This window comes from Martes martes, assembly GCF_963455335.1.
Source record: "Martes martes genome assembly, chromosome: 7".
NCBI lineage: Eukaryota > Metazoa > Chordata > Mammalia > Carnivora > Mustelidae > Martes > Martes martes.
In genome coordinates this window covers 113931745-114220102 of record NC_137894.1, presented here as the reverse complement: position 1 = coordinate 114220102, position 288358 = coordinate 113931745, and the positions used below count along the sequence as shown (strand labels likewise).

The window sequence follows — 288358 nt, the reverse complement described above, 5'->3', positions numbered from 1 at the left end:
CAACAATCCCATTAGACGGTCCGTGCCTAGATACAGCTGATGTTCTTGTGGGAGAGTGAGGTAAACCAACAGCTACACCCGGGGAATAACTTCAGGTTGAGATGGATGCTGGCAAGGAAAGAAGCAGGATGCTTTGAACTTACGGAGGTCGGATGGTCTGGAAAGGTCCCTCTGAAGCGGCAACATTTGAAGCAAAACTGGGGAGAGAAGAGAATGCCAATTACATGAAGAGGAGGCAGAGAAATGTCCCTGGCAAAGGACTAGTATGCTCAAGTCCCCAGAGGCGGTATGGGCTTCCTGTGTTCTAGAACTCGAAGAAGAAGCCAGTGTAGCTAGAGTAAGGGTCAGAGGGCACCACATGGTTCCATGAAGTGGGCAGAACCCTTGTCACACAGGTTCTTAGGAGCCATGTGTATCGGCTTTTCTAGAGCTGCTGTAGCAAGTCCCATAAGCCCGGTGGCTTCAAACAACTGAAATTTGTGGTCTCACCATGGCGGAGGCCTGCCGTCTGAAGTTGGGCCATGCTCCCGCCATAGGGGATCCTCCTTGGCCTCCTCCTTGCTGCTGGCGGGTTGCTGGCAATCTTTGGCGTCCCTTGCCTTGTAGCTGTGTCACTCCAACCTGCCTTCATCATCAGGTGGCATGTTTCCTGTGTGTCTCTGTCTTTCCATGGCCACCTTCTTAGAAGGACACCAGTCACACTGGGTTGGGGACCCAGCCCACCCCACTCCGACCTCATCTTAACCTGACTGATTCCATCTGTGGTGACCCTGCTTCCACATTCTGTGGTACTAGAGGCTAGGACTTCAGCACCGAAATCTTAGTGGGACACAAGTCGACCCAGATCACCGTGGGGAGAAGTGTGAATATTACTCTACAGGCAAGTCCCGAGTGGTCTAGAGCAGGTAGATGGTGTGACGTGATGTGTGCTGTGTGGGGATGAGCTGCTGCTGTGGTGGAAGGGGGGTGAGGACAGAAGTTGGTGAAGAGCGAGTGACTTGTTGTAAGGGCCATTCCGGTGAGAGGTGATGATGGCATGGACCGAGGTGACAGCAGTGGAGGTGGGACATCAGAGAACAGGAAGAGTGGCAAGATGTGCCTCTGGGTTGGTTGTGGGACGAGGGAAAGGAAGGTCACAGGGATGGCATTCGGGATTTTTACTTCAGTTGCAAGGGGTGATGGTATTATTGACTTTCCTTGGGCGAACTTGGAGAGGACCAGGTTTGGGGCCGGAAGTGGTTTGGTTGGGGAATCACAGAATGGGAAAAATGCAGGAATGAAAATCCATTCCCAGTCACCATATCTTGCTTCTGTCTAAAATATCATAAGTAGGGTGCCTGGTTGGCTCAGTGGGTTAAGCCTCTGCCTTTGGCTCAGGTCATGATCTCGGGGTCCTGGGATTGAGTCCCGCATCAGGCTCTCTGCTCAGCAGGGAGCCTCCTTCTCCCCCTCTCTCTGCCTGCCTCTCTGCCTACTTGTGATCTCTCTCTGTGTGTCAAATAAATAAATAAAATCTTAAAAAAATAAAATATCATGAGTAAACAAGCCTTCTTTTGTCAGAAAGCTCAATCCCTTGTTAAAATGCAAACATCTGTGGGAGAGGAAACAGTCGGCCAGAGCACCTTTCCCAAAAGCACCTATTGATCAGGAGATGAGACAAGACAGCAAGTAAGACAGCAGAGAGAATGTGTTCAGGAAAGAAAGAGCAATGAAGATTTAAGGCAAAGCGTCCCGATGTCACAGTTGCTCCGTGGACTAGCTGTAGGAGTGCGTGTTTAATTTAATTCCATCTCAGAGCTGGAACAGAACCAAAAGCAAAGAGCCAAAAATGCCAGCAAAATGGGGCTAGGGGGTCCCAAGTTCCCTTCACAGGAACCGACTGGAAGAAAGGAAAACAGAGGGGAATTCTAGGGGTGGGTTGCGGAGGGGCAGGGGGCAGTAAGAGAAGTCCATAAAGCTGAGGACAGGACGGGGCTTGGAGTAAAAAGTGGCCTAAACGCCAACCTTTCAAAAGAGAACTGTTTCCTGAGCTCGACCCTCCGTGTCCATGGCCTTCTCTTGCCTTATCACTTTCTTCCGAGTTCCCGGAAGGAGGGCGCCCAAGCCCCAGCAGCTTTGCTTCTCCTGGAGCTATTTTCTTCACAGCATCCCCTAAAGCTTGTATTCACTCGCCCTTTTGGGTTTGAATTCCTGACAGTTCAATGAGATTTGGGAGTTTGGGATGATAACCATCAGAAGTGGCATCCTGGCTTTGGGACTGGGCACTGTGAGTCCCGCCAGTCCCCAACATTTGATGTGCACCCCCCATCCTGGGTTCTCCCACCCATGTATGGACTTTGCCAAAAGACACGCTCCATGTCTGCTCCTCTCCAGCCTCCCAGCACCTTGCTCTGAATAGCATAATACCATCCAAGAGCATATGTGAGGACGCTTGCCTTTGCCAGAAGGAGGCCCTAGCCCTTTTGTTGCTTTTTTTGGGGGTGACAGTGGAGGAAGGGGTGGCTGCAGGTCAACCCCCTGAGAACATGGCATCAGGACCACTTGTCTAGCCTGTAGAGTGGAGGCTCTTCTGCCTGAGCTGGGCGTGCACGGGAGCTTTAAGCAGCACTCAACACCCTATTTTATTGTTTCTTTCCTCTTTCCCTTTAAAGGTCATTGCTTTGACCTTCAACAAATGGAAAAGGCGACCATCAAAGGCACCAAGCCAACCTTGCCTCAGAGTTACTGCCGTGCTGGTGGAGAGGGAAGGTCCCCCCTCCCGTATAACTTCAAAAGACATCTGTTTGGTTTGGGAGATTGGGGGTGGGGGGTGTAGCTAGAGGAAGGAAGGATTTCCCAAGTCATGTTTTCGTGGTTTTATTGAGCATCAAACCTGGCAGTAAATTAGAATCAGAAGACAGCAGTCAGTGACAAGTGTTGGCAGGGACAGGTAGCAGAGAGAGGTGAGTTGCCGGCTGGCCTTAAGGAAAGGATTTGGAGGTCTCGTCCTGTCGGGTGGTCGGTCCCTAGATGCCCGAGGATGGGCTGTGATGACCTGAACTCCTCCATCTACCGTCTCGCCCCCCCTCCCTTGGGACTATAAAACAGCACACGCTTGCTGGCAGCGGCTAGGGATTCAGCAGCAAAGCAAAGAGCTGAATTTATCTGGGCAATCAGGTACCCATCTCTGAACACCACATTGCCCAGGATCGCCCCCTCCAAAGGCCACCCCGAGAGGCAGCTGGAGAACGGGACAAAGAGCTTCCTGTTTCCTCCAGTTTGCCTTTCAAGCTGCTTGGAGCACCAGGGGAAAGTCGCTGGAGCTCCGCTCGCTTGCCCAGGCTGCACCCAGACAGTGCTGCTCCTGTGGCTGGAAGTCTGAGCCCCTCAATTCTAGTCTCAGCTTGGCTGTGGGCTCCCTGCGTGTTTGGCAAACTGACTTGTTCACCTGTAAAATGAGTTAGCTCTTCCTGGTTTTGTTTTTGTTTTTAACACTAATGCACTGGGAGTCTCACGAGTCAACTCAAGCAGCGTCTAGGGCAGGGGGCTGTCCCCCCAAATGTAACATGAAGGCTGCGGCATTTACTGGGTTTGCCACTTTCTCCGACCGGAGGCCTTTCATTCCTGTTGGGTTTCCTCTTTCTCATTCCAGTCCAGCAAGAAGTGGTTGCCATAAAGGGAACTCACCAAAACAAGACGAGACAATTCTTTCATTTTTAACTCATTTCTACCCAACAGGTGCCCTGGACAGAGCCAAGGGACCCAGGTTCTAGCTCTAGCTCTGCCATTAACCACATGTTAGCCATTCTGGACTCAGCTTTTCCGCTGTATGGCGAATGGGCAACGGGATGATGGCAAATACCTCCCCACTGAGGATGAGAATTTGCTCACACGGGAACTTTCCTAGGAGGCTGTGTGGGGCCCTCATGGCCCTCCTCCTCTTTAGAGCCAGCCCTGGGCCCCAGCCTCTCCTTTCTTGCCTGGGACCTTGTATCGTGGGTGGTCTTTCTGTTTCTTCCATTGTTCTTGGACCGTTCTTTCCAGTTCCAAACTGTCACCATGACCTTTACTTTCTACTATCCCTGAATGTCAGCCTGACTTTCACACAGACACGGTGCCTTCCTAAACAATTGCAGGCTCTGTCACATTTTGTAACCAATGCATTTCCCGTCATCAATTGCAAAGGTCTAGGAAACTCCTGATTTCTCCCAGTTTCAGCAGGAGAAGTGGGCAGCTCTTTGGTTACCCAGTTTGACGATGTGAGTGTCAGTGTCTGAATTTGCCTGTCTGTCCCTATCACTTCTGTTTTTTAGAAAACCTCTCCTATGACCCTGTGTCCTCCTCCAGCTCCATTTATTGAACACCTACTGGATGCCCTGTGGTCTAGCTTTTATTGTGATTCCCTTACTGATGAAGAAACAGGCTCAGGGGTGACATGACCTACTCCAGGCCACACAATGGAATGGAAACTTGAGCGTCTAACTACGCCTTGCATGGCTCTGAAGCATTGCAGAAGCGCCACCCTCTGCCTCCTCTCCTGAGTCACTTCAGCTCTTTCCCTTGCGCACCTCTAGTTCCCATCTGGACTTCTCAGATGTCTCGCCATCTCTGGGTCCCCATGTCCCTTCACTCCTTGGCCCTCTGCGGTATGACTTCTCTGAGATCATCCAAGGCTCCTCTGCTGTATTTGACCAGTGCTGATCACTGGCCTTCTGGAAGCTTTGTACCCCCACCTACTCCAGAATGGAGCACACTCTCCTGGCCCTTCTGTCCTGTCTCTGTTGCTGGTGGCTTTTTCTCCATCACATCCCATATATATTGGTGCTCCTCAGGGTCCCACCTTTGCTTTCTTGCAGTAAGGTCTCCTTGATCTGTTTCATCTGCTCAGGTTGTGTCCACAATTTCTGGACCGATGAGACCCAAATCTATATCTTTAGCCCTGTATCCCAGGGCCTGCTGGACCTCTCTGCCTGATGCCTGCCCATCCCCCCACCGCATGCTGCAGGGTCACGTTCCCCAGAGAGCCTCCTCTTCCTCAGCTGCTAACACTAGCCCTCACCTGGGATTCTTTTAAGCCACGCTCGCTTTGCTCTGCCTCCAGTCCAACCCCATGCCCTTCTTCCTAACAACTTATTCTCACAGACCGGTCTCAGGATGGCCCCCAGGAATTCACCCCTTCTCTTTTCCATCTGCCCATCACCACCTGTACATCAGGCCTTCATCACCTTTATCCTCTCCCACGGCCACGCCTCCCTAAATGGTCTGTGTCTTTAGCCTGTCCTCCAAGTCTGTCCTCCACATGGTCACTGGAATAAATCTTGCCCCCTGAAACCCTTTAGTGGCCCCCACTAAAGTCACTAGCAAAACGAGACACAGGCTTCTCATCCGGAGAAACGGCACCGTCTGTGACGTGGCCATGTCTGCCTCACCCGCCTCATCTCCCTTCACTCTGCTTTAGGCTTTGTGTTTTAGCGGCACATCACAGCCCCTGGGCCCTGTCCATGACTTGGTGTTTCTTTCTTTATTTTTAACATTTATTCATTTGAGAGAGAGAAAGAGAGAATGTGTGCATGTGTGTGTGAGCCTGGCGGGGAGGGACAGAGGGGGAGGGAGAGACTGGAGAGACTGTCAAGCAGACTCCCCACTGAGCATGGAGCCCAAGGCAGGGCTTGATCTCATGACTCTGAGACCAGGACCTGAGCTGAAACCAAGAATCAGGTGCTTAACTGACTGAGCCCCCCAGGTGCTCCCGTAATATCTCTGTGCTTTCGGGCTAGTCCATCTGCCTTGAGTGGCCTCTCCCTTTTCTTGCCCAGAAGATCTTACCTACTCTATAAAACTCAACTGTAGGTCACCTCCTCTGGGAAGTCTTTACACACACACACAGACACACACAAACACCTCCCACCCCAGTCTGCTTTGGGTATCCTTTCTTGGTCTTCCCTAAAATACTTTGTACAAACCTCCACCCTCCCACTCACATTACTGCACAACTGTCCGTTCATGTGTCTGTCATCCCAGTCAGACTGTGAGGACAATGACTCACCTAGGTGCTTGACCCCATGCCTGGAACTCAGCAGGCACTGAGTAAATGCCTAGAGGATAAATGAGTGGATGCACCAAGTGCAGAGCAAACCTTTAACTTGGATGTCTGGACAGGGCTTCCTTTTCTTCTCTCTCTCTCTCTCTTTTTTTTTAAATAAAGATTTTATTTATTTATTTGACAGACAGAGATCACAAGCAGGCAGAGAGGCAGGCAGAGAGGGGGGGTGGAAACAGGCTCCCTGCTGAGCAGAGAGCCTGATGCGGGGCTCGATCTCAGGACCCTGGGATCATGACCTGAGCTGAATGCAGAGGCTTTAACCCACTGAGCCACCCAGGCGCCCCCCATTTCTTCTTTTTTAACTTTCATCTCTCATTCCTATTGAGCCAAAATGCTTGAGAAGACAAGACCATAAAATCTTGAGAGCCAGCCTAGAGATGAAGAGTACTTTAAAACACATTAGGGCATGGTAAAATATATGACCTGTTTTCTGTTATATGTGAGTAACATTTCTGGATCTTAGGTTTTCCCAAATTCGTATATACACAGATGAGACCCTCCCAAGAGACGGCCTTTTAAAGGTGAGATTAGCCAAGGGGCATATTCATAATAATAAAAATAATAAAATTATTTAATAAAAATTAAATAATAATAATAATTATTATTATTATTTTAAAAGATAACACTTATAGGTAGTGGTTCCATGTACCGGGCACTCTTATCAAGCAAGTTACATAGTTAATATAATTTGTTTAATCCTCTGAATGACCAAATGAGTGAAGTCCCTTTGCTCTCCCACTGTGCGGATGAGGAAACTGAGGTATAGAGATATTATATAGCTTGTCCAAAGAAACGTAGCCACCAAGTGGCCCACGCAGATACTCAGAGCCTGTTCTGCTGGCTAGGCTGTCACAAGCCAACTAGCCTCACTTTGTTCAGAACTGCATTGCATCTTGAGAAGGAAGAAAGGAAAAGAAAAGGCAGGAATCGATACTTTTGGAACACCTATGATGTGTCAAGAAGTGCCGGAGGGGTTCTATAAAGATTACCTTACTTGGCACAACAGCCTGACAAAACAGGTGTTCCTGTTTTACGGATGGAGAAACTGAGGCTCAGAAAGGCTAGGGAACCTGTCTAAGATTGCGGAGGAACTGGCAGAGCCAGAGGAGGATGCAGGCCTGTCTGATGGCATTGACATCATTCCCTAGTCGGGGCTCAGGGCAGGCAGGGCTAATGCTGGGGAGCAGAGTGGGGGTCGAGCTACTGGGTACCACGAAATGCAGTTCCGGGTGTGAGCCCTTGAGATCGTGGCACGTTGGTGAGGGGAGTCTGGAGTGGACTGCAGTAACAAAAATCCCCCTGCTGGACGGTGTTTCTCTCGTTCGCTGGCCACGAAGCCCAAGGTGGGACCTCTCGCCCTCCTTCAGCTGATGGTTCCTCCATTTGGAAAGGGTGGAGACAGAGGGAGGAGTCACACCGGCCCTTAGCTGCCTTCACCTTGGAATGACGCATTTCAATTTCACTTAGAGCCCATCGGCGCAGACTGGGTGCATGGCCCAATCCAACCGCAAGGGAGCCTGGGAAAGGTGGCAAGGGCCTGGCTTCCCCGGGGAGCGCGCCTTTCCCACGGTGCCTCCGCGGCGTCTGCCTCTTATCCCCACGGGCTGTTCAAAGATGTTGACGGTGTGAGCGTGGAGCTTTGGCTCGCCTCGAAATCAGTCCAGCACTGTTCTCAGCGCTCCTTCCTCCTGTGTGGAAGAAGATCAGGAAGTCCCAAAGGGGCAAATTAGCAGCTCAGCGCCCTTTGAACCCTTTGCCCTTTGGCTCTGGGTCTTGTGAAATTCAGCTTTATCCTTTCGCACTCGCCGACAGCAAGGGGGTGCCTGCTCCAAAACCCACTGTGAAACGTGCTGCTGGATCTTCGTGGGCCAAGAGACAGGGAAGGGCAGGCCTGCAGATGGGGCACGGCGCGCCCGAAGCGGGTGGAAGTGGGGGAGGGCTCCAGGCACCCTCCCTCCACAGCAGAGAACACTCCTCTTTATTAAGGCATAGTGCCTCTTTCAAAAATAATTTACAGCACACAACCCGGCCTGCTGTGCGGCATTATGATTTGTCATTAGAACTCCATTCCCCTTGCGAGAGTAAATGAGCCATTTACAGTCCGGGCGCCAAGATGGACTGTTGTTATGTTTTCTGCTTTTATTATTATGAATGCTCATAGCTCTTCTCAGACAAGCCCCTGAGGATCCCCACAGGACTTGCCTCGCCATTCAGGTCAATGAGCCAGGTTTGCGGGTGGTTTCCTGGTTGTAGGTGTCATCAGCCTCGCAGAGAACTGTGGGAAACCAGACCTGGGTGCTCCTAGTGTGGATGGTGACCCTGAGAAGTATCACTTGTACCTCCATTGCTATCATACACACATGTACACACGCACGTGCATGAGCTCACATGTGCACACACTCAGGGTGTACATACACAGCCCAAAGGCAAACCCAGGCACCCAGCATCGCCACCTTCCCGGTCATCAGCATTGTTGCACCTCTGTGGAGGGTGGGCACGTGTGGGTCAGCAGGTAAACCTCGGGGAGCTGAGTGTCATTAAGGAAGTTTATTACATTTCCTCAGAAGTATGTGCATAGACAGGCTCAGTAAGTGACCTTCAAATGCTTTCAGATGTGAAGCTCTGTCCCAGGGTCTTTCTGGTCTCAGAATTCCAGCCCCAGCTGCTGTGCCGGGTTGTCTGTTCCAGACGAAGCAGAGGACAACCAAACAAGCGAGTCAGTCAAGTATTCATGGAAAGAGAGAGAGTAAGGAGAGCCCATGGGTGGCTCGAGAAGGACTTAGTACTAGTGAGGAAGAGGAAGCTTGCCCCGAGGTCTGAGGGCAATAGCTCTGTGTTATTTATCTCTACATCCTCCCTTTTGGACACATACCACACTGGCAGGTAGCTAGAAGGTGCTCGGTAAATATCTCTGACATTGATTTATGCACAAAAGATTTGATTCTGACCTCAAGTACTTTACTGTTCAGGTTACAGAAGCCACATGCCTTCCTATCTTTGCCTTTTGACATCTGGCTTATCTTGCAAGTGCACCGGTCCAAATTCTTTTCTCTAATTAAGACCACTGAGTCAGTGCCAACCTCTCCCTCTCCCTAGCAGATCAAGTTTACTTGAACACTGAAGTAGCTCCTCCACTGGCCTGTGGACTTCCTGGATCAGGGAGGATATTTGGTTTATCCCTGTATCTCCCACGATGTCTAGTACAGTGGCTGGTGTACAGTGCTCAATTAATCCATTAAAACATTAATGAAACTGACTAAATGCTTTTCAAGTTTTCTCATCTGTACTTTTCTTCTCTGTAAAATAAGGAAGAATAATAATAATACTGACATAGGATTCCCAGGAGGGTTAAAGGAGTTGATGTACATGAAGCTCTTAGCATAAGCCCCTGACTCAGAGTGACACAGAATTACCATGAGCTGGTCATCTTTAGGGGAAGTTTTCTCAGCATTATGTACCCTTCCTATAAAGGAGTCAGATCAGAATGGTCAGATTTCAGAACACCGCATTTTCTGTAGGCACTTCCCGAGGAGTATAAATAAGTATATTCTGCTTCACCCCAGGCTCTGTTGAATTCTCTTCCTCCTGTTACAGGCATTGCCTGCCCAATCTTGAGCAGGGTATCACCTGAGATGAGTTTGAGCATAGAGGGGAATTCTATTCAGGTCTACCCTGTATAGGAAAATATGCCTTGCCAAGATCTGTCTGGCCCACTGTAGAGGAGTCATGCATGGGCATTTAGGCCCAGGGCCCAAACCAATAACAGGACCCACTTTATTCATGCAGCCATATCCTACTAGCATCACAATGATGACCATGCCCATAAAGGCAACAGAGACTAATTAAAATGGTGATAACATTGACAAATGCCAAGGCACCCTAAGTTCTGACTCCTTTGTGCTCTGTATGAGCTCTTAAATGGGAAAGGAGAGCTCTTATACCAACACCTATCATGGGAGGTAGACAGTAAGAGCTGACATGGAAGTACAAGGTACAATGATGCAGGAGAAGAATTTTAACAGCCTGAGGTCTGGCCCTTGAGTGGGAGAAATAAAACATGCTGCTTCAGGTTTTTCATGGTTTTGCTTTTGTACTGCTTCTTCTAACATCTTCATATCACAGTCTTAATAGCCAGCATGTCATCAGTTTAACTTTAAACTGTTAAAGGCACCACTCTGTGAGAACGTGTGGGATGGGAAGTGGTTCCATTAAAGAAGTGAGTCCTAGGGGTACCTGGGGGGCTCAGTCAATTAAGTGTCTGACTCTTGGTTTCAGCTCAGGTCATGATCTCAGGGTTGTGAGCCTGACCCCTGCATCAGGCTCCATGCTCAGTGCAGAGTCTGCTTGAGATTCTTTCTCCTTCCCTCTCTGCTCCTTCCCCCACTCAAACACCCCCCTGCTCAAATAAATGAATAAATAAAATATTAAGAGAGAGAGAATGAGTCCTTAAGAAGAAGTAGGGTTTTGTCAAGGTAATATGGGAGGAAGGACATTTCTGGTCAAGAGAAGGAATGGCAGGGCCAGGAAGAAGGCACAGGATGGAGTGGAGTATGACCAAATTGTAGAGATCCTTGATGATAAGCTGAAGGGTTTGGACATTACTCCCTAGACAGTAAAGTGACCATAGGAGTTCATTTGAGTAAGAGAATGACATGACAGATCTGTGTTCTTGAAGGGTTAGTCTGGCAGGGATATGGAGGACAAATAAGGGGCAGAGGGGAGAATCCAGAAGGAGGACCACCAATTAAATAATTATCACAGTAATGCAGGTGAAATGTGATGGGAGCCTGAATTGTGTCCATTCAAACAGATGGGAGGAGATGGGTAAGAAGGTGTTCTATGACCAGAAGCAATAGATTTGGAGACTGAATGGCACTGTGGAGGGAAAATAAAGAGGTAGAGTCAAAGATGACTGCCCAGTTTCAATCCAGCATGACAGAATGGATAGGATTGCCCTTCAGTAGATTGGAGAATCTGAAAAGGGAGAATAAGCTTGTGAGGTATTTGAAATTTCACTTGTGGCATGTTGTTTTTGAGATGGCAATGGAACACCCATGTGAAAACGCTTTAGGCAAATGGAAATATGGTCCTGGCATTCAGGACAGGTTCAGGGCAAGGGACACAGATTAGAGGATCATAAGAGTGGAGGTGAGATTGAAGACCTGAGGGTAGACAGGATCACTGAAGGGGAGAATTTAGAATGAAGAAAGTCCAAAGGCTAACTGTTGTGTCCTTTCTCCTCGCCATGCCCTTTGGACCTGAGCACCAACCATCAGAGTGCCATGATGCTTGACACCATCTAGTGGGTTACCATGGGCAAGTCCCTTCTTTAGAAGGGCCTGATTCCTCATCTGTAAAATCAGAGATTGGACAACATTGTTCATGCTCTGTGAAGCCGTGTTTGGAGAGAATGTAACAAATTGGCTGCTATCAGAAAAGGACATTCTGAGGCAAAACTAAGGAAAGAAAGCCTAACACAGGGAAGACACAGGGAAACAGGACTCAGCATAATTCACTGCCATCACAATCACCAGTATTCAGCTATTACCGATCACATTCACAGGAAGAGAAACAATTACAGTTGAGAGTTAACTCCTGGGAGATGGCCAAAAAACATTGGTCTGCAAGACCCATCAATTAAGTGCTATTGGGAAGGTTCAGAAAGTCTGCCCGTCTCACTACCCAGTGCCCAGATGTCTGACCTTTACCAGGTCCCCATTCACCATGTCCCCTGTGAACCTAGTCTCCACACCATCCAGACTCCATTTCCAAGGAATAGAATGTTTGCTTCTCAATTGTAGGTGTCCAGGATACAATTTACTTCCTTGCCCCAATCCTTTCTGCCTTCTTCTAATCTAATTTGCATGTAAATTACTTGGGAATGAATTTGGGGGCCATTACTAGGGGAGTAGAAGGCAGAGATGATGGGAAGGGTGGAAGATGTTTCTTGCTACTTCCTGCTGTGTTCAGCAATTAGGAGGTATTCTGGGAGCCCCTCCCCATTGCCAGGAATTAGTCATGGTGTGAATAAACTTGATAGTAGGTTTGGTATGATACCAGCTCTCTGAGGTCAAAGAGACCTGGCTGGAAATGGTGGGAGGAACATGGATCTTTCCCTTCCCTGGGTTCCATCTGAACACTGTTTTTCTAGGGCCCTATATTTAGTTCTAAATCGTGTGTGTGTGTGTGTGTGTGTGTGTGTGTGTGTGTGTGTGAATTTTCTTTCCTCAGTTATAGTTTAAGTTCCTCAGGACAAAATTTTGTGCTTCTTTGTATTCTCTACACAGCTTCTTGCATAGTTCTAAACAATAATACAGATCCAAGTCCTTAATTCAGACAGCTCTAAATTTTCAACATAGAAAGTCTTAGAGGCAAAACTTGGTTGCAAGAGAAGTTTAAGAAGTTTCTTAAAGCGCTTTACAGAAATGTAAGAAAATGTCAGTTGTTCACATCTAAGAATGGGTGAGGTTCAGTGGCCCCCAAATTACTTAATTAACATCATTAATTTATTGGTTGGTTGGTTGATTGATTTAAGAAGCAACATTTCCAATGTCTAGAGCAGGCTGAAAAAATGGAGAAAAAAGAATATATAATGGGCTTTCCATTTTTTCTGATCCTAGGAACATCTGATGGAGACTTTTAGATCCCCAGTATAAGAGCTGGACTCTGCTGGTAGAGAAACTCTTTAGGAAGTGGAAAAGAAAATTGTGAGAACCTGAACACACCTTAGATAATAATGCAGTAGAACTACTTTATTTTCTAACAGATGAAATGGAGACCCAGTGAAGTACGGTGATTTGTTCATGATCATATGCTATTCAGGAAAATCAGGACTTCTGAGCTCCACTGCCCTTCCCTTTCGCCAGTGGTTCTCAACCTGGAGGAGCTTTAAAAAACTACTGTGCTGAATCCTTCCCAGACTAATTAAATCAGAACCTATTGTGGGGGGCCTGGGTGCCTCTGTTGTTTGAATATCCAACTCTTGGTTTCAGCTCAGGACTTAGTATCATGGGTTGTGGGATTGAGCCCTTCATTGGGCTCCCCATTCAGCAGGGAGTCTGCTTAAGATTCTCTCCCTCTGCCCCTCCCCCTACTCGTGCTCTCTGCCTCTCCCTCTAACTAAATAAATTAGAACAACAACAACAAAAAAAAACTTAAAAAAAAGAAAGAACCTATGGGCATGAGTCCTAGATGTGTTTTTTTATAGCTCCGCAGGGTAGAGAAACATTGCTCTATCCTATGGGGTTTCCGCACTATTGTAACTCAAAATGAGTTCAGAAAAATTTATGGATCAACTTAAAAAATGTTTACTGAGTATCTACTGCGTGCAAGGTACTATTAAGTAGCTAGCTATAGGGTAATTAGATTGGAGAAGAAAAGTAAGGTTATGGCCTAGATGAGCTTCACACTAATAGAAAGGACAAGGGGTGCAAATGGAATGGCATATTCTTCCCCCTTCCCCCCCTCCATCCTTTTGACAGTGGCAGATATTGCTAATTGATTTTGGCACCCTTTTTCTCTGACCCAAATATGTTGTAATAAGCCTCTTCAACCCAGGGCTCTAGGCAGACATCACCTTTTGATCTCTTGGCATCTGAGAAGAAACTCATTTGTTATTTTTGGCCAAGTCATACGTATATGGCTAGAATTAAATGACTGATTTAGGGGAATAATAAGAGTCAAAGCAAGGATTATAGGTTCAGGAGATAGAGAAGGGTCTTGTCTGTCAGGCAGTGATTTTGATCTTCATTTTGTGGGCAATCAGAGCTTTGGAGGTTTTTGCACTAGAGACAGTAGGTAGGGTTAACCTGGTTACTGTGAAGGACCAAGAGAGGGAGTTGGTGAGACCAACTGGAGAGCTATTGCATGGTGGGGTCCTCAGGGTATGTATGGGGCAGCCAGGGCCAGAATGTGAGGGGTCATGGTAGAAATGGAGGGAGAGGGACGACTTGAGAGACAGTGGAAGAGAAGATGTGACAGGGCTCCATGACTGACAGAGTGAGGTGGCAGAGAAGAGCGTGAGACGAGAAGACAAGTACCAGGGGACTGGGGACAGGGTGTTGCTGTCACTGCAGAGAGGCTGGAGGAGCCACGAGATTCAGTGGAATGTTTTACCCTGGAAGAAACTTGTTCTGAAGGGGCATTGGCACACCTGGATTCAAATTCCTAGTGCCTCCATTGACCTACTGACCGATATGGCAATGGGGTAGGTAGGCCTTTCAATTTGTCTCAGTTGTTTCTTCTGTAAAATGGGAGCAATGATCTTAGTCGTCCTATCACAGGGTTATTTTGAGGATTCAATGAGACAAGTGTGGTAGGGCTTTGTAAACAGTGATACATCATGAGCAGTTGATTAATTATGGATTCTTCTGGCTCATCTGCACGCATGTATGCAGGCTCAGGGGGCCCAGAGTCTGGGAGGAAGGCCAGACCTGGAGGTGGAGGCTTGAAAATAAATTTTCTGTGGGTAAGATAATTGAAGTTGGGCAATGTTTAGGACCTCTGAAATAGATGTCAGAGAGGTGGAGACTACATAGAGTGTTGAGTAACCTCACTTTAAAAAATATTTTATAGTATTTCCTTTATAAACACTAGACCTCCACATGGTCTCCTGCTACCAGATACCTTCTGTTGTAGTTCTTTCCATGTTTCTGGTTTTCCACATAAACAAATATTAATAAAGATGAATAAGAAAATGAGAGAATGAAGAAGACATTAAACAAAAGTTGAAGTAATCCTAACCATGGAGGGTAGTCATAATACACTTCTTTTTTAGTGAGGTGGATATAGAAATCACAGATTCCTACAATTGGGAAAACTGTAAAGTTTATTTAGTGTAACCCCTTTTTTTTTTCCTTCTGCGAAGTTTGTGTTTATTGAATATGCGTTATGCTCCAGGTTCTTGGCTAAATGATATCCATGCAATATATAATATTCCCAGTAATCTCATGGATAGGTGGGATTACCACTCAATTTACAGATGAGGAGGCTGAGACTCTGAGGCTTACTGTCCTGACTGAGGTCACAGAGCCAGGCCTGTCTGACATTAGAGCACACGCGTTTAGCTGCTATGCCACCAGAAACCGCCACCTCCCTCATCCCCTGCCCCTGCTGCCCTTGGCCAGGAAAGCTGGCACTCTTCCTAAGAGCTGGGTGGGGGATGCGCTCCCGGGGGGGGTTGTCTGAGTCATAAACAGCTGGCAGTGGGCTGAGAAATGAGTCTTCCGTGAAACAGAGCAAACGAAAATATGGGTCAGGAGACAGTGATCATTGTCAAGCATTGTGTGAGTATGTGGTGTGGGAGTGGGCGTCACAAAGGATTCCAAAGTCACACAGGAGGCTTGTGGCTGCTCATGGTCTCCATCTGTGCCCCCCTCCCATCACCCCACAAATCTTCTCTTGTTATGGCTCTTTCTGGTTATCCCTGGCTTCTTCAGACGACAGACAGCCGCTCTGTCACCCTGTCCTGGTGGGACAGGGATACAACCGAACCAGTGAGGAAGAAGAGGCCTCTTCTCCTCAGTGACTTTGAGTCTTTAAGCAGAGAACCCTACTCCATAATCGTTTGAAGTGAGCCTTGGGTCATGGCCCCTTTTCTTGCCAGCTAGGCAATGCTAGTGGAAAAAGATGCTCTAGGGCCAGAGGCTGGGGAACCACTCCCAGCTCCCCCCACCCCACCACAGTCAGGAGCGCTGACAGGATTGCTTTCTCCCAAAAGATCTCCCAGCCTCATTGGCAAGAAAGCCCCTCTCCCCAGCTCTGCTCCAAGGCAGCCTCCCGCAGAGCAGCCCTAGAATTGCGGAGCTGTTCCCATGGCAACAGAGGAAGGGGCTTTTTGTTTTCCTCAGAAGGTTGAATCCTTTCAGCCAGAAGGTGGCTCTGGCTCTGGCTCACAATCCACCCCCTCCCCTTTTTTGGCTGCCTGACTAGTTTCGAAGTTCTGGAATTTTGAACATAATCGAAAGAGGTATAACATGTGAAAACAGGCTGAAGGCTTAAGGAGGTAGCTGGTCCAGAGTTTTGTCAGCAACCGTACATCAGAACCGTGGACACCTGCTGAAGAAATCCAGAGCTTCTCCAAGCGAGGAGTCCGGGTGGCATGGCACTGGGAGACACTCACCTGCCCCCCCCCCCCCGTGGGCATTTTTCAAGTTTCTCCTCATTTCCAAGGCCATGACTCAAGATGATAGGCAGAGAGAACCTGGACCTGACCTCATCTTCAGATAAATGACCTCAGCTGAACTCAGCCTTAGTTTTGCTTTACGAGGGAGGATGAGATAAGAGGCTCCTCTCGGAGTCTAAAATGCAGTGCTTTTGAGTTGCTAGGGGGAAAAAAAGAGACTTTTCTGAGTTGTTGCCATGTTGCAGATTCTGGGCTGTTCCAGAATGAACACCTTAGGGTACTTGCCTTGCGAATAGCCCTTGTTCCCTTCTGCCTCTATTTTATATGGAGGTCATAAAGGAAGCCTGTAAGCTGTCACATGGGCAGAGAATGCTGCACGAAGGCCACCTCCTGCACGCCTGACCCCACGGTAGGCATGTCTCTTCCAGACTGTGAACATTTTGAGGACAGAGACCATATCTTAAAGATCTCTGTACATCAGAGTTCAGTAAATGTTTGTTGAATGGATGAACTTGTAAAAATCCCAGGTCATTAAAGCGGAAAGGATCCTTTGTCCTTCAGTCCCTCACTGTACAGATGAGGAAACTAAGGCTCAATTATGTGGCTGGTTATAAGCCAGCTAATGGTGTAGGAAAGACCAGACTGTCTGAATCCCCCCCTGCTGTTGCCCTTCCTGCAGTGTTTGTAATTCTTTTACCAGTCTTGCAGGGGGTTTTACTGTCAGTGCTAAGATCATTTAGAATCCTCTTATCACTCATCAGGAAGGCTAGGTCAGCCCCCAGGGAGGACAGAACTAGACCGAACTCTGCCTCTTTGCCCTCTGCTGCTTAATAGGGGAATGCAGGCCTTTGAGCGCAGGGCTTAGTGTAAGCAGGGATGTTGCAAACATACACCTTTCCTACCTTTACACTCAGAAGTTACGGGCAAGAGCCACACTGGTTAAACTCCCCAATTTCCCTCTCATTTTCTGGGCATGTGTCTGCTCTAGTAATAATAACAGTGGCGTATTAGTCAGGATGTTTCATGCTAGCTGCTGTAACAAGCCCCGGATCTCCTTGGCTTACGCATGCCAAGTCTAATGTCCTGGACAGGCAGTTGTCCTCCAAGCCGTGACTCAGGGATGTAGGCCGCTTCCATCTTGCAGCTCCACCATTTTGGGGCTGTAGAGTTGTTCTGGCATAATCCAACCCCAGAGGAGGGCAGACTTCGCATCCGTTGCTTGGCCACCTGGCCCAGCAGCGGCACGTATCTCTTCTACCTGCACTCCTCTGGGGATCACTCAGTCACGTGGCCCTCCCTAGAGGCAAGAGGGGCTGCGAAATGTAAGTCCAGGCTGTCAGCCGTGTTCCAGCAACAGCTCAACACTGTGGAAGGGGAGCCTGAGTCTTTCCCGGTCTCTACCACAGGGAGCTAGCATTTCTGCAACACTTATTATTGGCCAGGCAGTGTGCTAAGTATTATTTCATTTAATCTTTACAACAACCCATAAAGGTATTGTCATCCTCAGCATACAGTGAGAAAACGGACTGTGAGGTGTAACGTGGTTACTGCAAGCTTACACAGTAGTGGGCGGCCAAATTCAAGCCCCAGATTCAGCCATAACTTCAGAGCCTCCCATTCATAATGGCTACATTCCACTGTTTTGAGCTTCTGATCTGAGAATCCCCATCAGCCACCGTGTGTCTTTTAATAATTTACTCTTGCCCTCCACACCTTGGTTTCATCCTCCATAAAGTTAAACTGGGTGAGATCTGAAGTAGCCTGCAGGCTGGGATGTTATATGATGCTCGGGGTGAACAGAGCAGATGTGTGCATGTCTTAGCTTGCACCGCTGTAGCAAAACACCCTAGACTGGATGGTTTGAACAACAGACATTGATTCCTCACATTCCTGCAGGCGGGGAAGCCCACGATGAGGGGGCTGACAGGTTTGATGTTGGAGGAAGGGTGCTTCCGGAAGTGTAGACAGCTGCCTTCTCGCTGTTGCCTTGCATGGCGGAGAGGGAAAGCTGTGGTGTCTCTTCCCCTTCTTACATGGGCACTGATCCCATTGTGGGTGTTCTGTGCTCATGATCTCACCTGAACCCAACTTACCACCCCCTCCCCCAATACACACTTCCTAATATCACCACTTTGGGGGGTGTTAGGGCTTCAACATAGGAATTTGGAGGAGGAACACAATCTAGTCCATTACAGTGAGATCCCCAGAGTTGCTTGACTATAGCAAGGCCTTTCCAAAGGTTCCCTAATTCCCTATAGAAACATGAAGACTTACAGTGTCCATATAGGGGAAAGCAGGATAAATTATTCCCAATTAGCTAGTGAAGAAATCAATATACAGAAAAAAGAAAGTGCTTTTGGCCCTAAGGTCTGAGTGACTCACGGGTATCCTTGGAAATAGGACTTCTTACCTAGTGCTCTTGCCACTAGAGTAGGAAAAACACTGCTTCTGTGCCCAAATTGCTGATTTCCTAAAAGCAAAAATTGTCACATGGAAACAGATAATTCCCAACAGAAACACTTGCACTTGAATGAAAGAGTGAAGCTGTGGGACTTTACTGAGTAATGTCCTGTAGGATCCCTGCATTGACAGTTCTTGAAAGCTCGAGATACATGAATTGTCCTGCGTTTCTTTCCCTTAGAGATTTCATATGGTAGGAGATTAAGTCCAAACTCATTCCAGGTCCAAATATTTAAGGAAAGGATAATCTTTGAATGGCCGTGTACAGCAAAGCTATATTTTACTGTGTGCAGAGGAGACCAGTTGTGTATTTATGTGTTGTGTGTTGTGTATGTGTGTGTACACCTGCATGTGTGCTTTCTGCCTGCATCATCTTGTTGCTCCCTCCCAGCATCCCATGCCCCAACCCAGGTTCCTCCTGAGAGTCCCAAACTCGAGCTTCGAAGGCCTCTTATGAAGTCTTTTGGAGGCTTTGTGGGTGTGTGTGTGTGTGTGTGTGTGTGTGTGTGTGTGTGTGACACGATGGACAGACTGCTAAGGAACAGGCATCCCTTCTTGAGAATGAATTGTTCCTCTGGAAGGATGATCCCACAAGAAGAGAAATAAAGACTTGCACTTAGAGCTGCCTGGTGGTCAGAGCTGAGGGGACTGAGCTCCAGGTAGGGAGGACTCATGAGCAGCTTGGGAAGATCCCAGAACTTGTTTGGGCAGGTTCCTCTGCAGTAAGTAGTTCTTGTCCATCCTTCCAGGATAAGAGAGGAGTGGGAGGAGTCAGAATGTGAGCAGAAGCAGGGTATTAAGTGTGGAGCCCTTATGATCTGCCTGTTGTAACCTGGCCCCCAGAGCATTAGGCTGGGGGGATGCTGGGGAAGGATGAACACTGTGGCTCCTTCATCTTAAAGGACAGCATGTATGCAGGGACTCAGACATTTTGTCGGCTTGGAGAAGTTTCTCCATAATGCCTTGTTTTAAACTGTACCCAGGGTTTGTGTGTAAGTCACACTTACTCTTCATTTTGCAACTACCTGTCATTTTCATATTCTCTCATAATATCCTTTCCCTCCTGCTGGGGTTCCTGAGGGCTGCTCCTCTAGTCTCCCTTCTCCTCATGTTGAGGCTTTGTCGTAATAATAGCAGCTTGTACTGATCGGAACCCTGTGTGCCCGGGATTGTGCTAAGGGCCTCACGTGAATTAATTCATCTACTCCTCCTAAGAACTTTGTAAAGGAAGAGCCATTATTGTACCTGTTCTGCAGATGGGAAAACCAAGGCACTGCGATTCAAATCAAAGGAATCCCTTCTTTGGGGCACCTGGGTGGCTCAGTCGATTATGGTTCCAACTCTTGATTTTGGCTCAGGTCATGATCTCAGCATTGTGGGATCGAGCCCCATGTTGGGCTCCATGCTGGGCATGGAGTCTGTTTAAGGTTCTCTCCCTCCCTTTTCCCCTCCCCTCCTACTCATGGTCTCTCTCAAAAAAAAAAAAAAAAAATCACTTCGTTTAACCAGCTCACTACCTTGGGCAAGTAGCTAGCAATGAAAATGCTGGCATCTGGATTACTTTTGGCAAAGGTTCACTTTTTAGCACCTTATTGGAAGAAGGGACTCCTTTCTCAAATTTTGGAGGAGGAGGAGTGGGGAAAGAAGAGATTATACAACCTGAAGCTTGGTATCAGGAAAGCCCACTGGACACGGAGTGAAGTACCTTGGTGTCTAGACCCAACTCTGCCTCTGCTTTGCTGAGTGTTCCCTGGATGTCACTTTATCTGACAGGGTCATGGGTCCTTCATCTGAGTAAAAAAAGGTAGAGGTATACAGATAAGAAGATTTTAGTATTCTTAGAGTGTTCGTAGAGTGTTCTTAGAGTGTTCGTAGAGTGTTCTTAGAGTGTTCTAGAATGTTCTAGAACACAGGCATCTTCAGAATCTGTGGCTCTATCTTTCAGGTTATCTCTGTGCAGGGAATTCCTGGTCCTATCCCACAGGGAACTAGACCTCGTTCATCAGCCCTGCCTGGAGTCTTCGATGTCCACTTCCCATCAGCCCTGCCTGGCCACGACACATAGAGAGAGGCTGAAATAAGGAAGTTTAACTTCTTGGACTCTGGAGCATCCCCGCATGGGGGCACACACACATATACACACACGCATGCACGCACGCACACCCTCCAGCCCAGGTGAGGAGTCTGGAGGTCTGAGCAATCCTCATGGCATCCACAGACCTACAGGGATTCGGCTTTTGGCCCAGGCAGCGCAGTCCCAGCATAGTCATCTGGGTTTTACTTGGTATGCTAATACGTTCAGTTGAGGGCTTACATAATTGCAGACTGATGATCTCCAGGCCAATTTTAAGTCAAAGCTATTTTTAATGGAATTGCCAATGGATGGTAGAGATGGGGGCAGGGAGAAGAGATGTTTAGAGAATGCTTTTTCAAGCCAATACGTCTCCCCAAATTTTAGCCTTTGCGTTAATGGACCTGATTTTGAGGGGAGGGACAGGGATTAGAGAACGTCAATTCAACCATAGCAGACATATGTGAAAGCTGGGTTCACTTCTCTGCGCCTACATTTTTCTTCCGGATGCTGTTGCAAATAGTGGAAAGGTGACTGGTGTTGAGGGACCTGAGTCCACTCCCAGCTCAGCTAAAAACGCTTAACGTGTCCTTGAGCTAGTTCCTTCCCCTATCACTTTCCTCATCTGAAAAATGAGGTTGAACTAAATGATCCTCATGTCCCTTCCAGCCCTCAAATCCTAGATGATCCTTAGATGTCAACTGTGTAAATGCCCCACAACTGTGAAATGTCGTCCAGCCCACAAAGGGTTAAGTTCTTCCTTCTTAAATTCTTTCCTTTCCCCAGGACTTCTCAGTCACCTTTGATGATACAAACTCACCTGTCCTATGAAGTATCCAAGAACCTAGGGGAACCTAGGGGTCTATTTACAAACTTTCCTGGGGAAAAAAATGTATCAAAAGCTCTGGGGGGGAGGGGAGAACCAGAAATAGAACTGGGGAATCACTGACATGGTCATTAGCAAAAGTTTATTGCTCATACACCGTAAAGATAGGTTGCAAACTAGGAGCCCTCCAACCAAAACATGGAATGAGGCTCAGAGGTATATTGTTATAAGGCAGCTTATATGTTGTGGAGGCTGAGCATTTATTCTCCACGGTGATTGATTAATATTGGCATTTTCTTAAATGGAAGGGAATTGGTTAGTGGTTATCTCATATCACTTTTGGGGAACAAGTTCCATTTCCCTTGTGAGAAGTGACCTAGGTCAAGTTAGCCTTACTTGTCGTACAAAATAAGCTAAATTGAACTTTGCTTGTGTGACTAAACCAGTTTTGTCTGCTCAGGAAATTTTTATGTCTAGCCTCCGGTTGTGTTTGGTTTTAACAAAGGTAAAAGACGTCTTTGGGTTATGGGCACCGTCTAGAAGAGCAGAGTTCGAGTTAGTCCTGTGCCAGGAATTCATGAGACTTACTGTCAAGTCTTCAGAGAGGAAAATGCCACCAACTCCTAGCAACATCGGAAAAAAAACACATGTCAAATCTGCCGCAGTCAGGTTAGGCTGTGGAATTCTGGCTTGACCTTGAACTTGCTATAACTGAACACCATGGACAAGTACCTAAGGGCATGCTTTAAAACGTGTTGATTCCCTGAACACAGAGGTGGATTTTTGAGCCAATTTTAGGCAATCCTGGTTCTGTCTGTGCATGTTGATTTAGCCTGTGGTTATAGTGCTAACAATTTAGTAATTCGCCTCATTTTTAATCTCCCTTTCCCTTTGGCAGGATCATTTTCTGTGTTGAGGGATTAACATTGAGGTAAGAATGGCTAAATAGCCGTCCTTTCTGGAATACGAATGACTTTATATATACGAGACTATAAAAGGAAGAAGTAGGAAGGGTTCTTAGTTCTCTTGCTGTCGGCCAGGGCCCGAGGCTCTCCCCCCTGCACTGGCTAGGCCAGTCATGACCTCGAGGGTGTAGTTCTGGACACTACATTTTAAGACGTCCCCATGCTCAAGTCCCACTGGGCACAGAGACCAGGGTCCTCAGTTGAAAAGTGTTCCCCAGAAGTTCATGTCTATCTCACAATGTAACCTTAATTAGAAAGAGGGTCTTTGTAGCTGTGCTAAGTTCAGATGAGATCATACCAGAGTAGGGTAGGTCCTATATCCAATCTGACTTACGTCCTTAATAGAAGAAAAGAGACCCAGACAGACAGGGGATGAAACCACGTAATGACAGACGCAGAGATTGGGGTGCTGCATCTGCAAGCTAGGAAATGCTGAGCATTGCTGGCCACAAGCCCCGGAGACACTGGAAGGAGGCAAGGAAGTCTACTTTGGAGGGATCGTGCCCCACTTCACCTTGATCTCAAACTTTGGCCTCCAGAATCAGGAGATAATAAATTCCTGTCGGTTCAAGCCACACGGTGTGTGGAACTTTATGACGGCAGCCTTAGGATACTGATACAGCCAGGCTGGAGAGGCCATGTGAGAACAGACTGAAAGAGCCAGACCCCCCCAGCCTTGGATTGTCCACTGCCCATTTCCTTAAGAATCATCTGGGTGCCCGTCCCTGAGCTGCATGGTAAGAGTTGCAGGTAATAGACACAAAATCCTTCCCCTTGAGGACTTTCTAGCCCACTGGGAAAGGCTCGGTTAAATAATAAATCACTAGATATATAAATTGCCATTTGTGAAAAGTTCTGTAAAGAAAATAAAAGGGTGTGAAGATGACACTTGATGACACATTAAGTATAGAAGTTACACAGGCAGATATTGAGAAAAGAGCAACCCAGGCAGAGGAAACATCACATGCAAAGGCCCCAAGGCCAAGGAGGGCCAGGACAAGAAATGAGAACCAGGGAAGGCCAGCGTATCAGGACAACGATTTAGGTACAGAGCTAGACAGGGCCCCCCAGATCACAGTGAGTAGTTCAGATTTTCTTCTCAATGCACTAGGAAACCGGGGGAAGTTATAAGGTAGTTTTGCATTCTAAAATAATATGATTGCTTTTTACAAGGTAATTCATCTAAGGACGGCAGCTTCTTAAATCAACTCTTGTGTACTTGGACTGCGCCAGCATAAGCAGCAGCTGTTCTAATTCCAAAGTGGGTCCTCCTGCCAAACACTGTGTGGGACAGAGCTCTGATTCATAAAGGGGGTATTTCTTCTCTGGGAGGAACCCGGCGAACTGCGCAGAGAAGGAGACAAAGCAGCAAGGGAAGACAAACTGTTGGGATAGGGATTTGTAAGAATGAAAAGAGAAAAAGAGGTGCTGAGCCCTCTCCCCTAATCCACAGCCTTCAGAGGAGCCTGCCTTCACTGCTTCCATGGGATGACTGGATGGAAGCAAATCCCAGCAATAACTCTGACTGCTCACCCAGTTGCTCGGTGAATTTTTGTTGAGTGCCTATTACATGCCAGACTTTACTAGGCGCTGGGGAGGTGACAATGAACCAGACAGGCAAAGCTCTTGCCATCAGAGAGCCTACATAGCAGTGGACGTGAGGATAGGCTAAGGGCAAACACATCCATTGATGCCAAACATCTATGAGAGGCAAGAGAGAGGGAGGAATTTTAAGACCTGACCTGAATGATGCAAAGGAAGTTTTTGGAAAGGAAAATAGAGAGGAAGGACAAGGGAAATTATCTGCATGGTAAAATTTGTCTGCTATGGTCCCTCATTCTCTCTCTAATCCATTTCTATCCAGCCCCAGATCTGCAAGGATTGCCAGGAGAAGCTCCTGCTGGAGTCATTTCTGGAATAAACAAATGGGCAGAAATGACGACTTCTGTCCTGAGTTTGCAGACTTCCCCATCCTCCATCCCTATTGTAGAAAGCAGCTGATAGAAAAGGATGTGCTGTGGCCTTCTGAGCTGTTGTGAGAATGTTAGGACCCCACTGAATGGCATTGGCATGAATTAATCTGCTGCAGTATCTCTACAAATCAGAAGGCTGACTTCTACTGGAAACATCCCAAGGCTTTATGCACAGGGCAAGCCAAGTATCTCCCCGAGACTGAAAATGCCTTGAGTGCCCTTGCTGATAAGAGCTGATGTATAGATGCATGTCTACAAGCACTCAGTGGCTGCTGGCAACTTTTGTTACAACCTGAGTATGAAACATGCTATTCTATTCAAGGACTCTGATGAAATTTGTCAGCCCCAGTAGTACAAGGCACCTGACTCCACTGTGACTGATCAGTTATCTTATTTCCTATTTCTAAACCCCTTTAGTCTGGGGAGGAAGCAAGAAACTGCTTAGCAAATGCTGTCTCTTTCCAGTCTGGAGGGTGTGGTTATTTGGTTTTCTATAGGAAGAGATATAAAACAATCAGATTAAATTGTATTCTGTTGACATAAGAATAACTGGTCCCAACTTACACCTTCTAGCCCCAGCTTCTACCTATTCTTTGTTGTGCTTCCTCCTCCAAATTAAACTACTTGTGTCATCTTGAACTTGCCAACTTTGTTCAGTCTGGTCCTTTTACCAGGAATGCTCCAGGGAATTTTTCTCATCTTTAGCATGCAGCTATCTTTGTTGCTGAAAATTCTTTCTGTCCCTACTGGAAATCTTTCTTCTGGGTTCTCACAGGTCAAGTCCTGTGCTTGGCACTGGGAACTCGAAGTCAAGTAACTTAGTGTCTGTGTCCTCAAGTCTTCATAATCTGGTAAGGAAGAAGACACAAGAGGATATGCCGTGTGCAACTTCCTGTAACAGAGGTAGGAAAGAAATACCGAATAAAGTATTAGAGTAAAGTTCAGATCAAACTTGGGGATCTTTCGTCGTTATGAAATTCCCAGTTTGCTCTAGTGAGGTCATGATCTCACCCCAGCACAATCCAAGGCACATGGGCCACATTTCTGTGAAGTAATCACCGTTCTCATTACAATCAGCAGCAACCTGACCACCATCATAGTCATAAAATTACTAAAACAGAGTTAATAATATGGGAACTTTCCAAATCAACAATGTATGGGATGATTATTTGTGTTACAAAGATGATTATTTTCTAAAGGCATCTCTAAATTCTAAAATTCCTGCTGTGATAAAACTTAAGTTCAATTTACAGATATTGAATACAGCCCATTTTTTTCATGAATGTGTCTTTATTTCATAAAAGAAATAAATTTTATTTAGTCAGATATGAAATAAGATACACATGCTTTCAGAATAGCAATAGTGATGGTCACTATCTGTCTACAATTGATAGCTCTCTTTCAATGTACCTATTCTTTGTAGTATTAAAAGTAGCAATTAATTATTGCACAGAGTACCAACTGTTCACATGCATGAGAGGTTTTCTTCTTGTACTCCAGGTAACCTAATTTTCTTAGAACAATTTTAGGTATGATCCCTTTCCTATCAGTTTGTCCTTGGTGGAAATGAGAAACTCACTATTCTGCTACATTGATCTATCATTTTGCCAGTACTACACTGCCTTAATTACTGTGGCTTTTTAGCAAGAAGTGGGACTCTCCCAATTTTATTTGTCTTGTTCAAAGATTTTTAGGTCTTTTGCATCTCCATATACATGTTAGAATCAGCTTATTAATTTTTATCTTAAAATGTTTGTGATTATAATTAGGGATGTGGTGTTGAATGTATAGATCCATTTCAGGAGAATTAAAATCTTAAAAATATTGAGGCTTCTAATCTATGAACATGATGTATGTCTACATTTGTTTAGATCTTTAATTCCCCTCGGGAATGTTTTATAGTTTTCAATGTAAATGTATTACATATATTTTCTCAAATTTATTTCAAAGTATTTTTGCTTTTAATACTATGTTAAATGAAAATTTTTTAAAAAAATTTCATTTTCCAATTTTTTGCTGCTAGTGTATAGAAATATAATCGAGTTTTGTGCATTGGCCTTGTGTCCTATGACCTTTCTAAATTCACTTATTAGCACTTAATAGTTGTTTTATATTTTTCCTAAGGGTTTTTATATAAACAATTATGTTGTCTGCAAACAATTTTACTTCTTTCCTATCTTCATGCCTTTTGTTTCTTTTTTCTTGTTAATCGCTCTGGGCAGAACTTTTAGTATAATCTTGAATAGGAGTGATAAGAATGGATGGACATCCTAACTTTGTTCTCAATCTTCTTCAATGTGATGTCTTTTCCAAGTTTTTCGTAAATTCCTTTCGTTAAACTCAGGAATTTTCCTTCTGTTTCTGTTAACTAATAATTTATTTTAACCATTTACATTTTTTAAAATTTTGTCAATTTTTTCCCTGTGTCCAGTGAGATGATCATATTGTTGTGCTTTAAAGCTGTTAATATGGTTTAATTATACTGATCAATTTTCAAATGTACACCAACCGTGTATTATGGGCATAAGTCATACTTGGTCATTGATACATTTTCCCTTTTATATAGATAATATAAAACGGACTCAGTCTAATACTACTTTGTTAAGGTTTTTCTTCTATCTATATTCATGGCGGATATTGGTCTTCTGCATTCTTATAAAGTTTTACAGGGTATAGGACATCAAATTTATGCAGGCCTCACAAAATGAGTTAAGAAGTACTCTTTATTTTCTGAAAGAATTTTTGTAGCATTGAATTGTTTTTTCCTTGGATGGGTTATAGAATATACCAGTGAAGCCATCTGGACTTAGTTTCCTTGTGGGAAGGCTTTTGGTAAAGAATGCATTTTCTTGGGGCACCTGGGTGGCTCAGTGGGTTAAAGCCACTGCCTTCAGCTCAGGTCATGATCCCAGAGTCCTGGGATCGAGCCCTGCATCAGGCTCTCTGCTCAGCAGGGAGCCTGCTTCCTCCCTTCTCTCTGCCTGCCTCTGCCTACTTGTGATCTGTCTGTCAAATAAATAAATAAAATCTTTAAAAAAAAAAAAAAGAATGCATTTTCTCTGATACATAGTACTTTTGTTTTCTATATCATCTTGTGACCGTTTTTTTTTCAAAGAATTTGTCCGTGTCCTCTTATGTTGTTAACATTTAAAAAAATATTCCCATATTATCTTTTGATTGTCTGTAGGATCTGTAATGATGTCCTCTCATTTAGTTTCAAGAATTCTTACTAGTCTTATCAATTTTATTAATCTTTTCAAAGAACTAGCTTTGGCTTTTTTCATTTCTGTATTGTCTATTTTACATTATACTGATTTCTGTTCTTATCTTTATTATTTTCTCCTTCCTACTTACTTTGGGTTTAATTTGTTCATCCTTTATTTTCTTGAGATGGAAGCTTACATCATTGGATTTGAATCTTTCTTCTCTAATAAATACATTTAAATTTTTTTGAAGTACATTTAAACTTGGAAATTTCCCTCTCACAAATTTTGATATTGTGTTTTTGTTATCATTAAATTCAACATATTTTAATTTTCTTTATGATCCTATTTGACCCACAGGCTATTTAGAAGCATGCCATTAATTTCCAACTGTTTGGGAGCTTTCACAGATATATTATTATTATTGATATCTAATTTATTTCTGCTCTGGTCAGTGTACATATTCTAAAAGTTTCAGCCTTTTGAAGTTTATTGAGAATTGGTTTCTGGCCTAGTGGATGTTTTATCTTGGGGAGCATTTCATGCACACTTGGAAAGAAAGAGTATTCCATATTTACTGGGTGTAAAATTCTAGAAATGATAGTGGGGTGATCGATAATCTATAGATCATCTATATTCTCACAGAATTTTGTTTCATAAATTACTGAGATAAAGATGTCAAAAATCTACATCTGTGATTGTGGATTTGGCCATTCCTCTCCTTAATGCTGTCAGTTTTATTTCATATAATTTGAAATTTTGTTATTAGACACATATGTATTTATGGTTGTTGTATCTCTTGATGCATTGACTATTATTTATGAAATGTTCTTCTTTATTTCTGGTAATATTCCTTGTCTTGAAATCTTTGCCTGATATTAATATGGTCATTTCATCTTTCCTATGCTTATTATTTGCTTAGTATATATTTTCCATTATTTTACTTTCAAACTACTTCTGTCTTTTTATTTAAAGTGCTTGTCCTGGGTGCCAGGGTGGCTCAGTCAGTTAAGCACCTGCCTTCTGTTTGGGTCATGATCCCAAGCGTTCTGGGATTAAGCCCCACATCTGGCTCTGTGCTTAGTGGGGAGTCTGCTACTCCCTCTCCCTCTACCCCTCCCCCCACCTGTGTATGCTCTCTCTCTCTCAAGTGAATAAATAAAATCTTTAAAAAATAATGAAATGCTTGTCCTGTAGACAGTATAGAGTTATTATCTCTTGATTATTTTTATTATTGATAATTTCTGCCTTTTTATTTTATATGCTTATTAATATGATTGGATTTAAGCCTACCATTTTTTGATTTGTCCTATCTCTCATCTTTTTTGTGTTGTTCCTCATTTATTGCCTTATTTTAAGTTAACATTTTTTAAGTATTCCATTTTAATTCCTCTGTTGACTTTGAAGCTATCATTCTGTGCATTACTTTTTATTGGTTGCTCCAGGGATAACAATATGCATCTTTAACTTATCATAGTCAACTTAGAGTTTATATTACACTACTCTACCTAAAATATAAAAATGTTGCAGTAGTCTTTGCTCCTCTATATCCCTCCATCCTTTGTGCTATTATTATGATATATATTATGGCTATAGACATTATTAAACCCACAAAACAGTGTTGTAACTTTGGCTTTAAACCCTTGTATGAGTTGTAAACATTTTATGCATAGAAAAGATATACGATATTTTGTTCTTACCTACATATTTGACATTTTTACTGTTTTTTACTCTTATCTGTAGATGTATTTCCATTTGGTGTCATTTCTTTCCATCTGAAAAAGTTCCATTAGCATTTCTAGTGCAGGACCACTGGCAACATATTTTGTTTTCATTTATCTTAAAAATGCCTTTATTTTGCCTTCATTTCTGAAATATATTTTCATTGGCCATAGAAATCTACGTTGGCAATTTTTTTTCCCTTCCCTTGGGTTCCTCTGTTTTCTGACCTCTGTTATTTATGAAAAGAAGTTATTCATAATTTTCTGCTTCCTGTATATAATATGTTACTTTGCTTTGGCTGCAATCAAGATTTTTTTCTTTATCTGTGGTTATCAGTGCCTTTACTATTATGTGCCTAAATGTTTGTTGCTTTTTGCATTCATTGTGAATGCAATGCACCAGTGAACTTGGTGTTCACTGGACGCTTCAGCTCTGTAAATTAATTTTTTCAGTAAATTTGGGAAATTTTAAACCATTATTTTATGGGTTTTTTCCTTCCCTATTCTCTATCCTATCTTCCTGGGACTCCAAATACACATAGGTTATACTGCTTGATCCTATAGGTCATTGAAGTTCTGCCTTCCTCTTTCCCTTCCTTCTTTCTTTCCTTCCTCCCTTTCTTCCTTCCTTCCTTTTTTTCTCTCTGTTCTTCAGATTGGACAGTTAACCTTGCTATATCTTAAAGTTCATTTATCCTTTCTAATGGCGTTTCTAATCTGTTTTAAGGCCATCCAGGTCTAGAATTTCTACTATATTCTTTTTTATAGTTTCCATTTCTCTGCTAAGATTCTTCAAGTGTTCATTCATTATGATTCATTTTTATTTAGTTTCTTAAACATATTTGTAATAGCTGTTCTCAAGTCCTCATCAAGTAATTTGAAGATCTGGGTTATCTTGGGGTTATTTTCTATTCAGGGATTTTTTTTTCTTCTTTATTGGTCACATTTTCCTCCTTCTTCACATGTCTAATAATCATTTATTTTATGTATGTAAATAAACATTTATTCCATTGAAATGGAATATTGTAAACAGTTTCAACAATGCCATCTGCATTTAAAGGGGCATGAGTTTTGTTTGGAAAGTAGCTATGTTGCTGTAACTTTTGTTCCTCTCAAGGCTGGTCTTATTCTTTGTTAGGATGGGACTATTTTAGTTTTAAATTTAGCCCAAGGGCATGGCTCTTGATCTATACTATGGTCCTTACTTCTACCACACTTATTCCTAGTGCCTGAGATGCTCAGTAAGGTCTTACTGCTGTGTCTGGGCTCCAGTTGTGTTTCCCAGCATGGTCTGATCCCTGTTTTCATTACTCAGCTCTCAGGCCTGCAGGAGGACATCTCTTCAGGGCCTTGTGGAATCTTGCACACTTTGTGCAGCCCAACTTTCAGCCAGGGACCTGCAAGGAAACTCCTTGCAGACTTCTGGGCCCTCCCCCTTTGTATAGCTTCCTCTTTCCAGGCACTTTGCCCTGAAGAATTTCAGCCATCTCAGCAACCTCGCACTCTAATCTCTACCTCCTTAGCTGAGCTAAACTACCACTGTATTTGGGCTCTATCTTCTTGCTCCACAACAGGGGAGTATTTCCAGGGAATAAGGCTAGATGACTGTGGTGTGATTGTGGCACTCGATTTGTGTATTTTCTTTTCTCAATGATCACATTCTGTACTCTATTACTTTTATTTAATATGTAAAGACAGTTTCTCCAAATATTTTGTCGAGTTTTATGGTGCTTTTCAATGGGAGTCAAGTCTAGTACAGGTTACTCTGTCATGGTCAGAGGCACATATTTAACTTGACTCTTGTTTTAAATGCAAATTGGGTCTTGTTGCTTCCTGTTCCAAACCCACGGATAGCTTTCTGTTGCTGGTAGGATATGGTTGTAATCCATATGACAACATCTTCAAGGCCCCACATGACCTGGACTCTGCCTACTTCCTCAGTTTCTTATTGAACCACCTTCCCCACCCCCACCCCATACACCACCCTCTTGTTAGTCTTTGAAATTCTACCCCAGACACTTCTCACATGTTGTTCTTTCCACCTTGACAATGCTCTATCATCAGGACACCTGGGTGGCTCAGCTGGCTGAGGAACTGTTGATATCAACTCAGGTGGTAATCCCAGGGGTCATGAGATTGAGCCCTGCATTGGGCTCCAGACTTGCTGGAGAGTCTTCTTGGGATTCTTTCTCTCGCTCTCCCTCTGTCTGCCCCTCCCCTGATCCTCCTAAAATAAATAAATAAATCTCCTTTTTAAAAAGGTTTTATTTATTTATTTGACAGAGAGAGACACAATGAGAGAGGGAACACAAGCAGGGGGAGTGGGAGAGGGAGTGGGAGAAGGCTCCCTCCCACCCCCTGAGCAGGGAGCCCGATGTGGTACTCGACCGCAGGACCCTGGGATCATGACCTGAGCCAAAGGTGGACGCCCAACGACTGAGTCACCCAGGTGCCCCAATAAATAAAAATTTTTAAGAAATACTCTACCATCTCCTTGCCTTAATCGTGGCAATTTAACCTCAGATTTCATCTAAGAACTATCATTTCCTGAGGATGGCCATTTCTGAGGATGCAGCCAGTCTAGGTTACGTCCCTTGTAACATCCTCTTGTTTCACCCTCTGTTTTTTCTTCAAAGCACTTATTAAGGTTGTAATTATGTGGTTATTTGTTTGAGGTCTGTGTGTGCCTCTATAATGCACAGAGATCTTGTCTCTTTTATTTATTCTACATCCCCGGTATTTATTAGTGCCTGGCACCCAGTAGGTACATAATATACACTTGTTGAGTAAGTGAATCCCACCTCTGTCCTTGAGATCTTCTACTCATTTTGTTATTGATAATAAATATAATACTTTACATTCGTTTAGTCTTTTTTTAACTTTTCAAGGAGGGAGTTCCTGCACGACTCCTCTGAGCCTCATAAAACCCAAGAAGGAAAGTTTGTGACTGTTACCAGATAAAGATTTTGAGATGTGAAAGATTCAGGTAATATGCTAAGCTCATACTGCCAGAGACAGAAATCTGACTAGAACAGTCTCTTGGCATCTAATCAGGAATTCTTTCATAAGACCCCTTGGTCTCCCATTCTTCTTGGGTTCTTTCTGACCATCTGGGGAAAATGTGTACACAGCAAACATTTTTTGAAATAGGTTTTTCATTTTGCAAATTGGAATGATGTTGGCTTTTTAGGCCCTTTAGAGACATCAATGAGGACAAAGGATGCTCTATGTAGATTTACAGTGATTTTGCTCCCATCCATTCCCACACTGAGCAGTTTCTCCATGTCCATTCTTGGCCTTGTTGGGCTCTTTGCCATCCGGTTACAGTTTAAAGTTGTTTGGGCCTTTTTGTTACAAACACGTATTTCAAACATTTTGATGCCTCTTTTAAAAAAAGCAAGTAAAGACTGTGCCAAAAGCCACCCATCGATCTAGAAAGGCTGCCATCATTTGTGTGTTGTTGTCCTGGCTAGAAGTGACTGTGTTGAGCTCTACGCCCTCCATCTAGCTTCTTTCTCTTCCCAGCATGGCTGTTCACAGGACAGTTGGCTGGGAACACCATCTGAATTTTTGACCACACAAAGCTGAATGGTGGATCTAGGTTTAAGCTTGACCTTCTCAGCTCTACCTTCTCAGCACCACTTGGCTCAGCAGCTTTGTTATTTATTCCAGGGGATGAGCAAATTCAGTGCTAGTGTTTCTTTTGGGGTTTTGAACTCATTTACCTATTCAGTCTCTTATAAAAGATGAAGAGGAGAAAAAGGGAGGCCCAAGAAGTCTCACACTAGTAAAGATTCTCTTGATTTCTCGCTGCATGTTCTTTCCCACTTTTCTCCTGTTCTGTAATTCCAAAGACCATAGGTAGGTCAGCACATGGTTCTTAACATGATGACAGTGGCTTTAGTAAGTCTTGGGCTCAGTGGGACTGGACTTAGAGCATGGCCTGTAAGGTAGTGATTGTGTGAGCAGCAAATTCTGGCTTTAAATGCACATCAGCAGAGCCTTTGTCAGATTCCTTGCGGCCCAGGATCCCTGCATATGTGAAACACCTTAGAACTCTAATTCTAATTCCTGAAGCAATCATGAGGCTACATTTCTGATACTTAGTGCAAACCAAGGGGGCACTATGAACATTTATGCAACCGACATTGTGCTAGGCTGGTACTTTCATTCTCTATAAGGTAGGTACTTATGGCCTCTTTTACAACTGGGAAAACTGAGAGGCAAAGAGACAAAACCCATGAATTCACTGAGCCAGCCCATAGAGAGGAGCTGGGATTTGAACCTAAATCTGTCTGTCTGATTCCCTAGTCTTCGTTCTTAACCAGGGATTGGCAAACTGTGTCTGTAAAGTGTAGATGGTAGATATCTGAGTCTTTGCAGGGATGATATGGCCTCTGTCATGTATGCTTTCTTTCTATTCCAACCCTTTAAAAAAGTAAAAGCGATTCTAAAATCACAAGGCACACAAAAGCAGGTCATGGGCCAAATTTGGCCCAGGTTGGGGCGGCAGCCCTAGTTTGCTGACCCTTCCTTTTCATCAGTGCACACCCTGCTTCTCAGCGTGTGAAAACTCAGTGTTGCCCCCAGAAGACAGGCAAAAATGGTAAGGGCCTGGGCGAGGTGGTGGGATGATGGTAGGTGCTACCCCTGCCCTGGTGAGATGGAGACAGGGTCATGTCACCACCGGGCCGCTGGACTCAATCCTGGAAGCACTGAACTTTCCCATTCAGATTCTTTCATGCCTCCAGCAGCACAGAGAACTGCGGGCTGGAGCGACAGGCCTCCTCTTGGGAGAAGGACGTGTGCAGGGCAGAAACCGTCTTCACATCTGACCCTTCTCCAGTTTTCTGCTTCGTATTTTCTTGGTTATAATCAGAGCACTGTCAGGAACCCTAGAGTCAGCAGCTTTTATTTTTATGTCTTAATTTATTTTTTTTTTTCGGCTGCCAAGTGTCTGACTGCTTAAGGGACTCCCATGATAAATATTTATCTCCTTCCCAGAAGAAGCTGAGGTTCCCTTTGCTGAACCCCCACAGTGTGGCTCTTCCGGTGCTGCTGGCCGGGACAGCGGACCAGCTCCCGTGGGTGCAGTCCCCAGCTGTGGGCTGACCCCCTTCCAGAAAAGGCTGCTGGGCCAAGAAGCTTCCTTGGACCCCTCTCCATGGTCCCGTCTAACCAACCTCTCAGTCTCCTCACAACAAGCTTCCCTGCCCACCCCCTTTCCCTGGCGCAGACACATCCTTCTGCCTGGCAAAAGGAACCTTGTTTCCATGGAAGCCTCATTAAATCTGCATCTTGCTCAGTTTGGGTTTGATCACGGCTGCCAGAAGTATTTTTAGCCCATGCAGTTGTGTAATGAGATAGGGATTGAGGGAGGGAGAGGGGACAGTATGGACAGAGAGAAGTTTACAAAATAAATAAATAAATAAAGGAAGGGAAGGAAAACCTCGGAAGGAAAGGGTTTCACCAAACGTGGGAAGGCTGGAACAGTCCTCTTAGATGGCTGGGGCTGCTGCTTCTGGCGAACTCCGTCCCACTGGAAGCCTGTGGATGCCTGCCGTGACCACTGTCCTGGTCATACGGCAGGGGAACCTCCGATCTCCCTTTCCATGAGCTCAGTGGGCCACAGGCAGGGTGTTACTTAAACCAGAGAGTGTGATTAACTGAGATGCTGCTCATGGGATTCCCCTCCTGGAGAGTGGAGGGGGCAGGGAAGGAATAGCAGTGGAGCAGAGGGCCGGTGCCCTTGAGGTCTGCAGTGTGGAGTGGCCCCAGAGTGATAGCTGGGGAAAGGGGGCATCTTAACCCATTGCAGGTTTCCACCTGAAGACAGGATGTGGGGGTGAGAGAGGTGTGGCATACAGTGTGGTGGGTACTGGAACCTGACACCAAGTCCTTCCCTTGGCTTCTGGGGTTCTCAGAACTTTTGCCTCTGCTCTTCGGCCAGACCGTGCCCTCCGCCATCCCTCTGCACCTGAAAGAGATCTTGATCCCTGTGTTGTTGTTTGCATTGGAGTTTGTTGAGTGTGTGTGTGGGGGGGGGGTGGAGGGGGTGTGGTGTGCATGTGCATATCCATGTATTGCATAGAGGGAGAAAAACCACAGGGAGAGATGGTGGCTGATGTTTATTGAGCCCTTATTATGGCTATGTGGTGTTATAGGCATTGTGTGCCTGCTAACCCATTTTTCCTTCCTAATTCTAAGGACTAGACACTCACCACCCCCATTCTGTAGACAGAGGAGCTGTGGCACAGAGAAGTAGAGACACCGACTCAAGTTCATCCAGCTAATTAGTGGCAGGGCCAGGCTTTGTACCCAAGCCACCTGATCTGAGAGTCTGCAGTCCTAAATCAGTAACATGTCATTGGCCTGTCATGTATTTGCAGCAGCTCTCTGTGCACAGATCCATTTATAGTAACTTTGTATTGATGAGCTGGAAGGAATCTCTTGATGTGCTGCTGGGATTTCATTCATCCTCACGGAGGTGGGTTTTTTGGTTTTTTTTCACCAAAGGTTTTCTGAGGGCGGTATCCAAATTCATAAAAATCTTTACGATCAAGATTTCCACGAGCTTCATTCCAACTCTCCTGCATGGCCATTCTTCCCGAATTTCCAAGTGGTTTTATTGTGTTTTCTCAAGCCCTCATGGCTCCCTAATGTTGCTTGTGTGACTGTGCCTGCCTTCCTACTCCAGAAGTGGGGGGTTCACTCTTCATCTGGCCCCACCATCCTGCTTCTCCTGTCTGAGGACAGCATTTCCTTTCCCTTCCTTTCCCGCCCAGGGCTTCCCCACGGGAGAGCTCTGAACCCTTCCTTGAACTTGGCAAGCTGCTTCCCTCCTTAGCCAGCCAGTCCCTTTGAGCCTCTCTTTTTCAGCTCCTCTTGGAGGTCTTAGTTTTCTCTGCAGTAAGTTACCAGCGTCCCTCCACATCCCTCATAAAACCAAAGTGGAGAAGATGAAACCAAAACCCATTCACGGCCCCACTTTCCATAGCTCTCCCCCTTAGGACTTGAAAATCACAGGGAACATGTATTGAGGATTTCTTTCTTATACTACAAGCCTTGATCTTTACAATAGCCTTACGAGCTAAGGACCATGACTGTCCTCCACCTTATAGATGCGTAAGCGAAGGCACAAAGAGATAGAATCACTTGGTCAAGGTCACACAGGCAGCAGGTGGATGGAACCATGTTGCAAAACAGGGCCGTCTGACTCCAGAACCCATACTTTTAATCTCCACTCTGTATTGCCTCCCACTTGAAAATGTCCAAGGAAAAGTTGGAGATCGGTCATCTTCTTGCACAACAAACCAGTGGCCGACTGACCAGGAGCTGCACTGGACCGATTATTTGTCGTCAGCGGCTGGCGTTCAGCAACGGCTTCTGAAGTCCAGGGTCTGGCCTGGGTGCTATGATATCAGGACACCCCAAGGAACGACAGATGACTATCATTTCATCAGTGATATTGCCCTTTAAGGGCAGGGTAGGATGAGCACATGTATATCATCCTTGTCACTCTCTTTTGGTTATAAGAAGCAGGAACCCACCAAAGCCAGCTTACATTAAACTAAAAAAAAAAAAAAAAAAGTCGAATGCATAATAGATACAAGAACCTTGCAGAACTCAAGTTGGGGCAAAGGGCCTTCTGGGGGACTGGGATATTGCCAGTGTCTTCCTCTGTTTTCCCCTGGAACCCCATGGGTTCTTACCTGCTTCTCCCCATCTCGCCTTGTTCCTCTCCCAGTCTGCAGACTATCTCATTGCTTGGTCTTGCACGTGGAAAAACCTGCATTAGCACTCCCGAGTTTACCTAGCCTCGTTTAGGGCAGCCACAGTATCCTTAAAGCTCCACATTCCAGGGGGGAAAGCTTGGGTCAGGGACCCAGCTGAAGGGCAGGGAAGTGGAGGAAAACAAACACGGCGGCCAGGCCTCTGGGCAGAGGGGAGCCTGGCCGGGAAGCCGTGGCGATGGTCTAAGTGGGGTTGAAAAGGTCAAGGCAGAAGAAAGTCACATCCTTTTCCCAGATGGAGAACTTGAGGCATAGAACAAGCCTGGCTGGGGATGCAGATCTCTGGCCTCTGTGTCAGTGCCGGCCCCCCAGATGTGGCATCTGATCCTGGCAGGTTGTACAGTTTTTCTGCTTGGTTCTTCCCCCTCCACAGAGCCCTGGCTGGCCCGGGGCAGGGGCGTGGGGGGCGGGAGGAGGGGGGGGGCGCACCTGGGGCCTCTCAGGATAGACTCAGTTCAAGAGCCTCAGAGGAAAAGCATCCTAAGCAAAGTTCTGGAAGATCTCAGACTCTGGAATTGGGACACCTGGGTCTTGGGACTAAATCTTTGCTAATCTGTTATGTGGGGGTACACTCGTGGAGCTAAGGTCCAGGGTTTCTATATTTGCATACAAGTCTCCAGAGCCTCTGTTCTTTCTATCATGTGACAAGCCCTCATAAACCTCCCAATAGCCCTATGAGACGGAAGCTTTCAGATCCGTATTATAGACAAGCAGTTGGGGCCCAGAGGGTCAGCAGCTAGTTCAAGGTCACAGAGCTGAGTCAGGATGTGAGCATAGCTCTGATTCCTAAGAGCCACTTGTGATACTCTGCTCTCTGCTTCATTTCCTCATCTGTCAGATGGGAATGATAATGCCCATCTCACATGGATATTGTAGGGGGAAAACAGATAAAAGAAGAGAAAGTGCTCTGAAAAATGAAAGCAGCCTCTGCAGATGGGAATCATTTTTGTTGTTGTCACACACTGCCAGCCCCCAGGGCTTTGTCAAGCTGTACCTAGCTTAGATCTCCTTCCCGCCAACAGCAGCGGGGGGACAGTCTGTCTTCATCCTGAGCAAGGCTGGCAAAGTGAGCCCTATTCCCCCCCCACCACCAACACCCACCCCATGCCTGGAAGGAGCATAGCTCAGACCGTCTCTTCCCTTATTGCCAGGGTAATGTAGAACGTAGAATTTGGGTCTCAGTGTGCCAGGGAGATAAAGAGGTGGATCCCCCCCCCCCAAAAAAAGTTTATTTTTGAGTTATTTTTACTTGTGGTTTCAGGTTTGCCTGCACGTTTCTACAAGAGATAGAAGATCTCCCAATGATGGGGACTATTTTATAATTGAGGGACGGAAAAAAGAAACATCATTCACCAAGCACCTATGGGACTGTTGGTCCTTCTTGCAATGTAATAGGGGCTTTATTATCTCCATTTTATAGCCTGTGTAAAGTTCTCACAGTGGTGGCAGGTCTAGGATTTGAACCCAGCTCTCCAGAGCCACTGTCTTCCTACCATTGCCTTCTAACAGAGGGAGGTCATGTAAGAGGTGTGGGAGACATCCCTTTCCAGTCAAGCAGGCCGGGAAGCTGCTGGGAGCTACTTATGCAGAGATCAGCGAGAAGGAAGCATGGGGCTCCCGGGCAGCTGGCCCGTGCTGGCCCACACCATCTGGCCAGCTGTCATCACCAGGTCTTAGACCAAGCTGACTGTGTTCTACAGAGGCACCTTGGACATTGCGTAAGCTGTGGGAAATCTGTGAGGAAACAGCCTGTCAGGTTTCACTGAGGTTCAGCCCAACTCGTTAGCAAAGACAGATACCTGGGGGCGTGTTCTGAGGGATGGACCTGGTCAGCAGGAGGCTCAGGATCCATTTTCATAGCCAAAGGCTGTGCTGAGAGGCTTTCTGAGCTGGGGCAGAGGGAAAGTGTCTAGAAGCTTTGTTTGACAATTGAGCCAAGAGGAGAGGAAAGAGATAAAGTGGATGTTGGACGTGGGATGGCTCACCTCAGCTCCTCACTCTTGAAGCTGTGACCATGCCGTAGGCCATGTGTTTATCAGAGCAGACTGGTCAGCCCAACAGTGACCTCTGTGTTCACAAAAGGGCCTGACATGGTTCCCCTGGAAAGGATTTGACAACAACAAAACGTCACCATATGTGTTTTCTCATTTTATCCTCTCAATAGTCCCGTGAGGGATGTGAGGCAAGTCCCTCTCTTTGGCACATGGGGAAAGCAAGACCCAGAGAATTAAAGTTGCTTTCCCAGAGCCTCACAGCTGGTAAACAGTGTCCATCTCAGCTGTCTTCTCTCCCACCATGCAAATGTAAAGCCAACTGGGCGGCCAAGTAGCCTGTCATTTTATGTGTCTGCTTGCAGTCTTTCTCATTTGGTCTTTCAGGACTATAGCCTAGAAAAGCTAAGTATTCTTAGTTAGGCAATAAGTTAGTAAGTAGTCAGCATTTCTTTAGGACAGTTGATCAAATACCAACAGAACAAACTTAGATCCAAATAGATGCTCAGAATGTATAGGGCGTCATCACTGTATAGCTCTAAGGTGTGACCTTCACACACCTGTCATAATATGACATGTGTTCGCTCCTGCCTCAGTCCTTGATTTCACATGACAACAGACACAATATCAATAGCTAAGTTTATGGAGCCCCTTTTGAATGCCAAGCTCTGAGTCAGCTACTGGAGGAAGAGACGTGAAGAGGGCAAGTCAGCATTGCTTGAGAAGATTCTTTTGTTGCAAAGAGTGGAAACCCAACTTGCATTCACGCATTGGCTCACACAAGCAAAGCATGAGAATGATAGTCTCGGGGATGACCACAACCAGGCACTCAGATGCCTCCAGGATTCTTTCTTTCTTCTCCATCCAGGCCAGCTTTCTTCTCTCAGACTGGCTCCCTTCACAGGGCTGGAGACAGCTGCAAGAAGCCATCAGGCTTACATCTTTGGCTTAAATATTGGAGGCACACTGTCCCTCCTGTGTTAGAAATCACTTAGACCATTCACTTTGCCAAGGAGGGAGGATATCTCAGAAGATGGTGGCTTCAATTTCAACCACATGGTTAGAATTAGAGGATTGAACATACCCCAAAGCAGAGGGTTGAAAGAAGGAGGTTGATGCTCTAGATGACAGATAATACCCAATCCCTGACCTTAAGGAGCTCTCAGTCTAGTATGGACATGGCCAAGTAAGTCAATAGCTATGACACAGTGTCCTAAACTCTATGACATAAGAGTCTTGATAGCCAGAAGAGAGCCATCCTCATGGGTCTCCACTGGAGTGAGGAGGGCCATCAGGAAAGCTGAGGGACACTTGATGATGGAGAATCATCAAGAATTCTAGCCAGAAACAAAGATAGTGGCAAAAATCCAGAAAGGGAGGGTGGTAAAGCCCTCATGTTAAGGATTAAAGAATAAGGTTCTTTGAAAATATTTATGAAATTAGGACCACAAGAACTCTGAAAAGATAGAGTGGTAGTAGTTTAGAATAGAAACAAAGAAGAACCCAAACAAAGTGTGTGGGCTGGGAGATATTGGAAAGGAAGCAACACGGTGAGAAATGTTGGCTTGAAAACTATCTGACAAGATTCTGTTTTCAATGATTTTCCTTTGGGAAGACAGAGAAAGATCTCAAATCATCCCAGTAACTAACAAGCTTCGCTGTACATAGAAAACCTTAGTAAATGCAGCTCTAAGGGTGATGGTGAGATAGACAAGGTAGATCGTGATGCAGATTGTAACTAGTGGCTACTAAGTTGGTGTATCCTTCAGGTTGTACTTTAAAGCATATTTTCAAAAATTAAAGGTCAGTTAAGATAAAAAAAAATATCGGAGGAGGGAGATTATATCGTCTCAAGTTGAAAAGGAGCGCACAAGATGTTGACTCAAATGATCAAAAGCACCAAGCTGCCCCCTTAGGATTCAAGGGAGTGGAGTGTGACTCAGAAATCAGATATGTGCAGAGCAATATGGAATGAGATAAACACCAGACATTCAGAAGATTGGCACTGATCTAGGCTTTTGAGGCGCCAGCTTCAAGAAAATGAAATGAGATCTAATAAAGGCGAGTAGAAGTCAAGGGAGTGTAAAATATTAGAGAAAGTGAGGAGCTGGAGATTCGTGGGAAGCAAGGGGTGGGGGCAGCGGCAGAAAGGGCAGCTCTCCTAACACAGGAGCCTCCTCTGCCCCTTTCCTCCCTCTTGCTAAAAAGTGCATTTGTTTTAGCTGAAATGACTGTAAGGCAAATTTTTGTTTAAAAAAAGGAGCTGTTTTGTGCTGATTTTCATCATCAAATCAGAGCTCTGCTGCCATAAAATAAAACCTCATAACAGAATGAGTCGAAAGCTTGATAACCCTGCGGAAGAAAAGATGGCAGCTCACCCAGTGCCATGCTGGGCGTGATTGCACGCAAGCCGCGCATCTCCTGCTGGCAGTTGTAGCTACTGCCTAGCGGTTCACAGCTTTGTTGCAGCTGTTTTCTGCACGTTCTGAGGTTACTGAAATCCCTCACCCATCAACAACTGAGCTGTAGCCCTTAGTCTAGGAATTATTAACCTGGAGCCCAGGGACCTTTAGGGGATCAATGCTGGCTTTTCATAGGGTCTTGTGAACTCCCTGAAATTGTGTATAGAATACTGTGTCAGAGTGTGTACATTTTTCTGGTAAAAAGCATCAGAATCATCAGAGCAGTTCATGACCCCCAGAAGGCGGAGGCCCATTCCCTAGGACAAAGAAAGTTTTTGCTACACATAGAGACTTCCGGAATTGACCAGGGCTACTCTACGACTGGGATGCAGTTCCATACTTCAACAACGGGTCTACTTCCAGCCGTACACATTCATCAAGGGCCTACTGGAGTAATTCTATATGGAGCAAAAATTTAGCACAGTGAATGTATTTAGAATAAGGGTGATGTACAAGTGCTTTCAAAAGACCAAAGTCCTAGATAGGAACATACATTCTCAGATTCATGAAATGCTTGTGTATTTATATTTCAGCCCTAAAAAATGATGGTAACTTCGCTAAATAAAACCTTTATAGTTCAATCAGGAAAATGTTAGCTGATTTGGGGTCCTTGGGGGAAAATGTAGTCCTTGTGAATTCCTCTTGCACTGTTCTTTCCCCCAGCAGCGGGACTGAGCTCTCAGAATTGACAAGTAGGCATAAGAATGTGCCCATGTACGCCTGGGTGGCTCAGTGGGTTGAGCCTCTGCCTTCGGCTCAGGTCATGATTTCAGGGTCCTGGGATCGAGCCCCGCATCTGGCTCTCTGCTCGGTGGGGAGCCTGCTTCCCCTTTCTCTCTGCCTACTTGTGATCTCTGTCAAATAAATAGATGGATAAAATCTTAAAAAAAAAAAAAAAGGATGTGCCCATGTTACGTGATACGCTTCAGGACTCACAGATAGTCCCTGGACTGGAGAAGAAGAAAATTCAGAACACAGATCTTGTATGGACGATCCACTTAAAGGAGGCAGGAGGGAGACGGAGCAAGAATATGTCCGGTGAGACGTGGATGGGTCAATAGCCGGTCAGTGTGTTGATCCAAGAAGTTTTCTTTTGGGGGAAAAACAGTAGAAGCCAATTGAAAAATAAGCATCGTGCCTCCTACAGCAGCCGACAGACGTCACAGTGGCCTGGCTGCGTGTTGAGGCGATTAACAGCTGGAGTTAGCAAAATACGCTCCGAAGAGAGAAATAGTCGTTAGGGCGAGGAAAAACAAAACAAAACAAAACAAAACAGAGCAGATCTTCGAAGTCAGAAACAATGGAGACAATTATTCAGAAAACGAAGAACTAAAAACCTCACTTGAGACCCGACTTATCTGGATAATCGGAAAAACTTCCTACATGAAGAAACTTCTGTCAGCTGCTCTTTCCTCTCAGTTCTGTAGCGAAGCTACCGTCTGTGCCGATGGCTTCGGAGACATCTTCTTTGTGTATAAAGCCCAAATCTGTGACTCCTGGACCCGCTCCTTTATGGCTAACCATAATGTCCCAAGTCAGCATGGCCACATTGAAAGCCTCATTTTCACTCACCAAAACCAAGTCCTTCTCCTTTTCTGGAAGTTCTATCCAGGGCACCATCTCCCCACCTCCGTCACCCAGTGCGAAACCTTACATTTATTTTTTATTTTGCCTGGCCTCTCATTTCTGTATTTACAATGTTTTTCTCATGCCTCTTTTCTTCCATCATTCATTTGCTTATTTGTTTATTTCACAACCATTCATGAGCTTCTGCTGTGTTCTGGAACCTGGGCTTGGTGCTGGGGACAGTCTGTAAACAAGACATTCAGCTGCATGTGATAAGCGTCCTCACAGAGCAAGTGCAAGGTGCTGTGGGACGAAGACAGGAGAGACCCACCAATCCAGTCTAGGAAGGTTGGGGAAACCATCTCGGAAAGGGTGGTGTCTGAGATCAGGAGGATATGTGGGAACTGGGGAAAAAAGAGGTAAGTAGCCTCAGTCCAAAAACGGGCCTTTTATAGGATGCCAAGAAGTTTGGAGGACAGTGAAGAACCATTAAAAAGAGGGGGCTGGCTGATGAGATTTGCATCTTGAGCAGATGGCTATAGCTGTGTTGTAAGAATGAAACTGAGTGAGTATGAATCAGGTCACAGAGATGGCTTAGGAGACTGTTAGCAGAATCCAGGCTAGAGGTGGCTAGTGAGTAAAGTTTTAGAGGAGAATGGCAAGAAGGAATTGTATTCACGAGCTGTAAGAGGGTTGAAACAGCAGGATTTGGGGCTTGACTGGAAGGGAGGGCACCAGTCTGCAGAGGGAGCCATGTTGCAGGAATGAACGCATGGGGGTGTGATCCATTGGCATGGAGATGGGAGGAGGAGAGGCTTTGGTAAGAAGATGGTAAGTTCCGCTTTGGAATGGGTGAACTTGTTATGTCAGAGATGGAGAAGTTCTAGGGAATGAGAAAAGTCAAGGTGTAGGGTGGGCAGCTGAAGTGGTGGTGAAGGTCATCAAAGATGTCAAGGTCCGTGGATCGAGGGGCAAAGAGTAGTTATCTTTTGGGGTCACTAACATCACCCAGGAAGCTGGTGGGAAGATGGTGAGCCAGGTACCGAGGTTTTCAATGTTAAGCCAAGCGATCCATGTGTCAGCAGACAGGGGCAGGAAGCAGCAGGAAAGAGGTCTGTAGTCTGCTGGGGAAAGAGACCATTACGTGAGGGTGGCAGGGAGGACAAAACTATCCAGATGATGTAGCGTGGAGTGGTTGTGCCTCTCAGTGAACTCTTCATAGAGAAACAGCAATATCCAGAGGAGGTGGTAGGCACTGGCATCCCCAGAAAGCTTGCCCAGATGGGTTCTATGCTCAGGGGACTCCTGTCTAGACGGGGGGCTTTGCTAGTTCTCAGAACATCACCAACCGGATGTGTAAGGCATTACCCACTGGCTCCCACGATCCCTTCTGCTCTGGCCACATGGCCTGCCCATGGTCAGCTGAATACACTTTGCATTTTCCTCTTTGAGTGCCACACTGTAAGTTTCTTCTTCACTTCACCTACCTGAACCTTATGTGTTCCTAATGACTGACTCCATCCCAGCTCTTACAAGAACATTTTCATACCTACCAAGTAATTATTCTCTCCCCTAATGGTATACTTCCTATAGTACCTGTTCTGTAACCAGCAAGTGCTACATACGTTGCAATCTCTTGGTGGGCACAAAATCTGACTTTTACTTTGTTGGTTTCCAGCCCACTTCCCTGCAAATGTAGATGAGCTATGAATATTTGGAAGACTGGTTAGTTAATTTCTCACCTGGAAACTGCATGGGTTGCAAAGTTCTGGCCCTTGTGTTTCCTGTGTATAAAGTGGGGATGACAGGCAGTACGTGGAGGTCAAATTTCATGAAGCCAAAGCATTGGTGCTGAATGATTTTTTTGCCTTTTAGCTCTTGTAACAATTGTTCTGAATTTGTTTGATTTGCCTCAAGAGCCAAAATTGTGAATGGCAGCTCAAGTGATTTTTCTGTACATCCAGAAAATGGAATTGAGTATTTGATAGAGAGTAACTGCTTAAGACGGGAAAGAGAGGAGATTGTAGCACTCAAGATATTTTTTACAGCCGAGCAATAACAAAAAGGGGTGAAGATAAATGAGATCGAGTGGCAAGTGTCTGAGCCTGTGGGACACAGACCCCTGTGGCTATTGATGGACAGTGTTTATAGGACACCTGGGCCATCGATAGATAACATACATCAGCAGCCCTTGTTCCAGGAAGTCGCAGGAGATGAATGGGAGCCGCACGGCAACCCAAGAGCCTTCTAAGGAAGGTGTTCCTCCTTCAGAATGCCATCTGCCTGTCTGCCGCCTCCTTATTCTTCATTCAGCTGTCTTCCTTGTCTCATTTTTTATGATGGTTCTCCTAATAATACTCCAGCTTGGACTTTGGCCAGGAAACTAGAAGATAAGTTTCTAGGGAACTAGAAAATCTTATCTTACTGTTCTGGAAACTCCAGAATTTGGGAGATAGGAATGATCCTGAATTCTTTTTCCCTTTGGATAATTGTAATGACTTTAACAACGTGTTATGTAACTAGAGATCCTTGGGAAATTTCTGTTTTCTTAAATAACCATTGAAGGTGGTGAGGCATCGGACAGTGGAAAGGTGGATGCACCTGGAAGGTGGAACGTTGAGAAAGAGTGACCTAGAAGGGGGCGCCTGAATGGCTCAGTGGGTTGGGGCCTCTGCCTTCAGCTCAGGTCATGATCTCAGAGGTCCTGGGATCGAGCCCCGCATCCAGGGAGCCCGCTTCCTCCTCTCTCTCTCTGCCTGCCTCTCTGCCTACTTGTGATCTTTGTCTGTCAAATAAATAAAATCTTTAAAAAATAAGAAAAAAAAGAGTGACCTAGAAGAAGACCTGGCCATATTCACAGTGTACAGATTCCTATCCGTGGCAATTTTGCCTTGGCTCTAGTCTTGGGAGAGAGAACCAGTGAAAGGTGACAGCAGCAGCCCCCAGACTCCAGCCACTCAGGACCTTTGGAACTGCAGGGGGCTCCGGCACTCCGAGCTGGGCACTGGCTCCATGTAGAAGGGGGTCCGGGTATTGCATTCTGATTCATTCTCAGCAAGATGTGGATACAAACACATTCCCAGAGTGAGGGCTTGGTGTGGCTGCTCTTAAGTCAAGGGAACTAGAAAATCTTATCTTACTGCTCTGGCAATTCCAGAATTTGGGATGGGGGCAGGGACACACAAACATTCAGTCCATAACAGGACAGAGTGCTAGTCCCGCCTCGTTCCGTTGTAATGAGGGGTAAGTGAGATGTGTTGAGGGCACTCAGCCTGGTGTTGGCACATAAGGAGCCCTCGATAAATGTGGGTTGAAAAGAAGCCAGAGAGACCTGAAGGTGATAACAGATGACAGAGGCCACTATCTCCTCCTGTCTTACTGGAAAGCAACATTTATTATCTCACTTGAAAGGCAGTATAGTGTGGTGGTTAAGGGACTGGGGAGCTAGGCTATCTCAATCCATGTTCTATCTCTGTCGTATATTAGCCGTGTGACCTTAGGCGAGTGACTTAAGTGCCCTGTGCCTCAGTTTTATCATCTCTAAAAGAGGAAAATGAATAAAATAATAGTTTTTACCCTGTTGGATGATGGAGATTTGCTGTTAGTACCTGGGAGACACTTGAAACAATCCCAGGAACCTACTGAATGGTACGTAAGGAAGAGGCATTATCATGAGGTGATGCGTGGCTTGAGACCTACAGGAACTTCAAAGTCCTTCCCAGGTTCGTAAGTCAGTCTGAGCTGACAGCATAAAGATCTGCTTACACATTTGCCTTCCCCACTGGACGGCAGGCAACAGGCAAACAAGCAACAACAGGCAACAAGCAACAGGCAGCCTGGTTTTATGTATCTCTGTGTAGCTTGCCATCTCTGTTACGATGCCCGACTGGGTGCCAGACACAGTAGTGGGCATATTGTAGGGATGTGGTCCATGTGGGCCAGTGCGGGTGGGGAGCTGGGCAGGTGAAAGGTGAGAGAAGGGCCTGGGGGACGTCACACTAACTAGTCACCAACACCAACTACAAACACTTACGCAGGAGAAATCAGGTCAACGTCTTGTCTTCAGTGTCAACACCAAAGAAAGCCTAAGGAGGCAGGGAAGAGAAAATGATGATCTGCTTATGTGTTTTACGATTATTCTTGTTATTATTATTATTACCATATGGTTTTGTGCTCGTGTTGTATGGTTCATTTCGTGAAGGCGAATGGAGTGCCAATCCACTCTCTCTCCCAAGACTAAAGCCGAGGCAAAATTGCCACGGACAGGAATCTGCGCACTGTGAATATGGCCAGGTCACTGTTTCTCAACGTTTGTAATCTACTTTGTACCAGGTTCCTTGAGGTAAAAAAACAATGTCTTACTCATGTTTGTAACTCCTTCAGCCCCTAACGCCTATCACACGCTTTGCCTGTAAGATGCTCAATAGCCATGTATGACTGTATTGAGCTTCTAGAGTCCAGGAGGGCACTCGCTCCTCCCCACCCTCCTCCCCCCTTACATCTTCCCTTCCATCGTCTACCTTATAAAGCACATGAGCACCTCCCAGGTGTCGTCTTACTACATTCTGTACTGACACGTCCACCGCTCTTTGTCTCCCATTGCAAACATTTCAAATGTCATTTAGGAAACAGGATTCTAGAAATCTGGAGCCCAAAGTCACTTTAGACACTGCAACCCAGTTTTCTGACCTGAGGCAGGTCCGTGATGGCTCTCCCCAACTCCATTTCTTGCCTTCCTCGGTGGATATTTTCTGGGTCCCAGTTAGGCATTAGCCATTCCAAAAAATATTTCATGTTCTGCTCTCTTATTGCCACACTCCTGGACACCACATTCCCCCTGGAGACTGAGCACTGGAGAGAGATGGAAAAGTACTTTGAATGTGTGTGCATGTGAGGAAAATGCTAAGTGTTCTGTCTGATGATTTCAGTGACAAGTCTGCTTCTTTAGAAACTTGACTAGACAGAGGGTGAGGGAAAAATGAAAAGGCAGAAATGTGTTAAGCTTGGCTGAATAATGGCCAGCAGGGTGAAAAGATAAGATAACCACCCACCCACAGGATTTCTACCCTCCAGCCCAAGAAGGTTGGCAACAGGCATCAAATCTACTCTTCATGGAGGGTATGCTTGAAAAGTAACTTTACAGCCACTTGTAGGAAACAGAATAGGGAAGTTGGTGAAAGAGAGAAGATGCCTATGCGTGTGGGATACTATCCCCATCCCAGAAAATAACCAAGATGATACGATCTTATTCGGGATCATTTCATTAAAACAGATTCAGCAATTAATGCCAGTGTTGCTGTCAACAATCATAAGGGCATGAATAGATACTGAGCAATTTGTGCTTAGCAGCCTGCAGGAGTCTCCCTTAATCCTCATGCCATCCTCTTACAGATGAGAAAATTGAGGCTTTGAAAGGTGATTTTCCCAATGTTATCCAGTTATTAGTGCCAGGACTATGACTCAAACACAGATCAGTTTAAGAGCAACATCTCTGCTCTTGTCTCCTTTGTAGTAATATGCCCAGTGCGTTGAAGTGGACCATCTTAGTACACTGCTTCTGTTACCTTCAGAACGCCCAGGTATGGAGTGGGTAGACCTTGGCCTTGTTACCTGAAGATGTGAGCCTAATCCAAGCAGTGCCATTTACCAGCTGTGTGGCCTTGGGTAAAGCCCTTCATTCCTCTGGGTCTCTATTACCGTACCCCTCGAATGAGAGTGGTTGTAGCTCTGTGGACCTCACTAGGTTGTTGTGAGGAGAACATGAAGTAGCTGTAAATAGCAGTGCCCAGGGCACATGCAAGGAATTACCAGCACTCCCTATCCTTCAGGTACTGGCAGTTGGTACTAGGCAGCTAGGAATAGAAAACACGGTGGTCAGTTGTCTGCTGTCTGGTGTTATCGTTAGTTTTGGCTCCTCTCCTCTTCCTACTCCAAAACTCAAGATTAATTGCCAGCCGCCTTTCCAATAGGATTTTGTTTTCCTCTGGTAGAGAGGAAATGAACCAAAACTCACCCCATAATTCCATTTTCAGCAATAAGTAGAGTGGGGTCCGTGACAATCACCCTGCCTACCCCACAGGACAATTGGGAAACTGTTGAGTGGTCATGCATGAAAGAGCATTTTCTAAGCAGTAAAGGACTATCCAGAAAGAAGAAGTCTCAGTCAGAGGGCTCCATGCCTGAGGGATGGATCTTGGAAATGAGTAACTGTACCTATGTGGCCAGAATCTGTGGGACAGACATGCCGGGGAGAGGCGCCAGGTCAGTTTCCAAAAGGCCCCGTGGAAACCAGTCAGTTGCATGGGAGGCTGCTGAATTCATGCTGTCCGTGCTCACCTCCCTTTGTACCGACAATTCCTTGGCCTCCTCCAGGTTCGATTTCCCTAGTTTCAACTTCCTGTTCCTGTGTGACTGCTCAGTGGCTCCAGTGAACCTCACTGGGCCAAGTGCTGGAGAAACAGAGACGTGTACAGCGTGACCATGCCCCCCTGGAGCTCGCAGGACAACAAGGTTGGGAGAAGACAGAAGTTGTGGGTACTGGGTGCCAAGTGGTTCCTACAAACTGGAAATGGGACAGGTGTGAAGAGGGGGGTGGCCTGCAGGGGAAGTCACTGGGGAAGGTTTCTGGAGTAGATGGGGCCGCGGCTGTGCCTCAGAGGCAGGACTTGCAGAATACATGTATTCTGGTCCTCTGTTGTCGGGGGCTTCTAAAATCTGTTTTTAAAAAGGCTTTAAAAATGCAATCTGCTGAAAGATCGGGAAGCAGAAATGGAAAAAACTGGGTAAATAATCTTCTTGGAGATACTCCTGCACTTACTAGTACTTAGTACTAGATTATCCCAAAACATCAGCTAAGTAGGGATCATCTCCCCCCAAATTGGGGGAAATAATTTGAGATTGAAAAAACCCTCATCATGAGAACTCAATTGGACTTCATACACTTACTTTATGGGTTCATTTTGGGTAAGAATATACATAGGCCTTAGCATCAGACCATTAATTGGGATCAAATCCTGGTTCTATCTCTTACTAGCTGAGTTAACTTGGGCAAAATTACCTGACTTCGAATAGTTTCAGTTTCCTTACCTGCAAGCTAGGAATTCTAATAGTACCTGGGATGCTGGGAGGGATTAAATGAGGTATAAAGCACTGTGTAAAGCACAGTGTGTGGCCCTAGGAAGCTCTTGCTTATAGAGGAGGGGGACATCATTAGGTTTTCAGCATATAGGGGAGATAAAAACCTCAGTTTAATCTCGACTGCCTCCTTCAACTGCATCATCAGGACTTCCTTGCTTTGTCATACAGTTCTCCCAAACCCTTCAATGATGGGAAATCAATGAGTGGGCTTTCCTGCCCCTGTATATTTTCCCAGACTTTGCACTTGGTCAGTAAGTCTATTTTCAGTCCAAATCTCACATGCTCCTTTGGGACTTTTCATCTGATAAACATTCCTTGTATGTTCTTGAGTATGGTATCCATTCCCTGAACCCTTACCCAGAGCTTCCTTGCATGTATATCTGTTCTGTTAGGCACAATGATGACCTCACCAAGGTCAGACAATGGCTATGATTTCATCTGGACCCTGAGGACCAGTCCGTAGGCTAGAACCCAGAGCTTAGCAACTGGCCGAGGCCCAGAAGGCAGTTGGAAACAAAAGAACAGTCCAGCCTGATTGTTTTGAGATGCCTGCCCTTAGGCTGCTATAAATGAGCTTGAGGAATCAAATAGGAAAAGAGAAAGATCATACCGTTATGTCCCTTCTCCCAATTTTTTGACTCAAGAGTTTGCTAATTCGCCTCCCGTTAAATTAGTGTTTATCAGAATCTCCTGGGATCTACTGAATCAGAATCTGGGATTAAGACCTGGGAAGCTGCACTTTTACAGTTACGCCAGATGTCTGTAATATGGGGACATCCACAACTACACTTGGAGAAGGGCTCCCTAAACCTCTCCCTCACTGCGTGTGAGGCTGGAAGGAGAGGTTGTCCAAGAGGGACCCTCCACTTCAACTAGAGCCCTCTGATTTTGCCTGCTGTGCTTGGTTATACCTCACTGTAGGCTTCCTTCTTCACACAAATTTTCTTCAGTTTTAAAAAATGGTTTTTGATAGCCATTTGTATGGAAAGAGCATTGTATTAGGAGTCCAGGTGGCCTGTGTTCGAGTCCCTGCTCTGCCATTTACCAGCTGCATGACTTGGGCAAGTTGCCAACCTTGATTGATAAACCATTCGAGGAAGGCTCCAGAAGCGAAGGCTGTGGCTAGGCAGCAGAACGAACAGTTTTCAACAGTCATTCTTCTTTATCTCCCCTTTTCGTAAGAACTTTTCCTGGGCATTGCCTCCTGCTATCTCCTTGGGGCACCTCCTGATGATGGAATGCACAGGTAAGCGTTCTTGGAGAGCGCCAGCTCGCTGGAACCAGTCCCCAGCCAGATGCACCCATCTTCATGGCCGAGCTCCGTCTTTCCTTTCAGGCTGTCCTCCCCCTTCCCTCTCCACCATCACCATAGCAACACAGTGGTGTAAAAGATAAAAGAGCTAAGGCATCTAAATATAGTCCGAGTCTCAACACTTCCCGCATGGAGCCTAAAACCTAGGGGGTGACAGCCAGAAGCATCCAAAGGATGAGTGGCAGCCAGGAGGGAGGATGAGTCAAAGGAAGGGTCGAGGATAGAAGAGAAGGGCAGGGAATGGTGATTTACCGAGCCTGCTGCCTGTGTCTTCTCATCTAGGCTGCACACCACCCGATGTGGATGCCATCATCTCCACGTTACTGCTGAAGACACAGAAGCTCGAAGAGCTTAGGAGGTTGGCCAAGGTCACACAGCTGCAAGCATTAGCGCTAAGACTTGAACTCGAGAGTCTGCGACCCCAGAGTTTATGTGTTTTCCCCACCATATCACATATGCAGACGCAGGCGCGAGAGCTTGCTGGGGATGCTGCACTGTTTGAGCAGGTCATATAACCACGCTGAGGGCAGAGCTCCACTAAACTATTGGATGGGTTTAGACTCGGTGTGATGGAAACTGGGAGGAGAGGGAAGATATATGGCTTCGACCCGAGCAACCCCTAGGTGTTCCTTGAGGGCTGAGGGGAACAAGAGGGAGTGTTGGTGAGACAGCATTTTCTAGGTGCATGATGGCACGGAGTGGGAGTGGAGGCCTTTGTCATGCCCTAAAATGGAACTTAAACTGGTACAACAAAGGGCCTGATTAGAAGCCATAAACCAGAGTAGGCTCACTGTGACTCACACCATCACTCATTCCCTCATTCAGTCATTCCACAAATATTTTTATTATGCACCGGACATGTGCCCAACATCAGGGATAGGGACACAATTAAAACAAGTACAGCCCCAGCCCTCCTGGAGCTTAGAGTGGGATGAGGGGGGTGGGGGAGACAAATGAGGAAATAATTACACACTTGATTGCTTCTTTACAACTGTGACGGGGACAATGAGTACCTAACAGAAGAACATCCCCTCCCTGATGGTATCAGTGGAAGGGAAACACAGAAGCTCTTACAAGTGAACAAAATCCACTTAATCAACTTAAAATTTTTTTTAAGATTTTATTTATTTATTTGACAAAGAGAGATCACAAGTAGGCAGAGAGGCAGGCAAAGGGAGAAGGAGAAGCAGGCTCCCCGCTGAGCAGAGAGCCCGATGTTGGGCTCGATCCCAGGACCCTGAGATCATGACCTGAGCTGAAGGTGGAGGCTTTAACCCACTGAACCACCCAGGTGCCCCAACTTTATCAATTTTAAAGGTGATGTGCATTTTCAAGGTGAACAAGGTGACTGTCCTTGGTCTTGGCCATGGTAGCTTGGCCTTCACCACAGGCCTGTGTGGTCAGTGCACCCAGCAGACCCATTCCCTGCCTTGTGTCCTCACTATAATCACGAAGTCCATACAAACCAGGCTTTCAAAACACAACAAACTAGACCCAGTTGAAATCTGACAGCAAGGAAACGTCTTCCTCCAGCGCTTAGTATCGCCAGCGTGAAATGGAATGTGTGGTGTGTAGACAGGATGAGTCAGGCTATGGTATTGGCTCCTGAGGGTTCGTGGGAGCGGCCCCGGGAAAGTATCTGTGAATTAGGCAGGGGCAGGACGGGAGGGAAAAAGCATCAGAGTGAATTTCTGTGGATCCGAAGCCTTTGCAAACTACCTGCAAGGCAGCCAGTCTGGGGGCTGCTGTATGAATGAGTTAGAATTAGATAATATAATGTGTGTGGAGCCCTTTAGCTCTTCAGAGAAATGCTGTCTAAATACATAGTGTTCGCATCAAAGATAATGATACAGTACTCTATTTATAGTGCTCGGCTCCCTACCTGCCGGCTCTTTCCCAGGGATGTGGGGTAGATGAATGGGCAAGGTCTGGAGAATGTGCTTCTAAATCCTTGATTAAAGGCCCTCCAGGCAGATGTAGAATTTTCAGCGCATTATATGACTGTCACTGTCATTGTGTTTTCTTTTCCCACCCGGAGTGTCACCACCTTCTGTTCCAGGTGCACAGCTCTGCCTGGCTGTTGGCATGCCCTGAATGTCATGGGGAAGGCAGCAGCCTGCAGATGTGCAGGAGATCCATACATGTCTTTAACTGAGGGTTCCAGAGGGGCTGCGGGCTGGCTCCCGCCAACGGGCCCTCGCCTTTCCGTGAACACAGGCTCTCCACCGTGAGGGCAGAAGTGTGCCTGTGTCGTGCTCGAAATGAGTGTTGACTACAAACCTTCTGGCCCCGAGAGGGTTGAGAGGTGGCAGTTGGAGGAAGGGCAGAGTTGTAATGGAAGGGAAACAGACTCACTTGCACCGAAAGCCAGTTAGGCCACCCCGCCGCCAGGCCCACGGAAGGAGGGAGCAGGGTCAGAAGTCATTGACGTGGGGGCAGGGTGGAAAAGGAACTTGAGCCATGGGCACTGATTGGGACTACAAAGTCAGACTCTTGCATCTCTGGTAAAAGAAAGGGGTGCGGAGGTGGGGGGATTGTCTGTCAAGGAGAACAGCCAGGATCAGGCTCCGTGGGCGGTGAATTCACATGCTGCCTCCACTTCGCTGACCTCTCGTGGAGCCCTTCGCCGAGGCCGAGGAGGCTTCAGTACAACACTTGGCACCATTGCTTCCTCCACACAAACCTCCATGGCGATCAGACAGGATCCTTGAGGGTGTCTCTTCACGAAAGATGGGATGGGATGAAAGTAGGCACCTGAGCAGCCTCGCCAGCCGTGCTGTGCGCTCCTGCCTCAGGGGAAAACCACGAGCAGTGTTGGATAGTAGGGAAGGTGGCCCCCCAAAAGGCAGGTGCTTGCCCTGGGACAGCAGGTGCTGCGGAAAGACCATCTCCATCAGCAAAGAGTTTTCCTAAGACAGGTGAAGGTCCCTATGCAGAGCTGGGAAACCAGCAGGGGTGCTGAGGAGATGTGAGCTCTCTCCAGGTGACCGCTCGTCTCGAACCGTTCCTCAGGCCAACCACGGAGCTCAGAAAATGCCCTGCCTGGTCCCACACCAGCCCTTGCCCAACTCCCCACCGTCTCGCCCTCTTCTGACCTGATCCTGGAGACTAGGGAAGAAGGAATCCTTTTCCTAGTGGCTCTGGCTCTTACTTAAACAACAGGCCATGACCACATTAAGTGACATTTTGGACTGCTTACTACATGCCACTTCCCATGCTCCGAGTTTTACTTCTTTGTCTCAGTCCTCTCAAAAACCTTCTGAGGCAGGTTTTAGTATTACGCCCATTTCAGAGAAGGAAACTGAGACTCGTAGAGAGGAAGTAATTTGCCGCGAGTCCTAAAACTCTTGCACCCTGAGTCCAGATATCTCTGGCCATAGGGCCCATGCTCTGAACCACTAATGACAGAGTGACTAATGATTTTCATGGCGTCCGTCACCGGAAGGAACCGTGGAACATACATGGCAATGAAGCCAGGAGTGGAGTATTGAAGTGACAGCAGAGCCAGGTTCCAGCCAAGGTGACTCCTTTCGTGCATGTGTCGAGGACCGGGGAAGGGAGTTCAGACTTGTTTGGGAAGGGAAAGGAGAGGGATTCAAGTGACCTTTTCATAAAAGTAGCCCAGGGGCAACTGGGTGGCTCAGTCGGGGAAGCATCTGACTCTTGATTTTTGGATCAGGTCATGATCTCAGGGTCGTGAGATGAACTCCGTGTCAGCTGCGCACTGAGGTTCTCTTTCCCTCTCACTCTGCCCCTACCTGCTCCTAAAAAGGAAAGAAAGAATGAAAGAGTAGCCCAGTAACTGGGTTCTAAAGGGAGTTGAGTTGTGTGGGCAAGAATGGAGTCACAGAGACCAGCCACATCTCTGCCACAGCTCTCGGACCACCGGAAGGCTCTGCAGTCCGTCCCCGGCTCGAATTCTGGTTCCCCGACTTAGTACTATTCATTCGGTCCCTGAACAAACGTAGTGGGTACCATCTCTGTGCCAGAGATAGTTCAGGTATCTGGTAAATGCGATAGCCCCAATTTCCGCCCTCACGGAGCTTGTATTAGATTGGGGGAAAACAGACCATGCACGGATAAACAAGGAAGGCAAAACAAACCAGAGCGGTTTGGTGGATAGTAGCTGGAGTCCAATCCCAGTGAGCGGACAAAGAAGTAACATGTATGCTGAGACATTTTAAAAGGACCTGGTCCTAAGAGTATCTGGAGGAGGAAAGATCCAGACAAAGGAAACTGCTTTGGCAAAGGACCCAAGACAGGAATGTGGTTGATGGATTTGAGGAAATAGAAAGCAAACAGAGGAGGACAGAAGGTGAGAGGGGTGGGGAAGCCAAGCTGAGTTTTTGCGGGCTGGAGCAGGTTCTCTGGGTGGGTTTTGGAGCCCCAAGCCCAGCAGTTGGTTGCCTGGAAACCTATTTGAAGTGCAAATTCCCAGGCCCCACCCAGACCTTCAGAATCAGAAACTCTGGGGATGGAGCCCTTGGGTGATTTTGAGTACTAATGTTTCAGAACTCCTGGGCTAAATTATGCAATTTTAATTTTACTCTTAAGTACAAGGGGAATTTACTGAGGGTTTCAGGAGGGAAGTGGCATGTTATGATTTTTTAAAACAAATTTTTAAAAGTTTATTCTGACTGTAGAGAGGAGAATAGGCTGCAACGGGGCAAGCGGAATGGAAGCAGGGAGCTGGGCTGGGTGGCTACTGCAAGGGTCCCATCCGCATGTGACAATGGTTTGACTAGGCAGAGAGGAGAGGTGGACCAGAACTGACAAGGTCAGGGAGGCAGAAACGAGGACCACAGAGAGCTGGCTGCCATCTGTCCAGAGCACAGTTCAGAGGCAATATTCTCTGAGAAGACATTCCGCCCTCCCCCAGTCCCTCCCTATTGTCTAAAAATAGGGAGCATTGCCGAGATCCAGCCTGTCCCAGAGGGCAGGTGCTTCCTCAGCTGCGGGAGGACAGGTGAGGGAGACCTGGGAGGGAGGGATAGACTCTATGAGGCTCAGGAAGTTGGCTGGCATCCTGGAAGGCTAAAGTTGTTAGGTCTGGAGAGTGAGACAGGAGCCCTACTGACAGCGCTTGCGAGCTCGCTCGCTCTCGCTCGCTCTCTCTCTCTCTCATGCGTGCCTCCAGTTACTGAGTTGAATGAGACCCACAGTTTCCATAGCAAGGGTTATGTTCTTCTGGTCGTACTATTACCCACAAAAATCCCAAGAGAGAAATAAGGCCTCCTGCCCCCCTTATATAAGCTCGGACAGAGGGGAGGACCAGGGGAAAGGCAGGAAATGAAGCCTCAGAGCTCAGACTCCAGTCTTTTGCTTCCTGACCTTCTCTGTCACACCAGAAGGCACCAGATGGCCACTAGAGTTGATTAGGGGTAGGGTGAGGGGAGTCAAGCTTGGGACCTGTCTTTATTTTGAATTTGTGGTATTTCGTTCATCACGGATTGTTGTATTCATTCTTACTTTTAAAAATATCGCAGTAAAATATGGCTGATGTGGATTGCTGGGTCGTTTGGTGTACCCTTAAATTTTGCACCTACGCCTCACTTGCCTTAGCCCAGTGCTGTCTCTGGACCCATTGCTCTCTGCTCCCCATCAGCCTCTTCCACTGACCGTCCCCGGAATATCAGAGCTTTAAACACTGGCAAATAGGATTTGTATGCCCCTCACCCTTGTGAAAATGTCAGCTTCTACCTTTAGACTCTCTGTTCTCCAAGAAGTTTGCCTACTACATTCCTGATAAGGTCACCAAGTCCTGTGAAACTCGCTGTAGGCTAGGTTGTCACACTGGAGGGGACACAGTGCTCAGCGCTGCTGCAGCTGAGATGAGGCTAGGATTTAGGCAGTCTGCTCCAACCGCGGACAGCCTGGGCCCCGTTTTGTCTCTACGTGGTGCAAAACAAGAATTTGCCCTTTGGCTGGTAGAAGAAGGCAGGAACTGGAAAACAGTTCATGCGGGAGTCTGACAGGTAGAAATTGTTGACAACCCCGCTGGGGCCCACAGCACAATACACTCAGATGGTGACAATGGCTGACAGTGACCCGTCCGCTGTTTTCTCGTCCAGAGCTGCTGCTCTGCGCACAACCCCAGTGGGAGACATTTCCGTTGACTTGCGTGTGAACAGAGCCCACTGCTGTTGTGCGACACGGAAGCTCTGCCTTCGTTTAGTCCCTGATTGATTCAGTCAAGAAAACGTCTATAGAATAAGCACATTTTCCATGTAGTTAAGTCTCTAATTGAAGGATTTTCTCTAACCAGCCCAGGGACAGGAATCTTTCCTGAACTTGCTATGTACTGGGATCTCTAGGAATTATCCACCAGCAGTACGGGCCTTATAAGTGCTCTTGTGGACAGGGAATAAAGGTGGCAGTACGGAGCTTCGATAATGTTTGACTCAAGTCCTTAAGAGCTGGTCCCTCTCACTTCCTAATTATTAAAAGGTTTTTCTTGTACCTGAAGTTCATGTCCATACGATATGGTCTTCTCCACTTTCTGCCTGGATCACAATCACTCTTAGAAAATGAGATACCCGGGGGCACCTAGGTGGCTCAGCCGTTTGAGCACCTGGATCTTGATCTGGTTCAGGTCATGGCCTCGGGGGTTGTGGGATGTAGCCTTGTGTCAGGCTCCCGGCTCAGCCCAGAGTCTGCTTGAGACGCCCTTCTCCCTCTGCCCCTCCCCTAACCTGTGTGCTCACCCTTGCTCGCTCTCTCAAGTACGTAAAGAAAATCTAAAGAGAGGGGGAAAAAAAAAATGAGATGCCCACCGGAGAGGAAAAACAAGACAGAGAGACTCAACATCTCCAAAGCCGTTAATCAGATAACCAGTCACTTGGTCTCTTCGGTGCTGGGAGCACACAGGTAAATAAAATGATTTTGTAGATGATTCTCGTTGCTTTTCCAGGAAGGGAATTTATCAGCTTCAGGGTACAGCAGGCATTTGTTCCCAGACCATTGGTAGGTTTGTTTGTTTTACTTCCCCTCTTGACTTAGAAGCAAGCGGGAAAGAATTAGAGCTGTGAATCGTCCTCCCTTTCCCAGACCTCACTCAGTTAAGGAGAGGCAGGGCAAACGTGAGGGCCGTACAGGGCTAGAAATAACCGAGTCACATGTAGAGCCTAACCCTGTACAGTTCCACTGCTCTGGGGATCGGAAATCAGATGCCCCTTTGAGAATAAGTGGGACTTTTTTCTTCCTTTTTCTTTTTTTTTTTTTTAAGATTTTATTTATTTGACAGACAGAGATCACAAGTAGGCAGAGAGGCAGGCAGAGAGAGAGGGGGAAGCAGGCTCCCTGCGGAGCAGAGAGCCCGATGCGGGGCTCGATCCCAGGACCCTGAGATCATGACCCAAGCCTAAGGCAGAAGCTTAACCCACTGAGCCACCCAGGTGCCCCAAAGTGGGACTTTCAAGGCCAGACTCTCCCGCTAACCTAGAGTGGAGCTTTGCAACCCTCACTCCACCCCATCACACCCCACTCACACCCACACGACCAATAGTAATATGAAGCCCTTCCCACCACAAGGCAGCAAAGAGGGAGAGGAATCTTTATCCCAGCTTAAAGAGAAAAGAGCACTGTTGTCCTGGCAGAGAAGTTGTAATTAGGCAATGCATGAGCATATTAATTTTCCACGTGTCTGAGCACACACTCACAAACACACAGCACTCCCTTTGCATTGGGGGCTGGGAGAAACGGTCTAGCTTAGGAGCCTCCTCGAGGTTCCTGCTTTGTTCAAACCGAGACGGGTTGGAGCGACCTGAGGCAAGTGTGTTGATTCGCCGTATTTTTTTAATACATTTCCTAGAGCTTACTGTGACCTCCTACTTGTATGGAAATTCCGCACAAGCCAAGGGAAGCAGAAAAGGGATGTTCTTCTGTCCATGTTCCCATCATAGGACTATAAGCTTCATGAGAAAAGGAACATACTTCCGATAGGTAACGACTGGGTGTGTTACCGGGGTGGTGAGTTGTGTAATTCCTTGGTCCTCATCTTCTCCAAGGAAATAGGGACTCGATAGAGTGAAAGTAGCAAAGGTTTTTTTTTGTTTAGCAAAAGGAGACAGCTCACCCCAGAGGCAGAGGAGCAAGAGGAGAGGAGGGAGGCAGCATGCGGAGCTCCTCATTGTTATTTTCTGGGGGTTCATTTGGTCTCCTCCCCCCCATCCTGTTACCATTGCTTCACCCATGAACGTGTCTTGGTTTCTTCCCCTCTAACCTTTTGTGCAAGTTTATGGTCCTCATTTGCCCACGAGATGCTAAGACAACCCACAGGGTGGGGGTGGGGGGGACCAACCCACAATGCAAATGGTATTACAGAGATATTATAAGAGCCTTGGGGTTACTAGCAGATAAGGTCTTTCTTAAGTGTGCAGGTTCCAAAGCTGGGGCCGTCTCTGTTGCCCTATCTTCTGCTTATCAGTCTGGGCTAAACGGCAAAAAGGGTTGGTCTAAGGGAGATGGGGCTGTCTCTGGGTGGAAACCGTCCCTGGCAACTGTCCCTTCGTTATCCTCCTTTCTCCCTGGCTGCTCCCGTCTATCTAACTGCCTACTCTAACAGGTTAGGAATGGGTGGATGGATGCATCGTGGACTATGTATCCAGGAAGCACTGAAGAGGAACCAAAGGAGAGCGAGGCAAGACATATCCCGAGCCCTTGAAATAGAGCCTAGCTCAGGAGGCATGATAATGATGTGTGAAGGCAGTATGGACTGCATCAGGCAGCAGATGACTGGATTAGTGCAGTAGTCAGAAACCCATCATGCGCTGGATGTGTAGGAACATCCTCCAGATCTAGGTGGTATCTAGGTTCTATTTGAATGGAGTAAGGGGCACCTGGACAGGTAGAGAGGAGGGCAGACCATCCCAAATGCTTATAGGGCCCTTTATGTCCTTGACCCTTCCTTCTCTCCTGACTCGTCTGTTCGCCCCTCCCCCCTTTCTCTTGGTGCTCTAGCCAAACTGAACTCATTTCATCACCTTGAAGCCACCAGGTATTTTTTTTTCCCACCACCAAGACTTTGCACAGGGCATCCCCTCTCTCTGGAAGACTCTTTCTTCTCCTTGTGGCCAAACCAACTTGACTCATCATTCAGGCCTCTGCTGAAATACCCCTTCCTCTGGTGAGGCTTCCCTGATTTTATTCTTGACTATGTGCCTCCTCAGCTCTGTTCTTCCCCTATCATCACACTGACCACACTTTACTGTAATTACTTGATTACTTATCTGCCTCCCCGCTACAGAGAAGACTCTTTGAAGTCGGAAATTCTTGCTTGAGAATCATGTCTGCCATGCATTAGGAGCTTCATAAATACTTAGTGAGTGAAGTATTTTATTATGCAGTTTAATGCAGTTTCATTATGCGGTATTATCATTGTGAAGGAATGGATGGGTGGATGAGTGGGTGGGTTGATGGAGCGATGGGTGTAGGAGGAAAGGGAGAGAGGGAGGGAAGGAGGGAGGAAAGAAGGAAGGTCTCCAGGGTGAGCAGAAGTATGGCATGTTTTGAGCATAATGAGAATCGAAGTGTAGAGCTTGTGTGGGCAAGCATGAAAAGATAAAGTTGAAGAGATGGGTGGATGGATGGACGGATCGATGGATGGACAGACGGACATGACAGAGAGCTTCTAATTCCTGGGATGAAGGGTTCAGTCTTTATCCTAGGAAAGAATGAAGAGAATAAAAATCTGTAATTTAAAATATTTTCTACCTTGTAGAGCTGACCTGCAAATCATGACAGCCTTCAAAAGGAAGAGTGCCTATAAAGATTTTATTTATTTGTCAGAGAGAGAGAGAGAATCACAAGCAGGGAGAACAGCAGGCAGAGGCAGAAGTAGGCACTCTGCTGAGCAAAGAGCCTGATGTGGGACTCGATCCCAGGACTCTGGGATCATGACCTGAGTCGAAGGCAGACACTTAACCAACTGAACCACCCAGGCGTGCCAAGGGTGCCTATTTTAGAAGACTGCTTTTCTAAGAAATAAAAATCCCCTCACTTTGCCCTGACCTTTGGGAGACAGAGTGAGTGGCTCCTTTGGGGGGTTTTGGTACCACTTTGCCTCTGACCCTATCCTGAAGACTAGATCTATAATCATACAGTCGTGTGAGATGCACTTTTCCCTTTAGCCACGGGTATGAAGCTCTTCAGGCATTGGGAAGGTGGATATTTGGGAGAGCAAATGAGTCAATCATGAGTTACAGTGCCCAGTATGAGCCCAGACATTCAGAATGACCACCAAGTCCTCAAATGTGTGCAGGTGTGTGCCCATGGACAGGCCCAGCAGTCAGATCTTAACTGACAGTGGAAACAAAATGTTCATACAATTTGCTTAGAGGAAGCTCTATCTTTGTGACTACAGGTACTCATAACTATGAAGAAGCTGCAGGCTGTAGAGGGCTTATCAGAAGTGTCCAGAATTAGATGCCAAAGCAGCAAAGATCACATGCATGCTCCTTCACATGCACCCAAACACCCCTCCCTCCCAATTCGTACCTCCCTGCGTCTTCATCCTCCCACCCACCTGACCACCCCTCCTTGCACCCCCCGAATTGCAGAGAGTTCTTCAGTGAAATCCATCTCTGTGCCTCAGCCTGTCCCATATTCCTGCTGGTTCTGGCATGTGTATGGAATAGTGAGTGAATTACACAAGAGTCTGCCAAGCAGGACTGCTGCTTACAGTTGTGTATGTTGTGCACTGCATAAAGACCCTTGAGTGGAAAGCTAACAATCCAGCCAGTTCTCTCCATGCCAAGCCCAGCATCCTGATGCGTTGCCGTGCAAGCTGGAGAAAAGCACCCTGTCCTTGCCAGGCTCTGCATCTCCAGGGCTGTGTCTTTTCTCAACTTTGCACAGAGGTGCTACATAGCCTAGCAGTGGCCCTGCCGTCAAGACAAAGTATTATGATTATAAAATAGATATGGCAAGACAGTTTCAAGAGATCATCTGGCTCAGTTCCTGACTTTGTGAAATGAACAAGCCTCCCATATTGGTTGTCTGTTGCTGTGTAACAAGTTGTCATAAACTTTGAGGCTTAACACAATATCTCGTTATCATCTCACAGTTCTGTAGCTCTGAAGTTCAGGTCTGGTGTGGCTACGTTCTCTGTTCAGGGTCTCACCAAGCTGACATTAAGGCTGGATTGGGCTCCTGTGTGGAAGCCAGGAGGAAATGTCGGCTTCCAAGGTCATTCAGGTGGTTGGTGGAATCCAATTTCTTGTGGTTTAAAGCCTGAAGGTCCCAGTCCTTGCCGTCTGTCATTCCGGGAGCAGCCTGCTGCTAGAGGCCGCCTGCATTCCTGCTCACACGACACCCTTCATCTTCAAGCCAGAAACAGTGTGTTGAGACCCTCTCATGGTTCAAGTCTCCGGCTTCCTCCTCTTCTTGGGCCCAAGAAAACTGTCTGCTTTTAAGGGCCCAAGTCCTCTCTTGCCCACCCACGTTCATTTTACAAGCCAAAACTTTGAGTCTTTTTTCCAAAAGCTTGTTTGGAGAAATACATTCACCTCACTGTATCAGATAGTCGCCCATTTTGAGGAAACACTATCATGGACAAAATCATTCCAGGATCAGAATCAATCAGAACCACCTTTTGTCATCCTAACCTCTCTTAAACATTTTTAGTAGAGTCTGACGCTGTCCGTAGTGTGCTGGAACTGGCTCTTGCTAGTTCGTGAGAGCAGATTGTTAAATGTTTAGGAATTTTGCAAGATGGTCATTAAAAACTTAGTCGCCTGAAATTGACTTACAGTGGGTATTTATGCTATGGAAGGCATAAACCCTAAATCAGAGCCCGCCCCCCCAGAGCTGGTCTACCAGTACCCCACTGGGTATAGACCTTTACAGGTCATCTACCTGACTCTGTGCAGCCTGCAGGAATCCTCTCCATGGCCGTTTTCACGCATGCTTATCACCCTGCTTTTAATACCAGCAGGAACCGGGCAGCCACTCCCTTATAACCCACTTCATCTCATTGTTGTCATGGTCTGGCTGGGTAGAAGTCTGCCTTCCTGCCAATGGCCACAGTGCTTTGGAAGCAGCGTCTGTGACAGCCCCAGGACCATGGAGCGGTGTCGTCTTCTGCAACAGACACCTGTCCCGTGGATCCACATTGCAGACCTCACGTAGAAGCACGGTCTTTAGAGCCACACTGGGTTCACATCCCAACTCTGCCGCTTACTTAGCTATGACCTTGGGCAAGTCTCTTAACTTTTCAGGGCTTCTGGTTCCTCATCTACACACGGGACAAAAGCAGTACCTACCTCACTGGTTATGGTGAGGATCCAGGGAGCTCATACCTGCAGAGAGAACAGCACCTTGCCTGGCAGGTTTCTGACTCACCGGTTTGCTGTAAGAATGAAATTACTTAATGTACATGAAGTGCTTGAGTAGCACAGTGCCTGGCTCAGGGTAAGCACTATATAAATATTAGCAAATGGATTTGAAACATGGTGTGCTTGTTATGGTTACCCTTCAGCGTACCAGTCACCCTACTCTGGGTGCACTCCGATTTTCCCCCCAGAATACAGCATCCGAGAGGCTCTACTAACTCCAGCCTGTGGCTGAAGTGCTACCCTTCCATTCCAGCCTTCTTCTCCCTGACTGGTGCTGGCATTTGAGCAGGAGCAGCTGATGTTCCCTACGTTTTTAATAGAATCAGAGAGACGTCTCCAAGGAGTCTTGAGCCCTAGACCAGCAGCATGGGTGCATCCTGGCTGCTTGTCAGGAATGCAGGATCTCAGGCACACCCCGGACCCACTGAATCGAAATCTGCATTTTAACAAGATCCCCCAGGAGGCAGACATATGCACATCAGAGTTTGAGAAGCACTGTTTTGGGGGACCCTATGGACACCTATTTTCAAGAGGAAATCACTTGGCGCATCCGAAACCTTTTCCTCTCCCCTAGACCTTGGTAAGGGCCAGGGGAGTGTCAGTGTCAGGCTGTCAGGGTGGGGTTGGGGATGGGAGGGGCTTTTCTGCCCTGAATTGGGGCCAGAAACCTGCCAGGGGAAGAGAGGGGGGTCTGCTGGTGCCTAATAAGGAAGACTACAAGAACCCAACACAGAATATGAGGCTTCTGAAAGCTCCCACAGAAAGGCTTACAGGTCCGCTGCCCACTGTCCTCCAGGCCTGGGTGGAGGGAGCTTTGTGAGTTGTGAGCTGGCCTGGAGTACCTGGGGTAAATTTAGAAACGATGAGAAAGAACCCTTCTTGATGGGTAAGAGTCATTTCATAGAAATTCGAAGGGAAGCAGTCACTAAGTTAGAGATTACTTAAAGATTACTTCTAGAAAGGGAGGGCCAAAGGGTTAGGAAGCCTCCTACTCCCGGTGCAGTACCCAGGCAGAGACACTCAGGAACCGCATTTCTCCCCTGCTGCCTGCATTTAAATGGGAGAATTCTGTGGTTCCTCGCTGTGGCACAGCTCAGGAATGGCGTCCAGAGTTTACCCGCCTGCTTGCATAAAATAAGCTGTAGCAGTAATAAGGGACGTTTGCTAAAATCCCAGCTCTACTGTGTGCTAGCTGTATGACTCTAGGCAAGTGACTTAGCCTCTCTGAGAATTTGTTTTCTCACCTTTAAAGTGTAAGTAATAATTCCTATGTTAGATGGGGGAAGTAAGGATGAAATAAGGAAGTTCTCATGGTGTTGAGAATATAAATGTATATCTTATCTCAAATCCCTTTCCCATGTAAAGCCAAGTCCACAGGGCCCTCCTCCGGGGTAGCATTCATCCATTCTACAAATAAATGCTGCTTCCTCTCTCTCTTTCACCCTCAGGGAACTCAGTGGCCTTCCCTTTGCAGTGGCCTGAGGTTGAGAGGCCTGGTTTGGAATTGGGTGTCCTCAGTGCAAAGGAATGTTCTGAGAGGCCAGGCAGGCAGACCGGAAATGGGTTTTCTGAACCCTTCTGGCTTGTTGGTGGGAGAGCTCCTGGGAACGTCTTTTCCAAGCAGTACCCCTTCCAGCTTGGGAGCACTGCCGGCTTTGGTTCCTCCCTCAGCAGAAGGCTGGGAGGAGAAGCAGGGCAGGTCAACACCTCACCCTGGTATGGTTCAAAGCCCCCAGCCAAGCCCCATGAATTCAGTCCCAGCGTGTTGCTGGAGAGCAGTCCTGTAGACAGACAAATGGAGTGGGCTCATCAACAGACAGTAGAATTGGATGACATTGGGCTTCTGGTGTCTTGGTCCCATGGGGAATCCTTGGGCATTATATCAGAAAAGCCTTCAAAGCAATGTTTTACTGTTCCTAATGAGTTTTTGCTGCAAAAAGGCAGGTGTGTTCTCAGCTGTGTCAGAAATTCACCTTCAGTCATTCAGCAAGTCATGGTCAAGGTCCTTCTCCACGCCGGCCACTAGGACCGTGGCGGCCAGTGAGACAGTTTCCCTGTCATCATGGTGCTTAAATTCCAATGTGGACAGACAGACTAGAAACAAGAAAGTTAATAAACCAGCCATTTGCCTTCAGGCTGTGATTGGTGCACTGAAGGAAATGAGCAGAGGGAACATAGAGGATGGTGACCCGTGGTGGGGAGGTAGGGACAGTGAACAGGAAAAAGACACAAGGAGGTCAGGTGCCCATGGAGGGCCTCTCCTAGGAGGTGATGCTTATGTGGAGACCCAAAGGATGAGGATAGCACAGACCCAGGCACAGAGAACAAGCAAGGATGATGCCTCAAGTGGGAAGAGTCTTGATTTAAGGAATAGAAAGAAAGACCAGTGTGGGTGGGACTCCCGAGCAAGGGGAGAATGGTGGGAATGGAGTCAGCAAGGTCACCAGCAGCTGGGATATGTGAGATCCTATAGGCTGTGGCAAGGACTCTGCACTTATTCCAATGATAATGGTGGGATGGGACTTAGATTGTGTTTTTAGTAGACAGCCCTGGGTCATTATGAGGGGGAGGAATTAAAGGAGGGGGCAAAGGCAGGAATATCTCTCACAAAGTTATTACAAAGTCCAAAGGAGAGGCAATGGTGTATTGATTGCGGTCTCGGTAGCAGAGGGAAATATGGCAGCAAATTACATTAGGGTTGGGGTGGGGTTGGGGGAAAGAGTGAGGAGAAGGAAAGAATCAGGGGTGATTTCTGGGTTTGGATAGACCATGTTGCTGTTGACTGAAATGAGGAAGAACAAGTTAGGAAAGAGAACTCAAGACCTGGCTGGTGACGCTCCCTTAATTTAAATGTCCTTGTGGCTTCATCTGTGGCTTGAGCAGAATTGAGGACTTACTTGGTTTTCAAGAGCTGGAAGAGAAAGGGTTTCTCTAGCTCCAGGCAGGGTCCAAATGGAGGTATTGCCATCCCCATGACTGATCCCAGCGAGGGAGTCTGACACCCTGTTCCCTGCACTCCTCCGGCCAGTGGGTCCGCGAGGCCCACCTCAGTTCCTCAGGCCACTACTACTATCTGTCCTCGTTTCCCTGTCTTCCACTGAGTTATCGAGGCATCTCTTATTCTCTTCATTTGTTCGCTGAAAGTCACAAGCACAAGTCACAGACGGTCTCCAGACGCGGTCTGTCCAGCCCAGAGCTTGTCACTGATAGAGACACAAGGCCGGATTTTGAAAAACCGTGAGTTGCTGTCTGTGCTCTCACCTTTAGCATTATCAGCCCCTCCCCTAATGTCCTGCACTATCCAGTCCTTTCTTTTCTTTTCTTTTTTAAACGATTTTATTTATTTATTCAACAGACAGAGATCACAAGTAGGCAGAGAGGCAGGCAGAAAGAGAGGAAAGGAAGCAGACTCCCCGCTGAGCAGAGAGCCGGACTCGGGGCTCGATCCCAGGACCCTGAGATCATGACCTGAGCTGAAGGCCCTGGGATCATGACCTGAGCTGAAGGCAGAGGCTTTAACCCACTGAGCCACCCAGGCACCCCTATCCAGTCCTTTCTTGACCTGACTTCAATTTCCGGCCTGTACCCCCTCTTGAGCCACCCGTTCTATCCGTTGATCTCCCCTTATTTTCTGACTTAAAGACTAGAGATGGCAAGATTCCCTCCTCTACCACTCTCAACCCCCCACATCGTGGTCCTATTGCTCTTAGTAATAATGGTTGTTATTTATTAAGTGCTCATGAGGGAACGTGCCCCCACCAAGTGCATCACGTGCATGATCTCATTTAAGAACGCTCTGAAGTAGGTGTTCAGATAACACATGAGACTTGAAGAGCTTTAGCTGGTTGCCCCGGGTCACCCAGCTAGTGAGAAGTGGAGGCCGGATCTGACCCCAGGTCCTCAGTCTCTAGTACCAGGGCCGCTGCTCTCAAGGAAGAAAGTCAGAGGCTGAACGCTCGCGCTTTCCGTGTTGGCGAGCCAACTTTCACTGCGATGGCAGTGGGCGCGGCAAGTGAGGACAGGTTGGCGTCTCTGATTTTGAAGCCGCGGACTGGCGGGTGCTAGGGTGTGTTAGTAAGTGCTCTTCATTCACCTCGGGAGCCACAGGCCCACATTGGTTCTCTAGGATCAGCAGCGTGGATGAGGGAAGCTCTGTAGCCATCCAACACGCTCGACGGGGACTTGGGAAAACTTGGGCGAGCAGAGAGGTTGTTCCAAGTCAGAATGTAAAGATAGTCCTACTTTATGTATGTGTGTGTGTATATATATACAACATTTATACATGTGTGTGTATGTGTGTGTGTGTGTGTATATATATATATATATATATATATTTTTTTTTTTTTTTAAAGGGAGGTGCAGAAGACCTCAGCCTCCTCAACAAAGGGTCAACAAAGGGCAGGCCTGTGGCCCCCTCAAGTCTGCAAGGGTGCACGCCCCATGGGCAGCTGGATAGGGCTCCTGCATGTGTCCCTTCGTCCCAATGCTGAGGGGAGACTCAGCTCTGGGCACACCCCTCCAGCAGTGTCCCACACCCTCTGTGACAGGCCTCAACTGGAGTCTGGTGCTGGAATGTCCCCATTATTAAGCAAAGGTTGGGGGGGGCCCAGGTCCATCTTTGTTTTTAAAGCTCCTAGTAACAGGAAGGAAGGAAGGAAGGAAGGAAGATGGAAATCAGGACTACAAAAATTGGTTTATGTTTTTCATTGTTTAGCACCTTTTAAAGATTTATTTTTTATTTTTTATTTTACATTTATTTGACAGACAGAGATCACAAGCAGGCAGAGAGGCAGGCAGAGAGAGTGGAGGAAGCAGGCTCCCTGCTGAGCAGAGAGCCCGATGTGGGGCTCCATCCCAGGACCCTGAGATCATGACCTGAGCCGAAGGCAGACGCTTTAACCCACTGAGCCAGCCAGGTGCCCCTGTTTTGCACCTTTTAACATAAAAATAGTATAATTGTGCTCATCGCAAGGTCACTATAGGATTTGTAAGGTAACTGGGGCTCAGAGCGCCCTAGAGTTCATGTAATCCGGTTCTTGCCCCCGCTGAGGCTGAGGGGAGGTAGCTTACAAGCTTTTGAAGCCTGCTGTGAGTTCCAGAATGTGTGACTTGAGCCGCATGGCCCTCCTGGCTTCCCCATGGTAGTCCCTGCCACAGAGAAAGGGAAGAAAAAGTCCTTCTGTGTCCAGGCAAGACTCCCACAGGCCAACAGGCCCCCCATCCGTGTCCTTTCTATAACATATGCCTTTCAGACCAATACCAGCTGATTTCAAAAGTCAAAAAATTCTCCCTGTCCCCAGAGCAAGAAGGACAGGGAAGCAAACATCACAGAGGACCTAAATGACGGGACCATTATGCTTATATTATTTCATTGCTCTCACAACTGCCCTGGGACGGTGTAAGCATTACTTAACCTGTTTCTGTATCAGTTACATTATTTGTCCAAGGTCATGTGGCGTATCCAAGATTAGAACCCAGAACCTTTGACTTTTCAGCCTTCGAGTCTGACCATGCCACGAAGCCCCACGAAGCCTAAGAGGAGCCCAGGGAGCCTGGAAGGGGGCCCGGGGCAGCCCCTCCCCTCGGTGCCCCCGTGGGGACACACTTTGACCTTTCTGGATCTTTTTACTGTTTCCTTCTCCCAGCTGGCTTGCTGCCACCCCAATCTGCTCCTTGCTTATGATACTTATTTTTCCATCCACAGCAAAACAATTCACATCAAGGTAATTGATGATGAGGCGTATGAGAAAAACAAGAATTACTTCATTGAGATGGTGGGCCCCCGCATGGTGGATATGAGTTTTCAGAAAGGTGTAGTACCCTGTCCTCCACACTAACATTAACGTTCTCCTCTCCTCTCCTCTTCTGGTTCTTTCTTTCCCCAGTCTGTTTGTCTTCTGTTCCCCCTTTCTTCTGCCTCCCTGAGTCCACGTCCCCTTGTTTTCTTTCTTGTTCTCTCGTTTCTTTTCTTTGCACCTCTCCCTCTCCTCTCTCTGATCCCAGCACTGCCCTAACACCTGTCAGCCTGTCACATGGTATCCGTTAAGAGGGATGTTCAGGAGTCAATGGTAATTTTTGTGAGACGGAGAAATGGATATGGGAGAAACACAGCGTGGGGGGGAGAGAGAGAGAGAGAGAGAGAGTGTCAGCCAGAGCCCGGAGTATCATATATGGGGCTCTCTGCTTCTCCTGGATGGCTTTCTATACAAGAAAAAGAAAGACCACACAACACGGCGCCAGGTGGGAGGGCAGCGCTGGGAAACTGGCCTCCGTGCTCAGCACAGATTCCCATGGGCCGCTATTCTCAGGGCTAAGCTTAGAGTCTGCAGACATTGGCAGTCAGTATATTTGGATTCGGGTTCTATTTATGGTTCATCCCATTCCCCAGAGCAGCCTTAGGAGCCATTTTTTCCTGCCATATTCCTGCTATCAAGGTGTGTTTCCCTCCTGACCTTGACTGAGCTGCAAGTACAGGTTTTAGTCTGAGGTCAAGGTTGCAGACCTACCTGCCAGCCTCTTGTTTTCCTTGCAGAGAACATCTAGGTGTGGTGGCAGAGACTTAGAATGGTGGGAGGGGGATTCTGGCTTGAGTGGAAGCTTTCCCACAAGATCACAGTATTTCTCAGAGTAGATGAAGCCTTTGCCTTCAACTTAAATGACCCCACACACCCCAGACTTCCCACAGGCAAGTCAGAACATCCTATTCTGGACAGACCATCTGGGTCAAGGGGAGCCGCCAGTATTTGGGGACAACGTTCCTTCCCTCCAGTCCTTCCCTCCAGTCATATCCCTCCAGCCACGCCCTTGGTCCCAGAGCACCCACTCCTAACCCACAGCAGAGTCCCTGCAAGGGAAAAGCTGCCAGGCTCACAACTCCTAGGTAGCCCCAGGTTCCCATATCTAGAGCTTAGAGAGAAGTTCCTAGAAAATCTTCTTGACTTGACAGTCATTTAGCTTTGTCTTTTGTCTATTGAGCAAGGTATGTAAAGGTGTCCAAAAATAGCACCGAAAAGGGTGACCTAAAGTGTACTTGTGAAACACACACACAAAACACAAGTACACAGCAAATCTTGTAACCAGCAAACCCCCTCAGATCGGTCTACCATTTTGCAGATAGCAAAGCGGAGTGTGTCTTCAGAAGGAAAGAGGAACATCAGAGGCTCTTACGAGACATTTTAGGTTATTGTTTATTAGTACCTCTTTGCCCTTTAGAGAGCACTTAGGTCCCAGGCCAAAGACAAAGCAAGCAGAAAATAACAATCATGGCTCGCTACTGGGACGTGCCAACCCCACTGTGGATCCAGGAAGGACCAAGATGGGGATCGCAACTTCTCCAATGACAGCTGGCCTGATCCAGCCTCATGCGAGTCTCTGGAGGGGAGTGATTTTCTAAGAAACTTGGCTGCCCTCGGTGATTTGTTTCTAAACGACACTATGCTTTGTTGAGATGCCGAGAAATGATTATCTGGGGCCTGGGGAAACCTCCTTCACCATTTTCCCCAGGCCCCAGATTATCAGCATTTAAGGAAGCCAGCCTTGGGACTTATCAGCGCTATACGATAGAAGTACAGAGGTGATTTAGAATTTGATGACATATCATTTTCTTTAGGTTTTCCTCGGAGTGCTTCAGCAGTAAATATTAAAGGAGTCCTGTATCACATTATGGTTAATACATACTCATTTTAGTTCCCACTGCTGGAGCCCTAAGATCAAGAATGACAAAGATATTAGAATTCTGCCTTCCTTTCTCTCTCTCTCTCTCTCTCTTTCCTTTCTCTCCCTCATAAATACTTTTGAAGTTTTCTTTAAGAGGCTCACATAAGAAGTGAGTATAGACACAGGAAGGGAAAACGAGCCCCTGGCTCAGTACTGTTGGTACATCTCCTGTTGGAGAAGGGCCCTGGATTGTTCCCGATGGGTCAGTAGTTTACCTGCTTCCTGAGGAAATGCCAGTTACCATGTGACACCCCGTGGAATGTGCTGCCCAGCTGACTTCTTACTAACCATCAGCAGGATCTCAACTGACTCCCCCGCACCAGCACCCCCCTTGCCCTTCCCCTTTCCCTCCTGTCCTCCTGGAACCCTTCCTTTGCCCACTTTTCCTTGCCTCCTGGCTCCCTCTCCTTCCCACCCATAAGCAAACTACAACCAAGGAGACAAGAAAAGCTGAGACCGTTTTTTTTTCATATGAGAAAAATACAATCCACCGTAGTCCTACCAGATGCCGCCACGGCGGGACTGGGCTGCATGTGCCAGGAGTGATGGGGAATGATTTTAAAGGCTGTGCTCCAAATGACCAACCGATCTACCGACCCAGTCGACACCCTCTCTCTCTTGTTGTCCCTACAGGAAAACCATAAGGGTTAAAATAGTAGATGAGGAGGAATACGAAAGGCAAGAGAATTTCTTCATTGTCCTTGGTGAACCGAAATGGATGGAACGTGGAATATCAGGTGTGAGATTCTTTAAACAAAACGAAACAAAAATAAAACAACAACAACAAAAAGAAAGAGAAAAAAGTGAAACTGAAAAGCAACAGCCACAAAAAAGCAACTCTGGTTTTTCCCTCCCTGCCCCCACCCCCCACCCTTTTCTTCCCTTTTCCTTTTTCCTTTTTTTGACCAACGGACTTTTTTATTCTTTTCCCTCCTGTATTCTCGCTCTCACCCTGTTTCGGTGTCATCTCTGCCTTCTTAGCCTTAGCTGACTCCCCAGTCCTCCTTTCCCACCTTCTGGACAGCGCTGCAGCCTCAACTTCTCATTACCCTACCGAGTTACCTCCTCCCGCCCCGCGCTCCCGTGATCTGCGCACCGCTGTCCCCGGCACTCTCCCCCACAGCCCCCACACATCCACGGAAGCTGTAACTGTGGAAACTCCTTGGTGGGTGGGGAGGAGAAGAAAAAGAAAGGAATGTGATGCCATGCATGTCTGTGCCCTTTCCCGCCTTCCTGCCCTCCCACCCTTCACCCCTGAGCCTGGATTGAATGGGGGAAGAGTCTGGGATGGGGGCCGGGGCCCGTGTTGCAATGATGCTTTGACAGTTTCCTGCTGCATTCCCTAACTTTCCTTGAGTGCGTGGTGGGTTATTCCCTTGCAGAGTGGTTCATAGGCCCCTCTGCCCTTCACGGAGGTAAGTGTTTTATCTGACTATTTCACAGCTGGGGAGACCGTGGTATGAAGAGGTGTGCCAAGTGTCAGAGACCATAGCTTCTGAGACCTCTCTGGGACAGAGCTGGCTTCGGAAGTAGTCATACGATCTGGAGTCCTGAACTATTCTCCCTCCCCCTTGACATCCAGCCCATCTCATTCTACCTTTATTCAGGCTGCTTTAGGACCATGCAGTCCCTAAAGCAGAAAATTGGGAGTCTGCGAAAAGAAGGCAATAACTCCACGTGTGGGAATCTCCCCAGCCAGAGGGCCCTGGAAAAGGACTGACACTGGGTGGGCCCAGAGTATTGACTTATGGATTTTTCCAATAGGAGAAGGGCCTCTAAATGGTGTAGTGGGTTTTGATCCCTGAGAAATAACGCAGTTCACCAAAGCCTGCCTTGGCTTGGCATCTGCAAATAGGCTTATCACCCAGATCCCAAGATAACCTTCATCTCACACGGGAGGAGTGGCCTCATCTCCTCCCTTTCTCAAGACATGCATCTTGGAATACCTGCTAGGGTTCCATTCCTAAGGGACTGATTATGTTGCAGCCAAGGAAGATATAAGGAAAGATTTCTTCCCTTGAAGAAACCACTACTTGGAAAGTGCTGGAGGAGCATATGTGGGATTGGAGAAGGGTGCTTTTGGGAGGTACCAAGAGAAGGACATTCACACTCCCTTTCAGGAGAGAGATGCTTCTGGGAGCCTCATGGAGGATGGAACAGTGAGACCCACTTGTTTGTCAAAAAAGGGGGATTATTCTGCAACTACTCCACATTCACATGACAAAGAGCGCATAAAGCCTTTCCTTAAAGGACAGATCTAAGGGACTCAGCAACTATATTCCTAAAGCCTTATCGACAGGATTGATCAGTTCTCACTGTCTTCTGGGGACTCTCTGCAGATCTGACCAGTTCTGCATCTACCTAGCTTTGGGCACGCCTAGTGTCCTCCGGGCAAAAGCCCTCTCCATCTTCCAGTACTCATCCTCTCCTTGCCACCTGATAGGATGTCGCCATAATTCTGACTGCCACAGTGCAAGCGAGGGGAGAAAATCTCTAGTTCCGTTGTTTAGACTGCCAGTCCTCCAGTTGCTACCACGGAGAACATTCTCAGAAGTTGTCTCGACACCTGCCCTACCTCCTTCCGATTTCCCTTGTGCATTTACTCCACCGCCTCATAATTGGTTGGATGCAGGAGACACCTAAGGCCATTGTAAACTAGATTTATCAATTTCCATAGCCTCTGCTACATAGGTGCAAATGAAAGCAGCACGAGAGATCATTCAGGGTAGCTGGAAAGCAGGCAGTGGCTCCAGACACGACGAATGGGTTGAAAGTCTGTGACTTTATTCCACCAGTAAAGAGGCCTCCCTCTTCTTTTCTGCCTCCCCAATAAACTCTGATCAACAGCAAGATAGGGAGGGACCTAAGATACACCTTGTGCTCTTCAAGAGACATGGCCAAATGCAAATGCCTTTGGCTACTCCCCATTTGAGGACACCCCTCTACTTTCCCTGGACTCCGGGAGTGAGTAGGTGAGAAGGCAAGGACACTTCAGGTCTTCCCAGTGACCAAGATGCCAAGATTGAAGGTGCCAATAGGAAATACATGCATTTCCCGACCTCCTGGTCTATTGTCTATTTTCAGTGTCTTCACATCTTCCCATAGTTTGGCATTAGACCATTAGGTGAAAGGTCATACAACTGGATTGTCTAGACTCAGAATCACATGAAAACCCATCCTGATTTTCAGAATTCCCTGCTGTTCTCAGAGTGAGAAACTGTACAGTAGAAAGCTTTTCATGACCACTGCTGCATGGGGGAGTCTTAGGCATTCAGAACAGCATAGACTTTGCATGGTCAAAATGACAATTGCGTTACCAAAGGGAAAAAAAAAAGCACTACATTTAAAATAGCAGATTCTATTCTTGGAAGACAAAACAGACTTTGGAGGTGAGATTAAATACTCTGGATAAGCTAGAGGAAGGAAAAGGGAGGATGAATAGGAAACATGGTTGCCGTGGCTTAGAGTAAGTGCCGGAATCTAGAAGTAGACATCGGAGGGCAACGCCGAGCAGCATGGTCAAGGCTGTTGGGCCTGGACACTGGGAGCCTCCTGTGGAAAGGAAAGCACTCTCCCCTAGTCATGGGGCCTGTCTGTGCCCCCTCTTACCACATCAGTGGGCTCCCCCTGACAAGCTGCCCAGATGCTTCCAATTACTCACAGAGCTATGCTATTTCCTGTATGTCCCTGGGGTGTCTGAACAGGGATAAATGATGCTCACCTGACCCTGGGGATCAATACAGGGGAAAGTTCAGCTGCAGATTCTCTCATCAACAGCAGCAGGAAAACACCCTGGAGGTGTTATGTCACTCAGAATTGGCCTATCTGGGTCTCGCTGACCCATCTGTAACTGCTAAGTGGAAAGTCTCAAATTCATGTAGACAATGACCAGAGAATAGCACCATTCTGGCTGACTGCAAGCCCTCTGCTTGTGATGGAGATGATCCTGGGGTTGGGAGGGACTTCTGAGTGAAAACCAGGCCAGGAGGGACATTTCTAGAAGAGCTTCCTCTTGTCTGGCCTACCTGGGTTCACTGATGTATTTGGGTTTCTGGTTTCCCCTGGAGCCTGGGAGCCAGGAAGGGCTCTGCTTCCATGCAGCTCCATAAAAGGAGCAAAATGAACAAGCTCTCCCGCTATCTGTCTGTCTATCTATCCATCTCAATGTAGCAAAGAGAGTCACTCAATTACCCCCTTGGAATTCCATACGGGAGGAACCAGAAAAAGTCAACTGCTGTTCACTCTGCTCATATACATAAAAATTCTCAATCCACAAGTGTCTTCAGTGGTTGTGACTGTGAAATGATGGATCGTTGGCCCGAGCTGCATTCCTAGAGATTTTTAGAAGAAACAATTCACAGACACCACCCCCGCTCCTTCCCCAGCACCATCAGTCACCAGCCGTACCACGAGTATGTAGTGGGATGTTCCCAGACTTCTATATGACAAGAGCCAGGGAGTGTGGGGCTGTACTGAGACACCATTGAGAGGAAAATGTGGTATGTCACAAGAATTTTTTAGCATAAGTACAAATTTGGGAGCTAGGGGATGCCCTGTGTTAGGTACAGCTAACTCAGCTTCCCAGTCCCATCTACAAATTGCTTTCTGTTTAACAGTTTCTCTGGTCCAGGATACCTGGACCCTATTTAGCCTGTCCTTTCTGGAATAAAGACGCCACCCTGCCAGACGCAGCACTACAGAATCTATAAAAAATACAATTGCCAAACTAGGTGACAAGAAAAGAAATCTCTACCAAACACCTACTAGTTGCCGTGACTTTGCCAGGCCCAGGTAATACCAAATGGTATTACCCTAATCTCCAGGCTGTGTCTCTAAAAAGATAAACCATTCAGAGAAGACGTTTTGCAGAAATTACCTTTTCATGAGGTCCTCCTTTGAGGGGAACTCCAAGTTCTGGCCAGTGTGGTAGCTGGGAAGCTGTTTGTGGCCATGGGAGTGGTATGGGCACTGGGAAGCTAAGCTCGATCTGGTTATAAAGTTAGGACTAGAAGACACAGGACTGAGCACTGTTCCACTCTTGTAGGCCACTGCTCAGGACCCTGAAGCCCTAGGACCATATGCCCCACTGATAAGCCAGCTACACTATACAGTTTTCATGGTAATTAGATCCTCATTCTTTTATAGAATGGATACGATAACCTGATTTCTTAGAACATCACGAATGACCAACTCTGTCTCTGCTCCACTCACCTGGATTCCCCATCCTCATTCCTTTTCCCCTTGGCCCAGAGCTGTAGGAAAGGTGGGAAAGTCAGGCTGCAGGGCTCTGGCGCTCAGCAGTCCCTCCAGTGGCTTACACCTCTTGCTGCTGCTGTGGCTGCACGTGCTCCAAATGCTGCCTTTTGCATGTGGCTGCAGGGCTCTCACCACTAAGCTCACTGCCTTCCTTACCCTGCTGCAACCACAAAGCCTGGGGATACTTTCAAGATGGGACCTTAATGCTCTTTCCTTTTTTTTCTTCCCCTTGTCTGGTATCCATTTGCAAACAGCGCTCCTGTTGTCTCCAGGTAAGAGGTGTCTTGCCCCCTCCTTCTTGCTTCTCGCCAGTGCCATTTTTAGTTTAAGGCCAATGTCCTTTGATTTATTTAATAGGAACTGTGGGCTCCAGGTAACCTGACAAGTTCTCCTAAGGACTGAGAGCTTTATTTCCCCCACTTGAAGTAATTGTGAGGAAGTAAACAATTCTTTGAGCATCACTTCTGTCAGCGGATGTGGGTAAAGGCAGAACTGGTCTTCTCTGGGACCAGGAAGAGAGTTGAAACTTACAAACAGACAGTGGGTCATAGACTTCTCCCGAGTCTTAGTTCATCTGTCATCTTATGTTGTAGGGCAGGAGAGGGTGAGACTCAGGGCTGAAGCTCCTAATGGGATCGTGATGGGATTTGAAAGCAAATACTTTGATCTTGAGGGAACCAGGGGGAAATAATCAGGAGCTGCTGTGAGAAGGTGAAAAGCAATTTTTAAAGAATCTGGAATTTTACTGATCCTGGAGATCTTCCATCTCATTACAGCTGAGACCTAAATTGCTAGAACTTTGGTTCATTTGTCATTGACCCTTGAAGTCACATGTGCCATGAACATGAAGAAGAATTAGGATATTATGGGTAGTGGGGACAATTATCTGGCTGGAAATAGAAATTTGGGGAAATTTATTTTGGACACATTCTCATGCAGAAACTAGGTTCTGTTGTAGGATGAATACCTTCTTTGAGAGTATGCTTGTATTGGTGTAATGAAATCATAAATGGCATCCAACTTTGTGAGCAGATAGGAAAGCATTTTCAGCATATCTGCAATTCTATAACTCTCAGTGCAGGCAGAGTGAGCTATGCAAGATGTCTCAATATAAGTTAAAATAACACTTTAAATTCATCAGCTCTTTGAAGATATAAAAAAATTTAAGAGCAATTGAGAGGCAAAACATCTTACAGAATTCACTGGTATTCAAAATTACGAATAGGCTGCACCAGGTTTTGAGAAGGGTAATATATAAAGAACATTGACCTCCTTGGAGGCTTTAAACAATAACAACAATAAACATAGGCAAACTTTTTTTTTCTGGGGAAAAAAAGGGACTCCTGCTTCCTTGGCCATTTGCCTCCTCTTTATACCAACAGGATAAGAACTACCTCTGACCCCATATATTCCACTATTCCCTCAAGGTATTAATACCATAGCATTGGGAGTTCCTTCTCCAGTAACCTTCTTGCCTGAGAAGCTATTTGGGCTTCTTTGTTCCAACTCTTGCTTCCACCCACCCCCACCACCTCCCACACACATAGACACACAACAAAGACTGGTGATTTAATTTAGGCTTTCTTGTGCTTTGAACATATTTGCAAAAATACCAGTAGAAGCTAAAATAAGCAGGTATCATTTTCTAGATCTTTCAGTCTGTAAACTTTTAATCTAGGAGCCCATGGTTAGTCTTAAAACTCACTGGAAATCTCACGTTCTTGTTTGAGTTTTCCTGGGTGGACAGGCAAACATGATTAACAATGTCTGGTGGTGAAAGACAGAGTAAATACGTTCATTCTGAGCTACACCACCAAGCTCAGGGACCTCGGAATGAGTGCACTAGCTGCATCGCCCCATTTCTTTCTGAGGGTACCTGTAGAGCATTGAAAGCAATCTATTCTTGTCTGGCCTGGCAAGCTCTTTGTTCTTCCAATATTTGCTCAATCTTTCATCCTATTCATATTCTCTCTCTTTCTCTCTCTCTCTCTCTCCCTCCCCTCCCCCTTTCCTGCGATCTGAGAGTTTATTCAGTCAGTTCAAATGTGAAAATCACCTATCCTACCCACCCACCTTCACTTGAGATTCTGAGGAGTTACATAAACAAGCTATCACAGACATTATGGTCTTTTAGATGGAAGACTTGTCACTCTCTCAAGAAAGTAGTTTGAGTGTAAAGGAATGATCATTACAGAAATAGAATTACTATCAAACCAAGACACTAAATCAGAGTTGATTTAAAAGCATGTGAATCAATCACTTAACTGATATGTATGGAGTTCCTCTGTGGAGCTGTGGGAGATCCAAAGATAGAGGATTGGTATTTGTCAGAGAGATTTTTGCAAAAAGCTAGATGGAAAAACTGACTGTCGCCACAGGGGTGGACAGGTCAGTAGGTAGATCAATATCCTGTCAGATGGATATAGTGCCAGATTGATAGCTAGACAAGGGGTTAGACAGGTACATTTATATGTCACTGGAGAGCTCATTATATTGGTATAGAGTTCTTGAGGCACATGTAAAGTATGACATGGGGGCATGGGGGAGGGAGGAGTAGAATAAAGTAGAATAATACTGTCACTGCTAGGATAGCCATTGTGATATGGTGCCAAAACCTACAAGTAGAGGGAAAAAGTACCCTTGCTTTTAAGGAATCTCTAAGTCTCTTTCTAAAGGCTTTTTCTCACAGTATCTTGCAACCTGGCTTCTGGGATCACTGACTTCGTAGCCAGAACCCTAGGCATACCCAGATTTACCTTCATAATTAACTAATAAAAGACTCAGAATCAATGGATTGAATAAAGTTAGACTGCTAGAGGGTGTCTGCTTACTTAGAAATAGACAGGACATTGATCCTTAGGAAGTAATTCTTTCTGAAAGTCGTCACCAACGCTAGCAGCAGGACAGCACCACGGACAGCTCCAAAACATTTTGGGATTGCCTTCTGTGTTTGGGGCCAGCAGCACTCAGGGGAACAGCCAGCTCAAGAGCCCACTGCATACTTTTTTCCCATCTTCATTCAGGACAACTAAGAAAATTCTATAAAACAGCCTCTCTGGTAACTTACACCCTTGGCTTATCGTCTTTCCAGTGAATTCCTTTCCTTGCAACTTCAAGAGCTTGAGCCTCACCCATCCCTATGTTTCACCAATCCCCAGGTTAGAGAGAAAAGAAGACCTCCTTGGCCTCTGACCCACGTTGTCCTTGGTATTATCCAAGGACTAAAGGATTCCCATAGGAGATTCAGTGTGTGGAATGAAAGCAATTAAGGAACTCAATAAAAGAATTAATTGCATATAAAAATGTGGGCTTGGAAGGAAAGATGTTTAAATGATCTCTGAAAGAAACAGGCTGCCAAGAGCAATTTTCTAATCAAAGGGGAATAAAAAGATTCAATCTCTATTTCACTCTAATCCAGAAAACATGTCTTCATGGTGAAGTGGTCTTAAAATGGACTCACCAGCTGAAGTGGAAAATTTTTCACACCATTCAACATGAGAAGGGACCTCTGGTAAATGAGTCAAGATGCTGAGGGACACAGGGAATGCCTCAAAAAAAAGTAAAGGAAGCGCTTCCTTTTGGTTTTGGTTGAAAGAGTACTTCTGTTCCAGAAGAAATATGCCTGGTTCCTACAGAAATCCTGGGGACCTTTCATTGGATAATCAGGAAATCTTTCAGGAACTCTTCCAAGTTTCTCACTGTGAGGACAACATTCACTTGTATGGAGTGTAGATATTCCTGCTTTCTCCTCTACAGAGGGCACAGTCCCAATGTCGTTGGAAACAGATGTTGACAGGAACCAGGAGACATACCCTTTGGATTAACATGTGGTTCTGGCCTCCAAGAAATTTTATATCAAGTAGTTGGACAGTCAGGTCCAACAATTCAAAATTGTTAAGTGCTTTTGTTCCCAGCTCTTCAATATCTCACCAGATCGCTTGGGAACTTCACTAGGTGCTATTTCATGGAAGGTCTTTGGGTCAGGTTGCACACCCAGTTATAAAATGGAAATAGGAATACTTATCCCAGGCCTGCAGGAGACCCTTTCATGGTCTGATGGTCAAAAAATGTTCAGCACGTTATAGAAAGAGACACTAGAAAGTACCCGAAGTCCCTACTCTTAAGAAGAGTTTGCTTTGTGCCCACTGCCCATGCCTGATGCTCTGAGCTTTAGACTCCTAGGGGGTGGTGACTGTGCTAAAGCTAGTCTGATTTTGTTTTGTTGCAGAGGTGACAGACAGAAAGCTGACTGTGGAGGAGGAGGAGGCCAAGAGGATAGCAGAAATGGGAAAGCCAGTACTGGGCGAACACCCCAAACTAGAGGTCATCATTGAAGAATCCTTTGAGTTCAAGGTCAGGCCATAAGTGAGATCTAATTGAATAATAGAGTAATGCGGCGGGAGGTAGAAGTTTCGTTCCGATTTCACCACTCAATAATGAAGTTGAAACTGAACAAATCACTTACTCGCCCAGTGTCAATGTCCCCATGTGTAACCTGGAACGAATAGCCCTGGCCATTTAGATCCTAGGAATATTGGGAGGAAACATAACAAATGGAATAAAAGGGCTATAAAGCCCCTGTATGTATTATCTCTATTGTTCAACTGAATTTTAAAAACAAAAATTCTAAAATTTACTGCTTTGGGGCAACATTTATTGGCATCAATACCATTATGCTTTATTGTATTGCTCTAAGTATCCAATATCTGCCATCACAACCAAAGAAAAGAGAAATAGAGAGACTGCCCCAGAAGATATCATCCAAGGCCATTACTCCCAGAACCCATGTGGATATGCCCAGAATGCAAGACATCTTTCATCCCCTTGAAGCATCAGATTCCTCCACAGTTCTGAGCGTTCTAACCTCATGATTCCGAGTTTTTATCTCCCCGACAGAATACGGTGGACAAACTGATCAAGAAGACAAACCTGGCCATGGTTGTGGGGACCCATTCCTGGAGGGACCAGTTCATGGAGGCCATCACTGTCAGTGCAGGTAAGAGGGTCTCAAGATGGGCACCGGCCTTGCTGAGAGAAGCAGGCAACACCAGAGAAGGGCGAACACAGCCCCATCTGCAGCTACCAGCTTCTGGGAAGGCCTCTGCATCCCAGATCTAGTCCTTGCTGTAGGCCTGTTCTACCAGGTCACTTCGGAGAAGAATCATGGGGTAGCTGGGAGAGCCTGGGTACCTGCTGGTTTCAAATCCTGGCTCTGCTGTGTGACCTGGGACAAGTTACCCTCCCTCCACCTCAGTTTCCTCATTCAAAAAGGGAATCATTTTGACTTTTCTCAGCAAAGCTGAATGATAGAGTCCGGTGCCAAACAGAACTCATTAAATTCTGGTTTCCGTCATTCCTTCCTCTCATTATTTTGGTCCTCCTTTTCTGTTAGCTGGAGGACTACTCTGATTAGACATGTGGGGGTCCAGAGTTTGTAAATTCCCCGTATTGACACTGGCAAACCTCCACCCTGGATGATTCCAGACCTCTCCTTGGCCATTCACTGGCAGGCTCCCTCAGTGGTGGCCCAGAGCACAGCGAGGGCCCCAGACAAGGTGTCTCCCTCACCACCCACAGTGCCTCTTGGCACCACAGCGGCCTCCTCGTTCTGCCCAGCTCCACCGGCCTTGTCTGCTTTCATGAGGCTTCGTTGTCATAGCAACCCACAGGGTCACATCCCTGAGGCCCAGGAGCCAGAGCAGAAGGACCGCCAGGAAGAGAGGGTGTCTTCAGCTTCTGCTCCCCCACATCTCACGTTGCCCACCTCAGATCTCCCCAGGACACCCTCTGATGACCTTACTTTGCCCCTAAGGGGACAATAAACAGAATATAGGCCACCTCATCGAACCCCCTCCTTTCTCGAACAAGGGAACTGAGGGTTAGAAATAAGAGGTGATTTTCCCCAGCTTACAGATCCTCTTCCTGGCAAAGCTGCAACCGGAACTCACATGTCCTAACTCCTGCTCGTTAAAACCCTTGCTTCCTCCGATCGTGTTAAATCTAACCAAGGCTGCCCCGGACCAGGTGCCAGCAGGCCTCAGCACATCCTCTCCTCCCGGACCGCTGAGCGGGCCACTTGGCCCCTGTTTCCTGGCGAGGACAATGGGGCCCAGCCCTGCTCTGTCCCACCGGATATCAGATATCGGGAGGATGGCGCTGGTTCTCTGGTATGCCCACATGATCCGGAATGACAGCCGCGCCTCTGGGGACGGATTGCAACTGGAACCACGAGGTTACTGCAGCAGCAGGCGGGTCAGGAAAGTTAGGGAGGCGCTCGGACACACAGCTGATTTTGCTTTTCTTGGCCCAGGCAACCGAGGAAGCCTCCTCCACCCTCCTCTCTACCTCATCACCTTGTTCCTCCCGTGATCTCCCCCCACGCCCGACCCTTTGTCCTCTCTCCTCCCTTCTCTCCCTAATCCCCTGCCCTCTCCCTCCCACCCTCCCTGCTGCACATGCACTCACCTTGACCAGTGGGCCACCCCCACTTGGCTCCCCTTTCTCCAGTGTTTTCAGGCACCCGCCACCTGGCCCCCCGGCGGCTCAGGAGAGAGCGGGAGTGTCCTGCCGGCTAGTAATGCTTGCCATGTTGGGTTGACCTGAGTTTTCCTGAATGGGGACCTGACCTCACTGCCCTTCCCCGGGGCCTGTTTTATCTTGTCTGCAGCGGGGGACGAGGATGAGGATGAGTCAGGCGAGGAGAGGCTGCCGTCCTGCTTTGACTACGTCATGCACTTTCTGACCGTCTTCTGGAAGGTGCTGTTTGCCTGCGTGCCCCCCACGGAGTACTGTCACGGCTGGGCCTGCTTCGTCGTGTCCATTCTCATCATCGGCATGCTCACGGCCATCATCGGGGACCTGGCCTCTCACTTTGGCTGCACCATTGGCCTCAAGGACTCAGTCACAGCTGTTGTCTTTGTGGCATTTGGCACCTCTGTGCCAGGTAAGAGTGAGGGGAGCCTGGGTTTGCAAAGAGGTTACTCCTGGGTCCAAGTGACCCCCTCCACTTTGCCTCAAGATCTTCTTACTACCACCGATCTGAGCTAACAGAGCCTCTGCCCCGAAGGTGCGCGGAAGTCAAAGGGATTCCTGACAACAGTACTAGTGAGAGCAGACATTCCTTGAACCCTTTTGATGTGTCGGGCTCTGTGTATGCCACACAGTTGACATGTTTTCTCTCTGTAATGCTTACCAGATCCCTACGTAATTGGGATCATTATTATCCCCACGTGACAAATGAGGAAACTGAGGCCCACGGAGCTAAATCGGTTGCCCGTGTGAGCAGCCCACTTTCTCAATCTCCACGTGATATGAAGGCCACAAACAACACAATTCAAAGACTATAGATACAGTTTTCCTCCCATGTGTCTCTGGCAGCCCCTGAGACCAAAGATTAACCCACTGGAAGGTGTCACCCTGGAAATCTTCGTGAGCATTCTTGGCTCCCTCACTTAGAAGGACACCTGTGAGTACAAATCGTCTCCTGACGGGACTGGAGAGGAAGCTTAGTGAGCTCGTGTCCTTTCATATGATGAATTACATATTCTTTTCTTTTCGCATAAATACCCAGAGAAGAACAAGAGCAGACCTGAATTTATTCATTCATTAGGCAAATATTCACGGAGCCCGATGCAGTCTCATGCTAGCTCTGGAGGCTGTTGTGGAAGGTGGGCAGGCGCGCTCCCCGCTCTGAGTGGAGTTCAACAGCTAGCGGCAGAAACTACTCAACTCCCATTATTGAAATCATCTCCGTTGAAGTTCAATGACAAGAGAGTAGAGGTGCTGTGTCAGCATAGACGGAGGGACCGGGCTGGGCTGGTTCGTGGACGGCTTCCAAGAGAGGCTTATGTAAGCTGGGCTGGAACGACAAGGAGCAGTTAGCAGGCAGAGGGCTTTGTTAGCTCAGGCTCCTGACTTAGTTCAGCTGGGTGTCCAGGACATCTGAACCTGAACTCCTGCCAGGGAGCCTCCCTGCTGCCACAGCAAGGAAGAGAGAGTGTCAAGTGCCAAGAGGGTTAGGTTGAATCCCATCAGACAGGACTGTGCTGGCTGGACCCAGGGAAACCCTTCCTGGACTAAGAGAATAAATCCCCCTGGAGGGTAACTGAATTGACATGACACTCCAGGGAAACCTCATCCCCAAACCCCAGCACAGAGCAGTGGGATGATTTGCACATTAGTGATGCAAGAGCCTTGGCTCTCCTGGAAATGCGTCAGGTGGTAGGAAATTAGACGGATGGTCCATGGAGGGCTTTGTGGAGGAGATGCCCTGTGATCTCCATTCTCCAGGCCTCAAGGGACTGGAACTAGCAGAGGGAAAGGAGGAGAACTATCACAGTGGGAAAAGGGACACATGTGGAAAGAAATTGCAGAGGATCAGAGGGGGAAAAGCAAGGTCATAGGTAAGAAAAGGCAGGAGATTTTCTCTGGGAGATCCGAGAAAATTGGCAAGAAGGAGGCAAGCCAGGACAAGGTTGGGACACTTCCAAGTCCTTGCACTTGGTCAGGGAGCAGCTGGCAGCATCAGGGGCTTGAGAAAGGTTACGCAGTGGTGCACTCAGCTGATTTCATGGCTTTGCCCGAAATTATTTGGGGTGATGATATGCAAAGGGCCCATCCATGAGAGTTTTAGGACCAAATGTCTTGTTAACTGCCCATGTAACCTTGGGTAGATTGCTTGACCCTTATTATCCTTACCTGTGAAATCAAAGGGTGGCTAGATGTCCCTGACAGTCCTTCCAATGCCTACAGTCCAGGCCAACATCTAAAGTCAAGCAGCTCGCAGGGCCCTGTGCCCCATATACTAACTACAGAGACAGAGTCCTGTCTTCCTTGAGTCCGTACCTCATGGTTCCTTGGCATGTCTCTGTCCATAAATCCAGCCCCTAACACAATGCCGAGCCCGGGGGGCACCGTGACTGTGTTATGTGAGCTGATATGGTGCACGGTGGTTACAATCAGCATCTACCCTCACCAGCTTCCCAGGCGGCCAAGGTTCCCTGGGCAGATGGAGAAGTAGCAAACTCCCCTTACTGAAAAAAAAAAAGAAAGAAAGAAAAAGAAAAATCCAAAGGCAACAGCAAACCCACTTAGTAATTATCAGGACCTAGGCCCTTAGGGATCTTTCAGACCCCAGCGGATAAGGAACCTGAAGCCCAGAGAAGTGAGGCGACCTGTCCAAGGCCACACAGCCTGCTCATGTCCAAGGCCACACAGCCTGCCTCTCCTTCCTGAGCTTGGTCTGGGGCCCCAGCTGTCTTCTGGACATATGGTGGGGCCGGGGTGGGAGTGGGGGGCCCTCCGCGTCTTAGGCTCCCTCCAGCTCCCACCCTCTCTCCCTCTTCCAGACATGTTTGCCAGCAAAGCCGCGGCCATCCAGGATCTGTACTCTGATGCCTCCATCGGCAATGTCACGGGCAGCAACGCCATCAACGTCTTCCTGGGCATCGGCCTGGCCTGGTCCGTGGCCGCCATCTACTGGGCCCTGCAGGGACAGGAGTTCTACGTGTCGGCCGGCACGCTGGCCTTCTCGGTCACCCTCTTCACCATCTTCGCGTTCGTGTGCATCAGCGTGCTCTTGTACCGCCGGCGGCCCCACCTGGGCGGGGAGCTGGGGGGCCCTCGCGGCTGCAAGCTGGCCACGACGTGGCTCTTCGTGGGCCTGTGGCTCCTGTACATACTCTTTGCCACGCTGGAGGCCTACTGCTACATCAAGGGCTTCTGAGCCTGGGCGCTGAGGCCTCCGCTGCACACGCCTTGGACTTCTCCTGAGAGAAGGGCCCTTGGCCACCGTGACCTCGCCCGGGGGGAGCTGCCCGCAGAGGCCCCAGGAACCTCACCCGACCTAGGCCCCCCCCCCCCGAAAGGGCAGAGTCTTAACCAGTCAAACCGAGTGGAGGAAACACCCTCTTTACAAAGTATTTAATTCAATACAAACCAACAACAGCAACAAATCCACCTCCTCCCCATCTTCCCATTCGTGTCCTGACCCACAGCAGAGGTCAAACCTTCCGGATTATCCCTTTGCTTCTTCTCCTTCCCTGGGGGCAGGGCTTCCACATCCGTCCTGTTGGTCGCATCCCCACACTGTCCCCCAGCTGGTGGGGGTGGAAGTGAGTCCTATCGCCCAACCCCCCCCCCCCCGGGCCACTTTCCGGTTCTCTTTTCATCGTAGCCATTACTGTGCTCACTTTGCCATCAGGTGTTGCTCCTTGTTTGCTCGTTTGTCTTTTCTTTCTGAAGTCGGTTAACAAAGGTGCTGTGGAGGAACTCCCTGGGAGGGACAGGCAGAGGCAGGATGCTCAGTGGCACCCTCTCCCCGTCTCCTTGGGTAACAGCTGTCTTTGGGCTCCAGCGGCGTCCTGCACAACCCCACCCCCACCACCACGTCTGCTTTCTTTCTCAGTGGGAGAGGGCTGGCGTTTGGGTGGTAGCGTGTTTGCACACCCATGCGGCGGGCTGAAGAACCAGGGCTGCGGCAGGGGCAGAAGACCTTTACAGGCTTCTGTCGAAATCCAGTTTAAAACAAAAAGTCATGTTCCTTTCCTGCCCTTTCCAGTTGACTCTGCCCATCTCACTGGGGCCGGGTCTATACGTTCATCCTTGTGCGGGAAGACGCACCACATGTGAGACGGGGTCGGGGGGGGGGGGACAGGAATAGGAACGGGATCTGATGACAGAGGGCGGCTCGGGAGACAAAAGGCATGGATGGCTTCTTGAGTATCTTTGGCTTCGGACCTGAGGCCGAGGAGAAGAGCCGTCCACCTCGTGAGATCTTTAAAGGGAAAGATTGTGTTTAAAAGCGTCAGTGCGTCAGAGAAATGTCAGCCTCAACAGCCCCTCACTTTCTAATGTGCTACACTGAGAGGTCTGACTGTATTTTTTGAGATTTTTTTTTTCATCAACCGAGAGGTTGATAAGAAAACCAGGGGCTCCTTCCACCTCTCCTGGACCCTCAGGTCACGTTTGAAAGCATTTTCACAAGAGAGGAACTGGAATTTCTCATCTCTCCCACATTCCTGCGTTGTTTTTAAACCTCACGAAGCTCTTTTTCCAGCCTGTGGGCTATTTCTTGCCCCACTAAGAGGAACTTTAGTTGCTATCATCCCACGGAGCCTGGGTTTATAGAAAAAGAGATTGCTGTGGCCTACAGACCTTTTCCCAACAAATTTGAAAAAAGGACCTGGCTTTAAACCCCACACGCTTGTGTGTGCACGCGCATGTGCGCGCGCGCGCGCACACACACACACACAGACACACACGGACACACATAGGAACTCATCACAAAACTGCCCACAGATCTTTAGGCTTTCTGCATTGACATAAATACATTTTTTTAAGGGAAAAAAGAGAAATTAAAAAAACACCTGTTTAATTTTAAACACATTTTTTAAGAAAAAAATAACTAAAAAAGAAACAGTGCTCATGTCATAAGCTATGTTGACAGTTGCCAGTGGAAATGTTGGGTTGGTTTAAAAAAAAAAAATAAAAGCTATACTTATATCTCTCTAAATACAGCTTGCTCCTTCCATGTTTCTTCAGGAAGAGGTCCAGGGGGCCAGCTGGGGTTTTTCTTCTAGAGCAGATGTGGTTGAGGTGAAAGTGTCATCTCCTATTTGTATCTCCTGTCTGCCTCTGTGTCCCCTCAGAGGCCAGTGTTCCCGACCCAGTGTTTTTAAAGCAAAAAAATACACCAGGGAAATGCCACCTGTCAAAAGCTGGACGATGGGATGCTGGGGGACAGAAGCAGCAGAGCTGTGGTGATTAAGGGAAGGAGCCTTTTGTATCCGAAAGGCACGGTGGGGCAAGAGTCCAGCCAGGCAAACGGGGCCCTGTGTTTATTACCAGTAGGCACATTCGTTCATTCGTTGACTCATCATCTGTGCGACAAGTGGATTTTGAACACCATCACAGCCTTGAGCTACATTCTGGTGATAGACGGAAGACTTCAAGCAACTCACAGTCCAGAGGCACAGGTAATGCTTTCTTAACCAGGGCTCTTTTGGTTCCAAGAAACAGAAACCCATTAACCTAGTCCAAGAAGTGGGGGCAGGGGAGGCAATGCTGCGAAGGCCTGGTAAAGGGGCTGCTCTCATGGAACCCAAGACAGAAGGCACAGCTGGCAACAGGAGGCCTAAAGCCCTCGGGAACCAAGTCTGCTCTTCCCCTCCCCCAAATGGCATAGTCCCTCCAGTCCTTGCTCCCGTCTCCCCTTCAGATCTGGCCTCTTCCTCTCCCTCCCAAGGTGCTCTGCTTGTCTGACCCATGGCCGAGCGTGGCTACCCGCCCTGACACTATGGCATAACTGTATAGCTCCATCCCCACAATTGACTGGGACATCCCTTTCCTCTTGAGAATGAATTCTTAATGGAGAGAATGAGACCAATCTCCTATCCCCAAAGGGCTATCCCTGAAAGGCAGAACCCTCTGTTGGAGGCTGGGGGTGCGGTGCCTGTGGATTGGGAGTTTGGTCTGAACTCCCAGTCTGAACAGCTCAGGAAAGGAGAGGGGTGACATCATAGGTACTATTGCCCTTTCCAAAAAGCCAAGTGTTGGGAAGGGGTCTATGAAGCATATGAACCACCAACGTACAAATAAAAATTCCAGTTCTGTCGTGAGTGCTCTAAGAATGCCATAAATAGGTACCACCAGAAACACTAACTCAGCCTGGAAGCATCGGGAAAAACAGAGCACGTAACATTTAAGTAGGATCTTGAAGGAAGAATCTTTTGGTGAGGGGGCTTGGTAAGAGGGGTAAACAGGCTAGAGTGTCGTCCAGGAATAACGCTGGCTGGCTTGGCTAGACTACAGTGTTCAAGGGGACACGAGACAACACAAAAAAGTAGGCAAGGAGAAAGGTTTGGCTAACAGGCTCATTCAGTTCTTTGCCAGCCGCTAAGATGCAAATGAAAAATGTCCTTTAGCTGATTACATGGTAGATGCTAAATCATGAGATCCATTTGTACCTACCATTCTCCCTTTTTGAGCCATTTCTGGGTTATCTAGATTTCAGGCTTTTATCAAGGGAGAGGCTGGGATAAACCAGAGGGAATGCGAAAGAGGGTTGAGAAGAAGAGCCTGGGAACCTGAAGCCCCAGGTGCTGGCCCGGAGGCTGTCATTCCTTGGTTCTGTGGACCTGCACCACTCCATCTCTGCTCTGGACTAGTTTCCTGAACTACAGATAAGCTCTTCAATGGTCTCAGAGGCTATTTCTTCTACCTTTCACTCTGGCCTTCTGGAAAACATACACAAAAGTGGTGTGTGGACCTGCGTGGTTATAGGCATGCACGTGTGCCTGTGTGTGTATGTATAACAACAACCTTACCCGACAGAGCATTGCAGAGGTCCTTTTGGAATTCCCTGGCCCCATGGCCTGTGTATTAGAGTGAAAAAAGACATTTCCAGCCTTTGCACACATGTTGATTTTCAGCACTTTTTACTGACTGAGCCACACGTTCCCACTGCCAGATTTATTTGTTACCAGGCTATAATAAGTAAACCCCAGGATCACAGAGGTGTAGCAGGATGAAAGTTTGCTCCTCACTCTTGCAATAATCTGGCGAGGATGTGCCCAGGTAGCAGGTAGTTCTCTTCCACATGATGAACCAGGAAATCCACTTCCCTCCATTTTGCATTTCTGCCCATTGCTGAGGCCTTGGCGTGTTCCTCTTCCAGTGCCAGACAGGAAGAAAATTCGAGAAGGCACACATACTTCGAACTTCCTTGGCTCTGAAGTGACACGCATTACTTTTGCCTGTATTCCATTAGGAAGCGCTCATGGCTTTATCCCACCCAAAGGCAAAGGAGACTGGGAAATGCAGACCTGGCTGGGCAGACACTTCCCAGTGTCCACACTATTTTACAAGAAAAGGAACCTTTATGAATGTGTGCCTTTGCCACAACACCTCTGTGCTTAAATATAGATATTTTTAATATCAATGGCAAGAGCCATCTGACCTATACTATGTGAGGTTTTAGAGGTTATAAAAAGCCTTTTATATACATGTGTTTGAGTTGGATAAAAACCACAGAAATAGATATGATTCTCATTTTATCACTGAAGTCCTGAGTGGCTAAATGATTGCCAGGAGCACCTAGTTATTAGAGGCAGGACACAAACACAAGTCTTCTAATTCCAGATCTAAGCTCTTCCCAGCATATTACAACCTCTGATGACAAACACCAGAACAGAGTATGAGGCCCGCAGGAGGCAGATCTAGCCAGTGAAGGAGCTCCTGGAAAGCAGCCAGGGGCTAGGAGGGAAGGCAGAAGAAACCAGCCAGCAACTGGCCCTCTCATTCTCCTTCAGTTCCCTTCTCCTTTGTCTCCATCCTTGCTGAGCAAGGAGCTTCCTCTAGAGGCGGCTGAATGGACTGATATTCCAGTAAGAGCCAAACTGGTAGAAATTTCCAAAGGGTAGAAAATTACACAATAGTAAAGTGAGCTGGGTTGAGGCGTTTAACCACCATTCATGATGAATTAACTGGCCCCAGGGAGGGGGTGATTCAAAAGACATCTTCTTGGGAAAGAGCATCCGAAAAAGATTCCTAGAAAACTGCCCTAGTAGGTAAATCCTGTGACATTTATGACACTTGTAGAAGAGAACAGGCGATCAAACTTTATAAGAAAAGAGATTAGCCTTGACTCATTCTCAAAGGAATTCGTCATTCTTTCTTAAATATCTAGAAAGGAGGTCACCCAAGGGAAACTCTTCTGGTGCGTCAAAGTGCTTAAACTCTGATGTCTAGTCTTAGTCCTTTTGCTGTGTCTCACGTTCTTCTGACCACATCAGCATAGCTGGTTGTCACTCCATTACTCTGCCATCCCTCTTCTTAGAACTGTGGATTACATGAATGGAGTTGCTTCTACCTTGTGTGGTAACTATTCACTCTTCTGCTGTGATCAACGCTTCTGGCTTGGATCCTCATTCAATCAGTTTCTCTTTCCATGACCATAGGGCAGCAGTTAAAACCTGGTGGCCACGAAGCTTGATGTGTTTGATCAATGAAGTGGTTTTTTAAAATGGAATAATTGTTAATGTTTTGAAACAAAAATATATTGTGTAAAAATGTGGACTTGGGTTTCTTTGGCCATACTCTATGGGCATTCTCATGCGGCAAAAATCCAATGGAGTTGATGACTGGCCACCCCGTATAGAGAGGGTTTATGTTCTCAGTTCACTAGAGCCCCTACCCAGCTCACCTCTCTCATTCACATGACTCACCTGGCCCCTGGAACCATCTGTGTGGTGACACCTGCTATGGGGTCAAGGCTTCAGGTACTTGCATTTTGGCTTTTCTCATACTGGTGCTACCATTTCTACCCTTTTGATGGTAGACTCTCAGCCAACATCTCATCTGGGTGAGGTTCTTCACTTGCTGGGATGACTCAAAACTTCATTCCCATAAAATTTGAATTCTTGATGCATTGCTCTAGTTTTTAATGACCAGTTCTTTCAGGCAAGGGACTATGAAGAAGCACTCCCCGTGAATCCCCAGAGTCCAAACATAGTTCTTCTTTATCTCATTGTGTAGCAACAAACCAATTTCCCCCAAGTAATCGGGATAATTGCCCCACCACTGCAGTGATCTTCTTCTCTGCTTATTGGTTTATTGGCATAAAGTGCCCTAAATGAGCAGGGGGCAGGTTCAGCTTCTAAGCCATCAGAGCCATAACTGTGTTTTCTGGTGGAAGCACTTCTTCTCCCTTGGGCATTAGGGCTTCCCAACCTACTGAGCCCAAGGTTGTAGGGACACAAAGCAAAACTCTTCAAGGGATTTATTAGGCATGATAATGAGAAGGATCACCTCCCTCCCCCATCTCTACCTCTTGGTCTCCAGGCCTATGTATCCAGTTTAGGGGCAGTCAGCACTATCTGCTGATCTCCAGTTTAAAGCTTAAGTGCACTCAGTAAGATAGCATCCCAACTTAAGGCATTATTATCTCCTAGCTGATGCTGTATTTGAGCCTATATCAGGTCATTCCAATATTATGTCAAGCCAGCTACCTTTGAGTAATGGGAAATGTGCTAAGACTAGTGCCTGTGATCAGAGGCAATATTGTGAAAGGTATCACGGCAATGGATAAGGCATGCTGAAGTCCATGAATAGAGATGTTAGCAGAAACTCTATGGGTAAATCCACACCCAGAATTTGTGTCCCTTCTCTAAGAAGATGAACTGCTACCTCCTCCATGCTGGGAATGATCCAATGTAAACTGCCTCATACCAAGTAACTAGCTGATCATTGTGGTATATAGTATTGTATGAAGGGCTTATCAGTTACTATTAGCACGTTGCCCATTCATCCATTCATGAGTCAGATGAACCTTGTTGATGAGACCCATGTACTCTAGCTCAACAATAGTCTCCATCTCTGTTGCCAAGACCATTTTATACATGGTCCACTGAGCAAGCATCAGAGTGACTAGGGAAAAGGTCAACTAATATCCACAGGATGAGTCAACTTGTCCATTTGATTACCGAGAGTCTCCACAGCCATGATTGGTTTTAGGACGGCATTCATGTAGAACACTAGTATCTTCCAACGCTTCAATGATCCAGACACCCATTATCCACTGCATGAGTCGGTGTAGATCCATAGTTCAGGCCAAAGTGGACAATCACATACACTGCCTGATGTTCTGTCCCCTGGGAGGATTTCCATTCACCAGTCTTTGAGGACCATCCAAGTGGGGCTGCAGCATGGTGCTATCCACTTCTGGCTGGTGCTGGCGTGCTGTGCAGATCCAATCCTGAACTGGCTTTGTGCACTGCCCTTATTTATAAACTGATTGCAGGGAATTCTCTGTGAAACCATAGTGTGGTTGACAGATAGGCTACAAAGCTGCAGATACAGGAGTGTAAGTCACCTGTTTTTGCAACCTACAGGCACACTCTTGACCTGACTGGCCTAGACTCAATATCTGTACCTTCCGTTTTATAATGGAATGCTGCCTTATAAGCCTTGATTTTGTAATTTTTTGGGTAAGGCACCAGTTGTCCATGGGTAATTTAAGTCACATGTCACTTGGTTTCTTCCCCACCTGTGTCCTCAAGAGAACTAATAGTATTGAGCATTTACTTAACAGAGAGACTTGGGCTTGGTCGATATCCCTGTCTTCCCAGCACCTACAGGAGAGGAGGGACTGCTTTAGAGTTTCCTGGGGGGTACATCTACTTGTCCATGTGCATATTAATAGCTTTTCATTTGTCTTTTTCTCCTATGTATTGTGTCTAAGGTCATAGGAGACTTGGGTGAATCCACAGTTTTTATAATCATTGTTATAGTCCTGGTGACTAGGTGCTAGAACCACTTGCTCTCCCAACACATTTCCCTCCACCTTTTATCATGCAAACTTCAGTGATAATTTGGATTAATATGATGCCACCATCTACATGAGCTACCATTGTCCCCTTTGCCCTCATCAAGGAAGCTATCCCTGGGCTGCTCACACATGATCAACCCAAACCCAGAGTCTCACTGTATGAGTTTGTCTCCTGGGTCCACTTCCACCATCCATTCTGTATCAGCTAGAATCCCCATAGAAGCAAACGGAACATTGAAATTACGATAGTCCAAAGGTGTGGACAGTGTTGGAAATCCAGGACCAGCAGGACTGAAGCTGTTGTCACCTGTTGGCACACGTTTCAGGAGAGAAGAGGTTTTTGGAATGAGAAGGAGAGTCATGCAGATAAGCCTCCTTGGGGGAGCAGTTTAAATGGAAAAACACAACCAGCCCAAGTCAACCTCACAGGAAGAACCAGGAGAATAAGTGTCTTGTCCTCCTTCCTTCCCAACTCCCCATCTCTGTTTCCTGCTGGACTCCTGGTTACCCAGAGGAGAGAGGAGTTCCAAAGATGCAGTTCATACAAGCTGCCTCCCATGGTAGAGCAGACAGTGGGTGGAGAAGGGGAAAGAGTACCACTAGAGAGTCAGGCAGGTGATTTCTGGCACACCATATAGAGCTGTCACAATGATTTTATGAGAGAATGAACCTAGCAAAGTACCTGACAGATAGCAAACATTCACAGGTGAAGCCATTGATGAAGCCCAGAGAGGTGATGCTAACTGCTCAAGGACGCACAGCCAGTTCCTAGCAAAGCCAGCTGGGGACTCCCATACCTGAAGCTCTCTCCACTGCCCCTCCTTGCCCTGATATTCCACGTGGCTCTTCTACTGACATGAAGTTGTCCCTTCACTCTTAGTTTCTCCTCAAGGAGTTAAATCCCTACAATACAGCCCCTCACCACACCTTTTTGCGACAGCACACACATCTCCTCATGGTACTTCCGCCTTATTCCCCTGCCTCAGCAAATATATCTCATTAACCCCCTCCCTAAACATCTTACATTTTAGATATGGACATTATGTAGTACTCAACATCGCACTAGACACACTCCTTTCTACATGGATACTGGACTTATCCATTCATGTACATCATACCCTCTTTAGATTACCATATTAAGTGCTGTTAAGAATACTAAATTAAGGGCCACAAAAAAGTAGAGTCTAATTCCGGCTCTTCCACAAGCTGAGTGTCTGCTCTGGAGAAGGCCCCTTCACGTACTTGGTCTTGCATTTTTCATGCATAAACATTAGAGCAGGTGATTTTCCGGGCTCCTCCTAGCATCAAAGTTCGCTGATGATGCAGAGGAAGAGGGGGAGGGGGAGGGCTCGCAGAGAATGAGCCCCAGCTTTGTACCAGGCACTGTGCCCTGTACTTTACCCTCTTGAGCTCACTGAACCACCAGGGCCACCCTGTGAGAACGGATTATTAGCCCCATTTTACAGATGAAGGAACTGAGAGCAGAAGAGTGATTTGCCCAGAGTCACCCAAGTACTTTTTAGCAGCATGAGAACGTATACTGGAATCCAATGATACTGGAAACCAAACTCTAAACCAATGATTCTCAAAGGATAGTTCCAGATGAGCAACAACAGCATCATCTGGGAATTTATTATAAATTTAAATTCTCAGGCTCCACCCTGACTCCCGACCACTGGGGATAGGTCCCAGCAAACCGTGGTTAACAAGCCCTCCAAGTGAAGGTGACGCCTGTTCAAAGGTGAAGTCCAATGTTGCAAACCTCTATGCTCTACTGTTCCCCTTCCTGATTCTTTCGTCATATACATCTCATTACATGCTCAAATATGCAGAGAGCAATACAGCTCTGTAAACACAGCCTCAGTGTCTTTCTATTTGTGTCTACCTTCAAATGTGCTGATTGCATAATTCTTCCCATGGAAACATCTCAGTATCTCTCTTTATTTATTTTTTTTCAAGATTTTATTTATTTATTTATTTGACAGAGAGATACACAGCGAGAGAGGGAACCCGAGGAGGGGGAGTGGGAGAGGGAGAAGCAGGCCTCCTGCTGAGCAGGGAGCCCCAATGTGGGGCTCGACCCAGCACCCCAGGACCATGACCCGACAGGACCCCAGGACCAGGACTCGAAGACAGACGCCCCTCTCATACACCCTTTAAATGCTTTACTGTAACTGCCTTCACTCAGGTTTGCAAGCTATTCTAAGCCTTAAGGCGGTGGTTCCCGTCTAGCAGAAGGAGCAGACATGAATGATTACACCCAGGCAGGGATATGTGCTTGGAGGGATGTAGGAAGCAGTGGCATTAGATTCTAAAGCAGCGCGAAATGAACAAAGAAGGTGGGGATTTTTTTCATACAGAAGCAATGCTTGGGTAGAGTTTCCAACATGAACAAGAAGAATAATTATTGTTATTGTGAGGATATTTTTGTTCGAATCTTAGCTCCTTTTTTGAAAAAAAAAAAAATCGAACAGAAAGAAAATCTTTTCACCAAGTCAGAGATTTTAGCTAACCCCCCCTCCCCCGCCATGATAAATTAAGAGAAGACCTTAAAATAGAGACTCCAGTTTTAACCAACTCCCCTCTGAAAGCTCAGGGAGGTGGCTGAGGTAAGAATGGGGGGGTTGGGGAGCATTCAGGAGGAAGCATTGAGAATCAGGTGGGGTGAACCAAGTTTTGAAGGATAAGGCATCAATGAAGATAGATGAGGGCACCCATTCCAGGCAGTTTAGCGATGCTATAGGGAGAAGCAATTGAGAGCAGAGAGTGGTTCATTTGTGAATATCGGGGTTTAAGTCCTGCTCTCATTTGACTAGCAGATTGACCTTGACTATGTCACCCAAAGAGCTCAAGTGTTGTATTTTCCACTCAGTTACACACTTAAGATACTGTTCTCTACTTTAGAGTTTAGGGGCCGGGGGCGGGGGGGGGGTGTTAAAATACATAACTGCTGTAATTTATGCATCATACTGTGATTATTTATGTTGTTACTAACATTGCTGCTGTTCCAGGAGAAGACAGGAAACGTGAAGGCCCTAAGTAGCAGGGGACAGAGCGTGGCCACTTACGACTTGCGGAGTTTGCGGGGTGTGGAAATAGCAGGGTTAACCAGACGTCTACCAGGACAGCAAGCAGGGTTAACCAGACGTACACCAGGGCAGCATGGCCATATCACAACAATTGTTTGTTTTTACACGAAAGTGTGCGTGGGAGGAGGGACTGGAGATCATGGCCAGACCAAGAAGCTTAGTTTCTCGGGCTTAACAGAGGCAGCTGGATTTACCCCAGAAGCTACTGTGTTAACTCTGTTCTAGTCTGCCACCGTAAAAAAAAAAATACCACAGGCAAGTGGGTTAAACAACAGAAGTTTATTTTCTCCCAGTTCTATAAGCTAGACATTCACGGTCAAGGTGCCATCAGGGTTGGTTTCTGGTTTGGCCTCTCTTCCTGGTTTGCAAATGGCCACTTCTTCATTGTGTCTAAGTGGCCTTTTCTCTGCACAGACACATTTTCTGGTGTCTCCTCCTCTTCTTCTTCTTTTTTAAAGATGTTATTTATTTACTGAGAAAAAGAGAGAACACAAGCAGGGGGAGCAGGAGAAGGAGAGACAGACTCCCCACTGAGCAAGGAGCTCAACACAGGGCTCCATCCCAGGACCCTGAGATCATGAACCTGAGCCAAAGGCAGACACAACCCACTGAGCCACCCAGGCACACCATCTCCTCTTTTTCTTCTAAGGACATCAGTCCTATTGGATCAGGGCCCCACCAATATGACCTCATTTACCCTTAACTACCTCCTTTAAGGGACCATCTCCAAATACCGTCAGAGTGGAACTTAGGGCTTCCATACATGAATGTTGGGGGACACGATTCCGTGCTGTCCCATGGAGGGACTCTAAGGACAAGAGTACCATGATCCGGTTTGCCTTTCCCTTAAGTCCATCCTAGCCGTCCGCGTGGTGGGTGGTGGAGGTGGGGAGTGGAGACCAGCGCCGTTCAAGCTGTGGACCAGCAGGAGGCAGATGGAATGGTGGCCATGCGGGTGGAAAGGAGGGCACAGAGAACTAGAAGGGGGACTCACAGGAAAGGTGACTGCCAGGAGGGACAGGTGGAGGCGGGTGGGGCTGATGGGTCCAGTTCTAGGCAGGCTGAGTTGTCAGGCTGGGGGGCACCCAAGGGGAAGCGTCCAGAAGCCCGGACTCCGCAGACACTCTGGCTGGGGTCTGAGACAGGGACAATCTCAGTCGCAGATTCCGAGCGCAGTCGCAAGTGTCCTGAACATCTATTCCAGGCTGAAAAGAGCCCACACGCCACCCTGCAAAACCTTCTAGTCACAACTGTGAAAACCTCAACCACCAACAGCCTAGTGCAGATGCGCGTTAGCCTAGCTCTAGTTTGTTTATCCAGTTTGAGGTGCCCCCTTCCTCCCACCTATCTTCCTCCACCCCCACCGCCCCCCCCATGCCTTTCCCCTGGGGCGAGCCCATCAGCCTCTCTCCAACACGCTTCTGATCACTTCCTGCCTTTCTCCTCCCTCCCCTGCGCACCTCTACCTCTTCTTCTGTCTGCATCTCATCTCCCCCTCAGCACACACATCTCTGCTCTTCGTTTTCTTCTTTCTTTCCTGCTAATGGTCCCCACCATGTGGAGCCCCTCCAAGGGGGCCTTCCCACACCCTCCCCACTTGCTGAAGGTATATTTGCCGCGTCTTCCGGTCGGGACTAGCCCCTCTTTCCTCATGGCCCTTGGCCAGTCCAGACCCCTCCTTCTCCACATGCATCTCTCCCTTCCCTGAAACACCAGAGCCTTGGAAGCAACGACAACTTCCCTGGGTGCGGCACAGCACAGTCTGGTCAGAAAGAATCTAGGTCCTTGGGGGCAAAGGGAGCCACCCAAAGCCAAAGGTGGTGGCTCAGTGGCTAAACCACAGAAGCTGATCTCTCGGTCCAGGACTCGTCCTGAGACACCTGGGAGCCGACACCACAGGCGTCTAGGGCCACACAGACTCCCACTCTCTCACCTCAGCCGGGCTGTCCTGGGGCCCTCCTCACCATGTCCTGCCCATGCCCCACCACCCGCCCTGAGGATCAGGCCACCAAGCTTTCCTGACCTCCAGCCCCCAGCCCATGGTCCTGCCCTGCTCTCCGGCTGTGTGCCATCCTGGTCCTCACCAGGCCCCTTCCACGCCCAGTCAAGTGTTTTGAAGGGACTTGTGTGCAGGGAGGTCAGCTCAACATTCTGGAGTCCTCTCAGCTCAGCCCAGCGTCGCTCGGGATCTCTAAAAGCAGAGTTCCCGTCTTTAACCAGGAGGAGGTAGCCTGTGGGAAAGAACTGCTAACACGGGGCAGTGGGGAGGATGGGAACACTGCAAAGAAGGGGGTTTCCACGTGCGGTGTTGGGTCACGTCTCTGAAAGGACTCCCCTTGAAGAGATCCCCCTTCCTCCACTGCGCCAATGTTGCTGGGGCTTACTGGTAGGAATTTACACCATTTATATAGCACAGAGGAATTTATATAGCACAGAGGGCTGTGTGAGGGGTGAGGATGAGTGGGTGTCCAAGGGGCTGATCCTGCCCTGGGGCAGATGCCAGACCCATCTGGGGTCACATGCCCATTAGGGTTCTCAGAGGGTGGGAACCCCGGAGCCCTGGTCCTGGGCTTGGAGCTACTGGGGAATTCTCCCTGGGATCAACTTCCCTTTGCATCTAGCACTAAACCCACCATTAACAGTATTTGGGGGGGGGGGGTTCGCATTTCTATTTCCAGAATTCGTGATTAGGGCGCGTAACTAAGAAAAAAGATGCTAAGTATCCCATGTCCTGAAGAACCACAGTTGGAGCCCATTGCCCTCCCCGAGGAGAGCATGACACTTGAAGCAACCCTGCGACCAGCCACCCTTCCCCGTTCCAGTCCACAAAGGGTGCGGGAAGAGAGAGGAAGAGCGGGAATCCCTGCATTGCTTCCTCTCCTCCTCCTTGCAGCTGGAGAAGCTGGGAGACTCCTGGAGAGCTGCCCCTGGAGATCTAGGCCAGCTGCTGGCTGGACACCTCATTTGGCCTTCGGAAGTCTGTGAGGTAGCAGGCTTGCTGACCAGCGTCTCCCCAGCGAGGCAGGGGAGAGGCGGGGAGAGGCAGAGCCAAGACAGGAGGCACTGAAGGTCAACCTGCTCCAGGGAAATGAGACGTGATTTCCCCAGGGATGAATGGGCACCACAGAGGCAAACGAGGCCTGAACCCTCAAAACCGCAGGCAGGCTCCTGAGAAGGAAGCGGACATGGGGTAGGGTGGTGTGGGGAGGTGTGGAAGAGGTCAAGCCTGGGCTGACTATCCTACCGAAAGGCCCTGTGCATTGGGGAGGCCCCCACTCTAGGACCTGACATGGGCCTCACTCCAAGAGCCAGCACTGGGGCACCTGCCCCATGGAGGTGGGGGCTACCCACAGTAACCTGAGAGGCCTCCACCGGGAACAGAGGAAGATGGCTGTTATCTGCTAAGGAGCCCTTACCAGTTTCCTCTCCCTCCTCCACTACCCATCCCTGGAGGAGCTGAGTCCTGAGAAAGCCCAGGGGGCGTGGTCTCAGAGCCTTCTGGGACCCTGCTCTCCAGCCAGCAGTCACCTGCCGCTCAAGGGGGTGCTGGGGCAGCAGGGAGGGGTGGGGGAGCAGGATCTAAATCGAGCTGGGATTGAGGTTTGGTAATACCGAGCTTATAAATAAGGGAAGTGACCAGGAAGTTGTCATAAGGGATCCAGGGGCACCATGGAAAGAAGGTGCAGAAAATAGTGAGCCCAGAGGACACATTTTACCTTTGTCCCCAGGGCCCTGAGGTTCCTCACAGGGGGGCTGTCTACCCTCGCTGAGCTCTCAAGCACCTGGGAGCCTCGGTCACCAGAGATGCAGCTTCCAGGTGGTGGGGCAGCGGGCGTTGAGCGCTCACAGGAGGGAAGATATATTCCCGCGGCATCACAAACGTGGTCTACCGGAAGCCATGGGACAATGTAGAAATTGTATATTTTTAATCCATATGGAGAAGAAAACACAGAGAAAATCTATGTTGTGATAGTCACCGGAGTTCACTAAGTATTTCAAATTCTACTCTGGGTACTTACCAACCGTCTTGGAGTTAGGTGGGAACCATGTGGTTTGCTTTTAGTCAATGACATGTGGGCCGAGTGACATGTCACTTCCAGATGGAAGCTTTAGGAACCAGCGTACAATTTACCACGTGTCCCCCACCTCCCCCTTTTCTGCCACCACCATCGCGGAGGGTGGAGCCTCCCTCAGCCTGGGTCCCCGAGTGAGGACAAGAAGGAGGAGCGCCCCCTGCTGACGTCTCATGGATAAGTTGCAGGAATGAGAAGAACACCTTTGGGATTGAAGCCCTTGAAGGCTGTGGGTGTCTGTTACTGCAGCTGATGGTGGTCTCTCCTCTACGTCAAAGCTGTGGCTAGGAAGACCCCCCTCCCCGCAAGGGGACCTTTCATAGCGTGTCCCTTGTTTAAGGGAAAGGGGCGGTGCAGGTGGGGGAAGGACTGAGGCGGCACTGGTGAGGCTGGGGATGATATGGAAGAGTAGAAGGAATTGGCCAGAGTGCTCACCCAGATTTGCTAAGAAATAACAGGAGAAACCTGTGTCATGTATTTTGCACCCCATTCAGAGGGCAGGCATGCAACTAAGGCCGTGAGCGTTCTCTGTGTGGATTCATGGAAGTCATGCAAAGGGGGGGAGTGGTCCAGGCTGCAGGGAGGAGGGCTGGAGTTCATGGCACTGCACAGAAAAGGTCAGGTTTCCCCAGTCCCCACCTGCACAATGGAACAGAGGGCCAGTGCCACAGAGCAGAAGATGGGCGTGCTGAGAAGGTCTGCAACCACGCTTGTGGCCTTGGGGGTCATTCAGGAACTTGGGAGCAAATGGCCAGGTGACCAGCCTGCCTCTCTCTGGGTTTTTTCCTTACAAGGCGTGGATGCTGCCTGCTTCCCCTCTTCCCTGGGTCCCCTAGAGAACCAGGGGTGTATGCCAGCCTACAGGTCCCTCCCCAGATGGCAGCACAGGCCCAGCAACACCCCTCTCCTCGCATCCTAACTAAAAATATCCTCACTCTTTCCCTCCCTTCAGAGGCTAGGCGTGGCTCAGGAGTGTCTTGGCGAAGGAAGAAACAGGATGGGTCTATCTTTTCCTTGACTGCTACTGATAACGGTCCTCCTGTCCTTGGGGGAAAGCAGAGGAAGGCGGAACTGGGCTACAGGTGGGCCCCGCACGCACGCACGAGCTCAGACTCGTCCTCTCCCACACCAGGCTGGGCGTCTCTGCCGGAGGCTTGGTCTGGCCTAAGTCTCCCACTGATGTCCCACATGGGCAGATGCCTCCCCTATTTCTCTCCCCCAAATCCCTGAAGCCTAGGGGAGGCCTCAGCAAACCAGGGGGCTTTTACTGAGACTCTAAACACCTCAGAGTAAAACACACTCAGAGCTGAATGCAACCACCTGGGCCCCGGGGCTGGGGGTGGGGGAAGAGTTAGGGGAAAGAGGGGAGAGGCTGCTGTTCTAGCGCCTCAAGGAAGGCAGCCGGGAGTGGGCGGGAAAGCTGCGGGTGATGCCACCAGCAAGTCACCGGACTCCCGAGTGTGATTCGTGTGAAATGGAGAGAAAGACACATCTCACTGGGCTGTGGGGATAAACAGGATAGGGCGTGTAGACAGTGCGCTGGAGCCGGGGGTGAGCCTGGAGACTCAGTGTCAGCACTAAACCCATGTGACAACATGCACGGGTGACCCTCTTTCCCAGGACCACTTAGCTGCATACAAGTGTAGGGGAGGGTTTTCAAGGAATTACCTTCTTTCTGTTTGCTGGCAAAGGACAGAAGGGCAGAGGAAATTCTGGAGAAGGTTCTCGGAGGGTGGTGGGGAGGCCATTTCCAGGGACAGCCCGCCCCTTTGTGTGGGGAGGGGAGGAAAGGAAGAGATGCCAGTATACTGGAGAACATCTAGAGCCTCCCCTCAGCTGCCAGTTGAAGCTCCCCGCCCCAAGCAATGTGGACCAGGCCAGCCGCCTCAATCCGAGTAGGTACCCCAGAGATGGCATGAACCACTTTGGGGGATCTGCACCCTGTCTACAGCTGCTTCCCACCTGGGGTCCTGAGACCGGAAGTGTGGGAGCGGGCTTCCACCTTCCAGAGCCCTGCCCCCACAGCACCGCCTACAACATTGCCGACCTTCCGGTGATGGGTTGGGGGGGGGGCGCTGTACAAAGATGTACAAACATGGTAGGTGAAGGCCAAAGGGATCAATGTCCTCATAGCAAAGCAGGCCGACACCTCTCAGCCACTTCAGGGTTCCCTTCTCATCTGACAACTCGGACTTCCTAGAATCAGAGCACCAGGGTAAACCACCACACTTTTACGAAAAAGAAACCTTTCCATCAGGGGAAGCCACCCAAAGAAAGAGGCAAGAGCTACCAAGGTTTACTCATTTTTATTTTTTATAAAACAAGCTACAAATACCTCCCTCTGTCCTCACAAAGGCAAGCCACACAACACAGGCCACAGGTGTGAGAGAGAAGATCCAGAGTCGGGGAGGAGGAGTTCTGAATTTCCACAGGAGGGCGCCCTCTCTGTGTTTTCATGCTTCCTGCAGGCCCGGGAAAGGGACGGGGGCCTCCTGGAAGGTCCATCCTGCTCTAGCACGCTGTGTTATCTGTTCCAGGCCGACGCTGGGGGCAGGGGTTGGGGGAGGTGCTCCCTTTCCTCCTTACCACGTTGGGATGGGGCCTCCAGTCACCCCTGAGACAACCTCTAGGACTTGTTCAAGAACCTTCTCTAGCCTGAGGCCCCACCAGAGCATGTCCTGAGGAGGCTGTGCTGCCCCCCAACTCTGCCCCGGGCACTCCCTGAGCGGAGCCTTGAGTGGGCCAGTGCTTCCAGTGCCAATGCCTTCCAGACCGGAAATGGACACCGTCTGCTGAGGTGGGTGCACTTATAGGAATGCTGGGTGGGATACAAGTTGAGGCCAGAGTTCCAGGACCAATCTGATAGGGGCACCAGTCCTGGGCCACCTGTCCTCCTTCGATGCTGTCACGGCTGCTCACGGGAAGAGACACTCAGTGTCACTTGTTTCTGTCTAATGGCTGTCTGAATGGGCACGGCCACCGGGCAGAGGAAGGCAGGGCAGGCTGCCGTGGAATCCCAGAAACATGTCTGTGGAAGGTGAGGCCTGGATTTCTCCCTAGCTGGGTTATTAGCGCTATACTTCCAAGGGGGGCAGAAGTTGAAGGCCCAGGATCAGTTTTGCTCTGGAATTGGCCTTGAGCCTAGAAGCCCTTAGAAGCTATTGAGGGAGAAGGAAAAATCTCCGTATTGGGTTAAAAAACAAATAAACCACCGAGTCACTAACAAGATAACCAGCTGAGCTCCTCCCTCAGGCTTGTCATCACCACTAAGGACAGAATGGCAGGGGAGATACAGAGTGGAGATGAAGACCCCGTCTGTCCCCACTGCTGAGAGGGCCAGTCTTGGGAAGCCTTGCTTGTGCGTTTGCAGGGGGCTGGCAGTGCACTCATCAGTGCTGGCCTCTGTCTTTTTTCCTCCATGGCTTAAACATCAAACATCTACTAAACAGAAGGCCCCACTGTCTCTTTTTCTTCTTCACCTCCCTTCTCGTGTTTTACAGAGTAGACACTAAACACGGGTGAAAATGTTTCAAATGACCTAATGCAAATTGTCTGGGGATCATTTGCTCAGTGGGTGACAAGGATCCTGGCATACCCACGGATGGATTCTGTTCTGGGCCACCTGAGGGTCCAGAGAGTAGGACCATGTGGGCATGTGAGAACGGGTGCCTGTGCTGGCTACCGCCCTCCCTCCAGAGAGCATCTCCATCTGTCCCCCAACCCAACCTCCCTTGAGAAGGCCAAGTGCCCAGTGACCTGCCAGATCTGACAGCTAAAGCAAGGGCAGGGCCCTCCTCCCCCCAGAAAAGAACCAACAGAGTCTACAATATCATCGTAGGGCTCCCGTCTTTATGCACACAGGGGTTGGCCTCCAGATGGAATCCAGGTGGGCTGGGGATACAGTCCTGGGGTCTAGAAAGCGGGGCCATGTGTTCACAGCCCCCACAAGGAGAGCAGGAAGAGGGAGGGGAATGAACAAACAGCAATGCCAAGGCCTGTACAAAAGAACTATACAATTTACATATATATTTATGTACAGTATATAAATCTCTTTCTTCTCAGTCCCAGCAACAAACACCCTCCCGCCCACCCTCCCCACAACAAAACCCCTCAAAGTTGTCAGTAGCAAATCCAAAAACTTACAATAAGAGAGAGAATAAACAGTCTTTTTCCCTTTCCTTTTCCCACTGGTATTAGATACTGGTGTTTAAAAATGAAACCCAAAAGAAAACACGCAAATCAGAGTTATCGAAAGTGCAAACACGGTGGGCACCACTTATGTCACACGAGATGCGGCCGGGCCAGGGGAGCTGGGGAAGGTTTGGTGTCGGGCAGTCCGTCCTGCCTCCCTGGTCTCTCCACCTGCCATTTGGTTTTCTGCTCCTTAGACGAGGCGTCCTACTGGGAAAGGGAAGCAGAAGCAAGACGTCAGAGGCGGGCCAACGGCACACATTCATTTCCTCACAAGAGCAGCCTGTTAGAGACGGGCTGGGCAGGACGCAGGGAGCCCAGACTTGCAGGTAAGCCCTGCAACCCATCCTTTGCCCCCATGGAGTACCACAGTGGCCCCTGAAGCAAGTCTGGCATTCCAGAGAATGAGGCCTTGCCCAGGAAGCACGGCTGGGGGAATGCAGCCCCTATGGGCCATCTGACTCCCAGACACCAGCCGTTCAACCTGGGTGAGGCAGGCGTGGCTTTATACTCAGAGATGGCGGATCCTTGTAGAACGAACCAATCTTTCCCTGTGTCCCCAGCAAACAAAAATGGACAATGGGAGCCTAGGTAACTTGGCCAGCTCCTCCACTCGGGCCAGACTACCAGTGCTGCATTTAGGGGGCCCACGGAGGGGACCCCAGAAAGAAGGCAACTTACTGAATGGGTTTGGACGGGCTCATTTTCCCTGGGGGACGCTGCTGAGATTACCACCTGCAACAAACAGGAACATATGACACTCAGGGGGCCTTGACCCAGAGAACTGGTGGGGCGGGGCTTCCTCTGTGCCTGGGTGGCTGTCTCCTCCAGCCCCTGGAATGAAGAATGGACTCAGGAGAGAGAGATTGTATGGCCATGCTTTCTGTTCTGTGGGTGTTGTCTCTCTTCTGCCTGGGTGAAGCCGCCGCTGACCAGCACCTTTAAACAAAGTCCCTTTTCCATAAGGCCAGGCCCTCACTGGAGGGCCTCTCTGAAATCCCCCTGCTATTAGCTAAGAAGGGCTTTGATGCCAATGGATATTTGCATAAACTTCCTGGGTCCTGGTTCTCCGTGTCACAGAACATCTTTGAGGAGGAGTGGGAGCTGGGCCAACTCCGCGTGACCCCGGGAGCCTGCGTGACATTGCACACGTACCATAACCCTGCTGGGCCAGTCTACAGAATGGGAATTGGGGCCACAGCTGTGCTGCCCCTGCTCTGCCTCTCGCAGGGCTGCCTTGAGGACGAACTGAATTCATAAAGTGGAGAAAGGGCTTTGAAGAGCGTGAGGTGCTGCGGGAACCCACACCCACCCATGGGCCCTGCGGACCCACAGCTCAACGCTCCCCTCTCCCTGTTACGCTAACATTCCTAAGACCTGAGAGAAACAGAACCCCAGTTCGGGGGTGGGCCGGGGGCAGAAACTGAGATGTCCGATTTTAGAGATGAGGAAACAAGCCTGGGAAGAGAGTGATGGGCTCGGGGACCAGCAGGTGGGCAGTGACAGAATGCCACCTGACTCAGAATCCCATCATTCATCTGCCCTGTCCAGTGGCAGCTTCTCTCAGTTGAGAGCAGGAAGATTCACAGAAAGGGGTGGGGGGTGCCTTAGTTGAGCCGCCGGGCCGAGCAGAGACTTGGGGAAACGAAACACCCGCTGGGGAGGATCCAGCCCTCGCTTGGGGAGGCTTAAGGCACTAATCCTTTACCTAACTCTCATCATTTATCCTTCGGGGCAACTTTATATGATAGTTACAAAATGATCCAATCGTCCCCATGTTATGATGGGGGCACTGAGGCTTGGAGATGGCAAAGCGTTTATGTGTGAAGTGAACTCGGGCCTGGCTCTGCCCTCCCAGCACCGCGCTCTTAGGGGCACAGGGGTGTGGGGGAGGAAAGGCAGGAACCCGGGGCATCCTTGGGCAATGCCAAAGGAGGGCTGGGATGTTTCACAAATGCAGGAGCTAGTCTCCAGTCTGCCTGCCTCACAGGATGGTGACCATCACCTCGAAGATGGTTTATTCACCGGGGAGGACAAGCTAAGAAAGAACTCAGAATGTTTGACCCCTCATGCCGTGCCGACAGCTCGGCCTCCCAGTGCACAGTCTGCTGAGTAAAACTACCAGTGTTCACGAGGCATTTCCAGAAAATGTGGTCTCTGAGACCCAAAGCGACACCCGTTCCTAAACTGCGTGCGCTCCTCCAGCCCCCTGGAGCCCCCCACCGGGCCTGCAAGCCCCTCTCAGCCCACCAGAGGGCACCGCGTGTCACCAGATGGCCAATGCTGGGCTCAGGCCCCACATAACCTTCTACCCAAGTGGCTTTTCTGCCATTCACCAGAGCAGAGGGCCCCAGGGAAGCTGCCTTCAGTCCGTGGCGCCCTCCTCTACTACTACCAGTTTCTTCTGTGCATTCACCACAGACTGGGTTACCGGGCTAAGTGCCTCACAGGCACCATCTTGTTAAATCTTCACACCAAATCTATGAGGTAGATGCTATCACCTCCATCTGCAGACAAGGAAACTGAGGCTAAGAGAGTTTAGATGACTTGCCAGAAATTACAGGGCTAGTGAGTGGCAGAGCCGGGATTTAAAAGCCAGGTCTGTCCGACTCTGGAGCTTCTGTTCTTCACCCACAGCCCCGGCCCCGGCCTCCCCTACGCCTCCCACTAATGGTTCTTTCTCTAGCAGGAGAAAGCACTCTGGGGGCCTCCCTGGGCAACTTGACACCAAAGCCTCGGCCGAGTCTGAGTGAGGAGGAGCAGGGCTCCCTAAATATCACATCCCAGGGGACAGGTTTCTTGGGTGCTCCCCTCAGGTCCTAGGCAGCAGCCAGCGTTGGCAGACCCTGGCATCTGGCAAGGCTTCAGAGAAAGGCCCAGAAGCCCCGCTCTGCTGTGCAGACAAGAGGTCCCCACACTTGGCCTCTCCTTGGCTTCTGTGTGGTGCGTAGACTAGAGGGGACTGAGGGCAGAGTCATTACACACCCCTGTGAGTCCGTACCCCCTCGGTCCCTCCATGCTCCTGGGGCTGGGCTCCACACTAGCACTGGGTGGGTTCCTCCAGTACTGACCCCTGCCCGTGCTCTGGGAGATGAGCACAGACTCCAAGCTCCACTAGAGCGGGTGGCCCCCTCACCCATGAGGTCATTGGGCGGATAGGAACGGAACGGTGCCACGCCCGGCGCTGGCAGGGACACTGGGAAGACCGCGCTACAGGGTGGGGATGCGGCTGCCCCCGGCAATAATCGTAAGAACAGGAATGTTGAACTTGTATCCAGTTCCTTCACTATTTCAGGGGCTGGATAAATGCTTCCACTCACTGTCCCACTGAATCAGCACAACAATCCTATGGGGTAAATACCCTGGTTATACCCATTGTACAGATGGAGAAACCGAAAGCCAGAATGGTTATGTGGTTTGTACACGGTGAAGGAGTGAGTCTGTAGCTGAGGCAGGGTTTGAGCCATGACATTGCCCTGCGTCCTGGGGGAACACAGAGCCTCCTCGATCACACAGGAGGGGCCTGAGCAACGAGCTCACTCCTCCAGGGTCACAGGCCCCAGAGGCAAGGCCAGAACCAGCTGTGGAGTGGGGAGGTCCCGAGACAGGGTCCCTAGTGGTCATTCATCCACTTCCTGGGCTACCCATTGGGTTCAATGTCAACTGAGGGTTAGTGCCAGAGAAAGCCCTTATGTTTTCTCCCTGGGCAAGCTCAGCTTTATCAAAGCTTCCACTTCAAATAAATTGATATCACCCGCCCAGACCCCTCATGTGCACTAGAGAACCACCCATCCTTCAGGTGCATCCAAATTGACATGTCCAGACCATACTGGTTGTTTCCTCCACCCCCCGGCCCCAGGTGCTCTGCTCCTCCTTCCATGTCACCCAACTCCGTGAACAGACACCCCCCCTCCAGTTGCCCGAGCCCACCCCCATCCCTCTATCCACTTGGTCACCAGAACCACAGCTTGAGCTATCTCGAATCCACTCGCTTCACCCCTGCTGTGCCACTGTCATCTCCCGCCACAGCCTCCGGTGGGTGCCTTGCTCGTCTGCAAACCCATTTCCTGCACTGCAGCCTGAATGATTTTTTAAAGCAAAACCCATCCAGTCATTTCTCTGCCCGAGCCCCTGTGACAGCTCTCCGTGGACCTTATGAAGTTGAGACTCCCCGCTTGCCTCCTGTCAGCTTCCAGCTGCTGCCATCTTCAAATACGCATTTCAGCCCCACTAACATCTTCCTCTACAACCATTCCCTCACCTCCACGCCTGCACCCTTCAATTGCCGTAGCTGAGAACCCCCGCCCTCCAATGACGCCCTGGCTTGGCCAACTTGTACCCGTGGCTTAGGTATCGGTTTAGACCAGAGCTCAGCAAACTTATCTGTCAAGGACTAGGTAGTAGATATTTTAGGCTTTGTGGGCCAAGTAGAGGCTGTCATTTGTTCTTCTTTGTTGAAAATTACATCCCTTTAAAAATATAAAAACCACCCTTAGCTCACAGGCCATATAAAAACAGGCCACGGACTAGATGGGGCCCCAGGGCCATGGTTGGTTTGGACATCATTTCCTGCACCAGGTTTTCCAAGGCCGTCTGCCCCTGAGTTAATTTAAGTGCTCCTACACGTGTTCCTACAATACTCCACACTTGTTCTATCATGACAGAGATGATTAGGTTTCCACCCAAATCTGTGTTCTCCTCCTCTTCCTGGGCTCCCAGCCTTCCTTACTGTGGGGTGTGGCCTGGTGGCCGTTCCAACTCCGGGGATAGGAGAGGGGATGTGTCACTTCAGGACTGGCCCATAAAACTCCCCCACGGGCACGTGCACTGCTCTGTGCTTGACTCCCTCTGGCCGACTGGGAATGGAATGACCCCCACGGTGACCTGGAAGCCCATAATAAAAATGACAAGTCATTCTTGGCCAAGATCTCAGAGTGAGTGCACAGAGCAGTCTCCATTCCTATCTGTCCTCCTGGAAACATACACACACACGCACACGCACACACACCCCATGACCCGGAATCACATGCTGAACTATCACATGGGCAAGATGAACAAGTTTCTCCTGTGTTGAACCATTACATGCGTGAGTCTGCTTGTTATGCAGCCTGGCTTATCTGAACGCACTCTCACAGCACTCAGCACAATGTCTGTAAATAGGTTCCTATCTATCTCCTTGGTAGACCGTGGGAGGACAAGGATTTTACCTGTGGACTCCTTCACTGCCCCAGGTATCTCCTCAGGGCCCCCCCTATGGGGAGAGCCCCCGGTCCCTGTGCCCCCGTGGGCCAAGTTCTAGAAGGCCAGGAGCCCGGGAGCGAGCACTCACCTTCTTTGCTAACACCCAGGCAGCCCTTCAGCTCGGGCAGCGAGATGACCTTGTCCTTGTTCAGGTCGCAGTAGTCAGTGAAACGCCGGGCACACTTCTTGGGCTTGGCTTTCTTCTTCACGTAGCGCTTGAAGGGCTTCATCTCGCGCTTGTTGATGTCGTTGCTGCTGTTGCTGTCCAGCTGGCTGAAGTACCAGTGCACCACTCGCTCCTCCAGGGTGTGGCTGGGGTCCGGTTCTGCAAACCTGGGCCACAGGCAGACCCCCGCCCCGCCCCGAGATCCCCGCTCAGCATCCTGCTGGAGCCACCCGCCCTGCCGCAGGTGCCTCCCACAAGGTCAGACGCCGGGGTCCTTGTGCTGCGCTGCCTGCGGCCGGGGAGAAATGACTCCCCCGAGCCAAAGACCTCCCAGCCCCACTCAGCCAGCAGCAGGATGGAGCTGTCCTCTCCAGCTTGACTCTCAAGACTGGACACTTTATTTTTCTAGGGTCCCCAAGTGCGTCCCTCTTACTACATCAGCCTGTCTCACCCTCTACCATAGCCAAGAGTGTTCCTGTACAAGATGGGGGCTCCGGATACACTGGCTAGATTTAATTCACCCGAGTAAAACGCAGCTGGCATCCAAGCTGTCCTCCTGGCCCGGGGTTCTCTACAGGACAAGCTGCTGTTCCCATAGGAACATGAACACTCAGTAATCAGGACTATGATTGAGCACATGCACACACCCAACACCAGGCCAGGTTCTGGGACAAATGACGCTGGCCTCAAACTCCTCAGCATCTTGCTGGGACAGAACCCAATATGCTGACACCAGGCAGTGATGATTCGGTGCGAAGATCCCAGGGCCTGATCCTGTCAGGCACCAAGTATGCTAGGAACTGGAGAGAAGGCAGTTGTGATGGACACGGACAGAGGTTCTGAACCTGGCAAGTCCCAGACTTGCTAGGGGTGCATCTCTCCACGCAAAGGTTTTAAGACTGGAGGTCTGGGATGGACCTGGGAAACCAAAGGTATACTAGAACCCCTGGAGATTTTGCTTAGGAGTACTAGACTATAGCAACCAAGAAGGCTTCCTGGGGTCAAGGTGCACAGGAATGATCACACATCTAACACCGTCCTGTCTACACAGCACATAAAGTGGAAAGACCAGTGTTTTTATGTGTAACAGTACACACGCCCTACCCATCCATTTGATTTACTTATGACATTCAGGATGCTAGCTAATAGTTAAAACTTTTAGAGCCAATGACAAGCCTGTTCCAGAGGGGGTGAGTGTAGCTTCTGCTCCCAGGGCTTGGCACTGAGTAAATATGGCTCAGGCCCTTGTGTTCAAAACCCTGGGCACCTTTCCCTTTGTAGGGGGGAGGAAGGCTCAGGTTGGGAGGCCAGTACCTTCAAGTTGTCCGCAGAGCCCTGAGCTGAACTACAGCTCTGCTGTGGATCAGAAATGGAGGCGGATGGGGTCCCTGTCACACAGGGATCCCAGACCAGGGGCTCTGGGCTGCCAGCACATTCTGAGACCATATCTGGCGAGAAAAACATCCAAGGCACTTGCCAATACCTTGGGGTTCTTCCCTGGGGTTTCCTGAGTTTTCCAGAAGGGAGGGGACCATCTCTGACCCCACCCTTACAAACGAGCCAGCAAACTCTTTCCCTTTCCCTCCCCCAGGCGACCTCAACATTTAGGGGAAAAGAAGTTTCATTACCACAAAAAGCCAGGCATTCCTGCTAAATGCCCGTTGCTAATTAACTGGATTGCAGTCCCGGGCCAGCACCCCTGGGCATCCTGGGCTGATTCCCAGACAGCGCAATTATCGCATCTGCCAGCGGAATGTCACCCCCATGGGTTTAACGCAGAAAGTACCTGGGGAAGGTGCGAGGGACCATCCGCCCCTGACTCTTTGGGGATCTACCTGGTCTGTCATGGCTCAGAAGGTCTTCGAAACAGACATGGAGTTACTTGTTGTGGAACTCAGATTTTTGTTTCTGTTGGCACATGGCATTTTGGTGTTTTAAAACTTCCTTTATTTTAGCCACCATATTCACTCCCAAGCCTGCAGGGCAGACCAGGTGAGCAGCGGAAAATTCTCTCTCAAGATGTTCAAGGCACAGGAGGGAGGGTGGCTAGCTCCCTCTCGAGCACCCTGTCTGCCTGTGTTCCCCGAAATGTGAGGGAGGCGCCCGGGTTGCGGAGGAGAGCCAGGACGAGCCCCAAGGGAGGCACTCCTGCATTCCCACGGAGCGCTCTCTGTCTGGGCCCCTCCAGCCAGGGGCCATGGGAGCCTTGTGGCGGCAAAGGCAGCTCTTTCTTTAACCTTTAGGCTCCGCATAGCGCATAGCGTCATGTCTACCTAGAGGCTGGAATAATAAAGCCTCAGTCGCTGAGCTGGGAAGGGATGAGGTCATCCCGCCCAGCCGCCCTGCCAGGAGAGGCCCGCTGCCTCCAACACGTATTGCTGGGGCTCCTGCCTGCCCCCTTCTCAGGGACTGCAACGAGGGAGCTCCCCCACCTTCCTTTGGGCCGGTCCACGCAAGAAGCAGCCCTTTGCCCCACTTTACAACCTCTGGGAGTTTCCCTCCACACGGAGTGATCATTATTTGGCTCCTGCTCTCTCTTCCTTCCTTTTCTTCTGACTCTCTCTCCCTGCCCTGTCACCCTTGTCCACTTGGTCCTGCCCTCCTCACTCCCCCAGCATCTTGCAGCCGTGACCCCTGGCCTGACCTGGCCCTGGAGGCTCTGAGGACACTCGCTTCCCAGGAGGAAGTCCTCTGAGGCCCCTTCAACTAGTGCCTCTGGGTCCCTTGACCCTGTCACACCCTCAGCCTGTCCTGTGGGCCCCGAGGGGCACCCCTCTTCCTCATTCCTCCCTAGCTTGCCTAGGACTCCCCGACTTCCAGAAACCCAGATCCCATCCCCACTGCTGATCACAGAGCCCAGCTCTACGTGTGACGCTGACAGCTCTAGGGTCCTACTTTGGAACCCAGTGCTTTACCCTGGCCAAACTCCAAGTGCATTTAAAGCAAGAATTTCTTAGCTTTGAGGGATCACAGACCCTTTTGAGAACCTAAACAAAGCTATGGTCTTCTCTGGAAAAATGCATATGCGCATAGCACTCTGCTGACTGGACTCCCTAAACCTCATCCAAGCTCATGGACTCAGCTGAAGAACCCTTGATCTAGAGGGCAGGAGACTGCAGCCATGGCCCCAGAAGAATTTTTAACCATAAGTCTTCTGGAAGAAGATGGGGCGAGACAAAGCAGTGGCTGGACGGGTTTGGAAGCTGTTTCCAACAAATATTTCCAACAAAACATAATAGAAAACTACTGAAGGTATTTAGTCTAAAACTCTGAAAACCAGGTTTCTGGGTTTACAACAGCTTTAAGTCCATACCATGCATCATACAAAATCAAGTCAAGACTGAGATGGGTCAGGAGTCCGGGTTTGGTCAAACCGGCAGTGGGCACGCATGTGCAAAAGAGCCAAGAGAGGCCTCAGTTAGCTAAGAAGAAGCTGAGATTTTCCCAGGGGAGTGGTGGCTGGGTGGGGCAAAAGGGCCTCTCCCAGAGTTTCCAGAAACCTCTCAGTCTTATTGGAGTCCCTTCCATCAGAGTTAGATTCCCCCAAACTTATCGTTGACCTCAAAACCATACCCCACTGATCCCTCCAACTCTCTCAGCCTTCCAGAAGTATCCTCTGAAAACACTGGCAGCTTGCACTCCTAGCTCCAGGCTGACTTACACTGGCACCAAACCTCCAACCATTCTCTCACATATGTGCATGCAGCCGCCCCTAGAGATCAGAGTTGCTGGAATTCAAATCTGCTCATCAGGTGAGGGCTGGGGACCCTGCATCAGAGGGCGAGATGGTTCCTTACATCACTCCATGTTGGTGGTCTGTGCCACCGGCCTCCCTGCAGGTGAGGCTCTACTCTATTGAAAGGATTCATTGCGTGTGTAGAGTTATCCAAGCTTCCTTGGATATGGTATGGAAAGTCACACCCACAGGATACCAAATTCCAGATTTTGGAAACACAAATCCCAAGACTGGTGGCAGCTCTGTCTCTGAGCTGTTTGGGTGGCTGTCCTGTTGACTCCCACCTCCATGGATGAGGGAGCCCGCTTGAGCCAGGCGCCTCCCTGGTCTGGCCCCACTGAGTTGTCTCCCGAATGGAGAGGGGACAGGTGCTGCCCTTGTCCTGCACTGCTTTCAGTTTTGCTTCTGCAGCCTCGCCCCGCCAGGCCTGCCTTGGCAGCAACACACAGCCAGAGAGCCAGCCCCATTCGCCCCGAGAAAACTTGCTTTGGCTAACATCTCGGGCCTTGCTCTGCTGTCCCAAGCAGTTTTAAAGGTGAGACGCTAGCCAAGCCAAGCAGACCAACTGAGCCCCATCTGGAGAGGGGTCTGGACCCTGCCAGCTGTGTGGGCGGATGGGGCTGGGAAATGCCAAGTCAGCCACATTCCAGCCTCTTCCTTGCAAGGCCATTGACAAGTAGCTGCACTGCGCAGGAAGGAGGGAGCCACTGTGCACAAGGTCTCTCCTTGGGGGACCACCAGAAGGCTCACACAGCCCATCCCACCTCCCCTCAAAGTTGGCTTTCTCTAGGGTGAGATGGAGAAAGGGGAGGGTTTCCCTGCTCGAGAAGATTCTGCCAGCTGGGATCTCAGAACTCTTCTTTGGGGTCTAATAAATGTTAATGGGCGCCATGGGAGGGATGATCTAAGGGGCAGCTCTCCTCCTGGAGCCCCAGTGGGAAGGACCATGAGGATAATTCAATCATCCCCAAACCTTCACTGAGAACTGCCAGCCTCCAGTGACACTTGTCGGCTGCCCCTCCCAGCCTTGACCGCAGATGGTTCCGTGGACACCCCATTCCACTCTGCCCATTCTTAGATTTGGGCAGTACTGCTCCCCCTCCCAAAATCGGTCTGGAAGGCCAGAAAAGGAAGCAGCTATCTCCCCTCCCTGCCATGTCCTATAACTAACAAATCATCTTGAAATCGGATGAATTTCACTGCTAAATCTTCAGTGAACCATCCCCTCCCCCAGAGCTGTAGTGCGGCCTCTCCTCACCTGTCCCTCCGATGACGGCTGTAACCGTCCACACTCCATCTTGCTCCCTTCCCATCCAGCGTCCCCAGAGCCTTCAGGATGATTCTTCCAACACATTCACCTAAATCACGGGCGTCGTGCTGCCCTTGGCATGAATCCCAAGGCCCGGTGTGATCTGGCCTCTGTCCAAACTGCAGCCTCACCTTTCGCCTCCCTCCCAGATATAAGCCGCACTTCTCACGGCTCCCTGCACAGGCCCCGCCTCACGGCTCTTAGGGCCCCTCTGCCCCAGTCCCTCTAGGTTGGGCATTTCCCCTTCACACTGAGGATGTGGCTCAAATGTCATCTCTCTGAAGCCTCCTGTCACAGGCCCTCCCACCCCCAAGTCCCTGAGGCACTTTCCCGTCCTCACAGGATCGCATACCTCTTCTCTCAACCAGACCGAAGCTCCTCCAGGCCAGGGACTTTGCCTCTGTCCCTGTTTGCCCACAGAATCCCACACAGAGCTTACACCAGGGAAGGGCGGAGATGTAATAGTTCGAACAAAGACCGAATCTCTAGACCCAACAGGTGGTAGGTCGGGGAGAAGATATGACTTCTCTGTCCCCTCTTCCCACTGGCCCCAGCAAATGTCCAGCCTTAATTACCAGACCCTGAGAGGAGGGAGGAGGGATCGGATGTGTCTTCCTTGACTTCAGCCTCCTATGCCTACAGTGCCAATGTTGCCCAAACTCAGGGCCAAGGCCAGAACCCAGGCAGCCTGGATTCCCAACTTCTCTTCCATAGTCCTCTTCCAGATGTGCTGCCCAACTTTCAGCTGCCCTGTGCCTTGGTGCTTTCTTCATACAAGGGTGCCTATCTAGGGTCCATCCACACAGTACCGCAAGTACCGCAGGGTGCCATAGGGCCCTGGTGACAAAGGAAGGCCATGGTGAATGATGGCTATGGTTGGCCTCGTGATGAGTCTTGCAGCCGGTGGTGAACCCTCTGATGTGTAGGATAAAAAGGGTACCTTCAGCTGCTTATTCATTCAACGGATATTTTATTGGGCATCTACTATGTGCCAAGGACTATTCTGAGTGCTAGGAACACAGCAGGGAAGAACGCAGCCCATGTTCCTTCTCTACAGAACTTAGATTTTCATTCAGTAGGGTTGAGACAGATAATAAATAAACGAGCAAAATATCAGCTAGTGTACGTGCTCGGCTGAGAAATTAAACAGAGGTGTGGAGATAGAAGGTGACCGACAGCCCCTTTAGACTGGCTGGTTGCTAAGAAGGTGACATTTAAATGGATAGTTGGGGCTGGTCACAGAAAGATGGGGCCTGATATTCTAGGCTGAAGCAGTAGCTGGCATGGTGGCCCGAGGGGCAGGTAGGAACCTGAAGGGTTCAGGTTCAAGGTCTACTTGAGGTACTGAGAAGGACAGCAGCTGGAGCACAATGAAGGGAGGGAGGACATGGCCAGTGAGACCCTCCTGCAGGGCCAGTTCAGGTAAGAGCTAGAACTCGCCCGAAATATAGTGAGAGACCTTGGAGGACTTGAAACCCAGGAAGTGGCCTCCTGTACAAGTGCTTCTCTCTCCTTCATCCTGCATCCCCCTGCCCCCGCCTAGATTTCTAGACTATTTCTTGATTCCCCTCGCCTGTATTTTGATTATGAATACAGCCTCTAAGTAACACAATTCCCCGTGTGGTTCAAACCTTTCATTCCCATCAAAACCAAACACAGTCTGGCATAACAGGAGCTTAAAATGGAAAACGTGTTTAGGAAAGAATGTTTTTTTAATCTTTTCCCAAGTCTGTATCTGTATTACACCTTAAAGAGAGGGTTTTTCAAAAGAAAAAAGAAAACCTCTTCCCTAAAGACACATGGATATTAAAAACGGTGATTAAAAACATTATACACTTCTTAGTTTTTATTTTCTGCAAAGATCCCTTTGGTCTGCAATTTGAGGGCAAGGCATCAAGTCCTGATGTCCCCTGGCCAGGGGCCCCCGCCTGTGCCCTCAGCCCCTTGTGGGCCCCTCACTCGCTGGCCCAGGACCCATTCAGTTCTGGTACTTCCCTAGTGCCCTCAGTCCGCCTGGGGCCCAGGCCAGACCATGCTCAAGGGGCGGGCTCCCAAGAAGCAAGTGGGACGCACTTGAAATCTTGCCTCCTCGGGAGCGCTGTGGAAACACAGGCAGGCTCCCCAAGTGGCCGGTCAGAGCCGCCAGCTCCAGGGGGCTGTGGGGGCGAAGTGCACAGACCTGGACTTCTGAAGCCCATGCCCCCTCCTGGGTACTTTTTCCACTCTCTTCTAATTAACACAAATATCTCATCCCCATTTTTGCCTGAAACAACAGGTATTCCAAGCATAAATCACCACGGCATGGGCTACTAAATAAGCTTTCACCATCTCCCCCCAACGACCCTCCTCGGAGGTCTGGCTACAGTTTTCTCCACCGTAGCTGCCCAGCGGCCGAGCGCCTGCGGCTGCCCCCAAGCAGCCACCATCCGCCAGGCTGTCAGCCCCTCTCCATCGTCTCAGACACAGGGCTGGGCCTCCTGGGGAGGCTGATCCCATCCACAGGGTGTGTTAAACCAGAAACCAACCCGAGAGCTCACAGGCCCATGGGGCTGCTGAGAGTGAGTGCGCTGGACTGGCAGCTTCCGAGTGGCACCCAGGAGGTGGCAAGCTCTGCATTCATTTGGACATGACTTAACCTTGGGCTTCCTGGACAGTCGCCTGCACCTGCCTCAGGAGGCGGCATCACTGACAGCCCCGTTTCCCTGCGCCCAACACACGCCCTGTGGTTCTGTGGCTCGCTGGCCAGGTGGCCGTGCCAGGGCCCTTTACGGGCCTGGGCCTGTCACCATGCGGGCACTCCTTGCCTTGCTGATGACAGCTCTGCCTCTGGGCAGATGTGGAGGGACTTGCCCCGCCCCTCCTTGGTGAGCCCAGGAGCCTAGAGGCAGGCTGCCCATCCCTGCCGAGCCTGGCTACTTCCTCCACTGCTGAACTGTCTACATTCATCCCCTGTTGTGCCTCCTCTCTGGCTTCCTAGCTCCTGACTGTCCCTTCTGTCTCATCTGTTACCACACTCCTCTCCTCCTCACCCTGTCCTTCCTGGTCCAGGCCTACTGGACTATGGATATGCTCTTTCTTGGAGTCCCGGTATTCTTTCCTGTTTCCTGGGATGACTCTCCTTCTTTCGCTGACTAAGTCCTACTTGTCCTTCAAAATTCAGCCCAGCTATCTATCACCTCCTCCAGGAAGCCTTTCGGATTCCTCCAGACTGAGTTGGCAAATCCTTCTCTGTTCTTCCACCTCATTTCTCATACTTAGGATGCAATTTGCAAATATCTATCTACAGCGTAGGGCACCCACCAAGCTGCAGACTTTGAAGACATGAATATGCCTCACATCCTGCATTCCCAGGCCTTAGACCAGTGCTTGGCATGCTGTGTATGTTCACCAGGTGCTGAATGGATAGATGGGTGGATGGATGGGTGGATGGATGGGTGGGTGGATGGGTGGGTGGGTGGATGGGTGGATGGATGGGTGGGTGGATGGGTCGATGGATAGGTGGATGGATGGGTGGGTGGATGGATGGGTGGGTGGATGGATGGGTGGATGGATAGATGGATGGATGGGTGGGTGGATGGATGGATGGGTGGGTGGATGGATGGATGGATGGGTGGATGGATGGGTGGATGGATGGGTAGATGGAATGTGTGCTCCAACCACTGCCCTAATGGGCTGATGAGTGAGTGCTGGGATGCTGGTGAAGGTGCATGTGTGCATTTCAGCCTCATTTAGGACTGCCTTTGCCTGCATATTGGCTCCTGAACTAGGCTGGATTTGGGTATGACAATGTCCAACCTCCCAGCTGGAGCTCTTGGGATTTTCAGGAAGTCAAAAAAGCCCATGATTCCTGCCTTCTCAGAAGAGAAGAAACTCACTAAGTGCTCTGTCGTTCCTTTTTGCTCCCGTTACATACCCCTCCTCCTTCCTGCATCTGAGGACTCTCACCCCAATGCATCCACTCCTGAGACTAAGGTGCTGAAAGTCTCCAGACACCCTGAACTTGCCTGTCATCAGGTAACTAAAAGGCAGAAGCAAGCAAGTCCCTAAGAACGGGGAGGAGAGAGGATCAGAAGATCTTTGGCAGAAGGTGGGACCGGCCTCTGCCCTGCCTAGCCCCTCCCCGCTCTCCCAGCCTCCTGAAGCTTCTAAAAAGTCAGGGACCCACCTACCCCGCTGGGCTGAGTCCTGCTCATATTCTCACCTCCCACCTCCAGTAGGCGCTGCTGAGTTAATGGCCTGCACCATGTCAGTGGTGAGCGCATCCAGGAGGCTGGTGATAAATTCCATCTTCTTCCCTTCCGGACAGCCTGAAAGATAAAGTGAGATTTAAAGGCAGCTGCCAGGTAAGTAATCAAGCGAACAGTTTCTTCAACTGCCACCATTTCCCAAACCTCTCCAGGTCCAGCCAAATCCACTCTGGGAACTATTTATGGCTCAGATGAGTCTCATAAACCTCCACAGTTCCTCTACCCACCGCCCACAAGGGACCGGCAGAACAAATGGAAAATCATGCTTTCACTTTTCTTCCATTCCACAAATTTTTGCTGAGTGTCAACTGAGGCGCTGTGTCAAATGTTAGGGATTCGGTACACAGGGTCCCTATCCGCCCAAGTTCAGAGTCTGCTGGGAATGCCCGCTAGCTCCGGGAGAGTCTGACCAGGTGGTCACGCTAGAGCGTCAGAAACACTGCTCTCCTGAGGAGCAGGTGCTGAGGGGGCACGAGGTGGTCGGAGGTGACTCAAGTAGCCCTACCAGTTTATCTGTCCAAGAACCATCTCCTTTCTTCACTTCTGTCTCATCCAGCTTAGATGATGATAAAACCTCCCTTCCTTTGTTTCTTGTTTGTTCTTGTTTGCTTGGTTTCGGCAAAACCCCAGTCTCTCCCCCATGCTTTAGTTCTGCTGGTGTGAACAACCAGACAGGTGGGCGTCCCTGTAAAGTCATGACTGCTGGCCCCCACTGGGCCCTACAATCATTCCCACAACCCTCCTCTCTGCGGTGACAGCTCTGTCTTCCCTCCGGCAACCCACCCGGTCTCTGGTGAACCGCCACCTTCTCGGAGAAGCCCCGGGCCGGGAACCACAGTCTCTCTGCACGTCTCATGGCTCGCTGCTCTTCCCCTTCAGAGCACCTGCCAAGGCTCTTTATACCAGCTTGTATTCATTTATTTGTATCTGTTTCCTCGGCTGTGGGAGCCCCATGCTGTTCAGAGCCCTTAATCCCACCCTCGTGCCCGGCACATGGCGGAATCTCAGTTGTGAGGGGGGGACCGGAAGCGGGTACCCTGGCCTCTACCACTCCAATCTCCCGGGACAGGCTGGTTTTCACAACCGGACTTTCAGGAGCCTCTGCTTTCAGTTCTCAGAGTGGAGTCCTGATGGGGAGCGGGGAGTGGGGAGGGGTCCCAGCTCCCCTCAGCACAGGTCCGAGTCTGTGCTTGCTAAAGACTATCCTGTTCCAAGCCACCAATATTTAGTGACCTTCCTGTCACCCGCTGGCAGAGCACACTGTAAATATGAAAAACCCCTCACAGCAGCCAGCTGGAGGCTCTCGGCCCCCTGCCCGCACGTCTTGTGTCACATCCCAGTGACAGTCCTGTGCCACCAGGATGATTGTGAAAGCACAGTACTGGGCTGGCCATGGACACTGTCCATGCCCCTCAAGACAGCCCCTCCCTGAAAGCTCCCCTCTCAGCCCCTGGAACACTGTCCCAATCACCCCCCGATGGACAAAGACTTGCAGGATTGCAAGGACACGATTTTAACCCAATGGCTACATTATGAAGATAAAAGCTAAGAGCAAGGAGGAGGAACAAGTTGTTCAAGGGCACAGGCGTCCTTAGGGACAAATCCCAGCCTGGATGCAGGTCCCAGGGCTCCTGGGAGGCTTCACCCCACACCCTTCCCCCCACGCCATCCTACAAAAGGGGAGACAGAGCCAGAGCAGAGGAAGGAGATGCTTGGGCATGATGGGAGGTGCAGGAATAGGAAGAGGGGAGGGCATCAGCAAGGGGCAGCCTTGTCTCCCACCTGGCAGCTCCCTGTCCTTGAAGGGATCGTCCACCTCTGCACTCTTGGCCCTGGCATCGCTCTCACAACTGGGCATCACGTAGCTGGGAAGAGAGACACGGGAGTGGGGGGCGGGGTGAGGAGGGGCCAGGAACTGCGGATTATCTCCTGCCCTGTCCAGCAGCTGCCCAATCCCGGTAGTGATGTTCCCACAGAGACATGTTGGGGCATGTCCCCAGTCATCACTCAAGCAGAGCGATGTCATCTTGTGTCTGCATGCAGGACTTTTGGGATCTACAGAACCTAGGGACTCAGGCAGGGCCTTAACCTCCTCACCCGTACACTGAGGTTCCAACCTGCTTTTCCAAGGTCACCCAGCTAGGAAGAAATAGAACTGTGACCAGAACCCAGAACACAGCGCAGAAACATTCTCCTAGTGCCTTGATTCCCACCGGGCCAGGCAAGCAGGGAAATGTGAAGCTAACCTAACAGCAAGCTGCTGCTCCTCCCTCCGGGGTGCATCTCAGGGACTGGACAGGCTTCGGGTGTGTGGGGTGGGGAGGGCTTACCGCGTGGAGGTCCCGGGCAGCGGGCGCCCCGTATCCACCAACACACACCAGCAGTAGCCAGTGGACTGGTGGCATTGCACAGGCTTGTAGAGCCCCCCGGGGGCGCACTCGGGGATGACAATGCCCTCCCGGGGATTCTGCCTGGCCTCTTCCAGGGCGCTCTGCCTCTCCTGGTCACACGAATGGACTCTCTCTGCAAGAGAAGAGGCAGCCTGTGGTGACTCGCACTCTTGTGGCTTATCATTGCTGCTTTCCCAGCAAGAATCCGGCCTGGACCCAAGCAACAGATGGCTGGGGAATCACCAGGCAGAGAGCTGTGACTCCGGCCCGGGCCTTGCACCGGCCCCCACGGCGGGGGTGGGGGTGGGAGGGCTGGAGGCCCAGAACCTCCCCAAAGCCTCTCCACCACCAGGGTTCATTAGCATTCACACGAAGTTGGAGAAGTTCATTCTAGCAGGGCCAGAAGCCAGCTGGGGGCTGCAAGGCCGCTCCTTATCTGAACAGCAGTTTGCCCTGGGGGTGGAATTCCTGACTGTTTTCAGAGTGGTTCCCGCTGAGGCTCCTCTCTGGGCTCTGGGAGAGGCGGAGGTGCAGAAGCCTGACCCCTGAGAGCTGAGGAGCGGATGCAGGAATGCCTGTGTGTGCGGACACTCTCCCAAGCCCAGACCCAACAGGACTGAGCCACGGCCGCCAGCCTCAGGGGAACGACGCTCAGCGCCCAACAGGAGCAGAAACAGAGCCCAAGCCCACTCCTTCCCAGGCTCCAACAGGGCTGGGCAAAGTAGGCTCGATAGGCCCAAGGCCATGACACTGTGCTGCTCTATCCAGTGAGAGAGAGAGAGAAAGAGAGAGAGACGCCCACAGGAAGTGTCTGTGCTCAGCGGCTGCGGGCAGCCCGTGAACACGTCTGTACAGCCAAACCTGGATTCCCCGAGCCGGGCCCAGGCTGTGTGCGGTGCCTCGAGCCGGGCCCCTGGCCTGAAAACCCCACCTACCAGTCTGTGACCTGCCTGATGTCCCTTTCCTGTTGGGCGGTTCTTGTTGTGTTTTCATTTGTCTTGTTGTTATTAAAAAAAAATAGCACTGGGTTTCTTTTCTTGGTATAAAAAAAATTGTGAAAACCCCAGAATCCCACGGAAATTAAACACTGCCTGCCCTAGACCTCCTGTCTTGCACCTACGACATGAAAAAATACATATGCCCACATCCACTTGTTTTTTTTTTTTAATAATAAAAGGGGTCACGTCACAAACCTGAACTATTACCCTCTTTTGTCTATTTCTTTATTATATCTTTATTTCTTTCACGAACATGATGCCACAGCTTTCCTCTTGAAGATGACAAGAATAGTCTTGGGCATCCCACGAAATGTTAACAGTGTGTTAATAAAAATACTGTTCTTCGAGCCAGGAAGCTGGTATCAGCAGCCTGGAGGCTCACGGAACTCACTAAAGAGCCCAAACGGTCCAAGTCACAGCCGCTGAACTCGATAGGAGCCAAGCCATTGAACAGCAGCTCCGTCAGTGACCCACGGACAAGCAGTGCAGGTGTATCAACAAAGCAGGTGCACGTGGCACGGCGCAGCAGTCCAACACGGTCTCCGGGAAAAGTCACACAATGGGCAAAAGATTCTGCTCCCAGAAAAAACATGGAAAAGCGACAGCCCTGTGATTCTCATGGGGCGGGGGTGGGGGGGGGTGGGGAGGAATATCTCCTTAGTGCCGTAAAGACATCTCGGGGTGAGGAGGCAGGTGAGCAGAACACATTCACAATTAAAATATAACTTTGAATTTAGAAAATGAAAAAAAAAAAAAACTACTGTTCTTATAAAGTAAATATAGCACAACTAAACAGAACCCCCATGGCTAGAGGAACAGGAGTCTGTAAGAGCAGACAGACTCCAGAGGAGGGATTCTGAACCTAATTAGAACTACCAGCGGAAGAGACTCTAGAGGCAGCTCGAATAAGAGAGAGAAATTGATGAGTAAGAGACAGAAATTGATGGGTTTACTGGAGACATGAAGTTGGCTTAAAGGCCCAGAATCCTGACTTGGGCCCCTGGCTGGGATGATGCAAGAGTTTTTCAATAGCTCCCACAATCCCAGTTTGGTTACCTTACTTCCCGACCTCATATTTCATGCCCTGAGAAAGGCGACGGAGGAGCAAAACCAAAGGAAAACAGCTTTTTATTGGCACCATGTTCATGCAACAACCCCGACAGAGGCTTTAAATTAAGATCCTCTGGGCCAACATTCTAAAGCCACAAATCAGCCCAAAAGCGAGAGGCAGAGAGAGTGGGGGGGAAAGCTTCCACAGGGGCAGGGAGAACGATCACCTGACTTCACACCGTTGGGGATCCCGAAACTGCAGAAATGAGGAGAGAAGCCATCTAAGAGGAGGCAGCATCCCATGGTTTGGGGGCTGTCGACAGACTTCTGCAAGTCCTTGAAGGCTGCCCTGAACTGTTTGCTGCCAGCTTCCACAAGTTGCATGGAGTTCGATGGAGAATAAAAACCACACAAGGGACAAATCTCGCTAATTTGGAAACATGGGCCTGGCATGGAATTAGAGAGGCTACATCTAGGGGTGATGGCTTGTTGGCACATTCGCTTGCTACTTTAGGACAGGCCCTGAAAATTCCAGATGTCCCTCTGAGAAAGAGACAGGAGAAGTTTATAATAATAATCACTAACCATTTGTGAAGAGTACCCAGAGACTTTATCTTCCAAAAGAGAAGATCTCCCTTAAGACCATCTTTATACGAAGATACAGTCAAAGCAAATATTCATTGAGTAGTACGTGCCTGGTGATAGACAAAGGGCTTTGCTTGCTTAGTCTCTTTGTCCATCTGAGGGGCACTAGGACTACGTCCATTTTGTAGACAAAGAAGCTGAGCTTTGGAGGGATTCATGAATTTTCCCAAGTGCATTCAGCCAGAGAGGAGAGAGCTGGGACCCCAGTCAAGGGCTTCTGATAGTTGAGCCTGTCTTGCTAAATTTTAGACACAGGTTGCTGCCTCTAATCATTTGCTCTGGGAGAAAAATGAATTTATCTTTAGTGTGACGTTCTCTTGGGTCAGTCACTTTGCAGACTCCCCATATCTGCCACATTTGAAACCAAATGTGTAAACTCACGCATTTGCCCATTAACACGGCATAGCTTCTTCTGAACCAATGATTTTTCTCAGCCTGAACACACCACACATCTTGTACCTGAATATTCTTGCCTCTTTGCTGTGGAACTGAAAATCTAAAGCCATGTTTGTCACTCACCTGTCATGAGATAACACAAAACGAAGACGACGAGCTCACACCTGTTTCGGGGTTTACTGTGGGCCAAGCTTGGAACTAGGCACTTGGATTGTATTAACTCACTTCAAGCTCACCACAAGCCTCAGGATAGGTGCTATTATTACCCTCATGGAGCAGAGAAGGACCCAGGAACGCAAGCTGGGGGCAGGGTTTCCTCAAGGTCATACAACTAGGGAGTAGCAGAGCTGGGGTCCCCCCTGGGAGTCTGCTCCCAGGCTTTGCTCCCGACCCCTCTTCAACACCATCTCTCACTGCCAGATGCTAGTCTGATCTTCATTCGATTCCCAATTCTTCTTTTCCTTGGTGTGGCAAATAGTTAGAAAGAAGCTCCGGTGAATCGCACCTCAGACCGCTTCACCCAGACGATGACTGGCCTGGACCCAGGGAAAGGGCAGGTGGAGGGTACACGTGTCCCTTCCAGGCCTAGGCCTTTAGGGGCCTTGCAGTCTCACCTTTCACCTTCTTAGAAGCTGCCCTGAGCATAGCACAGAAGGAAGCCAGGCCAGCCCACCGGAAGATGAAAGGCAAACAGAAGAAAACAGGAGTCACTCAGTCTGCAGCCAGCCCAGCCCCCAGAGTCGTGCCCTTGGCCATCTTGGCCACCCAATCCCATGGACCCTCCAGCTGGATGAGTCCAGGAGTGAGTTCAGACAGAGCCAGTCAGGGAAACACGCAGCCAATCCACAGAAGCATGAGAAAGGATAAATTATTTTTGTTGTCTGCCATTTAAGTTTTGGAGTGGATTGTTACACAGCAGTAGTACGTGCAACACCTTGACTTGCTCAACTCCATATTGATCAATTTACTCCTTATACAAGGGCTTTGGTAGCCTCTCACACCCTTCAGCCAATCGATCAATAATAGCTCAATCAATGGATTATTCCTCCAGTGCTTCTCCAGAGGTCCTGCAAATATAAATCAGAATGTACCAAGGGGCAACACTCATTCTGTATCTGAGGAGACAGAAGCCAGCCCCCTCCGTAGGGCCGGTGTCACCCTCTACCCTTCTGGGTCACCTCCCAAAGGAACCTTAAAATTCACAACTATCCATTTCCCCAGGTACCAAGAAGTCACCTTGCAATCACGCAAGACAAGTGGTCTCCTTCAAGGGTCTCTTCCTAACCTCTGGTCCAGAGAGGGAGCTGCCCAGAAGGGGACGCCCCTACTTTATAACATTCTGTCCCTGCTTCAGAAACTTCAGGGAAGGATGACAACATCAGAAGGTTTGGCCTGATGGTGAGGAGAAGGGCCAGGCCCATCTGCAAATGCTTGACAGAGAGGGGAGCAGTCGGGGCTGGCCAGGGGCAGAGCGGAGACAGGAAGACACATTCTCACACACTCACGCACCCCCTCACTCCCCCCACAATCCAGTGCCAGGATGGTACGGAAGAGAGACGGGAGCCATGTCACTCCTCAGCGGGCAGTGGGGGCTTTTGAGTTCCACTGGCACACCTCTGGCTGCCTGAGAGAAGAAATACGACAGAACAGTGTCCCATAGAAGAAATGAGGACACGGCCCAGCCCTGGCCCCCAGAAAACATGGCCTTCTCGCCGTCACGTACTCCAGCACCAGGGCAAAGCAGGCCTGAAGCGGGGCGGGAGGAGCAGGGAGGGGACAGGGGAGGGAAAGACGAGGCTGAACCAGACAAACCTAAACCCCGTCTGCAGGCCCAGGGCACGGGTTCTCGCGTGTCCGGCCAAGACAGGATAAGCATGGAGAACAGCTCTGTCTGCTGTGGCTAGCCCCTGCCTCTGCGCCTCTCAATTACTCGTGGTAATTAGGAGCAAAGGAGAGCGTGGACAACCTAAATCCTCAGTTAATCCCCAATCCTGATTTTAGCCCAGAGTTTATCCTTTTGTCCTGGGAACTTTTTCTCCTTTATCATTTTTTTCCTTTTTTTTTTTTCTTTACTTTTTTTCTTTTTTAAACAAAAATGGCCAACAAACATAAACATTAGCGGATTCGAGTTTCAGGTCCTTGGGCTGGTCTTTCTTTCTGGCTGCTGCCTTCCAGAAGAGGAGCTGGTAAAGGAAGGAGCAGAGAGAAAAGCTGACACACTGTGTAACCCAGGCCTGCAGGTATCCGTGAGCCAGTCACGTCGTGAACTCTTTGGAGAAAGAGCAGGGGAGCCTCATAGCGATGGAGGCAGGGAGGAAGAAGGCAGTTAGTCGGGGCATGGCAGTAGCAATCGGGGTTCTCCAGAGTAAGAGAACAAATAAAAGACCTACATCTACATCTATACACAGATATCTAGATCTGTCTGTATCTAGACCCCTCTCTCTCTATATATAATATATTCACATATATATTATCTTTCTATATAAATCCATATATGCATATATGTGTGTATGTGTATATATATATATAGGTACTATAGCCTAGCCAAGTTCACATATATATGGATTTATATAGAGAAATAATATATATATGAATATATTATCTATCAATCAATCTATATATATATATATAGAGAGAGAGAGGTATTTATTTTAAGGAATTGGCTCACATGATCATGGGGCTGGCAAGTGGGAAGTTTGCCGGATAGGCCAGCAGGCTAGAAATTCAAGTAGGAGTGATCCTGCAATCCTGAGTCCAAAATCAATAGGTCAGGCCAGCAGGCTGGAAACTCAGGCAGGATTTCCATGCTGCAGGCTGGAGGCAGAAATCCTTCTTCAGGAAATCTCAGATTTTGCTTTGAAGACTTTCCATGGATTGGACGACGCCTTCCCCCGTTATGGAGGGTCATCTGCTTTACTTAAAGTCAACTGATTACAAATGTTAATCTTTTCTTAAAAAAAAAAAAATACCTTTGCAGCAACGTCTAGACTAGTGCAGAAACAGTCTATTGGTCTAGAAACTGGGCACTGTAACCTAGCCAAGTTCACACACCAGATGAACCTTCACAAGGTCCATATGAAAAATGAGAGCAAGAAAAAAACCCAGTCTTACAGAAAACCATACTCAGAAGAACCAAGAAGAGTCACGGGCCATAGAAATGTGCACTGGGAAGGTGTCTTGATGACTGAGGCAATATTCCTGGAGAAAGAACCAGAGGCTCTCCTCCCAGTGGAGGCACGGTTGGTAACAAAGGGCAGCTGTCCAGGCCATCCTGACCAAGAGTTGCTTCCATGAGAGGAAAGGAAGTGGGAAGATGACGGAATGGAGGACAGTAGGCCGAGAGAGGAGGGTGTCCCCAGAGCGTCGGACCTGACACGGATCCTGAGCGACCCACGAGATTAGGGCTCATAGGATGCAGAGGAGGTCAGGGGCCTTGGTGGACACACGTTATCACACGGTCTGGTACTGGGCATGGGTTAGCACCGAGTCAGCCTCTGGAGAGGTCACAGAAGTTCTGGGAGACATAGTAAGACGAAAGAACTAGCACTGAGGTCTTAACCTATCCTCACTTCAGGCCTTCCTCCGTCCCTGAAGCTTTCCCTGAGGGCCGCTATCTTAGTGAAGTCTCCCTCTCCTGAGTCTGGGACTGAGGATCTGCTCCCCTCGAGGAGACTTGGGACCATGACTTGTCTGGACTGGGGGTCCCGAGAGCGAGGACTCTTTGGCTCCCGCCCTTATCCTCCCCACCCCCGCCCCTGGCCCCCAGCTCCTTATTCATAGCACAACCATGGAGTCTCTATGGAAAGAGTGTTTAGCCCAAGAACCCCTCTATTGCTTGAACCCCTGCTACACGCCATCTCCAGCGACAGAATTCTGTTCTAGCCGGGCATTTCATACATGGGGCCCCGCACCGTGGAGTAAATGCCCGATGGGGGCCCGAGACTGCAGAGACCAAGATAAGAATATCTATTCCCTTGACTCATCCTGGAAAATGCTACACTCCACCCTCAGACTATCAACCACTGGATTTTCTTAGGGGGAAAAAACCCGTAAAAGGTGACCCGCCTAGAAAGCGAGAGGAGCTTATTTATGTTTCGCTGTGAATGGAATCGTCCAGCAGGCCAAGAACATTAAGGAAAACACTAGGGTTGTGTTGCCCACAATTCGCCCGAAACCTCTTGCAATACCACACGCCCACCTTGCCTCTTATCAAAAATGAATGCAATGCTGTCCGATAACCCAAAATAACAAACCGTGTGTTAAAAACAACCTTTCCTAAATCACAACTTGAAATTCCAGAGGCGGAAGAACTCCTGCGCCCCTGCCTCCGGGTTCCCTGAGTCAGCGAGTGAGGGTGGCAGTCATCTACACCGCGGGCCGCAGGCTCGGGGTGGAGAATCCAGCCGCAGAGGGACGGCGGACGCAAGAGGAGGGACAGGTAGGACCAGTGACTTTCCGGGTCTTGAAGGGCAGGAGGTGCGGTCTCCAGGGGAGGACAAGCTGCTAGAGACCACCGTCCTCAGGAATGATTAATGGAACGTTGCCAAGCAGGCCCTTTTTGTTTACTTGGCCACACAGGGTTTTAGCACCTATGGTTTCAAGCCAACTGTGTGAAGAGGTTGTTTTTCTCACTTGTGGACTTTGCACTTTTTCACAGGATGGGCCAAGTGGCCTCCAGAGGACGGTTCCAAGCACCATGTGCTGGGTTGGCTCTGCCCCACCACCGTGGGCCCTCTGTCATATCCAGCACTGCGCTGCCCCTCGGCCAGTGCCGACTCCCAAGGCGTACTCGTCTAGGGGCTTCAAGAGCCCCCGAGAGACAAGGGGAATGCACAGAACCATTACTCAGGCCTCCCTTCAGATCTGAGGACAGACAACAGGCCTAGAAAAGGAAAGGCCCAGAGGAGAGGCCCTACCAGGTCAGAGGAGAAGCAGCCTCACTGACAAACAAAACAGAGTCAAGCCCTGAAACTGTGCTCAGGGGTGTGGCAGGTAGTGGGGGGGGAGGGGGGGCACAGAACAGAGACAGAATATGCACACATTTAAAACAGTCACCCTTCCACTGGGATGGGTTCTCCCATCTCTTTAATCTAAAGGCCCTTTCCCCTAGCAGGTGGGTGGCCAAATGAAGTGAAAATGGTACCCAATCTTAACCTACAGATGGACTTTGGGCCATTGGAGGAGGTTGGTCTCTGGAGGAGGTGACCCCTTCTGATGGACGAACTGGCCAAGAGATGCTCTTCCCCCCTGGCCCAGAACAGGTGAGGATGGCAGCAAGGCTCAGGGAGCTGGCTGGTCCCAAACCAGAAGGAACTCAGGGCAGTCAGAGGAACAGGAGTGGGCGTGGCCTGGGGACACCTGGGCTTCCTTGGCAAGGCTGGAAGCAAGAGTAAGAGCCTAGCACTCCCAGTCTTGCACACTCCACCCCAGGGCCTGGCACAGGGAAGGCTCTGTGGCTGTTTCATGGAAGTCAACAACAGCTGGAGGCCACACAGGATGGTGGTTAAGAGCATGGGGTCAGATGCTAGCTCTGTGACCTTGGGCAGTCTCCTTCAGCTCTCTAAGTCCCAGGTTCCTTACCTGTGAAAGCAGGGTAATGATAGCACACACACTTTAGGGTCCCTGGGGGATTAAATGAAGAAGTAGAAGCCAAGCATTTCCCCCTGGCCCCAGAGTCTTAGCCAGTCTAAGGTGGCAGTGTTCTCAGCAAATGTGGAAGGAACCTGGGCTTCCTGATCCATCCCGGTGAATAACTAGTCTCCTCGGTTGGACTGCAGGGATGGACCACAGGTGGGCAGTGGCCACAGTCCATGCACATGCAGGTGATACAGGGGCACACTTCCGGTAGACCAACTAAACAGGTAATAATGGAACTAAGATCTTTATGACCGCCGTGCCGGCAACACCAAACACTATCAGTGATAGAACATTTCTCTGCACTGGAGTGGATGGCACCACTTCCCCCTCCCTTTGGCACGCCCCGCCCCAACAGCCAGCTCCTTGCTTAGACATGCCTTGCATTGCTTCCACTTCGCACCAGGTGGATGGGCCTGTGACCCTGGACAAGGCCCTTGACTAGCCTGGGCTCTATTCTGTCACTGAAAATGAAGTGGTGGTACGGGACCAGGCGCTCTCAAGGCCCACAGCCTTACAATTGGGCAGCTTTGGGAGCGCTTCCCCACCGCTCTGGGGCTGGACCCAAACTCCGCCTCCCACGCCCCAAACTCCGCTTCCACGGCCCAAACTCCGCCTCTACCACCCAAACTCCGCCTCCCATGTCCCCTCGCAACCCAAGCACTAGGAAGGGGTTAAGCAAGGCTATTGCATTGGTTCCGGGTTCTCCCTTGTACCTCTCAACCCCTTCAGAGCCATCCCGTGGCTCAGAGGCCCCATCCCCAGAAAAGAAGTCACCATGCCCATCCCACATCCCCGACGCGGGCTCAGGGCACCTACTCACAGGGGTGTTTGCAGTCGGCTCTGTAAATAGGGCATGCTGCTGGGACAAAACGTCGTGGGTGAGGACGTGGAAAGGAAAATTACAAACCAACCGGCCTGTCTAAATGATTTCTCTCTGTGGAACCTAAAATGACCAGGCATGGTTCACCATTGTTGGAAGCACCGACCTCTGCCTTCCCACACAGAAGAAACTGAGGAGTGGAGGAAAACAAGATATAAATTCTACAGCAGATATTTCTTCGAGGATGGATCGTCCCAATATAGAATATAAGCACTTTTTTTTTTTAACTTCTCCCCAAAGCATCCCTGACTCACATCCCCTCAAATTTTAGAAAAGGCTCCATCTCTCCTGCCTCATGCTATTAAGTGAGCTCATGTGACCCTTCCAATAACAAGAATGTGAAATGTTTCCCAGTGGTTTTGCAACGACAAGTACTGAGAAGTGGCAAGGGTCTTCTTTCTAGTTTTGCTCAGTAACTTCATTGACCTTGATCTGACAAGCTCTGTCCTTTAAGGACAAGAGCTACCAAATACACATTTAGGCAAGAAGGAAGGAGGGGGCACATGCTGGGGCTGGGGTCGGTGGGAGGAAGAGAGAGTTTTTAATTTGTCATAAAAAGTGTCTAACTTCACTCTTCATCTCCCAAAAACACTTACGTGGGAGTGTGTTTATAAGATATATGCAAGTGTGTTTATAAGATATATTGCAAGAAAGCCGTTTTACAAATAAACACAGAATGAGGATCCTCAGAGCGGAGACCATAGTTGACTTCTAGCCAATGGGAAGGAGCCAATTACAATACCTTAGAAGGACCTGTAGTTTCAGGTTTTTAGTAGCAGAGGCCAAAAGAAAACGCTAGGGCACATGGTTTCGCTATCAGCATCAAAAACCGCACAAACTCACCTACTGAAAAAAAACCAAACAAAAAACCTTTGCTGTTCAAGCAAGGCCCGGAGGCCGATCACACTCGCACCTCACCTTGGCCCGTCACCGCACCCCTGTGTCCAAAGCAGATGTGGTGCGGCAAAGGAGCAAGACAACCGGGAAAACTAATTTTAAAATGAGGAAAAAATGGATGCGGGGCTGGGCTCTCTGGGGCCTCCAAATGTGTGTACGGGTCCTGTCTGCAGAGGGAAAACTTGAGAAAGGCCTTTGCTGCTACGGAGAGGGCCAAAGGCATGACCACCCTTCCCTGTCCCCAGCTCTATTCTCTGGCTGTGGCGGACCAAGACACCTGCAGCAGATAGATGGGCAGGCGTCCAGAAGGCCAGTTATAGAAATAAACATCAAGGGTTTGTTTTTATACAGATATTTTAAATGCTCGCAAGCCCAGACCCGTCCTCGGCTGCTAACGTTAGCGGATTACTCATTCTTCCTTCCAATCACGTCATGTGTGAGGTTCCAGGTGGCTGCGGGGTATTTGCTTACAACGGCTACCGCTGGTTTCCCTGAGAGCTGTTTATTTTTCCAGGCCTCAGGTCATTACATCACCCCGCGGTTTCTGGGCAGGCCAAGAGTGCTGGTTTGGGGGATGGGGGGATCCGGCCAGGAGGTGCCGTTGCCTCAGTGACCCCGCATCCCAGTCATAGCAGCTGTCCCGGCAGGAGCTTCCCTGGTGAGCCCAGGGGCCCACAGCGGGCCGAGAGGAGCGGGGCTCTGATGCCAGCAGGTAGGAAGGAGCAGGGGTGCTGCGAACATCTGACCGGCCATGCGGACGGTGAGTTAGGCAAACGCTCCCACGTGTGAGGAGACAGGGCTGTGTTCGTGGCAAAACTTACAAGAAATGATTTTCACCTTGTAACCCTGCTGACGGCTCTGTCTCAGGGAAGCAGAGTTCCCACACGCTCCCACATTCAGGGATGTCTGGAAGGAAGCTCTGCCGGGCAAAGAGGCAAGGGAGGAAAAGCAAGTGCTTTTGGATTTCACCCCCAGGGTCAAGTTCTAGGGCCTTCTCAAAATCCCAGATCAGATCATGAAAGAAGTTAATGAGGAAAGGTGGCAGGAAAGGAAAGGAAAAGAAAGAGATGGGGAAGGAAGAAGAGAAGTCAAAGGACCCCACCAGTGGCTCCAAGAGGTAGCCTGCCACGCGGGAGCAGAGGGAAAGGGCCTGTGTGCCTTGAAGGCGTCGCTGTGCTGCTCCAAGAGAAGAGGTAAGGCTCACATGACCATATTTCCTGAGAGTATTTTCCCAGACAAGAAAGCATAGAATTCTGTCATACAGAAAAAGAGAGAGAGAGAGAGAGAGAGACTTTTATAAATCATAGCTGTAGGAAAGTGTCTGCACATAGTAAAATTAGAAGCAGTGGGACATGAAATATGGGATGAAGAGTGAGACAAAGCCTAGTTTTCGTCATTTCTTTAATCTCTTTGCTCTCTTCTATAAAATGCAGATGATTAAAAAGATTCTTATACTCTAGTTATATTAAGAAATGCCTTGGTAGCCAGCCTCTGATACCAAAAGCTCAGCAAGAGTTCATATTTGGTCCTAAAAGCAGAACACGGTCTCCGGCCAACACTCGTATGTGAGAGGATGGCTGGTGTCAAGTTCTAGGGTGTCGACTGGCCAGGTATGCCGTCTTCCCGAATGCAGGAGAGCTCTTGGTGCAACAGAGACCAGAATCAGAGACAGGAGCCCAGAGGGGCAAACCCATCGACGCTGAGGCTGCCAAGTCCTCAAAAGGCAATACTGACCACGGGGAACACAAGACAAAGCCTTAAAAACAAGGATCGACACCCCCGGGAGGAGAGAAGGAGACAGGATAAGTCTGCAGGCATATGTGTCATGTTATTGCAAAGCTTCAGCTGCCCAGTGGAACCTTTCCAACATCAACAGTCCCCAGGCCAGAAAACAAACCTGGCGTCACAGGGTCTGAGTGTGAAAGAAGGATGTTTGGGGTGGTAGAAGGGACTAGGATGGCCTTCTTGCCTCTAAGAGAGAGTGGGAAGAGCGCTCACCTAGACTGACTTCTGAGTTCTGCTTCACCAGTTAGGGTGGGGGCTGAAGCTCTCCTCACCCAGAATCTTCTGGCAAACTCCAATGGGAAACTGCCTTGGGGGCTTGACCCAGAGGCTCCACTCTGTACCAGAGCCAGCTGCCCAGACATGAGTTATCACTAACATGTTATCTGACTTCTCATCAACCCAAATGAGATAACATGAAGAGCGCTTGGCACAAGATTTAAAGATATTCCGTCAAGAGTAGCCATTATTTTTTAAATCATTCATGATATACCTACTCTGTGTTAGGCATTTCATATATATCATTGAACCCTCAGAAAAACCCTGCAAGGCACTCAGAACCTTGTTTCACAGCTAATGAACTTTCTTAAGGTCACTCAGCCTCTCACGGGAAGCCAGCACGGGAAGCCAGGTCTGCTGGTTTGTCTGATACCGAAGCCCATGCTGATGCCATTACGAGGTTTACCACTTCTGTATCAAAATGATCCCTAGCTCTGCCCACAAAAGCCAGATGTCAGGAAGCCTCCCCGGCATCCCATTTCTGAGAGAATACATCAGGACAGAATGCTGAAGCTTGGCAAAGGTTCACGTTGGACGGGGCAGGGCCATGTGAGCTGCCCCAAGTCCCTGAGCTGACGATGCAGGCTTCCCTGGGCATGTCAGGAAACTTCTTCCGAGGCACAGCCCCGACTTCTGCCTGGTCTATGAGAGGGTCCAGGCACAGGACAAAGACACCCCCATGCACACATTCCTGTCCAGATGCTTCTAATTCGGACCCAGAGACCAGGGGCCAGCAAACTGCTTTCTGTAAGGGGTCAGATAGAAAGCATTTTAGGTTTTGCAGGCCAGACAGTCTCTGTCACAACTATTCAGCTCTGCTGTTGCAGCCCCCAAACACCATAGGTGATATGTAAATAAGCGGGTGTGGCTGTGTTCCAATAAAACTTTATTTGCATGAACAGGCAGCTGGCCATTTGCCAATCCCTGCCTAAATGCCTTTGTGACACCATGTTTTTTTTATACATAATTCCATCAAAAGGACCGACAGGTACTCAGTATTGCCACTTGATCATGATGGAGAAGGTCCTCAGTTTACCAGAAAATGCCTAAGGTCTCGATCTCTGATAATTATTGCTGGCCTCAATTTCTCCCAGGGAAGCTTTAGCTCTCCCTGAACTTTCCTGTTCTACACACTAACCTTCCAGACATAACTGGGGCCAACCAGGAAAAAATGAAGATGGCTGGGTCACACCAACAAAAGGAAGGCGGTTGTACCATTTCTCCATGAAGACCCAGTAGTCATCCAGTTGGCAACTATCCAGGGCAGGTAGGAATGGAAAGCTGAAGAACTCGAGCGGAAGCAAACATCAAATACCTTCACATCACTACTTTACTTTACTCCGAGAAAAGAGCCCAAGAACACGAGCACTCTGTTCGCAAAGATAAATCATTTTCCCCAGCCGCACCCCTTACTAGCTGGGACCCAGGATAAGTTACTTCCTCTCTCTCAGCCTCTATTTCTTTACCTGTCAGATGGAGGTGATAACAACACTTATCTCACCGGGTTGTGGTGAAGCTTCAAGGAGATAACACATGTAAGGTGTGCAGGATCCGAAAGGATGATTCTGATTTTGATGATGATGATGATGATGATGGTGATGATGGTCTTTTCTGTCCTCCCCCAGAGCATTCAAACACAGTGCGCTAGATTCTATAATAGATATAATAGGCAGGCAACATAGCCCTTGCCCTCACAGAGTTTAGAGCCTCGGTAGAGAAATTAACCATTGGTAGATGAAAGCAATTTCTGGAAGCGACTGCTAAATGTCAGGTGAGTGTTCCAGGCAAACGGTGCTGCAGGATTTCAGAGAGCGCTGACTGTCATAGCTGCCACTGGTCACAGAGTGACAATAAAGTCTCTAAATAAAGGCTTTGCAGACCTGCTGGGAGGAGGGGGGGACCAGGGAAAGGGGGACCACTGGCACCAAAACCATGTCGCTTTGACTTATCACATTTGTCTAACAGCAAGAGAGGAGGTGGAAGAAGGTTCTACAAAGAAGCTTGAATTGAAGAATTCTCACTGTAAGTGGTATCATTAACATTCCCATTTTTCCTACCGCAATGATGATCACAATAACTAATGTACTTTCAGCTTCTCCTGCCCTTACTGTTTACCACTTAGCCAGGCACTGGTTAAGTACCAGATAGACAGTATCTCAGTTAACCTTTACCCACAGTCCTTCTAGGGAAAGATCATGACCCCAGATGAGAACTGAGGCACTGGAGGGATTATTTCACTTGCCTGGATCCCTCGCTAAGTGCAGGAGCCTGAAAGCAAATGCAGGTTTTGCTGGTTCCAACACCTGTGCTTTAACCACGGCACTGTTCTGTCCAAGACCCTGGCACACGGGATTCACCTGGTCTTCTTCCCACCCCATCATCCCCTACCTCCAGCTTTTGTCAATCAGGGAACCAGACACATGCGGAAGTACTGACTGGCCCACATCACAGAGAAAATCCAGCGATGCTGCATGGGGTCACCAAAATGGGTAACTTCCTTCGTACACTAGAGTTCCCCCACTCCCACCTTTAGGCTAGAGCTGGCAGACGGGTACACCTAAAGGGGCTCAATGACAGTCCACTCACTAATTAAGGGTCTTCTAAAACTCTACCCATCAGTTCAAAGGGATGGATCTTTGTTTATAGACCTTGATATCCGTAAGGAGAAAATGATATGGCTGAAATGAAATTCACCAAATTTATGCAGGCATAAATAATGCAGAGGGGCATTTCTCACAATGAAGTCTTAGGCGAAAATAAGGGTGATTTCCCCACGATGGAGACAACAGATTGGCTTTGTTAATACACTTTCCTGTCGGTGGACATCCAGTCTTTACTGATGGTGAAATGAACTTTATTGACTTTGGTCTTCATTGATGATAAACGAACTCTATGAAAGAGTCCTATGAATCTGATCACCCTCCAAAACTCGTCACCCTTCTACAAGGAGCTCAGCCAGTACCAAACCTGACCACTCACAAGACCCTCAAAAGATGAGACCAGAAACGACATGACTGTAAGCAACTATTTGGAGCCTTAAAAAATACATAGAACCGGGGCTCCTGGGTGGCTCAGTTGGTTAAGCAACTGCCTTCGGCTCAGGTCATGATCCTGGAGTCCTGGGATAGAGTCCCACATCAGGCTCCCTGCTCAGCAGGGAGTCTGCCCTTCCCACTGACCTCTCCTCTCATGCTCTCTCTCTTTCAAATAAATAAATAAAATCTTTAAAAAAATCTTAAAAAAAAACACATAGAACCAAGTCTCCTAAGCCTTGAGGTCCAACATTTCCATGCCAGGTCATTTTTTTTTTTCAAATTTTTCTGCATGGCATGTAGAGAGTCAATTAAAACAGAAAAACATACAGTCAAAAGATTTTTTGCTAAAAGATCAGCTCCTCATGAAAGATGATACCTGAGCTACTAATTGAAGAAAATTAAAGTTGGAAGGGATTCACTCATCTAATCTCGCTTTATAGCTGTAGAAGTTGAAGACAAGACACGTTAGATGACTTGCCCAAGCCCATACCACGGGTAGTCACGGAGCAACCGTGGGGCAACTGCAGGCGATTTGGGCACATACACAATCCCAGGCAGATTATTTACCTGAATTCCTTACATTGGTGTTGTTCAGTTTGGAGTCCTTGATTACCAAGTGTTTAATCCACAGAGTAGGAGCTGTAATTTCTGGGGGAGAAAAAAAAAAAAAAGAAGAAGAAGTAAGAAATCTGGGCAAAGGGGGTGGTTAACTTGGAGGGTAGCCCCCAGGCTTCAGGAACTTTTTCTAAAGCCTGAGGCATCAAGGCTTTGAGCTTTCTTCCTCATTTCACATCCACTTTGTCCCAGCACCTCTCCCTTCTCGCTGCGGAAGCTCCTCTCCCTGCCAGCTCATGGGAGCCAACCAGGGCCTCCCCTGCTCAGAGGCAGAGTGGTCTAAGTCCAGAGGCGCTGAGCCGCTCCATCCAGGAATAAAAATATTATCCCAGGAGGTGAGGAGCAGGGGCCAAGCCAAGTCTCTCTCAGCTGCTTCCCTGGAAGAAGATTTAAAGGGGATAAATCAACAAATGAATGCCAAACAAACCACAGAGACCATTTTGGAGGAAACGGCTGAGCCACAACAGATTTCAGCTTGCTGAGACTCTGTTCCACATGGGAAGGAAAGTGGTGAGTCCAATGTGTGCGTCAATATCCTTCCTAATGGTTTCTCATGGACACAGGCTGAATCCTCCATCCAGAGAGCTTGGGGGCGGGGTGGGGGGGGGGAATCTCTAGGCCCTTTGGGGCTTGGGTCACACGATGGACAAGTGGTATGAGAATTGGGAGGACCCTGAACTCAAGAGTGATGAGTCCTTCAGTGAGATTGCTGGGGCGATCTCCCAAGGTGACACGGTCTCCATTTCCCATCTGATCCCTCGAGATCCCCGACTTGCCAAAAATCCAGGAGATTTGTGGATCACAGAAACATCTGAATTTCTAGGCATGAACACACATATGTATGTTCCACTAAATGACCAGTTGTAAAGGAGAGCTCACATGTCAATCCGTCTACCTAGAGGTGGGCCTTTGCTCGGGACATCCATAGCTACAGTACTGACCAGTGGCATAATTTCTTTTTATTCCTGTCTCCCAGTCCAGTCTCGTGATCCAGGTCTGGATACACTCAGCTGAAAGCTCCTCAAAGTTTGCTGCGTATTGCACTGACAGCCGAACCCCGGTGTCAGACTTTCTAGAAACTGCATTTTGCCAAGCTTCCTACTTCCCCTCATGGGAGCCTGGATTATATGGTAAAGTGCACTGAAGAATGTAGGCCAGGAGCAGCTCAAACTCAAATAGAGGCCAGCCTTCTGCACCCCACACTCCTCCTGTCTAGCCCTCATACCCCCAGGAACATTCAGCCTCTATCTACCTACCAGCAATACTATGTCTCTTGCCCTAGAATTCCCTCTCAAATGCTCTCAAGGTCCAACTTTGTCAAACCAGGTACACTAACCAATCTCTTTCCTCCTACTTTCCTACTATACCCCAGCCTCACCATACTCTCCCCCTTTGTCCATACCAGTCCCCCCACTGCCCTGATTCTTCCCTTCCCCTTTCACGATCCAGCCTGGGTCCCATCTCTTCACATAGTCTTCCCCCAGACCACTGTGATCTCCTTTCTCCCAAAAATGTCCACTACAATAAAAACTAAGATCATATAATTTAACATCTAAAGCTCTCCAGTAGTTGCCATTGTCTTGAGAGCAAAGTCTTCATCTCAACTACTCCTTCTTGGTCCCCCAGAGGCCTACCACAATGGTGGGCACAGAGAAGGGACTTGTAAGTGTTGGTTCATCTACTGAAGGGACAGTGCTGGCCTGTCTTTCTCAGCCATGGCTCTTTGGTCTTGGCAGCTCAAAGGGTCCATCCAGGCTGTGTTATTGTTGGACATCAGCAGCCAGGCAGGAAGCCTGGCTAGAACAGAGGGCCTTTCCAGAAGTAGAGAGTGTACCAGTTCCTGGGAGGATCTGCATTTTTTTTAAAGGTTAAAACAACCCAGCCTAACCTGGGAAAAACTGAAATTAAAAAGGAAAAAAAAACCAATAATAAAGTTTATACAAACATCCAAAGGAAAGATGTTCCTCAAATCTAAAAATGGGTGGGAGTATACGAGTCGGAAGTGATACAAGAGCTTACCATCTCCGTCGAACACAGGCTGAGTCTCCATCGTGGGTGTCGGCTTCGACCCATCATCTGAATTGAGGGTTAAAAAGAATCGAAAAGAGACTACCATTATTGAGGTAAATACTATCTACTCTCCAGCACTGTTGAATGGTTGGGGTTTGCACATGGCCCGGCCAAGTCCCAATGAAGAGACCAAAGAGAAAGGAAAGAAAGAAAGAAAGAAAGAAAGAACAGGAAGAAAAAAAAAGAACCACAGAGAGACACCAACAGTAAGACAAATCCAGGTGTATGTTCACCATCCCAGGGTAGGGACGAAAGGGAGCTCAACTGTCATGGTCTTGGAAGGCCCTTCCTCATCAACCCGCATGAGCCGGCATGATGACTGTCAGCCGTGGTCCTCCCCGCAGGAAAGCTGGGGTGTGGGGGTGGGTGTGTACCTTTCCCAGCAGTCCTGAGCTTTGGGCCAAGCATGTTAGGGTAAGGCTGGCATACTTCATGGCCCCAAATCCTGGTGTCCCCAGTTCCTTCCTGCCCTTTTGTGAAAGGTACCAACTGAGTACCTAGTGGCCCTCATTGAAGAGCTTCAGGAAAACAAGAGGCTGTGCCGTATTCCCTCCCAAACACCTAGCTATTTCTCTATCCTCCCCTAAAAAGGAAAAACAGGCAGGAAGGACCATCCCCTCTCCAGTATGCTGAACTGGAGAGAATCAGGAATCCCTAGAATACTTCTAAGTGTGAAACACCGTGCCTGCCCATTCCCAGGGAGACGTGGGGGGCAAGCAAGATAGAACGGGATGTGAGAAACTGCAGCCTGGACTGGCTTTGAAATTTCTACCATAGATGAGGGGAGCACGAAGTTCCTGGGAACAAAGTCCTAACACACCGGATCCCAGCAGAGTCGGCCGCTCTCCGCAGAGCAAGAATGTCTGCCGGGGAGGAGTGAGTGTAGACTTTGCCGCCCTTCAGGACTCTGGGTTACTTCCATCAAGATCCCCCAAAACCTTAGTGCAGGTCAGTGTCTCTCAACTTGTTTTCATTGCTGCCCAGCTAAAGAGCATTTTTAGACTTTTTCTTCCTAATCGCCTTCCTAATGAAATATTCATAACACAGATACTGCGTGTATATCTGCTTCTGTACTATATGTGTATCTGTGCTTTATACGAAAAAAGGACAAGAGTTCTTTTGTCCCCCTGCCTCCCCCCCCCCCCGCCCCCAATCAACTTCCCCTTCTTGATATCTCTGCCTCCATTGAGAATGCATAGTTTAGAGATTTCTCTGTGTTCTCCCTGGGCAGGGCGGGGGTGGGGGGCAGGGAGAAGAGCCCCTCGGTCTCAGCCAGTGGGATGATTACACCATCCCCCAGAGATCTTGTACAACTAAACACTATATTCTCCAAGCACTAACTTTTTTTTTGGTCATTTTATTCATTTAATTGCTATGTATTTATTTATATTTATTTGTTTGTTTTGCCAATAGTTCTTAGTTTTAAGCTTTTGGTTATTATAACTGGTATTTATTTATTTTAACGGGAAAATAATCAACATACACTATTGTATTAGTTTCAGGTGTACAACATAGTGAGTTGGTGTTCACGTTCATTACAAAATGATCACCACAGTAAGTCTAGTTCCCTCTCTCACCGCACCAAGGTATCACAGTATTACTGGATATATTCCCTGTGTTACACACTACGTCCCCATGTCTTATTTATTTTATAACTGGAAGGTTGTACCTCTTAATCCCCTCCACCGAGTTCATTAACTATGGAGAAAGCAAGTTCTCAGAGAGTCTCTGCGACGCCAGTCAGATCACCCTTAATAACACCCCCCCCATCACCCGCCGCCATTTGGAGCTCCCAAAACCTTTGGCCGACTTCCCTGCATCTAATCAGGAAGGGAGGAAAAACACAGAGTTCTGATCCCTTTCTTGAGCGTCAGACTCACACCCCACCCTTGGGATCTTCAGACTGGAGCTCTAGAGAGACCCTACTCATGGCCGGAGGCTGAGGCCAGCAGCCCCACCATCGGGTGACACAGGACCCTGCTATTATTCTCCTCTGCTGACACCAAGACTCAGCTCCTACCGGGGCCGAGGTGACCCTGCACCAGCTAAGACAATCATCCCGAGGAACAAGATACGGGCAAGGGGAGAGGAGTGAACTTGCTGGATAGCTCATTTGCCTCCAACCGGAGTCCATAACAGGCATCTTTTGATGCACAACAGTGTTTAAGTTTGATCTGGAAGTCATTGAAGGAGAATAAACACAGAGCAGAACTGCACAATGTCGCTTTTTTTAATAGCATCATTTCCCCTGACTCTATTAACACCTCTTTCCACTGAATTCAATGAGTCACTGAATGAAGGCTCACGGCAGCTGCAAGGCGCATTTGGTTGCTCTTCCGGATGCAGAGTTCACAGTCTAAGTAGCCCGGCGGCCCCACGGGCTCAGGCCCTCCACCCGGGGTGGCTTCACTTTAGGGGCCTCCAGGGCCACAAAGGGAAAGTGAGAAATCAAACATTCCCCGAGGGACAATGGTGAGAACCCAAGTGAAAAATGGCTCCCGCCAGATTTTAATATTCAGCTACAAATCGCCCCATATTCCAAGAGCCATAGCTCTCTCTGGAGCAGGGTAACAGAGAACATTCTGCTGCTTCCTCCCACCAATCCGATGAGAGTCTGGGGCTGCCCATCTGGTGTAGCAATCAGCAAAGGTCCGTTGCCCCAGGGGAGGAAGGAGTGTTTCCAGTCTCCCGGGAAAGTTTGGCACTTGTGCAGGCCCAGGACCTCCACGGTTGCCCAGACGCAGGCCCAGAGCCCGCAGCGCCTGAAGGCACGTGCAGGCAGTGAATCTTCCTGCCAGGCGGGGTCACCAAGGGTGAGGAGGTACAGCTGGATCGCCACAATAGAGGACCTAGACAGAAAACTTTATGAAGTGAGAAAAGACAAAGTGCCCCGCTGCCAGGAGGACCACCTGTGAAATTCAGCTGCCCAAAGGATGAGAAGCCAAGCCAAGGCCAACAGGACCCTCTGACCATCATCTCCGGGCACCTGGGCCCCTGGCTCCCAACCCAGCAAACAAGCACACCCTTCGACCAAACACAGGTCCAAGGCCTGGGTCCAAGGTCCACATCAGTTCGGCTTCCTGGCAGGCCTTGGGACAATACCAGGCCCCATACTGAGCCCTGGGGAGAGGGAAAAGCTTCCCCTTGGCCTCCCCGTCTCCAGTGGGGGCACACTCCACATCCTGGCTTTACATCCAAAAAACTGGGTAACCTGAGCCCCTCACTTTTCTTCTCTGGGTAGTGATAGCTTCTTCTGAAATGAAGGGCGCCTGCCTCCCCATTCTTGGGACAAGGTGCAGGACTAAAGACTTTAAAGGCTCAGGATCAAGGACTTTAAAGGTGTGAATGCTATGAGCATAAACCACCTGAACCAACGGCTTCCTTTTCAAAGTGGATTTACAAAATTAAAATCTATCAAAGTGTTTAAATTAAAAAAAAAAAAAAAGTAAACCTTTCAACTCAGTAAGAAGATGAACAACCTGATTTTAAAATGAACAAAATACCGTAGTAGACATTTCACCAAAGAAGATGCACGGACAGCTGAGGGATGCATGAAAAGATGCTCAACACGATTAGTTGTTAAGAAAATGCAGCTTAAAACCACTATGTACCTACTAGAATAGCTAAGATTTTAAAAATAGGAAATACCAAATGTTGGCCAGGGTGTGGAGAGACGAAAACCCTCATTCCTTGCTGTGGGAATAGAAAATGGGGTAGCCATGCTGGAGAACGGTTTGGCAATTTGTTTGAAATGTGAAACATAAACTTACCATTCGACCCAGAAATTCCGCTCTTGGGAATCTGTCCAAGAAAAAGAAAAACATGTCCACCCAGAGACATGTGTGCAGAGATCCATAGCACCATCACTTGCAAGAGCCTCAAACTGGAAACAACCCAAATGTTTGTCAACTGGTGAACAGGCCACAGATGGTGAGAGGGCCCTATCATGGAATACTACACAGCGACGAAAAAGAATGAATTCCAAATAGAAGTGACGCTATCAATAAACTTCAAAAACATTAGACTAAATGAAAGAAGCCATGTACAAATGCTCATATTGTAGGATTCCACTTAGATGAAATGCTTAGTAAAGATAAGTCTATAGAGTCCAGATCTGCAGGTACCCAGGGCTGGAGGAGGCAGTGGGATGTAACCAGAAGCTGGTCCAAGGTTTCCTTTTGGAGTGACGGAAATGTTCGCTGGTAATGGCCACACGATGCTCTAAATGTGCTAAACTCATTGAACTGTATGTTTATGATGGGTGAGTTTTATGGTATATAAGCATGCTTCAGTAAAGCTGTTAGAGTACCAATGTCATCTCAGATTCAACCTCAGGCAGCAGCTGCTGAATTATTTCAGTGATCCTTAATTGGCAGGGAGACTCCCACATATTTTAAAGAAAAATGCATCTCAATCTCAGTTGACTCGTAAGTTCATGGTGATGCGATATCTCGTGCTCATCATTGGTGGTGCTTTTGGACCTCACACAGCAGGACCTTAGTCCTCTTTAACACCACTACATTCTTCCAGAACAAGAAGAGGAGAGGAGAGGGCACTGCAAATGCCAATTCGAAGATTATCGTTTTTCTTACAGGGAGAAAAATGTAAATCCGGAAACAGTGGGGGGGTGGGTGGATAAAAAGCAAAATAAAAAATAAAACAAAATTAAAAAAAAAAAAAGGCAAGCTTACATTCATGACTAAATGAATGAGGCAAAGCTGACAGAATTTCTCAAGGATGATGTCAAGATCCGCAATAATGAGACCACGTTTTGCAACACTCAGTTTCTGGCAGGTGGCTTTCCTCATCTAGTCTCACCAATGGCCAGCACAGAGGAGGTCACTGGGCAGATAAAAAGAGATGGCGTCGCAGAGAAAGAAAGTGATTTGCTCCCGGCCCAGAGGCAGGGAGCAGCTCTGGAAACTGCCCAGGCCCAGGGCCCTGGAGTTTGGTCTTCCAGTTTCTCCAACCCCCAGCCCCATCTCTCCCTTAAGGTGCAGCCCCACAAAGCCGCACCCCCTGCACGGGTTCCGCGAGCCTGTCCGGACAGTGGGTTTGTGGGACAGCACAATTCCTTGCCCTGCGAGAAGGCCTGGCCCACGCACAGACAGCTGGAAGTCACTTCGACCCCCGATGACACCGTTCAAAGCCTCCTCTGTTTGGCTTTTTGATTCCTGATTGACATTCTCTGGCAAGTGGAGATAAATGCAGGCTGGGGACAAATGTTGATCCGCTCTGACTGTTCTCAGCGAAAGACTTTTCAGAATAACAAACAAAACAAAACAAAAACTCAAAAACATTGGTGTGCTTAAGGGACTGAATAGAGCCCAAGAGGTCCGGGGAAGCAGGGCCGGGCCTTTCAAGGGGCTGGCGAGTCCTCCGAGGAGTTAATTGTTCGGGTGTACAATGAGTTTATTCTGACCACATACAAAGAGCTTTCTCTTCCAGGTCCTTCAAAAGCAAATGTGTCAAAGGGGCCAGAGGAGGAATCTGTATTAATGGCAGCTCTTGGGGTCTCTGAGACTGAGGAGCCTTGGAGAATGAGGAAAAAAGAAATTGCCACCCCCCACCCCCCCCCCCCGAGATTCGGAAGGTCTCTCCACAATCCCAAGTCCCCTTCGATTCTTGGGTTCTGCCCAAGCCATGTCCATGACCGGCCACCCTCCCTCGTGAATTCTTTTAGACCGCCATTGGTCGTCTTTTACAAAGACATGGAGAGAAACTTCAGCCTGGCGGAAGTACTGGAAGGTTCTTGCTTTTGACAGGACCACATTTATGCCAGAGCCACCAACCCCCTCAGCCCGTGACTCAGGGACCCAGTGTGGAAGTTGGAATGATGTATTCTGGGTGTCACAGGGAGACACCGGTGCCTTTTGCAAAAGTCCCTTAAGACCCTGGCCCAAAGCATGTGAGGAGGAGGATGGAATTTTAGTCAACATTTCCTGAGATGCATGTCCCAGGAACAATGAGGCTCAGAAATGTACTATGAGCTGTCCTAATCCTGACCTTTGAGAACAGGGGTTATCTGGGCACCTCAGGTCCTTTCCAGAGCAAGAGATCAATGTTTTACATTCCGTCTACCCACCTGCACACTCCCTCCCAAAAGAAGTAGAAACAAGCTCAAAGCTGTTTTTTTTGCAAATAATTCCCTACATCCTCAAGCTCCACATTCCCCTGAATAAGAGCAAAAACATGATGCTGGTGAAAAAAATAGACCAGACACGGAAGAAGAAGAGAAGAAAGAGGAGGAGGAGGGAGAGGAGGGGAGAGAAGCGGGGAGGAAGGGAGAGGAGGAACCACCAGCGCAGAGTCAGTTCCGAGCTGGGTTCACAAAGAGAACTGGGCTCGTTTTTTTTAACTCTTTATTTTGAAAAAAATGATAGATTCCCAGGACATTGCAAAAATAATACAGGGAAGTTCCACGTATGCCTTGCCCAGTTTCCCTCAATGGTAACATCGTCATAGCGAACCTAAATATATAGGCAACCTACAAATACGTAGGTTATGTCATTGTTATACAATATCAGAGTTAGGACATTGACAGGGGGGTCATCCATGGACCTCATCCACATTCTGCCAGTTTTACGTGTACTCGTGTGTGTGTCGGCGGCGGGGGGGAGGGGGTATTTCTCTGCAATTTTATCCACGTGCTGATTCGTGTAACCACAATTAAGAGGCAGAACTATTCCATCACCACAAAGATCTCCCTCTACAGCCCCTCGATCATCACACATGCCCTCCTTCACCCCATCTCTCACCCCTGGCCACCCACTGATATTTTCCCCATCTTTATAATCTTGTCTTTTCTAGAATGTTATTTAAATGGAATCATGCAGGAAGTGACCTTTTGAAACGAGCTTCTCTCACTCTGCATAATGCCTTTGAGGTCTATCCAAGTTGTGGTTTGCACACACGGACGGGTTGTGCCCTCTTACCGCTAGGTCGTATTCCACGGGGTGGAGGCACTGAGCTGTGTTTCACCCACGGAAGGACATCTAAGTGGTTTTCCTCTTCAGCTACCACAGATAAGGCTGCCATGATCACCCATGTTTGGGTTCTTGAGTACACACAAATTTTCATTTGTCTGGAATAAAGGCTCAGGAGTGCCATTGCTAGATTATAGGGTAAGTTTTTGTTTCGTTGTTTACTCTATAAACAAACTTCCAAAGTATATCTCCCAGAGTGTGTATCATTTTACATTTTTACCAACGATGTGTGAAACACCCAGTTTCTCCACAGCCTTACCACCATTTGGTATTGTCACTATTTTTTCCCTTAATTTTAGCTATTCTAGTAGGTGTGTAGTGATATCCTCTCAAGATCTTAATTGGCATTTCTTTATGGCTAATGATGTTGAACATCTTTTTGATGTGTGTATTTGCCTTCTGCATCTGAGCTCTGCTAAAATGTCTATTCATGGATTTTGTCCATTTTTAAATGGAATTGCTTTTCAACAGGTTGAGTTTCTGAGAGCTCTCTACATGTTCTAGATAGAAGTCCTACACTGGATATGTGGTTGGTAAGTATTTCCTCCCAGTCTGTACTTTTTTTGTTCTCTTAACAAGATCTTTCAGAGCAAGTTCTTAATTTTGATGAGTTCAGATTTCAGAAATTTTAAATTTTGGGGATCTTGCACTTACTGTTTTAAGACAAAAAAAGCTCTAGGCTCATCTACCTATGGTTTCAGAGAATCTCCTCCTATGTTTTCTTTTAAAAGTTTTAATAGTTTTACATTTTACATTTAAGTCCAAGATCCATTTTGAATTCATTTTTGTGTAAGAAAATGAGGTTTGGGTTGAGGGCTTGGGGTTTCTTGTTTTTGTTTTTGCCTACGGATGTCCGGTTGCTACAGCGCCTCCTCCTCAGAACTGCTTTCTGTCTCTGTCCCATCAGTTTGCCAGCCTTGTGCAGGCCTTTCTCTGGGTTCCTTACTCTGCTCCACTGATCTATGTGTCTAACCCTTGGCCGACACCACACTGTACTGATTACTAGAGCACTGTAGGTCTTCACCAGGGTATTATGATTTCAACTTTGTGACATTCCGGAAAAGGCAAAATTATGGAGACAGTAAAAAGAGCAGGGGTTGCCAGGACTGGAGAGCACAGAGAATTTTTAGGACAGCGAAAATACTCTGTGTGATATTGAAATGGTGGACATGTGCCATTATACACCTGTCCATTTCCACAGAAATGACAACACTGAGAGTGGGCGCTAATGTAAACCATGGGTCCTGGGTGATGATAACGGGTCAGTGAAGGTTCACTGATTATAACGAATGTGTCACTCTGGCGTACACATTGATAGTGGGGCGCCTCTGCCTGTGTGGGGGCAGGGGCTGTATGGGAAATCTGTGTACTTTCCTCTTAATTCTGCTGTGAAGCTAAAACTACTCTAAAAAAAAAAAAGAAGTATTTTTTTAAGAAAAAGGAAATGAGACAAACATTTTTAAAAAGGGAGAGGTCACAGCATTTGTTCGGAAGAACACAGGGAAGCATGAATTGAAACTTTATCAAGGGCCATGGGGGAGTAAAGCATGAAAGCTCTCTTTGTTTTTAAAAGAAATCAGAGTGATACCTCCCACTTAATTTTTCATTTTAAAAATGTTTTAGCTCTTCTAGCTCCATTGCCTTTCCATGTAGACTTTCAAATAAGCAGCTCCTGGATCTCTGTTTTCTTTCAGCTGGCGTAGAATTGGTACAGCAGGACCCGAGAGTGGTGATTCATTGGCCTCTCCCCCAAGAGCTGGGTGGCACTCTGAGCTGGAGACAGAGGCTCAGATGTGGCCCAGAGACCTTTGTGCGCACACGTGGAAATCTCTGCTTCCATCTGTGTTCCTGGGCCATGCCTGGAACTGAACTCAATCAAGGGACAGCGAGCCAATGAACAAATTCTCAATGGCCTGACAATCTCTGAGTCCTCACCTGGACGTGGGGGACCCCACAAAGGTACCAGGCAGTGGGATCAAGAAGGTGAATGGCAAGTCATCAGAGAGGGAGACAAATCACAAGAGACTCTTAAACACAGGAAACAAGCTGAGGGTTGCTGAGGTGGGTGGCAGATGGGACAACGGCGTGATGGGCATTAAGGAGGGCACGTGATGTGATGAGCACAACTGATACACAACTGATAATCATTGAACTCTACATCCGAATCTAATGATGTACTGTATGTTGGCTAATTGAATTTAGATTAAAAATAAAAAAAGAACTTGCCAATGGGCCATGCTCATCCCAGGCACCTTCCCCAAGGGTCTTTCCTTCAAGGCTCTGGCCATGGGGAATACCAACCAGGGCTGTGTGGAAGGGCCACCTGGTTTGCCTCCCAGCAGAGGTGACAACTTCCCAGCACCTAGAAGCCTGTGCCTCCCGGGGAGGCTTTCCCTCCCCCTGAAGGGAACCTCTCTAAGAAAGAAGCTAAGGGCCATTAGAACGTGAGTTCCACAAGGCAAGGCTGAGTTCTTATCGTGTTCCTTGTCGCTCGGTCCTCAGTGATTGTAATAAGCCTGGCACTTAGGAAACTTTCAGTAAATATTTGTTGAATGAAAGAATGAGAAACCAAGTAGAAACACCAGAGGTTATGCATAATACCAGGGACTCAAAAGAATCCACGACTAGGAGGCTTTTCCAGATCCTAAACCCCATTTCCTCTCCAGTCCTTGGAAATGGGGATATGGCAGGGATTCAAACTCTTCATTTAGAATCCTCCACGCATAACTTTCTTTCAGAGACCCCAGCATAGGGACTGGGTGGAGGGCAGGGCTTGAGCACATGGAGCCGAGCTGGGGAGTGAGAAAGGAAGGAGACAGGGCACACACACGTGCACTTGAGCATACCCACGCACACCTGTCTACACTGCAAAGCTGGTACCCTGACGTGCCGGGCTTGGTCAGCGCAGCTCAGGGCCCCGGCATGCAGTAGCCACACACATGCAGACAGCAAAAGGCTGCCTCCCATGGGTCTGGAGCTGCCTAGGCCCACTTCTGTCTCAGCAGGTGCTGTATTCGAATGACTGCGTCTCCCTGGGGAAATCCAGTGTGAGCAGAGGCCAACCCGTCTAGGTCGTCAGCCGCCCATCCCCACTACGTCCAACCCCAGATGGTAGGGAATCAGATTGTTGCCATCTGACAACCACCCCGACGGGTCAGCTACTGAGCTCGCCTCTCCCTCAGTGCTAGGGGAGAGGAAAGAGGGGACGCTGGGAAGAGGGTAGAGTCATTTGAGCAGGAGGGCCGGCTCCACGTGTAGAACATCCTGAGACAGCCCGCGATGTGCAACTCAGGGCAGTGAGGCCAACCTCATTCGGCTGTGCTGACCATAGGAGGGCTGGGGCTGGAAGCCACACCATCCCCGTCGTCCAGGATGCCTGCGGCCCATCACCCCTGCCCGAAGCACATCCCTCGGCCCTCAGTAAGCGTGCTGCTGAATCCGTCACCTGAGTGACAGGTCGTCCAAGCCAGCACTAACCTGTAGACCAGACTCCAAGAGAGAGTCTAAAGATGGAGACAGAGAAAGGGACCCTGAGACAAATAACTGTGACTCACTCTTTACTTAAGAGCGCAGGGTACAGAGCAGCTCTTGGGGGATTCAAGGTAGGCTGGTTTTGGGGAGCTCTGCCCCTCTCCACCACTGGCTTGATGAACACAGATGTCCATGCAGAAAATGCAAGCAGAGTCTGCTAATGTTTTTGTTTTTCTCTCACTTTCCTTAAACGGCTAAATCCCAGACATCTAGGAAGACAAGTAGACATCCCAGACAAGTAGGAAATATGCAAACTGCAGAAAACCCCTCATGGTCCTCAACCTTCCCTCGCCGATGACTGAAGCATCAGCGGGGATCTCCAAGGTCCTGGGTGCTCAGAAGAAGCAAGCGCCCAGAGAAGGGCCAGGAAAGAATTTCACAAGTGCTCTCCATCCATTCTCCCACTTCATTGTTCTACACCCCTCAGTCTTCCCTGGAAGGCTGAGAACTCCCCTCCGGCACCTCACAAGCAATCCTGCCCAGGAGCCGCCCCCGACTTTGCTCCTACGCTCCCCAAATCATCCACATTCCTTCTCATCAAGACCACAAAAACAGGCACCTCGGGAAAATCCACTTGGGGTAAATTCACGATCTCGAAACACATTTTGCTCCCCAGCCATGTCCCAGCTGTCCGATCCATCTCTACTCAGCTTCTGCAGCCTTCTACTGTTCTCAGCAGCAGATCGGCAGAGCTCAAGGGGCTGCTGGCAGCCCTCTTCCTCTCCTCTGATCGTCCTCTGAAGCATCAATAAAACACATGTGGAGGCACGTGTGCCCCCCAACTCCCCAAATATGGCCCCCACCCCTGCATCTCTCTTCAAGGGCAAGGAAGGGGAGGGGAGCCAGGATGGGAGTGCCCCAGATCAATGGATATTTGAAACTCAAACACATGGCCCGGGACCTACGCTGCACGTGTTAATTACCACACATGTTCCCATAAAGGGGTCCGTTAAACACAAGGGGCCCAAAGAACAGAGCGAGGAAAGGACATTCCAAGGGATTAAGTAAATAGTCTGAAGTTCTGACCCTCCTCCCCTCCCAGAGCACGTGCATCTGGGTAAGATAACAGCGCCCCCTCCCTCCTTCCCCCACTTCTCCCCTCGGGCCGCACACCTGTGGACCCCGAGCCTCCTCGAGCCAGGCCTCCTGTCTGGACCAGCCGCCTGTGACCTGCTACTGCCTGGCTTCTCTCCCTCCTCCCTTCCTCCTGCTATCTCTCGGAGCCTCCTCCCCCAGCCTCCTCTGCTCAGCCTTCTCCTCCTCTCCTCCGCAGGCCTAATTCCTGGCTGGCAACCAGACCCCTCTGTCTCCGCACAATACACCTTTTCATTCCTTCCAGGCAGGGAGAACCGATCCTTCTGAGCCCTGTCAGTGGAGCGGGCTCCCAGAGGCAAGAAGGTGGGGGAGGAAAGCCTGGGCCCGCTCCTGCCCCCGCCACCCCCGACGGCCCCCACCACTCTCACACCCAGACCCGGGGCGTCCTTCCTGGGTGTGCCTCTCACCCTGCTCGAGGGCTGGGGCCACAGCAGGCCTCAGGGCTGTGAGCCTCAGCTCTAGGGAGATCCCGTCTAGGAAACCCCACGTGTGGGTACCAGCTCAGACAAGGGGCCTTTGTGTCTTCCCACCTGCTGCCCTCCGGAGCACATTCCATTCTTAAGTGGCAGCTGAGAGAGGGACCTCGGCCGCCGACACAGGATATTACAAATGCCCTCTCGCACCCTGTCCCCCTTCCAGCTCCAGCTTCCTGGACAGGTGTGGCTTCAGGTGGCCCTTCCTACAGGTGGCCTGAGCCTGCTTTTCTCCGCGCTGCCCATAGCAGACAAAGAGAAGAGGATTAGCACCTAAGGTGATCCTTTCCAAAGTAGAAGGAAGGAGAGGCTCTGGGCAAAAGTCAAGTCTCCAGAGGCGAGTGCGCCCTAGCATCCCCCACCGGGCCTCTGCACCAAAGAGAGGCTCTGCAGAACCATCTGGGAGGGAGGAGCCCATCCGGCGTAGGGGAGCAAGCTGCTGGAAACTAAGCAACTTATCTCTGAGATGAGGCTTCAGACTCTATGCCCCTATTCCGTGCACTGTCCCTGGAGGAATCAGGTGTCCCTGTCCTCTCCCAGCCGGGTCAGCAGGAGCCCGCAATGGCTACAGGTCTGTTTCTTTTGTTGTCCACAGGGTGCAAAGCCACAGCAACCTGGGAAGTACTCCTCTGTACAATTTAAGATCCCAGACTCCACGGTCCGCCCTTCTTGGCGTGGGCGCTCCATTCAGCATCACGCCTTCCATTCCCTTTGGTGGGGGAAATCTGGGCTGTCGGTTTTGCACGATTGCCGATTGCTTTTTATTACCACCGCGATCTCGTGCCCCAGAGCAGAGGCGATGTTCCTGAAGTCTTCAGTTGCAACAAGTCAAATTGAAGGCAGCTCCCCATCGCAACTCCAATAAATTGCAGACAGACACACAAGCCATGCACAGTGTTGAGGAGTTCAGATCTTTGCAGGAAGAAACATTCACACCCCTCTCCCACTTTGCCACCTAGAAGGGAACCGCCAACACGCACGGCTGCCTCTCCCTGTTCTGGGAAGGACCTGGAAAGGGATCTGCTCCCTTCTTTTTACCCCCATATGCATTCCTGCTGGCGGGAAGGCCCATTAGTCCGTGTTTTCTAGCGGGATCCTGAGGCTCCTCTTCTATGTCCTCTTGTAACACCTGCACTCGGGCCAGCAGCTTCTCCACGGTCTCGTTTTCTGCATTTGGGCAGGGTGGTTTTGCCTCCTCTTCCCATTCCCATGGGATAAGCATGTAGGGCGGGCTCCAAGGCCCCGCCTCAGTCTCCCTGCCACTACAGGTGCAGGTCAAGCCCATGTACCTCACGCTGATCCTACACAGGCCCGACGCTCCATGTGGACATTTAAGAACATGAAGTTCCCAAGGCCCAGACACACGTGTGAAGCCTCAAACTCAGCTACCATCTCCTGGCTGGGCTTTGACCCAAGAGCCCAAAACAGGGGTCCTGGAGTGCTCGCACACGCAATGACATTGGTATTGGTTCTCCCTGCAGCTACTAGAGCACACTCTCTCTCTCCCCCTCTTTTTCCCTCTCTGTTATCCTGGTGGCAAAGCTCAGTGTCCCTCACACTGGAAATTGTGGTCAGCACAGCCCAGGGACCTAGTCCTCATGTTGGCTGCTCCACTGAACAGCACTCAGACAAATGCCTTAATTGAGGTTAGCCACATAATTTGTAGGGCCCGGCGCAGAATCAAAATGCAAGGCCCTTTGTTCAAAAAGCAGGAAAATAGTGCCATGAAGGACACCAAACTGCAAAGTTTGATCCTCTCTCTCCTGACTTGTTGTGGTGTTTTAAATTTTTCCATTTAATGTTGTTCTACGTAAGAAGGATTAGAATCTGTAGCGTCCCGTGGAAGCCCCACAGCCCGCACCACAAAAGCGGTATGCCAACGGGGTGACGAGGACGCGCACACGCGCACCTCCCAGTCCCACTGGGCTTTCCGTAACAGAACACAAGTTCGAAGACAGAATGATGAAGAATTCTAAAACAACAGCAGCACAGGTTGCAAGCCTGTGAAGCCAGTTTCCTCCTCGTGAAGAAAACCTGATGTACTAGAACAGTTATTAGGGAGAACCAGCGAGGGGCCAAAGATGTTCAAACCAGTGTCCAAAACAAGGGGGTCGGGGCAGACTTGGACATGACTGCCTTCGCCTCCTTTTCGGTTGCCTGCCGCCCACCTGGTAGCTGACTGCCTGAACGGCCCAGGAACCAAGGTTCTCAGGGGCCCTGCCCCCTCTGCATGCTGCGCTCACTCACCTCCCTCAGAAATTCTGGAAGCGTGGACCCCCACCACCGTACGAGCCTTACTTACCTCCTCCAGTCCTTCTAGGAAGAAACCTAGAATAGGAATGGAGACTTTCTGTGGGGGGATTTTAGCCCACACCCAGGCTCCTTCCATCTTGTCTAGAACTCTTCTTGGACTGGCTTTAGAAGCAAACATTTGGATAGAGCATAAAACTCTACTCACCTTTCCTTCCTGAGTTACCCTGGCTCAAGGGCTTGTCAGTGACTGAACCTTGGGTAAAAGGGAAACAAAAACACAGACATTCAGAACGTATCGTGGTTGGTTTCTTTCAAAGAGCTGGCAAAGCCTGCAGCTGTAAGCATATGGTTATGTATATACATGCACTGTATACATGTCTGGGGACATTATATACAAAGAACGGACATACACGTCCAGTGGTGTTTGCTTCACGTCAATGTCACTGATATCGCAGTACCAGTGAGATGAACCATGATCTCCCCGCAATAATCCTGACCAGATTTTTACAAAACTTCCCCTCCGCAGAACTCCCTAGGTGAACGTTCCAGTCACTGCCCCTCACCTCCACTCCCCATCTCCCCCATGTCCCGCCACCTCCGTGTTCTGAGCCATATCCAGTCAGTAGGGCCAACTGAAAAGAAGCCCCTCTTACTGAAAATGCAATGATTGACATCCCTTGCTGGTTAGTGCAGGAAATCGGCGATTTTCCATCTGCATTAAGTAGAAAATTGTTGGCCCAATTGTATTGAGTGGGCCAAAATAGTCTGAGGCATGGAAACAATTTTCTAGACGCAGCCTGTTCCTCAAAGAGGGTATAGTGTGTGTGTCTAGCCAAACACTTTGCCCTGAGTCTGCTAGGACGCCATGTGCACCCATCCTGCGGTCCGGGCCCTGTGGCACCTGTCTTCTCCATGAAGCCCACACATGCAGGCCAGAGCCAGCACAGCCACGTAAGGACATCTGTGGAGGTCTGGCCACGAAGAGAGAGAAAAAAAAAAAAAAAGGATTCCTTCTTTTCTCATTCTGTACCGTACCCCTTTCTCCATATATTAGTTTTGTGAGAATTCAATTATATTACTCTGCATGGCTTGTTTCTAGTGCATTTGTTTGCTTTAAATGAAACTTTCCAGGGCATTTGCAAGGAGGGCTCATTCCTGCTTCCCCCCACACCAACCCCAATTAAGGTTTCCAGTTTCCACGTAAACCACAAATAAAGTAAACTTTCCATTTTGGCCTGCAAATCTTGGTTTCCTAATGTAGATGCTTACTGCCTTTCTTACCATTCCCTTATATAGCAGGGCCGGTAGAAAAATGAATAAAGCTTGTGAAAAAAGAAAAATGTTAGGATAGCAGGGCTGTTGGCCCTTGGCATTTCCCATAGGCTTTAGAACAATGCTTTATCCTTTGCTTGCACTTAAAAATTAAAGATAAGTGGGGTGCCTGGGTGGCTCACTGGGTTAAAGCCTCTGCTTTCAGCTCAGGTCATGATCCCAGGGTCCTGGGATCAAGCCCCACATCGGGCTCTCTGCTCAGCGGGGAGCCTGCTTTCCCCTCTTTCTCTCTCTCTGCCTACCTCTCTGCCTACTTGTGATCTCTGTCAAACGAATAAATTAAAATCTTTTAAAAAAATTAAAGATAAGTAAATAAATAAAACCTCCTAACACACATATACGAAGAAATATGAAGTGGCTGGTGGCTGGACGGGCTTTCTTGAGTGAAGGCTGAGCCACACCGTGAATTAAGGAAGGGACTCCCAAGTCCCTTACCATCTGAATGGAAGTAGGAAGTGTGGGGCTTGTGTAAATCCAAAATCCACGATCCCATGAGTTGACCTAAGAGCAGAATTTCTCTATGCTCATAGAGTCAGCAAGAGAAAGGACTTAATGTCTCAGTGGACTAGTATAGTGGGTCACTGTGAAGCAATGATTGCCTCCCTCATCTAGTTATCAAAACCACCTCAGAAGCTTCACAGAGAGGTGGACTCCAGGTCTCACTCTAGATCTGCTGGATCAGACTGTACCGGGGAGCCTCGACACCTGGGCTCTTTTTAATTCCCCAGGCGCTGCTGCTAACAGCCAGCTTGGAGGGCCACTGGGATGAAAGTTTTCCATTCCTCTACATTACGTTGTTGGGGGGAGGAGGAGCAAATATATGGCACCCAGGCCACCATGCCCTCCTCGTGTGCCCATGACGGACATCACTTGTTGATCCTTCAGTCTTTGATGCTGAACTCCCATTCAGTTTTAAAAATCTGTCTCAACAAAGTGCTCCCAAGACCGCTAGCAGCCAGAGCACCCCAGCTGAAAGCTTAGATGCCATTCTCTAGGAATTCCAGCCGATGCTTGGGAAGAGAGCGTCGAACCAGAAACCTCAACTCAAAATAAAGAAATATATACCCATAGGCATATACTGAGCCCGTCGCCCAGCTGACTACAGAGCAGGTGTGTCAGCGTGGAATGCTCCCTGACCTGGAAGAGGGCTCATAACCACCCGCCATCTTTCCACCATTTTTCCAAGGTTCCCCCACGAGATGCAGGAGACCAGCGGAGGGGTCTCTCTCGAACTCCTTTCATTCTTCCCGCCCCTCCCTACGGTACCTGAACATACAGGAGTTTTATTCTGCACAGAAGAGCCACTGATGGGCTTCCCATCTGCGGTGACACACCAGCAGTACCCCGTGTAAGTATGGCACTGCACCTGTTCAGGGAAGCGGGGAGGGGGAAGAGAACCGTAAGTCGTGGGTCACATATCAACAGTCAGCTCCCACCCCTTCCAAAGCCTTGCCACCGAGGAGGAGGAGCTCCTTCCACCTCTCACCCAACACTTGTCCCAACTACCTCCTGCAGGTGGGTTGGTCAGTTGACAACATGGATATGTGTCTTCTCTGGGAGCCCCCAGGCCCAACCACAGCAACCTACCTACGTCTTTCTTATGACTTTTAATGCTGAGTATCTTATATCCTATCAACAGGCCCACTTTGTCTTTCCTGTGAGGGTTCTCACCAAGACCTGAACATCCCCCCCCCTCCCGCCAAGCATTGGCATATACACTCCCATCCATCTGTAATAAATTCGGATTGGTGAACTAATCTGGCAAGTGTAAGTTGGGATGTCACCATGGGGGGCTGAAATGACCCTTCCTTAACAAGCAGTGCAAGTAGTGGGCTCTTTTCTTCTAGCTTCTCCCAGCATCCGGTCATACAGTCGGCCTGCCTACTGCTCAGGTGGCTCTCGAGAGACCAGGGCACACACTAGCAGTTGCCCACGAGAGGACGGGGTTAAGGTAAGAACAACGTTGCTTGACTCTGCACCTTCTAGTTTGAGATGCCCTGCTGCCCCTCTGTGTGGTCATCCTCAAGCCTCCATACTTGGGTCCACCCCATCTGGGAATAGTAAATAAAAAAGAGGCTTTTGCTTCATTTGGGTAACTATTCTCTCTCTCCCAACAGCTATCACTCTGTTCACCTCCTCTCACACCAGCCTGCTGCTTTCCCACCCATTTCCTAATGCGGAGTTCCTAAACACAAATCAAGGCATCACTCCCCTGCTGAAAACCACTCCATGATTTGCCACTGGATTAGGATAGAGATTAAGCTCCTGTATGTGGAGCTCAAGGTCCCCCATGATTTGCCCCCTGCCTACCCCTGCAGCCTCATTTTACACCCATGTCTTCACATATACCCTCCAATGGAACCACACATAGGATTTTATGATTCTGAACATTTGTTTGCTCCAAATATCCAGTAGTCCGGGATACCATTCCCTAACACATCCCCAGCCCCCTCCTCATCCCTTTGTATTCCCACCCACTTCGTGATACACTTTCTCTGCAAAGCAATCCCAGCCTCCCCCCTTCTCTTCTCCTGACCCTCCGCATACCCTGGCTCTCTAAATTCAGAGCCCTTATCTCCCCCACCAAGACTGTGACATTCTTAAGGCAAGGGATTGCATGCTGGTTATTTTCTACCTCCTAAGCATCTAACAGAATGCCTGACATTTACTGTAGGCATTTGACGAGTTGAATAAGTGCTTCATTATCATATATTCTCAATTCTTGGTCCCCATCAATTCTAAAAATGTAGCATCAATTTAAACAGCCCCACCACATTAAACATGGACCTCAATGACAGGATGGGTGCCAATGCGAAGATATTAACATGTGAAAAAAAAGTGCTTCTTGGAATCAAGGACATTTTGGAATGAAGGATAGACAGTAACAGCATACAAATTGGCTGGTAAAGTATATAGGGGTAAGGCAAGAGAGATCTGATGGCCTGGGTGAAATCCAGTATTATCAATAAGGCAGAAAAGCTCCACAATGGCTTCTGCTCTTCTATGGGTACCAAAAGCTATAGTTTCCCCCAAGATGAGATGTTATACTACAGACCTACCCATAGAAATCAGGACAAGAACAAGACGGGGGCATCTTACCAGTATGATGACTGGGTATAAATGTGGCATTTACCTCCACTGTTCCGTGTAAAGAAACCACATTCAGTGCCCTTGTTCTAGTACCATATTTTTGTCCCGCTTCATCTCATGGAGACATCTGTAACCCCGATGGCTATGGTTGCTGCCACAGATGCTCACCCAAGATTGGTATCTTGGGTTGAGTCAGCGCTACCTTCTGAGAAAGCCTAATGACGGAATGGAAGAAACCCAGACAGACCTGGGTTTGAATTCGGATCCAGCCAGTTACAAATCAGTCATGTTACTTAGCTCTCTGAGCCCCATCTATAAAATGGGGAGAACACCGCCAAACCTGGAGGGCCCTGGCAAGGGAAACAGACAGGGTGAGTCCAGTGCCTGGCACAGGAGAGGGCTGGGTACAAGGTGGCCACAGTGATGATTGCTCCCAGCTGTGTCACAGACACCGGGCAAGCAGGCCCCCTTCCGGGCCAGAGGTCCCCTGCTAACCTCCAGAGGTCTGGGTGGGAAATGCTCCTGGAAACTTGGGACTTTCCCCCTTCAGATTTTGTCAGCCCTGCAGGGGATAGTTTCTAGATGATTCCTTGCCAGCGGCAGCATTTTAATGGGGCCTGGCTGGCTGCTTTCTCCTCCCCAGCCAGTAATCACCTGCAGGGAAACCAGTCCCCAGGGCAGGGCGGCCACACTGACTCACTCCCAGGCCCCTTGGCTCCCATGGCCAGAGCCAGCTTTCCTCTCCGTGAGGACTCTACCCCTCAAGTCCAACACTGGCACAGTCCTCTGGCCCAGTGCTGCCTGCTGGGGCTGGGTGCTGTGGTCACGCAGGCTGCAGGAACGGCTGGACAAAAGCCTCCTCCACCCAGGCACTCAGAGTCCCAGCCAAAGCTACTGAAGAGCGAATTAAATGCATGAGTATGAGGCTAAACCCAACGCTTTGTTTCAGGGGCTATAATCTGACCTCTGGGCTAAGCAGGTCCCCAGGGCCACAAGCTCACTGAGTGTGCCCATTGTATCCCTACAGGCTTGTGGATGCTGCCTCCCAGCCCCCAGCCAGGCCCACAGGCCCAAACATAGCCCCATTTTTCCCAGGGCTCTCAGCATTTTCCTCGGACCGGGCTGCAAGGAATAGACTCCAGATCACAAAATCCTCTGGCTGGGAGGTGCTTCCAGATCCTAAAGAACTAGAATTGAATGGAGGAATTATTGCCGTGCTCCTCAGGCATGCAGTAATGGGCTCACAGAGGACCCGGGTAAGGTCTCGGGCTGCAGGAACCCAGGATGTGACCAGCAAAGCCACTTCCCTTTGCCAAAGGAGCCCCATGTTATTCACCCATGATTCTCGACCAAGAGGTTGTTTGTAAACTGTCTTGGGGGGAGTTTCCAAGACCTCTTCTAAAAGAAAAAGAAATTACGTGAAGACAGAAAGCAAGGGTCATGGAGTCAGACTGCAGCCCACTTAACTAACTAGTTCCACCACTGAAGTTAAGTTAGCCACTTATCTTTCAACCTCTGCAGCCTTGGAAAGGTTCTTAATCAAACCAAGCCTCAGACTGCCCCTGTTTACTTAAAAACTGGAGATAATTATGGGGCACCTGGGTGGCTCAACCAATTAAGCATCCAACTCTTGATTTTGGCTCAGGTCATGATCTCAGGGTCGTGAGATCAAGCCCTGCATCAGGCTCCGTGCTCAGTGAGGAATCTGCTTGAGATTCTCTCTCTCCCTCTGCCTCTGTCCCTCCCTCAGCTCGTGCTCTCTATATCTCCTTAAAAGTAAATAACATCTTTAGAAAAACAACAGATAATTATACTTACCTCACTCAGTTGTTGAGAGGATTAAATTAGATAATGTAAATAAAGCACTGAACTCACACAGTAAGTGCCCAGTTAAGCTTAGCTATTTATTTTTATTATCATGTTATTTTTCAGCAACCTATCGTACACTCAAGAAGGGCATGCCAGATTCCCCGATGGAAACCAAAGAACATACTATTCTGACCAGTCCCAGGGGAAGGGGTAGTCTAAGTTCAGCAAACAGTTTGAAAAAGTTAGTGGGAGAACGGAAATTTTGTTTTCATACAGAAGTAGTTCAATTACTCTCAGAGGAGAGAAGTAAGGCTTCTTGCAGCAAAGCAGTCAGGCTATAAATGCTACAGAATTGATGGTTTATAAACACACAATCAAAATGCAAATTCTACCTAGTTTGGTTTCCTACCTTGACAACTTATTTAACATTTTAAATTAATAAGTAATCCCTTTTGTTCTACCTCCCGCAACCCCAGCCTCAAATTAATCAACTTTCATATTTAGCGGGAAAGTCATGGGCCATGAGGAATTGCAAAGGTAATTAGCCATTTCTAGGATCTCACTGTGCAGCTCTCAAAGCTCAGGGCTGATCCAGGCCCAAGGGTATGGATACAAACCACGGAGTTTGCTCCTATTCTCTCTGGAGCATGTTGGGAAAGCTGAAATGTCAACTGATGGGTCTTCCTTCAGAGACAAAAGTGTTTATACATCAACCTAAGTGAAATTACTCATTGCTTAACTATACTGTTGAGTATGACTGGCATACTTAATATAGGCTTTTATACACCGAGGACGTTGTATGCAAACCTCACAGTAACCATAAATCCAAAACCTAGGATTGATACAGACACGCGCACATACACACACACACACACACACACACACACAAAAGAGAAAAAAAGCCAAACATAACACTATAGGAACTCATCCATCACAAAGAAAGAGTGCAAAGGGAGAGAGGAACAGAGAAGAACAACAAAACAAACAATGAGAAAACAATTAACAACATGTCAATAAATCCATACCTATCAATGATTATTTTAAATGTAAATGGCCAAATGCTCCAATCAAAACACATAGGCTGGCAGAATGGATTAAAAAAACAAAACCCATCGAAGTGCTGCCTGCAAAGAGACTTATCTCAGACCTAAAGATACAAATAGACTGAAAGTGAGGGGATGAAAAAATATTTACTATGCAAATGGAAGTGAAAAAGAAGCCAGGGTAGCAACACTAATAGCAGACAAAACAGACTGTAAAACAAAGACATTACATAATGATAAAGGGATCAACCCAACAAGAAGATATAAAAATTGCAAATATCTATGCACCCACCATTGGAGCATCTAAACACATAGACATAAAAAGAGAAACTGATAGTAACATAATAATAGTAGGGGACTTTAACACCCCACTTGCATCGGAGGGGAGACCATCTGGGCAGAAAATCACTAAATGCATTTTAAAACAGTGTGTTTTTAGGTAAGCAAATTTCATCTCTGACTCATACACTTAAATATTTTTGGCAAGAAGCCCTTTGCATCAACAGCCCAATGGTATATTTCAGGTCAACCTCTGTCCAAATTAAGACAAATGTGAAATTATTTTAAGCCTGTTCAGCATTAGCCCAACTCCTAGACATCTGGAAGAATGTGGGAGGCTAGCACTCTCACCAAACACAGTGAGTAACTCGTGAGTGCGGGGAGCAGAGCAAACACCAGCTCCCAGGATAAAGCAGATCAGGGACTGAAGGCAAGGACAGCAGTGAGAAAAACAAAGGAGACTCCCAGACAACACATACAGACAACTGTCCCCCACTGCTTCCATGCCCCAAATGGAAAACACCTCTTCTACCTCACAGCGGCTTTTCACTCACCACCGATGATCCCACCGGACCTTCCCAGTCATGCTGTGTGCAAGTCCTTTATAGGACAGGCATGCGGAGCAGAGGTTATGTGTTTAAATGTCGCAGCTAGTTCTTAACAGCTTAAGAATTTGGATCCCTGGGGCACCTGGATGGCTCAGTTGGTTAAGCATCTGGGTTCGGCTCAGGTCATGATCCCAGCATCCTGGGATCGAGCCCTGCATCAGGCTCCCTGCTCAGCGGGGAGTCTGCTTCTCCCTCTCCCTCAGCCCCGCACCCCACCCCACCCCCTCCGCTTGTTCTCTCTCTCTTTCTCAAATAAAAAAACAAAATAAAAAAACTTCCAAAGAAGACAAAAAAAAGAAGAATCTGGATCCTGGGATTCAAACTGCCATAAAATTTCAGAATTGACGGAGCTGGGGAAAAAAGAAAAAACAAACCGTAATGATCACCAGTCTAACACAAACATTTCACAAAGGAGGAAGCAGGTCCGAGTCTGAGTCCTCGGACACAGCCTGCGTCCTGGCTGCTGGATGTCCCCCAGAACTGAAAGGGAGAAGGAGAAAGGCATGGCCCCTTGTGCCGGCATTTGAGGGAACTGACAGGGTCTCTTTGTGCCTTGTAACTCTCTGGCATATGGAACTCTTTTGGGGTAGATGAAGGGAGGGGTGGAGATGGAAATGGGATAAATACTCGAATCAAGGAGGCAGCTGGAAAAGTCTCTTGCTCCAGCTGGGTGAGAGGATGCTTCCGGTGTGGTTCAGGTGACGGTACTGGGGGAGGGGCTCCACTGTGGTCCCTGGCTGGCCTGCTTTCCTCTGGCTGTTCCTGGGGGACTTCTGTGACAAGGGCGGGACCCCACGTCCCAGAGTAGCTCCTCTGTTGTTAGGCATTTGCTCTCCTTGCTGCCAAGGGCCCCCAGATGCCCTAGGCCAGTCTCCCCAGCTTCTAACTCCTGCCACACTGAGATGCTTGTGAAGACCGCAGGTGTTCCCACAAGGCGTGACTAGGAATTACCAGGGATGAAGTTCTCTAGCTGAATAACTTTGGAAACATTGGGTTAAATAAAATCGAAAGATTTCTTGATTATCTGACTCTGAGAAGTCAGATCATGATTTAGCTCGAAGAGGAAGACAGTGTTTGCAGCAACTTCTAAACTTATTTAACGGGGGGAGCCTCCCTTAATTTTGTGTGGGGAGCATTTCGTGGGACTGGTGGTCTCTGAAACATGCTTTTGGAAAAGGCAACGTAATGAGCTGCAAGGCTTTGCTGCCTTTCCTTGCTTTTTCCCAGTCCGTCCTTCTTAGAGCCCCAGACCAGGTTCTCATTTTAGCTCAATCTTCCTGAAATAATTTCCCTCCGGCAAACCCCCACCGCCTTTTTGTAACACTTTCTCAAGCTCTGTATCTGTTAACGAAATCCATCTTGAGTTGCCTCGGACCTTCACTGACAACTGGATCCCCTCCAAGGCACAGCACCTTCTCACCCCGTGGTTTCACCTCCCCCCTCTCTTTTCTTTGTGCCTCTTTTGTAAAATAGAAAACGTGAGTCATATGCAAAGGGACGGGCTTGATGGCTTGATGCAGCCTTCTTCGTAGCAACCCCCAAACCTGTCATGAAATAACTCCTATCATGCACACGAACACTTCCCAGTGGGAAAAAAGGAAACTAAGAAGCAGAAGGCATGTGGATATTTGTCTGACTCTCTTTTGGCAGTGGGAGTAAGAGACTTTTTTTTTCCTCTCTTATCTGCCAGTTGCCCCAGATCAGTTAGCAGGTACTCTGGATTAAGTTAATGCACAGTGAGTTCAGCATCTTGCTATTGGTCCAACTGATAACTTTGTTTCGGGGCAGTATTTCCGGCGGCCCCACTTTCCCTTTGTCTGCATTCCCTATGGGACCTCGGAGAAACCGTGTGCCTCCACGGGTCCCATAGGCCCTAGCTGGAAGAATGATGAGGCCCCGGGCCATCTGAGACAGCCGCTTGTTGCCCTAGAACATCTCTCTCCATCTGAAGCTCCCGGAGAATGTGCTTTATCCGGTGTGCTCCCCACACGTACAGTTTCAGGATTCCTTAGGTCTGGGATCAGTTGGAGAATCTGCATTTCTAACAAGTTCTCAGGTGCTGTTGCTGCAGGAACCCCATAGTTCAAGAGCCACTGCCTTAAAGGAAACTTCCCCCAAACCGCCCTTTCTGGCATTTACCATGAGCTCCTTGAGAAACAAGTCCTTTTCCAGGTGAGAATTTGGGAACAAGGAGCTTATGACCATACTTCCCTCCCAAGTTTTTACGTTCCCGTTTTTTGATGACATGCGCGATCTTCTGATTCATGGGTCTAGTGATTGCAGCATTAAATCGTCTGGGTGATTTTACACATGGGAGAGAGTTTGCTTGTGGTGAGAAAAAAGGAGGAAGAGGGAAGGGATGGTGTAATTCTTTTGGTTTGGCTAGTGGGAGCTGTTTTTTCCCCTTGGCTTAGAAAAGCGTATCCCGCAAACGGCCCCCTCATCTTTAGTCAGGTTTGGCTCAGAAGCAACAAGATGCAGAAGGGAAAACACAGCTTTGGAGTCAAAATGACAGGTGTTTGAATAAGCTGTGTGACTTTGGCCAAGTCACTTAACCTCTCTGAACTGTCTGGGATACCAAGCCACCGGTGCCCACCTTGAAGGTTATTGAGAAGACAAAATGAGACAAGATAGATAAAGCATCTAAAATGCTGTGGGCTGTAGTGTATGCACTCAGCACAAGCTGAACTTGTCCCTTCCCTTGGCAGGCAAGATGGGAGTCATCACTGCAGAGCACCGTCTTCTTATTGGCTGCAGACATTGTCTCTTGCCTTCTGCCAGGTTAGGGAAGCCTGTATGTTGGGGAATGAGGGCCTTTCCTTTTAGAATATTTACCTCAACCTCTAGAGTTTAATGGAGGAGATGCAGAGAAAGAAGGTGATCTTACGACTTCAAGTAGGAAGCTCAACATGGGAGTCTTTGTTGACTACGTTTTTATGTGTTGATGGTGTCATGGAGCTGCAGGCATGATATTTGTTAGAAGAGGCGAATTCAGAAAGAGAGCCAGAGTTTTTCTTTCCTAGGCTGTTTATGACCACACCCCAGTTTTGGGAAAGACGCTCTGTAAGAGACGTCTTGGCAAATTGAATTCAGGGGGAAAAGAGACATAAATCCCTATGATATGGGAATGACTGATAGAAATAAGGATTTTTGCCAGGACAAAAAGGAATGATTTGTTGGCTAAAAGAGAGAATTTCACAAGGACATAATGATGTCTATCTTCAGACTTTCCTTAGGAATGTGAGATTTCTGTGGATTCAGTAAGTCCCATAGCTGGGACAGGGGTCATCTGTTGCCAGTGACAGCTCTCCAGTCGAGGTATAGAAAGACTTTCCTAATAAATTGTCCTGAAATGCACTATGTCTGTTATCTTTGGTGGTGATAAGCTTCCTGTCCCTGGTGGCAATCAAGAAGGAGGTAGATGACTGGGTCCTGAGCCCTCGATTGAGACAGGGTAGGGAGCAGAAGGGGAAGATGAACTAGATACCTCTGAGGTCTCCTTTTACCCGAAGGCTCTGTGATTCTACACTTTGCTCTAAATTGAACGTCTGCTACCCAGGAGTACGGTGAGAATGTACAAACTGGCCCCTAATGATCAGTTAGGACCACGCTTCCATGTATCTGATGAACATTTTTTTTTTATTTTTTCAAAAAATATAAACACCATCCCCTCAACACACACATAAGGGATGTTTTAAAAATCTGAGTGTTAGAATCTCAGGGACCCAGAGGACTTTCTTTCCTTAACTCCATTCCCTCTAGCTAATGCCTAGAATGGCCCAGACTTTGTAAGGAGCAAATAGAGCACTTCTTGTTTACTCGCTTTTATTTCCTTTTGGGGTCGGTGTGGGGGGGCAATATCAAATATGCTTTTTTTCTTTTTTAATTTTTTAATTTTAGTATAGTTGAATCAAATATGCTTTTTTTGTTTTTTTAAAAAAAAAGGTACCCAGTAATAAAGCTGCTTGTGGGTAGGAGCTGTATTCAGAGCAGAACTGGGCAAGTCTTGCCAGGGGTGAAACTAGGGAGGGACAGGGATGGCCTGCAGGAGTGGGTGCTCGTTCTTGTTTCTCCAACGGACTTCATGTTTAATGAAACCTTTCCACCTTCATACCTCCCTCCTGTGTTATTTATTGCCTTTCCCTACTTTGATGGGGGGGAAAAAAAATCCTACCCCTTTAATTTTGCAGAATCACTTAGCTAACTGACCTGCAGGGTCACCTCCTGGCATGTCGTGTGCGACCACAGGAGAGTGGCAGAAGTCCTAAGTGCGTGTGTATCAACGGCTGAGCCTGGAAGGTTCCTAACTGTGTGCTGCACACCAACTTGTGCCTCTCCACCCAACTGAACATTAGCTACAGTCTTGTAAAATCCCCCAAAAAGTGTGGAGGTCACCTCCCAGAGGCCATCGAGTGAACCTCCCTCCCAGGGCAGGAGCGCTCCCTCCTCTCCCCAGCAGCAGCCCTGCTAGATGCCAATTCAGTTCCCAGGATGGGAAGGTAAGTTCTCTCTGAGTCAGACATTCCATCTGTGGATTGCTCTATTTGTAAAAAGTTCTCCCTGTTCTGAGTCAGAATCTGAGTCACTGTAGAGTTTACTCAGTGATCCTGAGTCAGCTCCCTGGGACTATTCATTAAAAAGCTATTGTCATCCACAAAGGTTGGAAGACGGTTCTCTGTATCCCCCTGGTCATCTCCTCCCTGCCCCCTATCCCATCTGTTGGTTCTTCCACCTGTAAACCAAACATGTCTGGCTCCTGGGCAAGTGTGCAGGGTCTGGGTGCTCCCAGCTGGATGTCCGAACTCCCCATGGCCCCTGGTAAGTCTGTCCCTACATTTGTCTATCATGGAAATGAAAGGTGCCAGCTCTGGGCAGTGTCTGCTGCTGCTCCAGGGGGGTGTACTTGGGAGGGAGGGAAGGATGGAGGCCTGCTTCTCCAGCCTTCCTGCAGCCCATGGGGAAAGGGAGGCTCAGAGGTGGGGGGCTTCAATCACCCTCTCTGCTGTTCTCTTTCTTGGTGCCTGGGCTGGAGCTAAAAAGCTGCTCTGGATGTTCCTTTTTAGCTCTTCCTCCTCTCCCCCTCCACACTCCAGAACTGTGATTTCTGAAGTCACCGCTGCAGGCCTGAGTTGCATGCTTAGCTTGCAAAGCAAATGATGCTGGCCAATCTGGGAGAGGATGCTTTGTGGCTGCTCAGCATCAAAGAGCAGGACAGAGCAGTGGCTGGGCTGCCAGGTCACCACAGAACTTAATGGATACAGTGTTTGAGCATAAAACAGGCTGTGTCCACCCACACCGTCTTGTACTTCTCTGCATTGGACGGGTGACTCCTGGGGTGACCAGTTCTCTTGCTGAAAAGAGGAGAGTGGTGGCCCCCACTGTGTACAAGAGCATAGATGAACCCCTTGCTAGACGAGTCCTTCCTGCATATGGAAGGAGCAGGCCCTGTCCCTGCCACCATTCACAAAACTAAAAATTCACTTTCATAGGACGGCCAACGATCGGGTACAGGATTTGATGAAAATGCTCTGGTACGAGACCATGAAGACGGCTGCACACCACTCTGTGAATGTTAAAAGCCACTGAATTGTACACTTGAAAGGATAAATGTCATGGAATGTGGATTACATCACTAAAGCTGTTATTTTAATTTTTTTTAGGTAGGCTCCGCACCCAGCATGGAGCCCAATGCGGGGCTTGAACTCACAATCCTGCGGTCAAGACCTGAGCTGAGACTGGACTGGACTTAGCTTAACCATATGCAGCTGTAAATCCGTATCTGGTGCCCCCCAAGCTGTTTTTTTTTTTTTAAGGATTCTATTTATTTATTTGACAGACAGAGATCACAAGTAGGCAGAGAGGCAGGCAGAGAGAGGAGGAAGCAGGCTCCCTGCTGAGCAGAGAGCCCGATGCGGGGCTTGATCCCAGGACCCTGGGATCATGACCTGAGCTGAAGGCAGAGGCTTAACCCACTGAACCACCCAGGCACCCCATCAAGCTGTTATTTTAAAGAATGAAACCAGGCGGCCAGCTCCCAGGTCACAGTGTGCTGACCTCTGAAACGGCTCAACCAGATCTCCCATTTTACAGTTGAGCAAACTGAGGAAGAGGAAGAAAACTAACATCTAAGAAAACTCACCATTTTGTACTAAATAGTGGGTATTTCCATATAAATTATCATTGTGGAACAAAAGCAACACTATGAAATACATATGTAAAACAAGGAATAGGATGCCCTGGGCATGGTAGATGTTCGAGTTTTAATAATAATGTGTTTGTTGCTTATTTAACCAAAAAGGAATAAGAAAAGCAACAACTTGACCGACAGTGGGTCTATTTACCATTATGTCACTTATACATAAAGCATGGGCTTGATTTTTTTTTCTTCACAGTGTAACTGCTTTAAAAAAAAAAAAAAGTTGGCATTGTACACACCACAGAAGGCTTGGGGAGCCTAGAGCAGGCCACCATGCACTAAAACATACAGAACCGGCTTTGTCCAGGGGCATCCAAAGGAGCCATTTATAGCTAGAGAAGCTCCGAATACTCCAGCTTCTGGATGCAGCCAGGGTTTTAGTATTTTACCTAGAGAGGCCTCTGCCATGAGCAGAGACCCACATGGCTGCTCTAGGTAAGACAGTTCCCCATGAAGACAAAAGGACATAGCTCCTAGACTCATCAAAGATAGGACGGACCCTGCCCCTAGGACAGTGCTCGGCATTCCCGCCCGCTGATGTTCAATCTGCCTTGGTCAGCACAGCATGGATACCTTCCATACTTGCAGGGGACCTGGAAGAGGAAGGTCCAGCTGGTAAGCCCGGGTGATCCCGGGGCAAGCTAGTCACGTCTCAGGCCCACAGGGGCAACTTCAGGAACAGCAGTTCTACACGACTGGGTGGGGAGGGGGAGGAGCTCAAAAAGGAACATCCAGGGACGCCTGGGTGGCTCAGTTTGTTAAACGGCTGCCTTTGGGTCAGGTCAAGATCCCAGGTCATGGGATCGAGTCCCACATCGGGCTCCTTGCTCGGCAGGGAATCTGGCTCTCCCTCTGCCTCTGCCTACCACTGTCTGCCTGTGCTTGCTCTCTCTCTCTCTCTAGCAAATAAATAAATAAATAAAATCTTAAAAAAAAAAAAAGTTCCCTTTAAAAAAAAAAAAAAAAAAAGGAACATCCACACCTGCTTCCTAGCTTGGCCCAGGCACTAAGGAAATAATAGTTCCCTAGGTTTTTGGAAATATATCGGTAAGAACTACAGCAATGCTGACAAGGGGAGCCCACCATCTTTGCCAAAAAACCACAGAACTTTTTCTTTGCACTTCCAACTTCAGAACAAAGCATCATCGAAGGAAAAAATAATGACAGCTCCCCAGGTTCCTATAGGCAAAAAAAAAAAAAAAAAAAAAAAACCCTCAGGAAATGAAAAAACATGTGTAAGTGTGCATTCGTGTGGGGAGCAGTGATTAGAACAACTGAAAATGAGGAACGTGTTAGTGCCAGATAAGTCTTTATTAAGGAAGACTGTTTCTGGAACATGAAATCAAAGATGGGAAACAGAATACATTTTGTCACAGAGAAGTAACATCACGAATGGTGTCTTATAGTCTCTAGCATTGTTAGAACCATCCAGCTACCCCAAAAAATTCAAGTGGCTTGGGAATGTATTTGCTAATAGCCACTCATCAGCCATGTTGCCCTCAATGCCGTGGAAGGTTATTTGGTGGTACGCATCAGATGCCTTAAAAAGTACGTGTCCTCTTGACCCAATATTTGACTTCCAGAAATTGAATCCCCAAACTTCTGGGATTCACTGTGTAGTCCGCGCAGTGGAACACATTGCAGCTGTTAAAAACCAGGTAGCAGGGCGGGGGGATCCAAGATGGCAGCCCAGGAAGAACCTGCGCTCACCTCTGCTTGTGCCGCATATGGATCTACAGCTGCATACAGATCATTTCTCTTTGAAAAAGATCTCAAAGCGAGACAAACTGCTTCTCTACAGGAAAGGATAAAAGGACCCCATCAAAATGGGTGGGAGAGGCAGAGATGCCGTCTTGGCAAAACCTCACACTCTCAACCCAGCCACATGCTGACCCACAACAAGGAAGGCTCTCCCCAGTCCAGCATCTGTCTGAGAGCTCCTGGGATTTGCACCAGGGAGATGAGTCCCCCCAAAACACCTGTCCTGGAAAAGCAGGGGATGACGTGCAAGGCACCCAAAATGCTATAAGAAACTGAGATTTCCCTCTTTAAAGGTCTCGCAGGCAGTCCTGTTCACTCTATTCACTTATTCACTGGATCACTGAATGATCCAGTCCAAAAGCAATTTGAAAAGCACCTAGACTGTACATAAAGGAGAGTCATTTCCTGGTCTGGGGGCTTCTGCTGGAGCGACAGTGGACAGCTGGGGTTCTCTCTAGAGACAACAGTGCCAGCAGATGCTATCTGGGTCCTCTCCACTTACTGGGGCAGGCAGGCCCATTCAGACACAGCACCCTCCCCTGCCCCACTGGGAGGCAGGAGGAAGGGTGGGGAGGGGATGGTCCTGGCACGGTCCCCTTGCCCTGCTGAAGCCACAGGCGGTCACAGAACCACCCTGCTCCCTAGCTGGGGTAGATAGTCACCGATACCCATGGCATTCTCCCACTCCTTTGCTAAAGTCAGCAGCACAAGTGGTTATCACACTCTCCCACACCGTCACTGGGGCTGGTGACTTTGAGTGGTCGTGGCTTTCTGCGGCACCCAATCTGGGGCCAGTGAGCCCAGTGCAGGCAAGGCACTCTCTAGCAGGACGGCTGAAGTGCTTGGGTGCACACAGTCGGGGCATTATCCCACTGCATTTCTGAAGCCAGACAGTGGGCCCCACCCCTGCTCTCTCCAGCTGCCCTGCTAAAGTCAGCACACACGGACTGCACAGGGGAAACCCCTTGTTTGCCTGGCCCTGGTGGCCAAGGGGGCTGGCTTTCCTGAGCTCCCAGGGACTATAACAGACAGTTATAAATTCTAAGACAGTTCCCGGCAAGCCAACACCTTGTGCAGGCACAGTCCAGACAGCTGACTGAAACACACACCCAGTCCTGTGAAAAAGGCCTATTTACTAATCCTAGAGCTACAGCCTGGGGGACAGGCTTCAGGTTTCCCACACTGCTAGAGGCTAGTGAGGCGCTCCGAGAGAACATAAGCAGGGAGACACCATTCTTGCATGACCTTTGGTCTTGCTATGGCTTGACAAGACCCCCCAGAAAGGAGTTTATATATTCATCTGAAGCCCCGAGTTTTGCAACTGTCACCCAGGAGACACCTCCAGATCTCCTGACCTGGAGGCTGGCAGGGATGACGAATGCAGCCCCACAGGACTATAGAAACATATACATATTCTTTAAAAGCTTTTAAAAGCTGCTGCCTGAGGGTCTGGCTTCCAGTTGGTCTGAAACTAGGTGCTAAATGAGATCCTTTCCCTTGTAACATGGACAGATGTCGACATGCCCTGATATATCAAGAATAACTCGGGTTGTCTGGACAATCACCGAAGTTCAGGAGACAACCAAGAACTAGGGCAAAGTTGAACTGTAAGGTTCATCACATACACAAGGTCACTGCTTTAAGAACTGGGAGAGGTAGCTTGTTTTGCCTAATGCATTGAAACAGACAAAGGAAGTCAACCAAAATGAGGAAACAGAAATATGTTCCAAAAGAAAGACAAACCCTCAGAAAAAGACCTCTGTAATGATACAGAGATATGTAATCAAGCTGATGAAGAATTCAAATGATCATAAAGATGCTCACTGAATTTGGGAGAAAAATGGAAGAACCCAGTGAGAACTTCAACAAAGAGATAGGAAATATTTTTAAAGTACCAAAAAGAAGGGGCACCTGGGTGGCTCAGTGGGCTAAGCCTCTGCCTTTGGCTCAGGTCACAGTCTCAGGGTCCTGGGATTGAGCCCCACATCGGGCTCTCTGCTCAGTGGGGAGCCTGCTTCCCCCTCTCCCTCTGCCTGCCTCTCTGCCTCCTTGTGATCTCTGTCTGTCAAATAAATAAATAAAATCTTTAAAAAAAAAATAAAAGTACCGAACAGAAGTCACAGTGTTAAAGAATATAAAAACTGAGCTGAAAAATATACGAGAGGGGTTCACAGCAGGCTGGATGAACCAGAAGAATGGATCAGCAACCTGGAAGACAAAGCACTGGAATTCACCCAGACAGAGCAATAAAAAGAAAAAAGAATTTTAGAGGCAGCTGGTGGCTCAGTTGGTTGGGCATCCAATTCTTGATTTTGGCTCAGGTTATGGTCAAACAGTTGTGAGATCAAGCTCCACATCAAGCCCAGTGCTGAGCCATGCATCAGGCTCCACACTCGGTGGGGAATGTGCTTGAGATTCTCAACCTGTTCCTCTGCTCTTCCTCTCTCTCTCTTTCTCCCTAAACAAATAAAATCTTAAAAATAAAAAAGAATTGTAAAAATAGAGATAACTTAAGAGACCTGTAAGATAACATCAGGCAGAATAACATCCACATTATAGGGGTCCCAGAAGGAAAAGAGAAAAAGAAAGCGGCAGAAATCTTATTTGCCAAAAACTCCCTAACCTGGAGGGGAAAACGGACATCAAGGTACAGGAAGCCCAAAGAGTTCTAAATGAAATGAACCCAAAAAGATCCACACCAAGGCACATTATAATTAAAATGTCATAAGTTAAAGAGAAAATCTTAAAAGCATCAAGAGAAAAGCAACTTGTTACATACAAGAGAAACCCCACAAGACTATAAGCAGACTTTTCTGCAACTTTCAACCACAAATATTCTACCTGGCAAGGTTATCATTCAGAAGTGAAGAAGAGACAAAGTTTTCCAAGTAAGCCAAAGCTAAAATAATTCATCACCACTAAACCAGCTTTATAAAAAATGTCAAAGGTACTTCTTCTAAACTTAAAAAAAATGGCATTAATTAATTAACAACAACAACAACAAAATGCAAAAGTAAAGATTTCATTGGAAAAGATAAATATATATAGTAAAGGTAGTGGTTAAATCACTTATGAAGCTGGTGTGAAGGTTAAAAGACAGAAGTAGTAGAATTAACTAAAACTACATTAGTTATAAGATATATAAAATAAAAAGAGGTAAAGTGTAATGTCAAACACATAAAAACCTTGAGGGGGATAGTAAAAATGTAGAGTTTGGGAATGTATTCAAATTCAAGTTTCAAATTCAAATTCAACCTAAAGGAGACTGGTATATATACATAGTATATTCTATGTAAACCTTGTGGTAGCCATAAAGCAAAATTTATAGTAATACATAAAAGAAAATGAGAAAAGGATCCAAACATAACACTAATGACAAAAAAGGAGCACAGAGAAAGTACAAAAACAGCCAGAAAACAATTAACAAAATGGCAATGATTACATACCTATTGATAAGTACTTTAAAATGTCAATGAACTAAATTCTCCAATCAAAAGACATAGAGTGGCTGAATGGATTAAAACACGCACATACACACACACACACACACACACACCCCACCACCACCACCAACAACAACAACAAGACCCATATATGTGGCCTACATAGAAGAGACTCAATTCAGAAGTAAGGACACAAACAGACTGAAAGTGAAGGAATGGAAAAATATATTCCATGCAAATGGAAACCAACAGAAAGCTTGTGTAGCAATACTTATATCCAACAAAATAGACTTTAAAACAGAGACTGTAATAAAAGCCAAAGAAAACCATTATGTAATGATAAAGAGGTTAATCCAGCAAAAAGATACAGCATTTATAAATATATAAGTACCCAACATTGGAGCACAAAAGTACAAAGAGCAAATATTAACAGACATAAAGGGGGAAATGAACAGCAATATGATAATAGCAGGGGACTTTAGCACCTACTTACATCAATGGATAGATCATCCAGACAGAAAATTAGTAAGGAAACAGCAGCCTTAAATGAGACATTAGACCATATGGACTTAATAGATATATATAGAACTGTCCATCCAAAAGCAGCAGAATACACATTCTTCTCAAGTGCACACAGAACACTCCCCATGATAGATCACATTAGGCCACAAAACAAATCTCAATAAACTGATGAAGATTAAACTCATTTCAAGCATCTTTTCTGACTACAATGGTACAAAACTAAGAATTAATTACAGGAAGAAAACTGGAAAAACCACAAATACTTGGAAATTAAACAACATGCTACTGATCAACTACCGGAACAAAATCAAAGAAGAAATTTAAAAAATATTGAGACTAATTAAAACAGAAAAATGGCATAACAAAATCTGTGGATATAACTATAGCAGTTCTAAGAGGAAAGTTCATAGTAATACAGGTCTACCTCAAGAATCAAGAAAAATCTCAAATAAAAAATCTAATTTTACACCTAAAGGAACCAGAAAAAGAAGAACAAATGAAATCCAAGGGTAGTAGAAGGAAGAAGATTAGAGCAGAAATAAATAAAATAGAGAATAAAAAGACAAAAGAAAAGATCAATGAAACTAAGAGCTGGTTCTTTGAAAAGGTAAATAAAATTGACAAACCTTCAGCTAGACTCACCAAGAAAATAAAAAAGAAAGAACTCAAATAAATAAAATAAAAAATGAAAGAGAAGTTACAAGAGATACCATAGAAATACAAATGATTATAAGAGACTACTATGAACAATTACATACCAACAAATTGAGCAAACTAGAAGAAAGGGATAAATTCAAAAAAACATACAATCTTCTAAAGCTGAATCAAGAAGAAATAGAAAATCTGAATAGAGTGATCTCTAGCAAGGATACTGAGGCTAAATCTTCCCAACAAGCGAAAGTCCATATGACTTCACAGGTGAAGTCTATCAAACATTCGAAGAAGATTTAATACCTATCCTTCTTAAACTCTTCCAAAAAGTTGAAGAGGAGAGAACACTCGCAAACTCATTTTAAGAAGCCAGCATCACCCTGATCAAAAACTGGATAAGGACAACAACAAAAGAAAATTTAAAGGCCAATACCCCTGAAGAACATAGATACAAAACTCCTCAACAAAATGTCAGCAAACCAAACCCAACAATAAAGGATCATACACTGTGATCAACTGGGATTTACTCCAGGGATGCAAAGATGGTTCAATATCCACAAATCAAGTGGTACATCACATTAGCGAAACGAAAGATAAAAATGATATGATCAGGGCACCTGGGTGGCTCAGTGGGTTAAAGCCTCTGCCTTCGGCTCAGGTCATGATCCCAGGGTCCTGAGATCGAGCGCCGCATCGGGCTCTCTACTCCGCAGGGAGCCTGCTTTCTCCTCTCTCTCTGACTGCCTCTCTGCCTACTTGTGATCTGTCAAATAAATAAATAAAATCTTTTAAAAAAAAAGATATGATCATCTCAATAGATGCAAAAAGTACTTGGCAAAATTCAACATCCATTTATAATTAAAACTTCTCAACAAAGTGGATAGAGAGTGAATGTGCTTCCACATAATAAAGGCCATGTATGACAGACATAATGCTAATACTATCCTCAATGATGAAAAGCTGAAAACCTTTCCTCTAAGATCAGGAACAAGACAAGAAGCCCCACCCTCCCCACTTAAAGTCAACATAATATTGGAAATCCTAGCCACAGCAATTAGGCAAGGAAAAGAAATAAAGTTCATCTAAATAGGAAAAGAAGTAAAACATTCACTATTTGCAGATGACATGATACTATATGGAGAGGACCCTACAGATTCCACCAAAGGCAAGGGGAACAAAAGCAAAAATAAACAAAACAAATGGGACTACATTTAGTAGAAACCCAAAAAGTTTCTGCACAGAGAAAGAAACCATCAACCAAATGAAACAGCAACCTATATATTCAACAAAGGGGTTAACATCCAAATATGTAAAGAACAACAACTTAAAAACAAAAACCAAACAATCCAGTTTAAAAATGGGCAGAGGATCTGAATAGACATTTTCCCATAGAACACATACAGATGGCCAAAAGGCACATGAAAAGATGTTCAGTATCACTAATCGTATGGGAAATGCAAGTCAAAACTGCAATGAGATATCACCTTCCACCTGTCAGAATGGCTAGTATCGAAAGGATAAGAAATAACAAGTGTTAGAAAAGACGTGAAGAAAACGGAACCCTCGTGGACTGTTGGCAGTAACATATATTGGGGCATGACTACAGAAACAGTATGGGGGCTCCTCAAAAAATTAAAAATAGAACTACCATATGATCCAATAATTCCACTTCTGGATTTAAAGAAAATGGAAACACTAACTCATAGAGATAGAAGTACCCCTATGTTCACTGCAGCATTATTTACAATAACCAGGATATGGAAACAATCTAAGTGTCCAACAATAGTTGAATGGAAAAAGAAGACATGGTCTGTGTGTGTGTGTGTGTGTGTGTGTGTGTATGAGTGTGCAATGGAATATTAGCCATAAAAAGAATAAAATCTTGCCATTTGTAACAACACAGATAGATCTTGAGTGTTAGGTTAAGTGAAATAAGTCAGAGAAAGACAAATACTGCATGATTTCACTTGTATGTAGAATCTAAAAAACAAAACAAACAAAGCCCAGATACAGAGAACAGACTGGAAGCTGCCAGAGGGGAGAGGGGTTGGTAGGTGTGAAAAAGATCAAGGGAACCAGAAGTACAAACTTCCGGTTGTAAAATAAGTAAGTCATGAGGATGTAATGTAGAGCATAGAGAATGTGATCAGTGTTATTGTATTACATTTGTATGGTGACAGATGGTAACTAGACTTACTGAGCTGATCATTTCACATTGTACACAAAAATTGAATCACTGTGTTGTACACCCAAAATTAACATAACATTGTGTGTCAGTTATATGTCAATAAAAATTTTAAAATTAGGTAGATTTATATATAACATGGAAATAAGTCCACAATGTAATTAGTTTAAGAAAATGTTATTCAAGGAGGTGGCTCAATTAAGCATCCTTCGGCTCAGGTCTTGATCCTGGGATCCTGGGATCAAGTCCTGCATTGTGCTCCCTGCTCAGTGGGGACACTGCTTCTCTCTCTGCCTGCCTCTCTCCCTGCTTGTGCTCACTTGCTCTCTCTCTGACAAATACATAAATAAAATCTTTAAAATAAAAAAACTAAAACATTGCATTAGTTATTCATATTTTTTAAAAGAAAATGTTATTAAAAGGTATAAGATATTGGGGCACTCTGTTAAATGAATAAATAAAATCTTTTTTTTAAAAGATTTTATTTATTTACTTGACAGAGATCACAAGTAGGCAGAGACGCAGGCAGAGAGAGAGAGTGGGGGAAGCAGGCTCCCCTCTGAGCAGAGAGCCCGATGCGGGGCTGGATCCCAGGACCTCGAGATCATGACCTGAGCCGAAGGCAGAGGCTTAACCCACTGAGCCACCCAGGCACCCCAATAAATAAAATCTTAAAAAAAAAAAGTATAAGATATTATACCATTTTTGTGCTAAATAATAAGTATGTGTAAAGGGAAAAAACTGGAGGGTTAGACACTTACCTGTTGCTCTTTTTTTTTTTTTAAGATTTTATTTATTATTTATTTGAGAGAGAGAGCGTGTGAGCACGTGTTCAAGCAGGGGGAGCGACAGGCAGAAGGAAAGGGAGAAACAGGACCCCTGCAGAGCAGGGAGCCCCATGCAGGGCTCCATCCCAGCACCCTGGGATGGCAACTGAGCCGAAGGCAGACGTTTAACTGACTGAGCCATCCAGGCACCCCCAACTGTTGCTTTTTCAAGGAGGTGAGATCACTGACTCTACCTTTCTACCTTTCACACCTCTGCATTTATCAGAATTATTTTCTTTACAAAGCATATATAACTTTGCTATTTAGAACAAAATGAAGATAGTTCTCTTTTTAACTATTTGATGAATTGAGTCCCTAACATACCTGCATACACCCACTACGTAAAATGAGCCTCTCTAACACATCGTTTTACTAGCTGCAGAGTGCAGCAGCTATGAATTGAGTATAAATGATGTCTAATTGGTTTAAGTGATTCTCCATTACTGGATGTTTAGATTGCTTCCAAACTTTTGCTACTATCAGCAGAACTTAGATGAAAATCCATGTGGCTAAGTATTTGCACATATTCTTTTTTTTTTTTTTTAAGATTTTATTTATTTGACAGAGATCACAAGTAGGCAGAGAGGCAGGCAGAGAGAGAGGAAGGGAGGCAGGCTCCCCACTGAGCAGGGAACCCCATGCAGGGCTCAGTCCCAGGACCCTGAGATCGTGACCTGAGCCGAAGGCAGAGGCTTAACCCACTGAGCCACCCAGGCGCCCCTTTGCACATATTCTTAATGTTTCCTGAGAATAAATTCCTAGAAGTGGAAGGGTGGGCATAAGATGTGGGCACAAGTAAGGACTCTTGACACACATTGCGAAATTGTCCCACAAAATGTCAATGCCAATTTATTTTCCAAACTGTAATATGGAGGGGGGGGTACTTTTTCCCTTTAGTAATTCTCAATTTTTAATAATTTTTCTCCAATTTTTAACAATTTGGTAAGCAAAATGACATTTTTTTTTTAGTTTGTATTTCTTTAATTACTAAGGCAAATGAGACGATCCGTATTCATTTATCAGCTGGTTGTGTGATTTGCTGGTTGGTACCTCTTGCCTGCTTTTCTACTAAGATCTTCTTTCTGGTGTGTAAGAATTCTTCATATATCAACTCTTTGTCATTAAGGCTAATAAATGTCATTTTTCTTTTAGTTTTGGTTAAGTTTTATGTTCAGAAACTTTTTTCAAAAAAGATTTACTTATTTTAGAGAGAGAGAGAGTAGGGAGGAAAATCATGGAGGAGGGGTGGAGGGAAGGGGGATATCACAGGCCGACTCCTCACTGAGCACAGAGCCTGCTGTGGGGCTCGATCTCCCCACCCTGAGATCATGACCTGAGCTGAAATCAGGAGTCAGACACTTAAGCGACTGAGCCACCCAGGAGCCCCTGCTCAGAAACTTCATTGGTATAAATTTTTCAACAATAAAATACACTTGGAATTCCAAATGACTGATTTGTAAATGGGGATGGGAAATATAACCATTTGAAATACGACCCTGTATATTAGCTACTTTATCATTGGTTTTCACATCTTTTCAAGGAAAGCTACTCAAAGGCACACGTTGCGACATTTCTTGAACCCTCCACGGCAACCAGCACACAGCCCAGAGCAGAACTCCAAGATACTGGAGATGAAAACAGCACTGTGTCTGGGATTTGCTTTGAAACAGTCCAGTTCAGGGTGGGAGATGAAAACAAGACAGAAACGAAACAATCAGCCACATGTTAGTAATTGTTAACTCTGGCTGGGTAAGGGGCACAAGGGGTTCTTTATACCATTACTTCTTGTTGTATATTTGAAGATTTCTATAATCAAAAGGATTTTTTCTTCCTCCCCCCTACTTTATGGATTGGCCACCAGCTTCACAGTGGGGCCTTCTGGAATAACAACAGTGATGAATATGAACTACGCACACATCAAGGCCACTTTTTATAACATAAAAACGTTAAAAGCCCAGGCCTTGAAATTAGGTACAAACCCTTTCTAGTGTCAGTGACCTTGAACCAGTTCTCAACCTCTCTGAAACCGAGTTTTCCTTTATAAGGAAGGGCACTAGTAACTACCGCAAAGGGTTCCGGCGAAGATTAACGGGTATAAAACTCGGTGCCTCGCACCCACCGGCACTCAGCAGAGGAGCCTTCATCATGACTCAGTGATGCACCAGCCTGACAAGCTCCAGCCAGCATTTCCTGGTGGTGTTAATCCAATACCCTTCTCCTACAGCTGAGCTTTCAGTTAATCGGTTTGGGCACCAGACAACCGCTTGGCAGAGGACTTGGCAGAACAGATGTCAGGAATTATGTTCCCGACACCCAGAGGAGAAAACAGATAAGGCCACAGGAAAGGACAAAGCACTTAACTCCCAACCTGACTCAGCGGGTCCCCAGAGAGCCTGAACTCCACATTCCAAGGATGCAATCAAGAACAAGAGTGATGACAACAGCGGGTCATTCAAAAATTTGACCAAACGCTGTCATCACCTAGGGAGCTGAAAATAACACAATGTCTGGGGCCCACTCCCCTCCCAGCATGCGGAGTGTAGACTGGGTATCCAGGTTTTTCAAAGTCGCACATGACCTAAGGCGCAGCCCCCCTGCTGTGGGGGCTGGGGTGGGGGCTGGGAAGAGGACAGGGCAAACAAAGAAGAGAACAGAGATCACCGCATCCCACATGAACCCCATTAAAACCAGCCCACTCATGTGGTCCCAAGCTGTGTCCCATGCCAAACAAATCTAGTCCTATTAGGGTCCCCTTGCTCCCTCTATAAACTTCAAGAGCCCATTACTGGTAATAATTCACAGGGCTGAAATATGGTAATAACATCAGGATGCGTGCCTATCAGTATTCTAAGGAGTACCGAAGTAACAGACCGCCTCTGGATGCTGGTCTCACAAAACAAAACAACAAAGTCCGGCTAAGCGACGGAGGGGGCTGGAGGAGGCAAAAAGCGCTCTGTCTCACAGACATCGGGCAGCCTGTCCCCGCTCCTGAAGCACACTCAAAGAGGCAGCCTCATTTTGTGAAGTTACTGCAGCGTCTTTGATCAAGGCAAAAAGTACATCCGTTTCAATCACCGTAACGGGGCGAGTGGGCTGTCGGGCCGCCGGCTGCCCACCGCGGTGAGCCGGCCTCGGGCCTGCAGACACATGGCAGTGCTTAGCGTGTCAGACAAATGAAGGGGTTCTTGACTGTCTAGCCAATCTTTGCTGAACTTCAGGGGCCCCTGTGTTTAGCAATTCCTCTCCCGCAAACACCACCTGGTCAGGACTGGCCTCGCCAAAGCCGGCCAGCGGCTGTCTGTCGCCAGGCAGCAAAGCCCTGAGAGCCAGGAGGGCAGGAGTCAACCTTCTCACGAGCAACACACTGGGGGTGATACAATCTTCGAGAAAGGGGAGAATGACGACCATCCACTTGGCCTCCTCCCCACGACCTCTACCCCGGTTCCCGGCCCCAAACCTAGTGGAGAGAGGTCTGATTTTCTCCCCTACATGGGAATTCCCAGCAGCACAGTTACAGAGACAGACACAAACACCACCTGCCTTCTTTTCACCAGAATACATGAAAAATAAGAAATTGTGGAGGGAGAGGTTCAACAGAAGGTTTTCCTTTCCTTAAGCGACATTGTCCATAACATCTTAGGAAGACGTGAGCAGTAGCGCCAGCGTAGATACGGGGAGGACGCTGAAGAAAATGCAGGATATTTAAATAGCATCTATGCGTTCCAAGGGTTGGACGTGCAGGAGCGTATGTAAATCCTCACCACAGCCCCATGAGGTAAGCTATCGTGATACTCATTAATAATAGTCATAACAAGAGTAATATATAATAACATACATAACGTAATGACTATGATTATTTATGATAATAGAGGTGACCATAATCTCCATTTTTCACATAAGGACACTGAGGCCCTGAGCTCTATGACTCGAGCGAGGTCGGGGCTGGGTGCCTTCAGGATCGCCAGGGAAAACCACAGCAGGAGACTGCCTTCTTGCAGTCCACACCTCAGAGCCTTCTGGAAAGCTGCCAGGGCAGGGCACAGCAGAACAGGGACGACTGAGGGCCTGGGAGCGGGAGGGGTCTGACTCTGAAGCCCAGCCCTGCCGCTCCCTGTCCCTGTACGTGGGGATAACAACCCGTACCTCGTAGGCTTGTGGTGAGGCGTTAGTGAGAAAAGGAATAAAAGTGTCTCTCGAATTGTCGGCAGCCAAGGTCAATTTAACCCAGAGGCTCTCCATCCTGGCTGAACATTTGAATCAGCTGGGAACTTTAAAAAGTATGATGCCCAAACCCTTCCCCGCCACCCCTCTGCATTTCCATGCCAACAAGTGGTCTATCCGAAATCAGTAACCCCCAGGCCCAGGCCCAGAAAGAAACCAAAGGCCAGCCTGCACCGTCTGCCCCCTTGATTCAGAATTATGGGAAAGCTTTTAAACCTCGGAAGCCTCTGCTTCCAGCCCTGAGGCGGTGGGACTCCTCCTAATGCCGCTCTATTCCCCACGGGGAGAAGCAGGCACCAGGCCCACCCCCAACCACATGACTGATTCACGCTGGTCCAGTGTGATCTTCCCTATGTTCACCCGAACCACACCTTCATCCAGCTGCCTCACACCCGGCAGACTATATCCCCCATCCAGCCGAAAAACTTTATAAAAGAGTACCCTATTGTCCTGTGCTGCCTGTGTTTTAGAAAGAGTTGTGCCAACACCAACATACCCAACATTGATTCTACACAAAGCGCTAACCAGAAGACCGTGCAGGATGAGAGGGGGGACAGCCTGAAAGCGGTTTTTAAATCTGAGTGCGTGCATGCACGCGCCTGTGTGATGTGCGTGCGTGCGTGCACACACACACACACACACACGCACTCCAAGAATCATGGTACAACGTGTACTCAAAAGGAGCACTGCTTCGTTCAAGTACTAAAGGTGGGAAGAACGGGATTGCAGAAGGGGTAGAAATAAACAGTGAAGGGATTACCAGGGTTGCCCTTGGAAACTGGCAGGGATAAGAAAAATAATCAGCCTGCGTTTGACAGAAGAGAAAAATGGAGACAGCCAGCAGGGAGGACGGGGACCGAGCAATGCCAGTTTCCTGGCTCAGACTTCCATGCCCCTTTTCAGGAGCCACTGCCAGCTGGCAAGGCATGGCACGGAGGGCCCAGGAGGAGGAGTGCAGGCACCAGAACGCAGCACAGAGGGGTGTCAAAGAGCCCTCCGCAGATTCCCAGAAAGCAAAGGCTCTGAGGGGCCCTCCCACTCGCAAGCACCTCCCCTCGGCCGCAGTCCAGGAAATGGGCCTGAGAGACTTGGCCAAGGCCTCACCTGGGTAAAGGAGCCATCCTCACTGCACTCCGGGACAAACACCGCCTCCTGGGGCTTCTTGGCTTGCTCCAGGGCCTGAGCCCGCTCCAGGCGACACTTGCTCTGGCCAGCGTCTATAAGAGGAGAGGAGGAGCGAGTTTCGTACTTCCCGTGAATCCACACGGGAGCCATGAGACAAAATGGCCGCCCAGGCCTAGGAAAGCTGAGACTGAGCCTCTCTGCGGGGGGGTGAGCCCCATACCACCAACTGGCTTTTCTAACAACACAAAGCCAGTGGCTAGTACGTGCTGCTCAGCCTCCCCTTCCCCTTAGTGTTATTCTTAGAAAAGTTAGGGAAGTGCATTTATATCAGATTCTGCTTATTTTTTTCTCCCAAATACCCTCAGCCCCTCCCATGGGGGGGGGGGGAAAAGTCCCACTTATATTATTTTTCACTGGGTTTATTGAAAATCTTGCAAGCCCAAGGGGTCTCAGAGATGTTTTAGAGTTCAAGAATGGCAAGTGCTGGGGCACCTGGGTGGCTCAGTGGGTTAAGCCTCTGCCTTCGACTCAGGTCATGATCCCAGGGTCCTGGGATCGAGCCCCATGTCGGGCCCTCTGCTCAGCAGGGAGCCTGCTTCCCTTCCTCTCTCTCTCTCTGCCTGCCTCTCTGCTTACTTGTGATCTCTTTGTCTGTCAAATAAATAAATAAAATCTTAAAAAAAAAAAAAAGAAAGAAAGAAAAAAATGGCGAGTGCTTTCTTTGGAAGATCAGAAGCTCTAAGGCAGCCTGCTTGGTCTCACACAATTCCTACAAAAGCTCTAAGCAGCCCGGGGATCACAAACGCAAATATCTACAGGGCGGGGGAAAGTGATATAAATTAGGGAGCTGAATCGGGTGTGCAAAGAATGGCACTCAGCTTGGAGATGCCGCAACTGGAGAACAGGCCCCCCTTTAGAGGAGGGAGCTGTCACTGAGGTCTCACCATGTGTCTCCCTGTGGGAGGGAACACAGACCTAATATGATTAGAGCTTCCAATTATTTATGAGAAGTCTAAAAATCCAGATTTTCATGTTGAATCTCTCCACTTTTAAATGTTGTCTCAAATGTTTTTAATATTTTTAAACATGTGAGCAGCCCAAACAAAATACATCTGTTGGCCAACAATTTGGAAGCCTTCCCTATTCAGGAGCCAACAATAATGTCTTGCCATTTTAAGCATCTCCATTTACAAAAATAAAAAATAAAAATAAATAGCTCTAGCCAGATAGCAGTACATCCGCTAAGCCCTAGCCTGGTGGCAGTATTTGAAAGACAGAATAGTGCTCATTCCTTTGGGTAGGCCCGCTCTCCTTCTCCTAGTCCCCAGGGGAGGGGTGGAGGAGAGCAGCAAACACAAGGAATGGACTCATTCTGAGCCTCCCCCATGGACAGCGCCCCATGCAGGGCATGGTGGCGCCTGCCTGGGAGCCTCCTGTCTGCTGGGCCGGTGTGCACACACTCACCTTTGCATCTGCCACGATGCACCACGCCCAGGTTCGGGTCTCTGCACTTGGCTCGTTGGTACTCACACATGGACTCATAGGACCTGCCGTCGGAGGCACAGATGGGTTTGGGCTGAGTCCTGGAGCAGTGGAGGTTGCATTGAGGGTCACGGTCGCTTATGAGGAACTAGGTTGGAGAGAAGTAAAAGGGTGTCCAGGTTACTTTTGCAAGGAAAGTAGGGTGAGTCCATGTCTCACAATACTGGTTTGCCTGGGGGAGCAAGTCCAGAATAAACCCAGAAAGTTATTAAACCCAAGAAAGGGAAGGGAACGGAGCAGCCATGAAGCCTAACCAAGGAAAGCATCCTGTGTTAAGTCATTCGCAGGCAGGATCTCCTTAATCCTCGCAACGGCCCAGTGAAGTAGGAACTGTTTGTTTTGTAGATAAAGAAATTCCAGACAGAAAGAGGTAACTGGTCCAACGTTACACAGCTATAAGTGATGGGCTTGAACCTAGATCAGTCAGAAGTCAAATCAAAGCTTTCACCACCAGGATATCCAGTCTCTCCATTCTTGCACGTGGCCACACGACCTCTGTTTCAGTACTTTCCCAAATCCAGAACTCACTAGCAATCTCTACATTCCATCTTTGGAGAGTTTCACGTATTAGAAAATAGCTTGGAGACCCAACTCCATCACCCTTCAATTTCTGCTCACTGCTCTCTGGCAGAATACGAGTGATTTTCTATGAGAAAGGGATTTCCTGATTTAAAAAGATCATAATAATCAGATTGGGAAACACTGAGGAAAACAGGTTCCTTTACTGCAGGACTTCTCAGACACCTTTGGTACGTCCTTATGCACAGTGCTGGAAGCCAATTGTGTGCTACTCTTTCCATTGAGCTACTTCCCTTCCCTTGAATCTGGACCAGCCTCAGTAATTTGACCAATAGCAGGCTGTGGAGATGATATTTGGGACTTCTGAGCTTTCCAGCCTCCTCCCAGGCCTCTCGCAACACTCACTCTGGGGGAACTCAGCCACCCCGCAAGAAGCCTGACAACCCTGAAACCACCACAGATGAGGAAGCCCAAGCTAGCATGTGCCAGAGCCACGGGCAGACAGAAATGCCCCACCAACCCAGGCACAGAGACCCAGTGAGTGAAGAGACCATCTGATGAGTCCACCCCGCCCCCACTCTCCTCTGATTGCAGCTACCAGAGAGAAGTAAGTAATTGTGTGAGACACCCCAAGTGAGAATCGCCCAGCTGAGCCCAGTCAAACCACGGAGCCGTAAGGGATAGTAATACATCGTTGTGCTAGGCCACCGAGTTTTATGGTAGCTGGTTACACAGCAAGAGATAAGCAGATCAAGGGGAATGTAAGACAACGCATCTCCCACTTACTTGACCATGAACACTTTTATCAGTGAACCCCTGTTAGCAGCTATAGGATACAGCGGGAAAATAATAATTGGATCATACAATAATGAGCTTCTGTTGAATAACCCATGATTAGGCTGCATGGGCCTTGAGAGCTGGATTCTTAGCCATCCTTAAATACCAGAGTTCTAGGCCCACTCAAGGCTCTCTACCAGCACAAGTTGACAGAATGCATATCTCACCATATGTCACGAGCACATATCTGGCCATTGCTGATACTAGAGTTGACTGAATAATCATGCCGACCTCATAGGGTTTAGGGGAGGTGTGAATACGACACCTGTTATGGGTGTATCTTGAGGCCCTTTATGCAAAGCAAATAAACGAGAACTTGACCCTTTTCCAGAACAGCAGAGGGAGACCAGAAGCAGCATCACTCCCTTCAAGGGAGCACTAGGAACACTCCCCACCCCCATACTGGCCAAATTCCTAGTGAGTCCAAGCCCATCCTCTAGCGCACAGACTGCCTCCCAACTATAAAACCAGTCCCTCCCACTAGACTGACCTCCCACCTGGGTGCTGGCTGCTCAGCACAGGGAGGGAGCAGCTGTGGGCTGAAACCATGCCGGCCTCCTCAGAATGGACAGTGCAACTTGTCTTCCCTGCAGACCCTTGGGGCTCCCACAGGCACGGGCTCAACCTGAGTCCTGGCCAAGCCCAGAGGGAAATGCCCTGAGTGTCTCATAAGAGAGTCCAGCGTTCTGGGACTGTAATTGACACTGCAGAGAGCCATATCCAGAGGAACCCCGCTGCCTCCCAGGCCGCCAAGCAGAGGGAAGAGCTGAAGATCACAAGACAGCAATCAGGGGTGGCGTCACCCACACCTCAACCCTGTGTGGGATCCCCAGCCTTACTCCCCTCGGGTTGCCCCCGCTTTAAACCCTAGAGCAGCACCCCATCACCCCTGGGGACTTTCACGCAGCCTCCTAGGCCTGGCAGACTCTGACCCTGGGGCCCCTCCCTGGCCTCAGCTCTTACGGCCTGGTCCCCACCTTGCTCACCGCTGCTCAGGTACACCGGCCTGCTTTCCATTTCCCAGACACGCTACATTTGCTCTTCCCTCCAGGCCTTTGGACACACTTCCCTCCCACCCCTCCTTCGGATTTCGGCTCATACCTTCTGTTTTAGGAGGCTCTCCCCGATTCCCACAGGTGCCCTATAATGACCCCTCATGCCTCACTTTTCCTTCACAGCACTTAACACAGTTTGTGATGATGAACTGTACTATCTGATGAACGGTGGAACCCCCGACGCTGAACCCTGCAAAGACAAGGAGAATGTCTCTCTTGCCTGTGAACGCATCCCCAGCATCTAGAACAAAGCTGGGCGCCCGAGCATTTTAAGGATGAACGTGATCTTGTAGCAGCCTCTCCCACGTGGTGTTGCCTCCAAACCTGCAGGGGCCGTGTGACCGGCCTGGCCTTGCAGGCTCCCGCCACCCCAGGAAATCCCTGGGCTGTGCCCCCACCCCTGTCTCCCCTGCATCACCAGGCAGGCAGAGGTGGTCCACAACTTTCTGTCCTGGCTCTCCACCTCAAAATTTAAGTTGTCTCTGAGACTGAGAGGTAGGTGGGTCTTTTCTCTCCTACCCCGCCCAGAGCCCTCCACCACTGCAGGCCTCCCATCTATGACTGACTGCGCACCAGGGAAAACTTGGAACACAAAGGTCCATCTGGATGAGGCAGGTTTGGGAAGCCCCGGCCACAGGCTCCTGAATGGGCACAGGATACAGGCGGCTGCAACCAGCAAAGCTGGCCTCAAACATCTCCCTTCCTCCCTCTGTGTGGCCCTCCCGGCCTCATTCCTAAAATGTCTGCGGCCTAGAAATGCAGCCGGATCTGGCTTTGTAACTCTGCCTGGTGAAGAGCCCAGTCCCCAGCCAGAGGATGGCATTGGTGTCCTCCCACCCCAGCTTCCAGGCCAACCTGTAACCCCAAGACTGTCTGAAAGCAGACCAAGGCGCTGCTATTATCACACAACTGTCTTCCCACCTGTGCACCCACGAGCCACTTACCTGATGTGACACCTGCTTGTAAGACCTGTTTTGTCAAGTGATTTTGCCATGGGAATCAGCAGGGACCAAGGGAAAACATGCCCCTTTTTTTCTCATTGTCAGACAAGGAAGGAAATATCTGTATCTTCCTTTGTTCTCTTTTTATTTTAAGTAGGCAGCATGCCTAGCACTGAGCCCAATGTGGGGTTTGAACTCATGACCCTGAGATCAAGACCTGAGCTGAGACCAAGAGTCTGATGCTTAACCGACTAAGCCACCCAGGAGCCCCAGAACTATATGTATAGAGCCCGGGAAAACCAAGGAACTCATCCTTGGTCACAAAGGGATTGGTGTAGCCTCAAGAGCAATAATTATAAAAGCTGATAAATTAGGTCTCACTTATGATACGTTAACGAATTTAACCCTATGAGGCAGGGTAAGTTACAATCCTCATTTTACAGATGAGGAGACCAAAGCCCAGTGACCCCTCCAAGCATGTATGTGTGAATGTCAGATCTGACACCCCCAGCCTGGCTCGGAGCTCTGCTCCCAACTACACCCAAATCACTTCTTCATTATTCCAGAGCAAGACCGCAAGTAGGAGCTCTGAGCCAGTTGCAAAACAGAATTCACAAAATCAAAAACGATTTACCAAGAGCCTACTGTGTGCCAGCCACCAGCCACTAAAGATCCAGACAAGACAGGCCTGCCTTCCGGGCACCTGAGGCCTCCTGGGAGAAGCCCCTCCCAGTGCCCTTGTTCACTTTAAAAAGCAGGGATCGAAAAAGACAAAGTGTCTTTTCAAACTGAAGGAGATTGCCCCGTTCTCTCTTCCTCAGCGCACAGGAGAGGAGAGCTATGGGCGTCACCGTGGCATTGAACTACAAGCCATAAATTTGGTTTGGAAATGGCTAGCTCTGGGCCAACATAGACGCTGCGGCAGCCGTGCCAGAGACCAGCTTAACGACCGGGGGAACATTCAGTCTGCAAATAGACAGGTTAAAGAGCTTCAGAAGAAGCCCCACCTACCCCAACACGTGGAGATCCTTCCCACCTCCACAGGGGCTCCCAAAAGGTTCTATCTAGAAATTACTGGTCCCTGAGGCCAAGGAAAAACGTTGTGAGGCGGCATGGGGCCGTTGCTAAGACTCTTCCACGGTCTGTGGTGTCCTATTTTCCATCTGTTTCAGGAACTGTGTGTATTTGTGGTTGTTAAAAAAAAAAAAAAAAAAAAGGCAATGAGTTCTATAAAATGGACTTTTAATAGGATGACTATGCCCTAATGGATCACCCAAAGCTCCAGGGCCCGAGGGGATCACTTTGGGTCCACAAACTCGGCTTATTCACCCATGCGTTCATCTACTTTTGTCTTCAGTAAGCCAGTACGATGCACCCAGCCCTGCAGGAGGCCTGGCAGGCAGAACACACCCACCCGGGTCCTGCCCTCACTGGGCTTGCACTCTGGGGTGGAGACAAGTAAGCCGGCAGTGGCCATCCAGCAAGGGAACAGGATACTGCAGGACCTGGAGAGCATTGAGTCCTAGGGACTCTGCAATGCTAAAAGTCACACAGTCCAACAGAGTATTCTGCAATGACAAACATGTTCTATATCTGTGCTGTCTAACACGGTGGCCACAAACCACATGCAGCCATTAAACACTAAAATGTAGCTAATGCCACGGAGGAACTAAATTTTTAGTTGCATTTAATTTTAGTTAGCTTAAATTTGCATAGCCACATGTGGCTAGGGGCTGCCGTGTTCAAGAGCACGGCTTTTGAGGGGGAGGGAGAAAGGCTCATCCTCCCTGGAGTTTCTCCTGGTTGAGCCAAGCTAAGACTCATTGGACCAAGGCAAAAGAGAAGCAGAGCCTGAGGGCACGTTCCGCATTTTGAAGCTGGACATGAAGTCAGTTCGTAACTTATTGACCAACAGCACCACAGCCCGGAAGTTCCTCAGTCTACCTGAAGTCACAACGGTGGCTTTTCCTTCTCTTCTTCAGGAGTTAGGAGCTCAGGCTACAAGTCCCAAGTGCCAGCCTGTGGCCTAGGTCAGTTCTCTGGGCACGCAGACCAAACTCAGGAGTCTGAGTCACCCTGGGGGATCCTGAACCCCAGAGCCACAGACATCTGTCATGGGCTCAAAAGCAGCCACGGTTGCAGGAAGATTTTGGTGTTGGGCGGGTGCAAGCCGTCTCCCCAGCTAGACAAAGCATGAACCATTTCCCTTGGGGGGCGGCGGGGGGTGGGGCACAGTATTTTCATAAAAATCCTCACATACATTCCCTTCCTTCTTCCTAACCAAAAGACAACAAAAACAAAACAATTATGCTAAATATGATTGTGTAACACGGAAACCAAACAAAAGGGGCCAGGACAATTGTGAGTTTGCAATCCTCTGCTACTCCCACCATCTCTCCTTGGGGAGTGAATGATTCCAAAGCAAACACACGGCCGTTTGTGTTCTGCTCACATTTGTAAAGTAGGACAAGCCCTTGAAATACACGTAAACAATCCATCCTTCCTGGTGGAAAAGTAAGCTACCGGCTGGGGGCCGTCTTCTCCATAGAGATGGAGGTAGATGAAATCAGAGTCAGACCAACAAGCCCTTCTCCCTGAAATGCACGCGTACCCATCTTAGCCCTCAGGTTCCAGCAGCGTAGCAGGCAAACTCTGCCACAGTTTTGGCACAGAGAGGCCACGCCAGTACAAGCTGTGTTCGGTTGGACTGACTGTCAGGTTTCCATGACGATATAGGGAACAGCAGAGGCAACCTAAAGTGCCATCCTTTATAATATAGAATTGGCTTTGCAGTCTTAACTTCCACCTGTACTATGCTGATTTAACCAGTAGCTGAAATTCTAAGTCAGCATTTTCCTGGTAACATGCATATCTCTCAGTTTTTCCCAGGTGTAGAAGAGGGGGTGGTGGCCGACCCACTGGGCTTAGAAATGCGAAGGCCACAATGTGGAGTGGGAAGGGGCATTCCCCTTTATGATATCAGGTTCAAAAATCACAGGTCAGACTCCACTGATCTGAGGTTTCTCTTTAACAAGTGAGTGCATAGCACAGCTTCTGCCACTCACTTTCAATATTTTTCCTTTGCTTATCTGTTGCTGCAAAGCAAACCAGCCCCATACTCATTGGCTTTAAACAACTAATCATTTCTCCCAAGTTCATGGGTTGGCGGGGCTCAGCTGGGAGGTTCTTCTGCTCCACGTGGTGCCAACTGAAATAACACACTTGGGCTGCACTCCGCTGGGAGTCTGGCTAGGGCTGGAACAGCCCCTGTGCGATCCCTCACTGGTGCCTCCATCAGGGCTTGTTGGGCCTCCCTCTCTAGCAGGCTTTCCTCGTTCATCCATGATGATTTCATTCAGTCCTTTCTCTCTTGCCTAGAGGTTTAACTGTACCTCCAACCTTTCCTCCCCATTCCCGTCCAAATTCCATAGCCCACAGAGGTTATCATCCTAAAGAGCAAACGTTTTCGTGTTTAAATGCCACCGTTACTTAGCACCTTGGAGCTCCTGGGGCCTTGTGTTCACCCTTTCACCCAAGCCCTCAACACACTGCACCATCAGCTGTGTGTTCCCGTGTGTGTGAAGGACCACCTTGCCTCTCTGTGGCTGTGCGGGGCCTCGCACAGTGCCTGATCTACAAGAATGGTTTGATATCAGTTTGAGGGGGTATGGGGTGACTGTCAAACCTTACTGAAAACATATCCTAGATAAAAGAAGCTCCCCCCCCTTTTTTTTTAAATCAGGTACTGTGGAAAGAGATATTCTTTTTTTTTTTTTAAGATTTTATTTATTTATTTGAGCGAGAGAGAGAATTAGAGAGAGAGAGAGCACACATGAGAAGGGGGAGAGTCAGAGGGAGAAGCAGACTCCCTGCTGAACAGAGAGCCCAATGCCACACTCGATCCCGGGACTCCAGGATCATGACCTGAGCTGAAGGCAGTTGCTTAAGCAACAGAGCCACTCAGGCACCCGGAAAGAGATATTCTTTGGCCAACCACTACCAAAAACTTAAAACTCCCAAACACATAGAGGAATATAAGCTGCTTGTTCTCTTCTTTCCTTTTAAGGAACATCTACTAGATAAGGAAAGCCATGCATTAAACACAGGATTTTCCCCTCGAATTAAAGGAAATCACAAAGACATTGAAGGAATGTACCAGAGTGGCTGAGACAGGACCCACATACCCATGGCAGATGCCATCATTAAGCAGCCAAGCGAGGCTGGCCCAGTGGGAATGCTCCTCACACAGGCCCCCAGAAGCCTTCCTGCTCCCCTTCAGATCAGTTGTCCCCTCCATAAGGTAGGCAGTAATCTGAGAGGCCCAACCTGGCTATGCTGAAATGAGTGTGTGTAAAGGTGGAAAACTGTGTTAATTTAACAGTCAGCGTGGTGAGCACTGTGCTTTTTCCTGCTTCTGCCTTACACAAGCACTTGACTAAGAGCTACCACCAGATGATACGATGGTATCAATGATTCATTTATTATATGTCAGGTTTTTGACACCCTGAATTCACTTTTCCACAGAATTAAGATTGTAAGTCATGGTGATTCTCCCAGCCCAGACTGCAGATGCCCACTTGGAAGGAGTGGGAAGGGGCGGGATCCCTACCTGTGTGCCTGCTGTGTAGATGACAAGCACAGTGAAGGCCCCTCACACCTGGGCCCCCAGTGAGCTCCTCTGGCACTGTTCCTTCCAGCCTCAGGACCTTCTCAGTGGACTGTGCCCCAACCTCGTATCTCTTTTCATCCTTCCAATCTCAGCGCAAATGCTGCTTCTTTGAGGCACTGACTTCCCAGACCAGACCCCCATGATGAGCCTCCTTGACAGCTTTTTTCCCACTGTGGTCTGTATCACGACTGTCATTCAACGACCAGCAGTTCCACTGTAGATTTCTTACCGAGGCATCAAGATCTGGGGGCCACACCGCTGGATCCCTAGTACCCAGCAGGAGCCTTGCCCAAAGTGGGCGCTGGAGAAATACTGGCTGAGCCGATGGACGAGGAGGAAGCCGAGGCCCCCAGGCAGGTCACGCTAGTGAGTGGCCGAGCACACTCTATGTCTGCCTCGGAAGGGCCGGACTCTCTACAACACCTCGAGGGGCCTCCTCTGGGGTGGGGGAGGTGGGGGGCGGGGGCTCTTTTGTTGGCTCTGGCAGCAGTGCCCAGGGCCTCTGGGGTCCCTCGGTGGGCAGGAGAGGACAAGGGTCGCAGGCAAAGCAAGCTTTCCTCAGGGAGGACTATTTTTCCCATTGTGTTTGTAAGTCAAAGCCCAGCTCAAGGGTTTAGAGCTCAGGCACCACAAAGCATTTCTGGGAGGTAACTCTTTGCCACTGAAAGGAGAAAAAAGCCGCTCCTGGAGCCAGAGCCTGGAACAAACAGTGGAGAACCGCATTCCAGATGTCTAGCTGTAGCTCAGCCTCTGACTCTCTAAGCAGGGACTATCCGCCTCCTGTCACTTGCCTCGCCAGCTGCAAAACCGGACTTTGGTCTTTTTCCCCTGGGGCTTGCGTCTTTGGGAATGAAGAGCCATTTCACATTAAAACGTCACTCACCCACCCGCTATCTAATCCATCATCTGCATGGAAAAGCCACATCCCGATTTCTGCCAGCTTGCTCTCACCCTTCCCTGACCCCATAGCCACTGCATTTACACAGGTGCGAAGGAGGGTCTCGATCTGGCGGCTTCGGAGTGGGGCCCAGAAGATGGAGGAGGGGAGATAAGGGAGGTCAAAGGGAAGGGGAGGTCTGCAGCCTCGCCGGTGTCTGCTCTTCTTCGACACACCTTCACCGCAGGGCTTGACAACAGCACGCACCCCGATTAAAGGGCTTTTCACGCTGCTGAGGGAAAGCAGACGTCTCCCTCCAGCTGTTCGGCAGCTGGAACCACTTCTGTTGTTTTAGCCAGGAGAGGCCTGACCTTTGTCACCCGGCTCCCTCCCCAAGGGAGGAATTTAATGGTCACTCCACCCCACCTACCCAGCTTCCCCCCTCCACTGTGCCCCCCACAGCTATGGGGATGACCGGTCAGGACCCAGGGGAGAGGTTGTCTTAGGCCAGGTGCCACTGGGGGGGACAGGAGGGGACAGAGGGTCAGTGGCTTTGACAAAGCAGCTGGGACCCTGGGTCCAAAGAAGTACTAACAACGCTGCAAGGTAGGGGGGACTCAGACGCTAGCAGTTCACACAGACCTGTCCACTCCCCGTGCATGCCCCCTGGCCAGTCTACGAGAAATGCAGAGTAGATAAAGTGTGGGTTAGGGTCCACGTTATCAAATTTCCAAAAAAAGGGGGGGGGAAGCATGATTGTAAGTGAAAGAAGCCAGATTCAAAAAGCCACATACTGCATGGCTCCATTTATATGACATTCTGGAAAAGGCAAAACTATTCAGATATCAGTGATTGCCCGGGATTGGAGGGAGGAGGAGAAGCGTGAGAGAATGGCGGTGGGGAGACTAGTCTCTATCTGGGTTATGTTGGTGGTCACACAACTACATAAACATTAAAAATCATTAAAAAAAAAGTGTATACCTAAAAAGGGTGAACTGTACTGTAAGTAGATCATATCTCAATAACCAAAAATAACCATAAAACTAAAGAAAAATAATGCCAAAGCATGTTTGCTTTGAATGGCACATCGGACCTCCCGTAGGCTATAAAAGAGGTTTCTGGAGATTTCTCTGCCCACTGCCTCAGATTACCAAGCATCTTGCTAGGTGCACTGGGGATTATGAAAAAAAGCAAGAACAAAGGCCTTGTCCTCCAAAGCTGAGCTAGTCGCAAAGACTAGCATGTACACAGCTGGTTCCATGGGGACTGAATTTGCAGCAGCAGCAACCAGGAAGCAAAGCCTATGTCTCAGACAAAAGGATGGTGTGTTTGAAAATAGGGTGCCAAGAAGTCCAAGAGAGCTAACTCTTTATAAAAAAGAGAGGGGAAAGAGGAGAGGAAAGAAAAGAAAGACAAAAGAGGCATCCATTCAGCAAAGAATGGCTGAGCACCTGTTGTGCCCCTGGGCTATGCTGAGTGCTGAGGACAGAGCAGCTGCCCCCCCTGTTCTGTGGGGTCCGAGTAAGAAGTCCATTCAGACTAGAAGGATCCAGGAGGATTTCTCAGAGAAGACGCCATCAAGGGGATCATAACGGCTTTCCACAACGGGGAGGGATGTCAGAAAGGCATCCTGAGCAACAGTGCCGGGTACGCAGAAGTGAAGAAGCAAACTTATCTTTTTTCTCTTTAGATTTGATTTATTTAATTGAGAGAGAGCATGAAAGAGCAAGAGTGGGCAGGAGGGACCAAGGGAGAGGGAGAAGCAGACTCCTCGCTGAGCAGGGAGCCCCATGCAGGGCTCGATCCCAGGACTCTGCGATCATGACCTGAGCCAAAGGCAGATGCTTAACTGAGCCACCCAGGCGCCCCACAAACTCATTTTAAAAAAATAGATTAGGGGGTCACCTGGGTGGCTCAGTTGTTGAGCATCTGCCTTCAGTTTGGGTCATGATCCAGGAGCCCTGGGATTGAGCCCCACGTGGGGCTCCCAGCTCAGTGGGAAGCCTGCTTCTCCCTCTGCCACTCCCTCTGCTTGTGTTCCCTATCTCACTGTCTCTCTCTGTCAAATAAACAAATAAAAATCTTTAAAAATGAATAAATAAATAAACAAATGAATGAATGAAAGATTAGGAATTGCCATTTAGGGAGAAATAAGGTTCTAGGGCCAGGTTGGGGGCAAGAACACAGAGAGGGTCTTGAAAATGCCAAGTTGTCTGTTTGTTTGTTTGTTTCTTTCTTTCTTTCTTTCTTTCCTTTTTTCCCTCTCTCTTTCCTTCCTTCCTTCCTTCCTTCCTTCCTTCCTTCCTTCCTTCCTTCCTTTTTAAGAATTGGAAACCAGTGAAGGAAGTAAAAGACAAGGTCAGACTCGAGCTGTGGAAATCCCTGGCAGGGGTAGGAAAGACCACAGAGACTGATCAGGAAGTTACGAGAGCCACACGCAGCAGCAACAAAGAAGAAGGGGCGTCCGGGAGCCAAGGAAGTGGCTGTGTAGGCCCACTGGATGAGCCAAGAGCACCAAGAACCAAACAGCTCTGTGTGTATCCCAGGGACACACACATCTGGTGGTAAGGATCTGCTACATGAGCACTATCTCTCCACCTGGAAGGAACAATTTATTCTGTCCAGGCCGGTGGCTCCTTACGAGGTTATCCAGAACATTCTCACAGGTTCTGCCCAGGGATATGCTCCAAGTTTTCACTGGGTGTTGCTATGAGTGGAACTATCTAATGTGTCACTGAACATGCTGGCCAGTGGCAGTGGGACCCAGACATGACTCCTGTACACCCTGGCCCTGCCCCCTCATACTCTGTCCCACTGTCCCTAGTAGCCTTGTATGCCCAGGGATATGTGACATGGGTTTTACAACTCAGGGAGTGAGCAAGGAGATTGGTCAGGATCGGGGCTACTGACTATGGGGGTGGTGGATGTCTGGGGTTAGTCCCGATGAAGCAGGGTGCTGGGCAGTAACTGAGCGCCTCTGGTTGGAAGGATAAGATCCAAGAAACAGAATTGTTTTCACAGGAGACTGGATGGGGCTCTGGGCAAAGTGGGAGGTACAGAACCTGGAAAAGATATTCAAGAGACTCAAGACCACTTTGAGAGATTCTAGGCATGCACAGAGCTCCTCGAGGGCTTAGGTGACAAAGAGACACAGAAAGACAGGTCTTTTCCCCAGCTCTGCATGAAACCCAGCCCAGCTCTGGCAACTGAGTCAACGGCTTTGGCAGCAGCTGGAGCGAGTTCCACTGGCACAGACTCCGGTGTTCTCATGGTGGGCACTGCCAGCAATGAGGTTCCTTTGGGCAAAGGGGAAAATCATGGCTAATTTGTGGAAATATTTAAAGCACCCCAATGCTGTTTGAGCAGATGAGGGTTTTGAAGTCATTGCAATTTGGGAGCAAAGGTAAATGTGGTGCCATTTTTGTTAGACACAGACAGAAGAGGTTTGGAAATATCCATTGTAAGGACAGAGACAAATGGGAGTGAAGTCTACTTTGCAGGCTGTGGGAGTCAAAATGAGCAGCCCCGAGCTTAGGAAGAATTTGCAAAGGCTAACTGAAAATCTGGAGATCAGTTTTCCACAACAATGACACTGCATATGGTTGTCAGGCTCCCAGGCTGGTCAATAAAATCCCTCAGTAGCTCAGAATGTGGCAGAAATAAAGCTCACGACACTTGGCCCAGAGGAGGATGGAGGGTTTGGGGTGGATGGGAACTGGACAGTCCTCCCCAAAAAGAGCTAGTCAACTGAATCTGTTCAAGACTAAGGAGCATGCGTGTGTCCACTGTATGAATGTTTGCATGTGCGTGTGTGCAAACGCACACACTCTCGGAACTATCTTCTGGGGTGGGGGGTGGGCACAATCACTAGCTTTGGTTCAGGAGTCTGGGGTCAAGCACATTGACGAAGAGAGCTGCCAGCTAAGTGACTTGAAAAAGCAACAGCACCGGAAGTCTATTTCCCTCCCCTCGCGGATTTGCCTTGCACTCTCAGATCTAAGGCCTTCCACATGACAGTAGGTTCCCTAGAGGAAGTGAACGGAGACCCCATTTAGTGAGCCCTGCCACCACCCACGTAAGTCATGACCGGACACTCCTGGTTCCTCCTACAATAGGTCAGTTGGGCCATTTGAGCCCAACACCCTGTGGTGTGCTTCCTGCTGTCACTCCTCACACGAAAAGCACCCCCCTCCCCAGCATCCTGGGTGGTGGAGAAGCCCACAAGCCTCCTTTAGGACTGACTCACTCCACCCGAAAAACAGACACTGACCAAGTCTCCTTTCTCATCCTGCCAGAGGGCCGCCTTGAGCCCTCCCAAGACCACGGCTTGGGATTCTTGGTGCTGCTGCTGTTAGTTTTCCGATCTTAGAAGGTATGTGTCCACTCACATATGCTGCAGTACCATCGACTGCTCTCATTATCAACACCAGCCCCACCGCAGCCCACCCGAGATAAAACACTCCCACACAAAGTCTAAACATGGCCGGAGGAAGGGGCAGGAGTGGTACACCCTCCAGGCTCCTGGGAATGATTTCATGGTTCCCTCATAACTAAATGCAGAAACTAGTGTACTTTCAGTGCCATGGGATTATCATGAAAGGAAACTGTCATTTTAATGCCTGTTTCATTCAGTCAAGATACTATGGCATATATATATACAGGCTCATTTTCATATCCGCTTACACCGCGGGGCGATTTCTATAGACAAGGGAGATAACAGAGGAAGAGGCACTTGGGGAAATCCACCCCCTTACAGCACTAAGCCCTGGGGATAAAGGCTGAGCAAGCAGAGAGTGAAACAAACAAGAGGAAATCTCAGTCTTGCTCTGTCCCCGAATTGTGTTGGGCTGTGTGTGCTCACACTGTGTATGTCTTTTTACTGCTATTTCCAGGGTCATCTTGAGGTCCTGCTGTCCTGGAGCTGGGCTCCAGATCACCAAATACACATAGACGTACACACACATGCCCTCACCCACACATGTGGGCGCATGCGCGTGCGTGCGCACACACATACACACAAGCACACTGTCTGTAAAGTTGCTTACAGACAAAAGGGAAAAAGAAATAGTTTGGCCCATGCAGGACGGCCATGTGCCATGTAAAACCCCCAGTGCTGTCAGCCCATCTTGGGCTGAAAATCCCTACTGCGTCGCTCAGACAAGGATTAATTACTGCTGTCCAGAGCCCAGGCTCACGTCTTACTTCACACAAGCGTGCGGCTGTTCTGGGCAGGGGAGAAATCCTGTTGACCCAAACTGGGCCAAGGAAAAGTAAATAGAACCATGTCAAATTCTACAGGCAGGAATGGAAGATTAGTGGAAAACCAAAGCAAGCCCCCTCCTGTGGGAGAGAGAGAATGGTTCTTCTGCTTTCCAACCCTGTGCCTGGTTCCCAGGCACAGAGAAAGTCTTTCTTTGAGGGATAAAGCCTGTATTTTACTTTAGGGAATCTTTTTCTTTTAGTCCAGACATTCATAACCCTTACGTCCACATTTCCCTCAAACACCAGACAATCTGATGGAGAAGACACCAACCTTTGCGCCGAGCAGCTGGGAATCTTTTTCTTTTAGTCCAGACATTCATAACCCTTATGTCCGCATTTCCCTCAAACACCAGACAATCTGATGGAGAGGACACCAACCTTTGCGCCGAGCAGCTGGCGTCTGGTAAGCAAGCCTGATAGGGCAGAGGGTAGGCTGAGTCTATCTGGGAGCACCGCGGGGCACACCAAGCAAGGAATTGGGCTTCTTGGGCTTTCTGACATGATGTACAGGGGCTGTGCTGTGTCTCTACAGCCCTGTAGTTCGTATTTACGTACACATGATGTCCTTCTAAGTCCTTGGGGCTGCCAGGCTACTGAGTCGGGACGCAGGCAGACTTCAAGGATGGGGTGGGCCGAAGCAGCACGTGCCTCCCACGTGCAGCAGATACCTTGCGGAAGGTTCTCCTCAGTCTGAATCACAACACAACCACCCCCCAGAAGAGATGATGCTCTTCCTCAGCTGACCCAGAAAAACAGACTGACTCAAAGGAGAACCCAGAGAACTTGCCAGAAGACAGTGTAGTTCCAGCTAGCCTGAGTACTCAGGCCACATCAAGATCCAGAGATGAGGGGCACCTGGGTGGCGCAGTCAGTGAAACATCTTGACTCTTGGTTTCTGCTCAGGTCGTGATCTCAGGGTTGTGGGATCAAGCCCTGCATTGGGCTCCACGCTGAGCGCAGAGTCTGCTTGAGATTCTCTCTCCCTCTCCCTCTGCCTCTCCCACTTGTGCTTGCATAGGTGCTCTTGCTCTCTCAAAATAAAAACAAATCTTAAAAAAAAAAAAAAAAAAAAAAAAGATCCAGAGATAACTGCCTCCCAGCCTGGCCGCCAAGAGGATTAGTGCTAAGGGTAATGTGCTGGAATGTTTGATCTTATACAAGAAACTATCCTTGTAGGGAAAGCAGAAAAAGACAATTTCTAAATTGCCCCTTTTTACCTCAATAGATATATCCTCCTAAGCCCTGGTGCGTTTTAAAGCATATTGGAAGAACATGCTTAAAGTAGAAGCTTCTTTGCTTTAAATAGATTCTCCATGCCAGATCTAAATCTGTTGGAGTCTCAGTATCCACCAAAAAACACTATATTTTAGTGCAGAAGTTCCAAGAAAGAAGACTATATTTATCTAACCTAGACTATAAAACACCTAATTGCCCAGCTACGTTTTCAAAGCAGAAAGAGAAAGTTGGAGAGGCAGAGGTATTGGATAAATAAATTTGGGGGGAATTCTCATTTATTGTATGACTTCTGTGTGCTAGGTACAGTGCTGGGCATCTTATTTGAATTCTTTTCATCAGTCCTGACAACAACCCAAGTCATAATATTTTGCATTCCACTTTGCAGATGAGAAAACCAAAGCTCAGGAACGTCAAGCAATTGCTCAAGTTCACACAGTCAGAACCCAGAGACAGACCTATGACTCCACAATATCACAGGCCAACACACCATGTGAGGACCCACAAGGGTTACCTGATCTACAAAAGAAAGAAAGAAAGAAAGAAAGAAAGAAAGAAAGAAAGAAAGAAAGAAAGAAAGGGAAAAAAGGGCCCCGCGTGGCTTAATTGGTTAAGCATCTGCCTTTGGCTCAGGTCGTGATCCCAGGAACCTAGCATCAAGCCCCACATCTGGTCCCCCGCTCAGCAGGGAGTCTGCTTCTCCCTCTTCCTCTGTGTGTGCTGTCTCTCTCTCAAACAAATAAATAAAATCTTTAAGAAAAAAGAAGAGTCACCTGATCTAGCTTTGGGCTACATAAAGTCTCAGAGTTTTAAAAATTCAGTCTGACATGGTTACGTCCTTGCACAACTGAATAAAGAAAATACAGATTCCTATGACCCAACTACCACATTCTCGCCTCCTGCCTCCCAATCCCTTAAAAAAAAAAAAAAAAAAAAAAAGGACAGGAGGGCAGTGGGGAAGAGTGAGACAAAACAAAGATTCTGGATCCTTCCCAGGCCACAGCACCTGGTCCCCAGCAAAAAGTTTCCTAGGACCCAACACTTCCGGTTCCTGCAGTGCAGCTCCACCCCATTTTCCCATCTCACCTGGCTGAGAGCTGTTTCCAGCAGGTAAAAACATCAGGGACAGAGCTCAGAGTCAATGCCATTCTATTTCTGATGTGGGGGAAACAGGGCTGTCCTCATTGATGAGTAGGGGAGACTAGTTCAAAACCCCAACTGTCAGACAGCTGTGAAGTTTTTAGCAGGAACCAGATCTGAGCCTTTCACAGGGCACAACCAAGAAGGTGTTGTTTGGGAGGGTCGTCTGCCCCTGGCAGAAAATGCAGGTGTTAAAAGCATAGACTTGGAGTAGACAGACCCGGGATCCCATCCTTGGACTGTGGACCTCATTTAAGATACTTAACCTCTGTGAGTCTTAGTATCCTCATCTGTTAAGACAAGGAAAAAGAGCCGTTTCTACCAACGGTTGATCTGCTGATGAAAGAGTAGGTTGGCTCATGAAAGGTTCTTGGTAAATCTTAAGATATCACTGTATTATTACTTCTGTTATCTACTCAGTCAGGGTTTTTCAAACTGCATTCCACAGTTCCACATATTGTCACTGGAGACCCTAGGGCCTCCCTGACTGGTCGTCTGAAGCAGGACAGCAGGTGGGGCAGGAGATCTGGGAGAAGGAGGAGTTGAGGCCACAGAGGACCCCTCGGAGGGGGTAGGATGTGGGGTCCTTGAAGGGTAAATCGGTGCGCGCTCATGGCCCAGAGGAGGAAGGGAGAGCGCGCGCAGGAAGCTGCCTGGAAGGTTGGCATGAAGACGCAGCGGGGTGCCTCCTTCCCCCGGGCCAGATGGCCCCCGTGGAGGCCTGTGTAGGAAAGTCACTTCATAAAACTGGTGTTTTCCGCTGGCTCCTCGGACCGCAGCGGGGAGAAGGGCTGGCGGCCGAGAGAGTAAACGCAGAATGGGCAGTGAGGAGGCCCTGGCAGAAATCCAGGCAGGAGGTGCTGACAGGGGCCTGGGCTACCCGGTGGCAGTGGGGATGGAAAGAAAGAATCAATACGGGAGGTGGTTTAGAGGAAGATTCTGGAAATGGCTGTCCCCGTCTTCTGGTTCCAGCCTGCCTTAGTAAACGCGATGTAATTAGGTCACCTCCTGCATTCCCTGCTCCAGGCCAACAGCCACTGCTTTAGGCACTGCGGGCTGGATGAGTGTCCTTGTCAGGGAGGGAGTGGCAGGAGCACTCTGTCGCCAGCCAGGCTCCTCTTGGACCGTCTCTGTGGGTCCCCCTGGAGAGGGAGCTTTCCCAAGCCCAGACCCTGGAGGCCAGCGACTCGGGCTCTAGTGTCCCAGGGGGCCCCCTTCCTCACACCTCTGACCCTCCCAGCTCCACCCAGGGACCCGGCTGCTGGCTCCTACCCAGGAGCGTGGGGAAGTGGCTGGGTGGTGTTACTCTGCACCCTGTCGGCTGCCAAAGGGAAAGATCCTTCCCCAAAGACACAGCCTGGTCCAGGCAATTGAAACTAATGTACCACAGAACACTCAATAGCCCCTGACCCTCGCCCCAAGCACAGTCCCAGCCTCCCTCAGAAACGTCCTGGGCACAAGACAAGTGCCACACAGACTTCCTGGGTGAGGTGGCCCAGTAGCTGACTCATGGGACCAACCTTGTAGTCACCCGGTGACCTGGCCAGAGATGCACAGAGTTGAGAAGGGGGCCAGCAGGGGAGTCCATCTCCAGGGGCGGAGACAGGGCAGAGGCAGAGGATGGAACAGGGCCAGGAATGACCCAGAAGTGGACCTAGGGCTCAGGCTGCTCTCTCAGGGTCTGTGACACCCCCCTGGCCTTCCCCCACCTCCTTAAATGAAGACCACAGTGGGTGTAGAGCTAAGCAGGTCCCTAGAGAGTCGTGCACCAGCCCTTACTTGAACCTCCAGAAAAGTGACTATCCCCAGCTTGGTGCACATACCACAAAGAGGTTTCTTTGTAGGAAGGCTTCTCTCCTTTGCCAGCCTGAAGCAACCCCCGCCCCACCATCCCGCCCCGGGCCTTGCCTCCTTCCATGTCCACACCGAGAAACAAGCCCCATGGAGTCTGGCCAAAATCCAAGTGACTACTAAGAAGTCCCACCTGTGTTTAATCCAGCCCCAAGAAACTCCTTATTGACTTGTACTTTCCACTGGAGATCACATAGCTGGCTCTCTGCCCCCCGCTCTCTGGGGGCTCGGATGCCTAAAGAAGCCTCCAAGATTCAGCACCCTTTGTCCCAGGATTAACTTTCAAATGGCTTCCAGAACATCTGTCTAAAACACTCATCCCAGCACCCTGGAAGGCACTCAGTTTCTCAGGCATTTCTGTGGCCAAGGTAGCACAGTATTTAAAACCGTGTCCTTTAGAATCATACCAGGATTTCAAATCCCAGCACCACCACTTACTTGCTGTGTGACCTCAGGACAGTCATCTAACCTCTCTGAGCCTTAGCTTCTTCATTGGTAAAATAAGAATAATTCCATTCCACAGATTTGTCATGAGAACTACTGAAATGGTGCTTATAAAGCACTTAGCACAACACCCAGCACTTTGCAAATGCTAGATAAAGGGTGGCTGTCTTTGTTAGGAGCACTCCACTGCCCTCAGACCAAAATTCGATGGGGAAGAAAGAGGAAGTAAGGAATGGAGGAGAAAGACTTCAGCATGTGGAATGGCCCCAGCTTCCTCTTCCTCCTCCAATGGGTTGGTGTAGAGCCCCCAGGGACTTTGGCTATGGCAGACCCTGCCCTCTAGAAAGGTCTCTTCCTATGCGGCTTGTAAGCTTATCTCTCCAGTCCTTTGAAGAGATCCTCTGTTAGAGAGATCCAGACCTTCCAGAGAGTTGCCACTCCAGTGTAGACAGATTTCCAGATGGTCATTCCCTCTCCAGAAAGGTATCTGTCTCTTGGTGCACCTGGGTGGCTCAGTGGGTTAAGCCGCTGCCTTCGGCTCAGGTCATGATCTCAGGGTCCTGGGATCGAGTACCGCATCGGGCTCTCTGCTCAGCAGGGAGTCTGCTTCCCGCCCCCCCCCCCCGCCTGCCTCTTTGTCTACTTGTGATCTCTCTCTGTCAAATAAATAAATAAAATCTTAAAAAAAAAAAAAAGCCAGGCTACCAAAACTAATGGGAAAAAAAAAAAAAGAAAGGTATCTGTCTCTGTCCCAGCACCTATACCATCTCTATCACTTGGGAGTTAAGAGGTAGGTTTCCCTGACCCGTCCTTGGTGAGTTTATGATGAAGGCAGAAAATAAGAACAGACATAAGCAAAGGACGTACGTGTATGTATGTGTGCATGTGAACGCACACGCGTACATGCGTTTATACATACATATATGTATATATTTGTATATATGCATGGTATCACTATTTGGGCTGTGAAAATATGCAATATTAGTAACTCTACCCAGATGAGCACATTAATTGGGCAAAACAGATTAATCTAGATTTTCTCTCAAATTGTTATGTTCGGTGGGTTCCTATTTCAGTTGCACTCTGAAATAAAGGTCCCAGGAAGCAGATAAAGGGCCCACTGAAGAGCGCCCCCCAAAGACGGGCACAGAGGAAACCCAGGGCATGCAGCCATACTATCTGCACCAACGACCAGAAAGATCCAGAGCTGGAACCACGCCAGAGTGTGCAAATCCAGCTACAAAGCTCTCTGGGCTGGGCTGGACCCTCACCCCTGGCTGCCACTGGCTCTGGCCTCAAACACACGGAGCCTGCATAAACAGGGGATTACGATGACCCAAGCTATGAGGAGACTGTATTTTTGCTTTCTGAAAAAGTCTTGATTTGCCAAGAAAAACCATCTTTGATACACACAAAGAAAATCTTGAAATAAATCAGAGCTACACATGGGCACAGCACAGCTGAGGAGGCCTGCCCGCTTCCTGGAGGAGGAGGCGGCGGGCTCCCAGGTCAGCCCGACCTCCCGTTTCCCAGCCTGGGTGCCAGCAGCAAACACTCGCAATCTATGAGTGCATAGCCTCCTTCAGGCCTTGGGCAAGTCTCTTGTCCAGTGTGGGCCTGAGGTCTGAAGCTTTCCGGGTTTATGAGAAGCATCCCTTCTCTTCGGCAGGAAGCCGAGTGCATCAAAACCCAGTGGCTCTCCTTGTCCAGTTCCCAGTCACCTTCTCTTCTGCACACAGACCCCGACCTTTGCTTCTTCCGTTTCTAGTTTCCTCCCTCTTAGCTTCACGTTACTGGACGGAGGGGAACTCTGCTCCATTACCCCCGGCCAAGGTGGCTTGGAAGTCCTGCTGGGTGATCAGTCCTGCCAAACGCTTGGTTCAGATGTGAGCAAGGATGGAGGACCAGGCCCATCCAGTCTCCCTCCAGAAAACCAGAGCAAGGAGAAGTGGCCGGAGAAGTGGCCTCGCCCCATGCAATCCTGCACTCCCTCTGAGGTTTTCTGGCATGGGTGAGAGGTTTCCTCTTACCATGTTACTGAGCTCAGCTCCCTATCCTGCCAGCCCCCTCACATTCTCAAGCAATCGCAAGGCCCTTCCTGTCTGGCGTTTGTGGGTCCCAGCACACACGCAGCAAATGCTCAGATGTCAACGACCTCCAAAACCAAGCCCCAGGCCCAGACCTTGTGAAGCCTGCCTGGGTGGGTAATACCGAAGCAATGGAAGGTGGCCAACACTCACAAAACACATTCTGCATATATTATCTCAAGTGGTCAGGGGAAATAAGTGCAGAGCTTCCACCCCTCTCTCTTTGTTTGTGGCCTTGGACGTGCTGTTTAACTCCTCCGTGCCTCAGTTCCTGAAGCTGTGAAATGGGCATGATGAAGGCATGTAAAGAAGGCAAGATCATGCCTGGCACCGAGTGAGCGCTCACAAATGGCCATTATTGTTGCCCACATCATAACACGGTAACGGGTGTGCGGTCCCCGGCACCTGAACTGAGGTTCAGAAAGGCCAAGGAGCATCCTCAAGGACCCCACATAGAGAACGACCAGAACATGGCTTTCAGTGAGCTCTTCTTACTCCGATGTACTTCCCACCATTCGACATCCAAGACCAGTCACTTGGTGCCTATGTGCCATTCTGCCCCAGGAGCGCCAGCTGTGAGCCGGGCAGGTGTCCGTGGTCCCCGACTGTGCCCCACTGGGGAGCGCAGAGTATGAATCGAGGAGGCTGGTTTGGGAGCGATTAGACAGGATTGCTCAGAGCACAGGCTGTGGGACAAAAGTTGGGTTCCGTGGTCTCTGAAGAAAAGGCCATTTGATCCTCTGCAGGGCTTCTAGGACTGGAGGCCAGGAGAGGGAGAAACGACTAGCGCCCAGCCCCCAGAGCCCTATTCTTTCCACTTTCCCTTCCCTGCGCTTTCAAAGTTATGGGGACTGTCACCTGACCCGGAGCCTGAGGCAGGGAGGATGGCTCAGTCCTCGGGGCACAAAATCAAAAGCCAAGATTCAACCTAGCTCTCCACAGGGGAGCGATTGTTCCGGATACTGGGCCTCCTCCTTCTGAAACTTCCCAGAACGGGATTCAAAGGCCTGAATGGCTTAACTTCATTGTGCCCTAAGAGTCTCCCAACAGGAAAATGTTGCTTCTTGTTCTTCAAACAAAGGTGTCATCCAGGAGAACATAGTTCATTTGTGTCTGTTCCCCAGACACGCAATGTCCAGACTTCATCAGAGCTTTGGGAATACCAAGTCAGGAGACGGGGGAAAAAATGTAAAAGGCCGTGATACTAACCAGCTCCACAGGCCTCCATGCTGGAGGGTTCCTGAGATGAGCCCCTCGTGGACAGCTAACAGGGCCCCAGGGAGGTGCACCTTCAGTCAGGAAGAGCCAGCGCACCACTCCAGGGTGTGCTCAGACTTTTCCAGAACTTGTCTTTCCTGGTGGTCTGAGGTATAAGCAGGAAACTGGGTTTCATTTCCTGCTTTGCTTATTTTGATAAGAAGAAAGTTGGAAAAAGAACAACTTCTAACCTACCATGGATGGAGTGGCCTGACCTTAACTGGGCCACTGAGAGGGGCCCAGAGAGCTGGCAGCTTTCGAGTCTCCCAGGGTGCAGTCATTCAGTCAACAAACACTTGAGCCTATTATGTGCCCGGCACTGTTCTTAGTACTGGGGATACAGCAGTGAGTGGGACACATGAGGCCCCTGCTCTCACAGGCTTGACATCTTAGGTGGCAGGGGCAGACACACAGAAATAAAAGGACAAACCATTTCAGACAGTAATATGTGCTCTGAAGGAAACAGAACCAGGTGACGACGATATAGCAAGTGACGGGCTCATGAGGTCGAAGAAAGAGGAGACAGTTGGGGGTGGGGAAACACTTGAGCAGAGACTTGAAGGTCAAGATGTGCTACCCACACAAGATCCAGGGTGCTCTCATCCCCTGGATCTGCTCGTGGGGAGGCAGAACGCTGCAGCCACTCTGGAAAACAATCACAGTTTCTTACAAAAGTAAGCCAACTCGTCCCCTATGACCCAGCAATCGTGCTCCTTGGTATTTACCCAAAGGAAATGAAAACTTAAGTCGACACCGAAACCTCCCCATGGATCCTTATAGCAGCTTTATTCGTGATTGCCAGAGCTTGGGAGCTACCGAGATGTCCTTGAGTAGGTGGCTGGATAGAAAATGGACTATTATTCAGCATCAAAAAGAAACAAGCTATCATGAAACACATGGAGGAACCCGAAATGTGTATTACTAAGTGAAGGAAGCCAATCTGAAAAGGCTACGTATTCTAGGGCTAACTCAGGGGCGTCCTGGAAAATGGAATACTAAGGAGACAGTAAAAATATAAGGGGTTGCAGGAGAGGGATGAATCTGGGGGATTGTGGGGGACAGTGAAAACACACTGCACGATACCACAATGCTTGAATCAGGCCATTCAACATTTGTCCAAACCCACAGAATGTACAGCACCAGGAGGGACCCCTAATGTAAACGACATCGGACTGTGGGTGATTACGATGTGTCAGTGTAGGTTCACCAGCTGTAATAAATGTCCGACTCTGGTGGGGGAAGCTGATAATGAGGGAGGCGGTGCATGTATGGGGGCAGAGACTGAAGGGGAAATTTCTGTGCCTTCCTTTTCATTTTGCTGCAGATCTAAAACTGCTCTCAAAACTAAAGTCCTTAAAAAAACAGAAAAGAAAAAAAGAAAGATTCACCCCGGGGACTTTTCGAAGAGGGTAAGAAAAAAGCAGGGAAATCAACATTGAGGTCATTGACGCTATGCAGGCCCAAGAGATGAAGGAAGCAGCTTAAAGTAGGATAGTGGTTTGGGAGCGATTTGACAGGACTGGTCAGAGTGCTGGGGAGAGAGAAGTCAGTACAGATGGGAGAGGGTCTGGAGGCAGACTCTGTGGGATTTTCTGAGGTACCAGATGTGAGTAGTTAAGGGGGAATAAAATGGACCAAGAGTGATCTCTAGATTTTGGGCTTGAGCAAACGGGTGAATGGTAGTGCCATTTACTGAGATAAGCAAGTCTGGGGAGGATTCGGCTTGCAAGGGAAGAACAATCTGAGGCTTATTAAGTCATAGATGTTTACTGGACATCGGTAGTAGCTGCCACTGACGCCCCACGCAGATCCCGTTTTCTGGCTGGTGCATCCATCACCCGTTTGCGGCAAGTGCAGAACTGCCTTATGAAGACAGCCGTTCCACCAGCGGACACAGGGAGGCATGTGCCTGCCTTCCCCATACACCCAGCGCCCCCACCCCCCCACCCCCGATCAGGCCAAGATCAGGCTGAGGCCAGAGATTATCTGGCACCACCTGGTTTTTTCCCCCCAGCTTATTGAAGCATAATTGGAAAAATAAAAATTGTATTTACTTAAGGCATACTACATGATGTTTTGATATATGTATACAGCGTGAAATGATTACCATAATTAAGCTAATTAACAAGGTAACCTCACATAGTTACCTTCTTTTGCGTGATGGGAACACTTCAGATCTACTCTCTTGGTGACTTCCAAGTATATACTAGATTACTACTAACTATGGTCTCCATACATTAGATCCCCACAATTTATTCCTCTTATAACTGGAAGTTCATACCCTTTAGCCAATATCTCCCTATTCCCCACCTCCAGCTGCTGGCAACCACATTCTACTATCTCTACGAGCTTAACTTTTTTAGATTCCACGTATAAGGGAGTGGCACCATACCCTTGCAAGTCTCCTCTCCTACCCTATCCTGTTTCCCTTACTCGCTTTCCCCCTGAGAGCATGCTCTCAGTAAATCTCACGCACCAGAATCCCTATCTCAGACTCTGTCTGCCACCGGGTACCCAACAAAACAACTCCTAAATGAAAATGTCCAATAGGCAGCTGTCCTAGGAGCCTAGTCGTCAGGGCTAGAGATGTAAATGCACCACCAAGGCACGGATCTAAAGCTATCTGGGGGAAATGGCACAGCTCAAGACAGAAAGTCCAGGACCATGGCACGGCGATCCCATACTGAGAGGGGGTAGCCAAGGAGACATAGAGGGAAACCCAGTGTGTTCTCACTACTTCCAGTCCACTGCCCCACCCTCATCTGCATCTGGCTGTCAGAACCAAGGAGAAAACTCATACTTCCATGGAAATCATTTTGTTGCATTTAATCAAACATTTATTGAGTCCTACTGTGAGCCAAGGGGTGAACTGGCATGGAAGGTGTTTGCTGGGGACAGCAGAGACCCTGCCCCAGGAGCTCACCTATGGGAGGAGTCAACAGGTGAATGAGGTTCAGTGTGACAGCTGATGGGAGGCAGAAAGTCCCAGGTCAAGTTCTATTGGTTTTTCAATTGTCTCATCTGTTCATTCCTCCCCACTCTTCTGCCCATCTGTACCCTTGACCTACCACACCAAAAATATACTGAGAGCTTAATTCCCATGAGCTGATATGAGGACAAGCAGGCTTCTTGAACTTTAAGGTGCATACGAATCACCTGGGATCTTGTTAACATGCATGTTCTCCTGCATTGGGTCTGGGGGTGGGCAGGGGGCGGCCACCCAGATGCTGCATTCCTAACAAGCCTCTAGTGATGCCAACGATGCTGGCTGGGCAGACCACACCACAGTTCCAACACGAAGGGTACAGAGAACGCATTTCACCCAACAGCAGTTGTCAAGGGCAACAGCAGGAGGTCAACCTGACTTTCCCTAGGAAAGCCAGTTCCCATAGCAGGAGGGGTTCAGAGAGCCCTGGGCCTCATTCCAGCATTTCAAGCAGCAGCACGTACTCTGCCTGAGCATGAAATGATGCATAACCTTTCTGCCTAGAGCATGACGGGAAGAGTAACAGATGCAGGTAGCAACATCCATCCCGGTTGACGCCAACTTTGTGCCAGCCACTCCACAAAGGACGTCACGTGCGCTTTCTGCACTATGTGCACAACATGTGGTATTTGCATTTCCGTCTTACCCACAAGAAAGCTCCAGAAGCTCTGCTACTAGCCCAGGACGACAAAGCTGGGCAATCCCACTCCAGAGCCTGGCTCTGCACCATGACAACTGAGCTGCCTCTTAGATGAGCTCATGGAGTATGTAAAGCCCAGTGACTGAGCCGGAGCACTGCCTCATTCTGCAATGGATCAAGGGGTCCTCCAAGGTTGTAGCAGATAGGAGCAGTGGTTCCAGGTGGGCATCCCATGACCACAGCCAGCCAAACTCCCCCGGAACACTTCAGGGGTCCTGGGGTAGAGAGGAGGGCTCCTACCCTCGGTCCCCATCTTTCCCCATTGTGATGCCTAGCCCACTGTTTCTGGTGGCCACTGCAAAGCACTCCAGGCTTCAAGACCCTCGGAGCCATCTTCTACAAGGAAAGAAGTACGTGAGAAGCACTGGTTCAATGTCCAGCTGGACGATGCAATGAGACCACCCCAGTTAGGGCCCCAGCCCAGCCCCTGGGAATGCTCTTTGGTTGCACACAGGAAACTACTAAGATTTTCCTGGAGTTGGCCAGCTGTCTCCCTCCCCAGAATACAAAGCCCTGTGTGATATGGGATTTCACTCACCTCCCCCCACCTTGCAGACTAGTTCAGAGAGGTGGAGGGGCCCGGCACTACCACGGGCTGGGAGCCCCTGTGGACAGGGGACAGAGGCACCAGACCCCAGAGTCCAGGGACTCAGAGCATGACACATCAGGGTGTGCAATAAATGTTTGCTAAATGAACTGATGTCTCCTGCTGTACTGGGAAACTTGGCCCAGCACAGAGAAGGACTCATCACTCTAAATTTTGCTGTGAGTAAGTGGAAATGAAAGCCAGAGTAGGCTGTGAGCCTCATGTCCTGACAGCCTGCCCTGGGAAGGGTCAAACATACTCTGCAAGGCATGACGGGTGGCCGGGCCAGCCACTCCTTCTCTGCCGCAGTCTGCCAGGTTTTCTGTGATGGAAAGACCAAGGTAGAAGTCTGCGGGGCTGGGGGCTGCTCAGTCAGGCTCGCTCCCTCCTAACCCTTCCCTGGCCTCCCCAGGCTGTGACTCGGGCAGGAGGTAGAATTTGGGAGGCATCCCGCCAGCCCAGCGGCAGGAAGCTAGGCTGAGAAAGGGTAGTCCGTGGCCCTTCTGGGCAACCAAATATGGGCTCTCACCCCCAAAGAATTTAGCCCCTCACAGGGGCCCGGATGTATCAAACACCATAAGAAATCCAGGACTCAGGAGCACAGAGCAGGGCTTCTCATGGGAACAGTGACTGCGAATTGGCTTAAAGAATGGGGAAAATTGGGGCACCTGGGTGGCTCCGTCAGTTAAGCATCTGCCTTCAGCTCAGGTCATGATCTCAGGGTCCTGGGATCGAGCCCCGCATTGGGTTCCCTGCTCAGTGGGGAGCCTGCTTCTCCCTCTCCTCCCTGCTTGTGTGTGTGCTCTCTCTCTATCAAATAAATAAAGTCTTTAAAAAAAAAAAAAAAAGAATGGGGAGAATTTCCACAGCACACCTCCAGTTACCAAGTCTTTCCCAGTCCGTGGGTTCTGCCTAGTGTTCTCCCCACTCTCCTCCCCAAGCAAATCCTCCTCCTCCTCCTCCTCCTCCTCCACAGCCCACCTGGACCATCACATCCTCAGGGAGACCCTCTCTGCCCCTCTGGCCTTCCAGGCTGGGGCAAAGCCGTGGGCCAAGAAGCTGCCTTGTAGCTCACACCATGTCAAAACCGTATTCTGTCTGTGTGATTATTTGACTGCCCACCCCCATAGAAAGAAACTCTACCATGGCACTGGCTGTGTCCATTCTGCTCTCGTCACTCGCTCTGGCTGTGTCTGGCTCAGAGCAGAAGCTCAACGTCAACGTGCGGGACGAAGGCTGGAACTGAGTCAGAAGGACGGAGCAGTGGCGTCTGGGTTTGCATGTGGCAGAAGCTGCTGCCGTGTCTAAGCACGGGAATGAGGACTCCGAGTCCCAGCTCCGGCAACAGCCCTTTATCCATAACGACGTGGATGCTATGCGGACTCCCAGCAAGGGTTCCCATAGTTCCTCTGCACCTGCCTGATCTGCATATCCATAAACCCAACAGCCAGGTGGGTGGCAAGCGCAGAGCCAGCAACCACACTAATTATAGCCAGAATCAGCACATTAGGGCTCATTCATTTGCAAAGAGTCAGTCATAGCAAAGCCCTGCAGAAACCAATCACAGAGTTTCCCACAACAGAATAGAGGGGCTTGGGGGCTCCCAGGGAGGCACTCTGTCCTTCCGTCTGCGGATCCAGGCCCCGCTAAAGCCTCTGGGCCTCTCTCCGATGGGATCCCTTAAACTGAAATCAATCCATGCCAACAGCCTTGGCAGCCACCAGGGAAAGAGAGAGGAGACCTCCCATACCTCCCCCGAGACTATGGATATGGCAGACAGCCACCGGGACTGCAAAGGTAGGATGTGGTGTGCCTCTCATCCCTGTTCTGGGAGAGAGCGTGTGTGTGTGTGTGTGTGTGTGTACATGTGCACAAGCGGCATTTACGTTGATAGGATGATTTAATACAGATGGTTATAATACTCCTATATGAATAATACATCTCCAAATCAATGTTGAATAATTGTATAATGAAAACACATTTCTTGAAAAATCTACTTCGGCCAGGTTTCCGCTCACTTTGCCAAAGCCAGGAACATGAACAAAGCAGGTTTCCCTGCAGGTCCCAGGCCTACCAGATCCCCAGTGCAGCTCTGACAACTATGAGTTAAGAGGACAAGATACGCAATCACGGTCCGAGCTTGAAGCCCAACCTCACGTTCCCGAGCCAAGCGATCTTGGGCTTAGGTCAAATTTCATACTCCTGTTTTGTCTGCATGTCCGTGAAGTGTAAATAATCACAGGTATGTAATGATACTGCATGTGCCTGGCTCCTTCTCAGTCTCAGTAAACAGCAGCAGGAATAATTCCTGCGGTTAAAATAATAATCATTATTTTCTAAAGTAGAGAAGGCAGAGGTTCAGGGTCTGTGTGGGAAGTAGAGTAACTTCCCTCTTGGCCAGAACACAAGTGGACAGGGGAGACACGATGCTGAGGAGCTAGAGTCCAGACTGGAGAAAGGGGCTGGGAGGGCTGCACCAGGAAAATGGGTGTAATTCTTTACCTCCATGGGAAACCTCTGGGTTTCTAAGCATCCTTTCTGTACCAGAATGGAAGATGGTTGCTTAGTCCCGCTCTTCCCATAGGCCTGACCTGGCTGTAAGAGGCAACAACAGGGTTTCCCAGTGGGAAACCAGCCCCATGGGAAACAAGATTCTATCCCCTTCCACAAAAAATAACCCTAAATCAGCACTTCTCTCCCCTGCCCCAAGTGTGTGTGCCCGCAGAAGCAACAGGAAAGAAAATACATGCCTTAAACTCCAGAGAAGCAGTCATCAGAGACAGCCACAATCCCGTTGCTTATGCATATTAACAGGAAGAGGACATGTCCTCATCCTTGTATCATTCGCTTGGGTGTATCTGATGTCCTGAGAATTACCTGAAGTGCCTCAAAATGCTACAAGTTCAGGAGAGACAGAGAATCTTTATTCTTAGGTCAATATCCTGTGGTCTTTGCTAGATGGGAAGGTATGAAAAGCATCATCTCTCATAATAATAATGATGACAATGATGATGGTGGCAAACATTTTTTTTATTGCTGGGCATTATTCCAGGTGTTTTCACATGTCAATTCATTTAACCCTCCAAAGAGTCGTGTGAGATACGTATTTTTTAATTGATTTTAGAGATGAAGGAATTGAGGCACAGGGAAGCTCTATTCCTTGGCCAAGGTCACTACCTGGTGATTGATGACATCAGAAATGGAATCCAGCCTGTCTGACCCTAGGGTTCATGGTCAAAACCGCATCATACAGGCAGGAAGGCGGCGGTGGGGGGTGGGGGGGGTGGTGAGGCAAGATTTTGCTTTTTGAAGAAGACACTGCATAGTGCCTCCCCTTCTGACTTCCACTGTGTTCATCCAACATCTAACATTCATGAACTGAATGTCTACTGTGTGCTTAGAAGTTGTCTTTGGAATCATTCCTGATGACTCTCTGGAAAAGACACCCAAGTTCACTGGCCTCAGTAGATTTTGTTCATACAGAAACCAAAACACAATGTTTGCTATTTTTTTTTCAATAGCTTAAAAAGAGAATAAATCAGAAGAATCTGCTTTAAAACCATTTTTAGGGGCGTCTGGGTGGCACAGTCAGTCAAGTATCTGACTCTTGGTTTCAGATCAGGTCATGATCTCAGGGTCGCGAGATCAAGCCCCGAGTCGGGCTCTGCGCTCAGCGTGTGGTCTGCTTAAAATTCTCTCTCCCTCTCCCTGCTCCTCCCGCTTATGCTCTCTCTCTCTCAAGTAAATAAATCTTTTTTTAAAAATTTAAAAAATTAAAAAAAAATACATTTTTAAATGGCCAACTGACATATTGAAAGTCCAAATGTTAACACACCAAAGACTGCCAAAGCATTGCCCTGTGCTCCCAAATACACTGTCCTGTGCTCCCAAGGTTTTTGCACGATACCCAGTAACAAGACTTCTCCCAGCCCATCTTTGTGTATCTATTTAAATGTTTTCTAAATATGCCATTCATTGATTAGGAAAGAAGCTGCAGGTCTATGTGTTTTGCTTTGATTTTTTTAAATTCAGGCCACACGTGTCATTTGTGTGAAATTCTAGAAGCAAGTTCCCTGCAACAGCCCATGTGTACTACGTTCAAATGCTCGGGCACATACTCAGCAACTATTCTCATCACAGATGTGGATCGATTGTTTAAGAATCTGTGAATGTGTGGGGCGCCTGGGTGGCTCAGTCGGTTGGGCACTAGATTCTTGGTTTTTGTCATGTTGTGAGATCAAGCCCCAAATCAGTCTCTGTGCTCAGCAGGGAGTCTGCTTGAACTCCTCTTTCTCCCTCTGCCCCTCCCCCCACTTGCATGCTCTCTCTCTCTCTCTCTCTTTCAAATAAACAAATAAATCTCTAAAAAAAAAAAAAATGAAAGAAAGAAAAAGAAAAAGAACCCATGAGTGTGTAACTCATCACATCCTAAAAGCAGCCCATTCATTATAAATCTGGATAACTTCTTCCTTGACTAGCATGTGGGCACATATGCACACACAATAACGAATGACCAGTTGCTAAATGCTGCTAATAACTCAACTCTGAAATAAAAATATCTGACTATCCTCCCCTTAAACTTCTGGGTCAGTTTAATTCGAGAGTATTCTGCTGTTGCAATGTAAATCGGGACTTTCTCAACACTTCACAAAAAAGACAACTAAAGCAAGATTAACATTAGTTGAATTCTAATACCATTGACATCCATACTATAAACTGAGGTTCCTTCTAAATGTGTCTGGAAAAAGCATTATTTTGATTTTTGATTTTTAGAAGTCTGAAAAAAATTAAACATAAGGGGGATAACATCAGGAGGTCAGATCAGAGAGGGAGTAGAGGAGCAGATCACGGGGGGCTTTGGAAGCCACTGTAGGGTGGAAAGCAAAGCAGGGACTAGTCTGATCCTCATTATAAAAGGCTCGCTCGGCTGCTGTGTTGAAATGGAGTATGGTGGGCAAAGGCTGGAGAAAGGAGGCCACAATGGCAGCTGTCGAAGTGATCCTGCAAAGACGTAAGTGTGGCTTGGACCAGGGTATACAGCCGAGGTATTAGGAAGTGGGTGGATTCTGGACACATTTTAAAGTCAACAGGATGTGCTGATGGCTATGATTGGGAATGTGAGGGAAAGAAATGCCAAGGAGGACTCCAAGGGTTTTGTCACATCGGTAAAGATGGCATCATCATTGATTGAGTTGGAAATCGGGTTTGGTTTTGATTGATTGAGGGTAAATGAGTTTGGTAGAGTTGGTGGGAAAAATAGGAAGTTTGGATTTGGTCAGTTCTCATTTTGGATACCTGTAACACTTCCAGGAGGAGATGCTGAGTAGGAAGTTGGATGTGTTGCTATGAATATATCCAGCAGACTAGAGACATAGACCTGTGATAGCTCTGCCTAGAGAGATGCAATTTAAATCGTAAAACTAGATGAGATCAGAAATGGAATGAGTACAGAGAGGAGGTCCAAGGTCTAGGTCCTGGGGAGCTCCAACATTTAGACGTGTGGTAGAGGAGGAGGAACCAGGAAATGAGATGAGCTGGGAGTGTCCAGGAAACAGGATGAGAGCTGAAAAAGTGATGTCCCAGAAAACTGAGGGAAGCACTTCACAGAAGGGGCAGTGAACAAGCATGTTGAATGCTGCTCGAAAGCCTAGTAAGGTAGGGTATGAACACTGACCATGACCATGGGATTAGCCAGCCTGAAGGTCAATGTGACACTGACAAGTTGTTTTCAGGGAAGTGATGGAGACGAAAGCCAGATAGGTGTGAGATCAAGAGAAGACTGAGACAAGGAATGGGGCAAACATGTAGCGGCAACCCTTTCCGAGAGTTTTGCTCTCAGAGCCAGCAGAGAAATGGGGTGGTGGCAGGAACAATACTTGGAAGAAATCACAGCAGTTTTGACACTGAGGGAGTGATCGGGGGTGGGAGGGACAGTGATACGGAAGGCAGGGAGGCGGTTGCTACACTAATGTCCTCAAGCAGGTGCAGGGAGATGAGATCAAGTGCAAGAGTGGAGCGTTTGCCTTGGATGGATGCAGGAGCCGTTCACCTGCAGTGAGAGGAGGACAGACGGAGTCCTGGGGACAGAAGGGGGTCGGCTCAGAGATCCACTAATGGCACCCTGCAGAAGTCCTCTTCTCTTGCCTCAATGTTCTCAATGACAGAGCATCAAGACCATCAGCTGAGAGCAGGGAGGGAGAAAGATGGGCTGAGGGTTGAGGGGAGGGTGTGTAAGCTCATCCTCTAGAACAAAGGGAGAGTGAGTGGGCTAGAGAAACAGAACAGGACTGCCAGGCAGCACTTGGGACACAGAGGAATAAACCGCCACTAAGAGCAGTGAAAACGGCTTCACTGGGGAGCATGAGAACTGCAAACAGGGTGGAACCCCCAGAAGGACAAAGCGCCATCCTAGTCACCAGGACGGTGAAGAGCGAGCCTTCTCGAATGACGGCAGCTACTTCACCAGACCCAGCAGCTCTGTTCTGCCGTTTTCTCCTTCTGGTAGCTCTCCCTGCCGATTGGCTGTTGAAGAGCACTGCGCATCTCTCGATGACGAGAAGAGGCAAGTGACAAGCAAGTCCCCCTGCTCCGAGGGTTGTTCCTTCCTGCAGGGGTCAGGAAACTACTCAGGAGAAACATCTCTGGCCCAGCTCCTGCTCCTGTGATGTAAAGCTGCATTTGCTTTATAACCAAGCCGCAGCCACTCATGCACACCTTATCTGTAGCTGCTTTTGGACAATCATGGCAGAGCTGAGTAGCAGAAAACCTATGGCCCTCAAGTCTAAAATATTTACTATCTGATCCTTGATTAAAAAAAAAAAAAAATTCGGACACCTGGGTGGCTCAGTTGGTTGGGCGACTGCCTTCAGCTCAGGTCATGATCCTGGAGTCCCAGGATCGAGTCCGACATCGGGCTCCCAGCTCCACAGGGAGTCTGCTTCTCCCTCTGACCTTCTCCTCAATCATGCTCTCTCTCACTGTCTCTCTCAAATAAATAAATAAAATGTTTTTCTAAAAATAAGTTTAAAAAAATTTTTTTAAATTATCAATCTTTGATTTAGAGCCACAGTTCTCAAAAGTTTACTATGCATCAGATGCCTCCAAGAGTTGTTAAAAACAGATTGCTGGGCCTACCACAAACAGTTTCTGATCCAGCAGGTCTGGGGCGAGACCCAAATTTACATTTCTAATTAAGTTTCCAGGTGGCACTGATGCTCCTGGTCCAGAGACCACACTTGGAGAATCACTGGTTTGGAGAAAGCCCCAAATCTGTCAATATGGGCCTATTGTGCTCATGTCAAAAAGATCTTATTCATGATTCTGCAATGAACTGAGCTTTCCTGTTCTAATTCTAGGTCCAAATGCATAAACGGATATTCAAGGAAAGCATACACAACTCTTAAAAAAAAAAAAAAACCTCTAAACAGGCAAGGGATAAGTCAAAGAGATAACAAGCTCCATATCCCTATGTCTCTTAAACATTAGCTAGGGTTTCTCTAAAGCCTGTTGCATTCAGTCAGCTTATTAGCAGTTATGAAAAGGGAAATTTATTTTCTCTGCTTCAGAAGAGCATCAGAAGTCTCACACTCAGAGCAAAATTAGATCAACAAATTTTCTACCATTGTGCCAAGAATGAGTGTTTCATTAAAATCAATTCTACCCCTCCAGCTCTACCAGGCTGAAAGATAATCAAGGCCTTCTCCTGACACCCATACACTCTAAGTAGGGTTACCAGGTTTAATAACCCAAAAGAAATGACTCCTAGTTAATCCGAATTTCGGATAAGCAGTGAATGTATTTTTAATATAAGTATATCCCATGTGCTATTTGGGACATACTCATACTAAAAACAAACAAACAAACAAAAAAACCCACTGTCTGGAATTCAAAGCTGGTAGGTGTCCTGTGCTTTCTCTAGCAGCCCTAACTCTACAGTTCCACAGAGCATCCAATCTTATTTCATTTGGTCTTCCTAGAAAGCTGACAAAAAATATGTAATGTTCACGTATAGGTATATAAAACACTGGATACAGATGGAAAAGCCACCATGTTCCTGCCCTCAGGGGGATACAGTCTCATAGAAAGGAAAGAGATACAGAAATGATTTCATCACATAGCAAGCCAACCCTCCAGGTGGAATGACACAATCAAGATGCCAGAGGCTTTGAAGCCACACACTCAGCTACGTGCCCCAGCCCCAGCTGGCCCTAGGCTATCCCCTGGGTTTTGTCTGCCTCTTCCTTCCTTGTCAAACTGTCCTGATTAGGGTCTCCATAGACTAGCTCTTGGCCATCCCTCCTCCAATGTTCTCATGCTTCCAAGTTGAGTCTTCCAATTTCCAAATGAACACAAGTAATGGACTTGTTCAAACTGTGTTTAAAGTGGAAATAAACAGGTTCCAAGTAAAAGTCTGGATCGCTCTCCTAGGCAGAAAGTAGTCCCATGTCAGGGATATGGACCAACTAGAGCCTGAGCAGGGTTACAGCCAGGGTAGTGAAGAAATGTGTGTTCATCTCGCATGAGAAAAAGCTGAAAGAGCCCTTCCCTGGTCCCCATTCCCTCCCTCCTGCCTGGAAGCTACTGTGATAGCTAGAGCTCTAAAAATCATCTTGTGGGGCTCCTGGGTGCCTCAGTCAGTAAAGTGCCTGCCTTTGGCTCAGGTCATGATCCCTGGGTGCTGAGATGGAGCCCTGCATCGGGCTCCTTGCTCAGCGGGAAGCCTGCTTCTCCCTTTCCTTCTGTCTGCCGCTCTCTCCCCCCATTGCTGCACTCTCTCTCTCTCTCGCTGTCAAATAAATAAATAAAATCCTTAAAAATAAATAAAAAATAAAAACCATCTTGTGACTTTAAGAAAGGAAGCCACAATCGAAGGATGAGGGCATGGAAAGACAGAAGAACCTGGGACCTGGGTCCCTCGTGCTTTTGCATGGTGCATCTAGAATCCCTTTACGTGAGAGAATGAAGCCAGACATAATTAAGCCTCAACTACAGTTGAGTAGGTTTTAATTGTAGCCAGACACTACTCCTAAATGCTATAGGCTCAAGGGTATATGAAAATAGAGAAACACCAAAACAAGGTTACCAAAATTGTGCTACATTTTTAAGTGTGTGCACTTCACAAATGAATGGTTGTTTCCTACATAGGAAAATACAATATAGTATCATTGTGCTGTTTACTTCTTTTGATCCTGAAAATTGGGACATGTAACCTCATTTGGAAACAATGTTTGAAACATTTAAATAGAAATGCAAGTAAAAACCACCAGGAGATGCAAGGTACCTATGCTAAAAATATAGATATAGACACACATCCAAGACCAAGTGCTGGTAAGTACGCAGAGCAGCCAGAACGTCACACACTGATGACAGGAATACAAAACGGTACAGCCACTCTGGGGAAAGAATTGGCGGTTTCTCATAAAGTTGGGTGTGCACTTAGTTATGACCCAGCAACCCCACTCCCAGAAATGAAAACTTACGTTCACCCAAAAACCTGTGTGTGGATGCTTCTAGCGGCTCTATTCATCATCTCTAAAAACAGAAAACAACTCAAATGTCCTTCAGCTGGTGAGCAGATAAACCAACCACGATATATACTCGGCAGTAAAAAGGAAGAAATGGCTGATAGGTGCAGTAACATGGATAAATCTCAAATGTACTATAATACACAAAGGAAGCCAGACTCAAAAGACTACATAATTCCATTTACAGGACATTCTGGAAAAGGCAAAACTATGGGGGGTGGGAGAAACAAAGTGCTCTGTATCTTTACCATGGGAGTTACAATGCCAAGCATTTGGCAAAATGGCCACGTGGCTTCCCTGGGATGTCCCCCTTCGGCCTCAGTGTCAGTGTCCACCCCAATCTGCCCCAGCCCCAAGGCCCAGACGCCATCTGGACATTCCTCCAGGAACCGGTAGAGCAGAGAGGACTCTCTGTCGAACCTGAACACATCTTCACACCAGCTGCTAAGTGGTACCCCTGGAGTGTGGAACAATGGCCATACTGTACACACCTCCATACGGGCCACTGCGTAAACATTAGCAACAAGTTCCAAGGTGACTCCCGGCTACTGGCCTTTGCAGCTGCCCAGCTCACTCGGCTTGAGGACCCACCCAGGGTAACACAGAGTCTGGATACAGCCCCATGTGTCAGGCTTCAACCCGTAGTTCAGAACCATCTCAGTCCCAGGAAACTTGCCAGTAGTGGTACCGACAACAGAGCCCTACCCACTGAGGCCTCCAGTTTCGGGATTCCTAATAGTTATCCCTGATGACCCCCCTCCCCCCCCCCCGCCGAGGACACCCTAAAGCTGTGAACATCCATGGTTAAATGCTGAGAGTCGGGCCGTGGAAAACCCTTCTGTTCGGGGGGACTCTGATCGGGAACGCAACTGACTTGACACCTCCCCAGTCTGTCGCTCTTGACCTTAGGCAACTACTGTGCCTGGCTTATTAAAAATTGGGAAGCCAAAGCTCATTGCAATAGGAGTATTTTTGTTGACACCCCCCCGCAAAATCCTGCCAACATAACTCATTTACGGCACCCTCCACATTAGCTGGCACGAAATAAACGGAGCCTGTCTTGTGGGTAGGAGGTGCCAGAGTAACTTTGCCAGCTTCGAGCCTCCTGCCTGGCCATCATGAACTCCACCCTCGATGCTTGCAATATAGTAAATGCCTTCAGAAAGGTTTCTGCCCACTCACCTGTGCTGGGTAGCCTGAAACTTACTCCACCGTGCCATGAACGCACCATCACGTCCTGGAAAGCATAGGGCTTTGTAACTAGGCAGAGCCGAATGCAAATCCAGTCTCTTCCCAGGGTCCCCGAGCACTTGGATTAAATCTTCTGTACCTCGATGTGCTCTTTTATATGTGGGGACAATAACTGGTCCCCTTTGTAGGATGGCTGGCTGAAATGAATGAGCGTCCGTATAGAACACCTATGTGGGACTTACTCATAAAACACGCTCATCCCATCTAAGCCTCTCTTTCCCCCGATCTGGAGTTACCCCACACCAGCTCCAAAATGCAGCCGAAAAGGGAGCAGAAGCAAATGATCAGAGAGCAGGAGGAAGCCATGCTCTTTCCCTTAGAAAACCTGATTCGAAGAAGTGACTGATACGTGAGTGATGAAAAGAAATCTGGTCTCCAGTTGTGTCACCCGGACTAGTAACCCAGTGGCTCCCTCCCCAGGGAGCGGGACCAAGACTCCACTGCTCTCTCACTCATACTATCCTGACTTACACCCAGCTGGAATTCTTTTTGGCCCAAGAATCAATGAAAAACAAATTAAATGGCCAACGTCCATCAGAATACAGATATTTTTTTTTAAGTGTTTTAACTGCTCCTACCTCCTAGGGTGCTCTTGGAAAATGCCCTGACATTTTCTGGAAACTTTTTACACAGTATAACTTAAAACCCAAGATTGTTTTCCAATGGAAAATGGCTCCTCACAAAAATAAGAGATGAAGCATTCATTAAAGATACAGTCACAATTTTGAAAAGCTTTTACATAAACCCTTGCCAGAAATCATGTTTCCCCAATGCTACACCCTGCACTAGAAGCTGTCTTCCTCCCCAGCCACATTTTCCACTGCCTGGAGACTGTCGCGGGAACTCTGTAAGGCAGAATTCGATGTATCTGTCTATCCAGTCAAAATGAAGCCTGTCAGAGGATGCGTGTTTGCTTAGAGAGGCTTACCACAGATAGGTAGGAGCACGAGCCCATCTCTGGAGCAGACACAGCGTATCACACGCTCCGCATACACCAGTTAAAGTATAATTACACACCACAGAGAGCCCACGTCTGCTGTCGTTCAGAGACCCAGCAAACTCGCGTCTTGACGATGAAATGCCGGCTGGTGCCGTTACCAGTGGGCTCAGCACTTGAGGCAGTGTTGGGGGCTGGAAATACAGAGACTGTAGATAAGGGTCTGCTGAGTTCTTTGGATGCGGTTGGGGGTTCCTGCCCTCAAGGAGCCCACCGTCTAATGGGCAAAAAGATCACTGTACTGTGAGCAAATGAATCCATCACCACAGAGGGCATTAGCAGGCAGGAGCACAAAGTGGCAGGCGGCAGACACGGAAAGGAGAGGGTCATTCCGAAGAGACAGTCTGGAAAGTAGAATTCTCCCAAATAAAATCCTCCCAAAAAATAGACAAATAAAGAAATACACACACACACACACACACACACACACACACACACACACACACACCCCAATAGTTAGGACTACCAGTAAAAGGGTAAGGAAAGAGAAGGAAAACAGAAAAACCACTTCCCTCCACTGTTGGAGTCCCGCTGCCCCAACTCCTCATTGTACCTGAGGAGGTCACCGCCACACGCCAGAACATCTCCTGCTTCACCTCCAGCACTAACAGGAAGAACATCGCAGGGCCCCACAAAGCCAGCACGGCCTCCGCAGGAGAGGCACCGTCGGGATTTAAAGAAGAGTCCAACATACGCATACTTTTCAAAGAAATGGGACAGAGGCCCCATGAGAGAGAGGACAGAGGATGCTGACCCCCAGGCCCTCCCAGTCCTGGCTGGCAGGTTCTCAGGGGTGTAGCTGTGTTCTTTCCCTTTCTGCGTTTAAATGCAGACTGCTCTGTGGCCAGTCTGTCCTGTTCCCACCGCCCTCTGAGTCTCAGTCAAGGGAGTGGAACGTCGGGAAAGGCAAGAGCCAGGACTTACCTTCTTACCATAGCTAAGAGAGCGATGTTACTGGCCAACTTTCACGTTTGAAATGAACAGACAAGCAGATTTCAGCCATTGCTTCATTTTTCCTAAGAGTACTTATTCACACAAGAAATGCATGCTCCCTTTAAACAAGGAAAGTGAAAAGTCTCTGTAATCCCACCCACCCAGAGAGAAAGAAATAACATTTTAATTTTTTTTAAGATTTTATTTATTTATTTGTCAGAGATCACAAGGAGGCAGAGAGGCAGGCAGAGAGAGAGGAGAAGCAGGCTCCCCGATGAGCAGAGAGCCCGATGCAGGGCTCGATCCCAGGGCCCCGAGATCATGACCTGAGCCAAAAGCAGAGGCTTTAACCCACTGAGCCACCCAGGCGCCCCAAGAAACATTTTAATGTGTACTCTTTTTTCTATGCATATTTATCATTTACAAAATGGGACTCTATAATGTAATAATGTTCTTTTTTTAAAGATTCTATTTATTTATTTGACAGAGAGAAAGTGAACACAAGTAGGCAGAGCGGCAAGCAGAGGGAGAGGGAGAAGCAGGCTCCCTGTTGAGCAAGAAGCCAGATTCGGGGCTCGATCCCAGGACCCTGGGATCATGATGTGAGCTGAAGGCAGTCGCTTAACCCACTGAGCCACCCAGGCACCCCTATAATACAATAATGTTTTAACCCCTTTTCCTCCCTCCCCCAATACTTATCCATATCAGAAACATAAGACCATTTTTATAGATTATGCCACAGATTTGTGCCATAACTTACTCACCTACTTTCTATTTAAGTTCATTCTTCTCTTCTGTTTCTGTCTCGTGCACCCTCATTTTTACTGAATGTCACTGAATTAGAGAGGTACACTGCCCTTACAGCTAAAGAAAAAATGAAAAATAGCAGTCATCTTAAATTCGGCATCCTTACTTTCGTTCTCTCCACCTGTAGTTAATTACAAGATGAAACCGGATCTGTGTGCCTACCCTTTGGAGTAGCTCCGAAGGGTGAGCCAGGACCAATGAGAAGAAGTCTCAGAAAGGCAGAATTTCATTTAATAGAAAAAGCAAGCACTTATGTACTTAAGAAAATAGATCCTCAGTAAGGATGTTATAGAAATAATTTCTTAATCATAGTAGAAGCAAATAAGGTACGTAAGATTTCCCGGGGTAGATTTCATCTTTTATACATAGACCCTGAAATTACCTAAGTTTGGCTACGAAAGCAATATGGTAATGCCTCAATGATAAGACGTTAAATGGAATAGTACATCTTCCTGTTGCTGTCAATCCCTGAATTCTAACCCAATGCCCGTTCCACCACGCACCTCATGACAGCCACCAAGGTAAAGGCGGTTACTATCCCCGGCCTCAGATAGTCTCTCCACTGCCGTCTTTTCAGCCGCCTTCGCCCCTCACCAAAGGCTGTTCAAGACCATTTCTTCAAAAGGGTGTTTGTTCCCATCCAACCCTTCCTATCTCCAGCCTCTGAATCCTCTCAAATCCCTCCCCACCGTCTTCCAAAGAAAATTCTTTGACCCTGCGTCTCCATCTAATTCCCACCCTTCTGTCCCATGCTTCATGGCCAAGCTTGTTGAAAAAGAGACCGGCACTCCCTTTCCAGTTCCCACCCATGGCGACCCGACTGGGCCTTCATGATGCACTGAAGGTGCTCTTGCTGAAGTGGCCAGTGGTTTCCCAGTGGCCAAACCCACTGGACACCTCCTAGGTGTTAACCATGGACCTCTTCTAGGCCTCTCTCTCTCTCTCTCTCCATTAGCTTCCAACTTCTTTGACTCTTCCCTTGTTGTCCTTGTCCTGGTTATCTCATTACCTATTACTGTATAGCACATTGCCCCGTGCCGTTGTCAGTTTGGGTTACTATAACAAAGGTACCAGCCTGGTGTCTTAAACAGCAAACATCTATTCCTCACAGTTTTGGAGGCTGGCAAGATCCAAGATCAAGGTGCTGGAATATTCGGTGTCTGGGGAGAACCTGCTTCCTGGCTCATAGACAACCATCTTCCCACCGTGTCCTCACATGGTAAATGAGGTAAAAGATCCCCCTGGGTTCCCTGTAATAAAGGCACTGATCCCATCCCTGAGGACTCCACCTTCATGACCTAATCATCTCCCAAAGGAACCCCTCTCCTAATACCATCACATTGGGAATTAGCATTTCAACATATGAATTTAGTGGGGGGGACACAAATGTTCAGACCACAACATCCTAAAACTTAGCAACCTAAAGCAATAATTTTGTCATACTCACAGATTCTGTGGGTCAGAATTCAGAAAGGGCACAGTGGGGATGGCTTTTCTTTGCTTCATGAAGGGCTCAAAGGCTATGGGTGAATTTATAGCCAGGGGCAGGAAAAATTGGGTAGTGTCCTCACTCACACGTCTGGCATTGACCCTGGTGGTCAGTGGGGACCTCAGGTAGGGCTGTCAGCCAAAATGCCTATGCATAGCTTCTTGCCATGGCCTGAGTTCTTAAAAACATGGCAACCTCAGGTTTTCAGGGCGCCAAAGGTGATGTCCTAAGGGAACAAGTGGAGGCTGCATCTTCTTTTATTACTGAAGCTTGGAAGTCACCCAACATCACCTCTCCTGGAGTCACCAGCCTGCCCAGATCACGGAAAAGAGACATAGACCCTCCCTTCTCTGGGCGGAATGGCACACACACAGGCAAGAGGGCATGTGGGTTAGAGGATACTGTTGCAGTCATCTTTGGAAAACGCAGTGTGCCAACATTCTCTTCCATCCCCCACTTACTGGTAGCATTCTCCAGAATCTGAGCACACATGCTCCCTGAACAACTTTATTCATACCAGTGGCTTTAACACTCTTCTACATGTTGGTGGTTCCTCTGTCTACTGCTGATCTAGATTCTATCCGGATAGCTTCACCTAAACCTCTCCAGATGCCTCAAATTCAAGTCCAAAACAGTCTTCCCTTGCCCCTCACCAAGTCTGCTTCTTTTCCTGTGTTCCCCCATGGGATTTATGGTACCACCTAATTTCTAAAATCTAAGTGAGATAAGAAACAGGCAGCCTCAATTTCTCCTTGTCTTTCACCCTCAACAATCCCACATCCAACTGGCCACCAACTCCTTGCAACACTGCCTCATTGAGGGTTTAGTCCTTTGTCTCTCCCACAATCACGACGACCACCTTAACTCAGATCCTCTTCAGCTCTAGATGGACCCCTGTCATCAGTTCATAGCTGGTCCCGCAGCCTCCTGCATCCCTGCAAACTCTTCATTGCCTGGACTTTGATGTCACTCTCTTGCTTAAAGTCCCCCAGCAATGCCCTACTCTCTATAGGACCAGGTCTAACTCCCTAGCAATATAGAGGCATCGTGACCCTCATGATTGGCTGCCACCTGTCCAGCCTTCCTCCTTACATTCCCTTACAATTAGCCCATATCGTGGCACACTGAACTTCCTGCAGTCTCTCGAACATACCACTCTTTCATACCTCCATGTCTTTGCCTGGAAATTCCTCTCCAGTCCCTGTCTTGGAAACCCCTACTCGGGGTTAAATACCTAGATCAAGTGGGTCTTCTTTGATTCTGCTCCCAAAAGAATCGTAGCCACTCTTTCCTATAGGTTGCCATAGCACTGCTATCTCCCCATCTTCATATTTTTATCACATGCAACATTATCGCATGATGCTAAAATTTGTTGATATCATCATCCCCTCTACATGAGTCATATTTGAAAGGAAATAAACAGACACACTATTAGAAAAAGTTCTCTTTATCATAGGCGACCCATTACAATCTTGATTCTAAACCAAACAATGCATGATTCCTTCTAGTGTTAATAATGAAATAAAGGGAGAGGGAAAAATATATGTTCTGTGATACTTTGCCTTCAACAAGAGAAACAATGTTGAAAGTTACTGCTAAATGTGGACTGCCAACACCGCCTGCCAGGGACTACCCATGCCTTCCCTCACAGAATGGGCCCCATAGCCCCATGAAGCAGGTATTACCACCTCCCATTGTACCTGTAAAGAAACAAAATTTCAGACAGATTGAGTGATATGCAAAAGGTCCTCCGCTAGCAGGTGTCAGAGCGAGCCTTGGAGCCCACATACATCCAACTCTAGGGCTGGTGTTATTTGATTGCCTCTAGTACATTCCTTAGTCTCAAATAACATGCTTCACATCTCCTAAGCATTTTAAGGACAGACCAGGAACCCCAGAGGCGATGTGTAAGAGCCTATAAAAAGGAACTGCAACTTCAGGAAGTCATCTTGAAGAGAACGGTCTCCAGTGAGGCGAAGGAATGTCAAGTGTCAAATCACATAAGCGACCAGTAAAGCCCAGCTGTTGAATGGTCTCCTGACAGGTGCATGTGCTGGACAAACCCACCTTTTAGGCACAGTGGCACTATCATTCAAGTAAGTTACACAAACATGAGCAAGAAACGGATTCCACCATGTGAGTCCACACGTGCACACTGACAAGTGGAGACGTAGGTGGAGGCAGCTGGTCTCCTTGCCCCAGTGGCACAGGTGGAAAGTTCTGCGCAGGCGCACTTTCGATAAGGCTTCGCATATCATGTAAGTATGTCAGGTAAAAGCATTGCAAAGCAGTCTGTGCTGCAAATGACAAAAAGTAAAATCAGACTGACTTAAGCCAAAAGAGGAGTGCTATCAGCCACTGACTGATGCATAACAAGCCCCTCCAAAATTTAGTGGCTTAAAATACCAATTTCTGATGCTGTGGCTGCACGGAGCATTTCCTCTGCTGGCTTCACCTGGGCTCACCCATGCAGCTACCATCAGAGGGAAGGTCAATCCGCCTGGAAGGTCCAAATCTGGCTGGAAGGGCAGTTGGCGCAGGCGACTGGTGCTTCAGTTCTCCTACACGTGGCCTCTTGTCCTCCAGTAGATTAACTTTCTTATATGGTGGCTGTGGGGCAGAGGCCCAAGGGGGTGAAGGCCTAAGCTTCAAGGCTCCTTGAGGGCCTGTGTCCAGAACACACACAGGGTTGCTCCGACCACATTCCACGAGGCAAAGCAAGTCACAGGCCAGCCCAAATTCAAGAGGTGAGGAAAGAGACTCCACCTCTTAATGAAAAGAGTGACAAAGAAACCGTGGTCATATTTAATCTACCACAGGACGTTTCTGGCACGTATAATGGGAGCTACAAGGGAGCTTCAGGCATAGCTATGTCCAGATGCTCACAATATATTATCAGAAACCAGTCTCTTTCCTTCTCAGCTTTGTTTTTGTTCTATGTTGGCTTTATGGTCGGGCAAGCTTTTCATTCACGGTGACCAAGTGACATCCAACCACCATGGGCCTATGTCCTCACAGTGTCCCAACCCCAGAGTTTCTCTCCCCCAGTGGTTAGTTGTACCATGGAGTCCCACAGTGGGGTTTGTTGGTCCAGCTCGGGTCATAGGAGCACCCCTGACCTGGGAGAGAGCACACACTGATTGGCCAAGCCCAGGACGTGAGATAGTCCACCTGAGTTATGGGGAAGGAGAGGGAGGTATTTTAAGCCACTAAATGTTGGAGTGGCTTGTTATGCTTCTACTTTTTTTCTCCCCAAAAGAAAGTAGAGATTTTATTACCAGAAAAGAGAGAATAGATACAAGACAGACCAAACCAACAGATGTTTACTAAAATAGACTTCTCAGGATGGTGGCAGGGCAAAGTGCCACCACAGAAAGCACTGAACTCCCCTCTCCCGATGCATCACGCAACTTTGCCAGCTGACAAGTCCCAGCTTCCCAGTGGGGTGTTATGTGCACCACTGAATAGCTTGTTGTGCATTCGAAAAACAAAGACATAGGACAAAGCCTTTTACAACAAGCACTTGCACAATTCTTCCATCTGGCAAAAGCTGTCCTTTCTCCGACGTCTGTCACATTGCTTCTGAAGACACGCCTCCATAACAGGAATCAGAATGCTTTGTCTTTTAACTTAGTGGTTTCTCTAGATCAGATGCAAACAATTTCCTTCTTGCCTCCTACAGCCCTATCAAAGGCCAACTCATCACTGAATAAATGCACTAGAGAATGAACTACAATGCCTGTCCCAAACTAGAACTGTGTTCAGGTCCAAACCCCACCCCCAGTACAGGAGGCAAAGATGGCCAATGGAACAATCTAAGCGGAAATCCAACTTTTTGGAAGCTCTTGGACTCCAATGTACTAATTTACATTGGAGCACTTATTTTCATCTTACTGGACATCTCCTGAGCATGGGACAAGGGGCTGGAAAAAGAAATCTTCATTTTTTAAAAAGATTTATTTATTTATATTTTGAGAGAGAGAGAGAGAGTCTGCACATGTGAGCTAGTGGGGGGAGGAGCAAAGGGAGGGAATCTTCAGACGGGCTCCCTGCTGAGTGCAGAGCCCAACGCAGGGCTCGATCCCATAACTCATGAGATTATGACCTGAGCCAAAACCAAGAGTCAGAAGCTCAACCAACTGAGCCACCCAGGCACCCCAAGAAATTTTCATCTTAAATTTCATCTCATGGCATAGCAGTTTCCTGTGACCCTAAAGACTTGGTCTTCCACAGAACTGGACATCACCCTTTTAGAACTGCTGCTACCCAGTGCATGAATGGCTCCAACCCAAAACCAAGATGCTCTTCTACCCTCAAACATGAACATAACATCTGGGAAAGCAGAAGCCAGAGGCTTTAAGAGGCTCCCTTCCTTCCAAGGGAGCTAGTCTTGATGTATGTAAGTATGTATTAGTGAAAGCAAATTGAATTTGCATTCATTTATGTTAAGTCAAAATTTGCATAAGCCCTGGGTCCAAGCCTTGCCTGGTAGATTGTACTCCTTTCTACAATTTTAGCCTAAAGAAGTGTCATACTACAGAATGCATGAGAATCACCTGCACTACTTTTGAGAAATGCACATTGCTGGACCCTTTGGCATCTCAGGTGAGCTACACACAATACTTTAGGAAACATACTTTGAGAAACACATAGCTATAGGATGTAACGAAAAAATTTTTTTAAGATTTCATTTATTTATTTGAAAGAGAGAGAGAGAGCAATCAGGAGCAGAGCAGATGGGTAGAGGGAGAAGCAGACTCCCTGCCAAGCAGGAAGTCCAATATAGGACTCGATCCCAGGACCCGATCATGACCTGAGGTGAAGACAGATGCTCAATCGACTGAGCCACCCAGGTGTCCCTGTAACAGATTCTTCACTGCTGGGTCTTACTCCTCAGAGAAGAGGCCAAGAATTTGTTAATGACACCCAGTTATAGACTGATATGACTAAAGTTTCCATGAGCTGGACGAGGCTATTGTGGTATGTGGTTATTAGCCCCGTCATATGGTGAGCAAACACTCTTCACTGCGATGCATTAACTCACTTACCACAGCACTGGGGAGCACCTGATTATTGGTTTTTTCATTATTAACGTGAGGAGAGAGCTTGTGGGTGTTGGGGATAGGCAAGAGCAATGTACCAGGGTCCTACAGGGAATATCAAAGAAAAGTCCCCTCATGCTTTCAGCAGGGGGAGGGAGAAGTACCCATTATGAAACAGCCAGGGCATTCAGTTCTTTTTAACAAGGCCTACCATCAAAAGTAACCATTTATGGGTGTCTGGGTGGCTCAATGGGTTAAAGCCTCTGCTTTTGGCTCAGGTCATGATCTCGGGGTCCTGGGATCAAGTCCCGCATCGGGCTCTCTGCTCTGCGGGGAGCCTGCTTCCTCCTCTCTCTCTCTGCCTGTCTCTCTGCCTACTTGTGATCTCTTTCTCTCTCTGTCAAATAAATAAATAAAATCTTTTTTAAAAAAAAAGTAACCATTTAATCAGAGCCTAACTTATTGGGGTTTTATCCAAGCTAATCAACCTGACTTGGAAGAGAAATACCTGAGTCTGGCCCGCTCTAGATATCCTATCCCATCTAAGGGAAGGAAACACTGAGACATACTTAGGAAGCTCACAGTCCAGAAGTCCAGGCTCATTAAAAGACTGAGACCTAATCAAAGGACAACAGAATGCTTCCTCACTCCCCACACCTCACCACAACATCACTAAAGGCCTTTTCATCACAGTTCTTTCTACGTAATACATCACGTCTGATTTCAACAAAAAATTACAAGGCTTACTAAAAATCAAAAAACATAATTTGATGAGACAGAGCTACCAACAGAACCAGATTTAGATAAGGGAGAGATGTCTGATTCAGCAGATCAGTAATTTTAAAGCACTATGTTTAACATGCTAAGACCGCTAGTGGAACAAGTAGACAACATGCAAGAATAGACGGGTAATGTGAGCAAAGAGGTAGCAATTCTAAGAAAGAATCCAAAAGAAATGCTAGAGGTCAAAAACACTGCAACAGAAATGAAGAATGCCTTTATTATTATTATTATCATTATTATAATTATTATTATTAAACTATAATTGACATACAATGTTATATTGGTTTAGGTATACTACAAAGCATGCCTTTAATGGGCTCATTAGTAGACGGGACACAACTGAGGAAACAATCTCTAAACTTGAGGATGTAGGTGCACCTGGTGGCTCAGTTGGTTAAGTTCCTGCCTTTGGCTCAGGTCATGATCCTGGAGTCCCGGGATTCCAGTCCTGCATCGGGCTCCCTGCCTAGCAGGAAATCTGCTTCTCCCTCTCCCTCTTTCCCACTCATGCTCTCTCCCTCTCTCAAGTAAATAAATAATATCTTAAAAGAAATAAACATGAGGATATGTTGATAGAAACTTCCAAACTGAAAAACAAAGAGAAAAAAGACGAGGTGGGAAAGGGATAACAGAACAGAATATCCAAGGTCTGTGGGACAACTACAAATGGTGTAATACACATGTTGCAGGATTTCAAGGACAAAAAGGAAAGGAAGAGAAGAAATATTTCAAGTGATAACAACTGAGTATTCTCTCCAAAATAAATGTCAGATATCAAACCACAGATCCGTGAAATTCAAAGAACAGCAAGCAGAATAAATGCCCCAAAACTATACATGGGCATGTCATACTTGAACTGCAGAAAATAAAAGATAAAGAAAAAATCTTGAAAGAAGCCAGAGCTGGGGGGGGAACCCTCACCTGTAAAAAGGCAAAAGTGGGAACTGCATTGGGGTTCTCGTCGGAAACCACACAAGCAAGAAGACAGCAGGCTGGGATATTCCATGTGTTGTTGAGGAGGGGGGGGGAACCACCAACCTAGATTTCTGTATCCTGATAAATTATCTTTCAAAAGCAAAGGAGAAATAAAGACTTTCTCAGATGAATAAAAACTAAAGGAATTTGTTGCCAGTAGGCATGCCTTATAAGAAATGTTAAAAGTTCTTCAGGGGGAAAAAAAAAGTTCTTCAGGGAGAAGAATAATGATACAGGTCAGAAATGCAGACCTACATAAAGAAAGCAAGAGTGCTGATGAAGGAAGACTTTTTTTCTTATTTTTAATTGATCTAACATATAAATTTGTTCAAAGCAATAATAACAACAATGCATTCAATGATTATAACTTATTTTTAAGTGAGATGAATTACTTCGATGGAACAAAAACCAGGATGGAAGAACTAGGAATTAGGAATATTTTGTTATTATAAGGTACTTACACTATGCATGAAGCAGTAGAGTAGTATTTCAAAGTGGACTAACTGCTCACTTCCTTACACCATACACAAAAGTAAACTCAAAATGGATTAAAGGAGTGCCTGGGTTGGTCAGTCATTAAGCGTCTGCCTTCGGCTCAGGTCATGATCCCAGGGTCCTGGGATTGAGCCCCACATCAGGCTCCCTACTTGGTGGGAAGCCTGCTTCTCTCTTTCTCACTCCCCCTGCTTGTGTTCTCTCTCTCATTGTCTCTCTGTCAAAAAAAAAAAAAAAATCCAAAATCTATTAAAGACCTACATGTAGGACCTAAAACCATAAAACTCCTAGAAGAAAACATAGGCAGTAATGCCTTTGACATGGGCTATAGAAACATTTTTCTAGATATGTCTCCTGAGGCAAGGGAAACAAAAGCTAAAAATAAACTACTGGAACTACATCAAAATAAAAAACTTTTGCACAGCATAAGAAACCATCAACAAAACAGAAAGACAACCTATGGAATGAAATCTATTTGCAAAGGACATATTCAATAAGGGGTTAATACCCAAAATATGTAAAGACCTTATACAGCTCAATATTTAAAAAAGTAATAATAATCCAGTTAAAAATGGGCAGAGGGCCTGAATAGACATTCTGCCAAAGAAGACCTACAAATGTTCAACCAACACATGAAAAGATGGTCAACATCACTCATCATCAGGGAAATGCAAATCAAAACCACGATGAGGTATCACCGTACACCGTACACTAGAATCAAACAGGTAAGAAATAACAAGTGTCATCGAGGATGTGGAGAAAAGGGAACCCTCACACACTGTTGGCTGGAATGCAAATTGTTGAAGCCACTGTAGAAAACAGTATGGAGTTTACAGCAGCATTATTTACAAGAGCCAAGATATGGAAGCAACCCAAGTGTCTATCAGTTGATGAAGGGATAAAGAAGAAGAGGTATGTATGTATGTGTGTGTATATACACACACACATATATGTGTGTGTGTGTATATATATACACACACACACATATACATATATATACACATTTATATATACATATACATACATATACATATATATACACACATATATATATATGTATATATGATGCAATATTACTCAGCCAGAAGAGAGAATGAGAATCTGCCATTTGCAACAACATGGATGGAGCTAGAGAGTATTATGCTAAGTGAAACTAGTCAGACAGAGAAAGACAAATACCATGTGATTTCACTCATATGCAGAATTTAAGAAACAAAACAGATGAACAAAGAATAAAAGAGTCAATAAAAAAATGGATTCTTAAATACAGAGAACTGGTAGTTACCAACACGAACAGACATTTCTGCGAAGAAGACATCCAGATGGACAACAGACACATGAAAAATTGCTCCACATCACTCAGCATCAGGGAAACACAAATCAAAACCACAGTGAGATACCACCTCACACTAGTCAGAATGGCTAAAATTAACAAGTCAGGAAACAACAGATGCTGGCGAGGATGCGGAGAAAGGGGAACCCTCCTGCACTGTTGGTGGGAATGCAAGCTGCTGCAACCACTCTGGAAAACAGCACAGAGGTTCCTCAAAAAGTTGAAAATAGAGCTACCCTACGACCCAGCAATCGCACTACAGGGTATTTACCCTAAAGATACAAATGTAGTGATCCAAAGGGGCACGTGCATGCGAATGTTTATAGCAGCAATGTCCACAATAGACAAACTATGGAAAGAACCTAGATGTCCATCAACAGATGAATGGATAAAGAAGATGTGGTATATATCTACAATGGAATACTATTCAGCCAGCAAAAAAAGAAATCCTGCAATTTGCAACAATGTGGATGGAACTAGAGGGTATTATGGTGAGCGAAATAAGTCAATCAGAGAAAGACAGTTATCATATGATCTCCCTGATATGAGGAATTCTAGAGGCAACATGGAAGGAAAAAATGAAACAAGATGATATTGGAAGGGGCGCCTAGGTGGCTCAGTGGGTTAAAGCCTCTGCCTTCGGCTCAGGTCATGATCCCAGGGTTCTGGGATCGAGCCCTGCATCGGGCTCTCTACTCAGCGGGGAGCCTGCTTCCTCCTCTCTCTCTCTCTGCCTGCCTCTCTGCCTGCTTGTGATCTCAGTCTGTCAAATAAATAAATAAAATCTTAAAAAAAAAAAAAAGATGATATTGGGAGGGAGACAAACTATAAGAGACTCTTAATCTCACAAAGCAAACTGAGGGTTGCTGGGGGGAGGGGGCTAGGGAGAGGGTGGTTGGGTTATGAACATTGGGGAGGGTATGTGCTATGGTGAGTGCTGTGAAGTGTGTAAACATGGCAAGTCACAGACCTGTACCCCTGGGACTAATAATACATTTTATGTTAATAAAAAATTAAAAATTAATTTAAAAAAACAACTGGTAGTTAACAGAGCAAGGAGACAGGTAGGGGGTATGGATAATATGGATTAAGAGGGACAAACTTCCAGTTACAAAATAAATAAGTCACAGAAATGGAAAAGTACAACATAGAGAATATAATCAATACTTTTGTAATAAGGTTGTTTGGTGATCATGGGGACTACAGTTACCGTGGTGAGCACTAAGTAATGTAAAGAATTGTTGAACCATTATGTTGTACACCTGAAACGAATATAATACTGCATGTTAATTATACTGGAATTTTAAAAATCAATAAGTAAAGAGGCTTTCTTAAAAAAAGAAAGTAAAGTTGAATTCATTGTAAATGTATATTGCAAATTCTATGGCAATTACTAAAAAAAAGTTTTTATTTATTTATGTATTTATTTATTTATTTTTAAAGATTTTATTTATTTATTTGACAGACAGAGATCACAAGTAGGCAGAGAGGCAGGCAGAGAGAGAGAGGAGGAAGCAGGCTCCCTGCAGAGCAGAGAGCCTGATGCGGGGCTCGATCCCAGGACCCTGGGATCATGACCCGAGCCGAAGGCAGAGGCTTAACCCACTGAGCCACCCAGGTGCCCCAAAGTTTTTAAAAAGAAGTATGACTGATATGCTAAGAAAGGAGTGAAATTGAGTCCCATAGAATGCTCAGTTACAAGCATGAAGATGGCGAAAAAGTGGAAGACAAACAGGAACCAAGAATATGAACAACGAATAGAAAACTACACATATATGATTGAAATGGATCCAACTACACCAGTAATCACTTTAAATGTCAATGGTCCAAATTTACCAATGTAAACTACCTGGAAGGGAGAAGACGTGGGTATGGTTGCCTAAGTCACCCTATCTAGAACTATCCCTCAGGAAGCAATGCTAAGATCCAGGAGTTTTCCTTTCTGAAATGTGGTTCTAAAAGCAGCCTGGAAGATTGGGTTTGGGCCCACCCACAGGACCTGCTGGGATGGGCTTTCCAAACAAGGCCAAGGGAAGGCTGATTGGAGGGGGAGGAGCACCAGAGAATCAGGCACTGCTCCTCCCCCCTCCTGGGGGCAGTGGCCTGGTGACCCGATCTGGGAACATACTGGGCAGTCACCTGACCCCTGAGCCCAGAAGTTAGGAGGAGGCACATCGGTATGGAGTCACGTGGCCCTCTGGTTGCCTCCTAAGAGCAAGACTGCTTCCCACAGTCTTAGAGGGAAAAGGGAAGGTGAGAAGGTTCACTCGAGTTTCCTTCAGATGTTAAACCAGGAAGACAACCTCCCATCCTGGGAAAGAGAAAGTGAAGGAAGATTTCCAGAAGCAGAGTGTTGCCTGGAGAAGACATGGTCGAACAGCAAATGGAGGAAGATCACACCAAAGAACATGTTTCCTCCATTTAAGAGAGTCGTCCTGACCTGGATCTGGTTGGGAAAGGGGAGGAATGTGACTGATCACACACACAGGAACCAGTTTCATTTTAAGCAATAGGTAACAGAACCGCAGATTAGAAATCTTCCACATACTGATGGGCTTTATAGCCTTAATTCCAAGGAGGAAAACTAAGGGAAACAAAACAACTTCGGGTTCTTCTAGGAATCTCTCACGTTTTCCTGTTACATCCGTTATTTGTATGAATAGTTAACATTTGCTGAGCATCCTGACGCTATTCCATCTAAGCTCCGCAGTGACCCAGTGGGGTAGAGTCCATCTGCCCAGGAACACACAGTGAGGAAGCACTAGAACTAGAACTCAACCCAGGTCTCGTTGGCCCCAAAGCACTACGCCACACCGTGTTCCAGAGGGGCAAGAAAGCAAACAGTTCCTCAGATGGTTCTGGCTCCGACCTCTCTCACCTAGGAATGATACGGGAGATGGATTTCATTCTCAAGGTAGCTGTGGCTTTCGGGAAAGAAAAGCAAGAAACCAGGATCAGCGGTAGATGGAGCCCAGGCTGTGGGTGCTATCTTTTTCTAGGCCTCTCCCTGGACGGGGAGAAGGTAGATGAGAGGGTACGTGACCCTCAAAGCCAAAGAGAAGTCAAGACAGACAGAAACGAAGCATCCACTTCTCTATTCGGCCCCTGCCTTCAGAACGCCTGGCCCAGCGCAGGCCTGGACCTGCCCTCGGGTTTTCTGAAGTCACTGCCAGGGAGGCAGGGAGAACGTGTCCATCCAAGTGTCCTGGACTCTTTCAAACCCTCTTCAACAAATACAAAGGGTTTCCACTTCAACCCTCAAATTGGGTATTGATTTTTAAAAAGGCCTCCCAGGAAAAGATTGCGCCAACCATAAAACATGCACCCTGGGCTCCAGACCGTTCGCCATCTGACTCTGTGAACATCTGCGCTCACTGCCTTGCTATGAACAAGCGTTAAGAGTCTGACAAGATCAGCCTTTACTTCTTCCAACTGTATCACTGGCTACTTGTTGTGTCTGCTCTGCTGCACGTTCCCACCAGAAGCTTTCAGCATTTGCAGAAACCAGGAATTCACCTCTTTTAGGGATTGAGAAACCAGAACCCTATGAAACAGAAGGTAAAAGAATACCAGTAGTCAGGTGTCTTGGAGGGTCAGGATTCCACGTGGCCTGACTTTGGGGCCACATGGAAACTGGTGAATTGGCCAAAGGCGACTCAGAAATATGATCCTCTACTAGAATTCAAGCTAGTTCCTCCCCTTGGCAGGACCTTTACCCCTTTCCCCAAAGTTCTCCAGGGCACCTTTAAATGTGAAAGTCACAGACAGAGCAAGGAGGCAGGGATCCGGATCCTGACTGGGTGGAGTGGGGACAGATCTTACCTCATGCATACAAGGAAGACGTCCCTGAGATTTCTTCCCACTGTGGGATGATGCCTCATGCTTATCTCATTTGGGGGGCCTGCTGGAATCATCCTCATTTGGCCTATTTATTCTGCCTGGAAAGGGTCCAATTTTTTCCCATGTTCCCTTTTTCCTATCAGCTCCTAATCTCGGAACATCTGTGCTGATAGTACCTTGGAGGTCATCTGTTCTCCCTTTGGTAGAGGAGGGAACTGATCACACAGTAACGGGAGAGCTCCCTCTTCACCAGACTGTGACCATCGGTGTACAGCACACTTCTTACCACAGAGCCCACCCCACCATTCTGCTGATTAAAAAAAAAATGATGCTCCAAATCACAAAACTGCTTGTTGCCCTCCTCTCCCTTTCTCTCCCCCACCATGTGCTGCCATGCAGTCAGCAGAGGGAGGAGGAACCACCTGACCCGCAGCTCCAGAAATGAGTACCCTGTCTCCAACCCTGCCACAGTGACCGTCCTAAGGCATCCAGACCTAAGTCACTCACAGCATGGCACTCTCCTGGCCAAGGGACTGGCCCAAAGAATGGGCATTTGATCCAGTTTAGATCAATGAGCTAAATGCCAAAGTTTTCTGACATCATCTAGGAATGAAGGTTGTCGCTTCTCTGAAAAGACAACTTCAAGTCACCTCTCTTCTGTATTCTAGAAAGTAAGATGTTGGGATGAGAAGTATGGAATCATTGCAACAATCCTACCACCATGAAAAGCTAGGCTTGAAATTAAACAGACAACACAAAAGGCAGAAAGGGAGAAACATTAAGAAAACATAAACGGCAGAGGGAAATGGTTGATGGCATTAATAAGATGCTGAGTCCAACCAATCCTGAAATCTATCTTGTATCTTCATTGGGTAAGCCAGTTCAAAATGTGGTCTCTGCTCTCGTGATATAAATTCCCAACTGATGTGTACATACCAAAGATCATACTCAAAGCCGATCTACAATTACACTTTAGAGGCCTTTTGGTTAGCACTCGAGAGTAAAACCAGCTCACGCTCTTACTGCTTCCTCTAGAAATCAAGGAGATCCTCCATCCTTGCCCACCCACCAAGAACTCGGAGGATGTCTCCCTCTCAGAGCTCCGCAGTCACACACAGCCTCCCCATCAGGAGGCCATTGCTGAAAAGAGAACATTGGCAAATAAGCCCTCCGTAGGAAACACCAGAGATGAGAAAGATGGCAATGCCACACAAAGCATAGAAGCTCTTTTCATTTTAACCTGTTACTTGTTTAAAAATCACTGACAGGGGCGCCTGGGTGACTCAGCCTGTTAAGTGTCTGCCCTCGGCTCAGGTCACAATCTTGAGGTTCAGGGACTGAGCCCCATGATGTGCTCCCAGCTCAGCAGGGAGTCTGCCTCTCCCTCCACCCCTCCCCTCACTCGTGCTCTTTCTTGAGTGTGCACTCTCTCTCTCAAATAAATTATTTTTAAAAAAATCTTTGACAACTCCTAGGAAACTAATGGATCCCCAAATGATGCTGATAGCACAGATGTTACGTGCCTCCTGGTGGAAGAAAGACCAACCCCCACGATATATACTTGCCAAGAAAATATTGTATCTAGGGGCACGTGAGTGGCTCAGTTCGTTAAGCATGTGCCTTTTGTTTAGGTCATGATCTCAAGGTCCTGGGATCAAGCTCTGTGCTGGGCTCCCTGCTCAGTGGGGACCCTGCTTCTCCCTCTCTCTCTGCCTGCCACTCCCTCTCCTTGTGCTCTCTGTCAAATAAATAAATGGAGTCATATATATATATATATATATGAATGAAATCTGAAATCTGTATCTGATCAAGTCTCTAGATCCACCTCTCATTTTACAAGAAATATGAAGGGCAGAGGAATGTGGTACACAACATTACAGGAATGTAGTCAATAACATCTAGTGCAGAAAACCCTAGAACCACCTGTTTATTCAAAAAGAAATCACAAAGTAAAAAGGAGGTGGAGGGGAAATTCATAGACTCAAAGAGATTTAAGATACAGATTAACCAATATGTGGACCTTATTTGGGTCTTGTTTCAAACTCACATAAAACCACATCTAAGAGATAATCAGCGAGATCTGAATGTTGATTGCATTATATTATAGAGGTATCCCCTGTTGTCTGAAAGTACAGCCGTCCTATGAAACATCTCATCAGCAGAAAAGGCACAAAGTGGAGAAGCAATTACCATGAATTTATATGGAGACATTTTTTTAGCACTCCCAGATGCAAAATGTAACCTGGCGGGCTTTTCTGATACCTTAGGACACAGCTTGCTAATGGGTGCACAAAATAAATCAAGAGAAAGCGAGATGCTCACAGACACAACTCAAAGGTCTGGCGGCTTGAGGCTGAGATGCCCCTGAGTATGGTTCCTAGGGAAAGAGCTGCACCCCCAGCCCCATAAGGGCTCACTTCAGAATGAACACTGAATGCAATTTTTGCTTTTTGCCCTCTTTTTGTAAAGGCAAAACTCCTCCTGGGATGTCTGTCAGGTAGCAAACACTGGTTCTACTGCAGATCTTTCATAAAAGCCAACTGGCCAAATGCCAACTTTCAAAATACCTGTATTAAGCACTTATTAGTATTCTTTGGTTGTGATATGGCATTGTGGTTAGGTTTCTTTTAATGTCTTTATCTTTTAGAGATATATTTGAAAATATTTACAGATGATAAAATATAATGTCTGGACTTGCAAGATAATCTGAACAGGAGCCTGGGGGATGGGTGGAAGGAACGAGATTGGCCAGTTGTTGTCCATTATTGAAGCTGTGCGAGGGTTCCATGGAAATCCGTTACACCATTCTCTCCCTTTTTGTGTATATTTGAAAGTTTTCATAATAAGGAAAAGTTTTTTTAGATGAATGGAAGAGATCCAAAGATGAAGGAGAGTCTAAATTCTTTGCCAAAGTCCTAGTGTCTCTTCCAGGATAGCCTGCTTCCCCAAAGTAACACTTTTTATATAAATTTCCCCAAGTAATTACCTATAATGGAATATTTTTCAATTGACACATCTTCTTTCCAAATATTATTGGGAATTTCTGAAATACAGGGCAAGTGCTCTTTCCATGGGGTTACATTAAGAAGTTCAGTTCACAGAAAATACTATATAAATTCCTATCAAACATGAAATGGATGGCCGGTGTGATATATGTCACCCAGCTTGTGCAACTTTAGAAATGTATTCACCTTAATTTCTACCATCTTAGCAGGGGGAGACCTTTCTCACCCTGTTACTGAAGATAGAAACCATAATAACATATTAACTACATACAGATGTAAAATTTACTAGACTGAGGCCATTGTCTTTTTTTTTTTTTGCCATTGTCTTTTTATAATGAAAGGCATCTGCCAGACATGACAGAATAAACAGATTAATATCCTTAGTATTAAAACAAACAAACAAACAAAAAACTCCTCCAAGTCAGCCAGTGAGCCAGGGAGAAAAAATTACCACACTTACTTTAAAAATTGACCAAAAAGCCTGGATAGATGATTCCTAAAAGAAAAAGAGCTAACATAGGATGGCCAGATACAATACAAGATACCCAGTTAAATTTGAATTTCAGATGATTAACAAATAGTTTTAGATAAATGACAAATAAGTTTTTATTTAGGCCATATTTACACTAAGACCGTGTTATTTACCTGAATTCAAATTTCTGTAATTTACATTCTTCTACATTATGTTATTCACTTACATCCTTCAAATGTATGCACTTTACAATTTAGGTGATCTTATGTTAGTATTTTTATTTGCCAGTTCTGACAACCCTAAATTAATGATCAACAAGTTTGAGAAAATGATCAAGCTCATTCCTAATCATGCAACGAGAGCGAGTACTTTGAGAAAAGCAGAGGCCCAGGAGAGCAGAGAGGAGCCCCAGCACTGTCAGGCAGACGTGGGAGACGGTATCATACCTGCACCTGGCCCTGAACTGGGGGGGGGCATGGCCTCAGGGCCTCAGGAGGGCAGGAGGGAAGTGGCCAGCAATGCAAGGAGGCGGGGAGGCTGCATGTTTGGCTAAATGTCCCTGAACGTGTTCTTCTGGGAAAGGAAAATTGTGATCAACAGCACGGACCCCTCAAAGAAGCATCACTTTTATTGCTTGCTCTTAAAACTCTGTTGTGATATATCCAAATCTGTTTTTTTAAAGATTTTATTTATTTGACAGAGAAAGAGATCACAAGTAGGCAGGGAGGCAGGCAGAGAGAGAGGGGGAAGCAGGCTCCCCACCAAGCAGAGAGTCTGATGCGGGGCTTGATCCCAGGACCCTGAGATCATGACCTGAGCCGAAGGCAGAGGCTTAACCCACTGAGCCACCCAGGCTATCCAAATCCATTTTTATCTTTTCTGGAAAACTGTATGACCTATTATGTAATGCATACAAAATAGAATTTTAAAATCCATGTACTCACCTCCTGCTTTAAAAACATAAAACAGGGGGCCCCTGGGTGGCTCAGTGGGTTAAAAGCCTCTGCCTTTGGCTCGGGTCATGATCCCAGGGTCCTGGGATCAAGCCCCACATCGGGCTCTCTGCTCTGCGAGGAGTCTGCTTCCTCCTCCCTCTCTGCCTGCCTCCCTGCCTACTTGTGATCTCTCTCTGTCAAATAAATAAATGAAATATTTAAAAATAAATAAATAAATAAAAACATAAAACATTACCAATTCAAGGCAAACCTTTTGTGTCCGCTCCAGTGTGTCACTGGCCTTCCTGCCCTCTCACCAAATTAACCACTAACCTGAGCTTCAGAGTTATCATTACCCTTCATTTTCTCATGCACTCTTTACATATGTATATACTCCTAAACAATCATCCTTCTTACATGCTTTCAGCCTTTATATAAATGGCATAATGTATGCGTTTTTGTACATTTTGCCTTCTTTCACTCAATATTCTGACTATGAAATTCATCCATAATAATGGTTATAGCTTTAGATTAGCCATTTTTGGTGCTGTGTAGTATTCCACTTTTGTATATGCCATAATTCATATTTCTAGTCACCTGCCAATGGGCATGTAGGCAGTTTCCAGTTTTGTTATTGCTACTAAAAAATGCTGCTATGAGTGTCCTTAAACATGTGTCTTGGCACATATTTAAGCACATTTCTCTAGGGCATATAGCAGAGTACAAGTAAAAAGTCAATCCTACGAAGTGATCGTGCTAATTTATTTTCCACCAGCAGCAATAAGTACATTTTTACATTTATGTCCTGCTAAAGTTAATTGGAAACTCTCCTTTAAGGCAAACCGAGTTTGGGGTGCCTGGGTGGCTCAGTCAGTTGACCGAGTGCCTTCTGCTCAGGTCATGATCCCAGGGTTCTGGGATCAGGCACCGCATCAGGCTCCCTGCTGCATGGGGAGCCTGCTTCTCCCTCTCCCCCTGCCTGTTGCTTCCCCTGCTTGTGCTCTCTCTCTCTCTCTCTGTCAAATAAATAAATAAAATCTTTTTTAAAAGTTCAAAGCAAACTAAGTTCAAAGCATGCTGGAAATGAGTAGGAGGCCTGGTGCTAACAGTGACTAAACCTGAAAATCAGCCTAACATGAGACAGGCTAACTGTCAGACGTAGATGGAATCCAAGGGTATTCAGGCTGGATTCAGGTAGGTTTGGAACTTTTTTCAAATCACGTGTGTTTTAATCTTTATTATTGTCCTCTAAGATTTAAAAATGCTCATCGTAAAATTAGTTTAATATTTACTAAAACACATCCCATAGAGGTGGAACATCCCCATGCTAATTACCATTAACCACATGACTTATAACCCACCCGATTTTTCTATACATAAACCAGCTTTTTTTGTTTTGAGCAAACAGGATCATATATTCTGATCTGCAGTTTACTTTTTTTTTTACTGTTCAATATATCTTTATAAGGGAAGAAACAATCTATGTTTCAAAAATTCTATCGTTCAATGAACATTTACTAAGCACCTCTTCTTGGTCAGGATAAGTGTATAAAGAAAATTAAATAATCCCACCATTAGGAGACTCCCACTCTGAAAGGAAAGAAACTAATAGATGTGGGTCATTATAATGGCCCCTGTTTATCAAGCACCTTCTATGAGCCAGGCACTATATTCGACCCTTAGTGAATGTGGTAAGTGGATCAATGGCCCCTCAAAGATGCCCATGTCCTAATCCTAATAATGCTATGTTACATGGCAAGGAGGAATCAAGATTGCTAATCAGCTAACCATAAGATAAGGAGAATATCTGAGCTCAATCATAAGAGTCCTTAAGGGGAAGGTGGGCAGCAGGAGAGTTGGAACCAGAGAGATGGCAGCATGAAAAAGACTTGACCAGCTACTACTGGATTTGAAGGTGGAAGGGGACTACCAACCAAGGAAGGCGGGCAGTTTCTAAAAGCTGGAAAAGGCAATAAAATGGATTCTCCCCTACAGCCTCCAAAAAGGACCTGAGCTCTGCTGATTTTTTAGCCCATGGAGACCATGTCAGACTTCCAATCTCCAGAAATGAGTGTTATTTAAGTCAATGGTTGTGGTACTTGTTATAGCAGGAAAGGGAAGCTAAGACATCTCACGTGCATCCTCCCCACCACCCTGGACATAGAGGCTATGACCTCTATTGGACAAACCAGGGGACTGAGGGTCCGTGAAGTTAAATTACTTGCCCAGGACCACAGAGGCCAAGCCAGAGTCAAACCTGGGTCTGTCTCTCTCCAAAGTCTGTGCTGAGGCTGCCCCAGCACCTTCCTATGTATGGTCGGCTGTGACGCCCAGCAGATGAGACATGCACTGACACCAGGGTGAGCAAAGCCCAGGGTGCAGAGAGAACTCTGCTTGGGGCAAATCTGGGAGGACTGTGTGGAGCCATCCAAATGACAGGCAGAATTTTGACAGACAGACATGGGAAGGAAAAGACAGGTTAGGAAACGTGATGTGGTTTAGCACGGCTACAGTCTGGGGCACATGGTGGAGGCATCTGGCAGGGGATAGGGTTGGGCACACAGCTAGAGACCCATACTGTCCTGTGTGATAGCCCCTAGCTATATGTGACTATTTTAACATTAACGTTTAAATTAACTAAAATCAAATTAATTAAAAATTCAGTTCCTCGGTTGTGCTAAGCACATTTAAAACTTCAACAGTCACATGTGTCTACCATCGGACGGTGCCAATGTAGGATATTACCATCCCCGAAAAAAGGTCCAGCAGACGGTGCTGCGGACAATGTGAAACCCTGTGTTCCACCTGGTCAGCAGCTCTGGGCACCCGAGGAGCAGGGAGTGGTCGGTGGGCTTTGGCAACTCTCTCCACCTCACCCTCATTCTTATGATCTACTTTTGTGTCCTTTCCCTGGCTTTGCAGGGCTCTCCAAGAACACATACACAATAAACACCCACCCAAAATACCTAAAACTCCCAGCAGTGTCCTAGAGACTCTTATCTGGTCCTAAAAATGAACTATTCTGGGAAGTAGGTCCAGTTTTCCCCCACCATCAATACTTTAAATAAAGGAAGGAGAAGAGCATTCGGTCCTTATCTGAATCAGATCCACGCCGCCCTGTGAAACAGATATTAAAGAGGAAGGGCAGAGCTGCTCACATTTGTACAGTATCTGTCAGGTTTCAAAGCATCTGCTGCATTGTCTCCTGGAACCTCGCTCAGTGTGGTCCTCCCAGTTGGGGGGTCGGGCTGGGGGTGGGGAAAGCTGTCCTGGAACTCCAGGCTCTCCTGAGCAGCCTTTCCCCGCTCGCTCCGCAGAGGCTGCCCAACCCTGGCTCCCAAAATAGGAGGCTGAAATCAATGTCTGGGAAGTGTGCAGGGCTCCACACCTAACAAGCTTAGATTTCTGCCAAAGGTAAGATTATTTTGTGATCTAGCAATTGAGTTTAGAATGATGTCAGATGCAAAATGAAATCCAATTAATTGCTATAACGACCCATGTTGCTTTGGGGTCTTTATGGGGCTGTTGGGAATGTTCTTGGAGATCCAATTCTCGTATCCCCTCAGTGACTCTGGATGTGTGCAGAACACACATGTACAATGCTAACCCTGTTTGGCAGGCCTCACAAACAGCTCCGATCGATTTCTCATCCGCAACTCAACCCTTGTCCTCTCCCAAACAGCTCCGCGGTGACAAACGGGGAAGGGGGGGGCCTCCTCACGGACATTCTCCCGAACCACCTCCACCGCCAGCAATGCCAGGAACTTGGCTGCTTAAACAATAGATCTCTATGTGGTCGGGAGAGAAAGGGTGCCCTGTACCTGCCAAGGAAGGCCATGCTCCCTTCCCCCAGGCTCTGCCAGGGGGGTGAGGGAGGAGACCAGGATGAAGACAGGCATCACATCAGATGCACTCTGTTCTCCCTCCCCCAGCCCACCCCCAACAGGCAAGTAAGGCTTCTGACCCAAGCATCAGCTAGTGAACTTTTCTGCTCTGCGGGGCAGGGGACCCAGATGTGCAGGATGTATCCCCCTGAGCAAAGGAGAGGGAAGAGAGCCCACCGCCGACTCAGCCTTACAAATGAGCCCTTTGGCCAGCTGATGTAGATACTGATGCCAGGGCCTGGGCCTGCTCTGGGTCGAACCGGCCAAGAACTGAAACAAAAGCCAATAATCACTCCCCAGTGTGGTATTTTAGGTAGGACCACGTGCACATCTGGAAGAGAGGGAGCAGAAGGAGGCAAGACAGGAGTTCCTGCTCTGGGAACTTTTGTTTGTCTGAGCATGGGGTGCCAAGAATTGAACAAATCATAAACTTTGGTTCCTGATACTCAACATTGGTCTATCCAGGCCCCACTTTCATTTTTCATTTAATCAGCCACTAATCTTTATTAATGGACAACTACCTTCCAACCCATCCCTCCCTCCCCCAAAAGGTAAAGTATTGACAATAACTTACACTAACCATATGGTTTACCCCACCATGTGGTTCCAACCGTCTGCTCCCCCATAACTTTACCCTAAATCCTCTGTCCAACATTACTTTGCTTTTCTTCTCATAGAGCATTATTGTAGCTATATGTATTCCTAGAAGATATTTTCTTTAATTTTAGCTCTTTTTAAGTTTACAAGATGCCATGCTCTGTCTTCCAGTGCATTTCTTTTACTTAATATCCGATTACCAAGATTCATTCACATTTTTGCTTGTCAGTGTTGTTCATTTGTTTTTCCTGAGTATGATCCTCCACCGTGTGAAAATATCAACTTATCCGCCCTCCAACTAGTGGGCATTTGGTCTTTTTCCAGGCTTCCAACATTACGAACATGGTTACATGGGTCTCCTTCTGGACATGAGTTTCTCTTGGGCATATGTACTTAGGACCACAATTGCTGGGCCATAAGAAATGTGAATTTCAACTTTGGAAGAAAATGAGATAAGATCCAAGTGTTTTCCACTTGATAGCATTTCCTACAGTTTCTAAGATGATCATTTCCTCTCCCTAGCCTTCTCAATTTCGCTCCTCTAAATTTCACAGGTCAGTTCCATCAAAATGTTTAAACCAAGTTCTTTGCCTAACACCTGAAGAGCATTTCAGATAAATCTCCTGGGGTAGAAAAGAAGGGTCTTTTAGGCCCACAGGTAAAAGGAAGAGTTTCTACACAGACTCGGGGACCCACCCCAGTCCAGACACTGACGCAGACTAGTCAAAAGAAGGGGAGCTGTCTAGAAGCTGTTTCACACCTGTTCCCCATCCCAGTTTGCTCGTTCTGTCTCTCCTCCCCCAAACCTCCCATAACTACCACACATACTAATTTTTAAACAAAGAACAAAAGCCTATAAATGGGGGGAACATTATTTATGAAATAACCAATTTCAGGTTCAAATGAGAGCAAGAGGTCTAGCTTGGACATCCCTGCAGATGCTGACCCATTTCAGTAAACATTTAGAGAACGCTTTGCAGTGTAACCCAGCACACGGACAAATAAGACCTCTATTCTGCCCTCAAGGTGGTGTGAGTTTGTTCATTTCACAAGACAGGGTTGTACATGATGTGCCAAGAGGGTTAGCACGGAGAAGGTGGGCGATGCTAGCCTGATCTCGAGACGCTCTTTGTGGAAAGACCAGCCGAAGTTAGAAAGCAAGTGAGCCAAATATGGCAGTTGGTCGAAGGTGAGACTGACCAATTCTCCCCCAAAGGGTGTTCTGCAGGAAAGCTCCTGGGGAGTGGTGCAGGAGCTGGGTTTTGAAGGGCAAACCAAGCCAGTGAGAAGAAAGAGAACCAATAAAGAACAGGCATAAAACAAGAAACCCAATTCCTTACTCAGACTGCTTGACCTTCCCATTTTCACCTCTTTTCAAATTTCTTAAATCTATTTCCGGCCTCCAGTCGCACAAAAGCACTAAGGAAGTGGAACCTGTAGAATGCTATTAAACATGCATTGTCTGCATTAATTTATTTTTTCCATAAACAACAACACAGTCCTCCCCCACCCAGCACCTGGCACCGTGCTGGGCTCTGGGGATGCACCAGTAGAGTCGGTTCCTGCCGTCACCCAGCTCCTGGGCAGACAGAGGTTTAGACAAAGACAGGCAGTTGACTTGGCCTGACCATCAGCCAGACTCCATCAGCCTGAGATAGCCCCTCCCCCACCCCACCCTTCCCCAAAACATTTTCAGTAAATTGTACAGGATTAAAGAAATGGCTGCCTCCTCGGTAATTAAAAGGATCCTGATCAGCGTCCCAGGTAGCCAAGTGGCTGCTCAGAGCTCGGAGACCAAAAAATCAGGTGCTTCCTACAAAATAGCCTCCAATCTGATACTTGATAGCTGTGGGTTTCCAGAGTCAAACAGATGTCAGGAATTTTATGAAGGCAGGAAGCAAATAAGGGAGTGAGGATTGGGGTCTAGGCCTCAGGGGAGCTCAATTAGTGGGCCAGATAAAGTTAAACCAAAAGGGCATGCTCTCGGTTTCCTAGAAAGCCAGCTGGAAAAGATGCCAATCCTTAAGCCTCTGTCACTCAAAAGATTAACAGAAGAGACCCAGGGGTGCCCAAGGGAATACTGCAACAAACCAGATGTTTCTGCTTCTCTGACACTGACACTGGCCACCAGAGCCACACTCCTTAGGCCATCAAGAAGCCACAGAAGAGAGCTGGAATCTTTGGGGATTGCCTGAAACTCAAAAGCATCACCCTTTATCGATTCAGACACCAAAAAATATGATCATCCTTTTCTTACAGCCTCCCCTAATGCGTCCGGGTTCAGTATTGTCTCAAGGAGCCATCTCTTCCTGTGAGAGGGACAGCGCCACTGGTGGGATGAGTGCTCCCTGCGGCGGCTTGGTGGCAGGAAGAGCACACCACCTGTAAATCCATATAAACTGGGATGTGGGTCCCACAGCTACATGTGCACCATGAGTGTTTCAAGCAAGCCAGTTAGCTTCCCAGGGTCTCACTTGCAAAATGGCACTAACAAGACCCCGTTCCTTGTTGTTCTATGCATAAGCGGTCATGGAAATGGCCCAGCCCCCGTGTCCCTGAATGGCAGCTCTTCTTGTGGCCTATAAATGCACCCAAGTAAGCACATGCTCAAGACAACAGCTTTCCCTTGGTACTTTTACTGTGTGTGTGTGTGTGTGTGTGTGTGTGTGTGTGTGTGTGTGTGAAAGAGAGAACGCAGCTGGGATCCACACAAGCCTATTTACAGCTCCTGTTTTATTTCATCAGATCTATTGAATGATTAAACTAAAGAAGCTGGAGGGAAACCTAACCAATGTCCCGATTTTCCCGAAAAGCCTCTATCCTTCCCCTAAAAGTTGCTTCCTCCGATTTCAGGAGGCAGAGAAGGAAAGCCATATGGCTTGAGATGCTAGACATGCCCAGCAGCAAACGAGCCCCCCACCATTTGTCTCCGGGCCTCTCGTGTGGGCGGGCATCCAGATTTCAGTCGGGGTGCTCTGGTCTGCGTCTCTGTCTTGACTGTTCCTAATTATTGGAGGGAACGCTGTGGCTCTCCTGACCTCGGAGTTTAAGAGCTGCGGAGTCCTAATATCAAACCAAGCAGCTTCATTTAAAAGGCATCCTCATCTGCATCCATAAAAGTCCCTCCCAGAGCCCACACTCGCCCCAGCTTCGAGAACGCCTGCTGTCGAGGATTTACGACACGCCCTGGATCTAATCTGCGGCACCTTAACTGCATTTTGTGGCACATCTGGTCATAAAAGCGAGGGCCGGCACAACACGGGGACAAACACTTTTCTTTCCTAAGTGGCTGCAAATCTGATCTCCCAGTGATAGCTGGGCTCCCACGTCAGCAGCAGCCGGTATCTGGGCGGTCGGGAAGGCTGGCCAGCCTTTGCAAGGCTTTTCCTCCACACAGGACAGCTATAAAGAGGACTCTCCTAGAGCAAGAGCTCCGAATAAAGAACCTGCGGTCTGAACAGGTGGTAATGGGGCTAGGCCCGCAGATACCCAGGAAAGCCCCCGGCGCTTAGGGAGCCGACCTTGTTTTCACAAAGATTCCAGCTGCTTCACACGGACTCTCAGGCTGCCAGTCGAGGCAAGCAGCTATCCGGAGAGACTGCCCTGACATAAGCTGATTCTTGGCCAGAGATCCTCTGGATTAAGTTCGGTCAAATGAACCACCAGGTGGTTTAATAGCACGTTTTTTTTGTTGTTGGTTTTGGGTTTTTGGTTTTTTTTTTTTTTTTTTAAGGCAGCGGAATCCTTCATTTAGACCAATTGGGGTGGGAGGAGCAATAATCTAGACCAGCCGTGAACACAATGCCTTCAGTTCCAGGAGATTTTACAACGCTCTGGACAGCTTGTCCTATGCACAGAATTGGCACGTTTGCATATCGTTCAGAAACTCCAATCAGACCAAGGTTCAACAAGTAGTTCAACCTCCCAGCCCCGAAGTCAGGGGGAAGAGACTCTCGAGCACCGTGGAGGCCCTCTCCGCAGCCCCCCACCTCCACCCCTGCTCCCGGGCTGTGCCCAGCAGGGGAGAGCATTAAAATTATCTGCCGTGGGTTTTACAAGCAGCGATCACTTTTTAAAACAACAACAACACAAGGTTCTTGTGTGGCTCTCAGGTAACCTAAAACTCTGGAGGCAGAGCTGCCCCCCACCCCCTCGCCGCCTGCCAAGAACGCCGGCGCTCCAGGACCCGGACCCGGCGCGGTGTGAGACCACAGGGCAGCCCACTCGAGCAGAGAGAGAGCCTTTTTCGGACGCTGGAGGCACCCGCTCAGAGCAAAATATTCTAGGAGAAGAGACAGGGAAAGAAAACCCAGTGACAGTTCGAGGGGGGAAGGCGGGAGGCAGATCGGCGCTGCAAGAAAGGAGGGAGGTGAGGGGAAGAACGGGAGAAATTTTTATTCGCCCAGAAGCCCACGGGGACCGGGTGGTAGGTGCGGGGGGGCCGAGGTCTGACACCTCCCTTCCCCCTCCACCCGCCCGCCCCGAGGGATGGGGGCAGGCGACCTCAGTCTCCCTCCGCAGGTGGGCGCGCGGCCGGGGGCGCACTTACCCTGGGACCCGTGGTGCGGTGGCCGCGAACTAGGGACAGCTGCACCAACACGAGCAGCAAGTGGGGCGTGAGCAGGCGGGCGCAGCGCGCGGGCAGCATGGTGCCAGCCGGGCCGGGCAGCCGGCTGCGGGCGGGGGGCGCGGATTCCGCGGGGCGCACGGCTGAGCCTGCCTTCCTGCCTTCCTTCCCTCGGGGGCCCTCGCGGCGGCCGGGCGGTGGGGCGGCGGGGGCGGCGGCGCTGCGCTCAGAGCGCGCGGTCATGAACCGCCAGGGAGGGGAGCTGGAGCGCGAGCGTGTGCTCTGCGCGCGGCGCTCGCTCGCTCGGCTCGACCGGGCCGCGGCAGCAGCAGGTTGGACGCCAAAGCCCAGGCCATGGGAATTCCCGTTATAAACCCCCGGGAGGGGCGGGGCGGAGCCGGGCGGCCCTGATTGACGGGCCGAGGGGCCCGTAGCAGCCGACCCTCTGGCAGGTGAAAGCCAATCGGAGAGCGCACAGAGGGGCGGCTCGCGGTCAACCCCACCGAGGAGTGACACCCGCTTGCTCAGCCCGAGTGGGCTCCCGGAGAGCCTGGGAGGAAGAGGAACTTTCTCGCGGTCCTTCTGTCTGAGGAAGCCTCGAAGAGCTCCAGCGGCCCTAACTCCCGGAATGCCCACCCGGCTAAAAATCAGGACTTAAGCGTGTGTAATTTTCGACAGAATTCCACGAGTTGTCCAAACAGTCCTGTAAAATAAGCAGGAAAAATACTTGTAGCCCCATTTTTCTGAAGAGGATACTAGGGCTCAAAGGAGTTAAGAAATCTGTTTCCTCATCGCATCGACACCAAAAACAACTGAGAAGGGGACCCGCGCGGGACAGGCTGTGAATGGCCTTGGGAGTGGGGAGTGCATGCGTTCACTTCTTGTAAAGAAGCTTCCAGGGGATGACAACCCAAGTCCTAAAGCATTTCCCGCGGGAGAAGTGCCTAGGAGATAAGGTGAAGCACGTCCTAGTTATCCACCTGCTGGGGAGGGCCCCTGTGGCAATGGGGTAATACCCACCTGGAACCCTGCAGGGGGTGGGGGTGGGAATCCAGGATTGGGACCCAGGCATCCTGGCTCTCTGCCTTGGACTGGAGGGCCAAGGGGCAGCCACTCTGTGGCCTAGGAGTTCTGGGAAAGGAGGTCAGAGGGGACCTGTTCTCCAGCTGGGGGAGTGGAAGAAAAATATTGATGGGGAGGGATGGTCTGTGGGTGCAAAGACCCCACAGTTGGGTCAGAGTGGGGAGAGAAGACCTCTCCTGGGTGCCCAACCCACGTGGAGACGATAACACCACAAAAGGTCCAGCCGGATGTTGAAGGTCTCTACCCAGGATAGTCTCCAAAGGGCCATCTTGGGAATGGTCACAGCTGCATCACACCCGCTCCTGGGCCAGAGCACCATCCACTGCATTCAACCCAAGAGAACCATAGCTTCCCTTTTTGTGTGGATTATAACCCTTAGGGTTTACTTCCATTGAATGGACCACTCACTACATGAGGAGGGAATCCTTTCTCCAACCAGACAGGGAGCATCAGCACCAGCACTTAATTCCTCCCCCGTGTCTGTGCCCGAGAGGTCCTACCAAAGGTTAGCTCTGCTCCCTTATGCCTTCTCCTCTGGACTGTGTGAACATGCTTCCCACCCACCTCCTGCATTCAGCTTTGCCTACTCCCCTTGCCTGGCTCATCCAGCCTCCACCCTACATCCTTCCAAAAGAGCAAACCTGAATGAACTGCTCCCTACTTAATAGACTTAAATTCTGCCCGGTGCTCTCCGATAGGAGAGCCCAGACTGGATGCTGGAACAATAACAAAAGTACTTGTCCTTCTCCAGACAAAAACAAAGACCATCTCTAAGGGAAGTGCCTGTCTTCCTCTGCTGAGAAGTAACACAGTGGTCAGGCAGCTTTCTGGAGCTAGACAGGATGGGTTCAAATCCTGGGTCTGCCACCTAGTGGCATAACCTTGCACCAGTCACTTTACTCCTCTGGGGTCCAGTCTTTCCCTCTGTAAAATGGGGATAAAAATAGTCTCTACTTCATGAGTAGTCAGGATTCAAGGAGATGGTTAAGTTAGAAATACCACCTCTGGCTAAGAAGAGGGCAAGACAAATGGCTCATCTCATTTTATCCTCAGAATGATCCTGTGAAGTAGAGAGATAGATCCAACTTTACAGGTAAGTAAACAGATAGTCCAGGAGATTGTGACTTCCTTTCCTCATCGGGCTGGTAAATGACGTCCGAGATTGAAGGCTAGGTTTTCAGATTCTAATTCCGCCTCTGTCGTGTGATGACTACAGTGGCCAATCTCAAATGCCATATGGTTAGATGCTCCCTGTGTGGTGTACAGAGAATCTCAGCCGTGACCTGCAAAGGAACTGAGACTTGGGAGCGGCACCGAGCTTCAGGGGAAGAGCATGGAAACAGCCCCTATGATCTGGCATGCTGGGAATTCGCCCAGCTGGACTCGTGACACTGGCCCAATACTACTGCGCCTCATGCAGCACTTAGATTAATTTCCGTGTGCCATGTGTGTTCACGCACCAGGGGTAGGCAGGATGGAAATGTTATCACTGAGCTCCGCAGCCTGACAGGTCTGTCCTGACTCCACCACCTGGCCATGTACACATGGTCAAGCTGGTCAACTTCTTCCTGTTGCTGGAATTATTGAGAAATCTGCTGGAGTAAGTAAATATGCTCACGATGGCCCCCCAGTATCTGGCAGCTCCGCGCACCCAGGGAAAAGGCATTGCAATCGTCCTTTCCATCCATAACACCGCATGCTGCTTTCTAGCCAGAAAGCCTATTTCCAACTGGTTGCTGGTCCAAAAGTCTACATTTTCTGGATTTCGACCATGTAGCTTAGTTTAAAATATGAGCAACTGCTTTCCAGTTACTTTGCTCAGCAAGTATTTTCTTTCCCTCTGGTTGGCATGCAGGGCCTGTCGTAACCATGGCCATCATTCAAATGATGCATTTTCTTCTCCCGACTCCTCCCAACCCCAGAGAAGGTTAGAAATTCCAGAGAACTACTAGTCCCAAACAGCGTCTCTCTGCCAGGCTCAATCTTCTGATCCAAGCAAAAAGTGAAATTGACAAGTTCCTTCTTTCCCTGGAGGCCAGGCTTATGGTCCAAAAATAAATTTAGCTATTCTGGCATCTGGTCTGTCCAGTTCCAGCCATACTCCTTGCCCTGTGGGACTTCTATTTGCAAGGGGATATTTCAGTAGAAGAAAAATAATACTTTATATCCCATATTGAGGCCTGAGGGCCTCAAATATTTAGTATTAGCTTGGAATGCCCATTTCAAGAATATGTTTCTGTATAATCCAAAGGAGCCTTGCCTTGTCTCATATTACAAATATTTATTTAACAAGCACTTTGATGCATCTCCTTCTGTGCCTGGCACAATGCTCACTATTATGAGAAATTTGGGGTGCACACCCTGCCCTCTGAGTGGTTATAATCTAATTTAAGACACAAAGCAGACAGATTCTTGGAGACCATACTTAAGAACGATGTATTTTGGGGACTCAGAGAGCAGGGATCCACTATAGACCTAACGACCAGGGAAGGCCTCATAAAGAAGGTAGATCATGAGTGAGGCTTTGGAGAAAAGTCCTTCTATAATATAAATACACTTTGATTTACGTTTGCTTCACTTGCGACAACAGCTACCAACAGAAAAGGGTGAGTTGTGTCCAAGGTCCTGGATTCTTTTCAAATATACTCCTGCACCCAGAAACCTGGGACACCAAGAACCTTGGGTTTAAAAAAAAGAAAAATATATGTGAGGTGATGGGTATGTTCATTGACTTGATGGGGAAAACCTTTCATAATGTATACATATATCAGATCATCATGGCATGCACTTCAAGTATTTTACAATTTTATTTGTCAATTCTACCTCAATGAAGCTGAAAAAATATGCATGTCAAAAATAATTAGAGTTTGGGGCGCCTGGGTGTCTCAGTGGGTTGAGCCACTGCCTTCGGCTCAGGTCATGATCTCAGGGTCCTGGGATCCAGACCCACATCAGGCTCTCTGCTCAGCGGGGAGCCTGCTTCCCTCTCTCTTTCTCTGCCTGCCTCTCTGCCTACTTGTGATCTCTCTCTGACAAATTAATAAATAAAATCTTAAAAAAAAATAAATAGCGTGACTTAAACAAGTTAGAAGCTTATTTCTCTCTTTTGTACACAAACTCCCTTCAAAGTCAAGGGTAGCTCCCTCTAACCCAGGCTTCTTCTAGTATCACCCTATCATTTCTTTCTTTCTTTCTTTCTTTTTTAAGATTTATTTATTTATTTGAGAGAGACAGAGAGAGCATGCAACCAGGGGAAGGAGCATGCAACCGAAAGGTAGAGGGAGAAAAGCAGACTCCCCGCTGAGTGCGGGGCCCTACAGGGGGTTCAATCCCATGAACCCGGGGACTCAGTCCCACAAACCTGAGATGACTTGAGCTGAAACCGAGAGTCAGATGTTTAAATGACCGAGCCACTCAGGCTCCCGTACTGTGTCATTCTTAATAAGCAGCTTCTACCTCAAAGTCCAAGATGGCTGCTCAAGCTCTAGATATCACATCTGTTTTCTCATCAGCAGGGAGAGAAAAGGACCAAAAACGAGCATGCCTCTCTCTTTAAAGACATCTCCCAAGAAGTCACATTTCATTGTATCTATAGGACCACACCAAGCTACAAAAAAAGATTGAAAATTTTTCATCTTAATTGGAGGTGGCCACAGGTGTCCAGCTAAAAATCAGGTTTTATGTTACCAAGAAGAATAAAATCCTGGAAGACAACTAGCAGTAGGGGCTATCATCATTATGATGCCTAGAGCTGCCAAACAAAAGAACCATGAACAATGCAATAGAGTTCATAATGTTGGGGTGCATGGGTGGCTCCGTGGGTTGGGCCTCTGTCTTTTTCTTATTTCTTCTTACTTCCACACATATGGGTTTTCTCCACTCACCTACTTCATCTTTCATTTGCCTGCTTTATTGGTCTGTGTTTTTTATATCAGAGCCCATGAAGCGAGGAGCCTTTCCAATGTCTTTGAACCCATAATCCACCATGCCTGGGAGACCCCAGAGAAAACATTGTTGCAAGGACCCCATTTAGACTGGGGCGTAAGACTGCATTGCAGATCATCACCGTGCAGTCTTAATCCATTGACACAGAGCTAAACCACTCAATCACACAAATTTCCTTGCTTACCTAGAGTGTGCCAAGTACAGCTCTAGGCACTGGTATACAATGAGAACAAAGAGTAACTGACCTCACGGAGCCCACAGTTTAGTAGAAAGACAGCCATTAAGCAACTAATTGTTGCTAATGTCTAATTATCAACAGTTTATTCCAAGTGTCTACAGTGTCTACAAATTCCAAGTGTCTACAGTACTGCAAAGAGGTACAGGGGATTTGGGGAGTTATTAAAAAGAGTGTCTAGGGGCACCTGGGTGGCTCAGATGGTTAACCATCTGCCTTCAGCTCAGGTCTTGATTTCAGGGCCCTGGGATGGAGCCCTTCTCAGGTTCCCTGCTCAGTGGGGAATCTGTTTCTCCCTCTCTCCCCAACCCCCGACTCATACTCTCTCTCTCAAACGAATAAGTAAAATCTTAAAAAAAAAGAGTGTCTAACTCAATCCAAAGGGTCAACTTTTCTGAGAAAAGTTGAGATCTAAAGTATGTCCAGTTTAAGCTGGACAAGAGAAGGGGGAGAATGTTCTGGGCATAGTGAACAGCACATGCAAAGGCACCAAGGCAGGGGAGTGTGTGGAAATAAGTTTGCAACTAACTGGATCATTCTTATCTCTTCAACTCTCAGTAGTCCAGGAGAAATAATTAACACCATAGACCAATCATCCGGGTCTGATGGACTCATTTAATGTTTTTATAATTCCAAGTCATTTTACAAAGAATTTACAGAAGTAGGAATAAATGGATAGTGTGTCAGTTAGCTATTGTTATCTAACAAATAACTCCCCAAACTTAAACAACAAACATCTCACAGTTGCTGTGAGTCAGGAATCTGGGAGGGGCTTGCTGGGTGGTTCTGGTTCATTGTCTCTCATTAGGTGGCAGTCAGGGCTAGCTTCACAGGCATGCATGCAACCTGGGCAACCGTGAGAAGTCCCAGGCTTGACCTAGGAGTCTGCTGCTGCTGTCTTGGAATTTTAAGTAATTTTTGGTCAGGGAATCCCCCCATTTTCATGTTGCATTGGACCACATAAATTATGTAGCCAGTTCTGGTTGAAGTCAACCTACTAGCCAGGACTACAGTCATCTAGGATCTAGACCCACTTTCTAGTTCATCTCATCGTTGTTAGCAAGCTTCAGTTTTTTGCTGACCGTTGACGGGATATGTTGGTTCTTTTCCACATGAGTCCTCACAGCAGGCAGGATAGCTGGCTTTCTCCAGAACAAGAGCCCAAGATGGAAGCTGCAGTCTTCTATAACCTAATCTCAGTAGTGACATACCATCACTTCTGCCATATTCTATTGGTCACACAGATCAACCCCAGTACAATGTGGGAAGGGACTACACAGGGGTGTGAATACCAGGAGGCAGGAATCAGTGGGAGCCATCTTGGAGGCTGGCTACCACAGAGAGCTAAAAGCAACTTCGTTAGAAATGTTAATAAGGACTTAAATATAACAAGCCCAAAATCTCATTTCATATTTTCCTAGTTTTGAAAGTAACATACCTGAAATAAACAACAAATGTGACTGAAAACATCCATGCATCAAATGTCATGAACATGGAACACATTCATCATGTAAATACTGATTCCAGATTTCAACTGTACCTCTAAATGGTCTAGCTTCTTGTGCTTTATGATTCTTCTGTTTGCATTTGCATCATCAAAACACAACACTTTTGAAAGTTTTGGTGGCTCGTAATTTATTCATTTATTTATTTTTGGTGATGCATAATTTTGTTGAAGAGAGTATAGCCATCTTCTTTGTTCGGTAATTGCAAAACATTTTCATTTCCAGGTCTACAAGCCTAATTTAAAATCTTCAATCTGGGGCACCTGGGTGGCTCAGTGGGTTAAAGCCTCTGCCTTCGGCTCAGGTCGTGATCCCAGGGTCCTGGGATCGAACCTTGCATCGGGGCTCTCTGCTCGGCAGGGAGCCTCCTTCTTCCTCTCTTTCTGCCTGCCTGTCTGTCTACTTGTGGTCTCTGTCTGCCAAATGAATAAATAATTTTTTAAAATAAAGTAAAATCTTCAATCTAATTAATATTTTCATTTCTGCATCTAATTCCTCTTTGCATGTATACCTACTTTTAATATTTGTCTACTCTCAAACCACCTTAAGTAAATTTGGGGGCTCAAAAAGTCTAAAATACTAAAGATATTGTCAGTCTTTTTAACAAAATAGGAAGGTTCAGCCTTTTCCCATGAAATACTATGAAATCAAGTTCATCTTGATTTCAATGAAAATAATATATTTCCTTTTTGTCCTTAAAACATATCCTTGGAGCAGCTGGGTGGCTCGGTCAGTTAAGCCTCTGACTCTTGATTTCAGCTCAGGTCATGACCTCAAGCTCCTAAGATTGAACCCACACATCAGGCTCTGCACTCAGCAGGAGTCTGCTTGAGATTCTCCGTCTCCCCCTCCCTCTACTCCTCGCCCCCACCCCGCACACACACTCTCTCTTTCTAAAATAAATAAATAAATCTTTTTAAAAACCATATTCTTAGTTCACTGATAATCAAGCTGGAGGAAAATCCCCTAAGATATCATGATCCAAATATTCATAGGCTAAGATTTCTTTTACATAATTTCATCATCATTTGCTTATGTTCTGGAGTGCTACTGACTCTTTGCATTCATCGTCTGATTTATGCAGTAATTGTGAAACTTGCCTCGCTATCAATTTACTTCTCTTTGCCACTAAAGGTAGAAAACTAAAAATTCAGAGTTTTCCACTGCATGCAATAAAACTAAAAGCAGATCACAAAGACGGTATCTCCAGGCCTCTTTTATATCTTCTTGAAAAAAGATATAACACTTTAGGCAATGAATTAAGAAAACTGAAGGATGGCAAACAACTAATGATCGATGATACTGCTACACTGTCCTTCTAGGTAACTCCGCCGTCCTTCAGTTTCCTTATTTTAGTCTTTTTCAACGTCGTTGGGAATAAATGATGAGTAATGAGAAATAATTCCTAGGAGGACAAAATCAATGTTTCAAGACACAGGAAAAATGAGGATCACAAAGCTCTTGCAATGTATCTTACATTTATAAAAGCGTTCCAGTGTACCCATATCATAACTGCAAGATCGAATGAGTTTTAGTCTATATTGAAAAAAATAGGTAAATTTTATCTTTGTGCTCTGGGAGACATTGGAAAAAGCATCAAAGCCAAGAAATATTAATGCTTTACCAAAGTTTCAAGTGCTTGTAAAAATCAGCTAAAATTTGGCCCTGGGGTCCCTATATGGTATTAACACAACCCAGCTAATGGATTTGAGGGAAGTGGCACCACTGACATGACTTCAAGCAGATGTTCTTCATGTCCCATCCACATCCTTTCAGGCCCCAAGTCACCATGCAGCCAGCTAACTTCAGGTACCTCTTCTTTCTGCCTGAGGACTTCCTTTGGCTCCAGGTGCCTGCTCGTCCCATGCAGAGGGCAGCCAGAAGTGTCTTGGAAGGTAATGCCCCCAGGAGCAAGCCTCACCCAGTGGAGAACAGGAATTAGTAGGCACATTCCTCCCTTTCCTCACTGCCCAGCAAGACAATTCTGAGGTGCATCCCACAGTCTCTTAGTGGGTCCCCCACAGGATTAAGACCCAGCTGCCCGCAGCAGTGACCCTCTCATTAATGAACCATTAGTTGGCATTTCTCCCTTCCCTGTTGCATTTCCACATCCCCTTACTGTGTTTCCTTGGATCATCTCCAGATAAACAATTGGATCAAAATTCCTTGTCTCAGAATCTGCCATTGAGCAAACCGAAACCGGGACACAGGGTGAAACCACATCACGGTAGAGCAGCCATGGCCCCAAAATGCACTGGGAGGGCTACCCCTGCTCTACCAGAACCTGGGTGCTACCTACCCAGAATGAGAAGAGTGGGCTGATCCAAACAGGCCAAACAGAGAGGAGACGAGTTCCTGGTGGCAGATGGCAGTGTAGGAGAAATAATGCCTTCAGAGGTCATTCGAATAAGAAGCTGTCTAAAACCATCAGAAATGTTTTATCCATTTGGCAAAAACTTGGAATGGGCTCCCAGGGGTGGTAGATGGACAGTCTGATCTCATTTAAGAGACATCCTGGGGCAGTGGATCAGCCCTGGGCATGGAGATGGGGGGCTAGGGTTCCAACCCAGGCCTCTCTGGCCATTCCCACCACCAAAGATGGGTAGCAAGGCCTTCACGGAGTCTTTGGGAGGAATGAATGAAACCATGGGGTGTAGTAGAATGTTCTGTGTTTTTTCATCTTCTTCAGCAAGATATTTGCCACTTTAACCTGGAATGCAGGCTGGAACAGACACTTTCCTCCAGCAGATGGCCTTATTTTGGAAAAGCTCCAGAGTCCCTTTAGTCGTGTAAATAATGGGTCAGTAGGCACCGGTGTCCGGGGAGAAAGAGTCCAACAGGCCCTTTCTTGCGCTGTAAGCTCTGCTCCTTTAGAGGAATCTGGTCGCTGGGGAGTGAGAGGGGCCAGTCCTGCTTCTGGGCAGTGAAGGCGTGTGCAGCACCATCTCGAGAATCCTCTCCAGACCCCAGGCTGTGCTAAGACACGCATGCCAGGCGTCTAGCGGAAGCCGTGCACAGTGCCTGGGTCTGTTCAGTATGATGGTTCCCTCCCTGGACCAGGTTCCTATTGCTGCTATAACAAGTTACCAGTGTTTAAGCACAACCTGAATTTACTATCCGACAGTTACAGAGCTCAGAAGTCCGAAAGAAGCCTCCGTGAGCTAAAACCAAAGCATCCTCAGGGCTGCGCTCGTTCTAGAGGCTCTAGGGAAGAGTCTGCTACCTTGCCTTTTTCTGGAGGCTGCCTGCACGCGCTGGCTTTGGCCCCAGCCTCTATCTGGAAGAGCAATAGCATAGCATCTTCCGATCTCTCTCTGAACTGACTCTCCTTCCTCCCTCTTATAAGTTCCCCTGTGATGGCAAGGAGCCTTCCCAGATAATCCAGAATAGTCTCTATCTCAAGGTATTTATTCAATCATATCTGCGAGGTCCCTTTTGCCATATAAAGCAACACAGTCACAGGTCTTAGGGACTCGGATGTGGACGTCTTTGGGGGTGAGTTACTACTGAGCCTGCTCCCTTCCCACACACCGCATTTCCCTCCCACCTCTTCTTTAACCGAAGCGTCCCTAACTCCAGGGCTTCTGTTCATCCCCCCAGCGTTCAGTCCCTGCACTGCGGGGTGTGTTTACTGTCACGGCCTCAGGGCTGACTTGCGCTTTGGTGACTCAGACTACTGCCTCGGGCCATGCACCTCACCTGCTTGTCATAAACAGGGGGCATGATCTCCTCATCACCCAGAGAGCCACCTGGTGCCCACGCCTGGGCTGCCACCCACAGCACCTCCAGACACCTGGCCCGGCAGGCTCAAATTCCCTCCCCCCAACCCTGCTGCTCTCCCACAGCTTTGCAGCAATCACATGGCCGTCTGATTTTCCCAGGCTGTAGTGCGTTTCCAGAAAACAAGCTGCCATTCCCCCCCCCACCCCCATCACACACTCCTATCCAAAGACCCCTGGTTATCTGTATTTTCTCTTTTTTCTTTTTTTTTTAAGATTTTATTTATTTGTTTGACAGAGAGAGAGCACAGGTAGGCAGAGAGGCAGGCAGAGGGAGAGGGACAAGCAGACTCCCCACCAAGCAGGGAGCCCGATGCGTGACTCGATCCCAGGACCCTGGGATCATGACCTAAACCGAAGGCAGCCACTTAACCAACTGAGCCACCCAGGCATCCCTTTTCTCTTTCTTCTACAATGAACTTTGTATCTGTGATAAGGGGCAAGTATTGTTTATAATACAAAATGGAAAGATCCAATACAGTCCCTTCTCCCTTCTCACTGCCCACCAATGCACACACTTCCATGCCTCTCACTCCCATGGCCCCCGCATCTGGAACCCCCAGCCCAACAAACCCTCAGGGAGCACCACTCCTGAAGGCATGCACCTTCCCGTTCAGACAGTATCCTCACCCACGGCCTTCTCTACTCTCCAGCACGCCAGCCGGCGGCTTCCCACAGAGTTCGGTCGTGCTGATGTCACTGGCACAATGGTCCAACAACAAGATACACACATAAAGCTGGCGGGTTTTTTCCACAAGCCCTACTTGTATATGTATTCTCATGGCTAGTGTTTACTGAGCATTTACATCATCCAAAGCACTTCAGAAACACACCTCATTCCATCTTCATGACAAGCTCATTGTCCCTAATATTGTTCCCATTTTCCAGATCAGGAAACTGAGTGCGGAGGGGCTAAGGCACTATACTGGGGTTAAACAGACATCAGTGGCAGAGTCGTTTCCAACCCTGAGCACGTCAAACCCCACCACCCATGCTCTTCACCACTAGCCTGCGAGAGCTGGGTGACTAGATGGGACTGTTCCTATGAGACTGAGTAAGGGCTCAGCTGGCACAGGAGGCAGGAGGCAGGTGGTCCCCGTGGGACCTATGTTTAAGGATAATGGTGCAGCGGGAGGGCTCTGGCTGCTGAACAAATAGGTACTCAGGCACAATCTGGGTCTGAGAGGTACGGCAACATCAACCACAGCCCCCTTCCCTCGGGGACACTGCACAGAGGCATTCCAGGCTTTGCAGCCAGCCAAGGAGGCAGGCTGCCCTCGGGCAGGCACACCCCTGACCATCCATGGGGGCACTGCCATTGGCCTACCCTTTCTGAATTGTGTCTTCCCAATAGCCTGCTGCCCGCTGTGGTCCTGTGTCTGTGCTGCTCCATGATGCCTCTCAGACAGCCACAGGTCTCGGACCGGTGAGACCACAGACGTCTAGAGGCTGGGACCCATGGCTTCTATTTTGTGGCTTCTCTACCCTCCCCCACTAGGTCAAAATCCATGCTCAATCACACTTGTTAGTTCGGCCATTTAAATGACCAGATGAGGGGCACCTGAGTGGCTCAGTCAGTTCAGCGTCTGCCTTTGGCTCAGGTCATGATCCCAGGACCCTGGAATCGAGCCCTGCATCAGGCTCCCAGCTCAGCAGGAAGTCGGCGTCTCTCTCTCCCTCTGTCTCTCCCGCAGCTAATGCTCTCTCTCTCTCAAATAAATAAATAAAATCTTTTTTTTTAATTAAATAAGATCTTAAAATATAATAAAAATAAAATAAAAGGCCAGAGGACACCGAGGTAAAGGACTATGGGAGAGCCCAACTGAATAAATTATTTTAAAATTAAGTAGGATAAAATGCAGATTATTTGTTATTGCTATGTTCCCACGGGAGAGATGTATTTTTAATAAGAACATGTCAAAGTCCTTGGACATATTTCATTCCTATACTTGTGCCTTTACCAGATGTCTTGCACAATTAGACATCTGTGCACAGACAGAAAAACTTCATTTGGATGCGTGTATTAGAGGCAGGAAATTTAACATCAGAGTTAAACGTTCCAATTTGGGAGTTAGGCCTTGATTCAGATTCCATCTCTGTGACTGGCTGACCATGGATGAGTCACTCCACCTCTCTGCGCCTCTGTTTTCTCATCTGTGAAATAGTAGTTAAAAGTGCCTTCCTTAGGGCACCTGGGTGGTTCTGTCACTGAAGCCTCCAGCTCTTGATTTCAGCTCAGGTCCTGATCTCAGGGCCATGTTTTCGAGTCCCGTGTTGGGCTCCGTGCTCAGCACAGAGTCTACTGGTCCCTCTCCCTCTGCTCCTCTCTGCCACTCTCACTCGCACTCTCTCTCGCAAATAAGTAAATAAATAATAAAATCTTTTAAAAAATGCCTTCCTCGTTCACATCCATTAGGATGAATATTACCAAAAAACAACAAAAAAATAAAAATACGTAAGAAAAGGAGTGTTGGCGAACATGTGGAGAAATTAGAAGGCTTGTGCATTGCTGGGAGGGACGTGACATGGCGTGGCTGCTGTGGAAAACAACTTGGCACTTTAGCCAAAAGCAGAAACGTCATGGGATTCCCATGCGACCCAGCAACTCCACTTCTGAGTATGTACCCAAAAGAATGGGAAGCAGACACCAGAACAGGTATCTATACACCCATGCTCACCACCAACTTACACACCACAGCCAAGAGGTGGAAGCAATCCAGATGTCCATCATCCAGTGAATGGATCCATGAAGCATGGTGTATGCCTGTAATGGAGGGTTACTTAGCCTTTAAAAGGCAGGAGAGTCTGACATGCTATCACATAGATAAAGCTTGAAGACATGATGCTACGTGAAATCAGCCTAACGCACGGGGCAGCGATTGCAAGATTCCACTCAGAGGAGGTACCTAGAGCAGTACAATGCGTAGGCACAGAAAGCAGAATGCTGATTGCCAGGCGCTGGAGGGCAGGGGGCGGGGGTGGGCAGTTAGTGTCGTCGGATGGTTACGGAGTTTGGGACATAAAAGATAAAGAGTTTGGGACATAAATTATGGTGATGGTTATACCACAATGGGAATATGCTTGATGCCCAGCTGCACACCTAAAAATGGTTCAAATGGTAATTTTTATGTTGTCTTCTTTGCCACACAAAACTGCCTTCGTCCGACTCCCGCTGGGAGCACAAAATGGCTATTGGTGGAAGGGGGGCAGCGCCTGGCGCATAGCAGCGTAGAAGTAAATTGGGGATAACACCGTCATTGGCTTTAGTCCTCAGAACTGGAGACTGAATCCTGACAAACGCAGCACCTAGAGGTAAGACCGAGGGAGGGAAAGCAGGGAGGAGCCCCACACAGAGACACCAGGGGATTCTAACTGGGCAGAAACATAGAAGGATGACAGGGCCCCAGAAGACCTAAGTCTCCAAGGCATACCAGCACAAAAAAGAGGCGAAACTAGAAGAAACCAGGAAAGAAAAGCATTTTCAGGGGCTCTTATGCAAGAGGGCTGGAGCAGGGCTGCCAAGAAAACACAGGAGGCCCTGTTAGAATGTGAATGTCAGCTAAGTAATGAATCATTTTTTTTTAAGTACATCCCAAATGCCACATAACCCTGATTTAAGGCCTGGGACATAGTTATGCTAAAAATCTATTCACTGTTAATCTGATATTCAAATTCAGTGAGCTGTCCTTTATCTTTATTTGCCAAATCTAGCAACCCTGGGCCAGAGACGTGGCTCAGCATTCAGCCCTTCATACTACGTCACTTTTAGGATCGTTATAGCTTCTAGGATATCCCGGTAGCTGAAAATCTGGTCAGGGCAGCTGTCGGGGAACAGAGGATGGACAGGATTCTTCACTTTGCAAATGTATTCTTTCACAGTTGAGGTTCTATAAATAACAAGCTCCCTTAACTGTCTTGCCACAGAAATTCGTTCTTAAAACTTAAATTTGCTGGCCCATTTTTGAAGAAGCCCACCCATCAAAGCTTAAGGCCACAGCCCCAAAAGCTGTGGTTCTGGCTTCTGGGAGCCCAGGACGGGGGCGGCGGTGGGGTTTGGGGGTAGGATATGTCACACCAAGGGCCACGGCAGACCGAGGTCCGGTTGATGAAGGCCAAATCACCACCCCGCACACAGATGGTCTGGTCTCCCAGCACCCCCTGCCCAGCCTGCCGTGGCCATTTGCATAAGGGGCAGTCGAAGATTCCTCTGAAAGCAGAGACCTAAAAAGGGCTTTGTCTGTGTAAAACCAAACACGATTCTCCGTCTCGGCCCTAAACTGATTAAAAGCCGGAGTCATTCGTTTTGTTTTGAGAAGTGCCAGGGTTTTATGCGCGAGGTGCCCCCCTCCCCTCCTCGAGATTTCCAGCTGCTGAGGCATATCACTGTGACAGACCACACACCAGCAGGCCCAGCGTGTGTGGAGGCCTGGCAGAGATTAAACCCCAGGCTCAGGGGAGGGCCTCTGGGCAGGAGGGGAGCTGAGCATGGAGAGGGGAGTTCAAGGAGAGGGACCTCCTGGCCGACCTGGCTCCCCCACACTCCAGCCTTGCCTCTGGTCCTTCCCACCGTCAGACAAGAGAGGGGTCAAAGGCAAGTCCACAGGAAAAGATCAGCACTGTACTCAGTGCGGCCAAACACGCTTCCCTCTTGACTTTCTTTCTGAACTTAACCAATTATTTCCTCCACCACGAACTTCACCGGGCAGGATATCCAAGGGCAGAGGGGGGAGAGGGGCTGAAAGGAGGCAGAGTTTGGGCCAGGTGATGGGTCACCTGGGGCCCTTTGCCACAGCTCGGCCAGCTGCTGGGCTTTCCAGTCAAGGAGGCTATAACCAGGACGAAAACTAGACAAAAGGTGTGATCGGAGTCATTCCTACACCCCACCTGGACAACCTGAAAGAGTGTGTTTGCTCACTTGTTTATTGTCTGCACCACCTAACAGAAGCCACAAGCTCTGGGCTGGAGACACAGTCACTAGAGCAGAGCCAGGCGTCAGGCTGAGGCTCCCGAAGTGTTTTTGACTAAAGTATGGCAGGTGCACTGATGATGGAAGGAGGCTCTGGGCTTGAGAGTTGCCCTTCCCACAGGAGCAAACCTTTTCTCTTCCTTGCAATGTTTCCTTGGGATCCGAAGGGGACATTTTTGACTGCTCGGGGTCCCTGAGCTATTTATCTCACACTAAGTTTTGAAGCAAATGGCAGTTAACTATGGGGTCTTGGGCGCCTGTATCTTACACCTTTTCTCCTTCGGCTTCGGAACCCTGCGTCCCCATGGGCAATGCCAGTGCAGGGCGTAGGGGACTCGGCAGGGGTGTCCTTTCTGAGACCCCAGCAAAGGACCCTTTGCAACCACCCCTTTTTTCTGGCCCTAGCTGCCAAGTTCCCTACCGATAGAATGGGGTTGTCGGGGTGAAAGGAAATAAAAGCGGGGCAGACGGTAATTGAGGGAGGAGGCCAGCGTTTCTGGTGGGCCCCAGCACGGAAACAGGCCTGGGCCCTGCGTGTCCTGGAGAGGGAGGAAGCTCCCATCCCCACATGGGGCAGACTGGGGCTTTCCCTGCTGCTGGCTTCCTTCCTCCCCTCCTCCCCGCCCCCACCCCCACCCAACGCTGTAATGAAAAATTCATGTTAAAAGCTTCACATGTGATCTGATTTTCAACACTTTAATTGGATTTAATAGAAGCAGAGAATGTAGTGAGCCCATGGCCCTTCCTGCCCAGGCTTCTCTTCACCACCATTTCCACCCACGCCTTCTCCTTCTCGCTACTTTTCGGAGCTTCTCTCTCTCTCCTGAGACCCTGCTTTGCCTTTCCTCTCCTTTCTCTCTGGGCTGTTCTGGCCCGCATCCCCCCCCTTCCTACCATCCTTCCAGCTCGGTCCCAACAGCCTCCTCCGCCTAGGGCCTGGCACTTTCTGATCCCCAGTAAAATTTTCTCTTCCTTGTCCCACTGCAGGAAAAGCAGCCTCATCACTTAAAATCCTGATTAATGGAATATTTCTAAATATCTGGTGAGTGGGATTGTTCTAAAGAAACTCAGTTTTATTAGGTTCTAGAATATACACTACTTACTAAGAGAGTTACAGGATTAACACTCAAAATCCTTAACAGACATGAATTAAATGTAATTAGTGTACTGGTTATTAGTGTACAAGTGTTACCATTAGAGGTCTTCATTCTTGAGGCGACTAAAATACTTCCTGGACACAATCTGGGTCTTGGCCTTACCACCCCATTTCTTTCTTTCTTCCTTTTTTTTTTTTTTAGCTGAATTACAGAGGGAGAGAAAACCATCCAGGCTGTTTCCATGAGGCATAGTAAACAGCTGGGAGGTGCTACCGCTATATCCTTGGGAACAACAACAAAATCCTGTACAGCTAAAAAGTTCTGGACACCTGCTTTCCAGTGCCTGTGTGGTGCCCCAGGACTAGCTCACAGCCAGACCCTGAAAACATGCCTTTACTCCTCCGCCCTCAGTGGCTCCAGCTACATACACAAGTGAAGGAACACAGGTGGACTCCAACCTTTTTTTCTTGAATGCCTCTATCGGTAAAAACGTTTTGAGCAGCACCTGGGTGGCTCAGTCACTTAAGTGTGTGACTCTAGGTTTTGGCTCAGTTTGTGGCCTCAGGTCTTGGGTCCCGGCTCTGCACTCAGTATGGGGTCTCCTTGCCCCTCGGGCTCTGCTCCTCCCCCCTCTCCCACCTCCCCACTAGCACACTCTCTCTCTCAAATAAATAATTTTTAAAATGTTTTGAGCATCCATCCCCACTATATATATATTTATATATCTAGTTATAATGTACCATTTGTACTGCTATATTATATACACAGCACAGAGAATATTTTAAAAGGGAGAAGCATGAAATAACTGGTATTTTTATGTTTTATGAACCACAGTGGCTTCAGTTTATCACTTGCTAATATTTCAAGGCAAAATATTTACTTAAGACAAGACTCTTCATTGAGAGTTGCTGTAAATCCAGGTTTCAAGTAGACTTAAGATCATTTACGTTTGTTTTTGTCACTGATTTCTTGCCAGATTATTGTTTTTACCTCGTAATGGGGCTAGCTGAAAAGTAGAACCTAGAGCAGTATCAGTTGGCCATTGTCATTGTTTTGGCTTGAAAAACAATATTTGATTCTTTTATGGTATATGATTAATACTATCTTTAAAACTCGGTTTTTTGCAGGAATCTCTTTAGGCTGCCTGATTATTTTACGAGGGTAGGTATTAGTTAAAATCTCAACAATATGCTTTGTAAAGTATTATGAACAGGCCCAAACATAGGGCAAGACATCACAACCCAGTTTCTGCTTAAACAACCCCTTTTCTCTGGCCAGGAAAGGTAAAGAGAGCTCCTCCTGGTATGCATAAGGCGTTCACACAGGTGGGACATGAGTGGACTTTCCCCTGGGACCTTTTCCCCAGTTACGCTTTACAGAGAATAAATGATTTGGCCTGGGTCACCAAACTACCAGGTGGCAAAACTAGAATTTGAAGTTGAGATCCAGATACTTTCAAAACCTGCATTGTTTCCAACTCCCCCCAAAGCATGGAATGTCTAGGTTTTATGTGTGTACCCCGAGTCTCCACATGCACGCATAAATGTAGATACAATCCTACAGTATAATTGATACAGGGCAAACAGGTAGATAAATAACTACAGAAGGGAAATGCTGGTAAGTCCTAGAGAGGCCAAAGGTTCAAAAGCTGAGAGCCCCAGAGCAAGCAAGTCCTTAGCCCACAAACGAGATCAGCTCTTGGTGGCTGGTAAGAGAATGATGGTGTGCCCGCTCACAACCTCCTGGGGAAACTGAGGAATAAGACTCAGATTTGTCTGGTCCTGACCCCTCTGTTTGGCCTTGTTGAAGGGATGGCATTTACTCTGGCCTTGGACAGAAACCTGTTCTGGTTTGACTACGAATCGGATTCCTTGCCAAGGTGATAATGACCCAAATACCACGTGGGGAACTTCTGCACCAGCTGTTCAAGTTCAAGAGAATAAAGTCTGTGAGGAATGTGTGGTCCTTCTGCATCTACGTGACTATGCCTTTGGCAGCCAAGTGCAAGTTTTAAAAACAAGAGAGCAAAGGAATTTTTTAAAATGGCAAAATGGGGTTTGGCTTACCACCCCGGAGTGTGATTGGCTGGGGAGAGTCATTTCAAAATAAAAGTTGACATTCCCTTTTGGCACTTCTCCCCTATCTTATTACCCCATGGTGTTGTCATGCCTAGATCGGCCCCACTCTCGGGGATGGGGGAATCTCAGCATGAAAATAATAAAGATGGTGATGACCGCGATGCCAATGGTACAGCATTTGTCCTACATACACCTGGTGCCAAGAATTGTCATGAACACTTCTCAAACATTGTCTCCAATCACCCTACAGTCTTCGCAGTAGCAACGATGACTATCTTCAGATGAGGAAACTGAGGCTCAGAAGTGCTGGATAATTATCCCAAGTTCACATTGCTATTGAATCTAGACTGATGACCATGATCCTCACCACGGCTCTAGGAACCCCAGGTCGGGAACCGAAGGGAGAGGGGCCACCCTCCTACAATGCATTTATCATGAAGTAACTCTACCCAACAAATATCTGGGGCCAGAGAGTCTCTTCCTGTTAAGTGATCTGAGAGTCACTACCTCATCCAACCATTCAGTAAATACTGATGGAACATCTACAACGTGACAGGAACTATTCCAAGTACTACCGATACAGCCATGAACAAAACAAAGAAGTTCCTATTCTCATAACACTTAAGACATAAGAGGAGATAGGTAACAAATCAACAACTATGTTATGTGTCAGGGGGTGATAAGCCCCATAAAGAAAACAAAACAGGTGAGGGACATGCAGAGTGATGGGAAGAGGATGTTTCTGTTTTGGATAGGCTGTTGGAGCAGGGATCTGAAGGAGAGAGACCCCCAGGCAGAGGGAAGAGCAAACACCCCAGGGAGGCCAGTTTTGTTCTGCCTTTTAGGTTCTCAAGTCTGTTTTCTCTTTTGCTAATTTGCAAGACTATATTATCCTTATTTTGTGAGGTCTTTTTTTTAATTGATATTTAAATATGAAACTCAGAGGTCTTGATTCAAAAGTCCTCCTCTGGGACACCTGGGTGGCTCAGTGGGTTGAGCCTCTGCCTTCCACTCGGGTCATGATCTCAGGGTCCTGGGGTCGAGCCCCGCATCGGGCTCTCTGCTCCGCAGGGAGCCTGCTTCCCCCCCTCTCTCTGCCTTTCCCCCTTGCTCATTCTCTCTCTCTCTCTATCAAATAAATTAATTAAATCTTTAAAAAAAAGTTCTTCTTCTGACTGGCTTCACAGGAAGAGGAAAAGGAAATTACTTGTGTTGGGTTTACTTCCATGAGCTTACCTATCCTTACGATGGCTCTAAAAAGTAAACGTATCCAAGTTATGGTCTGCTGGCTCCAAAGCCTGCATGCTTTCCACCATACCGTGTAGAAGTGAGGCCCATGACTTCAGCCTGAGGTAATTCCTTCCTTCTTGAGAGCTCAGAGCACCTGGAAACCAGAACTTCAGGGCTTCATCCAGCATCTGACGTGAGCGGAGGGCTTCCTGTGTGTCCGGCTCACGCTGGGTGCCGAGGATACAGCGATGAGCAAGACGCAGCCCCTCCCCTCCAGGGTGGCTCCAACTGACCAGGGGCCACTTCTAAGCTGCAACATCAGGGTGTGTGACACATTCCCACTCCCCACCCAGCCCCTGGCTGGGACTCCGTAGGAATTCCCTCCATCCTTGCTCTGCAAGAAGGGAAATGAGTCCTGAGTCTCTGGTCCTCAGCCAACTCTGAGCTGCCAGCTGGGACCCAGTCTTGTCCCTGCTCACCCTCCACCCTGCTCTCTGAAGCCCTAACACAGAGCAGGTCTTCAAGCAGAACTCTCCAAGTCTTGCCCACTGACTACGGTTAAGGATATAACTAAGATCCTATTGCTTCCCAAGGACTCAATTCCAGAGACCTTCATAGGGTGGGACAACGCATTAGAAGAGTCCAGGATGGGTTTGCGCACTCAGACAAAGGTCTAGCTGGTTCTCATTCCATCTAAACAATATTATTTATCATCCTGACAATAAACCCAGCACACCCCCTGCCTCCAAAGGGAATTAAACTCCATCAAGTGTTGCCAGAAACCCGTCTCTCAAGTCCTCCCATAGTGGGATCTAACTTCTGACCCCGGACTCCAACAAACGGATCCTGGGACAGCCAGCAGAGGGGACATGAGTCTCAATGGGGGCTGTCAAAGCTTATTCAGAAATGGGTCTGTCAGCCCACTGCTTTCCTCCATGCGGAAAAACTGAACGGAGTGGTTGGAAATCAGCTTTAGAGGGACGGCAGAGTGGAGGAGTGTTAAGTTGTAGCTGAAATCCACCTCCCCCAACCTCAAGGGCTTCGCCCTCAGTGTCAACAAATATGCAACCAATTAATGTAATTGCAGAGTTATTTACGGTGCCCAGCAAAGTGCAGCTGGGTACTAAAAAGACAAGGGTGAAAGCGGAGAAAAAAACTCCTTCTCGGTTTTTGGTGTGCAGTTTTGTTGGTTGGATTTTTTTTTTCCTTTTCTTTCAGATGTTTGAGTCGACTTGTGGTATCCATGTGTCTGGTGGTCATGGCCCCTTCCAGTCAGTTTGCAGGTGTTCCTGCCTGCGGGGAGGAGAAGGAGGGGGGAGCTAGGGGGAAAAGCTAAAGGTCTTCAGATTTCAAACTGTGACCTGACATAGAAGACTTTTTCAAGGTTCCCCACTCTGACTGCACCCCTGTCTTAATCCTCTCCATTGACCCTTTCCATAACAACCACCACCAAAAATCGCATGTAGAGACCTTTTTTTTTTCCTCCTATAGTTCTGTTCTGTGATTGTTTGGAATGACAGCTGTGTTGCCATTCAGCGCCCCACACAAGACAGGTTTTAATTAGAGTTATTGAGGGGGTTGAATTGGCACAATTAGGGCCAGCATTAATGGGGTCTCCATGTGTTCTTTTGAACAGTTTGGCCCCATTTTTTGTTCCAGGGCAGGAGGGGGTTGCAACTAATGAAGTTGGAGAGTGCAAATTATCTCAGCAAAAGGAGGGCAAGTGTGAGCCACCCGGGGGAGGGGGCATGCGAAGAAAAGAAGCGGTTACATATGGTAGAGACACGCACACACATGTTCGCACACACTTGTTTTCCCGTCTTCTTTTTTTGATATGGTCCTCTAGAAGGAAGCTTGGCCACCAAATATGTATTATTGGGAACATAAAAAGGAAAACAGAAGGGCGTGGATCCTGTGCCAAACTAAACTAAGTCTGTGTGTGTGAATGCAGGCGATAAACACACATGTTTTTAGGCTGACCCCAAATACTTGATACAAAGACAAAATTCAATTATCCAAAGTCCCAGCCCTTTGTTATCTGAAATGTTGCTGGCTCTTTACTCTCCCACTTTCCCACCTCCTTTCTTTCCACATGCCTGTTCTTCTCTCGTAACTCCTTAAACCCTTACCCTCTATAGTCTCTTCACAGGGCTCAATCAAAAAAGGATAAGCCCCAACCCCAAGCCTCTGAGCTACCCACCACCCCCCACCCCGCCACTGCCACCCAGGAACTGCAGGCCGGGAGGGTGCTGGGGACAAGCCTAAAGCCTGGAGGCCCTCTGACTTCCCTACGGACCTGACACTCTTCCAGAGGGGCCTTTTACAAATGGCATTTCCAGTAAAAAGTCAATGCAGCCATTTGGGCAGGAGGAAGGTCAGATTCAGGAAAACAAGTATGAGGGTGCGCAGTTATTAATCAACTCTACCTAACGAGAAGGAGGCAGTTGAACTGAAACAGGCCTCGGTTCAGTGTGGCCTCGAGGCTGGGAGTGGCTTTTGAGAGACCTGAGTAGCTCTGGGGACCCAGGGGGTGGGAGGTTTGAACCATTTAGTAGTAAGTTCAAGCAGCGGCAAGCCCAGGAAGCATCACACTCCCAAGTCGCAGCTAAGAAGGCTGTGATCATTTACTTGTGAAAATCAGGGCAAAGGCCCTTCTCATCACAGCGGGCACCGGGGGGGAGCTGGTGGCTGTGACAAGGTCCGTTTTACTTCATGAGCCTCAGGCTCTATTTTGCACGGGTGACATCACCTTTCTTCCTCTTGCCTTCCCTGGCTGTGTTCCCTCATGGTTTAGCCCTTCTAGCCACCCAGGCTACTCTCACTCTGCCAAAGAGGAGGAAAGAGACTGGCTCACCCTCTGTGGGATGGTCTTGGCAGAAAGAAAGGAGGAGAGCGGTTGAGGCGGGCTGAGGGCCACTCCCGACAAACAGCCAATTCAAAATGCCTCCAGCGCTCCATGTGAATTTGGGCTCTGGTGTCCAGGCAATCTGGCCTTGTCTGATTATGCCAACTCATCTTCTGCCACACTCTCTAAAAATCACAGGGCTAACCTTTATGAAAAGGATCCCACATTGCTGATTGGATTGGTTTCCCCAATTTTTATCCTCAGATGAAAAGCTGAGCTCAAGGAAATCCAGCCGGCCAGCCCAGGAAGCAGGCGGGGGTTGCTTTATAACGGTGGTTCACAGCAGGGACGAACTGCCCCCTACCAGGGGCACATCTGGCAATGTCTGGAGATACATTGGTTCCTACAGCTGGAAGGGGGGTGCTACCCCCATCTAGAAGGGATGCTGCCGTTCTGTAATGCACCAGAGAGCACCCCCAGCAAAGAGTTCTCAAGGCCACAATGTCAATGGAGCCCAGGTTGGGAAACCCTGCTTTTAAGTCAAACAGACCTGGGTTCAAACTCCAGCTCAGCCTTCCCCTGTGTACATTTCTCCCATGCGCCATTTCAGCAAACCAATAACCTCTCTAAACCTTGGTTTCCACACCTGTAAAAGTTCACTCCTCGACAAAACATTGTAGGGGACAAGAAATACCATGCTTTCCTTTTTTTTTTTTTTTTTTTTAACCCCTCCAACGTACAACGTTCCGCGCTATCTTTAGGAGAACCACTCAAAGAATGTGGCATTTGGTCATCACTAATGGCGTGGAGCCCTCCAGCCCTGAAAGTGTCTTTTACACTTGCAGCTGTCAACTGTCTCCTTCCCGAAGTATATTTCTCCCGGAGAAACTGAAGGCTGGGCGCCCAAGCCCTTCGGGAGACACCTTCAGGACACCTTCTATCCGGAGCCAAAGCAACACAGGGCAGGGATACTGCGCGGCGCGTGTCCCCCTCTCCACCCCCGGCCAGCGGCGCTGCGGTCCCAGCTGCGCCCCCAGGGACCGACCCACGTTGGGGGGGGGAGGGGCTCATTTCCGGTGGAAGTGGACTTGAGGAGCTCGGCCTTTTCTTTTGAACCACACGGCAGCCAAACGTCAATTAGCCCAGTCCTGAAAAATGAGAGCGCTCTTGGCTCTCCGCGGGCGGGGGCAGGGCGCCCCCAGCCTGGCCCGGGGTTGCTGCCCCGTTCCCCCTATTGTGCCGCCAACAAGAGCGCTTCATTGAAAAGAGCTGAGTGCATCTAATGCAGTTATCCGTGTCCGCCCCATCGGGCCGTGGGCTGGGGGTGAGGGCGCAGCTGCCGCCGCCTCACACGCCCGCAACAAAGGAGCGCGCCGTGGAGAATGGGTTCCCCTTTGAAAGGCTCATCTGGTTTCCATTTTTGAAAGGTCCCCAATCTTCGCTTCCACCCAGCCCCCACCCACGTTCACCCTTCCCCTCTCTGCTCCTCTGTGCTGTAGCTGTGCCCCTTGGAGGGGGCTCCCCGCGCTCCCCCCACGCGGAAGCCCCCCTCACGCGTAGTGGAGGCGTGGGCTTCACCCCACTAGGGGCACAGCCTCCCTGAACCACCCGCCAGCCTGAACCACCTGGCCAGGCTTGGGCCTCAGTTTCCCCATTGTTAAAATGCCCTGGTTGGCTACCACCTGGATGGCCTTCAACTCCAGCGGGCTGTGAGTCAGTGAACTGATTTGCAAATTATGAGGCAAGTACATGATAGTGTAATTAAGAAATTTTAAATTGCCCTAAAATTTCACAGCCTGGAAGTAACCCACTACCAATGTTCCAGAGTCTATTCTTCTAGCCTTTTTCTCTGTAGATAAAATTATCATTATCTGAAGGGGATCATGTTGTGTAAATAGTTTTATCTCAGGCTCTTGCTTTATCTGGAGCATTCTCCTATGTAAGTCTGAGAACATTTTTAAGCAGCTGCAATATACACCATTAAGGGCTTGTACCATAATTGAGTTAACTGGTTCCCCCATTGTTGGACATGTAAGTTGTCCTCCTATTTGCCTGGGGTTTGTTGTTTTGTTTTCACGATTACAAATTACAAATTCATTTTTTTTAAATAGAATCCTCCAGGGGCTTCCCAAGTTGACCCCTGGGACTAAACCCCCTGCCCCACTATAAATCAACAGCGTAAGGCAGGCGCTTCCACCTCTTCCTAGGGCTGGCACGGAGGGGAAAGGTCATCCCTGGCCTCCTCCTCCCCTCCCCGACACCTCCAGGCACCTGCAAGTTGGAAATTCACATGTGAATCATGGCCCTTGTAAATTACAGCCTTGGGCAAGCTGCATAAACCTCACAGTCTTCTGTGCAGTGAAGATACAATCACATCCCCTCAGAGGGCTATTGTGGGAACTAAGTGAAACAGGAGACCCAGCGTGTTAGCTGATGCCTGGCGCTCAGCAGTCCCCCCTGGTTGACGGAGGCCAAAGGCTCGGGTGAATTTCGGGCCTGCTAGGCTGGTGGGGCCTAGAAGGGGAAGGTGAGGAGTGGGCCTTCTCGGACCTCCCAAACCCTGCCCTCAGAGCAGAGCGCCTGGCAAGGGCACCACTTCCTGGCTATCCCATCTACTGTGCGACCTTGGGCAAGTTTCCTGATCCTTCTGTGGCTCCATCTCCCTGTCAACAAAATGGGGAATTGTGAGAATTACATGAAGTAACACATGACAAGTACGTGACCCCTCACTTCAGTCAGAGTGGCTGTCATCAGAATGATGACATCAGTGCCGGCAAGGCCGTAGAGAAGAGGGAGCCCTGGCACACCGTTGGTGGGAATGTAAATTGGTGCAGCCGCTGTGGAAAACAGTAGGAAAGTATCCTCAAAAAATTAAAAATAGAAAAAAAATTAAAAATAGAAATACCATATGATCCAGTAACTCCACGCCTGAGTATATATCCAAAGGGAACAAAATCACTATCTCAAAAAGATACCTGTACCCATGTTAATTGCAGCATTATTTACCATAACCAACACATGGGAAACAACCTAAGTTGTTAAAGATTTACACACACACACACACACACACACACACACACACACGACTATTACTCAGCCATAAAAAAGAAATTCCGCCATTGGTGACATCATGCATGGACCTTGAGGGCATTATGCTAAGTGAAAGAAGTCAGAGAAAGGCAAATACTGTATGAGTTCATTTACATGGGAATCTACAGAAAACCAAAAATTCATAGATACGGAGAATAGAGTGGTGGTTGCTGGCAGCAGGCAGGGTGAGGTGCAGGGACTAAAATAGGTAAAGGTGGTCGAAAGCTGGAAACTTCTGCTTATAAGATAAGTAAGCTCTGGGAATGTTATGTACAGCATGGTGACTATCATTATTAATATAGTATTCCATGTATATCAGAAACCTGTTAAGAATGAATCTTTTTTTTAAGATTTCATTTATTTATTTGACAGACAGAGATCACAAGTAGGCAGAGAAGCAGGCAGAGAGAGAGGAAGGAAAGCAGGGTCCCTGCTGAGCAGAGAGCCTGATGCGGGGCTCAATCCCAGGACCTTGGGATCATGACCTGAGCCGAAGGCAGAGGCTCAACCCACTGAGCCACCCAGGCACCCCAATAAACTGCACTATTAAAGGCACATTAGTTAATGAATGATACTGATACATTTTCATTAAATAAAGCCCATATTTTATTAAGGTATTTCTAATTTTCCTGTTATGCCCTTTTTCTGTCCCAGGAGCCCATCCAGAACACCACACTACGTTTAGTCTTCATGTGCCCTTGGGCTTCTCTTGGCTATGACATTTTCTCAGACTTTCCTTGTTTTTGGTAACCTTGACACTGGCGAGGAATACTGGTCAGGCAGTTTGTAAAATGCGCTCCCCACTCTGGGGTTTGTTTGATCTATTTCTCATAATGAGACCAGGTTCTATGTTTTTAGAAGACCACAGAAGTAAAGTGCCTTATTGAATATAAGCAAGTGGAATTAACTTAAGCATTAAATACAATTAAAATTTAACTGTTTAATGAAAAAAAAAAGTAAAGTGCCATTCTGATCACAACATACCAAAAGTACTTACTGTTAACATGCCTTATCACTGTTAATGTTGACCTTGATCACCTAGCTTAGGTTGGGTTGGTCAGGTCTCTCCACTGTAAAGTTACTTTTTCAATCTCCCTTTCTATACTGTACTTTTGGAAAGGGAGTCGGCATGGGTAGCTCATGCTTAAGGAGTGGGGGTTTATGTTCCTTCCGTTTGAGGATGGAGTATCTACATAAATTATTTGGAATCTTCTGTGTGGAAGATTTGTCTCTTTCCCATTTATTTAGTCAATTATTTATTTATATAAATACTCTTGTATATTTACTTTATACTTTGGGATATAATCCCACACTGCATTTTGTTGTGCAAAATATTCCAACTTTGGGCATCGGGAGATCTGTCAGTTGGATCCCATCTTTGTGGTCACATGGACTTTTTCAGGGACATGAGCTATCAATTCCTTCTTAGTCCAACCTTCAGTTTAGATCAGGGTTTCTGTTGCTTGTAACCAAAAGATTCTTCACAAATCTTTTTTTTTTTTTTTTCCTTTCTAAGTGAGAGAGAACATGAGACGGGAGAAGGTCAGAGGGAGAAGCAGACTCCCCGCAGAGCTGGAAGCCTGATTCGGGACTTGATCCTGGGACTCCGGGATCATGACCCAAGCTGAAGGCAGTTGCTTAACCAACTGAGCCACCCAGGTGCCCAAGATTCTTAACAAATCCTAAAAGAAGAGAGAGTCCTTAGGTTGCATTATGTGTTGAAAATCTCTCATGTTTCTTATGTCAGTGCAGCTAAAATGACAATATTACACTGGAAAGCACCGATCCTCCCCTGGGCTAAGGCGGCCAACTCACTGAACACTGTAAGAGAGTCAGGAGGCTCGGGAGATTGGGGCTGTGTGTGGTTCAGTTTCCAGCCTTGTGGTCTTAGACAAGTCATGTAATCTCTGGGTTATAAAAGCGGTGCAGAGATGAGAAGGGATTAAGTGACATCACATCATTGTGATTTGATCCAGAGGCCAAGACTCTGCCTCTCATCTGCTAATAAACCAGCTACTGGGGAGTGTGAACGAAGCTCTCAAAGCAGGGCTGCCAGATAAAACATAGGATGCCTAGTTAATGTCAGATAAATGATGAAGAATTTTTGTTTAAGTAGGTCACAAATAGTGCATGGGGATATACTTACACTAAAAAAAAAAAAATTCACTGTTTTTCTGAAATTCAAACTTAATTGGGTGTCTTATAGCTTTCTTTGCTAAATCTCTGGCAACCCTACCTCAAAGACCCTCCCATTTTTAGGTTCCTCCAGGCAAGGACTGCTGGAGTCTGCAACTCCAGCTCCACTGATGAAGGAACGAGAATCGCGTGGTGTTTGGGGAAGAGTAGGGTTTTGTGGTCAGACCGTCACGAGTTCAAACCTCTGCTCCACTGCTTTGGGCAAGTTGCTTAACCCTTCTGATCCCAGTTTCCATACTTCATCGTTCAGTGGGTTGATAATTCCTAGATGCTACGATAACCCTTTCCAGGGATGGAATGAGCAATGGGTCTGACACCTGTGGGCACTCCGTCAAAGGTGGCTGCTACAGGTGTTACTTTTATCGGAACAAATGAGCAGAAAGTCCTGAGAGGGCAAGAGAGGAGATTCAAGGTCATGGTTATGCACCCTCACTCCCAGTCTGTGCCCTACTCTGACCCAGCAGGAATGCCAAATCCCAGAAGCAGAGGCCAGGGTGTCGATGGGATGTGGGGCTCTTTGCTAAAGATCAGCACCTCCCCAGGGTCCAGCTTTCCAAGGTCTTGGGGTCCTTCAGGAAGAGCTGGGCCTGAGGTTGAAGGCAGAAGTCTGTGTTGGTAAGGATCTAGAAGCAGCTATCTAGGGAAACTAAAGAGAAAACTAGTTCCTAGAGGGGGAGGCTGGCCTTAACCGTTCAGGAGGAGGGCTGGTGGGTAGAAACGATGATAGTTAAATTTACTGAGCTCTTAGTATGTGCCAGGCACTGTTTTAACATACCCCCCCATTTTAAGATATAACTGGTAGATAACATGGTATTAGCTGAAATACAATTTAGCCAAATAATGACTTGATATATGTATGTAGTACAAATGATTATCACAAGTCTAGTTAACATGTATCAGTTCACATAGTTACAGTGTTTCTCCTTGTGTTAAGAGCTTTTAAGATTTATTCTTAACAAGGGTTCCTGGGTGGCTCAGTGGGTTAACGCCTCTGCCTTCAGCTCAGGTCACGATCCCAGGGTCCTGGGATGGAGCCCTGCATCAGGCTCTCTGCTCAGCTCTACTTGTGATCTCTGTCTGTCAAATAAATAAATAAAATCTTCAAAAAAAATAAAAGATAAATACTAGAAACCATTATTTTAAAACTAAAATAGGAAAATGACTCCAAAATACAGATAGTTACCATTGTCCTTCCTCTGGTTGGAGAGTTGCTTCACTTTTTAAACTCATTTCAGGAGCCGGGCCTTGCAGGAGAAAAAAGTAATTTCTCTAACAAAGAGGGAAAAAAAGCAATAAAAACAAGCAGCAGGGAGGGACTGAACAGGCTACCTGAAGAAAACACAGATTCAGGATTCTGAGTTCAATTCGCATCTGTGTACTGTTTTCCTTGGCTGAAGCGTGAGATATTTTAATGCCAACTTGATTTTTTTCCCCCTCTCCTGAGCTCGTCGCCAGTTTGAACCACTAACTTACCCTGCCCGCGCCCTGGCTCCAGGCCCAGCTCCAGCAGGTGTTCAGAATGAGCTTGGCACCCCTGAGCAGGAGCACCCCCGAGCGGGAGCACTCCCTGCTAGGGACTCAGTCTGGCCCAGGGTGCTCAGCTAAGACTAGATGTGGGGACGCTGCATGCTGATGCCCCTTCCAGAAATCCACATGGGGCTGATTTTTGGCTCTTAGTTCCTCACTTTTACCAATCTTCAGTTCACAGTGACCATCGGAAAGAAAGTCATTCCAAATTCAACTTGTTATCTTCCACTACCAGCCTCATTCCCTGCCAGGGACACAGATACTGCTGCCACCACCTGGCCAGCCATTCAAACCGGAACCCTGGGCTGACACACCCCGGAAGTCCTGGAAATTCAACTCCTCAAGGTCTCCCCACTCATCCCCCTCCTCCCCAACTCCACTGCCTCACCTGTCCTCATGCCTCACCTGGTTTCTCATGATCCTTTCAAACCTTCTGCCAAGCCATTCCCCTACTCTCTGACTTGTCACACTGGGTAGTGACAATCAAGTCCCTAAAACAGGCATGGACCCCCACTGCCTACAGAATAAAGGCTGAGCCCCTGGGATTCCTAGGGGCCCAACTGAGTTCTATGAATCATGGGAGAGACAAGAGAGATGGGGGACATTGCCTTTGTCCCCAGGGAGTCACAACAAAACTGAGATGATGAGAAAGATACACGAAGCCACTTATGAAGCAGACCCACGGGTTTATGGAGGCACAATGTTTGAGCTCAGTAAGCAGAATCCATACTAGCAAGTCACACTGTCATTATTGTAGGGTGTCATGTGCCCACAGCTAGCCTTGCTTGCTCTAAGTGCACCAGGCCAATTCCAGGAGCCAGCCATGGCCCCCAGAGACTTCACCCCTGTCCTATGCACTAGGGGTCTCTGTTTTGGTATCTGGCAGGTGGGACAGCTTTGGGAAGGAGCTCTGGAATGCTCAGATGCAAGGTGTCGGAATGCCTCTCATTATCACTCCAGTTCCCCACAACCACCACTGCCCTCCCACCCAAATCAGGCTGGACATCCCGTGCTGATTCAGGGCCTTTCCCCAAGAACATCTCTATGGACCCTCGGACCCTCGGACCTCACGACCTCAAGGAGACATGTCCAGCTTCCTCGCCCAGATGGCCAGCAGCCCCAAGCCCAGACCCTAGGCCACCGCACTAAGCTGTCATCAAAAGTCCAGCCTGGCTTTCCAGAGAGCCGGCGGCTTGCATGGGGCTTGGCCAGAGGCAGGCAGTGTGGGTGTGCACGCGTGCACACACACGCACGCGCCCTCAGCAGTTCTCCCGGGCCTCTGCCCTCCCAGTCCCTCCTCCGCGTCTTCCCCTCTGCTCCAGGCCACTTGCACCCTGCCAAACTCCAACACCCTCAACGGTTTCCCGACTGCTGCTGCTAATCTGGTTCTGGGGAGCAGGTCAGCAGTGAAGGAGCCGCAGCTCGTGTGAAAACAGCCCCAGCTGGCCCCAGTGGCTCACACCTGCACACTCCATTCATCCCCACTGTTTACACATTGTCATCCGCAATTAATGCTTTCCCAGGAACTGCAGCCGGCTGATTGCCCCACCACCACACAGGGACCCCATTCTGAGCCCTTGTGTCTGTTAAATTGAGCATGGGGCCCTGTGATTAAATTAAGGTTTGTGGCTCTGCCACTCTGGCCCCCGTTCCATCCTCCTCCCCCTCGTCCTCGCCCCTCCCTCCTCGTGCCCCCCTCCCTCTCCTTCCGCTTTCCCTTCCCATTCATCAAGGGGCCTCTTTGTGACCTGATGAGGGGAGGCGGGCAAGGGGGAAATGGCCTGGCCCCTGGACAGGGAGGAAGAGTGGACGTCTTCCATTTAAAGCAAGGATAAAAGGGATGCATGACCCCTTGTGAGAGGAGCTCTGGGGAGAGGAGACCATATGCAACTAGAAAGAAGAGGGTGGTGTGCGGCCTTTGCTAAATTAATTAATCAATTCCTAGCATGGCAGAGTGGTTAAGGGTAGAGGCTCCAAGGTCAGACAGACAGAGTTTGGGTTCAACTCCTGGTTCACTTTCTTCTTCTGCGATCTAAGTTTGGTGAGTCTTGGCTTCTCTGAGTGGGGCAGAGGAATCAGAATAAACAAGGAAACAGGGGAGCAGGTACCCTTGACTTGATGTGAGGAGAATGGCACTTTATGTCTGTGGTCTTCCTCCCAAAAACCCATAAACGCACTCTAATCATGAGAAAAACATCAGACAAATCCCAAGTGAGGAACATTCTACAAAATACCTGACCAGTTCTCCTCAAAAACAGGGGAAGTCTGAGACAGGGTCACAGCTAAGGGAAGCCTAGAGAGACGTGAGGACCATGGATCATACAGCATCCTAGATGGACTCCTAGAACAGGAAAAGGACACTAGGGAAAAACTGAGGGAATCTGAATAAAATATTGACTTTAATGAATAATGATACACTGATGTTGGTTTCATATTGATAATGAATGTACCATACCAATGTAAGATGTTGTTAATAGAGAAACCACGGTGCAGAGTATATGGGAACTCTCTGTACTCTCTTTGTAATATTTCTGTAAATCTGAAACTTTCTTAAAGAATAAAGGGGACTATTAGAAAGTGAGAGTAAGGGGTGCCTGGGGGACTCAGTGGGTTAAGCCTCTGCCTTCAGCTCAGGTCATGATCCCAGGGTCCAGGGTCCTGGGATGGAGCCCCACATTGGGCTCTCTGCCCAGCAGGGAGCCTGCTTCCTCCTCTCTCTCTGCCTGTCTCTCTGCCTGCTTGTGATCTCTGTCCATCAAATAAATAAATAAATAAACAAAAGTGAGGGTAAGAACATGGCTTCTGAGAAAACGATGGGAGTAGCACAGTTGTCAAAACTCCCATGAGCCCCCTCGAGGCATATGGAATAACCAGGACAGCCAAGTCAGAGACCCAGAGACAACATCTGCAACTGTACTAGACAAGGTACCCCAAAAAACTATGAATTCCCAAATTCCCAAAACTCACTGGAAATGCAGCAAGTTAACCTAAGCCTAAGTAGCTCAAATGGAGAGGACCCAATTCATGGGTCCAGACAGGGCACCATGGCACAGCAGTGACTGATGGCACGGGATCCCACAGCCTCCTCGAACTAATAAGCCACACCTGCTTCCAGAGAAAGCCCCACCAGGAAGTGGAACTTCTGGCAAGGCCTGGTCTGGAACAGGACCAGAGACAAGGAGCAAAGGAGAGAAAATGTCAAAACAGAAGAGGGAGTCAGAGGAAACAAGTATCAAAAAACAGCAGGTCATTTTTTTTTTTATCATTTTGCAAAAAACAAACAAGGGAGGAATTCCAGAGCCAAGAAGAAACTCTTGACTCAACCCTTTCTCGAAAAATACTCCACTCATTTAAAAAAGTAGAAACAGAAAAGGATATTTGAATATCTGAGCAAAAAGATCAAATCACTTTTAAGGGAAAGAAAATAAGGCTGTCATCGGACATTCCAGCAGCAATTTTTTTTTTTTTTTTTGCCAAAACGCAATGGAATGACATATTTAAGACACCCAGGAAAAGAACACGAGTGCTGTGGCTGTTGTATCCAGCCAAACTGACCCTCAGGCACAAAGGCCACAGGTAAACTTGAATAACATGCAAGAACTCAAGAATATTTCTTCTGTAACCCCCACGCCCCCCCCAGGTAGGGTGGGAAGCAGGCTCAGCAGGGAGCCTGCTTCCTCCTCTCTCTCTGCCTGCCTCTCTGCCTGCCTCTCTGCCTACTTGTGATCTCTGTCTGTCAAATAAATAAATAAAATCTTTTTTAAAAATAAATAAATAAATATAGCTGTTAGAGGAAAAGTAAAACCTTCTGAAATACCAAAAGTTATATTGAGAGAGAGAAGTCCACGCAGTGAAAGATATATGATATATGATATATATAAGATATATGACAAAATATGTGAACAATAAAATAGATTTATGACATACAATATACAACAGAACTGAGCAAAACTTTGATCATACCAATTGTGCAAATATGCTTACTTCACCTAATAAAAGAAAAAATGTTTAGGTTGGTCAACAAAGCAAAGGGAAAAACCCACACTATGTAAGAGACATACCTAAACAGGGATTTGGACGGGTTAACAATCTTGAAATGCACAAAGGTGTACCAGGACTATGTAAATCCATAAAAAAAAAAAAAGAAGAAGAAGAAGAAGTGACATTAGAAGAAACAAAGAAGGGCATTTTATAATGGTAAAGCTTATAATTTACCGTGGAGCTATAAAGTTATTAATATACAGCAACCACTTTCGGAAAGGAAAAACTGTAGCTTTTATGAGGAAAAATATGAACATGGCAATAGAAGGTCATGACATTTTTAGGAACTAATCTCAGAAGTCATTACACCATTTGCACCACGCTCTATGGGCCACGGTAATGACAAAGGCCGACACAGTTTCTAGCAAAGAGACAGGTTTCACCTCCTGCTGGAGGAGCAGGTTTCAGAAGAACACGTGGGATGGTGACTAGTCATTGTTGCAGCCACCTTTGACACCTCCTGTACTCTGCCACAACCACCTATTCTGTTGGTGAGGTTACAGGGAAGTGCGAGGGAGAATTTAATTTTAAAAGTTTAAAAAGAGGGGCGCCTGGGTGGCTCAGTGGGTTGGGTCTCTGCCTTCAGCTCAGGTCATGATCCTGGGGTCCGGGGATCGAGCCCCGCATCGGGCTCTCTGTTCAGCGGGGAGCCTGCTTCTCCCTCTCTCTCTGCCTGCCTCTCTGCCTACTCATGATCTCCCCCTGTCAAATAAATAAATAAAATCTTTTTTAAAATATTATAAAAGTTTAAAAAGGAAGACAAATGCTGGGGAAGGACAGAATATTGATCTGCCAACATCTCTTGACAATCGCACTTCTATGATACAAGGTTAATCTAGTCCAGTTAAAATCATGGTCAAAAAGGTTCCCAGGAGGGTGCGCCTGGGTGGCTCAGTTGGTTAAGCGGCTGCCTTCAACTCAGGTCATGATCCTGGGGTCCTGGGGATCAAGCCCCGCATGGGGATCTGCTTCTCCCTCTCCCTCTACTGCTCCCCCTGCTCATGCTCTTTCTCTGTCAAATAAATAAATAAAATCTTAAAAAAAAAAAAAAAGTTCCCAGAATTTTTCTGTTGGCTTACATGTAGGTAGAGCTCTAGACTTCACATGAAGATGAGGTAAAATGTCTAAGATCTCATGACCTGGGTCCTGGGTTCCAGTCCTCCCCTTGAGGGACCATCTTGCCAGCGTTGCAGCTCCCTTTGGCTTGATCCCACTTTAAACCTTGTCACGCTCTGTTTTCTATGAGCAGCACCGATGTCTATGTCCACGATACAGTAAGATCTTTGGCAAACTGTTGAATACTTAATTAAGCATTAAATCTTTCAGAGATTTTCATTTAAATGATCACCGAAGAA

The 288358-nt window shown here is 48.0% G+C and overlaps 2 protein-coding genes and 1 long non-coding RNA gene across 12 annotated transcripts in view; 2 read left to right on the top strand and 1 right to left on the bottom strand.

Annotated features, from left to right (window-relative positions):
* The window catches only part of SLC8A3 (solute carrier family 8 member A3), a gene marked incomplete at its 5' end in the record, with an annotated part of 117194 nt that extends 28696 nt beyond the window's left edge, over nt 1–88498 (top strand). Inside the window, 6 exons of one of the 6 annotated variants that reach the window (XM_080807383.1) lie at nt 72367–72470; nt 77244–77261; nt 81227–81342; nt 81886–81985; nt 83657–83932; nt 86337–88498. In XM_080807383.1, the coding sequence (XP_080663509.1) occupies nt 72367–72470; nt 77244–77261; nt 81227–81342; nt 81886–81985; nt 83657–83932; nt 86337–86713 (991 nt within the window). In that variant the 3' untranslated portion in view covers nt 86714–88498. Of the gene's footprint in view, nt 1–69721; nt 69829–72366; nt 72537–77243; nt 77262–81217; nt 81343–81885; nt 81986–83656; nt 83933–86336 lie in introns of all 6 variants that reach the window. The other 5 variants (XM_080807381.1, XM_080807382.1, XM_080807380.1 and 2 more) reach the window with 5 other exon arrangements.
* Nucleotides 88499–105660: 17162 nt separating this feature from the next.
* On the bottom strand, nt 105661–253712 carry SMOC1 (SPARC related modular calcium binding 1). Of its 5 annotated transcripts, none has more exons than XM_080808241.1 (13): nt 253369–253712; nt 185936–186101; nt 184451–184563; nt 157978–158077; nt 155585–155632; nt 140991–141047; nt 138924–139004; nt 122698–122890; nt 122150–122232; nt 120322–120427; nt 110998–111242; nt 106350–106403; nt 105740–105878 (listed from the first exon to the last, which is right to left on the bottom strand). In XM_080808241.1, the coding sequence occupies exons 1-12, from the start codon at nt 253627–253629 to the stop codon at nt 106369–106371; spliced, it is 1488 nt and encodes a 495-aa protein (XP_080664367.1). In that variant the 5' UTR covers nt 253630–253712; the 3' UTR covers nt 105740–105878; nt 106350–106368. The 5 variants fall into 5 exon arrangements, with proteins under 5 accessions (XP_080664370.1, XP_080664369.1, XP_080664367.1 ...); XM_080808242.1 differs by having other exon boundaries at nt 105740–105875; XM_080808244.1 differs by lacking the exon at nt 106350–106403 and having other exon boundaries at nt 105661–105875.
* Nucleotides 141817–150259, top strand: LOC308345778. The gene is made up of 3 exons (XR_013967105.1): nt 141817–141989; nt 148499–148560; nt 149722–150259. It is a non-coding gene; the product is annotated as an uncharacterized lncRNA (long non-coding RNA).
* Nucleotides 253713–288358: the final 34646 nt, after the last annotated feature.

Coding starts and splice junctions, on each gene's coding strand:
- SMOC1 (XM_080808241.1), bottom strand. CDS start 253,629: ATGACCGCGCGCTCTGAGCGCAGCGCCGCCGCCCCCGCCGCCCCACCG. Junction 158,078..184,450: donor AGGATGGCTCCTTTACCCAG/GTGAGGCCTTGG, acceptor TTCCCTGAACAG/GTGCAGTGCCATACTTACAC. Junction 122,891..138,923: donor CACCAATGTAAGGAATTCAG/GTAAATAATCTG, acceptor CTTCTCTTGCAG/AGAGAGTCCATTCGTGTGAC.